Source organism: Anomaloglossus baeobatrachus, chromosome 4 (assembly GCF_048569485.1).
Source record: "Anomaloglossus baeobatrachus isolate aAnoBae1 chromosome 4, aAnoBae1.hap1, whole genome shotgun sequence".
In the NCBI taxonomy this organism is placed as follows: Eukaryota; Metazoa; Chordata; class Amphibia; order Anura; family Aromobatidae; genus Anomaloglossus; species Anomaloglossus baeobatrachus.
In genome coordinates this window covers 593,213,116-593,443,891 of record NC_134356.1, presented here as the reverse complement: position 1 = coordinate 593,443,891, position 230,776 = coordinate 593,213,116, and the positions used below count along the sequence as shown (strand labels likewise).

At 46.3% G+C, this 230,776-nt stretch overlaps 2 protein-coding genes across 6 annotated transcripts in view; both read right to left on the bottom strand.

The window, feature by feature from the left end:
- SNRNP27 (small nuclear ribonucleoprotein U4/U6.U5 subunit 27) overlaps positions 1 to 6,819 on the bottom strand; it is a 41,428-nt gene extending 34,609 nt beyond the window's left edge. Inside the window, exons 1-2 of the mRNA XM_075342906.1 lie at positions 6,663 to 6,819; positions 3,503 to 3,617 (exon numbers count right to left, since the gene is read on the bottom strand). Coding sequence (XP_075199021.1) covers positions 3,503 to 3,617; positions 6,663 to 6,702 — 155 coding nt within the window. The 5' untranslated portion in view covers positions 6,703 to 6,819. The remainder of the gene's footprint in view (positions 1 to 3,502; positions 3,618 to 6,662) is intronic.
- Positions 6,820 to 19,572: 12,753 nt separating this feature from the next.
- Positions 19,573 to 216,622, bottom strand: ADD2 (adducin 2). Of its 5 annotated transcripts, XM_075346148.1 has the most exons (16): positions 216,498 to 216,622; positions 139,724 to 139,943; positions 136,320 to 136,458; positions 129,304 to 129,455; positions 120,109 to 120,189; positions 119,681 to 119,830; positions 119,434 to 119,577; positions 119,235 to 119,333; positions 116,872 to 117,048; positions 116,342 to 116,590; positions 99,727 to 99,846; positions 76,843 to 76,932; positions 67,295 to 67,460; positions 63,045 to 63,161; positions 62,539 to 62,572; positions 28,219 to 28,306 (listed from the first exon to the last, which is right to left on the bottom strand). In XM_075346148.1, coding segments are annotated over exons 2-16 (1,902 nt in total). In that variant the 5' UTR covers positions 139,907 to 139,943; positions 216,498 to 216,622; the 3' UTR covers positions 28,219 to 28,305. The 5 variants fall into 5 exon arrangements, with proteins under 5 accessions (XP_075202258.1, XP_075202260.1, XP_075202259.1 ...); XM_075346143.1 differs by lacking the exon at positions 62,539 to 62,572 and having other exon boundaries at positions 19,573 to 28,306; XM_075346145.1 differs by lacking the exon at positions 62,539 to 62,572 and having other exon boundaries at positions 19,573 to 28,303.
- Positions 216,623 to 230,776: the final 14,154 nt, after the last annotated feature.

Below are 230,776 nucleotides of genomic sequence, written 5' to 3'. Positions count from 1 at the left end.
ACAGACCGGGCCACAAGTCTCCAGAACCGAACCCAACAGCCTCATGAATATAAGAGAATGCTTGGGTCAGGAGAGCTGCGGCTGGTCCATGCATCACAGTCCATGACACAAGAAAGCGAGAATCCAGCCTAAATCGGAGGTATTGCTCCGCCTGCAGCGTGTCTGAGCAAGTGCTGGGGAAAAAAGAAAAATAAAGAAAAAATTATAGATTTTGCATATATATATTTTTTTTTCACAGCACTTGTTCAGACACATGCTGCAGGCAGAGCAGGACCTCAGGGGGTGTGTATATATATATATTATATATATATATTATATATATATATATATATATAAATAAATTATGCGAGTGAGGACAAGCTGTGACTCCAAATATAACATTATGTATAGACTACACCCTAATAATATTGTTACAAACTGAGAGAACCAAGGGAGAGGTAGGTCATAGATCACAGAAAGACACAATAAGTCAAAAATTCCATCAACACAACTTTTTTGCAAAAATATAAACAAATGTTATTTTAAATAGAGTAGGTAGCAAAAAAGTGACAAAGTACAGTGTCAAAAATGTTTACATAGAACAAAGATCAGGCTCATAAAGGTGTCACTGATGTTAAACACATGGGTCCACCTCCCAATATGGGGAGTAATATCACAATCAGTGGAGACATGGCCTGCAATACCTCCAGTATAATTAGTGAGAAATTTGCCCCAATAGTACAGCACATAATGCATAGAGTAGTCAAAAGGCGCATAAGCTTATATCCTATCGTGCAGGGCTATGGTTAAATGTAAAATCCTCAGTAAATAAAGGAGTCAGGTCATGAAACAGAGTTTTGATTCAGGGGCAGACCGGTAAGTGTAAGCAATGTCAAGAAAAGTTTGTTAATCAGTTCCCGTCCTAACTCACCCATAATTATTTTCGTGGAACCCGAGAAAAACGTGCCCCGACGCGCACATTTCGCTGTCTTCTTCAGGGGGCCGATGGTACTGTACTTTATATGTCACTTTTTTGTTACCTACTCTATTTAATAAAACATTTGTTATATTTTTGCAAAAAAGTTGTGTTGATAGTATTTTTGACTTATCGATCCTTTATGTGACCTATGACTACCTCTCCCTTGGTTCTCTCAGTTTGTAACAATATATATATTATACACACACACACACACACACACACACGAAAAGTTTGGACACCTTCTAATCTCTAGAACAACTGTTAAGAAGAGACTTTGTGCAGCAGGCCTTCATGGTAAAATAGCTGCTAGGAAACCACTGCTAAGGACAGGCAACAAGCAGAAGAGACTTTTTTTGGGCGAAAGAAACACAAGGAATGGACATTAGACCCAGTGGAAATCTGTGCTTTGGTCTGATGAATCGAAATTTGAGATCTTTGGATCCAACCACCGCGTCTTTGTAGAAAAGGTGAACGGATGGACTCTACATGGCTGGTTCCCACCGTTAAGCATGGAGGAGGAGGAGGAGGTGTGATGGTGCTTTGCTGGTGACACTGTTGGGGATTTATTCAAAATTGAAGGCATACTGAACCAGCATGGCTACCACAGCATCTTGCAGTGGCATGCTATTCCATCCGGTTTGCGTTTAGTTGGACCATCATTTATTTTTCAACAGGACAATGACCCCAAACACACCTCCAGGCTGTGTAAGGGCTATTTGACTAAGAAGGAGAGTGATGGAGTGCTACGCCAGATCACCTGGCATCCACAGTAACCAGACCTGAACCCAATCGAGATGGTTTGGGGTGAGCTGGACTGCAGAGTGAAGGCAAAAGGGTCAACAAGTGCTAAGCATTTCTGGGAACTCCTTCAAGACTGTTGGAAAACCATTTCCAGTGACTACCTCTTGAGGCTCATCAAGAGAATGCCAAGAGTGTGCAAAGTAGTAATCAAAGCAAAAGGTGGCTACTTTGAAGAACCTAGAATATAAGACATATTTTCAGTTGTTTCCCACTTTTTTAAGTATTTCATTCCACATGTTTTGATGCCTTCAATGTGAATCTACAATTTTCAGAGTCCTGAAAATAAAGGAAACTCTTTGAATGAAAAGGTGTGTCCAAACTTTTTGTCTGTACTATATATACACACACGCACGCACTAAAACTTATATGAAAATACAAAGCTTCCAGGAAAAGCAGACTAATTTAAAGGGAACCTGTCATCAGAAATTTACCTGTAAACCTAAAAGTTTCCCCCTCTGCAGCTCCTGGGCTGCATTCTAGCAAGCTTCCTATAGTTTTTGTGGCCCCTTTTAGGCTATGTGCGCACGTTGCGTAAATTCATGCAGTTACGCTGCGCTTTGCAGCGCAGCGTAACTGCATGCGTCCTGCGTCCCCTGCATAATCTATGGAGATTGTGCAGGGGCCGTGCGCACGTGGCGTCTCAGAGCGCAGCGCTTCGGCTACTGCCGAAGCGCTGCGCAAAAAGAAGTGCCATGTCACTTCTTTCCTGCGCTTTGCCGGCAGCTCCTGCTCTGTCTATGGCAGGAGCTGCAGGCAGAGCGCATGGAATCGGCGCTCACTACGGACATTTCTGCAGCGATCTAAAGCGCACATGTGCTCTTCAGATCGCTGCAGAAATTTCTGCAGGGCTTGTACGCAACGTGCGCACATAGCCTTATACCAAAATAAATACTTTATAAACTTGTACCTTTTCGTATGCAAATTTTGAAAATTATGCATGGGGCTGCCTGATGTCCGTTGTTGTCCTCCTGCCGATTTACGCCGCCCCCGAACGCCGAATTTCAAACCTCAGGACGCCGCCCCTGGGCGCCCGTGGTCCCGCGCATGCGCTGTGCGACTGTAGCAGTGCCGTGCACTGTGTGCACGTGTGACCGCTGGTGACGCTTTGCGCAGGCACGAGGTTATGGGCGGCGCTGTGAGTGTCATCAGCAAGTGCCGCCCATAACCTTGTGACCGCACTTTCCCCTTTGCCTCCTGCGTTCCGCGCAAGCGTCTCCTCGTAACCTGTGGTGGCCTGATCCGCTCCTCCCATCTATTTCCTGCTGCAGGGCAAGATGGGAAAGGTGACGTCGGATCATTTGGCCAGCGCTTGCGCAGAACGCAGGAGGCAAAGGGGAGAGCGCGGCCACGGTATTATGGGCGGGCACTTGTGATGCATTCACAGCGCTGCCCATAATATCGTGCCTGCGACCACGTCACCAGCAGTCCTCGCGTGCACGGTACCTCGGGCGCAGTGGGCGGCGTCCTGATCTATGAAATGAAGCAATGGGAGACGGCGTAAACCAGAAGGAGGGACAGTAACGGACGCAACAGAGACCGCCCCCATGGACGATTTACAAGAATTGCAGACAAAAAGGTACAACTTTATAAAGTGTTTAATTTGGTTTAAAAGGGGGCACAAAAAGTATAGGAACATTGCTAGAATGCAGCCCAGGAGCTGCAGAGGGGGAAACTTTTAGGTTTAAAGCTCAATTTCTGATGACAGGTTCCCTTTAATTAGCCACTGAATGTGAGGTTTTGTACCTGGAGCGGCGCCTGTGTGGGGAGCGGGAGCGGCTTCTCCGCCTCTCCCGGGACCTGGAGCGCTCTCGTCTCCTCCTTTCACGTTCTCTAGAAGTGGATCTAGAACGTCTGCGTTCTTGAGAGAACAAAAACAAAAAAAAGATATATTAAATGGATTGGCATCTTACTACAATAAAAGGGCCGACATACGAGCACATTATTGGAAAGCCTGGTCACTGTAGGACAGTAGATACCACTGAACTTCTAAACTTTCAATAGGACTCTCCAGGTCACTGTGATTACGGCAATACCAAACTCACACCATTTGGGGTGGGGGGTGTGTATATTATATATATATATATATATATATATATATATATATATATATATATATATATATATATATATATATATAACAATTTGATCAAAACATGTTTGGGATGACTGCAAGGAGTGAAAAAGTCAATTTGCGGAGTTTTTGTCTTTCCCCATTTTAGCATTCACAGTATGGGATCAAGATGTTTATATTTTATAATATTTTTAGTTTTGCCAATTAAACAAGCGACAATATCAGTTTTTTTAAAATCTCTCTGTTAACATTTGAAGATTCGACGGGCGATTGACCCACAAATGTAGAGCAGCGCTGCAGAATATTTATTAAAAAAAAAAAATTTAAAAAAAGGTTAGTTAGGGATTGTGTCCCCACACAGACACTTTGCCCAACCAGCGCTGCCAGTGTCAGACTGTACTGGTAAAAAAAACGTGTTGACATTTTAGGCGGTGCGCGCACACAGCGTTTTTTTGACGCTGCGTTTTTGGCAACTAAAAAAAAAAACACATAAAAACGCACCAGCAGCAAAAACGTGGAAAAAAAAAAACCGCACCGGAATAACGCATGCGGTTTTACCGTGTTTTTGATCTCTGCGTTTTTCCAATGCATTGCATGGGGGTAAAACAAAAAAAACGCAGCGAAAAACGCACCAAAACGCGGTAAAAACGCATACGGTGCGTTTTTGCCGCGGGTGCAGTTTTAGGTGTTTTTGTGTGTTTTTAGCGGCAAAAAAAAGCAGCGTAAAAAAAAAAAACGCTCTGTGCGCACATAGCATAAGTCAAACAGACTGATTCTGGATGCAGTTCATGTCTTTTTCTTCCAAGTTTGCTATATATCCCATCACTGCAGCAGCATGTATCCCGACAGGGTCACTCCATAATCAACATGTACTATCACAATCCCTTACAAGCGATGAGCAGGGGACGTCGCTGACCAGCACGGCTACAGGCGATATTTCTGGATGGACAACGCTGGACCGGCACAGCTACAGGCAATGTTGGGGGGTAAGGCACTGACCGGCACAGCTACAGGCGATATTTCTGGATGGACAACGCTGACCGGCACAGCTACAGGCAATGTTGGGGGTAAGGCACTGACCGGCACAGCTACAGGCGATATTTCTGGATGGACAACGCTGACCGGCACAGCTACAGGCAATGTTGGGGGTAAGGCACTGACCGGCACAGCTACAGGCGATATTTCTGGATGGACAACGCTGACCGGCACGGCTACAGGCAATGTTGGGGGTAAGGCGCTGACCGGCACGGCTACAGGCAATGTTGGGGGTAAGGCGCTGACCGGCACGGCTACAGGCAAAGTTGGGGGTAAGGCGCTGACCGGCACAGCTACAGGCAATGTTGGGGGTAAGGCGCTGACCGGCACAGCTACAGGCAATGTTGGGGGTAAGGCGCTGACCGGCACAGCTACAGGCAATGTTGGGGGTAAGGCGCTGACCGGCACAGCTACAGGCAATGTTGGGGGTAAGGCGCTGACCGGCACAGCTACAGGCAATGTTGGGGGTAAGGCGCTGACCGGCACAGCTACAGGCAATGTTGGGGGTAAGGCACTGACCGGCACAGCTACAGGCGATATTTCTGGATGGACAACGCTGACCGGCACAGCTACAGGCAATGTTGGGGGTAAGGCACTGACCGGCACAGCTACAGGCGATATTTCTGGATGGACAACGCTGACCGGCACAGCTACAGGCAATGTTGGGGGTAAGGCACTGACCGGCACAGCTACAGGCGATATTTCTGGATGGACAACGCTGACCGGCACGGCTACAGGCAATGTTGGGGGTAAGGCGCTGACCGGCACGGCTACAGGCAATGTTGGGGGTAAGGCGCTGACCGGCACGGCTACAGGCAATGTTGGGGGTAAGGCGCTGACCGGCACGGCTACAGGCAATGTTGGGGGTAAGGCGCTGACCGGCACGGCTACAGGCAATGTTGGGGGTAAGGCGCTGACCGGCACGGCTACAGGCAATGTTGGAGGTAAGGCGCTGACCGGCACGGCTACAGGCAATGTTGGGGGTAAGGCGCTGACCGGCACAGCTACAGGCAATGTTGGGGGTAAGGCGCTGACCGGCACAGCTACAGGCAATGTTGGGGGTAAGGCGCTGACCGGCACAGCTACAGGCAATGTTGGGGGTAAGGCGCTGATCGGCACAGCTACAGGCAATGTTGGGGGTAAGGCGCTGACCGGCACAGCTACAGGCAATGTTGGGGGTAAGGCGCTGACCTGCACAGCTACAGGCAATGTTGGGGGTAAGGCGCTGACCGGCACAGCTACAGGCAATGTTGGAGGTAAGGCGCTGACCGGCACGGCTACAGGCAAAGTTGGGGGTAAGGCGCTGACCGGCACAGCTACAGGCAATGTTGGGGGTAAGGCGCTGACCGGCACAGCTACAGGCAATGTTGGGGGTAAGGCGCTGACCGGCACAGCTACAGGCAATGTTGGGGGTAAGGCGCTGATCGGCACAGCTACAGGCAATGTTGGGGGTAAGGCGCTGACCGGCACAGCTACAGGCAATGTTGGGGGTAAGGCGCTGACCGGCACAGCTACAGGCAATGTTGGGGGTAAGGCGCTGACCGGCACAGCTACAGGCAATGTTGGGGGTAAGGCGCTGACCGGCACAGCTACAGGCAATGTTTCCGGGTGGATGGCGCTGATCCGCACAGCCAAGGGCGATGTCTGGGGATGAAGCTGTCCGGCACGGCTACGGGCGATGTCCGGGGGTGGCTAGTTGAGTGATTTCCTTATGACCAGTAGCTGGTGATAACCACCATTAATATTACAGTCACTACCCGCCTATATGTGACACAGACATATCACCGCAGCTCTCACCTCTCCGCCGCTCCGGGGACCTGCTCCGGCTACGTCCCATCCCCGCACTACACCGGAAAATCACAGGCCGGAAACTCCCAGACGCTGCGCTCACTCATAACCGCTCCCCCAGCAACGCGTCCATAACACAAACATTCCGGCCGGGGTGAATGCGTTATGGATGGGATCCGGGAGAGGGCGCTGGCGAGACTTCACTGTGACGCAGGGAGAGTGCGCAGCCAATCACTGTGCGGGCAGGGGACAGACTACACCGGCCGGGGAGCTGCGTGCGCTGAGACGAGCGCCATCTGGCGGCTGAGAGGCAGCGCACCCGCCGTGTCCGTGCATTGTTTTGTGCCGCTGTCACGTGCGGATTTGTCGGTGGTAGAACATTTGCTGCCGATCTGCGTCTCTGTCCCGGATCCTCCTGTACATTCTGTGTGTGAACACATCTCTACCGTGTATAATCAATGTGGATTGTACAGGAGAATAGAATACTCAGCGTGGAGGAAAGTGGATTTATAAATCTGACATCCACATGGCTATAAGGAATCTGGTTTATGTAATCTGAACACGGCGCTGCAGGGGTTAACACAAAGATTTCAGCAATGTGTCTCATCAGATTGTGTACTGCTGTTTACTTGTAATGTTTGTTTTAGCTTCAGGAGGTTATCATTGTCAGAAGTGGTCAGCTAGTCCTGTACACCCTCTGCTGTGAATAGCAGTTCACTGTCTATAGACATTGCATATAGAGAGTCTGCTTGTGGGAGAGGGTAGCTGTCTCAGCTCTGCTGCATTGCTAAATCTAAAGGCTCTAATTGAGTCAGAATGGCTGCACCCAGTAATCTAAGTGACACATCGCTGGATTTAGGATCTCTGCCCCTACATCATGCTGCTCTCAGTACCTAAAACTTGCTGACAGATTCCCTTTAACCCCTTCATAACCTTGGATGTATATATACGTCCTAGGTCATGTTTCCTCGTTAACAACATAACTTTTTTTTTATTTTTCCTTCTATATAGCCATATGGAGGCTTGTTTTTTGCAGGACGAGTTGTACTTTTGAATGACCCCATTCATTCTGCCCCATATTGTACTTGAAAATGGGGAAAAAAAATCCAAGTGCAGTGAAATTGCAAAAAAAAAGTGCAAAGTAATAGAGCAGCCATTTCTGAACGCTGCGATACCAAATATGTTTATTTTCTAAAAAAAAAGTGTTATTTTCAATGGGGCATATGCGCGGAAAAATTCAAGCTCGCACACACGGGCCCGCGTTAAAGCGACAAACACGACAATTGATTACCAGTACATCCAAGGCCGTGAAGGGGTTAAAAGCGAAATGGTCCTTAAAAATATAAATTTTGTAGATTTACTTAAAATAAATTCGATTGCTGCTAAACATTTAACCTTTTTAACATCTCAACAATAAAAAAAAAAATGATGCCGATGCGGTAAATGTTATTTCTCGGCTATTTTATGGGATATGATTATTTTAAGGGCATAAAAATTCAAAGTTCCAAAATTGCAAATTTTTAGAAATATTTGGAAATTTTCAATATTTTCTTAAATAAATGCAAATCATATTGACTTATTTTTACCAGTAACATAATGTACAATGTGTCAGGAAAAAGTAATCTTAAGGCCACTTTACACGCTGCGATCTCGTTACCGATATCGCTAGCGTGCGTTCCCGCCCCCATCGTTTGTGCGTCACGGGCAAATCACTGCCCGTGGCGCACTTAATCGCTCGGACCCGTCACACTACTTACCTGCCTAGTGACGTCGCTGTGACCGGCGATCTGCCTCCTTTCTAAGGGGGCGGTCCGTTTGGCGTCACTAAGCGGCCACCCAATAGAAGCGGAGGGGCGGAGATGAGCGGGACGAACATGCCGCCCACTTCCTTCCTTCCTCATTGTGGGCGGCCGCAGGTAAGGAGATGTTTGTCGTTCCTGCGGTGTCACACGTAGCGATGTGTGCTGCCGCAGGAACGAGGAACAACATCGTACCTGCAGCAGCAACGATAATTGAGAATAGGGGGGCATGTCAACGATAAACGATTTTGCACGTTTTTGCGACGATTTTCGATCGCACCTAGATGTCACATGCAACGACATCGCTAACACGGCCGAATGTGCGTCACGAATTCCGTGACCCCAACAACATCGCTTTAGCAATGTCGCTGCGTGTAAAGCGGCCTTTAGAGTCACTGAAATATATGGAGGCACAACAGAATTATTACCACATAAAGTGACAGAGACCGAATTTGAAAAATTTGGCCTGGTCAGGAAGATGAAAATAGGCTTAGGTGTGAAGGGAAGGGGTTAATCAGTTTGATTCTTTTGTGTTTTAAAGGGAACCTGTCACCAGATTTGGTGACTATAAGCTGCGGCCACCACCACTGAGCTCTTATATACAGCATTCTAACATGCTGTATATAAGAGCCCAGGCCGCTGTGTAGAACGTAAAAATCACTTTATAATACTCACCTGAGGGGCGGTGCAGTGCAGACTGGCTGGATAGGTGTCTCCGTTCTCCGGTACAGGCGCCTCCTCTTTCGCCCATCTTTGTCCTCCTTTTTCTGAAGCCTGGGTGCATGACAGGGCAGATCAAAGTATTGTAGTGCGCCTGCGCAGGACCTCAATGCTGGCGCGTGTGCAGGACGTAGAACACATCATGCACCGCGGCTTCAGAAGATGGAGAACAAAGATGGGCAAAAGAGGAGGCGCCTGTACCGGAGAACGAGGACACCCATCCGACCAGTCTGCACTGCACCGCCCCTCAGGTGAATATTCTGAAGTGATTTTTACGGTCTACACAGCGGCCTGGGCTCTTATATACAGCATGTTAGAATGCTGTATATAGGAGCCCACTGGTGGTGGCCGCAGCTTATAGTCAACAAATCTGGTGACAGGTTCCCTTTAAAGTATCCATACGGCTTGATGCATCAAAGCTTCATGTCAGAATTCTAGTGTAAAATGAGGAAGAGACTGGAGTAGGATTTGTGGTGCACACAGGGGTGTACGCTGCTCGTCCAACACTCTTGATGACCCAAAAAAAATCAGAAATTCATTAAAAAAATAATCTTGTGTTGCCATTTTTCAAGCATGATAATATTTTTATTTTTTGTTCAATGGCGCTATGTGAGGGCTATTATATGCAGTTTTTATTTATTTTTTATTTTACGGACTTTACCAATCGGGTTACAGTAACTAATTTTATAATTTGATAGATTAACTTTTAAGGCAGCAGCACGTGTTTATTTAATTTCTATTATTTATTTTTATTTTAGTTTATATATTTTTTAAACTTTTATTGTTCTTTTTCATTTTTTTATTCCCATTTGGTAATTAGAAGTTGCAATTGTTCAATTGATGTTACTATACAGTCGTGGCCAAATAAAGTTAAAATCACTGTCTTCTATTAATGCCAGCTACAGGCTTGTCTTTACAGGATTATCATAATCAGTGGTGTACCGTCAATGGCGGCAGACCTTGGAGCCCGTGAGCCGGGTAGGCACGGTGCCAGCATCAGCACCCCATCAGCGCAGGCAGTCATTGCACTATGAGGGGTACTTTATGAAGGACTATGGGGGGAATTATACTATATGGAGTACTATAGGAGGTGCATTATATTATATGGAGGACTATGGGGGTTGAATTATTCTAAATGGAGGACTATGGGTTACCTTATACTATATGGAGGACTGTGGGGTGCATTATACTATATGGAGGACTATGGGGGTACATTATACTTTATGAAGGATTATGGGGTGCATTATACTATATGGAGGACTATGGGGGATGCATTAGACTATATGGATGACTCTGGGTTGCCTTATACTACAAGGAGGACTGTGGGGTGCATTATACTATATGAAGGACTATCTGGGTGCATTATACTATATGAAGGACCATGGAGAGTGCATTATACTATATGGAGGGCTATGTGGGGAACATTATACTATGTGGAGGACTATGGGTGGTGCACTATACTATATGGATGACTCTGGGTTGCCTTATACTATATGGAGGACTGTGGGGTGCATTATACTATACGGAGGACTATGGGATGCATTATACTATATAAATCACTCTGGTTGCGTTATACTATATGGAGGACTGTGGGGTGCATTATACTATATGAAGGACTATGGGAAGTGCATTATACTATATGGAGGGCTATGTGGGGAACATTATACTATACGGAGGGCTATGTGGGCCCATTATACTGTATGGAAGGAAATGTGGGTCCCATTTTATTATATGGAAAGCTCCACAGTAAGTATTGCAAATCATATAAATGTAGTGCAAAGTGTATAAATATGCATGGGTTATATACAGATAGAGGTCAACATATCAAGACAAGTGCCAATAATAGCCACAAGATATTGTAAGATAACACATGAGAAAGCCCATACAAAAAACACGTTGGGGTTGCTGGCACATTCCCTGGTACGTGGAATAATGGGTGAGCATTAATGCTGGTGACCTTGCAGTGTATTATTTTTTCTTATTATTTTATCTTACACTATCTTGTGGCACTTGTCTTTGATTATGATGACCTTTATCTTTACATAGCATAGCCCATGGATATTTATTTTTTCATATATATATATATATATATACAGTACAGGCCAAAAGTTTGGACACACCTTCTCATTCAAAGAGTTTTCTTTATTTTCATGACTCTAAAAATTGTAGATTCACATTGAAGACAACAAAAATATGAATGAAAACATGTGGAATTAGGTACCGGTACTTAAAAAAGTGTGAAACAACTGAAAATGTGTCTTATTTTCTAGGTTCTTCAAAGTAGCCACCTTTTGCTTTGATCACTGCTTTGCACACTCTTGGCATTCTCTTGATGAGCTTCAAGAGGTAGTCACCGGAAATGGTTTTCCAACAGTCTTGAAGGATTTCCCAGAGATGCTTGTTGGCCCTTTTGCCTTCACTCTGCGGTCCAGCTCACCCCAAACCTCGATTGGGTTCAGGTCTGGTGACTGTGGAGACCAGGTCATCTGGCGTAGCACCCCATCACTTTCTTTCTTAGTCAAATAGCCCTTACACAGCCTGGAGGTGTGTTTGGGGTCATTGTCCTGTTGAAAAATAAATGATGGTCCAACTAAACGCAAACCGGATGGAATAGCATGCCGCTGCAAGATGCTGCGGTAGCCATGCTGGTTCTGTATGCCTTCAATTTTGAATAAATCCCCAACAGTGTCACCAGCAAAGCACCCTCACACCATCACACCTCCTCCTCCATGCTTCACGGTGGGAACCAGCCATGTAGAGTCTATCCGTTCACCTTTTCTACAAAGACACGGTGGTTGGATCCAAAGATCTCAAATTTGGACTCATCAGACCAAAGCACAGATTTCCACTGGTCTAATGTCCATTCCTTGTGTTCTTTAGCCCAAACAAGTCTCTTGTGCTTGTTGCCTGTCCTTAGCAGTGGTTTCCTAGCAGCTATTTTACCATGAAGGCCTGCTGCACAAAGACTCCTCTTAATAGTTGTTCTAGAGATGAGAAGGTGTGTCCAAACTTTTGGTCTGTACTGTATATAGACTAGCTGTAGTACCCGGGTGTTGCCCGGGATAGTAACTGTCTCTCTCCCAGTCTCTGTATGTATGTCGCTGTGTGTCTGTCTCTCTGTCTGTCTCTTTCCTTGTCTGTCTGTTTCTATCTCTGTGTCTGTCTCTATGTGTGTGTCTGTCTCTCTCCCCGTCTGTCTCTTTCCCGGTCTGTCTCTTTCCAGGTCTGTATCTTTGACCGTCTATCTCTTTGCCCGTCTGTCTCTTTGCCCATCTGTCGCTTCGCTCGTCTGTCTCTTTCCAGGTCTGTCTCTTTCCACGTCTGTCTCTGTCTGTCTCTCTGTCTGTCTCTATCTCTCTGTCTCTTTCCACGTCTGTCTCTATCTCTCTGTCTCTTTCCCTGTCTGTCTCTGTCTGTCTGTCTGTCTTTTTCTGTCTCTCTTTATCCGTCTCCCCACCGACATCTTATTACCTCACACATAAGCTTCTTATACGAAGTTTATTTTGTTCCTATAGCAACCACTGACAGTTGCTATTAATAACCTGTAGCTCCCACCTCGATTCAGTTTAATGGAAGCAGGATTTTTGGAGAGTAATTGTAAAGCGCGGGGTTAAATTTTCCCGCCTAAACATCGTCTATGACGTTTCCTGAGTCACATGAAGGGTCTGTGGAAAATTTCGTGACTGTAAATGCGACGGTGCGGATTCCTTTAGCGGACATACACACACACACACACACACACACACACACACACACACACACACACATACATACATACATACACACATACACTCAGCTTTATATATTAGATTTTGCACTGTATTTACAGTGGTGTGAAAAAGTGTTTGCCCCCTTCTTGATTTCTTATTCTTTTGCATGTTTTCACACTTAAATGTTTCAGATCACCAAACAAATGTAAATATCATACAAAGATAACACACGTAAACACAAAGTGCGGTTTATAAATGAAGGTCTTAATTATTGAGGGAAAAAAAAATCCAAACCTACAGGGTCCTGTGTGAAAAATTCCTTCCTAAGATGTGATAGGGCAAACCAAGAGAGGAAATGAAAACATATGATGGAAGTTAAACAGAAGAGTAAGGCAATGGAAAGACAAAAGAACCATCAGCATTTGGACAGAGGCAACACAGGCTGTGGTCCAACAAATTGGGAAACCGACCACACACCCAAAGGTCACCGGCTTGAGCCCCGGAGCCGAGCCATGACATCATTTTGATAATAGGAATTCTTCTGTGTGGCTCGTTCCATTGAGGAGAAGCTCCGATCATGTGTGAAGTAAAGGTTCACCTGGAGGAGGAGGATGGATGGAAAAAGGACATTTTTCCTTCCTCACATAAAGTTCTATTATCCACTACGTGCTGGGATTCAGGGGATCACTACTCTTCCGCTGTCGGCTGGCGCACCTTGTTTTTAATTTTTAGCTGGTTATTAGTTGTTATGGTGTCCAGAACTCAGGAATGACCGAGGGTGGGGAGTGTAAGTCTGCTTTGTTTTGGTAGTTTGTGTTTTTTATCCTCCATGTGTGATCAGAAGCGCTCCATTTCAGCTTTTTATTTAGTGTGCTCTCTAATACTGGCCCAGTATTGTTCAGTTTATTATGCCCCTGCAGGTGAAGGATGGGAGACTGTTGCTCAGTGATATCCCTCTTGTAACCTATATATTCCTCTTACATTATCAGACTGATAACTACCTAGTCACCTGCTACTAAAAATTCTGCAGCATTTGGCGGTATTTTTGCATTATGTGATCTGTGGATGATAGTATTATCGGAGCCCTTATTTTAGAATGGTATGTCAGTCAATGGTTTTTATGGTGTGGTTTGATTGCTCTTAGCAGTGGTGAAAAATAACATTACTGCAACCTCTGCAGCTGCACAGAGGCTAGAGGTAAGGGGGACACTTCTGTCACAGCCACATTTTTGGCCTGCAAAGGGCTCATATACTGTTCTTGCATTTGGGCATCTTTTTCTGTGTCTGCTTCTGGCTTGAAGGGAATGTGTCACCAGGTTTTTGCCAGCTAATCAGAGACTAGCATAATGTAAGGGCAGAGATCCTGGTTCCAGTTATGTGTCACTTACTGGGCTGCTTAGTGTAGTTTTGATAAAATCACTGGTTAATCAGCAGCAGATTATCATTACAGGACTACTTAGTGTGCTGCAGGTAGTCCAGCATATTCATAAGCTCTGTATATCTGCTAGATCTGCAGCACAGAATACATTAATTTTATCAAAATGACAGCAAACAGCTCAGTAAGGGACACATTGCTGGAATCAGGATCTGTCTCTATATTATGATGCTCCCAAATGGGGGAGCAAAAACCTGGTGACAGATTGAAAGGAAATCTATCCCTAGGTTTTTGCCAGCTAATCTAAGGCGGGCTTTGCACACTACGACATCGCAGGTGCGATGGCGGTGGGGTCAAATCGAAAGTGACGCACATCCGGCATCGCAGTCTATGTCGTAGTGTGCAAATCCTTTTTGATACGATTAACGAGCGCAAAAGCGTCGTTATCGTATCATCGGTGTAGGGTCCGACATTTCCATAATGCCGGTGTATCGACAGGTACGATGTTGTTTCTCATTCCTGCGGCCGCACACATCGCTGTGTATGAAGCCACAGGAGCGAGGAACATCTCCTACCTGCATCCCGCCTGCAATGAGGAAGGAAGGAGGTGGGCGGGATGTTTACGTCCCGCTCATCTCCGCCCCTCCACTGCTATTGGCCGCCTGCCGTGTGACGTCGCTGTGCCGCTGCACGACCCGCCCCCTAAGGAAGGCCAGAGCGACGTCGCAGAGCAGGTAAGTGCATGTGAAGCTGCCGTAGCGATAATGTTCGCTACGCCAGCAATCACAAGATATCGCTGCTGCGACGGGGGCGGGGACTATCACGCTCAACATCGCAGCATGGGCTTGCGATGTCGCAGCGTGCAAAGTACCCCTAAAGGCTGCTTTACACCAGACAATCTATCGTGCGATAGATCGTCGGGGTCACGGTTTTTGTGACGCACATCCGGCATCGCTGGCGATGCCGGCCTGTGTGACACCTCCTAGCGACGCAGTATTGCTCACAAACCGTGAGTCGGGTACTGCTCGCTAGGTTCCATAATATCGTTTAATTTAGTTGACCATCGTTTCCGTGGTAGCACACGCCGCTCCGTGTGACACCACGGGAACGATGAGCAGCTCACCTGCCTCCCGCGGCCGCCGCCGGCTCTATGTGGAAGGAAGGAGGTGGGCGGGATGTTTACGTCCCGCTCATCTCCGCCCCTCCGCTTCTATTGGCCGGCGGCCGTGTGACGTCGCTGTGACGCCGAACGTCCCTCCCACTCCAGGAAGTGGACGTTCGCCGCCCACAGCGAGGTCGCACGAGAGGTAAGTATGTGTGATGGGGGTTACTGACTTTGTGCGACACGGGCAGCGATTTGCCCGTGACGCAAAAAGGACGGGGGCGGGTACGATCGATTGTGAAATCGCACAATCGGTCGTACCGTGTAAAGCAGCCTTAAGAGCAACACGAACGATAGCAACAATATGAATGCCTTATGTGAGCGCTGTAGAAAATAATCGTGCACTCTCTCTTTTTGCACCCCAGGAAGTAACAATGTCTCCTTTGTGCACCTTTGATGTCTGTAATAACCTGAGTACCCCTATAAAGTAACAATGTCTCTTAAGTGCCCACTTAAATTTATTATGGTTCCATTAGAGCCCCTAAAAATTAATACTTTTTGAGTGCCCCCTTAACAATAATGCGCCAAGGAGCTTAAAGACTTATACTGCACTCTAAAGCGGGTTTTACACGAGACGATAGATTGTGCGACATGTCGTCGGGGTCACGGTTTTCGTGACGCACATCCGGCATACCGCACGACGTGGTTTCATGTGACACCTCCTAGAGACGCAGTATCGCTCACAAATCGTGAGTCGTGTACTCGTCGCTAGGTTTCATATAATTGTTTAATTAAAATGGCGGCGGTTGTTAATCGTTTCCGTGGCATCACACGTTGCTCCATATGACACCACGGGAACGATGAACAGCAGCTTTACCTGCCTCCCACGGCACCCAACGGCTTAATGGAAGGAAGGAGGTGGGCGGGATGTTTACATCCCGCTCATCTCTGCCCCTCCGTTTCTATTGGCCGCCTGCCATGTGACGTCGCTGTGATGCTGAACGTCCCGCCCACTCCAGGAAGTGGATGTTCGTCGCCCACAGTGAGGCCGTCCGGAAGGTAAGTACGTGTGACGGGGGTTAAACGAGTTTGTGTGCCATGGGCAACTAATTACCCGTGATGCAAAAACGACGGGGGCGGGTACGATCGATTGTGCTATCGCACAATCTATCGTCTCGTGTAAAGCAGGCTTAAGGGTGCATGCCCACCATCAGTATTTGCAGCATTTTGGACGCAGCATGCTTCAGCTGCATCCAAAACGCTGCGGTGTACAGTACAAGCACAGTGGATGGATTTCTAGAAATCCTGTGCCCACTGTGGTTGTTTTTTCCCCAGCAAACACTGACCTGCTGTGCAGTTTCCAGGCCACAGCATGTCAATTGTTTGCTACGAATTCGCATGCATCCTCCATTGGGAGAACACAAGCGAGAGACTACAAGCACTGAACCCTTATCGTGGGTACGGGCAGCTACGGTCTTCTGTGTTCTCCTGTGGAGGAGAATCGTGGACCCGCAGGTCAGGACCCGTTGCGTCCAGGACATAGTGAGTCCTGATCGTGGGCACATACCCTTAATGCACCCAAAAAAGTAATAATTACCTTCATACACTTGCAGGCCTGCACGGAAATTCAAGAGGTACCTCCGGCCTTCCAAGACATCACTCCCCACAGGTGAAAAGTCTTTTCCACGCACAGTCAGGGTGACGGCGCAGGCAGGGTGGTGCTATCACGCTGCCTGTGTTGGGACGTTATGTCCTATGCGTGCTCCTGCAGTTCTGTAAACCTCAGACCTAAATCCACCTGTTGGCTTCAGAACACTAGAATAGGGGGAGCACAGTGTGCCACCACAGGGTTTATCTGCCCTGGTGTACTAAGCACACTGATATACTGAAAAATAGCGGTCTCTCCGGGAGGGCATCACCGTCTGATTGGGCCGAGTCAACCACCCCTCTGTCTCTCCAGTAACAACGCTATTGGATCACAGTGGACTTTTGCAATACTGTACACATATCTCTTCCCGACATAAGGCACCTTAGGTCAGAGGATGCAATAGACAATCCACACCAAGACCCCCTTTAGGGTAAGTTTACAGAAACTTACGTTTGGACAGCAAGGTCTAATGGTAGCTTGTATTAGGGCACATGAGCAATTTTTCACACAAACCTTAGGTCTTCGTGGAAAAAAATCACAACATGCGTTAGTCTGATTTAGTCAAAGCTAGAGAATGTAAGTATCCAAATAAAAAGAGGTATTCAGCTCTACAGATTAAAAACACCTTTATTCATTTATCAAATCACCATAAAATCCATGAAAGCATGGTGTATCGACACCACCAACGCGTTTCTGATGCGCAATGCGTCCTTTAGTCATGGCCAAGTGCATGTAAACAGCCGGCAGCTCATGCATCTGTGCGCGGTGTATGTCTATATCCACGGTTTTACACCACATAATTTACTGATTGATTATTTGTTATAAATCAATCTGTTATGTCACTGGAAAGGGAAGTAGTCACTGAAAAAGAAAAATCATTATCAATACAAATCAGGTCACCCTGTCCATCGGATGTATCCTGGTCTTTTTAATCAGCACGGAAAAAAACCTTTGACTGGGTATTGCAATCACAGATAATAGAAGAAGAATCCAGCAATAGAAGACCACCATTCCAGGATACAAAATAGTTTTAATAAACCATAATAAAGGTGTAGCCAAAACGCGTTGGTGTTGATTTTATCCTCATGGTGTAATTTGATACTCCTGACTACTGATGGGTGGACCTGGACTGTAAAAGTCTGGATCAGCGTAGTTTCAAAAGTATCCAGGTGCTGGACCTGGGCCCAGACTTTTCAGTGAACTCCGGATAATGATCCGGGTCCAGCAAGAAAAAATAAAGAATATAAGAATAAACTAAGCGCGTTGTCCTTACAGAATCTCCCGCGCGGCTGCACACTGCTTCCGGGGCCGCTCATTATCTCTCATCCATATGCACTGCTTTCCCCACCCACCCATGCATTCCCCACATCTCTCATTGGTAGCAGTCAGACGCGCTCCCAGCCTGTGCAACAGCATGTCTGCAACCAATCACAGAGCCGGTCTGCGGGTCTATATCGTGGTGCAAAACTAAATAAATTTAAAAAAATTGGCATAGGGTCCCCCCCTATACCCGGCACAGAGAAAGCATACGGCTATAAGCTGCAGCCCCCAGCTATGGACTTATCTTGGCTGTCTATCAAAATAAGAGGAACCGCATGCGGCTTTTTAAAATGTATTATTTAAATAATTTTAAAAACGGTGTGCGATCCCCCTCAATTATGAGCAGTGAATATGCATGATCTATAATGAGCCACCCCGGAAGTAAAATGATCAGCCCAGAAGCAGTTACAGCCGAGACGGAGACTCAGTAAGTATAGACTTATATGGGGAACGGCGTCCGGCCAGATATCCAGGATCAATTCTGGACAGGAGCAGATTGTTTTTCTTAAATCCAGTGGCGCACAATATCGCTGTTACCCATCACATGTACTTACCTTCCTAGCGACGTCGCTGTGGGCGGCAAACAACCTCTTTTTTAAGGGGGAGGTTCATGCGCCGTCACAGCGTCGTCACACAGCGGCCCGCCAATAGAAGCGGAGGGGTGGAGACCAGCCGCATAAACGACACCCCCACCTCGTTGCCAGCAGAACGCAGGTACGTTGTTGTTCGTCGTTCCCGGGTTGTCACGCGTAGCGATGTGTGCTGCCTCAGGAACGACGAACAACCTGCATCCTGAAGCAGCAACGATTTTGGAAATGAACGACGTGTCAACGATCAACGATAAGGTGAGTATTTTTGATAGTTAGCGGTCACTCGTACGTGTCACACGCAACAACGTCGCTAACGAGAACGTATGTGCGTCACGAATTCCGTGACCCCAATGACATCTCGTTAGCGATGTCATTGTGTGTAATGGGGCCTTAAGTCCCGACGATCCCGGCTATCTGCGAGTTCACCCATCAATACTCTTGACTGATTGGTTGCAACATACTTTTTTACTGCTGAAATAAATGTGAAGTTTTATTATACCTATATTCTACCATGGAATGGTCTTCTATCACTGGATTCGTCTTCTTTCTTTGATGGGTGTCCAGTGGTTCAACAGCCACTGATTAGCAAGTTATGATATACCCGATAAATAAGTGATAACACAAAATGTCGGGAATAATACTTTAAGGATAGACATTCATTTTAAAAGAATTTATAGTAAAAAACATGGCAAATATATTGATTTACAGACAGACTTGAATCATCATAATCGTCTAAATTCTGCATATTCTTTATTTCTTTCAAAATCTTTCACCCCAAAGATTTGAGAACAAAGGATCACGCTAAGCTTGTGAATTCAGTTTATTTTGCAGGTACAGCAGAAAAGAAAGGCTCCATGGATGAAGACAGCGAGAGGCCCGTGCAGTTAAAGAGAGCGGATTTACATTGTCTTTAGATATCACAATAACAAGGTTGTCATCTGTGGAGGTTTATATACATAGAGGAGCGAGACACTAAAGAACACCAATACTACGATTGTCAGACAAGTGGAAGAAAAGACACAGTAATATCCTAATCAGGCAAAGGGCAGGTGAAATTGCGTAAACTGCAAATGATTTAGCGAGTCATTCAGCATGTACCGAGCACAGAGGACGTGAGCGTTCCAGCAACTCCTATCGACTTCTATGGCAGAACCCCCACAAGACACAGTCCTACTATACAAGCTATACTGCTCTTTCCGTTCAGTAACTGGCAAAGGCTACGCCACTGCTATGGGAGGCATAAAGATCTGGCACTAATCTGCGTTTTATCCTGACTTATGGTTTCCAGGTTCTGCAGAATTGGCGAGCAGTTTCCTTTTAGATGATGGAGTATTAGTGGCAACTGAGCACCACACTTGAAGAACTGCCCCATTATGATTTTTTATATGGCACCTTCTCTGTATGCCCTTCAAATAGCCTCCATTGTACGTAGCGTAATGCTATACTCCAGGGGTCCCCAACCTGTGGCTCGGGACCCAGATGTGGCTCGTGGGCCCATGATGTGTGGCAGCGGCTGCCTACCAGCTAGTTGCATTCGCACCAGGTCTTGGAAACAGCTATGAAGAGCGGGTCTCCAGATGGTGAAATTTGTGAGTAGCCCCACACAGAAGAGCAGAACTGAATAGAGGTAGGAACCCCTAGATATTGGCATCCTGCGTCGGTGTAGTGATTTTTGTGGAAAAGCTATACTGGTAATGGGGGTCTGAGTGTCACTACTGTGAGGGGCGGTAGCTAAATGTGGCTCCCGACCCTCTCTCAGAGCTGAATATGGCTAGCGACTCTCTCAGAGCTACATGTGGCTCGCGACCCTCTCTCAGAGCTATATGTGGCTCGCGACCCTCTCTCAGACCTATATGTGGCTCGCGACCCTCTCTTAGACCTATATGTGGCTCGTGACTTTCTTTCAGAGCTGAATGTGGCTCTCGACCCTCTCTCAGAGCTGAATGTGGCTCGTGATCCTCTCTCGGAGCTGAATATGGTTCATGACCCTCTCTCACAGCTAAATTTGGCTCTCAAGGTCAGAAAGGTTGGGGACCACTGCTATACTCTAAGGGCAACCTGTCAGACAATTCATATTGCCAGGTGTATTATTCTCCATAGCCAGTGACAAGACTTGTCTGGCTCTGCCCCCGGTCAATTCTTCTCAGTGCTACTGCTGATAATTGAGTGGTCTATGACTAGAAACACACGAGATTCCGGTAAATCAGCAGCTACGACATGAAACTGTGCCGGACTAGTCTGGTCTCTGATTATAGTCCCCAGCAGGATTGTCAAAGTATATTGTCTCTGAAAGACTCGAGCAGTTCAGAGAATAATATACTCAGCTGAGATTGTGCAGCCAGGATGCGATTCATGCTGACCGTGGTTTGGGCATGTCACAATATTGCGTGTGCACCCAACCTGCATCTAACACTCAGGTCCACACGACTACATAAGCCAGGTGCACACTACGCAAAGCAGCTGCTTGGTTACATTTTAATTCCAGCCTTCTGGCTTTCTTTGCAGACCAGGACAGCTGGAGAGTTGATTGTGACCAGGTCTACTTTACAGAGGTTATCCGGCGACATAAAGAGTTTTTTGGTTGTTCTCCAAATTTGAATAAATTTAACTAATACTCCTTTATTACACAATCTCCTCAGATTTCAGACCTCTTCTTAAAGTACTAAAAACACCTCCCAGGGATTGTGATGAAGGCGGCTGCGTGTCATTATCTCCCATCTTTGACAAAGCTAAAGAATTAATTTTGTATTTGCCTATGATTAAGGAGTTCTTCTCTGAAACATGTAAGGCGCTGTAAGGCATATGGAGAGATTGTATTAGTCCACATAAAGCGGGCTTTACACGCTACAATATATCTTACGATGTGTCGGCGGGGTCACGTCGTAAGTGACGCGCATCGTAAGTTATATTGTAACGTGTGACAGCTACGTGCGATTGCAATTGAACGTTAAAACGTTCATCGCATACACGTCGTTCAATTCCTAAAAATTGAACGTGAGGTTGTTCAATGTTCCCGAGGTAGCACACATCGCACTGTGTGACACCCCGGGAACGATGAACAGATCTTACCTGCGTCCCGCGGCTCCCGCCGGCAATGCGGAAGGAAGGAGGTGGGCGGGATGTTTACATCCCGCTCATCTCCGCCCCTCCTCTTCTATTGGCCGGCTGCCGCGTTACGTCGATGTGACGCCGAACGTCCCTCCCACTCCAGGTAGTGGACGTTCGCCGCCCACATCGAGGTCATATGGAAGGGAAAGTACGTGTGACAGCAAATAATCGTTTGTGCAACACATTCAACAAATTGAACGTGCCGCACATACGATGGGGGCGGTTACGATCGCATACGATATCGTATGCTTAATCGTAACGTGTAAAGCAGGCTTTAGAAACATTTTTTACTTGGAATTAATAAATTTGAAGTTTTTTTTAAAGACATGGTGCTGGATATGTTTCCCTTCCCTCCTTTCCAATGATTGATTTTATACATACCTTTAGGCTATGTGCCCACGCTACAGGATTTGCCGCGGATTTGCCGCGGATTTTGCCGCGGATTTACCGCGGATTTGCCGAAAATCTGCAGCAGCAGCACTTCCAAGCCATTTCAATGGCATTTTGGAAATGCTGTGCCCATGCTGCGGATTTTTCCGCGGCGGATTTGCCGCGGATTTTGATCCGGAAAAATCTGCAGCATGTCAATTGTTTGGTGCAGATTTTGTGCGGATTTTTGGTTTTGAATGGGGGAAAAAAAAAAATGAAATCCGCATCAAAATCCGCGGTAAATCCGCGGCAAATCCGCGGGTGCGGATTTGCCGCGAAAGTCGCGGATTTTCAGGCAAAAAAATCCGCAGGGACATTCTAGCGTGGGCACATAGCCTTAGTATTCAGCTATGATGTATAGTTTTTGAAACACAAGCAAGTAAAGATTGTAAAATGAACAGTTTTGTTTGATTGACAGCAGCTGCTGATCAGCTAATAGCTGGGGTGGGATTGATAGTGATTCCTGACCACTGCCTGTTGTTCCTCCCGCTATCTATTATTTATGCTTATTCGATTATAGAGGTGTTTTACTAATTGTGATGGCTAAATCATGGTGACCTGTGCTGATATCATACCCATGTGACCAGAAGGGGAAGGACACAGCCAACATAGCTGATACCAAGAAGCAACATTATTTTTCTGTTGGCTGATTTAGCCACTATGATTTAGCCACAACCATTACTAAAAACACTTCTATAATAGAATTAGCATAAATAACAAACAGTGGGATAGTGGGAGGACGGACAGGCAGGGGAGTGGGAATCACTATGAATACCCACCCCATCTATTAGCTGATTAGCTGCTCGGCAGCTGCTGCCAATCAAAAAACTGTTTATTTTACAAACTTTACTTGAAAACCTATACATCCGAGCTGACAACTAAAGGTATGTTTATAATCAGCATGATAGTGAGAGTATAGCACTGGCTTTAGTTTATGTAGAAAAATCCAGGTGATTGGTGTGGTTTAATTACATCATTAAGTCTTAGATGGGAAGGAAGCGCTCTGTGTCAGAACACCAGGAGTGATGCTTTAGTGGTCACTAGGGCTTATCTTTGAAATCTGGCCAATGGTTCAGTGACTGGAGTTAAAGTTAGTCTGTCAGCAGTGTTCTAACCAAGCACAGGCGCTCGGTCCACCCTTGGTGTGGCCAAACAGTTCAGCTCACCTTCCCAGCTATTTGTTTCCAATCTATCTCTGTCCTTCTCTATCTCCTATAAAGCCAGAGCTGTCAATCAAGGAAGAGGAGACAGTTGCACTCTGAAGTGCAAAGATAAGGACCCAATAATAAGAGGTCGCTTTGGCATTGGCTGTTGGGCTCACATAAAACTGGCCATTTTTGTGGGCAAAGTATTTCTATTTTTACATGTTTTTCATATTTAGTTTCCTATATGCATGGTTTACAAATCTTAGCACTACAGTGTGCAACTGTCTCCTTTTTGTTACTATGTGTCATGCTCAGTATGCACCCGATCACATTTAGAAAGTTAGGAAGTGCCATCAGTCTTTTTCTTACACTATAGAATCAAGGAAGAGCGGGATGGAGATGGAGGCAGGGTAAGTAGACAGGAAGGTAATGCCAAGGGGGCACTTTATTACCTCTGCTTTGTCTGAAAAATCATATTGTGCTGACAGACCCCCTTTCAGGCATATTTGTATATTTTTTACAATTTTCATTTGGACAACAACCAGCAAACCCGTTAATGTTGCCGGACCAACCCTTGAAAAAAAAAAAAAAAGAATTAGAGCACCCAATAGTTTGGTCATCAATAGCTGAAAAGTGACATTTATTTTTTTTATAGCAGAGTAAATACATATATAGATTTTTTAAAAATTTCTAGCAAATGTCCTTAATTTGAAATGAGTAAAAAGCCTGTGTTTTACAAGCCACACAGTCACTTTGTCCCATGCATGTATCTGTATACATATGTGATGTAAACCTTTACTACAAAAAGAAGTGCGTGCACAACACTTTCGGTTTGGTCCCAAAAGCTACAAGTTGAAAGCTACAAAGTGTGTAAACAGAGCAGAGTAATCTGGATTATTGAGATTTCTCCTTTATTTGCACCATACTTACACCTCCTGTATCCCACGTGTTTCTACATACATGCACATACATGCATATACCTATGCAACCAGCCTCGGGTTTATTGGATTATGTAGTGTATTATTAGGTTGGATTACAATTTTTCTCAATTACTGTGATAATATGGAATCAAAGTGAAGCTGTCATTAGTAGTAGAATAAGATAGTGATAGAAGAGCCCCCGGGGGCGTGAATGGCAGTGGGAAAAAACTTGGTTTTGTCACCCCAGGCAGAAGGGCCTTTTTTACTATTTCCTTCTGCACCCAATAACCAATTCAACACCTCCCTCTTTGCTAATAATGCAGTTTTTCGCTGAAGAAGGACGTTTTGTACAGGTTTTCACTATTTAGTTTCAAAGGTGATTTAACCAATCGAGGCTGGGACCTTGCTTTTCAATAGGTCTGACTCTATGGTTTCCAGTAAATGTTCCCCTTAATAATAACCAAATCCTGCAATTAGCTGGGATCTGTGGGGAAATATGGCAGTAAGTGTTCGTATTCCCTGCAGCGCCGCTTGAGGAGGCTAGAGAATTAAACATTCCCCATGTAGATCAATGGTATAATTTCTACTATTTGTGAATGGGAAACACCAATAAAGCGATGCAAGCCTATGCCAATCTCAATATAAAAATATATGGATAAATCAGTGTATCCTAGTAAATGTCACTATACAAATCCAAAAAGGTAAGTATAACATAACAGACACAACATGACTCCTGGAAGAAGCATTTCATGTGAAACGCGCGTTGGGACCTGGCCCTCCCGTGTGGCTCTCTGGACTGGTAATTGTGTTCACATTATTGCCTTTTTTTACATTTATATTTTGCTGCTTATTTGTGAAACACTCATGTCTGTTATGTTATACTTAACTATCCTGATTTTTATGGTGATATTTACTGGGATACACTGATTTATCCATATATTTAAATAATTAAATCTATATTTATTTTTATTTATATTAGAACATTTAATATTATTTTTGTGCTGTACCAGTTGAGTTTAGCAGGTGTCCCCCTTATCTCTCCTTGCACTTGTTGTAGTTTCATGCATGGTTTTAACCTTTCAATTCATTTTTAAATAAAATATATTTTTATATTGAGATTGGCATAGGCTTGAATCCTTTTATTGGTGTTTGCTGTTCTTTTGCATGCTGCGTATGGGTTGTGATATAGGTTTTATTGTTTATGAATGGAGGCTACAATGTTTTTCCTAACCATAAAAAGAAAAGGGCTACGGACCTCTTATTGACATTTTTATGGGGTCCTTCTTCCTTATAGCAACTGTAATGCGGGCTTTACACGAGACGATATATCGTGCGATATGTCGTCGGGGTCACGGTTTTCGTGACGCACATCCGGCATAGTGCACGACGTCGTCTTGTGTGACACCTCCGATCGACGCAGTATCTCTCACAAATCGTGAGTCGTGTACTCGTCGTTAACTTTCATAATATCGTTTATTTTCATGGGTGCAGGTTGTTCATCGTTTCTGTGGCATCACACGTTGCTCCATGTAACACCATGGGAACGATGAACACAGCGTACCTGCGTCCCACTGCACCCGCCGGCTTAATGGAAGGAAGGAGGTGGGCGGGATGTTTACATCCCGCTCATCTCCGCCCCTCCACTTCTATTGGCCGGCTGCCGTGTGACGTCGCTGTGACGCCGAACGTCCCTCCCCTTTCAGGAAGTGGACGTTCGTCGCCCACAGTGAGGTCGTCCGGAAGGTAAGTCCGTGTGACGGGGGATAAATGAGTTTGTGCACCACGGGCAGCGATTTGCCCGTGACGCAAAAATGACGGGGGTGGTTACGATCGCTCGTGCTATTGCAAGATAGATCGACTCGTGTAAAGCAGGCTTTAGTTTCCAGCAAACCCAACATGTCACTTCTGGTAAGGATGTGTTCACATACAGTATGGCGGTAATATAAAGCAACACTGCCATAATATATCTTATGTCCAATATTAATATATGAGAAACATATGCTGGGATATTTTACATATAGATGAAAGTGGTGATTGTCAGGTGAAATACGCAGAACGTTCAGTTCCATGGTACATTATCCCCAGTTGTGTGCAGGCAGGTATTGGTATTGACTGGGGAGCACATTCTTGGTGGTAAAAGGAAGGTTCGTGAAGATGTCTCCTTCTGCTGAATATATGGAAAAGACCTATATATACATATATATACATACATTTTATATATATGTATAGATATATATATATATATATATATGTGTGTGTGTGTGTGCAAACGTCTCCTACTTCCTGACGTGTTAGGAAAATCTGTGGCAACTGAGAGCTCAAATATGAAAGGTGGCTCATGAAAGGTGGCACAATTGTGAGCTCTCTTATATGACCCTCTCAATAGCATTTGTTTTACTTGGATGCAAACTAGTGGTAATTGGACCAAATCCCACAAAAGCAAACAAAAAGATAAAATTCAATATTTTATAATGTTTGTACCTTGTAAAGAAGAATATCAATCAAAATCTGATCTTCTCCGTTTCACGAGAAAAATACATGCTGAAAGCCCTGACCAGAGACGTGCAAACCGGGCACCTGAACCCATCAGGGCCCAATAAGGGCTTTATCCTGTATGAGAAGTCCAGCAATTTAAGTGGTACATAGTAGATGAGGAACCACAGTTCCCTATGTTTTACATTAAAATGTAATTTACATACACTTGATTGACTGGGGAAACTCAGCTACTGCTTCGACTTCCTGCTTGGTAGGGGAGAGTGAGCTGCTTCATTCAGATCTGAACCTGGTTCATACGGTGGCTGCGGAGAGCACACACATGGATTGCTGATACATTAAAGAAAAATACCTGGGATTTATATTAGTTTTCACAAACATTAGATGAGTCTCTTGTTTATTATTTTTCAAGGGGCGTTTTTGTATTTATAACCCCTTATAGTTCCTGTATGTCTAAGTGCTATAACCAAAGTAATCTACCAACGTCACCGTAAAGATATATCATAAACAATGCATTAAATAATAGCAATAAAATGGTAACTGCTGCCCTACAGAATTCAGATAAGCATGTAGTTCTGACTCAATGACTCTTATTATTGCGCCTTTTGTCAGGACAGACCCTCGGCAGCCATGTTGTAACCTTCATCACTTTCACATGATTAAAATAAACACATTTCACTCAAATACTCCAAAAATAAACTTAGAAAAAAAACTCCACAAAACCAGTTATGTTGTCGTAGATTGAGTAAAGAAGCAGTCTAAGGTGATGACAATTATAAAAATGTTTTTTTGTTTGTTTTTGAGCTAATAGGATATTTGTCCCAAGAGTCAGTGGACATGCTGTATGGGCACAGAGTACAAATCCCCTATAAAATACATTTCAGGAATTAGCATCCACATTAAGCTCTTGAGTCCATACTTAGCAGTAGTAGATGTAGCTCCCTTCACTGTCCCAGTCTGGAAAGCAAAGGAGCCGGTATACCTTACGTGACAGAACAGTCTTATGAATCAGGAAATCAAGACTCGGCCTTCTCCTTTTCCTTCTTTTTACCTTTCTTTAGGAACGACGGGGTGCGGAACTTCTTTTTCTTTTTGGAAGGTGATTTAGTGGGGGAACCTTCTGGAGAGGCATTGGGCACTGTCTCGTTTTTCCCCTTAGGGGCGTCAGTGACTTTAGGAGGTGTCTCATCCTGAGGAGGTTGATCCTCATCTTTGCCATTTAGCACCACAGCTGGTTGGACCTTTTCTTCTGTGGCTTCAGTAGATCCAGGGACAGTTTCCTTCTTCTCTGCTTCTTTACAAAAACACAAAAGTGAATGATTACCAAGATTGATGTCAACTATTTATGGGTATTCTATTGTTAACAAGCAAAATGAGGGATCTTTAAAAAGCTACTTAACATTTAATATGGCGACTACTACAGCTTCCGCAAATGTTGCCATTTCTTCCCAGCTCTTGAATGCAAAGCCTAGCCAGTTGTACAGCAATACAACGACAGGGTATGTAGTACTAAAGAAATAGCCATGCTAGTGTCACGGTCGTCTCCCTGCTGTTCTGAGACTAGTGAGAGCCTTAGGACTGGAGTCTCCCATCTTCATCTGGACTCCTCATTTAAATGAGATTTCCTTTGCTTTGGCATCTAATTAGTTAATTTCAGGTTTTGTTGCCAGCAGCTCTGAGCAGGGCAGGTCAGCTGTAGCTGCTTTGGGTCGACACCCATTTAGGTTAAATACTGGAGCTTTGCCAGCAGACCCTGCTGCTGTTAGAATCATTTCTACTCTGGCCAGCCTGGTGGAAGGAGCTGCTGAGGTTTTCTCCTGTGCCCATCCTCCTGCTACTTTAGAGTTCATCCTCTATGGTGAAGTTTGGTGTTTTGTATCCTTCAGTTTATTCTCCCCATCTTTCTTTCCTTTACCTCCGTGTTTATTAGTTTGGTGGCAAGTCTAGTGTACTCGTTGGCCTACTCACTAGACTGGATGAGTTTTTTATGGCCAGGTGAGGGACCCAGGTGTCCTGCTCGCCGACAGGTTGAAAGAACCTGCATAGGGACGTTAGAGAGCTCAAGAGTCAGCTTGAGGTGAATGCAGGAGGTGTCCCCTCACCCCTCTCTCTAGCAGCAGGGACCTTCATAGTATTGTGACCTCGGTGTGTCCCCCTTTTTGTGGTGTTTTTTGGTAGTGCGTCAGACGCCCGTTGGTCTGATCGCGTGTCTCGCGTTATATACAGACATCTCCACCTCCGTGCGTGACAGCTAGCCAGGAGTCAGTCTGATGGCCTCCATAGATTTGTTCTGGTAAATTTTAGATGACAACTAATCTAACCAACTAATGATTGAATATTACTAGTAGCATAAAGCAGGTAAAGAGATTAGGCTCTGCTCCTACTGCTGCTGATGGTGCTCTTGTAGAATAAAGCATTCCTGTTGTTTGTGGTGAATTTTAAGAATAAGCTGTCATGCGTGAGTAAATGAGGAATAACACTACTTCTAGCCATTATATGACTTGTATCCTGCATTTTTCACCATTTTTGCCCTCTCCAGGCTCTAGCTCTAATTTTTAGATGTCTCTGATCTAGTGGGTGGAGGTTGGCTACTATGATGACTTCTGTACACGGCACACACAAACATGGGGCATTCCCGCTCCCTTGTCTCTATGTAGCACATGTACTGAGCTGTGTGGCTGTGAATTCAGAATTATATGTTCTTGAGAAAACGGGGAGTAGAAGTGGCTCATAAGTGGAAAACGAAGTGCATTACCCTAAGATATATTACAAAGATTGTTATATTCAGTGATAATTTAACAGAGTGAAACTCAATGATGTGTATTTATGGAAGACTTTAAGCTCGAATTCAATTACACTGCCCAATATATGCTAAGAATGTCCAATATGTCTGTATGGAGAATAAAGCAATTGACTCAGTTTTAATAAGCTTTCCTAGTGCTTGCAGTAAAATTACAAGAACCACAGTATGCCACAACATCTGAATATATTATAGAGTTGGCCATCGTTTCGGTCAATCCCCTGACCTTTTCCAGTGTCTGATACAAGTACTTTGGGTATTTGACTGGTATCCTAGTAGGTACTCAGTGTCTGATGCTAAAGTTAAAAAGACACCACATTGACCTTAGTCAAGTGCTGGGATTCCTATGATCTTCCTCTTCATGCCCCAGTGAAACAGCAGAATGTGATTATTCGTAAATACAGATTTGATGCACTTTCACCTTAATGTCCCTCTGAAGTCCAAGACTTAATCTGACGACAGACCAGTCACCATTTCTTATGGATTCTCCCTATGACATACTAGCACTTTTAACAACGGATGTACAATTTTTGGCTACATGACAGCTCATAGCTCCAGCTGACATCTTTCCATTTTATTCACCATGAGTGATACAACTGTCACTAGGACACCAGATCCCGTCACAGTCCAAGGAAAAGTGATTTCTTAAAAACAGTTTATTGAAGATCCATTAAAAAGACAAGGTGAATATAAAAAAACATAGTTCCAAACATTAAGCGTTTCGGACAGAGCAGTCCTTAGTCTATAGACTATGACAAAGGACTGCTCTATCCGAAACGCGTAATGTTTGGAACTATGAGTAAGGACTGCTCTGTCTGAAACGCGTAATGTTTGGAACTATGAGTAAGTACTCCTCTGTCCGAAACACGTAATGTTTGGAACTATGACTAAGGACTGCTCTATCCGAAACGCGTAATCTTTGGAACTATGAGTAAGTATTGCTCTGTCTGAAACGCATAATGTTTGGAACTATGAGTAAGTACTCCTCTGTCCAAAACACGTAATATTTGGAACTATGATTAAGGATTGCTCTATCTGAAATGCATAATGCTTGGAACTATGAGTAAGGACTGGTCTGTCCAAAATGCGTAATGTTTCAGGCAGAGCAGTCCTTAGTCACAGTTCCAAACATTACACGTTTTAGACAGAGTAGTCCTTAATCATAGTTCCAGTATAAAGAAAAGAAGAGGCACTGTGGCACTCAGCCTTTGTAAAAACTTTCTTTATTTCATCCGAACATTAAAATCAAAGGAGGGGAATGTGGGAAGCATCTGAGACTATGGTGACCGTTTCGAGCACAGCGTGCTTCGTCGGGTCCTGGCGCTTCCCGCATCCCACTCCTGTGATTTTAATGTTCGGATGAAATAAAGAAAGTTTTTACAAAGAGTTTGTGCCACAGTCTTCTTTTCTTTATGCTGAAACTATAACTAAGGACTGCTCTGTCCGAAACGCGTAAGGTTTGGAACTATGACTATGGACTGCTCTGTTGAAACGTGTAATGTTTCGAACAATGTTTTTTGTATTCATCTTGTCTTTTTAAATGGATCTTCAAGAAACATTGTTTTGAAGAAATCACTTTTCCTTGGACGTTGATGCAGGACTCTGATTTTAATTGTTCCATTGCTGTCGACACATGTGCTTGTATGCACCGGCTGAGTTGGATATTTTTCTTTCTTTTGACAGACCACGTCACAGTATATAGTATATACACACTACATCTCCCAACATGCTACAGAAAGGAGCAATGGACCAACATTCGGACTACGAGGAGCCCAGCAAAATTTTGAATGCAGCTCAGGATATTCATAGATATGAGGTAACTTACTTTTAACCCTGGAAAAGTGAAGCAAAATACATGAAAAATTGTGACTGTAAAGATTCGCTACCACTACACAAAAAATCCCACCACAGTCTCAAGCTTTATTTTCAAAGCAAGCAGCTAGACGTATACACACCATGACTCCCAGTTAATATGTTATTTCTGCTCTGGTTGTTAGTTCAAAGGGAATGCATTAGTCTTTTTGTGCCTGTGGCATTAGACATCACATCATAACAACATGCATTTTAGGAGGGTCCTGTCGGAAGAAAATGTAATGCAAATATTGTTCTTGACTTTCCAAGTGAAAAAGATTTTGAGTATAGGCAGGAGGGTGATGTGCTGTTAGAAAGGGGGTTAATATACCAAAAAAGAATTTGGGCACCATGCATTAAAAATATTTCCAATGTGGTAATTAGAGAATTGGATCTGCTTCACGAACTAAAAAGATAGACAGACATACAGATAGAGATAGATGGGGTTTTGGTTATATATATATAAATATATCAGAAAGAAAGGGGCTTGAACTCTAGTGCCACCTATTGGGGGTAGCAATCCTAAAAGTCAATATCGACCCTTTAACGAGCCTTGCCACATGACAGAGTAGCTGGTTTGGTTTCTTATCCTAATTGCAGATATGTGTTTTGTGGTGTTTCCCCTCTTCAGTGCAAAGCAGGAGAGCTGATGTGGCTGGGTGAGAGGCCTCTGATGGGAATCTAAAGCTGGGTTTACACACTGCAACATCTCAAACGACATCGCTGTAACGTCACCGGTTTTGTGACGCGATAGCGATGTTGTTTGCGATGTTGCAGTGTGTGAATCCTATCAGCGACCTGGCCCCTGCTGTGAAGTTGTAATCGTTACAAATCGTTCAGGACCATTCCTAGGTCCTTTGTTTCCCGCTGTGCAGCATGAAGTTTCAGTGTGTGAAGCCTTTTCAGCGACTTTGTTAGCAACTTCCCTTTCAAAAGGCTGCTTATCAACGTCCCCAACAACCAGCTAGGTCGCTCTGCAGGTCCGGATCGCTGTTGAGTTGTTGGCCAGGTTTGCCTGTTTGAACGCTCACCAGAGACTTAGCAGAGACTTAGGGAGGTCGCTATTGCGTCACCAAACCGGTGACGTTACAGCGATGTCCTTTGCGATGTTGCAGCGTGTAAACCCAGCTTAAGAGTCAACATCTCTCATTGTGTTAAGTGCTAAGTTGGCATAAGAAGACTTGTAGGAATGCTACTCTGCTAAATTAAATTGTGCTGATGATCTGGCCTCCTATTTTAGAGAGAAAATAGAAAATATCCGTCAGGAAATCAGCTCCCAGCCACCAAGCGTCAGGATTCCCATCCCTCCCACATCCCGTCTGACTCTCAACATTTAACCCAGTCACAGAAGAAGAAGTCTCCAGGCTTCTTTCTTCTTCTTGTGCTACCACTTGCACTACTGACCCCTTTTCCTCACACCTACTCCAGTCCCTCTCTCTCACTACTCACCTAACTAAAATCTTCAATCTCTCTCCTGGTATATTTCCCTCCACTTTCAAACACTCTATCATTACTCCATTATTAAAAACATCTTCTCTTGACCCATCCTGCACAAATAACTACAGACCAGTCTCCAATCTCCCCTTCATCTCTAAACTCTTGGAGCGCCTGGTCTATTCCCGCCTCACACGTTACCTATCTACTCACTCTCTTCTAGATCCTTTACAATCTTGCTTCTGCCCCATACATTCTACAGAATCTGCCCTTGTCATAGTGACCAATGACCTTCTGACAGCAAAACGGAATGCTGACTACTCTCTGCTTATTCTTCTTGACCTCTCTGCAGCTTTCCACACTGTTGACCACCATCTCCTACTCGCTATGCTCCCCTCAATCGGCCTGAAGGACACTGCTCTCTCCTAGTTCTTTCCTTATCTTTCTGGCCGCTCGTTCAGCGTATTATCTGCTGGCTCCACATCTTCTCCTCTCCCTCTCACTGTTGGGGTCCCTCAAGGTTCAGTCCTTGGCCCTCTTCTGTTCTCCCTCTACACTGCCCTAATTGGACAGACCATCAGCAAATTTGGCTTTCAGTACCATCGTTATACTGATAACACACAACTATACACCTCATCCCCTGACCTCACCCCCGCTGTACTACAGAACACCAGTGACTGACTGTCTGTCTGCAGTTTTGAACATCATGTCTGTTCTCTATTTGAAACCTAACTTTTCCAAAACTAAACTTTTTCTACTCCCTCCATCTACTAAGGTCTCTAAACCTGACATCTCCCTCTCCGTGTGTGGTACCACGATAACGCCTAGGCCACAGGCCCGCTGTCTGGGTGTTAAGCTTGACACCGATCTCTCCTTCACCTCCTATATAGAATCTCTTGCCTGCTTTTGTCACCTGCACCTGAAGAACATCTCTAAAATCCACCCCTTTCTTACCATGGAAACAACAAAAACTCTCACTGTGGCCCTGGTCCATTCCCGCCTTGATTACTGTAATTCTCTATTAACTGGCCTCTACCTCACTAGACTTTCCCCTCTCCAGTCCATCCTTAATGCTGCAGCCAGGGTTACCTATCTGGCTAACCATTATTCAAATACTTCCGCTCTGTGCCAGGCATTGCATTGGCTGCCCATACATTATTGGATCCAATTTAAATTGCTTGTTCTCACCCACAAAGCTCTTCACAACATGGCACCCCTTACCTCTCCCACCTCATCTCTGTCTATCACCCTATCCGTTCTCCATGCTCCGCAAACGACTTTCGACTAACATCCACACTAATCCGAACTTCCTACTCCTGGTTCCAAGACTTCTCCTGATCTGCACCAAATCTCTGGAATGCTTTAGCTTAAGAAACTAGGACGAGCCACAACTTTCACAGCTTCAGACGCTCCTTAAAAATACATTTTTTTAGGGTGGCCTATCACTCTTCCTAATATCAAAACAATAGTTCTCCCTCAAACACCACTGGACCCAAAGCATTACAAAGATTGGCTGATGGCTGGGGTTCATGCAGCCTTTTATCTATCCCCCCATTTTTTTGAGATGGGTGGACCATCATTGTAAATAAGCACTTTAATTAATGTATCTTCTATAACTGTGACTTATGTTTGTTTCCCATATGAACCTCTGAATTGTAAAGCGCTGTGGAATATGTTAGTGCAATAGAAATAAAGATTATTATTTTTATAATATGCAAATTGTCTCTTCAGTGTGTAGGAGGATTCTAGTGCCACCTATTAGAAGTAGCAATCATAAAATTCAATATCGACTCCAGTCTATATGGAGAAGGCCAAGCTGATGTAAGGAGACTTATAGGCATTGGATAGCTGAAAACTGTGGAAAAGAAGCGCACATAGGGTGTTACCCGATATAGGGTTAACGCAGGGAATGGGACAGGTACTCACCTGCTGCAGTTGTGACAGGCACAACTCCTTAAAGGCACAATATGAATAGAATGGTGGTAAGCAGCAGCCCCGATGCAAGCGGTAAATTATAAAAAATGATTTAGAAAAATCGGGTTAAATGCTGCGCTAAGAACCACAAATCCAGGACATATGATGAATTCCTTTTTCTATATTTTCATAGGTCAACGCGTTTCAAAGACATCTCCGTCTTCTTCATCAGGACAAACATAAAAGGAACGTTCCTTTTATGTTTGTCCTGATGAAGAAGACGGAGATGTCTTTGAAACGCGTTGACCTATGAAAATAAAGAAAAAGGAATTCATCATATGTCCTAGATTTGTGGTTGTTAGCGAGGCATTGGATAAGGAGAGTCATTACCTCTTATAATTTTCCAATGAATATCTACATTCGCAGACTGACAGAAGTGTTTAGGAACAATTGGATCGGTATCTCCTTTAGTATAAATGAGGAGTGAAGGGCAAGTTGGTACAGGTGGCCTGTAGAGTGTTAAGGGGGCGTTTACACGCTACGATATCGTTAATGTTTTATCGTCAGGGTCACGTTGTTAGTGACGCACATCCGGCGTCATTAACGATATCGCAGCGTGTGATACTTACCAGCGACCTTAAGAGACCTCAAAAATGGTGAAAATCGTTCACAATGGAGAGGTCGTCCCAAACTCAAAAGTCGGTAAGGGTTGTTTATCCATGTTGTTCATCGCTCATGCGGCAGCACACATCGCTATGTGTGTCACCGCAGGAGCGAAGAACGTCTCCTTACCTGCCGCCGGCCACAGTGCGGAAAGAAGGAGGTGGGCGGGATGTTACGTCCCGCTCATCCGCCCCTCCGCTTTGATTGGCCGGCCGCTTAGTGACGTCGTGGTGATGCCGAACGTCCCTCCCCCTTGAGGGAGGGATTGTTCGACAGTCACAGCGACGTCGCCGACCAGGTAAGTGCATGTGACGCTGCCGTAGTGATAATGTTCGCTGCAGCAGCGATCACACGATATAGCATGTGTGACGGGGGCGGGTACTTACACGCTCGATATCGCTAGAAATTGGTAGCAATATCATTACCGTGTAAAGCCCCCTTTAGGCCCAGTTGGCCACTTTATGAGTAATACTCAGCAAAGCATGTTATATAAGAAAATGTGAAACTTACCCATACACAACCATTCCTACAGTTATGTGCCATACTTTACAGTGATATATAATGTTCTGATACTGGTTGGCAAGGAAGGCCCCATATGCATTGCCACCCATTGTTGAATTTTGTTGTCTAGTGTGGGATTAGAATACATTTTTGGGGGTCTGCTGGTCGAATTAATTTAGTGTCATGTAATCTGGGGTCTGAGTGACTTAAGGGTGCTTTACACGCTGCGACATCGCTAGCGATCTCGTTAGCGATGTAACACGCCAGATCGCACATACGTTTTGCCGAGATCGCACATGTGACCGGCGCTTCATAAAATGACCTATGTGCGATCTCGGCAAATCTTATCTGCGATCTGGCGTGTCACATCGCTAACGAGATCGCTAGCGATGTCGCAGCGTTTAAAGCACCCTTTAGGAGTATGGTCTGAGGTCTAAGTGACGAGGTTGTCTGGCTTCAGGGTATGAAAATCTGTATAATCAGATTGTAGTTTCTCACAAAATAATCATTTTGTAAATGACAAAATCAGGATGAAAAAAGCAGTATTTCAAGAGGAAGAGAAGAGAACAGAGATTTCAGCAAAGCCAAGAGAAGGAATCTGAAAAAAAATTGGGGTGTCATAGTCAACAAGCATCAATGTCTTATTTGGTTACTTCCACTATTGTATCTCGTGAAAAAAATATCCAAAAGTATGAATATTTTGGAAGCAAAGGATGTGAAATGTGACAAAATTACCGTAGGTTACTTGAAATATCTGGAAAAATCAGGTTGTGGTAAATTTCACAATCCAAAAATGGTCAATCTGTATGGTATATAGGAAAATAAGGGGGTCATGATTTATTAAAATCAGATGTCAGATTTAGTTGAATCAATATATTGAATTTCATAATCAAGAAAGTAGCTAAGAATATACAATTTGGCAAAATCACGGCGAAAAATTGGGTAAAATTAGGGTGAGGCATCTAGCAAGTAAGAATATACTTTTTAGCAAAATCTTGGAATCATAATTAGAACTATCGGGGAATTAAATTCAGTAAAATCCGGTACTGTATCACACAAACAAAATAAACGCAAAATATGAACATTTTGGTCAAATTAGGGTGAGAAAGCTGTTAACATTGGAGGTGGGGGGTTACAGTATCTCGCAAAATAAAGGCGTTACATTTATGAAACATCCGCATGTAATTTATTGGAAAATAAGGAAGTCACATTTAGCCAAATAAGGAAATGGTGTCTGCCAAATATAAAAATGATAGAGAACAATCCAAAATTGAGCTGTTTTATTTAGTAATAACAGGGCACGAAATATATTTATATAAGGTTGTAACATTTTGCAAAAATCAATGAGTTAGACTTATTCAAAAATAAAAATTATGTTGTGGTGTCTAATAAATGAAAAAAGAAATAATTAAATATATCTGGCAAAATCATAATGTGGCATTGGGCAAAGTCGGGGTGTGATATGTAGTAAAATCATGGTGAGATATGTACTAAAATCAGGGTGTGATATGTAGTAAAATCAGGGTGTGATATGTAGTAAAATCAGGGTGAGATATGTAGTAAAATCAGGGTGTGATATGTAGTAAAATCAGGGTGAGATATGTAGTAAAATCAGGATGTGATATGTAGTAAAATCAGAGTGTGATATGTAGTAAAATCATGGTGACATATGTAGTAAAATCAGGTTGAGATATGTAGTAAAATCAGGTTGAGATATGTAGTAAAATCAGAGTGTGATATGTAGTAAAATCAGGGTGAGATATGTAGAAAAATCAGGGTGACATATGTAGTAAAATCAGGGTGTGATATGTAGTAAAATCAGGGTGTGATATGTAGAAAAATCAGGGTGTGATATGTAGTAAAATCAGGGTATGATATGTAGTAAAATCAGGGTGAGATATGCAGTAAAATCAGGGTGAGATATGCAGTAAAATCAGGGTTAGATATGTAGTAAAATCAGGGTGACATATGTAGTAAAATCAGAGTGTTATATGTAGTAAAATCAGGGTGAGATATGTAGTAAAATCAGGGTGTGATATGTAGTAAAATCAGGGTGAGATATGTAGTAAAATCAGGGTGTGATATGTAGTAAAATCAGGGTGTGATATGTAGTAAAATCAGGGTGTGATATGTAGAAAAATCAGGGTGAGATATGCAGTAAAATCAGGGTGATATATGTAGTAAAATCAGGGTGAGATATGCAGTAAAATCAGGGTGAGATATGCAGTAAAATCAGGGTGAGATATGTAGTAAAATCAGGGTGAGATATGCAGTAAAATCAGGGTGAGATATGTAGTAAAATCAGGGTGTGATATGTAGAAAAATCAGGATGTGGTATATGTAGTAAAATCAGGGTGTGATATGTAGTAAAATCAGGGTGTGATATGTAGTAAAATCAGGGTGAGATATGTAGTAAAATCAGGGTGTTATATGTAGTAAAATCAGGGTGAGATATGTAGTAAAATCAGGGTGAGATAGGTAGTAAAATCAGGGTGTGATATGTAGTAAAATCAGGGTGTGATATGTAGAAAAGTCAGGATGTGGTATATGTAGTAAAATCAGGGTGTGATATGTAGTAAAATCAGGGTGTGATATGTAGTAAAATCAGTGTGAGATATGTAGTAAAATCAGGGTGTGATATGTAGTAAAATCAGGGTGAGATATGTAGTAAAATCAGGTTGAGATATGTAGTAAAATCAGAGTGTGATATGTAGTAAAATCAGGGTGAGATATGTAGAAAAATCAGGGTGACATATGTAGTAAAATCAGGGTGTGATATGTAGTAAAATCAGGGTGTGATATGTAAAAAAATCAGGGAGTGATATGTAGTAAAATCAGGGTGAGATATGTAGAAAAATCAGGGTGACATATGTAGTAAAATCAGGGTGTGATATGTAGTAAAATCAGGGTGTGATATGTAGAAAAATCAGGGTGTGATATGTAGTAAAATCAGGGTATGATATGTAGTAAAATCAGGGTGAGATATGCAGTAAAATCAGGGTGAGATATGCAGTAAAATCAGGGTTAGATATGTAGTAAAATCAGGGTGACATATGTAGTAAAATCAGAGTGTTATATGTAGTAAAATCAGGGTGAGATATGTAGTAAAATCAGGGTGTGATATGTAGTAAAATCAGGGTGAGATATGTAGTAAAATCAGGGTGTGATATGTAGTAAAATCAGGGTGTGATATGTAGTAAAATCAGGGTGTGATATGTAGAAAAATCAGGGTGAGATATGCAGTAAAATCAGGGTGATATATGTAGTAAAATCAGGGTGAGATATGCAGTAAAATCAGGGTGAGATATGCAGTAAAATCAGGGTGAGATATGTAGTAAAATCAGGGTGAGATATGCAGTAAAATCAGGGTGAGATATGTAGTAAAATCAGGGTGTGATATGTAGAAAAATCAGGATGTGGTATATGTAGTAAAATCAGGGTGTGATATGTAGTAAAATCAGGGTGTGATATGTAGTAAAATCAGGGTGAGATATGTAGTAAAATCAGGGTGTTATATGTAGTAAAATCAGGGTGAGATATGTAGTAAAATCAGGGTGAGATAGGTAGTAAAATCAGGGTGTGATATGTAGTAAAATCAGGGTGTGATATGTAGAAAAGTCAGGATGTGGTATATGTAGTAAAATCAGGGTGTGATATGTAGTAAAATCAGGGTGTGATATGCAGTAAAATCAGGGTGAGATATGCAGTAAAATCAGGGTTAGATATGTAGTAAAATCAGGGTGACATATGTAGTAAAATCAGAGTGTTATATGTAGTAAAATCAGGGTGAGATATGTAGTAAAATCAGGGTGTGATATGTAGTAAAATCAGGGTGAGATATGTAGTAAAATCAGGGTGTGATATGTAGTAAAATCAGGGTGTGATATGTAGTAAAATCAGGGTGTGATATGTAGAAAAATCAGGGTGAGATATGCAGTAAAATCAGGGTGATATATGTAGTAAAATCAGGGTGAGATATGCAGTAAAATCAGGGTGAGATATGCAGTAAAATCAGGGTGAGATATGTAGTAAAATCAGGGTGAGATATGCAGTAAAATCAGGGTGAGATATGTAGTAAAATCAGGGTGTGATATGTAGAAAAATCAGGATGTGGTATATGTAGTAAAATCAGGGTGTGATATGTAGTAAAATCAGGGTGTGATATGTAGTAAAATCAGGGTGAGATATGTAGTAAAATCAGGGTGTTATATGTAGTAAAATCAGGGTGAGATATGTAGTAAAATCAGGGTGAGATAGGTAGTAAAATCAGGGTGTGATATGTAGTAAAATCAGGGTGTGATATGTAGAAAAGTCAGGATGTGGTATATGTAGTAAAATCAGGGTGTGATATGTAGTAAAATCAGGGTGTGATATGTAGTAAAATCAGTGTGAGATATGTAGTAAAATCAGGGTGTGATATGTAGTAAAATCAGGGTGAGATATGTAGTAAAATCAGGGTGAGATATGTAGTAAAATCAGGGTGTGATATATGCAGTAAAATGAGGGTGTGATATGTAGTAAAATGAGGGTGAGATAAGTTAGAAAAATCAGGATGTGGTATATGTAGTAAAATCAGGGTGTGATATCTAGTAAAATCAGGGTGAGATATGTAGTAAAATCAGGGTGAGATATGTAGTAAAATCAGGGTGTGATATGTAGTAAAATCAGGGTGAGATATGTAGTAAAATCAGGGTGAGATATGTAGTAAAATCAGGGTGAGATATGTAGTACAATCAGGGTGAGATATGTAGTAAAATCAGGGTGTGATATGTAATAAAATCAGGGTGTGATATGTAGTAAAATCAGGGTGAGATATGTAGTAAAATCAGGGTGAGATATGTAGTAAAATCAGGGTGAGATATGTAGTAAAATCAGGGTGAGATATGTAGTAAAATCAGGGTGTGATATGTAGTAAAATCAGGGTGAGATATGTAGTAAAATCAGGGTGAGATATGTAGAAAAATCAGGGTGAGATATGTAGCAAAATCAGGGTGAGATATGTAGTAAAATCAGGGTGTGATATGTAGTAAAATCAGGGTGAGATATGTAGTAAAATCAGGGTGAGATATGTAGTAAAATCAGGGTGAGATATGTAGTACAATCAGGGTGAGATATGTAGTAAAATCAGGGTGTGATATGTAATAAAATCAGGGTGTGATATGTAGTAAAATCAGGGTGAGATATGTAGTAAAATCAGGGTGAGATATGTAGTAAAATCAGGGTGAGATATGTAGTAAAATCAGGGTGAGATATGTAGTAAAATCAGGGTGTGATATGTAGTAAAATCAGGGTGAGATATGTAGTAAAATCAGGGTGAGATATGTAGTAAAATCAGGGTGTGATATATGCAGTAAAATGAGGGTGTGATATGTAGTAAAATGAGGGTGAGATATGTAGAAAAATCAGGATGTGGTATATGTAGTAAAATCAGGGTGTGATATGTAGTAAAATCAGGGTGTGATATGTAGTAAAATCAGAGTGAGATATGTAGTAAAATCAGGGTGAGATATGTAGTAAAATCAGGGTGTGATATGTAGTAAAATCAGGGTGAGATATGTAGCAAAATCAGGGTGAGATATGTAGTAAAATCAGGGTGTGATATGTAGTAAAATGAGGGTGAGATATGTAGTAAAATCAGGGTGAGATATGTAGTAAAATCAGGGTGAGATATGTAGTAAAATCAGGGTGTGATATGTAGTAAAATCAGGGTGAGATATGTAGTAAAATCAGGGTGAGATATGTAGTAAAATCAGGGTGAGATATGTAGTACAATCAGGGTGAGATATGTAGTAAAATCAGGGTGTGATATGTAATAAAATCAGGGTGTGATATGTAGTAAAATCAGGGTGAGATATGTAGTAAAATCAGGGTGAGATATGTAGTAAAATCAGGGTGAGATATGTAGTAAAATCAGGGTGAGATATGTAGTAAAATCAGGGTGTGATATGTAGTAAAATCAGGGTGAGATATGTAGTAAAATCAGGGTGAGATATGTAGTAAAATCAGGGTGTGATATATGCAGTAAAATGAGGGTGTGATATGTAGTAAAATGAGGGTGAGATATGTAGAAAAATCAGGATGTGGTATATGTAGTAAAATCAGGGTGTGATATGTAGTAAAATCAGGGTGTGATATGTAGTAAAATCAGAGTGAGATATGTAGTAAAATCAGGGTGAGATATGTAGTAAAATCAGGGTGTGATATATGCAGTAAAATGATGGTGTGATATGTAGTAAAATGAGGGTGAGATATGTAGAAAAATCAGGATGTGGTATATGTAGTAAAATCAGGGTGACATATGTAGTAAAATCAGGTTGAGATATGTAGTAAAATCAGGGTGAGATATGTAGTAAAATCAGGGTGTGATATATGCAGTAAAATGAGGGTGTGATATGTAGAAAAATCAGGGTGAGATATGTAGTAAAATCAGGATGTGATATGTAGTAAAATCAGGGTGACATATGTAGTAAAATCAGGTTGAGATATGTAGTAAAATCAGGGTGAGATATGTAGTAAAATCAGGGTGTGATATGTAGTAAAATCAGGGTGAGATATGTAGTAAAATCAGGGTGAGATATGTAGTAAAATCAGGGTGAGATATGTAGTAAAATCAGGGTGTGATATGTAATAAAATCAGGGTGTGATATGTAGTAAAATCAGGGTGAGATATGTAGTAAAAGAAGGGAATTTTGTTTACTTACCGTAAATTCCTTTTCTTCTAGCTCCAATTGGGAGACCCAGACAATTGGGTGTATAGCTACTGCCTCCGGAGGCCACACAAAGTACTACACTTAAAAGTGTAAGGCCCCTCCCCTTCTGGCTATACACCCCCCCGTGGGATCACGGGCTCCTCAGTTTTAGTGCAAAAGCAAGAAGGAGGAAAGCCAATAACTGTTTTAAATACAAATTCAACCCGAGAAACAACCTCGGAGAACTGAACTGTTCAACATGAACAACATGTGCACCCGAAAAAAACAAACTTCCTAAGAAAACAGGGCGGGTGCTGGGTCTCCCAATTGGAGCTAGAAGAAAAGGAATTTACGGTAAGTAAACAAAATTCCCTTCTTGTTTGTCGCTCCTAATTGGGAGACCCAGACAATTGGGACGTCCAAAAGCAGTCCCTGGGTGGGTAAAAGAATACCTCGTGATAGGGCCGTCAAACAGCCCTTTCCTACAGGTGAGCCACCGCCGCCTGAAGGACTTGTCTACCTAGGCCGGCATCCGCCGAAGTGTAGGTATGCACCTGATAATGCTTGGTAAAAGTGTGCAGACTCGACCAGGTAGCCGCCTGGCACACCTGCTGAGCCGTAGCCTGGTGCCGTAATGCCCAGGACGCACCCACGGCTCTGGTAGAATGGGCCTTCAGTCCTGATGGAATCGGAAGCCCAGCAGAACGGTAGGTGTGAAGAATTGGTTCCTTGATCCAACGCGCAAGGGTGGATTTGGAAGCTTGCGACCCTTTACGCTGACCAGCGACAAGGACAAAGAGTGCATCCGAGCGGCGCAGAGGCGCCGTGCGGGAAATGTAGATCCTGAGTGCTCTCACCAGATCCAATAAATGCAAACCTTTTTCAAATTGGTGAACTGGATGCGGACACAAAGACGGTAAAGTGATATCTTGATTGAGATGAAAGGAAGATACCACCTTGGGAAGAAATTCTGGAATTGGACGCAGAACTACCTTGTCCTGGTGAAACACCAGGAATGGAGATCTGCATGATAACGCCGCCAGCTCGGACACTCTCCGAAGAGACGTGACCGCCACTAGAAAGGCCACTTTCTGTGAAAGACGAGAAAGGGAAACCTCCTTCATAGGCTCGAAAGGCGGCTTCTGGAGAGCAATTAGAACCTTGTTCAGGTCCCAGGGCTCCAACGGCCGCTTGTAAGGGGGGACGATATGACAAACCCCTTGCAGGAACGTGCGTACCTGAGGAAGTCGCGCCAGGCGTTTCTGAAAAAATACGGATAGCGCGGAGACTTGACCCTTAAGGGAGCCAAGCGACAAACCTTTTTCCAACCCAGACTGCAGGAAGGAAAGAAAAGTAGGCAATGCAAAAGGCCAGGGAGAAACTCCCTGAGCAGAGCACCAAGATAGGAATATCCTCCACGTCCTGTGGTAGATCTTGGCGGAGGATGGCTTCCTAGCCTGTCTCATGGTGGCAACCACTTCATGAGATAAACCTGAGGCCGCTAGGATCCAGGACTCAATGGCCACACAGTCAGGTTCAGGGCCGCAGAATTCAGATGGAAAAACGGCCCTTGAGACAGCAAGTCTGGACGGTCTGGTAGTGCCCACGGATGGCCTACCGTGAGATGCCACAGATCCGGGTACCACGACCTCCTTGGCCAGTCTGGAGCGACGAGAATGGCGCGGCGGCAGTCGGACCTGATTTTGCGGAGCACTCTGGGCAACAATGCCAGAGGTGGGAACACATACGGTAGCCGGAACTGCGACCAATCTTGAACTAAGGCGTCTGCCGCCAGAGCTCGGTGATCGTGAGACCGTGCCATGAAAACCGGGACCTTGTTGTTGTGCCGTGACGCCATCAGGTTGACGTCCGGCATCCCCCAGCGGCGACAGATCTCCTGAAACACGTCCGGGTGAAGAGACCATTCCCCTGCGTCCATGCCCTGGCGACTGAGAAAGTCTGCTTCCCAGTTTTCTGCGCCTGGGATGTGAACTGCGGATATGGTGGATGCCGTGTCTTCCACCCACGTCAGAATCCGCCGGACTTCCTGGAAGGCTTGCCGACTGCGTGTTCCCCCTTGGTGGTTGATGTATGCCACCGCTGTGGAGTTGTCCGACTGAATTCGGATCTGCTTGCCTTCCAGCCACTGTTGGAAGGCTTGTAGGGCAAGATAGACTGCTCTGATCTCCAGAACATTGATCTGAAGGGTGGACTCTTTCCGAGTCCACGTACCTTGAGCCCTGTGGTGGAGAAACACTGCTCCCCACCCTGATAGACTCGCATCTGTCGTGACCACCGCCCAGGATGGGGGTAGGAACGACTTTCCTTTTGACAATGAGGTGGGAAGAAGCCACCACCGGAGAGATTCCTTGGCTGCCTGAGAGAGGGAGACCTCCCTGTCGAGGGACGTCGACTTCCCGTCCCATTGGCGGAGAATGTCCCATTGTAGTGGACGCAGATGAAACTGCGCAAAAGGAACTGCTTCCATTGCTGCTACCATCTTCCCTAGGAAGTGCGTGAGGCGCCTCAAGGGGTGCGACTGGCCCTGAAGGAGAGATTGCACCCCTATCTATAGCGAGCACTGTTTGTCCAGTGGAAGTTTCACTATCGCTGAGAGAGTATGAAACTCCATGCCAAGATATGTTAGTGATTGGGTCGGGGTTAGATTTGACTTTGAAAAGTTGATAATCCACCCGAAACTCTGGAGAGTCTTCAGTGCCACGTTCAGGCTGTGTTGGCATGCCTCTTGAGAGGGTGCCTTGATAAGTAGATCGTCCAAATACGGGATCACGGAGTGACCTTGCGAGTGCAGGACTGCTACTACTGCTGCCATGACCTTGGTGAAGACCCGAGGGGCTGTCGCCAGCCCGAAAGGTAGAGCTACGAACTGCAGGTGTTCGCTTCCTATAACGAAGCGTAGAAAACGCTGATGCTCTGGCGCAATTGGCACGTGGAGATAAGCATCCTTGATGTCTATTGATGCTGGGAAATCTCCTTGAGACATTGAGGCGATAACGGAGCGGAGAGATTCCATCCGGAACCTCCTGGTTTTTACGTGTTTGTTGAGCAGCTTTAGATCCAGGACGGGACGGAACGACCCGTCTTTCTTTGGCACCACAAACAAATTGGAGTAAAAACCGTGACCTTGTTCCTGAAGAGGAACAGAAGTCACCACTCCTTCCGCCTTTAGAGCGGACACCGCTTGTAGCAGAGCATCGGCTCGGTCGGGCGGTGGAGAAGTTCTGAAGAAGCGAGTTGGAGGACGAGAGCTGAACTCTATCCTGTACCCGTGAGACAGAATGTCTCTCACCCAAAGGTCTTTGACCTGTGACAGCAAAATGTCGCCAAAGCGGGAGAGCCTGCCACCGACCAAGGATGCGGAGAGAGGAGGCTGAGAGTCATGAGGAAGCCGTCTTGGTAACGGTTCTTCCGGCTGGCTTTTTTGGGCGTGATTGAGTCCGCCAAGAATCTGAGCCCCTCTGATCCTTTTGAGTCCTTTTGGACGAGTAGAATTGGGACCTGCCTGAGCCTCGAAAGGACCGAAAACCAGACTGTCCCCTCCTCTGTTGGGGTTTGTTTTGTCTGGGCTGAGGTAAGGATGAATCCTTACCCTTGGAGTGTTTAATGATTTCATCCAAACGCTCACCAAACAATCGGTCACGAGAAAAAGGCAAACTGGTTAAGCACTTCTTGGAAGAAGAATCTGCCTTCCATTCTCTCAACCACAGGGCTCTGCGTAAAACCACAGAGTTGGCTGACGCCACCGCCGTACGGCTCGTAGAGTCTAGGACAGCATTAATCGCGTAAGACGCGAATGCAGACATTTGAGAGGTCAAGGGTGCCACCTGCGGAGCAGATGTACGTGTGACCGTGTCGACCTGTGTAAGCCCAGCTGAAATAGCTTGGAGTGCCCATACGGCTGCGAATGCTGGCGCCAACGACGCTCCAATCGCTTCATAGATGGATTTTAACCAGAGCTCCATCTGTCTGTCAGTGGCATCTTTAAGTGCCGCCCCATCTTCCACTGCAACTAGAGATCTGGCTGCAAGCCTGGAGATTGGAGGGTCCACCTTGGGACACTGTGTCCAGCCCTTGACCACGTCAGGGGGAAAAGGATAGCGTGTATCTTTAAGCCGTTTGGAAAAACGCTTATCTGGATAAGCGTGGTGTTTCTGGATTGCGTCTCTAAAGTCAGAGTGGTCCAGAAAAGTGCTTAATTTACGCTTGGGATACCTGAAATGGAATTTCTCCTGCTGTGAAGCTGCCTCCTCCGCAGGAGGAGCTGGTGGAGAAATATCTAACATCTTATTGATGGACGCTATAAGATCAATCACTATGGCGTCACCATCCGGGGTATCTAGATTGAGAGCGGCCCCAGCATCAGACTCCTGATCAGTTACATCCGCCTCATCACACAGAGAGTCGTCCCGCTGGGACCCTGACCAGTGTGATGAAGTTGAGGGTCGCTCATAGCGAGCCCGCTTAGGTTGTCTGAGACTGTCGTCCGAGTCAGAGCCGTCACCCTGGGGTGCATGTGACACCCCCGGAGCTAGGAAGTGGTCCAGCTGAGGGGGACAAGGTGGCAATGAATCAACAGTGCCCATGGTCTGAGTTACTGGTCTAGACTGCAATGTTTCAAGAATTTTAGACATAGTCATAGACAATCTGTCAGCAAAAGCTGCAAACTCCGTCCCTGTCACCTGGACAGCATTCACAGGTGGTTCTCCCTGGGTCACCTCTAGCAGCGGCCCCGGCTGAGCAATTGCCACAGGGGCCGAGCACTGCACACAATGGGGGTCAGTGGAACCTGCCGGTAGAGTAGCCCCACATGCGGTACAAGCAGCATATAAAGTCCGTGCCTTGGCACTTTTGCTTTTTGCGGACGACATGCTGTTGTCTCCTTGAGAAATCTAAGGAGGGTATATAGCAGAAAATCACCAGCGACTGTACAGTGCAAAGTATTGCCAGCACAAAATACAAAGTACACTATGGCACAAGTGGGGGAGAGCCCTTGAGGGATGCTTACCGCCCGCTGAAAAGCGGGTGTGAGGTCGTAGAATCCCTTGTCTGAGTCTCCCCGTCTCCCCTCTGCAGCTCAGCGTGCAGGCAGGAATGGCTGCCGGCGTCCTGTGAAGAGGGGCGGACCGTGGGCGTCACAAACAAAAGTGCGGGAAACTGCGTCCCACTGTGCCTAGTGTGAGGGCTGGAGTATGTAAAACAGACTCCAGCTCTTAGCGCTGCTGGTCTGTACAGCGTCCCGCCCGCCTCCTGACTGGCAGGTCTGGGGGCGGGAACGATACGAACTAGGCCGCAAAAGCCGGGGACTGTAGTAATCTAGCGCGGCCGTCATATATGCACGGCCAGCGCGGAAGTCCCCGGCGCACCACAAATCCCAGCCGCGACGCAGTAAAAACTGACCCCCGCGGCCGGATCGGCCGATCGTACTAAGTCACCTCACTCAGCAGAGCTGTAGTGAGTAACGGCACAAGCGCAGCAGCGCTGTTTACCCCGGCGCACTAACACACCCAGCAATGCTGCAGTGTGCGTGCGATAAGCACGGGGACACGGAGTACCTTGATGGAGCAGGGTCCTGTCCCTGAGGAAACTCCGCTCCGTATCCAGCAGATCCTCCAGGGGCTGTGGATGGAGCACGGCCTCAGTGCCCGGAGACCGGTAAAGTCCCACTTCACCCAGAGCCCTAATGGGGATGGGGAAGGAATCAGCATGTGGGCTCCAGCCTCCGTACCCGCAATGGGTACCTCAACCTTAACAAACACCGCCGACAGAAAGTGGGGTGAGAAGGGAGCATGCTGGGGGCCCTCGTATGGGCCCTCTTTTCTTCCATCCGACATAGTCAGCAGCTGCTGCTGACTAAACAGTGGAGCTATGCGTGGATGTCTGGCCTCCTTCGCACAAAACATAAAACTGAGGAGCCCGTGATCCCACGGGGGGGTGTATAGCCAGAAGGGGAGGGGCCTTACACTTTTAAGTGTAGTACTTTGTGTGGCCTCCGGAGGCAGTAGCTATACACCCAATTGTCTGGGTCTCCCAATTAGGAGCGACAAAGAAATCAGAGTGTGATATGTAGTAAAATCAGGGTGAGATATGTAGAAAAATCAGGGTGACATATGTAGTAAAATCAGGGTGTGATATGTAGTAAAATCAGAGTGTGATATGTAGTAAAATCAGGGTGAGATATGTAGAAAAATCAGGGTGACATATGTAGTAAAATCAGGGTGTGATATGTAGAAAAATCAGGGTGTGATATGCAGTACAATCAGGGTGTGATATGTAGTAAAATCAGCGTGAGATATGTAGTAAAATCAGGGTATGATATGTAGTAAAATCAGGGTGAGATATGCAGTAAAATCAGGGTGTGATATGTAGTAAAATCAGGGTGAGATATGTAGTAAAATCAGGGTGAGATATGTAGTAAAATCAGGGTGTGATATGTAGTAAAATCAGGTTGAGATATGTAGTAAAATCAGGGTGAGATATGTAGTAAAATTAGGGTGAGATATGTAGTAAAATCAGGGTGAGATATGTAGTAAAATTTGGGTGAGATATGTAGTAAAATCAGGGTTAGATATGTAGTAAAATCAGGGTGTGATATGTAGTAAAATCAGGGTGTGATATGTAGTAAAATCAGGGTGAGATATGTAGTAAAATCAGGGTGACATATGTAGTAAAATCAGAGTGTTATATGTAGTAAAATCAGGGTGAGATATGTAGTAAAATCAGGGTGTGATATGTAGTAAAATCAGGGTGAGATATGTAGTAAAATCAGGGTGTGATATGTAGTAAAATCAGAATGTGATATGTAGTAAAATAAGGGTGAGATATGTAGTAAAATCAGGGTGAGATATGTAGTAAAATCAGGGTGTGATATATGCAGTAAAATCAGGATGAGATATGCAGTAAAATCAGGGTGTGATATGTAGTAAAATCAGGTTGAGATATGTAGGAAAATTAGGGTGTGATATGTAGTAAAATCAGGGTGAGATATGTAGTAAAATCAGGGTGTGATATGTAGTAAAATCAGGGTGAGATATGTAGTAAAATCAGGGTGTGATATGTAGTAAAATCAGGGTGAGATATGTAGAAAAATCAGGATGTGGTATATGTAGTAAAATCAGGGTGTGATATGTAGTAAAATCAGGGTGAGATATGTAGAAAAATCAGGATGTGGTATATGTAGTAAAATCAGGGTGTGATATGTAGTAAAATCAGGGTGAGATATGTAGTAAAATCAGGGTGAGATATGTAGAAAAATCAGGATGTGGTATATGTAGTAAAATCAGGGTGTGATATGTAGTAAAATCAGGGTGAGATATGTAGTAAAATCAGGGTGTGATATGTAGAAAAATCAGGGTGAGATATGTAGTAAAATCAGGGTGTGATATGTAGAAAAATCAGGATGTGGTATATGTAGTAAAATCAGGGTGTGATATGTAGTAAAATCAGGGTGAGATATGTAGTAAAATCAGGGTGAGATATGTAGTAAAATCAGGGTGTGATATGTAGTAAAATCAGGGTGAGATATGTAGTAAAATCAGGGTGTGATATGTAGTAAAATCAGGGTGAGATATGTAGTAAAATCAGGGTGTGATATGTAGTAAAATAAGGGTAAGATATGTAGTAAAATCAGGGTGAGATATGTAGAAAAATCAGGGTGTGATATATGCAGTAAAATGAAGGTATGATATGTAGTAAAATGAGGGTGAGATATGTAGAAAAATCAGGGTGAGATATGTAGTAAAATCAGGGTGTGATATATGCAGTAAAATGAAGGTGCGATATGTAGTAAAATGAGGGTGAGATATGTAGAAAAATCAGGGTGAGATATGTAGTAAAATCAGGGTGTGATATGTAGTAAAATCAGGGTGTGATATGTAGTAAAATCAGGGTGTGATATGTAGTAAAATCAGGGTGAGATATGTAGTAAAATCAGGGTGTGATATGTAGTAAAATCAGGGTGAGATATGTAGTAAAATCAGGGTGTGATATGTAGTAAAATTAGGGTGAGATATGTAGTAAAATCAGGGTGAGATATGTAGTAAAATCAGGGTGTGATATGTAGTAAAATCAGGGTGAGATATGTAGTAAAATCAGGGTGAGATATGTAGTAAAATCAGGGTGAGATATGTAGTAAAATCAGGGTGAGATATGTAGTAAAATCAGGGTGAGATATGTAATAAAATTAGGGTGTGATCTGTTGTAAAATCAGGGTGAGATATGTAGTAAAATCAGGGTGTGATATGTAGTAAAATCAGGGTGTGATATGTAGTAAAATCAGGGTAAGATATGTAGTAAAATCAGGGTGAGATATGTAGTAAAATCAGGGTGTGATATGTAGTAAAATCAGGGTGTGATATGTAGTACAATCAGGGTGAGATATGTAGTAAAATCAGGGTGTGATATGTAGTAAAATCAGGGTGAGATATGTAGTAAAATCAGGGTGAGATATGTAGTAAAATCAGGGTGAGATATGTAGTAAAATCAGGGTGTGATATGAAGTAAAATCAGAGTGTGATATGTAGAAAAATCAGGGTGAGATATGTAGTAAAATCAGGATGTGATATGTAGTAAAATCAGGGTGACATATGTAGTAAAATCAGGTTGAGATATGTAGTAAAATCAGGTTGAGATATGTAGTAAAATCAGGGTGTGATATGTAGAAAAATCAGGATGTGGTATATGTAGTAAAATCAGGGTGAGATATGTAATAAAATCAGGGTGTGATCTGTTGTAAAATCAGGGTGAGATATGTAGTAAAATCAGGGTGAGATATGTAGAAAAATCAGGGTGACATATGTAGTAAAATCAGGGTGTGATATGTAGTAAAATCAGGGTGTGATATGTAGTAAAATCAGAGTGTGATATGTAGTAAAATCAGGGTGAGATATGTAGAAAAATCAGGGTGACATATGTAGTAAAATCAGGGTGTGATATGTAGTAAAATCAGGGTGTGATATGTAGAAAAATCAGGGTGTGATATGCAGTACAATCAGGGTGTGATATGTAGTAAAATCAGGGTGAAATATGTAGGAAAATCAGGGTATGATATGTAGTAAAATCAGGGTGAGATATGTAGTAAAATCAGGGTGTGATATGTAGTAAAATCAGGTTGAGATATGTAGTAAAATCAGGGTGAGATATGTAGTAAAATCAGGGTGAGATATGTAGTAAAATCAGGGTGAGATATGTAGTAAAATCAGGGTGAGATATGTAGTAAAATCAGGGTGAGATATGCAGTAAAATCAGGGTGTGATATGTAGTAAAATCAGGGTGTGATATGTAGTAAAATCAGGGTGAGATATGTAGTAAAATTAGGGTGAGATATGTAGTAAAATCAGGGTGAGATATGTAGTAAAATTTGGGTGAGATATGTAGTAAAATCAGGGTTAGATATGTAGTAAAATCAGCGTGTGATATGTAGTAAAATCAGGGTGTGATATGTAGTAAAATCAGGGTGAGATATGTAGTAAAATCAGGGTGACATATGTAGTAAAATCAGAGTGTTATATGTAGTAAAATCAGGGTGAGATATGTAGTAAAATCAGGGTGTGATATGTAGTAAATCAGGGTGAGATATGTAGTAAAATCAGGGTGTGATATGTTGTAAAATCAGGGTGTGATATGTAGTAAAATCAGGGTGTGATATGTAGTAAAATCAGGGTGTAATATATGCAGTAAAATGAGGGTGTGATATGTAGTAAAATGAGGGTGAGATATGTAGTAAAATGAGGGTGAGATATGCAGTAAAATCAGGGTGAGATATGTAGTAAAATCAGGGTGTGATATGCAGAAAAATCAGGATGTGGTATATGTAGTAAAATCAGGGTGTGATATGTAGTAAAATCAGGGTGTGATATGTAGTAAAATCAGGGTGTGATATGTAGTAAAATCAGGATGTGATATGTAGTAAACTCAGGGTGAGATATGTAGTAAAATCAGGGTGAGATATGTAGTAAAATCAGGGTGACATATGTAGTAAAATCAGAGTGTTATATGTAGTAAAATCAGGGTGAGATATGTAGTAAAATCAGGGTGTTATATGTAGTAAAATCAGGGTGAGATATGTAGTAAAATCAGGGTGTGATATGTAGTAAAATCAGGGTGTGATATGTAGTAAAATCAGGGTGTGATATGTAGTAAAATCAGGGTGAGATATGTAGAAAAATCAGGGTGTGATATATGCAGTAAAATGAGGGTGTGATATGTAGTAAAATGAGGGTGTGATATGTAGTAAAATGAGGGTGAGATATGTAGTAAAATCAGGGTGAGATATGCAGTAAAATCAGGGTGAGATATGTAGTAAAATCAGGGTGAGATATGCAGTAAAATCAGGGTGAGATATGTAGTAAAATCAGGGTGTGATATGTAGAAAAATCAGGATGTGGTATATGTAGTAAAATCAGGGTGTGATATGTAGTAAAATCAGGGTGTGATATATGCAGTAAAATGAGGGTGTGATATGTAGTAAAATGAGGGTGAGATATGTAGTAAAATCAGGGTGAGATATGTAGTAAAATCAGGGTGTGATATGTAGTAAAATCAGGGTGTGATATGTAGTAAAATGAGGGTGTGATATGTAGTAACATCAGGGTGAGATATGTAGTAAAATCAGGGTGTGATATGTAGTAAAATCAGGGTGAGATATGTAGTAAAATCAGGGTGTGATATGTAATAAAATCAGGGTGAGATATGTAGTAAAATCAGGGTGTGATATGTAGTAAAATCAGGGTGAGATATGTAGTAAAATCAGGGTGTGATATGTAGTAAAATCAGGGTGTGATATGTAATAAAATCTGGGTGTGATATGTAGTAAAATCAAGGTGAGATATGTAGTAAAATCAGGGTGAGATATGTAGTAAAATCAGGGTGAGATATGTAGTAAAATCAGGGTGAGATATGTAGAAAAATCAGGGTGTGATATGTAGTAAAATCAGGGTGTGATATGTAGTAAAATCAGGGTGAGATATGTAGCAAAATCAGGGTGAGATATGTAGTAAAATCAGGGTGTGACATGTAGTAAAATCAGGGTGTGATATGTAGTAAAATCAGAGTGTGATATGTAGTAAAATCAGGGTGTGATATGTAGTAAAATCAGGGTGAGATATGTAGTAAAATCAGGGTGTGATATGTAGTAAAATCAGGGTGAGATATGTAGTAAAATCAGGGTGAGATATGTAGTAAAATCAGGGTGTGATATATGCCGTAAAATGAGGGTGTGATATGTAGTAAAATGAGGGTGAGATATGTAGTAAAATCAGGGTGAGATATGTAGTAAAATCAGGGTGTGATATGTAGTAAAATCAGGGTGTGATATGTAGTAAAATCAGGGTGTGATATGTAGTAAAATCAGGGTGAGATATGTAGTAAAATCAGGGTGAGATATGTAGTAAAATCAGGGTGTGATATGTAGTAAAATCAGGGTGAGATATGTAGTAAAATCAGGGTGAGATATGTAGTAAAATCAGGGTGTGATATGTAGTAAAATCAGGGTGTGATATGTAGTAAAATCAGGGTGTGATATGTAGTAAAATCAGGGTGAGATATGTAGTAAAATCAGGGTGAGATATGTAGTAAAATCAGGGTGAGATATGTAGTAAAATCAGGGTGTGATATGTAGTAAAATCAGGGTGTGATATGTAGTAAAATCAGGGTGTGATATGTAGTAAAATCAGGGTGTGATATGTAGTAAAATCAGGGTGTGATATGTAGTAAAATCAGGGTGAGATATGTAGTAAAATCAGGGTGAGATATGTAGTAAAATCAGGGTGTGATATGTAGTAAAATCAGGGTGTGATATGTAGTAAAATCAGGGTGTGATATGTAGTAAAATCAGGGTGTGATATGTAGTAAAATCAGGGTGAGATATGTAGTAAAATCAGGGTGAGATATGTAGTAAAATCAGGGTGTGATATGTAGTAAAATCAGGTTGAGATATGTAGTAAAATCAGGGTGAGATATGTAGTAAAATCAGGGTGTGATATGTAGTAAAATCAGGGTGAGATATGTAGTAAAGAAGGGAATTTTGTTACTTACCGTAAATTCCTTTTCTTCTAGCTCCAATTGGGAGACCCAGACGATTGGGTGTATAGCTACTGCCTCCGGAGGCCACACAAAGCATTACACTAAAAAGTGTAAGGCCCCTCCCCTTCTGGCTATACACCCCCCGTGGGATCACGGGCTGATCAGTTTTAGTGCAAAAGCAAGAAGGAGGAAAGCCAATAACTGGTTAAACAAATTCAATCCGAAGGAACATCGGAGAACTGAAACCATTCCACATGAACAACATGTGTACCCGAACAAACCAAAAATCCCGAAGGAAACAGGGGCGGGTGCTGGGTCTCCCAATTGGAGCTAGAAGAAAAGGAATTTACGGTAAGTAACAAAATTCCCTTCTTCTTCGGCGCTCCATTGGGAGACCCAGACGATTGGGACGTCCAAAAGCCGTCCCTGGGTGGGTAAATGAATACCTCAAGTTTGGACTGTAAAAACAGCCCTTCCCTACATGGAGGCAACCTCCGCCTGCAGGACTCATCTACTTAGGCTGGCATCCGCCTAAGCGTAGGCATGCACCTGAAAATGCTTGGTGAAGGTGTGCAGACTCGACCAGGTAGCCGCCTGGCACACCTGCTGAGCCGTAGCCTGGTGCCGTAATGCCCAGGACGCACCCACGGCTCTGGTAGAATGGGCCTTCAGCCCTGATGGAACCGGAAGCCCAGTAGAACGGTAGGCTTCAAGGATTGATTCCTTGATCCATCGAGCCAGGGTGGATTTTGCAGCCTGCGACCCCTTGCGCTGACCAGTGACAAGGACAAAGAGTGCATCCGAGCGGCGCAGGGGCGCCGTGCGGGAATGTAGATTCTGGGTGCTCTACACCAGATCCAACAATGCAAAGCCATTACATATCGATGAAATGGATAAAAGGAAGGTAAGGAGATATCCTGATTGTGATAAAAAGGGGATACCACCTTAGGGAGAAACTCTGGGATCGGGCGCAGCACTACCTTATCTTGGTGAACACCAGGAAGGAAGCTTTGGATGACCGCGCTGCTAGTTCGGACACTCTCCGAAGAGACGTGACCGCTACCAGAAAGGCCACTTTCTGTGAAAGTCGAGAAAGTGAAAAATCCCTCAGAGGCTCGAAGGGCGGCTCCTGGAGAGCAATTAATACCCTGTTCAGATCCCATGGGTCTAACGGCCTCTTGTACGGAGGGACAATGTGATAACCCCCCTGCAGGAACGTGCGTACCTGAGGAAGTCGTACTAGGCGCTTCTGAAAGAATACCGACAGCGCTGCGACTTGTCCTTTAAGGGAGCCGAGCGACAAACCTTTTCCCAATCCAGATGCAGGAAGGGAGGAAAAAGGAGACAATTCAAATGTCCAGGGAGACACTCCCTGAGCAGAGCACTAAGATAAGAATATCTTCCACGTCTTGTGGTAGATCTTAGCAGACGTCGGCTTCCTAGCCCGTCTCATGGTGGCAATGACGTCTTGAGATAATCCTGAAGACGCTAGGATCTCGGACTCGATGGCCACACAGTCAGGTTCAGGGCCGTAGAATTCAGTGGAAAAAACGGCCCTTGGGACAGTAAGTCTGGCCGGTCTGAGAGTGCCCACGGTTGGCCGACCGTGAGATGCCACAGATCCGGGAACCACGACCTCCTCGGCCAGTCTGGGACGACGAGGATGGCGCGGCGGCAATCGGAGCTGAGCTTGCGTAGCACTCTGGGCAACAGTGCCAGAGGTGGAAACACATAGGGTAGCTGGAACTGCGACCAATCCTGAACTAGGGCGCCTGCCGCCAGAGCTCTTTGCTCGTGAGACCGCGCCATGAAAATCGGGACCTTGTTGTTGTGCCGAGACGCCATTAGGTCGACGTCCGGTATCCCCCAGCGGCTACAGATTTCCTGACACCATTCTGGGTGCAGAGGCCATTCCCCTGCGTCCATGCCCTGGCGACTGAGGAAGTCTGCTTCCCAATTTTTTACGCCCGGGATGTGAACTGCGGATATGGTGGATGCTCTGTCTCCCACCCACATCAGAATCCGCCGGATTGCCTGGTAGGCTTGGCGATGCGTGTTCCGCCTTGGTGGGTGATGTATGCCACCGCTGTGGAATTGTCCGACTGAATTCGGATCTGTTTACCTTCCAGCCACTGCTGGAAGGCTTGCAGGGCAAGATACACTGCCCAGATTTCCAGAACATTGATCTGAAGGATGGACTCCTCTGAAGAGAGTCCTTGACCGTCTGAGAAGGGAGACGTTCCTGTCTAGGGACGTCGACTCCCCAACCCATTGGCAAAGCATGTCCCATTGAAGTGGACGCAGATGAAACTGCGCGAAAGTGACTGCCTCTGCATGAGGCGTCTTAAGGGGTGTGACTGGCCTTGAAGGAGAGACTGCACCCCCGTCTGTAGTGAACGCTGCTTGTCCAGCGGAAGCTTCACTATCGCTGAGGGAGTGTGAAACTCCATGCCCAGATATGTCAGCGATTGGGTCGGTGCCCGATTTAACCTTGAAAAGTTGATGATCCACCCGAAACTCTGGAGAGTCTCCAGCGCCACGTTCAGGCTGTGTTGGCATGCCTCTTGAGAGGGTGCCTTGACAAGTGGATCGTCCCAGTAAGGATCACAGAGTGACCCTGAGAGTGCAGGACTGCTCCCACTGCTGCCCTGAACTTGGTGAAAACCCGTAGGGCTGTCGCCAGACCGAAGGGCAGGGCTACGAACTGAAGATGCTCGTTTTCAATAACGAAACGTAGCAAACGCTGGTGCTCTGGAGCAATCGGCACGTGGAGATAAGCATCCTGATGTCTATTGATGCTAGGAAATCTCCTTGAGACATTGAGGCAATGACGGAGCGGAGGGTTACATCCGGAACCGCCTGGCCTTCACGTGCTTGGTGAGCAGTTTTAGGTCCAGAACGGAACGGAAAGAGCCACCCTTTTTTGGCACCCCAATCAGATTGGAGGAAAAAAACGTGTCTTGTTCCTGAAGAGGAACAGGGATTACCACTCCTTCTGCCTGCAGAAGAGCATCGGCTCGGTGGGGGGAGGGGAAGTTCTGAAGAATCGAGCCGGAGGACGAGAACAGAGCTCTATCCTGTACACGTGAGACACAATGTCTCTCACCCACCGGTCTGTGACCTGCGGCAGCTAAATGTCGCCAAGCGGGAGAGTCTGCCACCAACCGCGGATGCGGAGAGAGAGAGCTGAAAGTCATGAGGAGACCGCCTTGGTAGCGGTTCCTCCGGCTGCCTTCCTTGGGCGTGATTGAGCCCGGCCGGAATCTGAGCCCCTCTGAGCCTTTTGAGCCCTTTTGGACGAGGACAATTGGGACCTGCCCGAGCCTGGGAAGGCCCGAAACCTCGACTGTCCCTCTAGGACAGCATTACTAGGGTAAGTCGCAATGCAGACATTGCGAGGTTAAGGACACCACCTGCGGCACAGATGTACATGTGCTCAAGACCAGCTGCGCAAGACCAGCTGAAATAGCTTAGAGTGCCCATACGGCTGCGAATGCCGGAGCCACCGACACGCTGATAGCTTCACAGACAGATTTCAACCAGAGGTCCATCTGTCTGTCAATGGCATCTTTAAGTGAAGTCCCATCTCCACTGCAACTATGGATCTAGCCGCAAGCCTGGAGATTGGGGGATCCACCTTTGGACCCTGGGTCCAGCGCTTTACCACGTCAGGGGGAAGGGATAACGTGTATCCTTAATACGTTTGGAGAAAACGCTTATCTGGTATGCGTGGTGTTTCTGAACTGCTTCTCTGAAGTCAGCGTGGCCAGAAAAGTACTCAATATACGCATGAGATACTGAAAAGGGATTTCTCCTGCTGTGAAGCTGACTCCTCCACTGGGGGAGCTGAGGGAGAAATATCCAACATTCCATTGATGGACGCTATAAGATCATTCACTATGGCGTCACCATCCGGTGTATCCGGATTGAGAGCGGTGTCAGGACCAAAGCCCTGATCAGCTACGTCTGCCTCATCATACAGAGAGTCCTCCTGCTGGGACCCTGACCAGTGATGAAGCCGAGTGCCGCACCCAGCGAGCTAGCTTAGGCTGTCTGGGACTGTCGTCCGTGTCAGAGCCTTCACCCTGGAATGCCTGGGACCCCCCCGGAGCACTGATTATGTTCCAAATGAGGGTGGCCAGGGAGCATTAATCAAGATTGCCCATGGCCTGTCTGGACTGCAAAGTCTCTATCCCATGACAATCTATCAGCCGAAACTGCAACTCCGTCCCTGTCCCTGGACAGGGTTCACATGTGGTTCCTTTGGCCACCTCTAGTAGAGACCCCGGCTGACCAAGTGCTACAGGGGAGCATTGCACACAATGGGGGTCAGTGGAACCTGCCGGTGGAACAGTATCACATGCAGTAAAAGCAGCATAGAAAGCCTGTGTTGCTTTTTTGCTGCTGTATTCTAGCCATCTATGCAATGTATAGCATACAAGCATAAGTACAATGACCACTTCAGCACATGCAATACAAGCAGCATAGAAAGCCTGTGCCTTGGCACCCTTGCTTTTTTGTTGCTGTTGTCCAGCCATCTAGGAGAATATAGCCAAGAGTAGGGACCGTACAGTGCAATGTATAGCATACAAGCATAAGTACAAATGAACACTTCGGCACATGCAATACAAGCAGCCTATAAAGCCTGTGCCTTGGCACCCATGCTTTTTTGCTGCTGTTGTCCAGCCCTCTAGGAGAATATAGCCAAGAGTAGCGACCGTACAGTGCAATGTATAGCATACAAGCATAAGTACAAATGAACACTTCAGCACATGCAATACAAGCAGCATAGAAAACCTGTGCCTTAGCACCCTTGCTTTTTTTTTTGCTGCTGTTATCTCGCCATCTAGGAGGGCATATAGCCAAAAATAGCGACCTACAGTGCAGTGTATAGCATACAAGCATAAAATACAAATGGACACTTCGGTATTTAGTGGGGTCAGCACTTCAGGTGCTGCTTACCGCCCGCCTATAACGCGGGTGTGTGGTCGCCAGAGCCCTGTGACTGGTTGCCCAGAGCTTGTCTCCGTTCCCCAGCTCGGACTGCGTGCAGGAATGGCTGCCGGCGTCCTGTGAAGAGGGGCGGGCCGTGGGCGTGCCCCAGACAAGAGCGGGAAACTGGCGTCCCACTGTGTCCAGTGAAGGGGGCTGGAGAATGCAAAGCAGACTCCAGCCCTCGGCGCTGACTGTCTGTACAGCGTCCCGCCTCTCCCCTGACTGGCAGGGCTGGAGGCGGGAACGAAACGAAAACTAGGCCGCAAAGCCGGGGACTCGAGTAATAAGCGCGGCCGTCCATGTGCACGGCCAGCGCGGAAGTCCCCGGCGCACCACAAGTCCCAGCTGCGCCACAATGTAAAAAACACCCAGCAGCGGCCGGCGCGGCAGTTCCCAATACATAAAGTCACTCAGCAAAGCTGTAGTGAATAATAGCACGAGCGCTCCGCGCTGTTGCCCCCGGCGCACTAACACTCCCAGCAATGCTGGTGTGTGTGTGCGCGCTTGCCCGGGGACACAGAGTACCTTAATGTAGCAGGGCCTGTCCCTGACGATACTCAGCTCCATATCCAGCAGGTTCTCTGGGTCTGTGGATGGAGCCCGGTCTCAGTGCCTGGAGACCTGTAAGATCCCACTTCGCCCAGAGCCCTGAGGGGGGATGGGGAAGGAAAACAGCATGTGGGCTCCAGCCTCCGTACCCGCAATGGGTACCTCAACCTTAACAAACACCCGACAAAAGTGGGGTGAGAAGGGAGCATGCTGGGGGCCCCATATGGGCCCACTTTTCTTCCAACCGACATAGTCAGCAGCTGCTGCTGACTAAAAACAGTGGAGCTATGCGTGGATGTCTGACCTCCTTCGCACAAAGCTTGAAAACTGATCAGCCCGTGATCCCACGGGGGGTGTATAGCCAGAAGGGGAGGGGCCTTACACTTTTTAGTGTAATGCTTTGTGTGGCCTCCGGAGGCAGTAGCTATAGACCCAATCGTCTGGGTCTCCCAATGGAGCGCCGAAGAAATCAGGGTGAGATATATGCAGTAAAATCAGGGTGAGATATGTAGTAAAATCAGGGTGTGATATGTAGTAAAATCAGGGTGAGATATGTAGTAAAATCAGGGTGAGATATGTAGTAAAATCAGGGTGAGATATGTAGTAAAATCAGGGTGAGATATGTAGTAAAATCAGGGTGAGATATGTAGTAAAATCAGGGTGTGATATGTAGTAAAATCAGGGTGAGATATGTAGTAAAATCAGGGTGAGATATGTAGTAAAATCAGGGTGAGATATGTAGTAAAATCAGGGTGAGATATGTAGTAAAATCAGGGTGAGATATGTAGTAAAATCAGGGTGAGATATGTAGTAAAATCAGGGTGTGATATGTAGTAAAATCAGGATGAGATATGTAGTAAAATCAGGGTGAGATATGTAGTAAAATCAGGGTGAGATATGTAGTAAAATCAGGGTGAGATATGCAGTAAAATGAGGGTGTGATATGTAGTAAAATCAGGGTGAGATATGTAGTAAAATCAGGGTGAGATATGCAGTAAAATGAGGGTGTGATATGTAGTAAAATCAGGGTGAGATATGTAGTAAAATCAGGGTGAGATATGTAGTAAAATCAGGGTGAGATATGTAGTAAAATCAGGGTGAGATATGTAGTAAAATCAGGGTGAGATATGTAGTAAAATCAGGGTGAGATATGCAGTAAAATGAGGGTGTGATATGTAGTAAAATCAGGGTAAGATATGTAGTAAAATCAGGGTAAGATATGTAGTAAAATCAAGGAAATTATCTCACAAACAATAATACTGTAAGGGATTCTGATTTTTTTTGCAAAATAAGGTAACAAAATAATAGACTATTCATAAGGGCAAATAATCTTTCAAAACAACAATCTGGCAAAATGTGTTTATATTTCGTAAAATTAAGGTGCCATATTGAATAAAATAAGGGTCTGATGTCCCACAAACAAGAAAATGGGAGAATATAGAAATTATAGCAAAATCAGAGCAAGTAATCAGATATACTCAGGGTGTGGCACTCTGCTAAATAATTGTGCGGTATCTAACTAATAAAATAATATTTAGCTAAACATTGGTGTCGGGTAGTAAAATCGGATTCTTATAGCTACCAACTAAGGACCTGGAAAAGTACAAATATTTGTACTTTTCCACGTCCTTAATTGATTTGTCTACATCAAAGAAATCAATTTGTCATACATACATCACACATAACAGTATGGTAGACTGCAATAAATGGATTTTTGTAAAATCTGGGCATGAAATGTGGCAAATTTGGGGTATCAAAAAAAGAGAGTGTCGAAATCTTGGCAAAATATCTGTGGTATTAATACATAGATAAATGTATGGACAAAAAGATAGATAGATAGATAGATAGATAGGATAGATAGGATAGATAGGATAGATAGGATAGATAGATAAAAAATAGATCCATATATTAATTAGATCTGCAAAAAAAACCACAAAAGGAGCGCTCTCCCCTTAATTTTATTAAAGATATCGATTTTGTATAAAGCTATTTGTCTTGCATGGTGACCAAATATTCGGTTTAGAATGGGTGAACGTTAAGGAGCAGAAGCAGAAGGGGTAAATAATAACGAGCCAGGGCGTCTATACTTACTACAGAGACAGGTATTCAGAGTCTGAGGTGACTCCTGCCATGAGACAGCACATGGAAAGAGAAGGGAAACATTGTGGGGGAACACACACAAAGACACAATGACAACGTATGATCACAATGAATAAAGATAAAGCTGAGGGAGGAGGACAGGACAGGAGAGAGGTAAAGATTGATTTCTAGGGAGGGACAGTAATATTCACATTAGGCCCTGTATTCTAGTGTGAGGCCGCACACCAGTGAGTAAGAGCAGGGTGAAGCCCCACACCAGGATGAAGGAGAGGACACAGGTCATCTGGAGAACATGAGTTATTGACATCCTCATCTATTTCACCCATTTAGAGATTGATTTTCGTTAGATTTTCTAATGTTTCCATCACTTCTGATCACTAGTGCGGATACCCACAACATTGACCACATCTGCCCAGCTATGAGGTTGTACCTGTATATACACTCTACACAATCACACTGACCACGATTACTAATGCTCACTGAGCGTGAGATCGTACCTTCAGAGGACTTGGAGGGAGACACGATTAGAGGGGTCGTCTTTGTTGGACTCCTGACAGGAGACGTAGGTGGTGTCACCAGTGACGGCTGAGTGTCCTCATCCACAGCTTCTTTGTCTGTACACATAAACAGTGCTTTCATGTAATAATAGAGGTCAAACTGGAAATACTTAACAAATTACCACAGCGATTCATGCAGAAAAACAACTGGAGTGTGTGGTAATGAAACGTGAGTCAATTCTGCTACATTTTGCAATAATTTGATAGGAAAAAAATACATTATCACCCCTTTAAGCTTCCAATGTGCTGGTGCCTCCAGTCTCCATTTATTTCTGGGAAGATGTCTATGCATGTCATGGCCCATTACTGGCCTCATCGTTATCAAGCCTGAGGCCAGTGCTTAGATCGCACATGAATATAGATCACCAACCAAAACATTACGATTTTGGTCCACAAATCTTCCTTAGGCCCCTTTCGGACGTCCGTGTTTTAAGTACGTGTGACATCCGTTCTTAACACGAATGCCACACGTACCCATGTTATTCTCTGGAGTTAGTCACACGGCCATGTTTTCACATGGACCGTGTGACCGCTCATGACCCCGCACGCACACACGGAGACATGTCCATTTTTTTTCTCCGGCAGCATGGGTGTCACACGAACCACACACTGATGGGATCCGTGTGAGATCAGTGTGACACGAACCGGAGAAAAGACAGGTCTTTGAAATAATAAAAAGATTTCGAATATCTACCTGTATCCAGCGCTGCTGTGTTCGGCTCTGCAGTCTCTTGCTTCCAACCCCCGCTCATTATACTCATAGAATATCCACTGCACCTTGGGCCTGGAAGCTGGAGCATCGCCAGGGACAGCATCGCCAGGGACAGCATCGCCAGTGACAGGTGAGTATCCAGCAAACACTGTGTGTGCAGTGATGTCCAGGAGGTCATTGGAGTTCCCAATGAACTCTGATGAACCCATGAAGTCATCATCGTGACACCCGCTGTAGCGTGGGTGTCGCAGGGGTGTCATCAGGACGTTGTCCGAGTTCATTGGGAACTCTGATGACCTCCTGGACAGCACTGCACACACAGTGTTTGCTGAATACTCACCTGTCACCGGTGATGCGGTCCCCGATGCTGTCCCCGGCAATGCTCCTGCTTCCAGGTACAAGGTGCAGTGAATATTCAGTGAATATAATTAGCGGGGGTTGAAAGCAGGACACAGCAGAGCTGAAGAATGCAGCGCTGGATACAGGTGAATATAGAAAATCTTTTTACTTCAGAGACACGCGTTTTCACAGGTGCCTGTCACACTAATGTTACACTGATACATACACGTATGACCCAAGTATGACACACTCATGACCATAACGATGCGTGTGACTAATTAAACACGGACGTCTGAAAGGGGCCTTAGTATGATTCTTGGGTTAGAAATGCAACTGAAAAATTGCTCAAGTTTCATCTGGAAAACTTGGACAATTTTCATCCATATTTTCACTTGTGTGCCTGTTTTTTCCATCCATGTGACGTCCACGTGACATCTATTCTAAACTTTGACTTTGTGGCAATGAACTTACAGCAATACATCTACATCCAGAATGTACTTGATCTCATACACTTCTCTACGATAATAATAGAAATGTATTCGTAAAAATTGAATGCCACATGGCTGTTCTCTTTGGGATCTGATTGCACTTATAGACTTGAATGGGTGGGTGTCATCGGATAATCAAAACAGAATAGTCCATGCTGCCATTTTCATTGTCAGTGTCAAAAAACAGTCATCTAAAGAGCCCTAGTGACTTACTATGCATTTGTCAGTGTGGTGTCCGATTTTTTTTTTCTCAGACATCACACTTCCATATTCTATGCTGGTCTGAACAAGCGTTACAAACGCTCTCCAGCCTTAAACTACAGGTCTGCAGTCCCTCTAAGTGTCACTTATGTAACCGCAGACTTGTGAATCCTCACATCGCGCGCAAGGATTCTCTGGTGACGGCACCAGGAACGACAGGCACCAAACCGGAAGTATGTGATATTATAAATGCTGTCACATACCATCTAGACATGGGCAGTCTTGCTTAATGCAAGTGTACTGGATGAGACCGGATAAGTCTAATCGTAATGTGTCCGGAAGTATGCAAATCATATATTTGCGGTCACATTACCGTCCACTACCGACACCAGAGAATCCGAACACTGTACACAGTGAGGACTCACAAGTCTTCAGTTACATAGAGAGACACATAGAGGGACTGCAGACTTGTACCCTTAGGCGGGCTTTGCACACTGCAACATCACAGGTGAGATGTCGGTGGGGTCAAATCAAAAGTGACGCATATCCGGCGTCGCAGTCGATATCGTAGTGTGCATATCCTTTTTGATACGATTAACGAGCACAAAAGCATCGTTATCGTATCATCGGTGTAGCGTCCGACATTTCCATAATGCCAGTGCAGCAACAGGTACGATGTTGTTCCTCGTTCCTGCGGCAGCACACATCGCTGTGTATGAAGCCGCAGGAGCGAGGAACATCTACCTGCGTCCCGGCTGCAATGCGGAATGAAGGAGGTGGGCGGGATGTTTACATCCTGCTCATCTCCGCCCCTCCGCTGCTATTGGCCGCCTGCCGTGTGACGTCGCAGTGACGTCGCACGACCCCCCCCTCCCCTTAGGAAGGAGGCGGGTCGCCGGCCAGAACGACGTTACACGGCAGGTGAGTGCATGTGAAGCCGGCGTAGCGATAATGTTCGCTACGCCAGCAATCACAAGATATCGCTGCTGCGACAGGGGCGGGGACTATCGCGCTCGACATCTTAGCATCGACTTGCGATGTCGCAGCGTGCAAAGTACCCCTTAGACTGAGCAACTGCTTTAAAAGTGAAGATCCATGGGTATAAATAGATATATATATATATATATATATATATAACGCATTAAAAGTCTAAGGCTATATGCGCACACAGCATTTTTTTTACGCTTCGTGTTTGTGCGTTTTTGGCCGCAAAAAACGCACAAAAATGCAAAAAACGCACCCGCGGCAAAAACGCAGCGGTAAAAACCGCATGCGTTTTTAACGCGTTTTGGTGTGTTTTTGGCCGCGTTTTTCCAATGCATGGGTGAAAAACGCAATAAAACGCAGGATAGAATTGACATGTCCATTTTTTTTTTAGCTCAAAAACGGAGCTAAAAAAAAAAGTTGTGTGCGGACAGCAAAAATGAAAAGTCATTGACTTTGCTGGGGAAGCAAAGTCATGCAGTTTTAAGCCCAAAAATGTACCCGAAAAACACGCATAAACGTCGCGAACAACGCTCAGTGCGCACATAGCCTAATGCCTGCTTTACGCGAGATGATCTATCTTGCGATAGATCGTCGGGGTCACGGTTTTTGTGACGCACATCCGGCATCGCTTGCGACGTCGGCCTGTGTGACACCTCCTAGCGACGCAGTATCGCTCACAAATCGTGAGTCGTGTACTCGTCGCTAGGTTTCATAATATCGTTTATGAAACATGGCGCCGGTTGTTCATCGTTTCCGTAGCATCACACGTTGCTCCGTGTGACACCACGGGAACGATGAACATCGCTTACCTGCATCCCGCGGCTCCCGCCGGCAATGCGGAAGGAAGGAGGTGGGCGGGATGTTTACATCCCGCTCATCTCCGCCCCTCCGCCTCTATTGGCCGGCTGCCGTGTGACGTCGCTGTGAAGCCGAACGTCCCTCCCACTCCAGGAAATGGATGTTCGCCGCCCACAGCGACGTCGCATGGGAGGTAAGTGCGTGTGACGGGGTGTTAACGACTTTGTGCGCCACGGGCAATCAATTGCCGGTGACGCACAAACTACGGGGGCAGGTACGATCGATCGTGAAATCGCACGATCGATCGTACCGTGTAAAGCAGGCTTTACTCTACTTAAGTATTTGCCTACACAGTGTAATTACAATTTGTCTTAGCAGAATCTGAGTTGATTTCTTTCAGCTTCACAATAGATTTTGAGCGCTGTATTGTGCACACGTGTAAGGCCTCATTCACACGCCTGTTTTTCATGTACATATTCTTTGTTTTTTCACAGACAGAACATGTACTCCTTATAGTCTATGAGGTTGTTCACGTGCCTGTTTTTGATTCGTGTAACAGATCAAACCAATCAAATCAATAGGTCAGTGAACGGAATGGACAGCAGTGGAAGAATATCCCATCTGGTTACCAAAAAAACCCTCAAACTTTGCAGATGTCTACCCACCATCCGTGGCGTGCTTCTTTCTTTCCACCTCCTTCTTATACTCTTCCAGCTCCTGGTCTGTCAACTGACTAAAGGGGTTCGGTGGCTCAGGTTCGGGTGGGATCTCTTCTACCGGCTGCTCCTTCAGTTCTGCCTCTGTTTTAGATGCCAAGTTACTATCTGCAGACTTAAAATACAAATAAAAAGATTCCTCTTTTATTGCACATGACCTTAGAAATCAACTTTTAAACCCCTTCATGAACTGGTAGATTGTGAGCAGTTGTCCCTTCGGTGTTTTTCACCTGTGTTGCCTTCGCCTTTATTAAAGGGCCGCTGCATCCTTCTGGTTCATTAGTTTCTGTGACCTGGGCTGGTAAATACTGTTGCCTTTTTTTATAATTTTTTTTAATTTTTTGGTGGATTTTAATTCCTCTTTCTGTGACTTTGGTTTTAATTTTAGTAAAATTATAGGAACTTGCAAGACATTGTGGACCCTTTACGTGGATTGTGAGTTTGATGATTTTGGACAAAATTTCAACCATCATGTATTATATATATCTATATATTTTTTTTTTTTTGCATGTTATATTTATTTTTATGCATGATGCAGCCAAGCCCATCTAAGTTAGTTTACAAGGTGTCTGTCCCGGTTGGATGCACTTATAGAGTGTGGGGCAGCCTGCCTAATCTAATAGTATAGTGAATTAAAATTTCGGTCTGGTTGAGCGCTAATGAATGGGTTGCCAGCTTTGTGGATGATTTGTTTTATTATTAATAGCAATAAAAAGGATAACTCCTGTTTTATACAACGCGTTTCAGCAAAGTCTCTGTTGCTTTCCTCAGGTATCCTGATACCTGAGGAAAGCAACAGAGACTTTGCTGAAACGCGTTGTATAAAACAGGAGTTATCCTTTTTATTGCTATTAATAATAAAACAAATCATCCACAAAGCTGGCAACCCATTCATTAGCGCTCAACCAGACCGAAATTTTAATTCACTATATCCACACTCCCATTAAGGGAATTCGGCCAGAGCTGCTTTGAGGAACAGGACCTGCCAGGCAAAATTTGAACCACTCAAACCTGAAGGACGGAGGATCGCACAGAAGCTCCAGGATCTAAGGTGCCGGAGAATCCTAGGAGCCAGCAGCTATTCCTAACCCGGATCCATTCAGTGCATCAACGGCAACGCCAGCGGAGACAGCCCCCACTCCGGAGGGATTATCCATCCACCTACTACCGGGGTTGTGCGGGGGCGCACAACCTCATCAGGTGAGCAAATACAATTTTTAATAATAAATTCCAGCCCACGGGTGCTTCTCATATGCGCTACCCTTTTTCCTTTTCCAGTAATCTAATAGTATGGGCATCACTAATAGGCTGTAAGCCAGATATTGTGAACTATACGTGTGTGTGACCAGTGTCCTATACTAGCCTTATTTTTGTGTAATCTCAATACTAAGCAATTAACCCCTCCATGCATTGGTAGGTTGTGAGTGGTTGGCTCATTGGTGTTTTGCTCCGTTGTTGCCTTTGTCTTTATCAATAAGTGCAGCTGCACCCTGCTAGTGCATTAGTATCTGTGATCTGAGCAGGTAAATACTGTTGCACTTTTTTTGGCTATGTTATTGTGGCACCCCAGTGGTCATGGGAGCCACAGTGGCGTTGTTCTCCTCACTGGAGGGCAATGCTATGACTGGAAGCAGCAGGAAGACCTCTATGCCAGGTACAATCACACACACAACACTTCCTAATCCAAGCCAGAAGGGGGAGCTCAAGTCCTGTTTGGGGCGAGCTTCCCTGTGCATTGTGGGCTGCAGAGGGCTTAGAGAGGAACAGGAAGAGAAAACTCAGATCTCTAGTAGCAGTGAAAGAAAACGATCGCTGTTAGAAAGCTGTCTCAAGCTTTCCAGGACCGAGCGCTGAATCAGGCCCCCAGGGTCCTCGACTGTCGGGTACTAATGGTCCAGCAGTAAACCCAGAGGGCAGGAGGTTCCACACTGTCTGGCCCAACAGAGACTCCCAAGGCACAGTAGCATAATAGAGCCCGTGGCCGCAGAAATACCGGCGGGCCCTACATCCGGCTCGCGCTGCCCGCCACAAATGACAAGGCAAATCACACCTAGAAGGAGGGACGCTGTGCTGCTCCAGGCCATAGCGACCCCCAGTCAGAGCGCACTAAGGAAGGCCTCCAATGTACATGGCAGAGAAGGGATTCCTCACTGCTTCCCGGCTGACGGGACCACTGTAACCTGGGACTATAACAACTGGAAACTACGAGCCTGTGTCGTCCAGTTACTGTCCGCGTCCTCAGCCCGCTCCCCAGTGTACAACATCATAGACTATTCATGCGAAAAAGGAGAAAAGTTCAGGGCACTGCCCCAACACCGCCTATGACCTGGCTACACCATGCTGGCCCTACAGGTAATTTTAGATGCGGCAATTGCTCTTTTTGCCAATTTCATATAGTTGGCAGAACATTTAAAATAGGTGGCCATTCACATTATGTCAAAAGTCTGATTACCTGCAGGTCCAAAATGGTGGTGTATGTAATATTCTGCCCTTGTCAATTTTTTTATATTGGCAAAACTATTCGAAATTTGTTTATAAGATTTAGAGAGCATAGAAATTCCATCTCTAGCGGAATAGGCGCTACAAGATTAATCAATCATATAAAAGAAGTCCATAATTCTGACCCCAATGTATTGTCATTTATAGGCATTGATCTAGTTAAAACTCCAGCCAGAGGTGGGGATACGCACAAACTTCTGCTCAGAAAGGAGGCAGAATATATTATGAAGTTTAATGCTTTGGGTCCATTAGGACTAAATGATAAAAATGAGTTGAGCGTATTCTTGGGATAATTTTTCTAGATTCCAGCTATATGTAAAATTATTGTATGTCTTTATATGTTTGTACATGCTTATTTTGCACTCCATTCAGTAGTAATACTGCAGTTTGATTTTAAACTTGTTTTAATCACTGCTGACATCAACCACCTGTATTATGTGGATATAATGGATGTGATGTCAGCTCAGTTCAGACCAGCTGAAGCACCAGACAGGTGCGAAACGGCCGCCGTCGTCTTTGGACGTGTGTAGCGTCCACTCCCTCCCCTCCACTCCATGCACTTGTAACCTGCACGAATAAAACAACAAAACTTGCACAAGCAGCAACTGGTGAGTGCCTGATGTTTTTTCCTTTTTTATTGCTCTGATGTTCACATGTTTATTCACATCAATGGCACCGCAGAGCATGTGCACCTTTTTCGGCCCAGTATAGGATGTTCTGAAAGTTTTTTGGTGTTGGGGCAGTGCCCTGAACTTTTCTCCTTTTTCGCATGAATAAGTTGTGTCTCTATATTTATCAGTGAGCACGTCTCAGGAGCACCAGAATCTAGAATACTAAGAACATAAAAATCCTTTTACTGTGATGGCTGAATTAGAAATAATGGAGGTGGTCACACCGACCAGCAGTGGATGTGGAATCCTTGCGGGGAGGGAGAACGCAAGCACGTTTTTTTTGGAGTGCAATAATAAAATTGACACGGACATTTTAAGCATAAAATCTCTGGAACATAAAATATCCAATCTGGCAGAGAAGGAAATCTCTTTATTTTGGTCGGCTCAGTCACTACGTGCATACAAGGATTGTCAACGGGTGCCCAGAGGACTAAGAGTTATGAAGGCAATATCATTCTATCAGGATGATGCCGATTTCAAACAACTATGGGATAATGTTCTGGCAGAATGTTCATTTAAATTCCTAGATCTCGTATTACAGAAAAACGAGCAAGAGCATGCTAAAATAACAACTGAACTGATAAGATTAAGAAAAGAGCTAGAGATGCGTTTATCACAGGATCAGTGGAACAAATTTCTACAGAACCTAGACAAAAAATTAATACCATATCAAACAATAGTAAAAGAACGCAAAAAAGAGAAGTTTTTGAGAGACAAAGCAGACTATGATTCTGGAACTGTTTTCAGATGGAATAAAAATAATGACAGTTTCTCTACCTATAAGAAAGGAAAATCAAGGAAAAAACCTAAAACTGCATCAAATAAAAGAGCCGCATGGACAACAGATTCTGATTCCAGCGGTCAGGAGGAACCACCCCCGGGAAAAAGGAGATTAAGTGAAGATAGATCTAATATGAACTTTCCAATTAACCCTTTAGAAGGCGGACAAGGAGAGGCCGGAGGAGAAATAAATGTGCCCCTGATAGGGAAAAGGAAAGCTGTTTCCTGGAGGGACTGACAATCAGTTCGGAGCCTAATAAAAAGAAAAAAGTTTACAACCTGACTAATGAGACACTGGATGATGATATGTTGGCGGTCCTGGAAAAAGGACTAAATTTCTGCATTCCAGAACCATTTAATATGGTGGAATTTGAAGTGGACTTATACAAAGCTTGCAGAAAATTGCATTTAAAAAAACATTTTTTTAACGCAGATAATAAATCGACTCAAAAACAAGCTGATGAAAGGCAATGCAATATAGGTCCCCTTGGTTTTTCTCTGATGGGTTCAGAAATTGGGAAGGTAGCTGAGGACGCTTTGCATCTGTTGAGTATAACGGATGATAAAATTAATGTGGCAAACGTTTCAGCTATAGAGAGCAATCTAGACAATAGCACTAAATTTACTGGAGGTTTAAAATCTACTTTTATCCCACCTATATCCCCTGGTAATAGTATTGATTTATTTCAGGAAGTAGTATTGAGGGATATAAAAGCGTTAAAATACCCCAATATGAAGAATAATCTATCTAGTTCAGAAAGAGCAGCACTAGAAAAAATTAAATCCTTCAAGAATGTAACGATACGAAAAGCGGATAAAGGAGGTGCCACTGTGCTTATGACCACCGATTATTATTTAGCAGAATCAAAAAAACATCTAGATAATTGCACAGTTTATCAGAAACTAACTGGTGACCCTACAGGTAAAATTAAAGAAAAATTACGCAGTTTTTTGAATAGGCAGATAACAACTGGCCTTATAACAAAAAATAGAGCTGAAAAACTCTTTCCTGATTTCCCAACAAAACCGCACTGGTATTGGCTACCAAAGGTACACAAGTGTGAACAGAGACCACCAGGCAGACCAATAGTCTCGGGAGTGGGATCTCTCACCGAACCACTTTCAGCATATCTTGACTGGCTGTTGCATCCATTACTAAAAACAATTCCATCTTTTGTAAGGGATACAAGGGATTTGATTGAGCAGCTTGAACAATTCGAGTGGCAAGAAACATTTAATTGGGCTTCCTTAGATGTGGAAAGCCTATTCACAAGGATTCCACAGAACCTTGGAATTGACAGCATTACAGATATGTTGAGAGAGCTTGGTGAAGATGCCCATTTAATTAATTTTATTGAAGAGGCTTTGAATTTGGTCTTAAAACATAACACTTTCAAATTTGGGCACACTTGGTACCAACAAAATAGTGGAGTAGCAATGGGGACTCCGGTGGCGTGTACTTTTGCGAATTTGTTTCTGGCGCACCTTGAAGATCGTTTAATTTACAGTCCCATCAATCCATATATCAAACATATAAAAAAGTACATGCGATTTGTGGACGATGTCCTGATAATTTGGGATGGAGATAGGGAACAGTTTAATTCCTTTGTAGCGTATTTAAATTCGGAAAATAATTGCAATATGCTGTTCACACATTTTTTCGGAGATAAATGTATTGAGTTCCTTGATGTTAAATTAACAGCCCATGAAGGGTTAATTTCAAGGGAGCTCTACAGGAAACCGACTACAGTGAACACACTATTGCATTATAAAAGTGCCCATCCTGAGCATGTACTGAAATCGGTTCCTTTCAGCCAGTTTTTAAGGCTGAATAGGATCACCAATAATACAGATGCTTTGCAAGTTCAGACAAAAGATCTAAAACAACGCTTTTTGGAAAGGGGTTATCCCCTGAATTTAATTAACTCCATGCAGGCCCAAGCAGAGGAGAAAATAGAGCTTGAAAAAAGATCTCTTGTCAGGAATTGTAACAATCTCCCCCCCAAAAAACAACTAGATCGTTTTGTGTTTAATTTTAAATTCGGACCTATGGACCGAACAATAAAATCAGTGATAAACAAAAATTGGTATATAATCGAAGGGATTGATGAGCTGAGAGACATGGCCATTAACAAGCCCCTAGTGACACACAGGAGGTGCAGGAATATTGGAGATATTCTGATTAAAAAACGCTATTTACCGCCTATGACCTGGCTACACCATGCTGGCCCTACAGGTAATTTTAGATGCGGCAATTGCTCTTTTTGCCAATTTCATATAGTTGGCAGAACATTTAAAATAGGTGGCCATTCACATTATGTCAAAAGTCTGATTACCTGCAGGTCCAAAATGGTGGTGTATGTAATATTCTGCCCTTGTCAATTTTTTTATATTGGCAAAACTATTCGAAATTTGTTTATAAGATTTAGAGAGCATAGAAATTCCATCTCTAGCGGAATAGGCGCTACAAGATTAATCAATCATATAAAAGAAGTCCATAATTCTGACCCCAATGTATTGTCATTTATAGGCATTGATCTAGTTAAAACTCCAGCCAGAGGTGGGGATACGCACAAACTTCTGCTCAGAAAGGAGGCAGAATATATTATGAAGTTTAATGCTTTGGGTCCATTAGGACTAAATGATAAAAATGAGTTGAGCGTATTCTTGGGATAATTTTTCTAGATTCCAGCTATATGTAAAATTATTGTATGTCTTTATATGTTTGTACATGCTTATTTTGCACTCCATTCAGTAGTAATACTGCAGTTTGATTTTAAACTTGTTTTAATCACTGCTGACATCAACCACCTGTATTATGTGGATATAATGGATGTGATGTCAGCTCAGTTCAGACCAGCTGAAGCACCAGACAGGTGCGAAACGGCCGCCGTCGTCTTTGGACGTGTGTAGCGTCCACTCCCTCCCCTCCACTCCATGCACTTGTAACCTGCACGAATAAAACAACAAAACTTGCACAAGCAGCAACTGGTGAGTGCCTGATGTTTTTTCCTTTTTTATTGCTCTGAACATCATAGACTACCACCCTATCACCATCCCTGGGGCCCGCTCCACCTGTGGGGAGCTAAACCATTCCAGCTGCAACACCATCCACCCCAGGTGACCGCACCCACAGCAGTGGCTAATCCCTGGCCGCACCCCACAGGTGGCGTCACAAGACAAACAACCATCATCATCCTCCCTATAACTGTATGGCCACGAAGCCGGGCAGGGCCACCCGTGACATCTCCAGACCCGACATCACCGGCCCGGCAACGAGTAAAGTTAACCCCTTGCCCTGTGGGTGCATGGTTGAGTACTGTACAGACCTATTATGTGTCACAGAAATGACTATGCTTCTACAGGTGTATCCAATCCAGACAGTCCTATGTGTAGCCTGCACTGTGTCACCAGCACTAAGACATTGTAACAAACCACTAGGACAACCAAAGACAAGACACAGTATATACTGTAAAATAAAGCTGATGGTAGAAATTCTACAATTATATGCCGTTGATCATCATTTACAAATGAATGCATGTTTTACAATATATTGAAGAATTTCTATTTTTCGGTAATTAAGAAGCATGACTTCTTGACCATTTTTGCCACATATGCATTTTAATTCAGGGTAGGGAACATGGGTTGTTACCAGACTCTTTTGGCACCGTTCATCTCCAAAAATCAATAACACAAGAAATCCCCTCAGATTTATTTCTCCACTTTACCGAAAATTGGCCCACATTTTTAGATCTTCTGAAAAAATTCCCTTTTAGAAATCTGTTTTCATTTAAGGTTTGACCTAGGTGGTGACACCCCAACCAATCACTAAATAAAAAAGGAGCAGAAACCCTCAGGGAAGCATTATTCTCATTCTTCATCCAAAGACTTCCTATGGAGATCATCTGCAGGAGAGCATCTCTTGGCCAACTGCTTCTTATTCTTCGCTTTAGTGATCGGTGGACCACCACCAATCAAAACTCTGACGTGTCTCTGACATGTGTGAGGTACCAACCACCTATATTGTAAATGGCCGATATGCAACACAGTGATGAAGCTCCTCTGCAATGTAAACCTGTAATGTTTACTCTGGGACTTGTAGTTCCACAAGTCTTGTTAACACTAGAACTACTAAGGTAGTCATTTTGACTACTTCGCACTATGTATTTCTCCTCTGTGACTACGAGTCCAGTAGTTCTAGTGTTAATGTATTATGGGCCAGGTGTACGAATTGTCAGAGTGCTGGGCGGCTCTGGCTATTCACATACCTTTACCCGTGGGTGTGTCTGGTCTCATATATGAAAATTATTGTTTGGTCACATGGTCTCTCTGTGCTTGGAAGCAGTTTACTTCCTAGAGGCACTCTGCGAGGAGACCATGTGGGTTTAGTGCTGACTGCAGACTTCCCTGAAGACACACTGGCTAGAAGGCCAGGGGCATGGAGCCTGTGATCGCTTTGTGTTTAGGTGCGGGCAGCCTTCTGAGGAACTGGACTGCCAGGATACAGTGTATGGAGCAAGTCACAGATCCTGGACAGTGATTTCCTAAACGTCAGTGCTGACAGGAGTCAATGAGTGGATCCTGGCTCCAGAAAGGTAACCTCACAAAAGGGGGTTGTATACTGACCTAGGTCAGTGAGTGGACAGTGCTATGCCTCCACTGGAATACTGCTGCGCAGTTGTATCCAAAGCTGTGTGGGCGTACCCGAAGATGAAACAGACTGTGTCATATACCCTGTTTATGTTACTTTGTAGCCACAAGAAGGCGTTTGTTATGTTGCTGCAGTGCTAGTTTATGTGTATGAATAAACCAACTGGACTGTTTAAATAGAAAACTGTTCCTGTGTGCCTTAATCTAGCAGCCAAGCGAGTATCCCCCAGTACATTCCGTGAGTGCAGCCTCACATATGTCAAATGTTTTCTAAAATGTAGCTACACTTTTAAAGTTTTTTTGCCCCACTGCTTGGATCCGCTCTCTCGAAGAGAAGCTGGCAGAATGTCAAATTTCCCTAGAGCATCACCACTGGGGCAAATTAGAGACCCCTCTATAGTACCTTGAAAGTCAACAAGTGAGCTATATTTGAAAATGTGTTTTGTAAACTAGACAGTTCCTTTAAAAATATATTTATTTTATAAGCATAATGGTACTTTTAAAGAGGTAATCTACTTTCAGGAAAGTGGGCCCCAAACTTTGTAAAATACTCAGTGCTTGTGCATAGAGCTCAGTGAACATACTGCTGAACTTAGTGATTGGCTAGCGCACTGATTTGTGGTGGCCACATGACGTCACGGCTGAGGCCAAAACATGCGGACAAGAACAGCAGCGGGGAACTGGCGCTGGACTCAGGGAGGACAAATACCTGCTGAGTTTATTTTCAGTATTTTACACAGTTTGGGACCTACTTTACTGAAAGTGAACACGCTCTTTAAGTGTGGACTTCCCCAATTATTGGAATGGAATATTTGGATCTTGTGCAAAAGTCCTCGCTGTCAGTAGGAGAGTTATCATATTAAACATGACACTTCTGATTAGCTTATAGGAACATACCGGACTTCTGCTCTTATCCGTTATCACGCTGGCTAGTAACTGAGACTGAGGCCCAGCAGACTTCACATCTTGGCGATTTTGCTCTCGAATCTGTATATAAAAGTGAATTGAGTACAATGATTATTAGCAGAAAATTCTCAAATATAACAATAAGAGAGGTAAGGAAAAAAGGAGGAATGAAGGAAAAAAAACAGATAATTAAAAAGGGAAGCAAAAAATAGGAAAGGAGTGGGAAGAGGGGAATAATATAAAAATGTCAAATTGTCAAATCTGTATTAACATCTGGATCGTAGGACGAAGCCCCGTAATAATTACTGGATTTTTCCACCTGTTGGAATTCAATCCAATAAAACCATGTCTTGTAGAATCTCTCATGAGAGCCATGTAGGAAAGGTCCTCTGTGTGCATCACATCATTTATATTTGTGGCATAGACAAAGGATTATCCTTTTCAGTAACAGAGGAATTCAAGTCCTGACCGTAAGGCAAGATGGCACAGAATAGTGCGATTACTAGTAGGAAAGAAATGTTTTGTAAGTATGGAGTAAGTAAAAAATTTGATGCAAGCCCATCATCAAGTCAGTGGCTTTGCGTATCCCCTTCTTGAACATCTCTCCAAAAGGAGCCAAGTAGACTACAAGAACAGTAGGTATGAAGGAGTCTTCTTCCTGGCACCTTCAAGTTGTGGGGTTTACTTCTGTGAAAATTTTGTGTGGAACCAATAGTATTTTTACGAGGTAAGAGGTAGATCTACTGTCTCTGCTCTGTGGTCAGTGACAGACCAAGGTTGTCTTACCATTGTTCTACATACTTTAGCTGAGTGTAGGCCTTGTACTGACTGCAGGAGGGAGTTAGGGGTGCTTCACACACAGCGAGATCGCTACTGAGATCGCTGCTGAGTCACGGTTTTTGTGACCTCATTAGCGATCTCGCTGTGTGTGACACTGAGCAGCGATCTGGCCCCTGCTGTGAGATCGCTGCTCGTTACACACAGCCCTGGTTCGTTTTTTTATTGTTGCTCTCCCGCTGATAAGCACACATCGCTGTGTGTGACAGCGAGAGAGCAACAATCCTGAATGTGCAGGGAGCAGGAGCCGGCGTGTGACAGCCTGCGGTAAGCTGTAACCAAGGTAAACATCGGGTAACCTAGGTGGTTACTCGATATTTACCTTCGTTACCAGCCTCCGCAGCTCTCCCGCTGCCAGTGCCGGCTCCTGCTCCCTGCTGTCACGCTCCCCGGGTCTCCTGCCCTGCTCCCCGGCTCACCTGCCACGCTCCCCGGCTTCCCTGCTTTGCTCCCCGGCTCCTCTGTTAGGCGTCCCCCGCTCCACAGTCTCCAGCCCCCATCACCTGCGGTCCCCAGGCGGCCCGGTCCCCGCTCCCGGCGCCCGTCGGCAGCTCTGCTCCAGGCCGGCTCCCCTGCTTCCTATTCACCGCTTCCTGCCCTGGCTTCTGGCACCAGGGCCTCGCGCATGCGCATTAGGGCGCGCGCGGTCATTGACCCTCTCTTAAAGGGCCAGCGTCCACTGACAGGATATTGAACACACAGGTACAGGGTATAAAGGGGTTTAATGTCCAAGTGGGCGGGGCCTGTTCTTCGTGTTTCCTAAGCTAGGAGTCAGGTCTCCTTGTGTCTGTGATATACTCACCTATCTCTCTTCTAGAGCCGCTCCTGCCTCGCCATCTGGTCCTGCCGATTCCCGAACCCCGAACGCTGACTATCTGCCATCCCGTCAGTCCGTACCATCTCTGATCCCTGTGGTGATCCGTCCTCTCGCTCTATCGGTTCCAGACTCTGCCTGACAACATCTCGGCCTTCGAACCTGAGCTCCGTCACCCGGACTACCATCAGTGACTCCGTGATCCCAGGGACTTCTACATTCCACTCTTTTGAACGGACTGCCCTGCTACCTGTAGTGCTCCGGCTACCGGACTCCTTGCCTTCAGTAAGGTGTTCGGCCCAGTGGATCCACCTCCTGGGTCTGCCCGTCCACCTGGCCCTAACAATAAGAACAGGCCATGGATCCCGCCGAAGCACTAGCGGCCTTGCAGGAGGAACTCACACGCCAGCGTGAGACCCAGACCCGCATGCTGAACTTCATGTCTTCTGTGGACGCCCGCCTGAACACGCTACAAGCGTCGGTCACATCTTCGGCATCTCGAGCTTCCACTGTACAATCCATGGCCGCAGCTTCCGTGGCAGCCTCCTCGGATGCTTCCAGACTTCGTTTGGCCTCACCACCCCGGTACGCCGGAGATCCCAAGACCTGCAGGGGATTCATCAATCAATGCTCCCTCCATTTCAAGCAGCTGCCGCACTTGTTTGCCTCCAACCAAGCCAAGGTCGCGTTCATGATGTCCCATCTAGAGGGTGAGGCACTGGCCTGGATGAACCCCTTGTGGGAGAAGGAGGATCCGGTGACCACCAACATCCAGGAGTTCCTGCAGGCATTTCGTGGCACCTTTGACGAGCCCGGACGCGCCTCCGCGTCTGCCTCATCTCTCCTCCGGCTACGTCAGGGGACTCTGACGGTGGGCCAATATGCCATCCGTTTTCGCACCTTGGCTTCGGAACTCGGGTGGAACAATGAGGCTCTAACCGCCGCCTTCTGGGAAGGCCTCTCGGGTCGAATTAAAGATGAGCTGGCTGGTCGTGACGTGCCGTCCACCCTGGATGCCCTGATTGCCCTAGCGACTCGAGTGGATCTTTGCTTTCAGGAACGATCCAAAGAGGTGTCCCGTGAGAGACGTCCGATACGGCATTCCTCTCCTCCGCAGAAGCCCGCCGTACTTCAGTCAACGTCATCTGGTGTCTCCGTCCACGAGCCCATGCAGATCGACCGTTTGCGGCAGTCCGAACAACGCCGAGCAGAACGGCTCGCCAAGGGTCTCTGCTTCTACTGCGGAGAGGGTACACACCTTCTACGCTCCTGTCCAGAGAGGCCGGGAAACTCCAAAGCCTAGGGTTGGTAGGAGAGGCCACCCTAGGTGCTGGGACTCTCTCTGACCCGGTTACGTGGACTGTTCAAGTGACAACGGGAGAGACGCGGTTCACGGCCGAGGCGTACCTCGATTCCGGGGTAGCAGGCAATTTCATCCAGCAGGCCACGGTGGACAAGTACCAGGTGCCTGTTACTCCACTCGACAAACCCCTCGTGATTGCCTCTGTGGATGGGAGACCCCTTTCTGACACCATCTCGTGGATCACCAAGCCGGTGGAACTGCGTATCGGTGCCCTGCACACCGAGAACATCGCTCTCTATGTCCTCCCACACATGTCTCATCAGATCCTGCTGGGACTCCCCTGGTTACGGACACACGAACCGTCAGTCAGCTGGGGTACTGGTGAAATCACCCGATGGGGCTCCTCTTGCCACGAGAACTGTCTGAAGACTATACAACCCATCCGACGACCTCCGGTTCCAGAGTCCCTACCGGGACTGCCCTCGGCCTATTGGTCCTTCGCGGACGTCTTTGATAAAAAGGAGTCAGAGGTACTGCCGCCACATCGTCCTTACGATTGTGCCATTGACCTGCTCCCGGGAACTACACCACCTCGAGGACGCATATATCCGCTGTCTCCTGCCGAAACAAGGGCCATGTCTACCTACATCACAGAGAACCTGGCAAGGGGATTCATTCGGAGATCCTCCTCTCCTGCTGGAGCAGGCTTCTTCTTCGTTAAGAAGAAAGAGGGCGACCTACGCCCATGCATTGACTACCGGGGATTGAACCAAATCACCGTGAAAAATAAATACCCCCTGCTGCTCATCCCCGAATTGTTTGATCGGCTTAGAGGAGCTCGTGTGTTTACCAAGTTGGATCTTCGGGGTGCCTACAACCTGGTCCGCATCCGCTCTGGGGACGAATGGAAGACCGCGTTCAATACTCGCAATGGGCACTATGAATACTGTGTGATGCCCTTCGGCCTGTGTAACGCACCAGCAGTCTTTCAGGAATTGGTGAACGACGTGTTCCGGGACCTTCTCTACGTCTGTGTGGTGGTGTATCTTGATGACATCCTGGTCTTTTCTCCGGACCTCCAGACCCACAGAGAGAACGGGCAGCTGGTACTACAAAGACTGAGGGAGAATCGTCTGTACGCCAAGTACGAGAAGTGTGTCTTCGAGCAGTCTTCTCTTCCCTTCCTGGGTTACGTAATCTCCGATACCGGCCTGCAGATGGACCCGGAGAAGGTCTCTTCCATTCTCAACTGGCCCCCTCCTTCTGGACTGAAGGCAATCCAACGCTTTCTGGGATTCGCAAACTATTACCGTCAGTTCATCCCTCACTTTTCTGCTCTGACTGCACCTCTCTCCGCCTTGACCAAAAAGGGGGCTAATCCAAAGGACTGGTCACCTGCGGCCGACGCCGCGTTTGGCTCCCTGAAGCGGGCATTTGCTTCCTCCCCTGTGCTCCACCGTCCGGAGTTAAACCGACAGTTCACCTTGGAGGTGGATGCCTCCTCCTCGGGAGCCGGAGCAGTGCTCATGCAGAAGTCCTCCTCTGGGAAGATGGTTACTTGCGGTTTCTTTTCCAAGAGCTTCTCTGCGCCTGAACGCAACTACACCATCGGTGACCGAGAGCTATTGGCAGTCAAACTGGCTCTGGAGGAATGGCGCTACCTTCTGGAGGGAGCAGTGTACCCCGTGATCATTTACACGGACCACAAGAACCTGGAATACCTGCGGTCCGCTCAGCGACAGAACCCACGGCAAGCCAGGTGGTCCTTGTTCTTTGCCAGGTTCGATTTCCAGCTCCATTTCCGACCCGCGGACAAGAATGTATGCGCAGATGCCTTGTCCAGGTCATTCATGCCCATGGAGCAGGAGGAGGAGACATCCCAGCCCATCATCTGCCCTAGTAAAATCATTCCGGTGGCCCCTGTCACTCTGGCCCAGATACCGCCCGGGAAGACCTATGTCTCTGAGACCGACAGGCAAAAAGTGTTGCACTGGGGCCATGCCTCGAAAACAGCCGGCCATGCTGGTCAGAAGAGAACATGGAGTACAATTGTACGTCACTACTGGTGGCCATCCCTTCGCACGGACGTCGCTTCTTTTGTCTCAGCCTGCTCCTCTTGTGCCAGGAACAAGACGCCCAAGCATCTGCCATATGGCCGTCTTCTGCCTCTGCCTATACCCTCTGTTCCGTGGCAACACATTGCAATGGACTTTATTACGGACTTGCCCCTGTCCTCCGGACACACAGTCATATGGGTCGTGGTGGATCGGTTCTCCAAAATGGCTCATTTCGTCCCTATGGCTGGACTGCCCTCAGCCCAGGAACTCGCTGACGCCTACATACAGCACATCTTCCGGTTGCATGGCTTTCCATCACACATTGTGTCCGACAGAGGAACTCAGTTCACCTCCCGCTTCTGGAGGGCTCTCTGCAAACATCTGGGAGTGACTCTGGACTTTTCTTCAGCCTACCATCCTCAGTCGAATGGCCAAGTGGAACGAGTCAATCAGATCTTGACCTCCTTCTTACGTCACTACGTCAACGCCCATCACGACGACTGGTCCACGCTTCTTCCTTGGGCTGAATTCTCCCATAACCACCACGTCAGTGAGTCCTCCTCCAGCTCTCCCTTCCATGTCGTTTACGGACTTCAGCCTTCCGTCCCATTACCTGTATCCTCTTCCTCGGATGTCCCTGCTGCTGATGCTGTAGCCCGTGACTTTGCAACAATTTGGGACTCTGTCAAGACGTCCCTTGGACGTGCTTCCCTGCGGATGAAGAGACACGCAGACAAGAGGCGTCTGGATCCTCCGTGTTTCTCTCCAGGAGATCTGGTCTGGCTTGCTTCCAAGTACGTCCGATTGAAGCTACCATCATACAAGCTGGGTCCTCGCTACATCGGGCCGTATAAAGTCCTCAGCAAAATAAATGAGGTCTCCTACAAGCTGCAGCTCTTGGCCACGATGAGGATACCCAACTCCTTCCACGTCTCCCTGCTCAAGCCAGTTGTCCTTGGTCCCTTCTCCGCTGCTGCCAGTTCGGCTCCTCCTCCTATTGCTGATGATGACATCTATGCGGTAAGGGATATCGTGGCCATGAAAACCGTACGGGGCCGGCAGTTCTTCTTGGTGGACTGGGCGGGGTATGGTCCTGAGGATAGGTCCTGGGAACCCCGGGAGAATGTGGGTACTCCTCTGATACGTGCCTTCCTGTCCCGGTTGCGGGGAGGGGGGCGTGGGGGGGGGTACTGTCACGCTCCCCGGGTCTCCTGCCCTGCTCCCCGGCTCACCTGCCACGCTCCCCGGCTCCTCTGTTAGGCGTCCCCCGCTCCACAGTCTCCAGCCCCCATCACCTGCGGTCCCCAGGCGGCCCGGTCCCCGCTCCCGGTGCCCGTCGGCAGCTCTGCTCCAGGCCGGCTCCCCTGCTTCCTATTCACCGCTTCCTGCCCTGGCTTCTGGCACCCGGGCCTCGCGCATGCGCATTAGGGCGCGCGCGCGGTCATTGACCCTCTCTTAAAGGGCCAGCGTCCACTGACAGGATATTGAACACACAGGTACAGGGTATAAAGGGGTTTAATGTCCAAGTGGGCGGGGCCTGTTCTTCGTGTTTCCTAAGCTAGGAGTCAGGTCTCCTTGTGTCTGTGATATACTCACCTATCTCTCTTCTAGAGCCGCTCCTGCCTCGCCATCTGGTCCTGACGATTCCCGAACCCCGAACGCTGACTATCTGCCATCCCGTCAGTCCGTACCATCTCTGATCCCTGTGGTGATCCGTCCTCTCGCTCTATCGGTTCCAGACTCTGCCTGACAACATCTCGGCCTTCGAACCTGAGCTCCGTCACCCGGACTACCATCAGTGACTCCGTGGTCCCAGGGACTTCTACATTCCACTCTTTTGAACGGACTGCCCTGCTACCTGTAGTGCTCCGGCTACCGGACTCCTTGCCTTCAGTAAGGTGTTCGGCCCAGTGGATCCACCTCCTGGGTCTGCCCGTCCACCTGGCCCTAACACCTGCACACGCTAAGCGAAGCGGTGTGCGCTGGTAACTAAGGTAAACATCGGGTAACCATACCCGATGTTTACCTTAGTTACCAGTGTCCACAGCTTCCAGACGCCGGCTCCGTGCAAGCGCAGCGTCGCTTGCACGTCGCTGCTGGCTGGGGGCTGGTCACTGGTCGCTGGTGAGATCTGCATGTTTGACAGCTCACCAGCGACCATGTAGCGATGCAGCAGCGATCCTGACCAGGTCAGATCGCTGGTCGGATCGCTGCTGCATCGCTAAAGTGTGAAGGTACCCTAAGGTATTGACAAAGTGTGTCTTAGATGCTCTTTGCCAAGGCAAACAGCTTTGGATGAAGTATTCCCACAAACATATGTGGATCTAGATTGGAGTGAACTGAGAAAGTGTTGTGCTCTATGAATTCTGTAAGAACAGAGTATAACAAGAGAGGATATCAAATCTGATAGGAGACAACCGATTGCCCACGCCAAAATCGGTAAACATGAACTGGCAGTCTTTCACTTAGGTTTTCTAGACTAGATGGGAATTGAAGATTGCCTAAATTTGGGTACAAGAGAGATGAGGGGGGCAATATGTAATCTCACACAACTTCATAGTTACAGCAGGTAATCATGGAACCATTAAAAAAAGTGTAACTTCAGAGTGTTAAAAGAGGCAGGTTCTAGCAAGGGATGGACTGGACCGGGGGGCAGAGGGGCATGTGCCCTCTGGGCCGCTCTACCAGCATCTCTATAGGGCTGGCCTGCCACCAGCTGCGTAATGTCAGTATAACAGACTGTTATACTGTGATGCGGCCAGGCTGTCATACTAACATATTTACAGGCGCAGCGCTGACCCGGCTGCTTCACAGTACAGCAGATAAAGCTGTGAACAGTTCCCACGATCAGGATCAGTTGAGTTTTTGACATTGCAGAATTTCTGTACCAAATCTGCACCTTAATTTACTTGCGTTTTTTTTTATTGCGTTTTTTGATGCTGCATTTTTTTCTCTGTTTGGTGTGTCATCTTTAAAATAAAGAGAATTTTGTTTACTTACCGTAAATTATTTTTCTTATAGTTCCGACATGGGAGACCCAGACCATGGGTGTATAGCTAGCGACCTCCGGAGGACACACAAAGCACTACACTCAAACGTGTAGCTCCTCCCTCCGGGCTATATACACCCCCTGGATGACAATCTACCCAGTTCAGTGCAAAAGCTGAAGGAGGACATCCACCCATAAGTAGAGATAGAGTAAAACTCGGCAAAACCAGCACTCTGTCTACTAACAACAGCCGTGAAGCACACGGAACAAAAAAACTGCCAACAGGCAACAGGGAGGGAGCTGGGTCTCCCATGTCGGAACTATAAGAAAAAGAATTTACGGTAAGTAAACAAAATTCTCTTTTTCTTTATCGTTCCTCTATGGGAGACCCAGACCATGGGACGTTCCAAAGCAGTCCATGGGTGGGAAATAAACGAAACGGAGAAGTAGGCAAAACCTAACTTCACAAATGGGCGACAGCCGCCTGAAGGATGCGTCTGCCCAAGCTCGCATCTGCCGAAGCATGAGCATGCACTTGGTAGTGCTTAGAAAAAGTGTGCAGACTGGACCAAGTGGCAGCCTGACACACTTGCTGAGCCGTAGCCTGGTGCCTGAAAGCCCAGGAGGCACCGACAGCTCTGGTCGAGTGCGCCTTAATCCCCGACGGGGGAGGCACCTGAGAAGATTGGTAGGCATCGGCGATAGCCGACCTAACCCAACGAGCCAAGGTCGGTTTAGACGCCGAAAGGCCCTTGCGCTGACCCGTGGTTAGCACAAAAAGTGAGGTGCACCTTCGGCGGTGCGAGACACATAGATTCGGAGCGCCCGCACCAAATCTAAGGTGTGCAACGCCTTCTCAAAGCGATGCACAGGGGCCGGACAAAAAGAGGGCAATGAAATGTCCTGGTTAAGGTGGAAGGAAGACACCACCTTAGGGAGAAAGTCCGGAGTCGGACGAAGAACCACCTTGTCTTGGTGAAACACCAAAAGGGGGATTCCGAAGAAAGCGCAGCCAAATCAGAAACTCTCCTGAGAGAAGTTATGGCTACTAGAAAGACAACTTTCTGTGACAGTCTAGACAAAGGAACCTCCCTGAGAGGCTCAAAAGGGGGTTTCTGTAAGGCCGTGAGGACCAAATTAAGGTCCCAGGGATCCAAGGGTCGTCGGTAAGGAGGAATGATGTGAGATGCGCCCTGCATGAAGGTGCGCACCTGAGCCAGTTGGGCGATACGCCGCTGGAACAATACCGACAAAGCCGACACCTGTCCCTTAAGTGAATTGAGGGACAGACCCAACTGTAGACCCGACTGTAGAAAAGACAGGATGGTCGGCAAGGCGAACGGCCAAGGAGCATGGCCGGAAGAGCGACACCAGGACAGGAAAATTTTCCAAGTCCTGTGGTAAATCTTAGCCGAGGAAGACTTCCGAGCCTGAGTCATGGTGGAGATGACCTCAGAGGGAATGCCTGAAGCCGTCAGGATCCAGGACTCAAGAGCCACGCCGTCAATCTGAGAGCCGCAGAATTCTGGCGGAAGAACGGACCTTGAGAGAGAAGGTCTGGGCGGTCCGGAAGATGCCACGGCACCCCTACGGACAGGCGGAGCAGGTCTGGGTACCAGGCTCGCCTGGGCCAGTCCGGAGCAATGAGTATTACTCGACGGCCCTCCATTCGGATCTTGCGCAGAACCCTGGGCAATAGCGCTAGAGGGGGAAACACATAGGCCAGACTGAACTGAGACCAATCCTGAACCAGTGCGTCTGCTGCGAAGGCTTGAGGATCGTGGGAGCGAGCCACGTAAACCGGAACCTTCTTGTTGTGCCGGGAAGCCATTAGATCTACTTCCGGAGTGCCCCACTTGCGGCAAATTGACCTGAACACTGACGGATGCAGTGCCCACTCGCCGCCGTCCACGGTTTGACGGCTGAGATAATCGGCCTCCCAGTTTTCCACGCCTGGGATGTGGACTGCGGATATGGTGGACTTTGAGTCCTCCGTCCACTGGAGGATTCGTTGAACCTCCAACATCGCCAGACGGCTGTGAGTTCCGCCCTGGTGATTGATGTAGGCAACCGCTGTCGCGTTGTCCGACTGAACCCGAATGTGCTTGCCCGCCAATAGGTGGTGAAAGTCTAGGAGAGCTAGAAACACAGCTCTGATCTCCAGCACATTGATCGGGAGGGCTGATTCGGACGGAGTCCAAGTGCCCTGTGCTCGGTGATGGAGAAACACCGCTCCCCAGCCGGAGAGACTGGCATCCGTGGTGAGGATCACCCAGGACGGAGTCAGGAAGGACCGTCCCTGTGAAAGGGAGAGGGGCTGAAGCCACCACTGAAGGGAGTTCCTGGCCTGTGATGACAGAGCCACCAGCCTGTCCAAAGAAGAGATCCGCTTGTCCCAACAGCGGAGAATGTCCAGCTGCAAGGGACGCAGATGGAACTGGGCAAAGGGAACCGCTTCCATGGACGCCACCATCTGACCCAGCACCTGCATGAGGTGTCTGATGGAATGACGGCGGTGCCTCAGCAGAGAGCGCACCGCCAGACGAAGGGACTGCTGTTTGACTAAGGGCAACTTGACAAGTGCCGGCAGAGTCTCGAATTGCATCCCTAGGTACAAAAGTACCTGGGTCGGGGTCAGAGTCGACTTGGGGAGGTTGACAAGCCACCCGAATTGGACTAGAGTGGCGAGAGTGAGCGAGACACTCCGCTGACAGTCTACACTGGATGAGGCCTTGACTAGAAGGTCGTCCAGGTAAGGAATCACTGCCAACCCCTGGAGGTGCAGGACCGCAACCACTGCTGCCATGACCTTGGTGAACACTCGGGGGGCCGTGGCTAAGCCAAAGGGAAGAGCCACGAACTGGAAATGTTCCTCTCCGATCGCAAAGCGTAGCCAGCGCTGGTGTGAAACCGCAATAGGCACATGCAGATAGGCATCTCTGATGTCGATGGATGCCAGAAAATCTCCCTGGGTCATTGAGGCAATGACCGATCTTAGAGATTCCATGCGAAAGTGCCGCACCTGAACATGCTTGTTGAGAAGCTTGAGATCCAGGATGGGCCGGGAGGAACCGTCCTTTTTGGGAACTAGAAAGAGGTTTGAGTAGAAACCTCTGAACCGTTCCCGGGCGGGGACCGGAACAATTACACCGTTGGTCTGCAGGGATGCCACGGCCTGAGAGAAGGCGGCGGCTTTGGAGCAGGGGGGGGGGGTGGACAGAAAAAATCTGTTTGGCGGGCTGGAGGAAAAAGGTATCCTGTAGCCGTGGGTGATGATATCCCGCACCCACTGATCGGAGACGTGTTGCAACCACACGTCGCCAAAGTGGGAGAGCCTGCCCCCGACCAAGGACGTTGCTGGCGCGGCCAGATAGTCACGAGGAGGCTGCCTTGGTGGCAGCGGCTCCTCCGGTCTTTTGAGGACGCGGCTTTGCGCGCCAGTTGGATTTACGATCCTTGGCGGTAGTGGACGAGACTGTGGGCTTAGAGGATGACCAGTTAGAGGAACGAAAGGAACGAAACCTCGATTGGTTCCTGCCCTGGGTAGGTTTCTTGGCTTTAGCTTGTGGCAAGGAAGTACTCTTCCCGCCAGTAGCTTCCTTAATTATGTCATCCAGCTGTTCCCCAAACAGCCGTGACCCAGTAAAAGGGAGACTCGCAAGGTACTTCTTAGAGGAAGCGTCCGCTTTCCACTCTCGAAGCCACAAGATCCTGCGGATCGCGAGGGAGTTAGCGGAAGCCACTGCCGTGCGATGAGAAGCCTCCAGGACGGCAGACATGGCGTAGGATGCAAAAGCCGAAGCTCGGGAAGTTAAGGCATCCATCTCAGGAATAGAGTCCCTGGAAAAGGAATGAATCTCCGCCAGAGAGGCAGAGATAGCCTTAAGAGCCCATACCGCCGCAAAAGACGGAGAGAAGGAGGCTCCTGCCGCCTCAAATACAGACTTGGCCAGAAGGTCAACCTGGCGGTCAGTGGGATCCTTAAGAGAAGTGCCGTCGGCCACCGCAACTACTGTGCGGGCTGAGATTCTGGACACTGGAGGGTCCACCTTTGGGGACTGGGCCCAGTCCTTAACCACCTCCGGTGGAAACGGGAAACGGTCATCTGAACTACGTTTCGGAAAACGTTTGTCAGGACAGGCCCTAGGCTTGTTAACAGTGGTCTGAAAGCTGGAGTGGTTAAAAAACATACTCCTAGGTTTCTTAGGAGAGGTAAACTGGTGTACCTCTACCAGAGAGGGTTGATCCTCTGACTCCTGTGGGTTGAGGTTCAGTACGGAGTTAATGGACGCAATCAAGTCACTAACGTCCGCATCGCCGTCAGACAAGTCAATGGGATACATAGAGGTAGAGTCTGAGCCCACAGTAAGTGAATCATCCTCGCCCCGCACCTCGGCTTGTGAATCAGAGCCGTGGGACGAGGAAGGAGAAGGGTCCGTGCGTCTCCGTTTAGGGGGACGGGGTCCTAGGACATGCTCTGAGGGCTCTGCAGAGCTCGGAGCCGCAGAGACACCCTGAGAGGGAGGCTGATGCATAGACAGCAGCGTCTGGGACAGCTGCCCCATGGAATCGGCAAACGACTTGGAAAGAGCCTGTGAAAAGGATGCTACCCAAGCCGGGGGTTCAGCCACCGGGACCGAAGCAGCCTGAGGGACCCCTGAGGAGGCTCCAGGCTAAGACACAACCATATTAGCACAGTTATCACAATGTGGGTACGTGCTAGGCTCTGGCAGAATTAGCTTGCAAGCAGTGCATATAGCATACATGTTTGCAGCCTTGCTCCTAGTGACAGACATGCTGCTGTGGAGGAAGCTCTGCAGCCAAAACACACTCCAGTAGAAAGCCTGAGTGTATAAAAATCCACAACCATAGGTTGTGGCTTACCAGCCCTGCTCTCTGTGTCCTCCGGATTTCACCGCTCCCCTGTAAAGTGACAGCTTTCCAAAAAGTATGCAGCTGCAGCATCCAGCGCTTCTCAGTGATAAAAACGCTGATAAAATGGCGCTGGGAGAAGGAGGGGGGGCGTGTATAAGCCCAGGAGCGGGAAATCAGAGGCACAGAGATACAGGGGGGTAGACAGGGGAGGGGACATCTCCTTAGAGAGGAGTGCCCTCCCCTCTGCTGGCCGGGCGGTGGGCGGCGCTGTATGCAAAACATACAGAAGAAGCCAAAAACGAAACTAGGCCCAAACTGAAGCCGGGGCCTAGATTTTAAAGTGCGGCCGACGAGCAGGCACCGTCGGCGCGGTTCTCATGGGAAATTCCCAGAACCGGCCGAAATTAACAGTAACGCTAAAGCACATACTGCCCCCATAATAAAAGCACCCGGGACCCCTGAAAAAACGTCTCAATACTTAGCTTTGAGACGCAGGGCCATGTCCCTGAGTGGGGTTAACGCTCCTTCCAGCAGGGACCAGACAGGGCTGTGGATGGAGCCGGCCTCCTGCAAGCAGAGAGGACCGTGATGGCTCCCACTTCAAACAGAGCCTCGACAGAGGATGCGAAGGAGCTCGGCATGTGAAGGCTCCAGCCTTATTAAAATCAACCTTAACAGCACCCCGCAGAGTGGAGCGTGAAGGGACATGCCGGGAGTCCAGACTGGACCCGCTTTTCTTCCAAATCTTTAAAAAATTAAAATAAAATTGAAAAAATATGAGGAAATAAAAGTGTGTGTATCCTCCTGAAACACAAAGCGTTGAACTGGGTAGATTGTCATCCAGGGGGTGTATATAGCCCGGAGGGAGGAGCTACACGTTTGAGTGTAGTGCTTTGTGTGTCCTCCGGAGGTCGCTAGCTATACACCCATGGTCTGGGTCTCCCATAGAGGAACGATAAAGAAAAAGCTGTTTTGTTTTTGAAACTTCCTGGTATTGACACTATTAGGTGCAGATTAAATTAGTTTTGGGGCATTTTCGCTGCGTAAATGCACCAAAAACGCATGTGTGTGTCTTTAACCTGTGGATTTTCCGCATCTAATGCAAGTCTATGGGGGAAAATATGCACAGAGCGTTCCCACAAGAAAAATTTACATACTGCGGCTTGGAAAAACACAACGTGGGTCAGTTTACGCAGCGTAAAAATAAAGCACAGTGGACATAAAATTTCTATTAATGCCATCCACTTTGCTTGTACTGTAAAACTCAGTGTTTTGGACGTAGCAAAAATATGCTGCATCCAAAACGCGAGTTACACTGATTGTAGGAGCATACCCTTAGGCTAGGTTCACATTTCCGTTGTTTTGCATCAGTCACATGCGTTGCTTGACGCTTGTGACTGATGCGTTGTACAACGGATGACAAAGAACAGAATTCATTGTCGGACTCCGTTGTGTGCGGGGGGGGGGGCGGAGGGCGAGGTGGATGGAGCCGAGCGGGGCCATGGCGCTGAGGACGTCAGTGCCGCGGTCTGCATGGCTGGGGACAGGTGAGTGTGTGTGAGTGTGTGTGTGTACATGCAGAGTGCAGGAGGGGGCGGAGCCGAGCGGGGACGTGTCGGGCTCCCTGCACACGTAGCCAGGGTAAATATCGGGTAAGAACTAAGCAAAGCACTTTGCTTGGTTACCCGATATTTACCTTGGTTACCAGCGTACACCGCTTAGCGCTGGCTCCTTGCACACATAACCAGGGTAAATATCGGGTAACTAGGCAAAGCGCATTGCTTGGTAACCCGATGTGTATCCTGGTTACGTGTGCAGGGAGCCAGAGAGAACATGCGCAGCGAAATCCTATGGATTGCACTGCTCAATAAACGTTACAAGCGGCGTTCCTTCCGCCCCACGGTCAGTCGTTCCACGACTTATCAGTTGGGCGGAGGATGCAACGCAGCATCATCAGTCACAATCCGCCGCTCATACAAGTCTATGGGAACAACGGAATCCGCCAAATGGATTTCGTTGTTTACCAGAGCCGCGGATTGTGACTGGTACAATTTAACGGAAGTGTGAACCTAGCCTTATACTGACATCACACAGTGCACACTGCACTGGCTCCTTACTGCCAAAGACGATCTTCAATCAACTATATGGGCCAAATGGGAAACAAGAGCCAAGCCAGAAGAATGTGCGGTTTCAGATCACCATAACTGAAAACACCCAAATTATGTATGTCTGTGTGTGTGTCTGTGTATACAGTATAGGATTGTGTACATATATTTAATTATGCATGTGAATATTTATACGTTTAACTTTGTGTATATGTCTTAAAGTATGCATCTGCTTATATATGTATGTGCAAGTGCTTTTCAATAAATTAGAATATCATCAAAAAGTTAATTTATTTTAGTAATTGAATACAAAAAGGGAAACACTTATATTATATAGAGTCATTACTCACAGAGGGATCTATTTCAAGTGTTTATTTCTGGTAATGTTGATGATTATGGCTTACAGCCAATGAAAACCCAAAAGTCATGCTGATTGACAGCCGGCTGTCCCTCATTGTCCACAGAGGAGAGGAAAAGATGCCGCCGTTCTGTTGATGTCATGTCAGGGGAAGCAGCAAGAATGGTCTGTGACCGCTCTGTACCGGTGCAGAACGGCGCCCGGCACAACAGACAGGTAAGTAGCAACCATATGCCGGTTAGTGCTTAGGCACAATTTTATTTCATTTTTAACAGAGTCCCGGATATTCCTTTTAAGTTTTAAAAGCCCTTGTAAGTCACTGACAGCGGCAATTAGTGCGGTGACCAGCGCATGCACTCATCAGCACCCATACGTCCCCCATAACACAGTTGCAGATTGATGACGGCTTGCCATGTGTTCCTGCCATGTTGGTTGTCCTATGAAGCCCAGCCTAAAGGTTGCTTTACACACTGCGACATTGCTAACGATATATCGTCGGGGTCACGTCGTAAGTGACACACATCCGGCGCCGTTAGCGACATCGCAGCGTGTGACACCAATGAGCGACGATCAACGAGCACAAAAACGTGAAAAATCGTTGCTCGTTGACACGTCATTCATTTCCTTAATATCGTTGCTGCTGCAGGTACGATGTTGTTCATCGTTCCTGCGGCACCACACATCGCTATGTGTGACACCGCAGGAACGACGAACATCTCCTTACCTGCGTCCACCGGCAATGAGGAAGGAAGGAGGTGGGCGGGATATTCCGCCCTCTCATCTCCGCCCCTCCTCTGCTATTGGATGGCTGCCGTGTGACGGCGCTGTGAGGCTGCATGAACCGCCCCCCTTAGAAAGGAGGCGGATCGCTGGCAAGAGCGACGTCACAGGGAAGGTAAGTCCTTGTGACGGGTGTTAGCGACGTTGTGCGCCACGGGCAGCGATTTGCCCGTGTCGCACAACCGACGTGGGCAGGTACGCTCGCTAGCGATATCGGTTCCGATATCGCAGCGTGTAACGCACCCTTTAGGCTGGAGCACATATGAAAATGTCACAATCAAAGTGCTGGGCAGTTATTACAGCACGCTGACTGTGTAGTGACCATTGACTGGATCAGCTCCCAAACTGCTAGTATTACTGGAAGCGAGTCGCTGCAGAGAGAATAAAACTTAAAATTCTACCTGCAGCCAACATTTTTTCCAGTAAGCCGGCTAATCAGGCTATAAACGCTAATTAGCCGCAGATTGACGCAGATAAATAGCATTTCTCAAGGTGACAAGTTAACTTTACAGAGGTGTCTAGAACATTTGTAGAATTTCACTGCCTCTTAGCATTGTGTTATGTACTATTAGGATTCCTCTGTTTTTACACTCTCGGCGCTCGTCATACCACCTGCTCCATGTGCAATTTTTATAGAGACAAGCACTTGCCAAGAATCTTCTGCTTCTCTTATTGTTTCGATTGGGTTTATCAGAAGCGAAAGAGGTTGGCACGTGATTGTTGTGGAGACATGTAGGTCAGTGGGTGCTCTTGTCCGCTGGCCACACTGTGTTTAAAAAGACCGCATGGACCAGGGCTCATCCCACTGAAAGCCCGTACTTCTTCCCTGTGGGCAGAACACAACACAGGGTGAAGGTACCACACTTCGGTTAGACTTTTGGGCCACCAACAGTCAACAGCATATAGCATTTTCCCAGAAAGAACACATGATGGTACAAGTGACAGAGTCTCACCCTTCTGCTGGCCCGCCAGGGATTAGAATATTTGTGACTTCAGGGCATCTAGGGCCAACTATCCCAGTCAGCAGCACCCTGCCTTTGGTGGTAACCAAATGAAAGGAGATAGTGGCAAGCATAGGAACCTGACTAACCACAGTGAGGTCTGTAGCTAGGAGACTGGATTGTTCCATCCTGGGTGCTCCAAGTGAATTTATGGGCTCAGTGTTGGACAGTGGAGCAGTTCTGTAATCCTCCAGCTGGAACCATGGACCCTAGGCTGAAGTCCTGTAGAATGATATCGGTGACAGGAGCAAGAACCTTTTTATATGCCACAGTTACCATTTCAGGATATTGTGTCTTACAGGAATTGGGGAGGGGACAATAATTGTTGTTCCCTCATTGTTTGCTGATTCACTTAGACTGCAAAGTTGTCCTACAAATGCAGACGACACTCCACAAATTAACATACAGAAAGAGGCATCAAACAGTCTGACATGAAACAATGGCTAATGTCTCTTGATTTACTGAACAAAGGAATAGTACATCTGGCATAATTTAAGCTGGGTTCACACTAAACGACAGCGACAACGACGTCGCTGTTACGTCACCATTTTCGGTGACGTAACAGCGACCTTGTAAGTCGCTGTTATGATCGCTGCTTAGCTGTCAAACACAGCAGAAGCAGCGATCATAAGGTCGCTGTGCTACATGTTCAGAGAGCAGGGAGCCGCGCTTAGCGCTGGCTCCTTGCTCTCCTGCAGCACACATCGGGTTAATTAACCCGATGTGTGCTGCAGCTACATGTCACAGTTCAGAGAGCAGGGAGCCGCGCTTAGCGCTGGCTCCTTGCTCTCCTGCAGCACACATCGGGTTAATTAACCCGATGTGTGCTGCAGCTACATGTCACAGTTCAGAGAGCAGGGAGCCGCGCGCACTGCTTAGCGCTGGCTCCTTGCTCTCCTTGCTACAGTATACATCGGGTTAATTACCCGATGCATACTGCAGCCACATGTCACAGTGCAGGAGCCGGCACTGGCAGCAAGGGCGGCGGAGGCTGGTAACCAGCGTAAACATCGGGTAACCAGGGAAAGGTCTTCCCTTGGTTTACCGCAGCTGCCAGTGCCGGCTCCTGATCGCTTCATTTCGTCGCTCTCTCGCTGTCACACACAGCGATGTGTGTGTCACAGCGGGAGAGTGACGACCAAAAAATGAAGCTGGACATTCAGCAACGACCGGCGACCTCACAGCAGGGGCCAGGTCGTTGCTGGATGTCACACACAGCGACAGCGACGGGACGTCGCTGCAACGTCACAGAAAATGGTGACGTAGCAGCGACGTCGTTGTCGTTGTCGCTGTGTGTGACACCAGCTTAAGGCTGGTTTCACATCATTTCGCATCTTACTGGATCCTTTGTGCGCTCAATGCATTTTCAATGGACTTGTGGTAAGATGCGTTTGCATGCGGTTGTGTGCGTTACTGTCTGGATCCGGTAATTTACGGTATTTTATCTTGATACAAAAACGCAACATGTTGTTTTTTACGTATGAAGATAAAATACCGCATTTCACCGCATCCGGTACATTGCGGCGCGCTCTGCAATGCTTTTCAATGAGTGCCGAATCTGTTTTGTACCGCAAGTCACCGTATCTGATTGGCAGGATGCGGTTTTCAGTACTGAGCATGCCCGGAAAGTAGGAAAACAAAGTTATCTTGAAGTATGTATACCAAGGAACATCCACATTGTCTCAGAATTGACTGAACACCCCAGAGCTTTGACCAAATGTAAGTTTTGTCACACTGTGCTGTTATAATGGCCTGCTTTTTTTTTTTTTTTTTGTTCTAATGTACTTTCTTTATACCTTCACAGCTGCTGACCTCCCAGCCCAGGAGCCAGTAATCGCCCCAAGTTTGGCACCCCAAATCTTCAAAACAGTGAGTATATTTAAATTGTACAAATTTCTACATGCTTTAACCCCTTCAGCTCCCGGGCATTTTGCGTTTTTCCGTGTTTTTTTTCCTCTCTTTCTTCCAAGAGCCGTAACTTTTTTATTTTTCCGTCAATCGTGCCATACAAGGGCTTATTTTTTGCGGGACGAGTTGTAGTTTTAAATAAAACCATAAGTTTTACCATATGGTGTACTGGAAAATGACAAAAAAATTCCAAGTGCGGAAAAATTGCAAAAAAAGTGTGATCGTACAATAGTTTTTGGGAAATTTTATTCACCGTGCTCACTTTATGGTAAAACTGATGTGTCAGTGTGATGCCACAGGTCGGTGCGGGTTTGTAGACACCAAACATGAATAGGTTTACTTGTATCTAAGGGGTTAAAAAAAATATAAAAAGAAAGTGGTGCACATTTTGCGCCATTTTCCGAAACCCGTAGCGTTCTTATTTTTTTGGATCTATCGCTCAGTGATGGCTTATTTTTTGCGTCTCGAGCTGACGTTTTTAACTGTACCATTTTTGCGCAGATGCTACGTTTTGATTGCCTGTTATTGCATTTTGCGCAAAATTTGCAGTGACCAAAAAATGTAATTTTGGCGTTTGGAATTTTTTACTGCTACGCCATTTACCAATCAGATTAATTGATTTTATATTTTGATAGATCGGGCATTTCTGAAAGCAGCAATACCAAATATGTCTATATTTTTTAACCCTTTAATTTTCAATGGGGTGAAAGGGGGGTGATTTGAACTTTTATTTATATATTTTTTTTTTTAATTTTTTAAAACTTTTTTTTTACTTTTTTTTTATTTTACTAGTCCCCCTAGGGGGCTATAGCGATCAGCAATCTGATCGCTCTGCTATACCTCCAGATCACAGCTACAGAGCTAAGATCTGCAGATACGCTGCTTTACTTTCAATGCCGGCTGTATTCCGGCATTGAGAGGAAGTGACTCATGTTAGCTACAGACGTCATCACATGACCCTGTGCTACCATGGCAACCACCAGAAGTCACGTGATCATGTCAACAAAAGGGGTACAGAGAACAGTCAAACAATGTATATATACCTTTGTGGGGGTGTAAAAAAAAAAAACGGATCCGTCAAAATTTGGCAAAAAACAGCAGTCAAACGCATGCAACCGCAAGTCACCGGGCCGGTTTTATGCTGGATCCGGTAGATGGATCTGGTAAAATAACGGTCCGGTGGCTTGTGGTTGCATGCGGTGTACTATAAATAAAATGGATCCGGCATGCATATAGAGCAGTGGGGTGATGAGCACAGAGAGTTTGCAAACAGCCGTATTTTAACACAGAATCTGAAAATATTTTTTGAAGGTGAAAATAAAATTTTCCAAAAGGTATTTTTTCTTTCATTTTTTTAAAATGGTGTTCAAAAGGGACTCACTAGGTAACCTTTTTGTATGTAGTGAGCTGGGTTATGGTACTGTATCTATGTAGTAAGCTTGGTTTTGCTCCCTTATCTATGCAGTAAGCTCGTATTTGTTCCCATATCTACATATTAAGCTTGATTACAGTACCATATTTATGCATTAAGCTTGGTTCTGATACCATACCTATGCAGTAATCTTGTCTCTGTATCGTGCAGTGTACTGCTCTGTACTCACCAAGTGTCATAGCAACTTCTGACTCTGTTCACACTACAGAGTCTGACACGCCACCTGGTGCTTTTGATTTGCTCAGTCAGAGCTGGGCATCGACCCGTCTTGTGCTCAGTGGTGATCGGTCTAGCAGGAGTTAATTCCTGCTGGCCTGTGAATTGCTGCTAGAGTCACAGGTTATTGAAGACCTATCACATCCGCCAGACATAGCTGTTCTATATCGTCAATAGGGATTTATAGCAGAGAATGGTATTACTTTAAGGAAAGTCTTCAAAAGGTAGAGAATGCACGAGAGGTGATTCATTTTAAAAATCTCTGTCCGGCCGAACCACGTAAAGGTTCCCTGCCTACTGGAGACGTCTACTTGGATGGTTTTTAATACAGAGGGAATGTTATTTGTAATACCGTCTTAAAGAGGTTGATCCACAATCAAAGTTAATTTTAATTAATGGATCTCGGAATAATAATTTCCACAATTGGATGTGTTTACAAAAAAATGTTCCTGTGCTGAGATAATGTTATATATGTGTCCCTGCTATGTGCTGTGTAATGGCCGTGTCTGACCATACCACATCTCCTGTGCACTGGAGGAAGAAAGAGTATACAGACAAGACAGCAAGGGATCATAGCTGATTCTTTTATGTGAGGTAAAACATTTCCCTGCCTGTTTTTAAAAATATGTTTTACCTAAAGGAATTATCTACAATCCCGGGAAAGATGCAAGAGTATAAAGACATTAGATCATAGTTGATTCTTTTTTTCTTTAAGGTAAAACATTGTTTAAAAATAGGCAATGAAATGTTTTACCTCACAAAAAGAATCAGTTGTGATATCATGCTAAAGACAAACACAAAACGGTAAAGCGGAACAAGGTGAGCATCATTTGAGATGGTGATACTCCTTGAAAAGACACCATTCACCCGGACTATGGCAGAGGGACCAATGTATAGAGATACAACTTAAAATATTAGTATTCAGGCTTATTCTTGGAAGAGTCTTTTCCTTTAAGATCCAGTTTAGTCCTCCTGTGTTTTGATGAAAATGAAAACGCTTTCAGTATTGAACTTTCCCCCTCCCTCCCTCCTTTTCTCACTTTCTCTGACTGGTTCTTCTAGACACTCGCTGTAGGTGATTTTTCCATTAAATTATCACACCTTAAATATTAATCCATGCTTCACTTGGACCGCCGCATGATCCTTAAGGGTGCTTTACACGCTGCAACATCGCTACCCATATATCGTCGGGGTCACGTCGTTAGTGATGCACATCCGGCGCCAGTAGCGACATCGCAGCGTGTAACACCAAGGAGCGACGATCAACGATCGCAAAAACGTCAAAAATCGTTGATCGTTGACACGTCGCTCCTTTTCATAATATCGTTGGTGGTGCATGCCGCTGGTTGTTCGTCATTCCTGCGGCATCACACATCGCTATGTGTGACTCCGCAGGAACGAGGAACATCTCCTTACCTGCGGCCGCCGGCAATGAGGAAGGAAGGAGGTGGGTGGGATGTTACCTCCCGCTCATCTCCGCCCCTCCTCTGCTATTGGGTGGCCACTTAGTGACGCCGCTGTGACGCCGAACGAACCGCCCCCTTAGAAAGGAGGCGGCTCGCCGGTCACAGCGACGTCGCTAGGCAGGTAAGTACTTGTGACGGGTGTTAGCGATGTTGTGCGCCACGGGCAGCGATTTGCCCGTGACGCACAACTGACGGGGGCGGGTACGCTCGCTAGCGATATCGATACCGATATCGCAGCGTGTAAAGTACCCTTTCGATCGGGGTTCTGGAATTCGGAAACATGGCTATGCAGAGCTTCGTCTTTAATGCAGCGTAGGTGTGCATGCTCCGGTTCTGCTGCCTTCATTGTGTATGGGACTGCCAGGAAACGTTGAGCTCAGCTGTTTCCCGCAGTCCTATAGACAATGAATGGAGCGGAGGTTGAACATGTGCACATATAGGGATCTGTGGAGCCATGTTTGCAGATACCAGAGATCTGATCTTGGGATCAGTGGGGTGCTATTGGTCAGGTCCTGGTGATCAGTAAGGATAGGGGACAAGTTAGTATTTTGTGTAAACCCTCTAAGTGTCCATGTTGATCTATGTAATTACTGCAGAAGTGTCATGCAAAAAGCCTGGTCTGTAGAAGAAAAAGGCCAGTAACATTGTTGGAGCACATGTAGATTATGTAGTGGCCCTTTTATAAGAGCTCCACTTGAAAAAGTATTGATTGTATATAAAGAATCCCAACCCACCTTGTTCCTGGTCTCTAAAACCTCACGAGGATCAGTGAAGAGCGGCACAAACTGGTTGGGGTTCTCTATACGGATGGGCATCCCACTGCTGGGCTTTACCACTTCATCTGCTTTCAGCCACTAAAAAAAATGGATGACAGAAATATGAGACTGGTATGGCCAAATTATTAAGGATGTAGTATTAATTGGTACGACCTATATATCAGGCTTTTTATAATGTTCTTATCCTCTTAGGAGAGGAAGAGGTCAGGAACTCTGGTCAAACTAGTTCTCCTACTTTGCACTGATGAGGGGCAATTATCCTGGAACACGTATCTGCATATGACGTTTTTGGTATGGCTTCTTATCCTAAGCCACGTGGTAGAGCCCTTTAAATGGAATCTGTCACCAGATTTTTGCCATCTGAGAGCGGCATATCGTAGGGGCAGAGATCCTGATTCCAGCGGTGTGTCACATACTGGGCTGCTTACTGTATATTTGATATAATTAGTTTTATGAGCAGGAGATTATGACTAGTAAACCTGCTGCTAAGCTGTCCTCTCTATTCATGAGCACTGTATAACATCAATCCAGCAAATAAAGCAGTGATATTATCAAAATTACAGCAAGCATCTCAGTAAGTGATACATCACTGGAATCAGGGTCTCTTTTAGTACATCATGCTGCTCGCAAATGGGTTAGGAAAATCCTGGTAACAGATGAGCTAACCAGCTGGTAAAGCTTCAGCAATTAGAACAATAACCAAAGAGCCTTGTTTTGTTGCACTTTTTAACTTTTTTTCTATGCAGCCTTTGTTTTGTTTTTTTTGCTTCAGGTCATTCCATTTGGAGCAAAATTTTAAGCTGACGCGCCTCAACAATTGTCTTTTTTCACACGCATAAAAAACGTGTGTAAAAAAAAAGCATGATGTGCACTGAACGCATGATTTCTCATTGAATTGAAAAGGAAGTTTATATTCAAAATGTATTTTTATAGTTGTTTTTTGAAGAAGAATCAGTTCCAAAATCGACGTAACAAAAATTGGATGAAGGTACCTTAAGGCTGTGTGCGCACGGTGCATTTTTTTTTATGCAGATTTAGTGCAGATTTTGGCACAGATCTGCATATCTATCTTTATGCCAGCAAAGTCAATGAAAATTCTGAAGTGTTGTGCACACGATGCTTTTTTTTTTTCTTTGCAGATTTGATGCAGAAAATAATCTGCAGCATGTCAATTCTTGGTGCGTTTTTTCTAGCATTTTCTTTTAGCCCTTTTAACCATTGACTTCATTAAAGAGGTTGTTCACCCCTTTTCATTAAAGGGAACCTGTCACCACTTTTTCGGCCTATAAGCTACGACCACCACCACCGGGCTCTTATATACAACATTCTAACATGCCGTATATAAGAGCCCAGGCCGCTGTGACAACATAAAAAACACTTTACAATACTTACGTAACGGTCGCGCAGTTGGCCATATGGGCGTCTCCACTCTACGGTGTCGGCGCCGCCTCTTTCTGAAGCCTGTGTGCATCACGCGTCTACGTCATACACACTCGCCGGTCCTGCGCAGGCACTACAATACTTTGATCTGCCCTGCTAGGGCAGATCAAAGTGTGCCTGCTCAGGACCTGAATGTCGGCGAGTGTGTATGATGTAGGACGCGTCATGCACCGCGGCTAGAGAAGGAGAACAAAGATGGCCAAAAGAGGCGGCGCCGACACCAGACAACGGAGACGCCCATATGGCCAACTGCACCGACTGTTAGATGAGTATTATAAAGTGTTTTTTATGTTCTACACAGCGGCCTGGGCTCCTATATACAGCATGTTAGAATGCTGTATATAAGAGCTTACTGGTGGTGGCCTCAGCTTATAGGCCAAAAAAGTGGTGACAGGTTCCCTTTAATGGTCACATTGATATTATATTGAGAAACAAGGTTTCTCTCAAATACTTGGTGTTGCCAATAGTGCCCCTTCACATGACCTCCGGGCTCTGTGACCTTAGGGATCCGGTGATGTCATGTCAACTGAGACGATCTGCAGTCTTCCTGAGTGACTATGTTGTGGGCGGTGTTTCACCACTTGTCACAGCCCAATTTCACAGCCCAGCATCTCCCTGCTCTCTCCTTCACTGCAGAGCGCCACAAGCAGGAGCAATGCTGGGCTGTGATGAGGGGTGAAAGTCCGCCCAAAGTCAATCACACAGGAAGACTGGGGCCGGCCGCGGTGATGTCAGGTGAGCAGGAAGTTGATGTGACATCACTGGACATTCGAGGTCACAGAGCTCGGCGGTCACATGATGGGGATGAGCAGACCGCAGTAGCGCCACTCACAGGCACTATTGCTAACACAAGGTAGTTGAAAGAAACCTTGATTCTGAACATAATATCGATGTGGCCAATAATGAAAAGGGGTGAACCACCTCTTTAAGAAAAAACATGGTACAAAAACGCACGAAAAATGCATGTGTTTTTCTACCAAAAGGTGCAGAAAATTTCTGCACCAAATCTGCAACGTGCGCACATAGGCACCAAGGCTGCATGATCAGAGAACAATAGCGCTAAATGCTGAAACTGTGCAGACAGGTAAATCAGCATAGGAGCTGTAAACCCAAAAAGAAGAAGCTTTTTCATCACAATATTTCCAACATTGCTTCATTTGTTTGACATCACAACAATAAAACAAATTGGTTACAAAGATGGACACAGCCATTTAGCCGTGGTGTAAAGTCCATGGCATCTGTAGGGATCATTAGTCACAGACCGCTCAATCACACGAGAGTAAAGTTCGCCATAGATCAGGGACATGTAGGTGGGATCTGCAGACAATCCGATATGCAGGGATGACGAAAACATTAGCTTGGCTACAGCTTCCACTAAAATATGCCATATCTCAACCAAAGACGGGGTTGAGAATTACCAGATGTCTCACAGAGTCGTTTGCATTGGGCAGGGGCACATGGCAGCGATGCCCCCTGCCCCCCAGCTCTTCACATTGGCTATAAAACCATTAGCTTTAATTATTAGGGATGATCGAATATCACAAATATTCGGCAATATTCGGCTTCGCAATTATCCAACGAATAGTTCGCCGCTATGCGAATATTCGATGTGCAATCTAAAGCGGGCTTTACACGCTACGACATCGCTAATGCGGAGTCGTTGGGGTCACGGAATTCGTGACGCACATCCGGCCGCATTAGCGATGCCGTTGCGTGTGACATCGATTAGCGATTTTGCATCGTTGCAAAACAGTGAAAAATCGCTAATCGGCGACACGGGGGTCCATTCCCAATTATCGTTACTTCAGCAATAACGAGGTTGTTCCTCGTTCCTGCGGCATCACACATCGCTGCGTGTGACGCCGCAGGAGCGAGGAACGTCTCCCTACCTGCCTCCCGGCCGCTATGCGGAAGGAAGGAGGTGGGCGGGATGTTACGTCCCGCTCATCTCCGCCCCTCCGCTGCGATTGGGCGGCGGTTCAGTGACGTCGCTGTGACGCCGCACGGACCGCCCCCTTAGAAAGGAGGCGGTTCGCCGGTCACAGCGACGTCGCCGGACAGGTAAGTATGTGTGACGGCTCTGGGCGATGTTGTGCGCCACGGGCAGCGATATGCCCGTGTCGCGCAACAGATGGGGGCGGGTACGCACACTAGCGATATCGGGACCGATATCGCAGTGTGTAAAGTAGCCTTAAGTCTATGAGAAGCCCGAATAGTTGCTATTCGGCAACTATTGGGGTTTCCCATAGACTTACATTGCGCATCGAATATTCGCAAATCATCGAATAGCGGCAACTTATTCGGTGAATATGGGCGTTGCCGAATATTTGCGGTATTCGATCATCCCTAATAATTATCAGAGAACATACAGTCAGGTATCATCAAGTGGATGGGGAAAAAACAGCAGCACTTAAAGGGGTTTTCCAGCTAACAAAGTTAATTTTAAAGTTCATTTTAATTAAAAGATCTTGGAATAATTATAATTTCCACAATTGGATGTGTTTACAAAAAACGTTCCTGTGCTGAGATAATGTTATATATGTGTCCCTGCTATGTACTGTGTAATGGCCGTGTCTGATCATACAGAGACATGGACTGATCGTACCACAGATCCTGTGCAGGGGAGGACACAAAAAGAGAGTATACAGACATTATAGCACAGGATCACAGATGATTCTTTATGTGAGGTAAAACATTTCCCTGCCTGTTTTTTACCTCACAAAAAGAATCAGCTTTCATTTCATGTTGTAAAGTCTGTATAGTCTATTACATCCTCCCCAGCGGTGAGACACGGCCATTACACAGTACACAGCAGGGACACATATATAAGATTATCTCAGCACAGGAACATTTTTTGTAAACACATCCAATTGTGGAAATTAATATTATTCCAATATTTAATTATTGAAATCCACTTTGTTTATGGGACCACCCCTTTAATGCCAACGGCACGCTACTGTGTTTCAAAAATGAAATTCCTCTATCTTACCAGTGGGAATTTTCAATTGAATGATTTGGACGATACTTAGGATTGACCATGATCTGTTCTAAATCTGCACTGTGTCCTGTAGATATCAGAGGTAAAATCATGGCCTATGAGCCATGGTCTACAGGTGGTCTCAGAGTTGACGTAGAGAGGGCTCTAGATAACGGTCTCAGTCATGGATGACAAGTTACTACTAAGGTGAGACAGAAGATGGAGGTCTTGTCTAAGCTTACACTGTCGGTAGTGGGTTATCAAATCTTATCAAAATGATATAGGAACCCCAGTTGTTATATATGTTACACCTCCTCTGCTGGGGATACCATAGACATAATTTAACAAAAATAACACTATTTTTAGAGAGTGTATAAGGAATCCACTCTGCATCAATTTAGAAACACTACAGAGGCAAAAGGATGATGGCCGTCTGGTGGTGCCGAACGCCTCCTTGAATTTTCTGGTGGCAAAGCTGCAGTGTTTCTATGGCCAGTAGGACCTAGGGCTGAACATTTCTTATTACAACACCTTGGTAGATCCAGTCTCTGGAAGCCCACAAATATAAAATCATACTGTATCACACGCCACCTTCACCCTGATCCTTAAGATTTAGTGTAAGGTGAGGGAGCTGAAAGGACCCACCCTGTATACTCCCCTGGAAAACCCCATAGACCAGTGTTTCTCAACTCTAGTTCTCAAGACCCACCAACAGATCATGTTTTCAGGTTTTCCTCAATGACAGGGAATAATTCCATCACCTGTGCAACATTAAGGAAATCCTGAAAACCTGATTGAGGAAAACCTTAAAACATGATCTGTTGGTGGGTCTTGAGGACTTGAGAAACACTGCCATAGACCCTCAACCTGTTTCACTTAGAGGGCTTTGATCATAAGATGTCAAAAGGTACAGTTAGGTCCAGAAATATTTGGACAGTGACACAAGTTTTGTTATTTTAGCTGTTTACAAAAACATGTTCAGAAATACAATTATATATATAATATGGGCTGAAAGTGCACACTCCCAGCTGCAATGTGAGAGTTTTCACATCCAAATCGGAGAAAGGGTTTAGGAATCATAGCTCTGTAATGCATAGCCTCCTCTTTTTCAAGGGACCAAAAGTAATTGGACAAGGGACTCTAAGGGCTGCAATTAACTCTGAAGGCGTCTCCCTCGTTAACCTGTAATCAATGAAGTAGTTAAAAGGTCTGGGGTTGATTACAGGTGTGTGGTTTTGCATTTGGAAGCTGTTGCTGTGACCAGACAACATGCGGTCTAAGGAACTCTCAATTGAGGTGAAGCAGAACATCCTGAGGCTGAAAAAAAAGAAAAAATCCATCAGAGAGATAGCAGACATGCTTGGAGTAGCAAAATCAACAGTCGGGTACATTCTGAGAAAAAAGGAATTGACTGGTGAGCATGGGAACTCAAAAAGGCCTGGGCGTCCACGGATGACAACAGTGGTGGATGATCACCGCATACTTTCTTTGGTGAAGAAGAACCCGTTCACAACATCAACTGAAGTCCAGAACACTCTCAGTGAAGTAGGTGTATCTGTCTCTAAGTCAACAGTAAAGAGAAGACTCCATGAAAGTAAATACAAAGGGTTCACATCTAGATGCAAACCATTCATCAATTCCAAAAATAGACAGGCCAGAGTTAAATTTGCTGAAAAACACCTCATGAAGCCAGCTCAGTTCTGGAAAAGTATTCTATGGACAGATGAGACAAAGATCAACCTGTACCAGAATGATGGGAAGAAAAAAGTTTGGAGAAGAAAGGGAACGGCACATGATCCAAGGCACACCACATCCTCTGTAAAACATGGTGGAAGCAACGTGATGGCATGGGCATGCATGGTTTTCAATGGCACTGGGTCACTTGTGTTTATTGATGACATAACAGCAGATAAGAGTAGCCGGATGAATTCTGAAGTGTACCGGGATATACTTTCAGCCCAGATTCAGCCAAATGTCGCAAAGTTGATCGGACGGTGCTTCATAGTACAGATGGACAATGACCCCAAGCATACAGCCAAAGCTACCCAGGAGTTCATGAGTGCAAAAAAGTGGAACATTCTGCAATGGCCAAGTCAATCACCAGATCTTAACCCAATTGAGCATGCATTTCACTTGCTCAAATCCAGACTTAAGACGGAAAGACCCACAAACAAGCAAGACCTGAAGGCTGCGGCTGTAAAGGCCTGGCAAAGCATTAAGAAGGAGGAAACCCAGCGTTTGGTGATGTCCATGGGTTCCAGACTTAAGGCAGTGATTGCCTCCAAAGGATTCGCAACAAAATATTGAAAGTAAAAATATTTTGTTTGGGTTTGGTTTATTTGTCCAATTACTTTTGACCTCCTAAAATGTGGAGTGTTTGTAAAGAAATGTGTACAATTCCTACAATTTCTATCAGATATTTTTGTTCAAACCTTCAAATTAAACGTTACAATCTGCACTTGAATTCTGTTGTAGAGGTTTCATTTCAAATCCAATGTGGTGGCATGCAGAGCCCAACTCGCGAAAATTGTGTCACTGTCCAAATATTTCTGGACCTAACTGTACAATGAGTGCGGCGCATATTCTGACCGGTCATGTACTTATATCCTTTTCTCAGACACAAGAAGAATTTAAATTGCCTAACATGGACCTTTATAAGATCTTGAAGCCGCAAGATGGTCATAAGACGTTGGAGGACACACGTGGACGGCCACTGAATAGAATAATACACTGCATTGCCAGTTTGGGTAAATCAGCAGGAAATATTTCAATGCAGAACCAGTCACTGTTAGAATTAGTACTGCCAGTAAGGAGTAAAGAAATTTGGGAATATAGGGCCCAGAAGGGCAGTGAGGAAAATGTTAGAGAAGTTTACCCAATTTTCATTAAAGAGAACCAACCACCAAGATGTTGCTCTATGAGGTAAAGGCAGTGCCATACAGGCAGTAAGATGCTGAATCCAGGCATACATGTTGTAGAAAGATCGGATTATTGGTTGCAGAAATATCTTTAACCAAAATTGCAGAATTGCACTGTACTTTGATTGACGGGTGCAATGGGTGCAGATCTTTGTGTGTCGGGTCCTCGCTGTAAAGTCCTCCTCCAGCTTCCGCTATGATGTGCCCCCTTTTCTTTATTAGAATCTCGCGCCACGCCTCCATTGCTGGCGTTGGTGGCGTGTGCGCATTGATACAGTAATTCTGTTTTCATTAAATTGGCACCGGAGTCCACGCATGCGCAAACCACAATCTCTGATGCCATTTTATTGAAGACAATGTGGTGAAAACTGCGCATGCGCAGATGTAAAAAAAAAAAATCTGCACATGCGACGATACCTCTGATAGTCTTCACTGTAGAGTCTTCAAGGCCCGCACCCGTTGCACCTATCAATCAAAATGCAGGGTATTTCCGCAACTCTGATTAAAGATATTTTTGCCACCAAGTATCAGATCTTTCTATAGTAGATATGCCTGGATTCAGCATCTTATTGCCTGCATGGCACTGCCTTTACCTCATATTGCAAAATCCTGATGGTTGGTCCTCTTTAAGCGAGACACATACTGTAGGTTGTCCCAACTGTATCTAGTACATTGTACTTATAAAACAACTCAATTTCTTTATGATATAGAGCGAGGAACGATTCCTGTGTCCTAGATGTAATCCACAATCTGCAGACCCGCTCCACATGATGTCGGCCTTTCCGGGCCTAGAAAGGTTTTGAAAGGGAGTAACAGATATAATCAGCAATGGTTCTTCTAAAAATGCTCTACACAGCGAGGAAGTTGTTATCATAGCAATGAATAGATGAGAAGGGTCGGACGGTGCGGGAAGCTAGTGAGAAGGTAAAGTTTAGGAAAAGGAGGGTATTTGTAATTGCAAAATTTGGGAAATGGTGGGTGCTGTGAATAGATCATTTCCTGGAAACCATTCATGAACTAGGTTTCGACCGGGACTGCTGTAGCTGGTAGGCAGTGGTAAGACGTGAAATCATGAAGTATGGGGGGTTCCTGCTCATAGAGGGGAGGACGGCACAAAACGTATAAGCTCACCTATGCAGCCTACAGGATATCACTAGTACTATAGGGGGAGGAGGGGGATGGAGCAGCCTTGTGGTGGAATTATTACATATCTTCTTTGTGCTTACTAATATATGTACAGTAATTCATAGTAAATTGCACTTTATATATATATATATATATATATATATATATATACTCTCAAAAAAAATAAAGGGAACACTTAAACAAGGATTTTGTATTTTGGTGTTCATATATATATATATATCTTATTTGATGGTGCATAATAAGCCTTTTGCTACGATTGAAGGGTATTTTCTGTGTGAGGGAGGAGGTAGATGTGTTGTTGGAGTTCGTAATGTTTGTTCTTTTTTTTTTTTTTATAAAAGTGTACAATCCTTTAATAAAAAAAAAGAATGATACAAAAAATGGCTATATCTGAAGACAAGTATCTCACTTTACTGTAAGGACTACATGGGTTTCATCTGCTCTTTCTCCCTTCCTCCATGAGCGGCCCATATGTCCTGGCAGAGATAGGCTATGTACACACACAATGCATCTTTGCTAACCACTAAAGGTCCAGTCACACTAAGCAACTTACCAGCGATCCCAACAACGATAGGGATCGCTGGTAAGTTGCTAGGAGGTTGCTGGTGAGATGTCACACTGCGACGCTCCAGCGATCCCACCAGCAACCTGACCTGGCAGGGATCGCTGGAGCGTCGCTACACAAGTTGCTGGTGAGCTCACCAGCAACCAGTGACCAGCCCCCAGCGCCGCGTGGAAGATGCTGCGCTTGGTAACTAAGGTAAATATCGGGTAACCAACCCGATATTTACCTTGGTTACCAGCGCACGGAGCTACACGTGCAGAGAGCAGGGAGCAGCGCACACTGAGCGCTGGCTCCCTGCTCTCCTAGTTACAGCACACATCGGGTTAATTACCCGATGTGTGCTGCAGCTAAATGTGCACAGAGCAGGGAGCAGCGCACAATGCTTAGCGCTGGCTCCTTGCTCTCCTAGTTACAGCACACATCGGGTTAATTACCCGATGTGTGCTGCAGCTACATGTGTGCACAGAGCAGGAGCCGGCACTGACAGTGAGAGCGGCGGAGGCTGGTAACAAAGGTAAATATCGGGTAACCAAGGACAGGGCTTCTTGGTTACCCGATGTTTACCGTGGTTACCAGCCTCCGCAGAAGCCGGCTCCTGCTGCCTGCACATTTAGTTGTTGCTGTCTCGCTGTCACACACAGCGATCTGTGCTTCACAGCGGGAGAGCAACAACTAAAAAATGGCCCAGGCCATTCAGCAACAACCAACGACCTCACAGCAGGGGCCAGGTTGTTGCTGGATGTCACACACAGCAACATCGCTAGCAACATCGCTGCTACGTCACAAAAGTTGTTCGTTAGCAGCGATGTTGCTAGCGATGTTGCTTAGTGTGACGGGGCCTTAAGAAGCAGAGTTTTTGAGCCCAAAAAAATGCACGCCCGTTTTTGACGCGTTTTACTACATTTTGGCCAATGCGTTTTTAAAGTCAAATCTATTGACTCAAAAATGCTGCAAAAACGCAAAAAGAATTGACATATGTGGGACCCAGGGGGCAGGGGGTTCAGATCTGGTCTCGTACCTGTTACTTATCACCAGGCCGGTGCGGAGGTCTGGGATGTTGCGGTGGCCTGCCCGGTTTCGTGCCCCGAGGTGTCCTCAATAAAAGGGGATAGGAGGTGATGATGGGGGTTGTTGTCGTGAAGCAACCTGCGGTACACGGCCAGGGATTAGCCACCGCTGCTGTTGCTGTCCTCCAAGGCAGTTGGTAGTAGCAGCAAAGACGGTCTCACTCGCCACAGGTGGAGCGGGCCCCTGGGAGGATGATGAGGGGAGTACTACTGGGCCGTTGGCGCCGAGGTGTGGGGCACCGGCAATAACAGGCGAAGACAGTCTCTGTGGTTCCAGGTTGTTTTACTCACTGTTATGCCGCGCGCCCAGGTAGTACCAGTCACCTGCTGTGATGGGCCTCGTCGAACCCGGACCCCTTTGGAGGTCAGTCCGGTGTGGTGGTCGGTGGACCCTTACTCCTAGCGCCGTGTAAGATCGATCCCCGTGGCTTAAAGCTACTTGAGGACCCCAGTCCGTGTTGAGTGAAACCCCCGTCCCATTTGCAGGTGCCGCGATTCTGCAATGGGGCCTGACTCTGAACAAGGCCCCGGATCCTATGCACTGTGTTGGCCAGGGAAACGTGCAATCTCCCTGTCCTGGCAGATTCTGGAAAACCACCTTGAAGAATGATCTTCCCTATAGTCCTGCACCCTGTGTGGCACCGGTCCTGAGGGAGCAATGAAGCTCTCCCATAGGCGACCATATAAACTCCTGTGTTCCACCAGAGCCACCGGTGAGACCATATGCTCCTTTCCTCTCCTGCTTGACAACTCTCTAACTGTTGTGTTGCGCCTAACTCACCCTGGTGGCTGCTCCTCCCCCGAGTCCCTGTCACTAGTGGGTCGCTGCCCCCCATGTTTGGTGACTGCCTTAACACCCGATCCTAGCCCGGTCCCCAGTTGGGAGGGCAACCTGGTTGTGTGTTTGTCTTGTGTAAGTGGTGAAACCAGTATCAACCTCCTCTGGATCCGGGTTGAGCACTGCACCTTAAGTGAGGTGCAGTTGTGACGCCCTGGACTATCCAGGTCGTCCCAGGTAGTCACACACACAACATCACACCCCTTCCAGTTAGGTAACACCAGTCAAACATAGAAAACCTTATCACCACCCTCCAGGTTTGATGTCCACACCAGGGGGGGTGGAGCCAGGCGGTTGGCTCCACCCACCGAGGAGTTCACAGGCCTGGAGGCGGGAACCTAAGTAGTCAAGTTCAAGTGAGTAGAGAGAGGAGTTCTAACAGTGAAGGAGGGAGGTTGTGTCGAGAAGCAGATCTGTGCTCAGGCCTGCCACAGACTACTCCGGTGGCTGGGTTGGAGCCCAGTCACCATTGGCAAGGAGGCAGATGGTAGTGGCCGCCTGCAGGAGACCGGGAATACGACCGGTGGAACCGTAAGGGACCGGGGCAGGGTAATGGCCCGCCGGAACCGAACCGGGGAGCCAACTGGATACCGGAGCACCAGGCAGGGTACTCAGACCCCGAACTAGGCTATAAGCCACCACCATAGTCTAATCAACTGATTGCGGTCTCGACCTCAGGGGTTCATTCCCACCTAAGTCCCGATTGAAGGCAACAGCCCAACCATTCCGGATAAGTGCCACCGCCAAAGGCAAGAGATCCAAAGGGCCAGCGTCTGCGGGCAAACGGGCTCCTCCGACACCTATACGCCGGGGAGCGGGCTACCGGTGCCTAGTCACAGGAGTCAAGATTCACACACAGGTGCAGGAGAAAGGCGGACATTGCCAACCTAACTGGAAAAGCTGCAGCCGGCTGCGGGCCCCGTTCATCACTCCGTTTGGTTTACCAGCAACTCCAGTGTCTTGTGTCAGAGTACGTACACCAGTGCCATCCGGCACCGCGCCGCGCTGCACCGCAACCCTCCACCCCGCACCCCGGCCCTCACCAACCGGGCCCCGGGACCAACATCCCCTACCCACGGAGGGGTCAACACCTAGCTGCGCCACTACACCGCTCCCGGGACTCCCCGTACCTCCACCGCAGCGGTGGTGTCCACCATCACCACAACCCATGGGTGGCGTCATGAACTATCATTCCCAAACCGAACACCCGCATTCCCCGTGCGTAGCGCCAACTCCCTTGCAGAGCGACGTGACCCCCGGGTCCGTGAGAGGCTTGAGCCACCACCCGCAGTACACGAGCAGGGATCCGAGCGGTTTGGCAGCCGCAGCCGAGCCCTCGGGGCGGTACACAGTACCCTGTGGCGACTGAAGCCTCAGGGGCTCCACACATGCAGCATCTTCAAAAACTCAGCCAAGATGGAGGCAAAAAAAAGCTGCACAGTGTGGACATCAAAATAGAAATCTCATAGACTTTGCTGGGGGAAGGAAATGCATGTATTTAGGTGCTTCTTTGTAACCTCAAAACGCAGCAAAAGATGCCCTGTAAGGAAGGGGTTAAAGATAACCTGTCACCAGTTTTTTGCCCTATACGCTGCAGCCACCACCACTGGGCTCTTATATACAGCATTCTACACGCAAGGCAGGTCAAAGTGCACCTGCGCAGGACCTCAATGCCGCACGTGTGTATGACGTAGACTTGTCATGCACCGCGGCTTCAGAATAAGGAAGACCAAGATGGCCGCAAGGGGAAGCGCCGGTCCCGGAGAAAGGAGACACCCATCTGACTGTTGTGCACCGGAGCGACCCTCTAGGTGAGTATTATTATTATTATTATTATTTATTTTTATAGCGCCATTTATTCCATGGCACTTTACAGTGAAAGAGGGTATACGTACAACAATAATTAACAGTACATAACAGACTGGTATAGGAGGAGAGAGGACCCTGCCCGCGAGGGCTCACAGTCTACAGGGAATGGGTGATGGTACAATAGGTGAGGACGGAGCTGGTTGCACAGTGGTGTACTGGACTGAGGGTTATTGTAGGTTGTAGGCTTGTTGGAAGAGGTGGGTCTTAAGTTTCCTCTTGAAGCTTTCCACGGTAGGGGAGAGTCTGATGTGCTGTGGTAGAGCGTTCCAGAGTATGGGGGAGGCACGGGAGAAATCTTGTACGCGATTGTGGGAAGAGGAGATAAGAGAGGAGTAGAGAAGGAGATCTTGTGAGGATCTGAGGTTGCGTGCGGGTAGGTACCGGGAGACTAGGTCACAGATGTAAGGAGGAGACAGGTTGTGGATGGCTTTGTATGTCATGGTTAATGTTAGTATTATAAAGTGTTTTTTATGTTACACCCAGCGACCTGGGCTCTTATATACAGCATGTTAGAATGCTGTGTATAAGAGCCCAGTGGTGGTGGCCGCAGCGTATAGGGCAAAAAAATGGTGACAGGTTCCCTTTAAGGTGAATGATCTTCTAATACCAGGATATCAGTAGCCTGATAGATGCCACACCGCATGGAAGTGAAATGAAGCAGAGAAAGCAGCCATGTTACACACCAAGAACCAGAAGGTTCACGGACAGGACCGGAACTCAATGTAAACTATGTGATAGTCCCTACCCGCCAAGGGCAATATATAATACGGATCTGGCGGTCTGGCACAATGGCTGGGGTGTGACTGCTACGTCTGCATCCTGTGTCTTAAGTTTATGTCTACACATTAATAGGAAAGAACTGGATCTCTTTTAAAGGGAATCTTAGCAGAATTTCACACTATTTATATGTTCATGTAATTCTCTCTAGGGCTTGCTCACATGAGCGTATAAATCGGATGAGTCCAATCATGAAAAAAAAGGGATTGCTCTCAGACCAATGTTTTTCAATAAGGCAGTGCAGATTTGCATTATTTTTCTCATTTGAATTTGTCCTAAGAAAAAAAATTGCAGCATGCTGTACCTTGACTCCAAAATCGATAGAGTGCAAGAAAAAAATTTGGATGTAATTTTTTTTTTCCATAAGATGCAGATTTGGTGCAGAAATTTGGTGTATAAATTTCAGCATCAAATCTGAATCTCCTGGGTAAAATATGGCATGAAAACTGCATAGTGCTTTGATGCGTTTTTTGCCAGAAGATGCATTATTTGTGCGGAAATCTGGTGTATAAATTTCAGCACCAAATCTGCATCTCTTGGCAAAAAAAACCACATGGTTTTCTGCCAGGAGATGCAGGTCTGGTTGAACTCCATTCACCTCAGGTGAGGTAGCTGAGTTCAATGAGGTCACCTGAGGTCAGTTTACCTGTGGTCACAGGTGGGGTACTGTGGGAACTTCCAGCTGTGACTGCAGATAAACTGAGTGATGTCACCGCTCACAGCTGTGGCTCAGTCAGTCTCTGCTAAAGCCACAGTGTGCGGTCATGTTCTGTACCCGCACACTGTGACTTCAGTATGTAACAGAGCCAGGATCGTTCTGGGACCTCATGTGGATTACATTAGAAATGGGTGTTTGGGGTTAATAAATTGGAGAAAGAGGGTTTTTTTGTATTTTATTTCAAATGAAGGATTTTTTCGGTGTTTATTTCTTTTCCCTTACAGTATTTGTAATTGAGGGGGGTCTCATATACACCTTCCATTACTAATCTAAGGCTTAGTGTCAGCTGTGAGCTGTCATTAAGCCCTTATATTACATTGATTGCCACCGCATCAGGGCAATTGGGATGAGCCAAGTAAAGTACAGGGATTGTCGCATCAAATGGCTCTGACAATTCTGGACAGTTGCAGGCTGCTATTTTTAGATGGGGGGGCCAATAACCATTGGCCTCCCCAGTCTGACAATACCAACCCCCAGCTGTCGGTTTTCTCATGGCAAGGTATCAAAATTGGGGCAACCACACACTGTTTAAAAAAAAATTATTTAAATTATGTTAAAAAAATAGGGTCCCTCTTCTTTTCAAACACAGCCAAGATAAGCACACGGGTGGGGGCTGTACCCTGTAGCCGTATGCTTTATCTGTGCTGGATATCACAATATGGGGGGACCCTGTGCCAATTTATTTATGTTTACACTATACGCAGGTACGCAGACAGCATGTGTGATTCCAACCAATCACAGACGCTGTCACACAGGGTGTAAGCATAGTCTAACTACAATGAATCACAGATGCCGAGAATGGCGGAATAGGTGGGAGAAACAGTGAATACGTATGAGGATTAATGAGCAACCCGGAAGTAGTGCTACATCCGCGTGGGAGACTCAGTAAGTATTACGCTCCTACTCTATTCCATTTTCTTTTTCCTTTATTTATTTATTAATTTTTTTAAAATAACTGATTGGCCAAATCTGAACAGTTACATGGGATCCCATGAGAACTCCGTGTTCGGGGTCCATGCACGGACACTAGGTCATCCACTGGGTATCTGGTACAGAGCCTGAACTTTACAGTTCGGGTTTGCCCGTCACTAGTCATCAGTGAAGTAGGAAGATGCAGCCTTGGGCAAGGAATACAACTCATTTACATATCAGTTAAAACACTGATTTCTCAGTAACGCAGGAACAGACTGACAGTGTAAAACTATTGCTAGACTTGTCTTTGAAAGAGGTACATGCGCATATAAAAAGTTCTGAGAGTGAAATCCTGCAGACAGAATATCTTTAAGAAACTAGGGTAAAAACAGAAGACATCTGCAAGGAGTTTGTATGTTCTCCCTATGTTTGTGTGAGTTTCCCTCGGGGTTCTCCCGGTTCCTCACACATTTCAAGGACATACCTATAGGGAATTTAGATTGTAATCCTCATTGGGGACATGTCTGTAAAACACTGTGGAATTAATAGAGCTATATAAGTGCATAAAATAAATGAATTAATTAAGACACAGCAGTAGGTGTCAGAATGATTACTGCCACCTTGTGGTGAAATGTAGAACAGCAGCAATGTGATGCTAGTCACTACTTACGGATAGTATTGTAAGGGTAGTCAGACAAGCTAGGGTCAGGAAACCGGAGGACACGACAGGACACAGGGAGTAAACAGAAATGCAGTCAAGTCACAGGCCGAGGGTCAGAATTCCAGGAAAGTACATTGTAGATTCAGGGAGCAGACAGAGACGTGGTCAGGTAATGGTCCGAGGTCAGAAGCCAGGAGATAACAACGAGAACAGGGAGGGGGCAGAGAAGAGTCAAACAATGGTCCAGGGTCAAGAAACTTAGATCAGAACACAAGCACAAACACAAGCCAAGAGCACAACTGCAGAACCAGAATGTACGACTGGCGAGTTTCTGAGAGAGCATGCTTAGTAATGAAACAGAGTAATTACAAGGAGGATGGAACACCTGAGTAATCAGCACCTCCCAGATCCTGCATGGATTCCTGTGCTGTCAAACAACCGAAAGAAACACAGCAGAGCATCTCCAAATGCAAGATGCTCTGCACAAAGGAAACACGTCACTGCCGGCTCTGTAATTCAGGAAGGCGCAGCAGAGCATCCCCTGTGTGCAAGATGCTCTGCACAGTGGAATCGTGACAATGAAGCTTTTATAGTCGTCATATTTTCAAAAATGTTATGCTGAATAGGCTGCCATTTAGGTTTATCTACCATAAAATGTTTTTACTGATGTTAAGTTGCTTCTCACCGTGGTCTTGCTCTTCTGGCTGCTCACATTTTCTTCTGCCACATTGACCCTTAGGTAAGTGTTGGGTGTATTTAACCAGCGGGTCTTCTCCTTCTGCTGTTTTTGGGCATGTTGTCGTAGTGTTGACAGGGGGACACCTTCTTCTTCAAAGACAAATGCGGTCACTGTGGCGGGTATCTCCACGTCACTCTTGTGTCTTGTCTTCTCTTGTACAAATGGATGCCGGTAGGAATAGCCTGTGCGGTAACCCTATGGAATATACACACTATTATATATTATTATGTATGATGGATCTTAAAACCTTATCTTGTGATCGCCCAATCACAAAGCCAAATAATGGTTTCGCAAAGTGATGTCAGGAATCAGGCTGCAAAGTGCCCCAGGATCTATAAACCCAAATACTGCAAAACTGTTCGAGACAATGCCGCAACCCAATGAACACAGAGTACTAAACTAAGAGTAATAAAAAGATATATATTTGCTTGAAGGACATTTAAAGTATTGGGGTGAACGATTTTCAAGAAACTCACCAAATTGTCCATCATTCTCATTAAAGCCTCAAATTCATGTTCCCCCAATCTGCTCTTCTGCATGGGTCCAAACATGCTCCCGGCCCAGCCGACTGTGCCCACTTCATGTGGACGGTACTTTTCCCGATCTAGCAGGATGAGATTTTCTGGCCCTCCAGCACTGGGCACAGCCGAAACCTAGAACATAAGGTTTTTATATTGTCAAAGTAATGTATAGAAACTGCCATTGTGATTGATGACATGGTTAAGTACTCGTGCACATGTAAAGGCTTATTTCCATTAATTTCACACCTTTTTGGGGGCTTTAGGGCGATGCTGTCCTCTAGTGTGAGGCAGCATTGTGGATGCTATGGGGGATGTCATGCATACGCCACTAATGGCTCAGAGACCAGGAGTGCAGAGGGTAATATAAAGCTGACCGTTTTCTTAAAGGGAATCTGTCAGCAGGTTTTTTGCTATGTAATCCCAAGACATCAGGAGATAAAGGCTGATACACAGAGTTCAACGATACGAGTCTATAGACTTTGTATAAACAGAGCCTGTTGTGGGCGGAACAGCTCTCTCAGGTCCGCTACATGGCTAAATCTAAAAACTCTGATTGTGTCAGAATGGCTGCACCCAGTAATCTTAGTGATACACCGTTGGATTCAGAGTCTCTTTGCCTACATCATGCTACTCTCAGATCAGGTAGCAAAAACCTGATGACACATTCCCTTTAAATACAGGTCATTGGGACTAAAAATCACAACTGAAATTGGGTTTTCTAAAAAATTTTTTTTATTTTTTTTCAATAACCTCTGTGTTGTACTCTCTATTGCTAATCGGAGAAGGAGTCAACTGTCACTATGATGGTCTGATTGAGGGTTTGTAACTCTTTTGTCTGTCTTTTTCAAAGCTCCTCTCGCTGATTTATGGACATAGACTATATCAAAGGTATCAAAGTTGAATTTGCAGGAAAACAAAGACTGTGAAAGCCAAACTATGCAACATTTTTAATGAAGACCAATTTCAAAAATTATTTTTCACTTCCAAATACATTTGAGTAAAAAAAATGATTCCAGAGGTTGTCAATCCCATTAATAATGAGGCTTTTACCTATAATGGTAGCTCTGGCACTTGGGCCCTGGAGCCCGAGATGGTCTTAAATGTTTTTTCGCCCCATTTGAGGAGGCCAACACTATCACTTATGAAAGTCCAGGGAGCTGTATACAAACCTTTATTAGAACCCAGAAACATCCCCCTATAGGTTTTATTATTGGGGCTAACATGGAAACAGTAATCTTCTGGGAACCATTATCTATCTGATCTTTACATTAGAGGTCTATCAGACCCTCTCCAGCTGCTGCACCACTACAACTCCCAACATGGCTGTCCGCAGATCAGAGTCCATTAATACAACTTACAGCTTGGCAATGCAGCCAGCATGCTGGGACTATTAGTTCTGCATTAGGTGAAGAGCCACAGGTTGGACAGTATTGGTCACTGATCTACGGGAGAGCCACGAGTTGGACATTGATCTAGTTGGACAGCCACAGGTTGGACAGTATTGGTCACTGATCTACTGATCTCCTGACTATCCTGTTGTGAGTTGTCCTTTTACAACAGTGGCTGTGAGGGAAACCTGGGAGTTGTAGTTCTGCATTAGTTGGAGGTCCACAGGTTGGATAATATTGGTCATTGATCTACGGGAGAGCCACAGGTTGGACATTGATCTAGTTGGACAGCCACAGTTTGGACAGTATTAATCATTGATCTATGGACCCCTTGAAAATTCTGTTGGGAATGGTCCTTTTAAAAGAGTGGCTGTTAGGGCCAGCTGGTACTTGTAGTTCTGCATTAGTTAGAGAGCCGCAGGTTGGTCATTAATCTACGGGAAAGCCATAGGTTGGACATTGATCTACAGGAGAGCCACTGGATGGATGGACAGTATTGGTCATTGATCTACGGATCCCTTGACAGTCCTGCTGGGAGTTGTCCTATTACAACAGTGGCTGTCAGGGCCAGCTGGGCATTGTAGTTCTGCATTAGTTGCAGAGCCACAGCTTGGGCAATATTGGTCATTGATCTACAGGAAAGCCACAGGTTGGACACTGATCTACGGGAGAGCCATAGGTTAGATAGTATTAATCAATGATCTACAGATCCCTTGACAATCCTGTTGAGAGTTGTCCTTTTACAATAGTGGTTGTCAGGGCCAGCTGGGAGTTGTAGTTTCGTAACAGCGGGGAAGCCACTGGTTGCCGATCATTGAATAAGACTACAGAAGAAATTCACACAACAAACTAGGAAAAAACTGACTACAGCATACTGTATGTATTTTTGCCACTTTAATCTGAGATCCATTACAATAATATATACTCTACCTGGATATCACAGGCCGCCTGAAGATGGAAAATTTTATAAAAAGCTTCTTCTACCGATTCGCCCAGAGCTACAACCCCATGATTCCTCAGGACGAGCACCTAGAAGCCAAAGCACAATCATTCTCCGCAATGTCTCAGAAAAAAAGAATGTACTGAGGGAGATCCAGAAATCAGCAATGAAGAAAAGACATGGCCAAACCTTGCACGTTGGTCCCAAGCACTTCTGTAGCTCAATCCTGTCCTTTTCTTCTTCCATGTCTCCATTGAAATCATAATACACCACTTCTCCTGCCAGCAGAGCGTCATGTGAGATGGGCAGGAGGCCACATTTCATTGCTGACACCTGCGAATATCCCAAGAGTTTCCTCAGTCAGGAGACCTCTGTGACCAACAATGGTCAAAAACCCCCACCCCCCATGTATAATATTAGTGGTGGTATATCTCACCGCGGTGGTGGCCGCTGTATGGAGCTGAATGATACATCTCACATCGGGCCGCGCGGAGTAAATGGCTGAGTGCAGACTGAAGTCACTGGTGTCCACCTCAAACATGGAGCTACCGACCTCCACCATCTCCCCCAAAATATTCACTTTTACCTGTGATTGACATTGCAAGTTGGAATTGTATTAAAGGAAATGAAAGGAAGCCCCCAAACCACACACAGAGCATGCAATGTAAGAGTAATATTTCATAAAATGAGGGGGCCTAAAAATGTCCCTATAAACTGATCATAGGGTAATGACTTATTATAATAATACACTCATAAGTATTGTACAGAGAAGATGAGAGCGGGAATAAGCCCATATACTCATACAAGTGACCACTGATCAGTTATTTTATGTCTATCAGCTCCTTTAATTATTTTATTACTTACTAGGATTGATGCCGACACTTCATTACAGGCCACTCCACGCGGGCTGATTAAGAAATGATCCTGCTCTTTATTAACCCTTATCTGGAAATGAAGAAGCATAACATAACAATAAGATTACCGAAAGGAGAAAATGGGAGATACAAGAAAGGGCATCCACTAACCAGATAAGAAAAGTTACATCACTACTCTTTATATATATATATATATATATATATATATATAAACAGAATATTCAATATATACGGCAATTCATGTGAAAAGAGGAGCACGTTGCAATATGACTGGGATTATCAACTTTTACGGGTCCGAGGGCCTTTGTCAGATTGTACAAGCTACAATAACACTAAGGGCACGCTCACACGAGTGTATGACTCGGTCGAGTGCAATGTGAGAAGGAGACCAGATGGCGAAACGTGACAGCATGCTGTGATTGTCAGTGAGAGACGTGTCACTTGCACCCATACAACTATATGGGTGCAAGTAAAACATCGGACTGCACTCAGATGACATCCATGTGCAGTGCGATAATTTTATCAGCTGACAAAGGATGAGATGGAGAGATTAATGACACTCTGCACACGCTGGCAACACAGCGGGAGTCGAGGGTGATTAGCATATCACATTTGATGCACTCGCATCAGATGCCATATGATTGTTTGAATCCAGCCTCAGGCCTAAAACACACTTCCGCATAAAAAACGTACGTGTGACACGTTCCGTTTTTCGGGTCCGTGTTCCGTTTTTTATGGGCGTTTCTCCGGTACGTATGACATCCGTGTGATGGCGTATGCTAGCAGTATGTGCATGTGGAATGGCTGTGTATGTGTACGTGTAATGTCCGTGTGAAATGATCCGTGTGTGATGCTCAATGTCGTTGATACATGTCGGCTGACAGCAGACAGAGTTGCGCGATGAGAATGAACTCGGGTGAACTTCACCCAACTTCATTGTCATACCGCGGCTCTGTCTGGGTGTCGCGTACTGATTAGCGGTCACCCGTGAAGGACTCACCGGTGACCGCTAATCCCCTGAGTGACTGAAGTAAGCAGCGCGATTAGCGCTGCTGTCACTCAGGCTACCCGCGGCTAGCTGGATCCTCCACCCGTGACCGCAACTCACCTGTGACTTCATCGCTGTCAGTCGGGCGACTTGCTGTCACAGTTGGAGGATCCAGCGGTGTCCGCGAGTAACCTGAGTGACATTATCGCTACTCACCTCAGTTGCTGCGTGGAGCTGACAGGAGCAGTGGTGTTCTTCTGCAGCTCCTGTCACCTTCGTGTAGCAGAGCTGGAAGCGACGCGGGACCTCCGTGGATTACACCGGACATGGATGGGTTTTTGGGGCTTAATAAAGTGGTGAACGAGGGTATTTGTTAGTGTTTTTTATTGCAAATAAAGGATTTTTCGTTGTGTGTGTTTATTAACTTTAAATTACAGGTTAATCATTGGGGGTGTCTCATAAACTCCTGCAATGATTAATCTAGGACTTAAGCCTGCTTTACATGTTACGATTCTGCATACGATATCGTATGCGATTGTAACCGCCCCCATCGTATGTGCGTTCAATTTTGTTGAATGTGCCGCACAAACGATTAACCCCCGTGACACGTACTTACCCGTCCATACGACCTCTATGTGGGCGGCGAACGTCCACTTCCTGGAGTGGGAAGGACGTTTGGCGTCACATCGTAAACATCCCGCCCACCTCCTTCCTTCCGCATTGCTGGCCGGGAGCCGCAGGACGCAGGTAAGATCTGTTCATCGTTCCCGTGGTGTCACACACTGCGATGTGCGCTACCCCGGGTACGATGAACAACCTGACGTTCAATTCATGAGGAATGAACGACGTGCGTGCGATGAACGTTTTACCGTTCATTCGCAATCGCATGTAGCTGTTACACACTGCAATGTACCTTACGATGCCGGATGAGCATCACTTACGACGTGACCCCGCTGACACATAGTAAGATATATTGTAGTGTGTAAAGCGGGCTTTATTGGCAGCTATGGGTTGCTGCCATTAACTCCTTATTACCCCGATTGCCAACGCACCAGGGCAAATCGGGAAGAGCCGGGTAGAGTACCAGAACTATCGCATCTAATAGATGCGACAATCCTGGGCGGCTGCTGGCTGATATTTTTAGGCTGCGGGGCTGCCCATAATGTGGAGCTTTCCATCCTGAGAATACCAGCATTCAGCGGTATGGCTTTACCCTGGCTGGTATCAAAATTGGGGGGCACCGCACGCCGGTTTTTTTAAATTAATTAATTATTTATTTTACTGCACAGTATATACCCTCCCACCGGCGGCTGTGATTGGTTGCAGTGAGACAGCTGTCAATCAGCATGTGGGCGTGTCTAACTGCAACCAATCATAGGCGCCTGTGGGCGGGGGACGCACGGAATAGTAGATTGATTAATGAGAGGCCGGCTTTTTCAAATTAATTGAAGCCGCGTATCTTTGGAACAGCTGTTCTTCGCCGCGCTGATGAACGGGGATCGGTGAGTATGCGACAGGGGAGCATACAGACCGAGCGCCAAAGGCATGATGACTGAGAACAGCAGAAAAAAAGGTAAGTAGACTGACATTTAACAAAAAAAACCCAAAAACCCAACATCGTTCGTTTAAACAGACGGTACGTGCTGAACACGGACATGCTACGTGTGCCGTCCGTGCAGCCACGGACCCATTGACTTTAGCGGGTCCGTGCCTGCGTGCTGACCGCCAAAAACGGACATGTCGGCCGTGTGGGAAAACGCACACGCGTACTAATCACACGGACACACGTTCCGTGTGATTTTACTTGTGTGTGCCATCTACCATAGGGTAACATTGGTCAACGTGTCTCCGGTACGTGTAAAAACGTACCAAACACGTACTGGAGGCACAGATGTGTGTTGCAGGCCTTAAAGGGATTGTTCTCTTTCAGCAAATCCTCATACACCAGTGCAGTCTTGAATATATAAGAACGGATAAAGTGCCCTATACTTCCTGGCCCCCCAGCAAGTCTCTGCCTAAGCTCCTGGTGTCTGGCATTAGTTGCGGTGCTGAGAACTTGATGACAGCCAGTCAGTGAGCTAAGCGGCTCGGCCAGTGTAGACAAAACTTTCCTCTTAGAGATGTTGAGCTCACTGCCTGGGTGACACACCATCAGCGTCACAGCCAATGCCAGACTCTGGGAGCAGTGGCCAAGACTCAGCGCTGGACCTCGGAAGGTTGAGTATAGCACGCCTTATATTCTTATATTCTTATATTCTTATACCCAACTCAGGGGATGGAGATTTTTTTAATAGGGCAAATTTTTCAAAGTTGAATTACTATTTGCAACTTTTATCACATATTGAAATATAGGCCATGTGTATGATGAATACCGATTCCCACCTATATACAGTCAGGGCCAGAAATATTTGGACAGTGACACAAGTTTTGTTATTTTAGCTGTTTACAAAAACATGTTCAGAAATGCAATTATATATATAATATGGGCTGAAAGTGCACACTCCCAGCTGCAATATGAGAGTTTTCACATCCAAATCGGAGAAAGGGTTTAGGAATCATAGCTCTGTAATGCATAGCCTCCTCTTTTTCAAGGGACCAAAAGTAATTGGACAAGGGACTCTAAGGGCTGCAATTAACTCTGAAGGCATCTCCCTCGTTAACCTGTAATCAATGAAGTAGTTAAAAGGTCTGGGGTTGATTACAGGTGTGTGGTTTTGCATTTGGAAGCTGTTGCTGTGACCAGACAACATGCGGTCTAATGAACTCTCAATTGAGGTGAAGCAGAACATCCTGAGGCTGAAAAAAAAGAAAAAATCCATCAGAGAGATAGCAGACATGCTTGGAGTAGCAAAATCAACACTCGGGTACATTCTGAGAAAAAAGGAATTGACTGGTGAGCTTGGGAACTCAAAAAGGCCTGGGCGTCCACGGATGACAACAGTGGTGGATGATCGCCGCATACTTTCTTTGGTGAAGAAAAACCCGTTCACAACATCAACTGAAGTCCAGAACACTCTCAGTGAAGTAGGTGTATCTGTCTCTAAGTCAACAGTAAAGAGAAGACTCCATGAAAGTAAATACAAAGGGTTCACATCTAGATGCAAACCATTCATCAATTCCAAAAATAGACAGGCCAGAGTTAAATTTGCTGAAAAACACCTCATGAAGCCAGCTCAGTTCTGGAAAAGTATTCTATGGACAGATGAGACAAAGATCAACCTGAACCAGAATGATGGGAAGAAAAAAGTTTGGAGAAGAAAGGGAACGGCACATGATCCAAGGCACACCACATCCTCTGTAAAACATGGTGGAGGCAACGTGATGGCATGGGCATGCATGGCTTTCAATGGCACTGGGTCACTTGTGTTTATTGATGACATAACAGCAGACAAGAGTAGCCGGATGAATTCTGAAGTGTACCGGGATATACTTTCAGCCCAGATTCAGCCAAATGCCGCAAAGTTGATCGGACGGCGCTTCATAGTACAGATGGACAATGACCCCAAGCATACCGCCAAAGCTACCCAGGAGTTCATGAGTGCAAAAAAGTGGAACATTCTGCAATGGCCAAGTCAATCACCAGATCTTAACCCAATTGAGCATGCATTTCACTTGCTCAAATCCAGACTTAAGACGGAAAGACCCACAAACAAGCAAGACCTGAAGGCTGCGGCTGTAAAGGCCTGGCAAAGCATTAAGAAGGAGGAAACCCAGCATTTGGTGATGTCCATGGGTTCCAGACTTAAGGCAGTGATTGCCTCCAAAGGATTCGCAACAAAATATTGAAAATAAAAATATTTTGTTTGGGTTTGGTTTATTTGTCCAATTACTTTTGACCTCCTAAAATGTGGAGTGTTTGTAAAGAAATGTGTACAATTCCTACAATTTCTATCAGATATTTTTGTTCAAACATTCAAATTAAACGTTACAATCTGCACTTGAATTCTGTTGTAGAGGTTTCATTTCAAATCCAATGTGGTGGCATGCAGAGCCCAACTCGCGAAACTTGTGTCACTGTCCAAATATTTCTAGACCTAACTGTAAATAAGACGTTCCTTATTCGCTGTCACTGCAGAAAGGAAGAGACTACATGTGGATAAGACTCCACTGCAGTTTATGTGACGTGATGAAATAGGGGAGTGTTCACTGCTCCCAGAAAATTAAAATGATGAAAGCTGCACACAAGTGTGACCACCTCATGGATCACAAGACCCCAATATTGCCAATATACGGGAATCTCAGGGATGTCACCACAATGTACTATTAGTAGTTGCCAATTTCTACCTCAGAACCAATCTCATTTTCTCTGACATATAAGCCATCACCAAGTTGAGGGCCGCACAAAATGGCATCAAGGTCGCATGTGACTCCAGGGTCGTGGGTTGTGCACCCCTGCTTCATAACTTCAGCAATCACCTCAGAGTCTGACAAACTGAAAATTGAGATTTATATATATATATATATGTACCGCCCCCGTGTCAGCAGCCGGGGGTCGTGTCGCCACTCAAAACAGAAAGGGGGTATTTACAGGGGGGGGGTGGTGTGTGTAAAGTCTGTGACGCCACCCATGGTGTGTGGTAAGGTGGAGTACCACCGCTACCGCTGGGAGCACCCGGTGGCGATGGAGTGGCAGCCAGGTGTTTAACACCTCTGTAGGTAGGGAAAATGCCCCGGGGCTCGGTGATGGTAGTGATGGGATCCTGTTGGGGAGGTAAGGGGCACCACGTACTCACTCAGTCCAATAACGCTGACACCGACAACTTGTAAACCAAAGTTCTGAGCACCGCTGCAGCATGGAGGGAGTACGCTTGGGTCTCGTGCCCGTTGGTGTTGCTTGTTAATGTGACGCCCTGGACCCCAGGGGTCACAGGTAACAACACCACACACACACCCCCATCCCTGTGTGAGGACAAACCCGTCACCCGAATGGGAGACCTGATGCCTCCCTCAGGGCCAGTAGGGCACACCAGGTAGGCGGAGTCAGGCGGAAAGGCACGCCCACCGAGGAGACTACTGTCCTGAGGCAGGAAAGACAAAGGAGGGAGTTGAGGAGAGTGTTGAGTGAGGAAGGAGCAAAGCTATCAGGGACCCGGGTTGGAGCCTGGGACCCCCGAAACGTCAGGCAGGCAGACGGTGGTGGCCGCCTGCTGGAGTACCGGTATAACAACCGGCGGAACCGTAGGGACCGGGCCAGGGTTGGAGCCCGCCGGACCTGAACCGGGGAGTCAACTGTTAGCCCCGGCGGACCGACCTGCAACAGAAGCTCGTGACCACTCTGATACGCTCCCCTGGGAGAAGCCGAAGGCTGAGGCCGTCAGCAAAGATGCACCGGAGGCACGGCGGGGATGCAGCTGCCAGGAGGCAGAGCAGGCCATGTCACAGCGGGGTCCCTCGTTGCTGAAGGTGCCGGTCGTAGCCGACACGGAGGGACTCTGGCTGGGTCCGTCCCTCGCACACGCTGAACCGGAGCAAACAGAAAGTGCTCCCGGCTGGGAGCGGCGGCAACAGCAGCTGCGCAGGGAGATCGATGCCCGAGAGGGGTGTAGAGCGGATGTGCATGCCCGCATGTATATGGAAGAAGATCGCCTGCAGCGAGCTACCATTGGGGTCCAGAGCGGTGCACCATGTGAAGGTGGCACTAGAGCCCCACGAGTGAGAATGGACTGTTGAGCCGCAAAAGGCAGCGGATGCCCGCTGCCACAGTCCCCGTTGGGACCGCCAGTGTTGTTTAAAAGTTTGAAAAGGTTTACAAATGATGAAAAATGATTACCGTGTACTTCACCTGATTGTCTAACAGTGATTTGCAACCGGCCGGAGCCGGCACCGTTGTCCCCGTGGGGACCGTTTGAATGTTTTGCATGGAGAACTTTCCATGGACAAGCCCGTGAACTTGCAGGGCAACCACAAACGTTAAGTGGCTTGTAAATAAGTTGTTTGCCGTTACCGTTTTCCGCAGTGCCGCCTCCGGAGAGGCAGGTTGGAGGGAGGGCCCTCAGCGGAGCAGGCTGGGGCCCAGCCACCACAGGAACCGGTGGCTACCCTCTGGAGGGGAAGGACAGATCCCGCTCGGGTACCGTGTGCTGGACTGTGGGTCAAGGGGTGCTGCCTGGGCTTTAGGGGCAGCATCAGGGCCAGGTTACTTGGGTGGGAGAGAGCGGAAACCGTAACCGTAAACCGTTGCAACGTTTAAGTAATGTGCCTCCCGTTATGGGAAGAATTATTAAAAATGTACATATGTTACCATTTTACAATGTTATATTTTACAGAAAAATAAAACCGGTGTTGGACGGGCAGCCCGCGGACGGTCTGCATTTTGCTAAGGGGGAATGTGACGCAAGCCAGGGGTCACAGGTCATTGCACCACCACACCCTACACCCCAGTTAGGCACATCAGCTAACCCAAAAATCCTTGTTGCCTTCCTCCAGGGGCTGATGTTCACACCAGGGGGTGGGCCAGGCGGTTGGCTCCGCCCACCGAGTTCACAGCTCTGGAGGCGGGAAAACCAGGCAGTCCAGCTAGGGACGGAAAGGAGTAAACAGCTAAGAGAAGTCTAGCTCAGGGAAGAGCTTGAGTGAGGAGTGGAGTTTAGGAGGTGAAAGTGAAAGGAAGCAAAGTGAAGTGGCAAAGTAGGACAGAAAAGGTGACAGTTTGAAAAGCCTGAAGTCGGTCCGGCTGTGTGCCCGGATCGTGACAGCAAGGTCAGCAGACGACGGTGACTGTCTGGAGAGGGACTGCTCGGGAGTTCCTGGAAGGACCGCGGATGGGTGGTGACCCGGCGGTCTGGAGCAGTGGACAAAGGACAGTCAGCACCAGGTCAGGGGCCTCTCGGACCCCGGCAAGGCTAGGAGTCGCCATAAGTTGCCAAATCCGTCAGTGAAGGGGACGTAGATCCCCCAACAACCAAGTCCCGATTGAAGGCAACAGTCCAACCATTACAGTAGAAACACCGCCACCGCCAGGGCACCAGTTTCTAAGGGCCAGCGCCTGCGGGCAAAGAGTAGAGCTCCTCCGGTCCAGCTTGAAGCCGGGGAGCGGGTTACCGGTGGGGATCCATCGAAACCATCCACAACAAGAGGTGCAGGAAAAGGGACATCACCGTCACCTTCTGGGGAAAGCAAGTGCAGCCGTCCGTGGGAACCGTCTTTCCAGCCGTGTGGTTTACCGTAAAACTGTGTCAACGTCTCAGGCTGAGTGAGTACCACAGTGCCGCAAGGCACAGCGCTGCCCCTGCATCCCTGCGCCCACCAGGCCCTGCATCTCCTACCTCATCACTGGGCCCCGGGATCACCAACCCCTACCCACGGAGGGGCAACACAACAACTCACTGCTGCACACCATCATTCCCGGGATCCCCATATAGAGCAGCAGTGGTGAAATCACCACAACCGTGGGTGGCGTCACGGACAACAAACAATCCCCACACCCCAATTACCCCTTTCACTCACGGGCGAGGAGCGCCGCTCGAGAACCCCCGGGATCCGGCCCACAGCTCGAGCCACCACTGAGCAGCAGCCGCCGGACCCGAGCAGAGGGGTGAGCGCAGTGCTGACACCCTCCTCCCCGCCCGCGACAGTAGCACAGCACTAATATCTGATCACAGCCTCTTTATTGGGCTACTTAGGAGACAACATATTAACAGAGTTAGGCCACGTCTCCACGATGAGCTTTTGATGAGTTTTTGATGCAGATTTTCTGCAGCATTTCTGCCCCTATTAGTTTACTCATGTTTCTTTACATATGTATTTATTGCATTTTTAACTCTGCGGTTTTTGTCACTTTTTGCTTTGTTAGGTTCTAAATAAAGCTGTCTTGTTTTGGAAATTTTTCTATTTTTTGTATTTGGCTTTGACAAAATGTAATTGTTACAGTCAAGGGCGGACTACATGCATTCTCAGTGTGTTTCAGTAGTGCAAATGCACAAAAAACACACATACTATTTTACCTGTGGATTTTCCGCATTTACTGCCATTCTATGGGGAAAATCTGCACATAAACCTCAGCGTACCGACAAGAGTAATTGCCATGTTGCAGGTTTCAATCAAACACCGCCGGTCAGTTTAAGAATTTTAAAGAAAAGCGCAGTGGGCGTGATATTTTCCATAAATCCCATCCACTTTGCTAGAGCTGTAGAATGCCATGATTTTTTGCAGAGTCAAAAACTCACAAGAACTAAACCTGAAAGGCAGATTACTCACCGAAGCAGAAGTGCCGCTGAGCTGGCCCCAGCCATTAAGGTCTATGAGCCTGTAGATGCTGGCCAGTTTACACCTCATTAGCCTTTCACCCTTTGCCAATGGCACAGGATCATTGCAGTGAAGGTCATTGATCGGCGCCACCATGGATGAGTCTGGAAAAGGAAGGTTATGTTTTTAGAAGTTAAATCAGAAGAAGAATTAACAAAAAATCCTGACAGACAAAATCAGGAGACTAGCGGCAAAATTACATTTTGGGCTATCTGACCAGTTAGTGACTCTCGGTCTACCTCCCACCCCATCACACAATGCTGTCCACACCATACACATCGGGCACAGGCTGAATGTTACCCACTGTCCCTGCATGTATTTCCCACTTAGGATAGATCCATAATGGATCAGAATTTGGAACACAGAAATGGAAGCATGGCGAATTCTAGAGGAATCAACTAACTTAATTGTGTTAGGTGTACATATATACTGTATATATTACAAAGGCTCAGACCCGTAGGGCCTAATACATATGGCCATATTACAGCCGTGCTTCAATAAAGGTGTATGTGGCTGGAAATTTCATCCATACGCATATTGTAATTCTTTATGAATCTAACAGAAAAATATCAAGTCATGCTTCATCATACTCTGCATATATGGAGGTATTCTGAGTAGATGCATTGCTTGTAAGAGAGAATATTTCTGTATTAAAAGGGACCCAAAAATGTCTAAACTAAACTACTGTCCAGAATCCGACTACATGGGCCAGACTATTGGCCAGAATCCGACTACATGGGCCAGACTACCAATTAGAATCCGACTACATGGGCCAGACTACCGACCAGAATCCAACTACATGGGCCAGACTACCGACCAGAATCCGACTACATGGGCCAGACTACCGACCAGAATCCAACTACATGGGCCAGACTACCGGCCAGAATCCAACTACATGGACCAGACTACTGTCCAGAATCCGACTACATGGGCCAGACTACCGGCCAGAATCCAACTACATGGGCCAGACTACCAACCAGAATCCAACTACATGGACCAGACTACTGTCCAGAATCCGACTACATGGGCCAGACTACCGGCCAGAATCCAACTACATGGACCAGACTACTGTCCAGAATCCGACTACATGGGCCAGACTACCGACCAGAATCCAACTACATGGGCCAGACTACTGGCCAGAATCCAACTACATGGACCAGACTACTGTCCAGAATCCGACTACATGGGCCAGACTACCGGCCAGAATCCAACTACATGGGCCAGACTACCAACCAGAATTCAACTACATGGGCCAGACTACCGACCAGAATCCAACTACATATGGCCAGACTACCGGCCAGAATCCGACTACATGGGCCAGACTACTGGCCAGAATCCGACTACATGGGCCAGACTACTAGCCAGAATCCGACTACATGGGTCAGACTACCAGCCAGAATCTGACTACATGGGCCAGACTACCGGCCAGAATCCAACTACATATGGCCAGACTACCGGCCAGAATCCAACTACATGGGCCAGACTACCGGCCAGAATCCAACTACATATGGCCAGACTACCGGCCAGAATCCAACTACATGGGCCAGACTACCGGCCAGAATCAGACTACATGGGACAGACTACCAGCCACAATCCGACTACACGGGTCAGACTACCGGCCAGAATCCAACTACATGGGGCTTGGAGTGTGAATATTACATACTTATGGCCACGTGACCACCTTTCCTCTGACACTGGCGTGACTACATAGAGTGACTGCAGTCTGATGACTTTTGACCAGACAACCTCTGTCAACACAACTCTGTTCAAACCAAGCACAGGTGCTCGGTTCACCCTTAATGTGGTCAGGTACAGTAGTTCAGTGCACCTTCTCTCTCTGTCTCATGTTCCTTGATTGACAGCTCTGCCTTTACAGGAGCCAGAGAACATAGATAGATGGAAGACAGGTAAGTGGGAATGTGTACTAAACATTTTGTCCTAACCAAAGTTGTACTGAGCATCTGTGCTTGGTTTGAACAGTCATTGTCTTGACAGATTCACTTTAAGCACACAACAACCTTACTGTTCTGTACTAAGGAGTCAAATGGCCCTGTGAACTGCCACATACACTGAGAGCTCTCGGCTCAGTCATGTACATAACCTCACAATATGATGTAATGTGCTAAGGGGTCATGCTGACAGCCAATAATCATAGATTTTCATAGAAATCTGACTGTAATTCTATATACCTATTATTCCTATACTCAGCATTAGGTCAGGCAGTTAGCTCTGTCTACACAGCACTAAATGAGACAAACTAAAAAGTATTTTCCAGTAACAGAAATCCCTTCTATCCTTTTTGTAAGTTGGAGTATTTTTTAAGACAAACTGTGCTTTATTCACCCTGCCCAGGTCCTGCAGCTGCCCAAATAGCAGCATAAGCAGCTCACAGCCATTGAGTTCACTGATTGGCTGCAGCACACTTTACATAATCTCAGCGCTGCAAACAATATCAGATATGGGGATCAGTGGTGGAGACTGTGCTGGACCCCGGGAGCATGAGTAAAGCCATTTTTTGTTTTCAAACCGCAGAGGACAGATTCAGAAAACCCTTTTACTAAAGATATCAACTTTATAAGTAGTAACTATAATACTGATATCTTCCAGGAAACTAGATTTTGGAAAAACTAATGCTATATACATTGGCAAGCAAAAGGGTAACAATGTTAAGAAGTTTTGAATTTCAGGCTCCATATCTCACCATCCACTACAGCTTGGAGCATGAGACTACATTCATTTTATAGACAATCATCTTGGCTATCTCATACATAAATCTGACTTGCAACCATTTAGCATATGATTAGTTTTGCAGATTCTTGTCATGTCACTGCATTGTTATTACATTGCTGCTGGTGGCGGAAAAATCTTTTTCTTCTTGTATACTACAAATTAGATCCTGTTCTCACATTCACTAATAGCTCAGTGTGTTATTAGGTGGTGTGCCAAGTGAAAGCTCACTGGTTCAAATTGAGGAGCATCAATGAAGAAGATTTCCAAAGAAAAGAGGAAAAGCATCATCCAGCTCTTCAATAGCATTTGCTTGGCTAAGAAAATTGCCAAACTGCATTTGTCGCGGGCGGAGGAGGGGACGCTGCGCTCTCCCACTGCTCGGGTCCGGCCGCTGCTGCTGCGGCTGCCGCTACTGCTCGGTGGTGGCTCGAGCGGTGGGCCGGATCCCGGGGACTCGAGCACCGCTCCTCGCCCGTGAGTGAAAAGGGGCTGGGGATTGGATGGTGGGGATTTGGATATTGTCCGTGATGCCACCCACGGTTGTGGTGATATTGGTGAGACCACCGCTGCTCTGGACGGGGATCCCGGGAGCGGTGACAGGGAGCAGCTTTGTTGTTAGTTCTCCCCTCCGTGGGTAGGGGGTTGGTTGTCCCGGGGCCCGGTGATAGGGGTAGGGATGGATGGCAGGCGGGTTACAGGGCCTGTTGAGGTGCAGGGTCGCGGGGGCAGCGCTGTGCCGCACGGCACAGTGGTACTCACTCAGCCAATGATGAGGACACAGTTCTCGGTAAAACCCACGGCTGGATGGACGGGTCCCACAGACGGCTGCGATGTTATTTCTCCCGGCAGGTTGATGGTGACTGCCTTTCCCTGCACCTATGTACGGTAGATGGTTCCAATGGGTTCCCACCAGTAACCCGCTCCCCAGCTTGGATATGGGCTGGAGGAGCCCCTTTTGCCCGCAGACTCTGGCCCTGGGAAACGGTTGCCTTGGCGGTGTCTCCCCTTCTTGGTTGGACTGTTGCCTGCTGTCGGGACTTGGCTGCTGGGAAACCCAGGAGGTTCCCTTCACTAACGAATTTGGCAAATTCACGGCGATTCCTAGCCTTGCCGGGGTCCGTAAGCCCCTGCCAGATGGTGCTGGATTCTCCTTGCGTACCGGTCCAGTACCGCCGGGCCACCGCCCGTCCACGGTCCTTACGGTAGACTCCGATAGGCCTCTCCTGCAGACGGTCACCACTGTCTGCCAACCTTGCTGATCCGTCCGGGCCACACACCCGGACCAACTTCAGTCTGCTCACTTGCCACTTTCCTTCCTTCCACTTTCACTTCCCTAACTAGACTGTCTGCTTTTCCCGCCTCCAGGACTGTGAACTCCTCGGTGGGCGGGGCCAACGGCCTGGCCCACCCCCTGGTGTGGACATCAGCCCCTGGAGGAAGGCAACAAGGGTTTTGTGTCTGACTTCGGTGTGCCTGACCGGGAGTGTGGGGTGTGTAGGTGTTGTGCTCTGTGGCCCCTGGCTTGTCCAGGGTGCCACACATTATGTGAGAGCCCTGACAGCTGGAAGAATATAAAATGAAGTCCATCCATTCAAAAGCCAGGAGGAGGACGTCCAGGTAAAATATTGGAGTCAACCAGTCAGCTCATCACAAGGTCTACCAGTTCTGGTGCGAGGCAGCTTGCATGCTTTGTAACAGTGAGATCACAGACGTCCAGGCAAGCAGCGTGCGATGCATGTTACACAAGTCTACAATGGTGGCCCGAAGTAAGGTGAAGAAGCCTCGACTTCAATATCGTCATAAGAAGTGTTGACTCAAGTTTGCAAAAGGGTATGAAAACTCAACAGTAGAAGATTGGAAATGGGTGATTAGAAGCGATGAGACAAAATTCAATAGACTAGGATCTGACAAGGGCAAAAGGGTCTGAAAGAAAAAAGGGAAAAAGGGCTAATAAACCCAGAAATTAAAGGAATTATCAAGTTCGGTGGGGGAAGCCTGATGATATGGGGTTACTTCACAGCCAAAGGCGTTGGATACTTGACCAGGATTGATGGTGGTGTCCATGCTGAGCTATAGGTGAGTATCCTACAAAACAAGTTATTTTGTACACTCGAGTACTATGGGTATGAAGAGAAAGACATAGTGTTCCAGCAGAACAACGACTGGAAGCATACGTCGAGATAGGTGAAGAAATGGTTTAATGAGAGTAAATGTAAAGGTGTAAGATTGACCCCAACAGTCCCCAAACCTCAATCCAATCGAACTCTTACGACGAGAGTTAAAGAAAAAGCTGTGTAGAAGAGACCTGGGATCAGATTTTGGTGGAGATATGCTTGAATCTGATCCAGGACCAAAATGATTCAGGCGGGTGAAAGACAAAAGGTGGATTTACAAAATACTAACAAAATAATAAAAATAATATTTAGATTGTTAAGAGCAAAATTATAACAATGCAGTGACATACAAGAATCTACTTAACTAATGATATGCTAAAATAGCTGCAAGTCAAATTGATATATGAGATAGGTAAGATAATTGTGTATAAAATGAAGGTCACGCTCAAAGCTGTAGTGGATGGGGAAATATGGAGCCTGAAAGCCAAACGTTCAGAACATTGTTACCCTTTTGCTTGTCAGTGTAGTCAATTATAGTCATTGTAAAGCTGGGGCCTCCCGGGATTAGTGCGATCTCCTCGCAAGACACTCGGCTTACGCTGGCAGTACAGCAGAGCCAAGTGTCATGCAACTGTTCCTGCGACTGAGGTCTGATCATGCGAGTGGACCTCAGCTGCGGGGAGCGGGCCGGCACTCAGGAGGGGCAGGCCGGTGCTGCGGAGAGACGGGCCGGCACGGAGAAGAAGAGGGAGTGATTTATCTCCCCCTCTCCTCCGTTGCCGGCTACTGCCATTCTCGCCTTGCACTCGCGGTACACCGGTGTACTGCAAGTGCAGTGCAATTTTTCTCTCGCCCCATAGACTTGAATGGGTGCGAGAGAAAACAGGATTGCATTACAGTCGCAGCATGCTGCGATTGCTTTCTCGGTCCGATTAGGGCTGAGAAAATAATCGCTCATGGGTGCTGGCACATAGGCTAATATTGGTCCAAGTGGAATGCGATTTTTTTACCGCACTCCACTCTCACCGATTTTCATGCCGTGTGTCTTAGGCCTTAGGCGGGCTTTGCACACTCCGACATCGCAGGTGCGATGTCAGTGGGGTCAAATTGAAAGTGACGCACACCCGGCATCGCATGCGACATCGTAGTGTGTAAAGCCTAGATGATACGATTAACGAGCGCAAAATCGTCGTAATTGTATCATTGGTGCAGCGTCGGCATAATCCATAATTACGCTGAAGCGACGGTCCGATGTTGTTCCTCGCTCCTGCGGCAGCACACATCGCTGTATGTGAAGTCGCAGGAGCGAGGAACATCTCCTACCGGCGTCACCGCGGCTTCCGTAGGATATGCGGAAGGGAGAAGGTGGGCGGGATGTTTACATGCTGCTCATGTCCGCCCCTCCGCCGCTATTGGCCGCCTGCCATGTGACATCGCTATGACGCCGCACGACCCGCCCCCTTAGGAAGGAGGCGGGTCGCCGGCCAGAGCGACGGTCGCAGGGCAGGTGAGTGCATGTGAAGCTGGCGTAGCGATAATATTCGCTATGCCAGCTATCACACGATATCGCACCTGCGACGGGGGCGGGGACTATCGCGTGCGACATCGCAGCATCGGCATGCGATGTTGCAACGTGCAAAGCCGCCCTTAGGATACATGTACTGGTTAACATATAAGCACGGCCACAACTATTTGACTTAAAACCTCTGTACATGTACAAGTGCAATGTAATTTTTTCTTAAAGCTAAAATGGTGATTTCTTATTTTTCTTATGGACATGGCAAATTAATGCACATTGCTCTTTTGCATTAAACTATACACTGACACGTTATCAGCGATCAATATCACTAAGACAGGTAGAGGTTCCTGGTCCCTAATACAAATCCCGTAACCGACCCCTCGCTTATCAGGGGCCATTTATAACACTGATGTCTTATTTTGGGGCACTGGACACTCAATGTCATCCTGCAGCTCAGGAGAAAAACGCTTTTGTGGACATTTCCGAGGAAGGTTAAGTTGCACTTTCAATAATTTCCAGCTTATGTACATGATATTCCGAGAGGACGTCTCAGTTACTTCACCCTCCCTTGTCCAACTCCCTAGAGAGAAAGTGGAAGAACGTACTGACTGGACAGGTGGGGAAGACAGATGGTGCCGTGCTGGCCATGAAGTCAGCGATTTGCCTGAGAGCCCAGATATTGGAGGAGTTGTTTCCTTTCTTCATCTGCTCCTGAATTAAACTTTCCAGTTCCTCCCTAAAAGACTGAAAGTAAAAGGAATCAAAGAGAAGACAATAAATCACACAGGACATAATATAACAGTGTCACACGACTATATGCAGTAGAGAGTTTTCACACCAAATTTATTAAAAAATCCAAATACAATAGATAAAATAGGAGCCCCATAGGGGTACTTTGCATGCTGCAACATCGCTAGCCGATTGTAGCGATGCCGAGCACGATAGTCCCCGCCCCCGTCGCACATGCGATATCTTGTGATAGCTGCCGTAGCGAACATTATCGCTACGGCAGCTTCACACGCACTCACCTGCCCTGCGACGTCGCTCTGGCCGGCGACCCTACTCCTTCCTAAGGGGGCGGGTCGTGCGGCATCACAGCGACGTCACACGGCAGGCGGCCAATAGAAGCGGAGGGGCGGAGATGAGCGGGACGTAAACATCCCGCCTACCTCCTTCCTTCTGCATAGCCGGTGGAGGCAGGTAAGGAGATGTTCCTCGCTCCTGCGGCTTCACACACAGCAATGTGTGCTGCCGCAGGAACGAGGAACAACATCGTATCTTCTATTGGTGCGACATTATAAAAATGTCCGACGCTACACTGATCACCGATTTACGACACTTTTGCGATCGTTTATCGCCGCATCTAGGCTTTACACGTTGCAACGTCGTTACCGGCGCCGGATGTGCATCACTTTTGATTTGATTCCGACGATATTGCAGTAGCGATGTCGCAACGTGCAAAGTATCCCATACTGTATAACTCTAAAATCTGATAACAATGTAAAAAAGAGGTCATCTGAGTCCAAAGAAAACAATATAAACAAACAGACCTTAAAGGGAATCTGTCAGCAGGTTTTTGTCCCCCATCATGAATTTTGAGCAGTGTTTGGGACCATTGCATGATGGTATTCACAGGTGCATGGATCGGTTGATTTAAAAGGAATCTGTCACTAGGTTTTTGCTACCTAATCTGAGAGCAGCATAATGTAGGGGCAGAGATCCTGAATCCAGCAGTGTGTCACTTTACTGGGCAGCTTGGTGTAGTTTTGATAAAATCTCTGTTTAAAGAGAATCTTACACACACACACACACACACACACACACACACACACACACACACACTACAGATCGCATCCACACACTCACCACATCCAGCGATATCGCTTGCTTCTCGGCGGCGATACTGTGCAGTGCAGTGACCTTCCAGGAACTGCCGGAGGATCACATGGCCGGAAGCATGTGGTATCTCCGAATGTTGTGAGTGTGCGCGCGCGATTGAACTGGTATGTGCGATATCATGAGTGTGTGTCAGTGTATGCGATCGGATGTGTGCGTGCATGCTCTCTAATGTGTGAGTTAGTGTGTGTGTGTGTCTGTGTGTGTGAGAGAGTGTATGCGATCAGATCTGTGAGTGTCGGCAGGAGGCAGAAGTGCAGCACAGCTGCTGGGAGAGCCCACCGGAGAGCACAGGGAGGAGTGGTGATGTGAAAGCTGTGTGTGTGTGTGTGTATGCTGTCTGATGTGTGACTGTGTTCTGATGTGTGAGTGTCGGACAGACGCAGGGGAGCACAGCTGCTGGGAGATCACAGGGAGAAATGATGTGGAATGTGGTGTGTGTGTGTGAGATCTGATGTATGCGAGTGTCAGTCAGATGGAGATCACAGGGAGGAATGATGTGGAATCTGATGTGTGTGTGTCTGTATGAATATGATGAATATGAGTGTGATGTGATCTATGCAAGTGTCAGCCATACGCAGGGGAGGTGTGCAGCACACCTGCTGGGAGATCACTGGAGGATCTGGGAGCCATACAGACGCCTGGGGCTCGTATGACAATCCTGGGAAGAGGGGGGTCTGCTTTTTGTGGGGGGGTAAACTTACCACCAACCATGTCTCCTTGAGAATAAGACAACCCCTGAAAATCAGACCTAGTGCTTTTTTCAGGGCAAAAAAAAAATATAAGACAGCATCTTATTTTCGGGGAAACAGGGTATGTAGCTGCAAAAACAAAACAGCTTTATTTAAGGGATGACACACCAAACAGACAAAAAAAACCAATAAAAACGTAGCATCAAAAACGCACACAAAAATGCAATGAAAAAACCGCAAATGCTATGGTCGATATTTTATAACTTGTATTGATTATCATTTAGACAATTTATATATCTACATATCTTTGATAGTTTTGTGTTTTACATATGGGTTCAAAGTGTTATTCAGAAAAGCTGTTGCACAGCGTATTCTTATGTGTATTTGTATTGCTACATTTTATGGTGGCTTCTCAGACAATCTTAATCCTTGTACAAACCTTCTCGGCAGAGACTATGGTTCATGGACTTTTGTGGGTGTAATGAATGTGTGCCTTTTGAAGTAAAATTAGACAATGCTGATGCACTGACACTGGCTGTGTTCTTGTGTTTGTTTCCGATGCATCGCTATTATTTGGACCAACATTGGCAGATCTGGTGATCCCTTGCATCTCCCCCAAATTAGCTCTCCCAGTAAAGGGGTTTCTACTACACAAGCAAACTAAGGTGCAGAAATTCAGCAGCGTCAACAACTCAACTGTCATCTCTCTATTTTTGGAGCCTAGTGACGAATTCTGAGTTGGGATCCCTCATTTCCATCTGGGACTCTTCATTTAAACGTGGTTTCATTTCTTTCAGTACATCAGGAGTTAATGTCAGTTTTGTTTTCCAGCAGTTACTAGCTGAGTATTTTCAGCTGCAACTGCTTTGTAGCCACGCTCCTTCAGGATTAAATAGAGGTGTCTTCCCTGCATTCGTTGCTGAAGATACAAAGTCATTTGATCTCTGGCCACCATGGAGGAAAGTTCTGCTGAGGAAGTTTCCTGCTCTCAGGCTTTATCCTTTTTGTTGCTTTCCCCCCCTATTTGTCTTACCTTCCTTGCGTCTTGTTATCTCATCCGCCTCTCACTAGTCAGGGCGTCTATAGGATCTTCTCAGGGTCTCAGGGTGCTGCCCAGTGACAGTTGTGGAGGCTGTATAGGGACTGGCTAGGAGAGTAGGGACAGCTGCAGGTGCGGATAGGAGGTGTCCCACCATCCCCTCTCACCAGTTCCACGGCCCCCCGCTGTTATCGTGCCCCCTTTGTTTGTTGTGTTTTGTTGTGCATCAGACGCTTGTAGGTCTGAACGCCCCCCACCACGCTTGTCATACCGGGCAAGCATGACACATAATTAGTATACTTTCAAACTAAGCCAATATGTGCAGGCACATTTACACATCAGACATGCATTTTATCTTTCCCCATTCCTCGTCACTACTCACCGGACTCTGTAGAATCATGGTTACACGTTTCTTCTGCTCCATGACATTAAAATCCTGCCTCAGGTCAGCCGCCATGTTCCGGATTCGCAGGTATTCTGGGTCATTCTCTGTATATCGCTCAAAGTACCTTGGTCCTTCTGTTGGAGGGGAGGTCACAGCCTCAGGGGTGGTTTGGTTGCTCATCTTTGTGGCTTATCTCTGTCTCCACCATACATGGGTCCTGTGGGTTATAGAGCGGATCGGTCAGTATCTCATATCAGACGTTCCCATACCATTGTTATAAATGGCGTGTTTTAAATAGCTTTATATGAACTGTGAATATGATATCCAGCAACCAACAAACTGGATCAATATAAAACGAGGCCTGTCAAGGGGTAGAGTAGCTTAAGCAATTTATCATGTAATAGATGAAAACGAGTGTGCACTGCTTATGTCCCTTATTCCCTTCCTGTTTCATGTTTGATTGTTTAGTGTGTCAAATGACTAGATCATCAAGGGGTCCCAAAATAAAAATTGAGGGATGGCCAACAGTAATTATTAATTTAACCTATTTGCATTTGGAGGGTCACTGATCTATTACCTACAGTTCTATAACTAGAGATAGGAAGGCAGAGCCATTATAAAATGCATACAGTGATTTACTGTACTAATAGGAACATTATAAACTCTGCTGTGCACCATAATGAACACACCGGCCTCAATCTAGCTAACAAAAGATCAAATAGTTTGAAATAGCGCTCCAACGCATGATACATTGGTTAAAATGGCTTTTTCTAGTGTACTGAGTGGTGGGCCAGTCATGAGCCAGAGATGAGAGCACCCCAGCACCCACGATGTGAGTGTGCCTGCACTAGTGCTCTGTGTGCACTTTCACTGATGCTTTGTGTGTGCCTGCACTAGTGCTCTGTGTGCACCTTCACTGATGCTTTGTGTGTGCCTACATCGGTGCTTTGTGTGTGCCTGCACTGATGCTTTGTCTGTTCCTGCACCAGTGCTTTGTGTGTGCCTGCACTGATGCTTTGTCTGTGCCTGCACCGGTGCTTTGTGTGTGCCTGCACTGATGCTTTGTCTGTGCCTGCACCGGTGCTTTGTGTGTGCCTGCACTGATGCTTTGTCTGTGCCTGCACTGATGCTTTGTGTGTGCCTGCACGGATGATTTGTGTGTGCCTGCACTGGTGCTTTGTCTGTGCCTGCACCGGTGCTTTGTCTGTGCCTGCACTGATGCTTTGTGTGTGCCTGCACTGATGCTTTGTGTGTGCCTGCACTGATGCTTTGTGTGTGCCTGCACTGGTGCTTTGTGTGTGCGTGCACTGGTGCTTTGTGTGTGCCTGCACTGATGCTTTGTGTGTGCCTGCACTGATGCTTTGTGTGTGCGTGCACCGGTGCTTTGTGTGTGCCTGTGTGACGCCCTGGGCAAGCCAGGGGTCACAGGTAATGACATCACCACACCCTACACCCCGGTTAGGCACACCTAACCTAGACCAAAAATCCTTGTTGCCTTCCCCAGGGGCTGATGTCCACACCAGGGGGTGGAGCCAGGCGGTTGGTCTCCACCCACCAAAGAATTCACAGTCCTGGAGGAAGGAAAACACAGGCAGTTAGAGTTTGGAGGAGGAAGTGAGAGGAGTTCAGTTCTGAGAGTAAAAGTGGAAAGAGGGAAAGTGAGGAGTAGTGAAGTGGCAAGAGAGCAGACTGAAGTGAGTCCGGGTGTGTGCCCCGGACAGAGACAGCAAGGTTAGCAGACGGCGGTGACCGTCTGCAGGAGTGGGCTATCGGAGGTGCCGTGAGGACCGTGGACGGGTGGTGACCCGGCGGTACCGGACCGGTACACAAGGAGAAGCCAGCACCATTGGCAGGGGCCTTTCGGATCCCGGCAAGGCTAGGAGTCGCCGTAAATTTGCCAAATCCGTCAGTGAAGGGGACCTCCGGGTTTCCAAACAACTAAGTCCCGATTGAAGGCAACAGTCCAACCGTATGAGAGAAACACCGCCACCGCCAAGGCACCAGTTTCTCAGGGCCAGCGCCTGCGGGCAAAGAGGGGCTCCTCCGGCCCATATCCAAGTCGGGGAGCGGGTTACCGGTGGGAACCCATCGCTACCAACATTAGACAAGGTGCAGGGAAAGAGACAGTCACCGTTAACTACCGGGGAAAAGCAACAGCAGCCGTCCGTGGGAATCGTTTTTCCAGCCGTGTGTTTTACAGAGAACTGTGTCACCGTCTCAGGCTGAGTGAGTACCACCGTGCCGTGGGGCACAGCGCTGCCCCTGCGACCCTGCACCTCACCAGGCCCCGCACCTGGCCTGCCATCCCTCATCCTCCACCCCATCACTGGGCCCCGGGACAACCAACCCCTACCCACGGAGGGGAGAACTAACAACTCTGCTGCTCCCTGTCACCGCTCCCGGGATCCCCATACAGAGCAGCGGTGGTGTTACCAAAAATCACCACAACCGTGGGTGGCGTCACGGTCAATAAATCCCCAAAACCAAACCCCTTTTCACTCACGGGCGAGGAGCGTCGCTCGAGTCCCCGGGATCCGGCCCATCGCTCGAGCCACCGAGCAGCAGCGGACGCAGCAGCAGCGGCAGCCGAACCCGAGCAGTGGGAGAGCGCAGCGTCCCCTCCTCCGCCCGCGACAACTTGGCGTCACGAACAGGATCTTACCGCTCTGCCATTGGGTAGAGGTGCGCCTTGTTACCGCCGGAGGTGTCCGGCCAGAAAATTTCAGAAGCCGCCATCTTTGGCGCGAAAAGTTCCCGCTCGAGTGTCTCCTCGAGTAGTGGAGGCGCGAAGGCCAAAATCCCGCCCCGATAGAGGAGGAGCCGGAAAGAGGCTAAGGGGGACGGAAACAAGATGTCTGCGCCCGGCGGAGCTGCTGGAGGAGCGGCGGTCGCAGCCGCAGTGGCACCCGTGGATGGGAATGGGCCTGCCCAGGTCCCTGCTGCACTGGTGGGGGGTGCCGCGGTCCCAGCTCTCGCTCAGGTGATGCCGTTCTCCTTGCCCTATGTGCCCGGAGCTACCTGGCTGCCGCAGTACGACGGGAAGCCTGATGCGTTACAGGTCTTCCGGAAGAAGCTTAGCCCGCTCCTAGAATTGTACCCCCTGACTGATAAGCAACGTGCAGCGGTAGTGTTGGGGCAGCTAACCGGCGCGGCTGAGCAGGAGGTGGAGACCTGGGCCGAGGGGGACCGGTTCTCTGTAGCCATCATCTTCAAGAAACTACAGACTGCCTTTGAGACCCGTACCGAAGCCGAGCTAAGGATGCAGTTTTACCAATGTCGGCAACGGCCTGTGGACAGCATTCGGGACTACGCTTTACGTCTGCAAACCGCCCTCCGCACACTGAAGCGGGTGGACACCATCAATGAGGCGGACAGCAACAAAATGTTAGTAGAGAAATTTGTGCAGGGGATGAGGTCCTCCGAGGATCGCAAACAACTCCGGCTGTGGGCCCTAGAACACCCTGATGTGGACATTGCTGTGTTAAAGGAACGGGCCATTAAAGCTCTGCAACCCCCAGCTTCGGAAGTCTTGGAACCAGCCCCGTGGCCAGTTGAGATGGCCCCCGTCATGGTGGCCCCTGCCCTACCAGCCTCTCCAGTACCTACAGCTCCAAGCAGCACGATGGAGGAACTGGCTGCCCAGGTCCGCCGCATGGATGGAGATCTCTCCAAGATTCTCGCCGCACTCCAACCTCTGACCAGCTCCCAGCCTCCAGCAAAGATACAGCTCACCGACAGCCCTGAGGATGTTCCCTGGATGCAGCGGAGAAGTGCTAACAACTCGCGGAACAGACCTCCAACCTGCTACAGGTGCAGCAAGCCTGGCCATTACTTCCGACAGTGCCCGTTAAACGAGCAACCCCTGGGGCCACGGGCCAATCCTCAGGAGTAGAACATCGTGGCCCCCCAGACTGGCGGGACCGGTATATCGGGGCCCGGCCCATCATCCCCGTGGCTGTGGACGGCATACCGGTGATGGCTCTCCTGGACACTGGATGACAGGTAACCACCATACCATACACATTGTACCAACGGTATTGGGGGACAGACGAGCTGGCTCCCCCAGATACTAGTATAACACTGATTGCTGCTGATGGACTCCCACTGACCCAAGTGGGGTATAAACAAGTGGCCATGACTGTGGGGCGAGCTGAACTGCAACACCAGGGTATGATTGTGATCATGAATGAACCCAGTGATCATAACCCGAAGATAGTGCTGGGAACCAATGTGATGGAGCACTGTATGAGTGATGTGTTGGCCCTACTGCAGCAGCTGGCCGCCACGGCGGCGGGGAGCCGACAAAGAGCTGTGCAGCGTGAGATCCGAGCCTTGATGTACCGCCAGCATGTAAACTCGACGGGAGGGGAGATTGGTGGAGTGAGAGTGATGGATGTTGCCCCGTTGACTGTGCCTCCTAGGAGTGAGATGATGATTTGCTGTAGGGCAGCAGTAGGGCCTCAGGGGCGTGACTACCCTGCCATGATAGAGCCCATGCCCTCCGAGCACTGGCCCACAGTAATGGCCGCCCGAGGGGTGGTAGATGTAAAGAAGGGGAGAGTGCCCGTGAGGGTGCTGAACTGTGGAGAGGAAGAAGTCAGGCTTCCCCGATATGCCATACTTGCCAAGTTGCTCACCCTAGATCCCCACACCATCCATGAAGCAGCCCCTCCAGTTTCACTACCTACTGTCAGCACTCACCCGCCCCAAGGAGAGTTAGATGAGTGGCACCAACAGCTACACGTGGGAACTGACGATACCCCTGTACATCACAAAGAAGGGGTATACAGGGTGGTACAGGAGTACGAGCAAGTTTTTAACAAACATCCCCTAGACTTTGGGCAGATTAAAGGGGTCCAACACAATATCCCTACCGGTGAACATCCCCCTATCAAAGAGAGGTACAGGCCCATTCCCCCTGCACACTACCAGTGCGCCAAGGACATGTTGAGGAATATGAGGGAGGCAGGGGTTATCAGGGACAGCTGTAGTCCCTGGGCCGCCCCGTTGGTGCTGGTTAAGAAGAAAGACGGCACCATGCGGATGTGCGTGGATTACCGGAAGATTAACCAGATAACACATAAAGATGCCCACCCTCTGCCCCGTATCGAGGAGTCCTTGTCCGCGCTGAGAACCACAAACTACTTCTCCACCCTTGACCTCACCAGTGGGTACTGGCAGGTGGCCGTGGCGCCCGAAGACTGAGAGAAAACTGCCTTTACCACCCCTATGGGACTCTGTGAATTCAACAGTATGCCGTTCGGGCTGTGCAATGCCCCGGGTACCTTCCAACGGCTGATGGAGTGCTGCTTGGGGCACCTGAATTTTGAGACCGTCCTGTTGTACCTGGATGATGTAATTGTGTATTCACAGACATATGAAGCCCATCTGGAACACCTAGCCGAGGTGTTCGCGTCCCTTGTCAAGTACGGGATGAAGTTGAAGCCCTCCAAGTGTCATCTGCTGAAACCCAGAGTGCAGTACCTGGGGCATGTAGTGGGAGCAGAAGGTGTCGCCCCCGACCCCGAGAAGGTCACTGCCATCCAAGACTGGCCGAGGCCAACCACAGTGAGGGAAGTAAGGCAGTTTCTGGGTCTGGTAGGGTACTACCGTCGCTTCATCAAGGGATACACGAAGATGGCTGCCCCCATGCAAGACCTCCTCGTAGGACAGACCAAAGGTGGTAGACCCCTCGGAGCCCCACTGGTGTGGGAAGAGAGGCATGAGGAACCCTTCCACCAGCTGAAAGCGGCCTTGACCGGGGAGGAGATCCTAGCGTATCCTGATTACAGCCACCCGTTCATCCTCTACACCGATGCCAGCAACGTGGGCTTGGGGGCAGTCTTGTCCCAGGTTCAGGATGGGAAGGAAAAAGTGATTGCCTATGCTAGCCGAAAGCTCCGACCGACTGAAAGGAACCCTGAAAATTACAGCTCTTTCAAGCTGGAGCTCCTGGCGCTGGTGTGGGCTATCACCGAGCGGTTCCGCCATTACTTGGCCGCAGCAAAATTCACCGCTTTCACGGATAACAATCCGCTGACCCACCTGGACACGGCAAAGTTGGGTGCGTTGGAACAGCGGTGGGTGGCCAGGCTAGCCAACTACGACTTCACAATTAAATACAGGGCCAGTCGGGCCAACGTTAATGCTGATGCACTCTCTCGGATGCCCCACTTGTCAGAAGAAGGGTGCGAGGATGATGACCTCGAAGAGATCGCGTTACCTGCATTTCACCAGCCACCAACTGAGAAGGCCCATGTTCACCAACAACGGGTGAACCTGGATCCGCTACCCAGTCAGGAGTGGCAGGAAGCTCAAAACCAGGCGCCCGCTGTCCACCTGGTCAAGACCCTAGTGGAGCAAGGCGCTGCCGGAATAGACCCTGCCGCCCCAGCTGAAGCCCAACGCCTGTGGAAAGAACGGACCCGGCTGTATCTACACCAAGGGAAGTTGTACCGTGAGCTGATTAACCCAAAGACTCATGAGAAAATCCGCCAGTTGGTGATTCCCCAAGCTAATGTGCCCACCATTCTACAAGCGTACCATGATGGTGCCGGACACTTTGGATGGAAGAAATTGGAAATGCTGTTGAGGGAGCGGTTCTATTGGAGCGGGATGCGGGAGTCTGTGGAGGCCTGGTGCCGAGAGTGCGGCCCGTGCACGCTGAGAAGGAAGGACGAGGCCAGCCAGAAGGCACCCCTGCACCCGATCGTTACACATCAACCGCTGGAGCTGGTCGCCCTGGACCATGTGAAGCTCACCCTCAGCCGAAGTGGGTAAACTTACGCTCTCACCATAGTGGATCACTATTCAAGGTTCATGGTGGTTGTCCCGGTCAAAGACCTAACCGGCCATACCGCTGCTAGAACGTTCCAAGCTTACTTCTGTCGACCACATGGATACCCTGAGAAGGTGCTTACTGACCAAAACCCAGCCTTTGAAGCGGAGGTGTTCCATGAGTTCTGTCAACTGTATGGCTGCAAGAAGATCTGGACCACGCCTTACCATGCTCAAACCAATGGCATGTGTGAAAAGATGAACCATTTGGTCCTTGGCCTCCTCAAGACGTTGCCGCTAGAAGAGCGGAACCTGTGGCCGGAGAAGCTGCCTGACTTGGTCGATATGTACAACAATATCCCGTCCAGCTCAACAAAGTGCACCCCAGCATATCTGATGAGGGCTCGCCCCGGCCGACTACTGGTGGACCTGGAAATGGGATTGGAAGCCCCGGAAACACTCCCCTCGACGGCTGAATAGGACACCCGGCGGAGGGTTCAGTACCGACAGATTCAGGAATATGTGGAGAAGAACTTAAGTCGGAGTCGGGAACAACAGGAGCGGCGCTTCAACCAGAAGGCGTCTGCTGGCCCTTTCCAGCCTGGAGATGTAGTGCTGAAGCGGAAGAGGAGAACCCACAAGCTGGATGATCAATGGGAACAAACCCCATACGTCATACAGCCCACAGGATGGGAAGACGGGAAGGCTTACCAGATCAGTCGTGACCAAGGGGGCACTTTGGCCACGGTTTCCCGGGACCATCTAAAAAGGTGCCCACCAGCATTGAGGGCAACAGCTGGAGTTCCGGTTCCTCCACCAGCGGGGAAGGCAAAAGAGGTAATCCACACCGTGATGGGTGACTGCCCAGCGGACTGGCCTACACAGAACGGCGCGGTGATTCTTCCAGTGATACTATTCCCACAACCCGTGGATGAAGAAATGATGGAGGTGGTCAACCGTGAGCCAGAGCCAGTGCCAGTGCCCAGGGATGAACCTGTGCCCAGCTTCCCTATGCCTCCGCCTGCCCCACACGATAACAGGGAAGAGAGACTGATTGTTCCCTCTTCCCCGCTGCCTGTCACCACTGACACTGGACCCCGGAGGTCCACTCGCCCCAACCTAGGTAGACCCCCACTTAGGTACAGGGAAACTACTATTTAGAGGGGGGATGAACATGTGTGTTGAAAGCACTGTGTTAAAAGTTGTGCAAGTTTTGAAATGAAAATGAGTGATCAACCAAAGTTAACCTGATTATTGCTGATTTGAAACCGGTTGTTGCCGGCACCGTTGTCCCCGTGGGGACCGTCTGAAGTTGCGTAAGGGACTCCTTACGGACAAGCCCGTGAACTTGCAGGGAAACCACAAACTTGTGGGATGTAAAAAAATGTTTGTTGCAGCTTCCACCGTGCCGCCTCCGGAGAAGCAGATTGGAGGGAGGGCCCGCAGTGGAGCAGGCTGGGGCCCAGCCACCACCGGTGGCTACCCTCTGGGGGTTCCAGGGGCTCCCCATGGACGTGGATCCCCTGGAAAGGACAGATCCCGCTCGGGTAACTTGGTGCTGGACTGGGGTCAAGGGGTGCTGCCTGTTTCTTAGGGGCAGCATCAGGGCCAGGTTGCTTGGGTGGGAGAGAGCGGGAGCCGTAACCGTTTGGAACTGTTACCGTAACGTTTAAGAAAAGTGCCTCCCGTTGTGGGATGATGTTCTTCTACTTGTATTGTTTTCTTATCTTTTTCAGAAAAATAAAACCGGTGTTGGACTAGCAGCCCACGGACGGTCTGCATTTTGCTAAGGGGGAATGTGACGCCCTGGGCAAGCCAGGGGTCACAGGTAATGACATCACCACACCCTACACCCCGGTTAGGCACACCTAAGCTAGACCAGAAATCCTTGTTGCCTTCCCCAGGGGCTGATGTCCACACCAGGGGGTGGAGCCAGGCGGTTGGTCTCCACCCACCAAAGAGTTCACAGTCCTGGAGGAAGGAAAACACAGGCAGTTAGAGTTTGGAGGAGGAAGTGAGAGGAGTTCAGTTCTGAGAGTAAAAGTGGAAAGAGGGAAAGTGAGGAGTAGTGAAGTGGCAAGAGAGCAGACTGAAGTGAGTCCGGGTGTGTGCCCCGGACAGAGACAGCAAGGTTAGCAGACGGCGGTGACCGTCTGCAGGAGTGGCCTATCGGAGGTGCCGTGAGGACCGTGGACGGGTGGTGACCCGGCGGTACTGGACCGGTACACAAGGAGAAGCCAGCACCATTGGCAGGGGCCTTTCGGATCCCGGCAAGGCTAGGAGTCGCCGTAAATTTGCCAAATCCGTCAGTGAAGGGGACCTCCGGGTTTCCAAACAACTAAGTCCCGATTGAAGGCAACAGTCCAACCGTATGAGAGAAACACCGCCACCGCCAAGGCACCAGTTTCTCAGGGCCAGCGCCTGCGGGCAAAGAGGGGCTCCTCCGGCCCATATCCAAGTCGGGGAGCGGGTTACCGGTGGGAACCCATCGCTACCAACATTACACAAGGTGCAGGGAAAGAGACAGTCACCATTAACTACCAGGGAAAAGCAACAGCAGCCGTCCGTGGGAATCGTCTTTCCAGCCGTGTGTTTTACCGAGAACTGTGTCACCGTCTCAGGCTGAGTGAGTACCACCGTGCCGTGGGGCACAGCGCTGCCCCTGCGACCCTGCACCTCACCAGGCCCCGCACCTGGCCTGCCATCCCTCATCCTCCACCCCATCACTGGGCCCCGGGACAACCAACCCCTACCCACGGAGGGGAGAACTAACAACTCTGCTGCTCCCTGTCACCGCTCCCGGGATCCCCATACAGAGCAGCGGTGGTGTTACCAAAAATCACCACAACCGTGGGTGGCGTCACGGACAATAAATCCCCAAAACCAAACCCCTTTTCACTCACGGGCGAGGAGCGTCGCTCGAGTCCCCGGGATCCGGCCCATCGCTCGAGCCACCGAGCAGCAGCGGCCGCAGCAGCAGCGGCAGCCGGACCCGAGCAGTGGGAGAGCACAGCGTCCCCTCCTCCGCCCGCGACACCTGCACCGGTGCTTTGTGTGTGCCTGCACCGGTGCTTTGTGTGTGCCTGCACCGGTGCTTTGTGTGTGCCTGCACTGATGTGGTGTAAGCGCCTCTGTCTTCTCCAGTGTCAGTATGCTGCAGACTGAGTTCCGTGATCACTGTGGAAATGTGAGCACTGTAAGGAACAATACTCAGAATGCACATTGATGATTGTAACGATGCAGAGTCCTTGCACCAAAGCTACCTTTTTTCATGTGTAATAAAAGTGGTTTTCTCCGCCACTCTGCAATATAAATGTATACGGCTGGTCTGATTTTTAAAGGGGCTAAATACTCTATAATTGTTGAATTAGTTTCAAATGCAGTTTGTAGTTAACAGACTCCTTCTAAAGATATGAATATTATGGATAATGCCCTCATATATTATAAAGCCCATATAGTAGTGCTAGATAGCAGAAAGCCACAAGTGAGGTACTCCCTACTGAAAAGTACAATGTTGCTGCACCCCAAGCTCTGGGCCGTATAGTATCTGTTATGGCTATAGTTACAACTATGTTCATGTATGTGGCCAAACAATGGTCAGAGCCGGTAAGTATGACTAGCCAGGATACCAAACCTTCACAGAATATTTGAGGTTCAGCAGCTCCGCCATCCCATGTATAATGAATCATTGGACTTTCTAGGTAGTTTTTAAGCATCTTTTTCCTTTATTTAGGGGGTGTCTTAGCATCTTTCACAGGGGTGTCCAACTCCTCCGCTTCCTGCTTGTTGGGGGGACAATATGCTTCTGCTTGATTGACAGTTCAGATGAGCGGACTGCGAGGAGCACAATGGCACTGAAGCTAGCCAACTTTAGACCAGGGTTTACAACCTTCATAGAAAAGATCTTGTAAGTGCTGCATTCTTTGCCTAGGAGACCGGCCACCTCTGTTAGTCTGCAGCGGTGGCTGGAAACCTAGATGAAGAGTAGTAAACAATAAGATTTAAAATCCCTCCGTTCTTGAGAATAGAGAGGATTTTTTAAACTTTGCAGTCGTAACCATTTATGATGAGAATAACCCTTTAAGACAGAATTCACCAGTTACAATCAGACTGACTGCCACCTGTCAGCATGTGACGATGACACAGACAGTCCTACATTACATACAGCACATCAGTCAGAATATTAAATGTCGTGTAGCAAATCTCAACTAATCTCCATAACCCTTTCATGTGCAGATCCTCCTTATCTCATGTGGCAGACGAGCTCCTAAGACATCACGGCAGCGTAATGTGCTCACTATGAGCTGTATGCTAAAAGGGACTTTGTCAGCAGATTTTTATTATGTAATCTAAAGGCGGCTTTACACGCAACAATATCGCTAACGATATGTTGTCTGGGTCACAGAATTCGTGACGCACATCCGGCCTCGTTAGCGACGTCGTTGCGTGTGAAACGTACGAACGACCGCTATCAAAATTACTCACCTTATCGTTGACACGTCGTTCTAATCCCAAATATCGCTGCTGTTGCAGGACGCAGGTTGTTCGTCGTTCCTGAGGCATCACACATCGCTACGTGTGACACAGCAGGAACGACGAACAACACCGTACCTGCGTCCTCCGGCAACGAGGTGGGCGTCACTTTCTTTCAGCTGCTCTCCGCCCCTCCACTTCGATTGGACGGCTGCCGTGTGACGTTGCTGTGACGCCGCACGAACCGCCCCCTTAAAAAGGAGGTGGTTCGCCGGCCACAGCGACGATGCTAGGCAGTCCGTGTGACAGGTCCTAGCGATGTTATGTGCCACAGGCAGCGATTTGCCCGTGACGCACAACTGACGGGGGCGGGTGCTTTCACCAGCGACATCACTAGTGATGTCGCTGCGTGTAAAGCAGCCTTAAGAGCAGTATAATATAGGGGCTGAGACCATGATTCCAGCAATCTGCCACTTACTTGGCCGTGTTTTGCTGTTTAAATACAATCAGAGTTTTACGAACAGGAGATTATCATTACAGGACTAGCTGTCCCATGACTCCTAGTCCAATCACACCCTGAGCACAGATTAGCATCTTTCTGTCACTATATAATGTATGCAGATAGCTGTGGTGTGGCCGGGGTTATACACAGCTCAACAACTGAGCTCTGCTATATCTGCAGCAGAGAAAAATGTGAACCTGTCATGACGCATCTATAAGGGATAAGCAGGTTACAATGCCAAAACTCCCCCTCCCCCCGTTCCATATTTACTTAAATAAAGACGATAACCACGACTTTATTGCAGGAATGGCCACAGCTTTATTTAACCGTATATATGTATACCAAACTCGTGGCTCGACATGCCACACATTGTTAAACATAACCTTATACATATATACCCTTATAACCAAACCACCGATAGATCCGTCCGAGACGCCAACCATCATTCCTAACCCCCCGGCCGTAACCGCCAACCGGCCCAGAGGACCACCTCGGCCGTGACCAACCGGCCCAAGGTGAGGGGTAACAACGTTCCATCGTTAATTACCCCTACCCAGAACCTGCAGGACCTCCGCCCACAGGTTCCCATCCAATCCGAAGCCACTCCCCTTGAGCGACTTCTTACCAACCAACCGACTGTCGGTACTCCCAACCTCTCTGACGGACCTATCACCCCGCTGTGACAACAAACAAAATGTCAATCAAATTTTTTTTTTTTTTAAACCATCACCCTTGCCTTTATTTCTTTTCTTTTTTTTTTTATTATATAAGGGCGGGCGGGTGGGACACAAAAACCTCCAACGACAAAAGGGAGGTAACCTGGTCACAACCTCTTTTATACCTCCTACGACAACCCCCACCCCTTTCCTGCTCTCCTCCAATCCCCCCTTCAGTTCCTTTCTACTAATCCTATGACCCCATATATCACCCTGTCCTAACTAACCCACTTAACCCCTTACTACCCTGCACCCTCCCGATCGTCATGGGGCCTGTTCACCCCTATGGGGCTCACTGCCCATCTTAACTGCTGCACCCAGTAAACTAAAGTGACACATTGCTGGAATCAGGGACTCTGTGTCTACCTCATTCTGCTGTCAAATTACATAGCAAAGACCTGCTGACAGATTCCCATTACATTTTTTTGTGACAGGCACTAATCATTTCAATGTCCTATCATTTCTAACCAACAGGATCTCTTTAATTTAAGTGGACTATACACCACGATGTCACTCTAGGTACGGGGACGTACCAAGCGAACGGTGAAAGGAAAGTGAAACCTTTAAGGGGGCTTTACACGGTAGCGATATCGCTAGCAATTTGTAGAGATAGCGAGCGTGTAAGTACCCGCCCCTGTCGCGCATGCGATTGTTTGTGATCGCTGCCGTGGCGAACATTATCGTTACGCAGCGTCACACATACTTACCTGGTCGGCGGCGTCGCTGTGACTGCCGAACAATCCCTCCTTCAAGGGGGAGGGACATTCGGCATCACAGCAACGTCACTAAGCGGCCGGCCAATCAAAGCGGAGGGGCGGAGATGAGCAGGACGTAACATCCCGCCCACCTCCTTCCTTCCGCATTGTGGCCGGCGGCAGGTAAGGAGACGTTCCTCGCTCCTGCGGTGTCACACGTAGCGATGTGTGCTGCCGCAGGAGCGACGAACCACCTGGATAAACAACCCTTACCGATTTTTGAGTTTGGGACGACCTCTCCATAGTGAACGATTTTCACCATTTTTGAGGTCGCTTAAGGTCGCTGGTCAGTGTCACACGCTGCGATATCGTTAATGACGCCGGATGTGCGTCACTAACAACTTGACCCCGACGACAAAACATTAACGATATCGTAGCGTGTAAAGCCCCCTTTAGTCTTGGGAAGGGGAAGATGGTGACCCCTGACCAAACCCTACTGCTGGTCCCTGGGGTCCCTCACCACACTAGATACCTTCCGCACCTATGCGCCGAGCCAGATACTTGACCCTAGGTATCCCTAGTGCTGGACCGTAAATAGGGAACAGGTGGGATAACCTCTTCGTCAACCCCACTAAACACTATAGAAGACACAAGGAGGACACATGGGAAAAATGCATGAACTACTTATCCGCAGATGACACTGGTAAAAGTTCAGCAAAGTTTTCAGCAACGATACCATAGAGGAGTGCAAGCCACCTGCTTGCAACCAAAGCTTGAATGTACTGAAAAATATCACCAGCACCAGTCCAAGAAATTAGGGGTAGTTAAGCACCAAGAGAATGCTGATGATCAACAGCTGGGTGCAAGTGAGGTCCAAAAGGGGGAAAGATGAATCCAGCAGGAAAGCTACCTATTAAAATGAATAGTGACAGCAGGAACAAGTTAAGGAGCATTCTACGCAGCCAAATGCTGTGACCTTCTATGGCCAGAAACCACATGACTGTCACGTGTGACACACGATCCATCACTAATATGGTGGTCTTAGCATGGAGACGTCTGTGTAGTACTACAGATTTACAGAATGAATGAGTTCTATGGACTATTCATACCCCTTCGGTACAACCTAGAGATTTCTGATACTAAAACCATTTAATAATATTGCACGGCCCAATTTTCAGTTTATTATTTTTTATAAAAGTTTAAATTAAGCAATACATTTCGTTCACCTTCACAATTGTGTCCCACTTGTTGTTGATTCTTCACCATAACAGTAACATTTTTATCTTTATGTTTGAAGCCTGAAATGTGGGAAAAGGTTAGAAAATTCAAGGGGGCTGAATACTTTTGCAAGGCACTGTATCAATAAATGATATTAGAATTTTAGTGTCAGAATTTTCTGATCTGTCCCAGCGGCGCTCCATTACTCTACATAACCATGTTAACCATTGCGATGGTGTGCGATTAGACTTTACCAGTTTGATGTCACTTGTATCTATGACATCAGATCGTTTTGTCTGTACGTCCCCTTTAAGGTAACAGAAGCTGCTCAGATAAACCTAAAGCAAAGTCCAGGGCCCGGCTATTAGTCATTAAACATGAAGCTTTCCAAAGAGCCGCCATGTAACAGCATTAGTCTTTCTCGCGGTACAATATATCTCCGCACATCACTTTGGCGCTTTCGGGTCCAAGCACTTAGCACAATGATTATGATGAGCTCTGAGTCCAGCCGCCCCGCTCCATCAGAACGGTCTGCGGAGAGGATTAGAGCTGTGAGATCAGCCTGTTGTCCCAGAACTGCACATTCACAAGCGATTAAAATGCACGCCTCAGCACATCAAAATTATACCAGAAATCTGCGGCTGAGTAACTGGCACCAGGTTATGGGCTGTGCTGAATGTGCTGTCTGCAGAGTGCAGGCGTTTAACTACTCACACGCCGAAAATCAGTAACCAGCACTGAGCATTATGTAAGGGCATTCATTCCATCATCCATACCCAGAACTGGATTCATGAGATGAATGGCAACCAATGATTTGTATTAAAGGGGGCTCTACACGGAGCGACATCACTAGCGATAGCACCCGCCCCCGTCGTTTGTGCGTCACAGGCAAATCACTGCTCGTGGCGCACAATCTCGCTTGTCCGTGTCACACGTACAGCCCTCCCTACCGACGTCGCTGTGGGCGGTGAACAACCTCCCCTGAAAGGGGGAGGTTCGTTCGGCGTCACAGCAACGTCACAAAGCGGGCCGCCAATAGAAGAGGAGGGGCAAAGAGCAGCCGCATCTCCATCACTCCCACCTCGGTGCTCGTTGAGGACACAGGTAAGCTGTAGTTCGTCGTTCCCGAGGTGTCACACGTAGCGATGTGTGCTGCCACGGGAACGACGAACAACCTGCGTCCTCAACAACCAACGATTTTTTGAAAATGAACAACGTGTCAACGATGGACGATTTGATGAGTATTTTCCATCGTTAACGGCTGCTCGTTGGTGTCACACGCAACGACGTCGCTAACGATGCCGGATGTGTGTCACGGAATCTGTGACCCCGGCGATATATCGTTAGATACGTCGTTGCGTGTAACGGGGCCTTAAAGGACATAGGATATGCCACTAGTATCAGAGGGGTGGGGGTCCGACTCTGACAACCTCGCTGATCAGCTGATTGCAGGGTCACTACTTGGCTATGCCACTACTAAACGTATGGCGCTATGCCCGGTAAACAATGAGGGGGTCCTGGTGATCGCTAATCTACTACTGGTCACACATACGATAGCTGACAGCCGAGCGTTCATTTGTCAGCCATCTCTCCCGACTCCCCTATACAAATTAACGTTTCGCCAAATGTTCATGTGTTTTCAAAGGGAAGAATGAAGATAAACGCTGCCAAACTGCTCTGGCTTGTCTCCTGAATAACAAAGGGACGGGCGTTTAAATTCTTGATGCTTGATCCTTATCTCACCTAACATCATCTGTTTAGGTTAATGTGTCAGGCAATCCTTACAATCGTATGGCTTTAGTTTATTGTGTATGGGGTAATTAAAGGGGTTTTCTACCCTGTTTCCCTGAAAATAAGACAATGTCTTATATTAATTTTTGATCCCAAAGATGCGCTAGTTCTTATTTTCAGGAGATGTCCTAATTTTCCATGAAGAAGAATTGTTGAACAATAAAAAATTGAACATTTATTATATAATGTACAGTAGTGGTCATCACAAACCAGCATAAACAGACAAACTGTGAATCCTATCAAGAATTATTGTTACTGCCATTATTTCCATGTACAACATGCCCTGGTGTTCTGTTTGGTGGGTATGCTTCCAAACAAAAAGTTTGCTAGGTCTTACTTTTGGGGAGGCCTTATATTTAGCAATTCAGCAAAACCTCTACTAGGTCTTATTTTCGGGGAAACAGGGTAGTTTTTTTGTTTTTTTTAAACCCCTGTTGATCGGCAGCAGTTTGTTTTAGAAAATAAAAATGGTCCTTTACTTACCCTCCCCAGGTCCACAACTGAGTCTCAGCCAATGCTCCCGGTGTTAGTTATTCTCTGCAGCACTGACGTCACATCAATAGCGCTGCTGCCAATCAGTGGGCTCAGCAGGTTATGCCGCCAACTCGGGCAGATCCTCTGAATTCAAATCATTAGCTGCAGTGCTGTGAATGTGACGTCAGCGCTGCAGACAATAACTAACACCAGGGGCATCGGCTGAAAATCAGTCCTGGACCCCTGCAGGGAGTGTAAAGCACCATTTCTCTTTTTCTTACTTACAAACCTATACTTCTTAGAAACTGGAGCTCGTGATTGGACCTTTCTGAAACCAGAAAACCCCTGTAAGGATAAACTATCACTATGAAAATCAAACAAACCTAGCAAAAGATTGCTCAACAATGCTGATAGGAGAGGCAATGACGGACATGGGTCCCCTTAGGTGTTGCAAATAGATGTGTGCTCAGCGTGATCCTGGTGGGCTCAGGTACATAATAGTTTCCTCCAGCCCACCCTGGAACGCCCACCTTTGGACAGTTTATAGAAACCCCACACCTTCAGACACGATTGTATGGGAAGTCTGGGACAGTGGGTAATTATGGTACACCCAAACGTGTATATCTAGATTTTGCTAATATATTTTTCCTACTACTGCAAGGGCACAATGGTTCAGCCTGATGTCAGTTACTGGTTGATACAGAGCAGGTTCTTTAATTACAGGGCTATGGTGGCAAGCTCAACATTTGCCCTAGGCGGAGGACTAGCTACAGTTCTAGGTGTATAAATTGTGGCTCCAGATCCAAGACTAGAGCAGTGATAAAGTAACAAAACCAAGGTCACTGCTCTAGTCATGGATCTGGAGCCACAATTTATACACCTAGAACTGTAGCTAGTCCTCCGCCTAGGGCAAATGTTGAGCTTGCCACCATAGCCCTGTAATTAACGAATGGTAATAGAAAGGGAGGGGGGAAGGGGAAATTGGATCCAGCACCCGCAAAAATCTTGTATAAAATGAAAAATTTATTGGAGCATTAAAACCGGAGCGGAAAGCCACATGGGACACAAAAAGGGGAGGATATCAAATTACATCCTTACGCGTTTCGGACAGGGAAATAAAAACAAGTCCTTAGTCATTAGTTACCTATCACTAAGGACATGTTTCTATTTCCCTGTCCGAAACGCGTAAGGATGTAATTTGATATCCTCCCCTTTTTGTGTCCCATGCGTTTTTCCGCTCCGGTTTTAAGGTACCAATAAATTTTTCATTTTATACAAGATTTTTGTGGGTGTTGGGTCCAATTTCCCACTCCCCCCTCCCTTTCTATCACCATTCCTGTGCACCAGAGTTGGCTGACCTGGAGTTTCCGTGCACCGCTTGTTATTTCTAAGGCATCCATCTTGGTAAGCTGAAACTTTTTTTCTTGCTGTAATTAAAGAACCTGTCCTGTATCAACCAGTAACTGACATCAGGCTGCATCATTGTGTACTTGGAATAGTAGTAGGAAAAATATATTAGAAAAGTCTAAATATACACATTTGGGTGTACCATACTTAGCCACTGTCCTGGATTTCCCATAGAAACGTGTTTGAAGGTTTGGGGTTTCTATAAACTGTCCAAAGGTGGGCGTTCTTGGGTGGGCTGGAGGAAACTGTGGAAACTATTAAATACCCTGGCCAAGGTAATGTGACTTGTTGGCCCCCTCCTAGACCCAACCACCATTACCAAGAGTTCTACATTATTCCAATGGTGGTGCCCTCACCCCTAGGTTCCAGTTACTCTATTCAGAGGAAATGATGTGCAGCGATTAGAGTTGAGCGGATTGCTCATAATCCGGGTCCGGCGGATCAGTTGCGGGTTGACAAAGAATTTCGGATCCGATCCGGAATCCGGACACATATAAATCAATGGGGAGCGGAATCCGGGATGAGAGAGAGAGAGAAAAAAAAAATCCCGGATCGTGCATCCGGATTCCCGCGTCCAGGTCGGACCCGGATCGGACGCTGAAACCGCGCGGATCCGGATTTTTACAGTTCGGGTCCGCTCAACACTAGCAGCGATATGAGTTATGTCTGTGGGTGTGTAACTCTTATTGCCCTCTATGTTAACCCTTCATAGGCACTTGATCGATTTCAGTTTTAGTTGAGTAGCCAAAGGCTCTCTCCATTTTCCAAGCTCGTGTCTATCTGCACAAGCAATGGAGAGGGGGAACCTGTGACACATGGCTGCTGGAACACATGGAGACATATAGGAAATTGTCTTTAGTGTTTGTATTTGTCTGTGTTGTCCTCCTAAAATGGCACTGTGTGCAATAAATCCGATCACGGCTTGAGCTGGTAAAGACATCATCCCTTAATGGACAGACGTCAGATGACGGATCCATGAGGCGCTCAGCGCGGTAATGAATCAGTTACTGCACATAATTCCCACTCCCGTCGCCTCCTCCTTCCTTCCTAGGGATGCAGCATCTCTGGAGTTGCTAGGACACAGAGGAGGGGATGGATGCTCGCTCCCTCGCTCGCTGCATCTCTGCACACACACAACAAGTACAAGCACGGCTGCTGCCAGCCCAACACACCTATCTGTGCCAAAGCAAGGCACAGACGCCACTCCAGCTGAACCCGGCAGCTCCGCGCTAGATGCCACGGCTCCTGAGTGGCAGCCAATTAATTTCCAGAATTGTAAACACAGCCGAAAAGGAGAGGAGATGAGGAGATGCCTCACGTAGAGTCAGAAATGGGAAAAAAAGAATAAAGTACAGTAAATGTAGAATTTGATTCATGCAAACAATAAATGACGCAGATTTCAGAGGCTGGATCTTTTATAATGTAGTCTTCAGGGACAGTGTCGGGAATACAGCAATGTAGTTACCCGGTTTCGTCATGGGTGAATCCCATCCATACTAATGTATTTATAGGCAAAATGAATGTAAACCAGCGAACCCTCCCCCATGCAGCTGATGCTCAAGATAAGTCTCAAGAGGACGGCATTGTAATAAAACGGAATTTATACATTCTATATCACTCCTTGGAATCATCAACAGTATAAATCCCCTTTCATAATGGGGTTCCTTAACTTAAAGAGGTTTTCCCATAAACAAAGTTCATTTTAATCAATAGATCTTGGAATAATAATAAATTCCACAATTGGTTGTATGTAAAAAAAAATGTTCCTGTGCTGAAATAATCTTATATATGTGTCCCTGCTGTGTACTGTGTAATGGCTGTGTCTGACTGTACAGAGACATGCTCTGATCATACCACATCTCCTGGGCTGGGGAGGAAGTAATAGAGTATACAGACTTTACAGCAGGGGAACTCAGCTGATTCTTTTTGTGAGGTAAAACATTTCCCTGACTGTTTTTTAAAAAATGTTTTACCTCAAAGAAATAATTATTTGTGATTTCCTGCTGTCCCTTCTGTGAGGTAAAACATATTTTAAAATCCAGGCAGAGAAATGTTTTACCTCACAAAAAGAATCAGCTGTAATGTTTGTATACTCTTTTAGTTCCTCCCCTGATCAGAAAATATAGTATGATCAGACCATGTCCCTGTACAGTTAGACACGGCCATTACACAGTACACAGCAGGGGCACATTTGATCTCAAAACAGGAAAAAAATTTTCAATACATCCAATTGTGGAAATTATTATTCCAAGATCTATCCATTTAAAATTAACATTGTTCGTGGGGAAAAACCCTTTAACTTTGTGTGCAGAACGGTTCAATCAGAAGCTGTGGACATAAGATTTGTGCAACTTTTGCAGCTGCACAAGAGCCCGATAGGTAAGGGAGGCCAATTCTACCTCTGAAGCAGCAAGAAACGTCTGTCATAGACAACTACTGGATTGCAAAGGGTCCAATACTATACTGTTTTCTGCCTGTCTCTGCCACTAGGCTCAATAATTGCATTTGATCAGAGCTCTGTTTCCCCTAGGACTGTTTCCTCTGATTTGATGGCTAAAGTGTTTGGAAAGAGCCCTAAACTGATCCACGTTACCCTTATTCTCCCCGGACTGCATAGAAGCCACAGTGGATGCTAATATGAGACAAACAGCCGTGTGTGTATAGTTTGTATATTGGTACGCTCACACGAGCGTATGAATCGGACGAGTGCAATGAGAGGAAATCTCCCATTGCACTCGGACCAATGTTAATCAATGAGGGAGAGCAGTTGATCAGCTTTTTTCTCATTCAGATTCTGGATGATAGAAAAGTCGCAACATGCTGTGATTTGCTGCCGAAATTGTCCGAGACTCGTCGATACAATTCAATTGGTGCGAGAGAAAAACTGACGTCACACGGACCATCCTAGTGACGTCCATTTTTTTGGATACAATCCTATCATGTAGCAGATAACCCTGTAAATGACCGTAAAAATCGCTAATAGCTGGTGAGAAAAAACGGATTGCACACGGATGATAAGTGAGAAAAAAATCGTCCTACACTCCGGCATGAGAATGGGACCGTTTTTTCATACGTTCGTGTGAGTCCAGCCTACTGCAGAAACGCTGCAAAAGATGTGAATCCTTACTTATACAGTGCAGTGTATGTAACTAGAGGATGATTAGAAGCTTGGAAAATTCTGAAAAATTACGAAGCTGATAAAAAATGAAAGATTGAGAAATGAACAATTTGTGAATGGGGATTCCTAAACTTAATTGCAGTCAGTAAAATATCTGCGCAGGTCAGACACATTCTGTATCTTGCAAATAGGATCCTATTAACTATCAAAATCGGTAGAAAATCAAAGAAACCTATATTAAGCGGTGTAGATTCAGAGCACTGTAGGTTTCGCAGCATTTTCAGGGGTTCAACTGTTTGGTTTTTTTAATTTCCCAAAAACAAAATTTAAATTAAAAACCCAAAAACATAATAAAAAGCAAGAGCAGGCCTAATTCCATGCACCTAAAAGTAAAAAAAAAATCCACATTGGTGCCTGCCTGAAATATACATGTGAATACAAGTCATATTCTTCTTATTCTATAAAGCCAAAATATCAAGGGTCAATCACATGCAGCCCAATACTTCAATTACTCACTCAGGGTATAAAATAACGCACAAGGGGCCCCGTAATAGAGATCCATCTAGTGTAGACCTCCTGCCCAGGCTCAGATGTTTGTCCCACGAGGTAGAGTGATGTGTGATGTCTATGGAGCATGAATATTCACATGTGTCACACTTCTGCTGAGAATCTACTCTGTAATCTGGTGACGGAGGGAGGACAGATGGCTGTTTTCGTGAGATAAACCCATTGCCTACTCCACCCACATTTTAACACCCCCTTCCAAGGAATCTTAAAAACCCAAATCAAACATCTCAGAAGAGGTAAGCAGTGGAGATAGTGGGTGTGATAGGAGCTGGGGCTACACATCATGTCAATACATAACTCATTCTACCGGCATGGTGTAATACTTAATTTCCCCTGAGATGGCGCTGTAGGGGACAGGAATTGGATACTTGCTGCCAGGTTTTCCATGTGCTTTACAGCTGATTACTAAGGATTACACCAGAGGGACAATCTGTGATCATCATATCGTTTTCTAATCAAAATGGACAATTCTACAAGGGTTGTTTTCATAGGGCTTGACTAATCCCCGGAGGTAATTTTTAGGGGGACCTGGCTGCAAGTCCTCACTTTCTCTATATCAGCACTGCAGAAGAAGCCTTGCAAGTTGTCTATTGAAATCAGTGGGTTGTCTGTGTATTGTGCAGATGGTGATGGGACCTCTGGAGACAGCGATCCTTTATAGGCATTCTCCTCCCAAGCTACTTAAAGGGGTTGTTCACTATTGGACAAACTCTTCTTAATAGCACCAGCCTGCAGAACAAACTAAAAAAAGCATATTTACTTTCCAGGCCGGCGTGACATTGTTACCAGACTTCCCCACAATATTTTAAGGGTACGTCCACACGGTCAGGAGACACTGCATTCTAGATGTAGTGTCATTCCTCTAGTGGAGACGCTAGCGTTCTGGGCCAGAGAATGCACTGTACGTGCCCACAGTCAGGAATCCGGGCACAGCAGATTTTGGCTCTGTTCTCCCGCTGAGAATACTTGCATCTCCGCAAGCATAAATTGACATGCTGCAGCTCAGGAAGTGTCGCGGGCGGAGGGGCCGCGCTCGCTACGCTCGGGTCTGGGGCTGCTGCTGCTGCTCGGTGGCTCGAGCGGTGGGCCGGACCCGGGGACTCGAGCAGCGCTCCTCGCCCACGAGTGAAAAGGGGGTGTTTTTTTTTGGGAGATAGTTCGTGACGCCACCCACGGGTCGTGGTGATAATGGGCACCACCGCTGCTGGTGACGGGGATCCCGGGAGCGATGGCAAGGAGCAGCTAGGATGTTGGTTCCCCCTCCGTGGGTAGGGGTTGGTGATCCCGGGGCCCGGTGGCGGAACGGGGAGGCTGGATGGCTGGGTTGCAGGGGCAGCGCGGCGCGATGCCGAATGGCACTGTTGTACTCACTCGGACACAGATGCACAGAGTCTCTGGTAAACGGCCGGATGGACGAGCCCCGCAGCCGGCTGCAGTGTCTCTGCTCTCCCCGGACAGGTTGATGGTGGCTGTCTTTCCCTGTACCTGTTAGAATGTTCTGACTCCTGTGGTTACCCACCGGTAGTCCGCTCCCCGGCGTACATGTACCGAAGGAGCCCGTTTTGCCCACAGGCGCTGGCCCTTGGATCTCTAGCCTATGGCGGTGGCTGTCTATCCTCACGGTGTGGGCGGTTGCCTTCTGTCGGGTCTTGGATGTTAGGGAACCCCTGGGGTTCCGGTCACTCTCGGATTTGACCGTTGTCGGCGGCTCCTAGCCTACTCGGGGTCCGATGGCCCTGCCTTTGTGCTTAGCTTCACTCCGCTCCCCGGTTTGGTATCGGCGGGCAACCGCTCGACCCCGGCCCCACATTCCGCAGAGATCCAATAACTCCTGAAGACGGCCACCCCCGTCTGCCGACCTTGCTGTTTGTGTCTGGGCCCCTACCCAGACACCGACAGTTTTCTCCTCCTCACACTTCCACTGTCTACTCAAATCTGTCTCTTTTCCCGCCTCCAGACCTATGAACTCCTTGGTGGGTAGGGCCAACCGCCTGGCTCCGCCCCACCTGGTGTGAACATCAAGACTGAAGGGTGGCAACAAGGGTTTTGTTTGACTGGTGTTACTATCCAGGGAAGGGGTGTGTGTGGTCTTATGTCTGTGACTACCTGGCTAGTCCAGGGCGTCACAGAAGCAGCACCACATATTAGTTTCCGCTGCGTAGAAAAGAAGAAATGAGCATGGGATTTCTATAACCATCCACTGTGCTTGAACTGTACAATGCAGCATTTTGGACGCAGCGAAAACATAGAACATCCAAAACGCTGCAAACACTTATTGTGTGGACGTACCCTTACAATTCTAACAAAGAATATGCAATTTTTAGTCTATTTAAATATATTTTACTGTAGTCAAATAGTGATAATTTATCCTTAAGATATGCCATCCATGTTGGATCAGTGAAGCCCCCACTGAGAAGGTGCCTTAGGGTACCATCACACTTTAGCGACGCACCAGCGATCCCACCAGCGATCTGACCTGGTCAGGATCCCTGGTGCGTCGCTACATGGTCGCTGGTGAGCTGTCAATCAGGCAGATCTCACCAGCGACCAGCCCCCAGCCAGCAGCGACGCGTGGAAGCGATGCTGCACTTGGTAACTAAGGTAAATATCGGGTAACCAAAGGCTTGGTTACCCGATATTTACATTGGTTACCAGCGCACACCGCTTAGCGCTGGCTCCCTGCACTCCTAGCCACAGTACACATCGGGTTAATAAGCAAACATTTACTTATTTACCTGATGTGTAACTCCGGCTACGTGTGCAGGGAGCCGGCACTGACAGCGTGAGAGCGGCGGACGCTAGTAACGAAGGTAAATATCGGGTAACCAAGAAAAGGGCTTCTTGGTTACCCGATATTTACGTTGCTTACAGCTTACCGCAGGCTGCCAGACGCCGGCTCCCTGCACGTTCAGATCGTTGCTCTCTCGCTGTCACACACGCCGATGTGTGCTTCACAGCGGGAGAGCAACGTCAAAAAAATGAACCAGCACTATGTGCATCGAGCAGCGATCTCACAGCAGGGGCCAGATCGCTGCTCAGTGTCACACACAGCGAGATTGCTAATGAGGTCACTGCTGCGTCACAAAAACCGTGACTCAGCAGCAATCTCGATAGCGATCTCGCTATGTGTGAAGCACCCCTTAGACAAGGCCTCTTAATTTTGCAAATCTTATCAGTTACTGTCCTGTGATCAAACATTTATCGGTATTTAAATTCCCAAAAACCATTTGAGGCCTTTCAGTAGACAGGGACAGTGGGTGACCAGGAGAGTTCATGGGCCACCAATCCACAAACCCCGCAGGATAAACTGAATTTTGGCTATTAATTCACTTGGAAATTTAGGGTGAAATTTACCATAAAGCCTAAAAAGCAGGAATTGTAGCCTATCCAACGGCAACGAAAGAGATATTGTGCAGGAAAAGCTCAAAATGGCTTGTTCCATCTCTTACTGCTTTAATGTACTTTTATTATTAAAATGTAAAGTGGGAGATTACGTTAGTCGATTCCAAGATCAGGTAGGGGGGTCCCAAGTTGTACTTTGCTCCAGGGCCCATGAACCTTTAGCTTCTCCGGTGGACAGAGAAACATCAGCCTACATGGACATGCAGTAGCCTTCATAAGAGCAGTATAAGGCCATCTTGACCCACTTCTGCCCCTGCTCTAGGTTCTCCTCATCGCACAGCAGTAACATGCAGCAGAGGGATTATCACATCCTTGTCCCAGAGCCCAAATTTCCCAGGGATTATTTCAGATGCAGTTGTAACAGTTTAAACCCTCCTGGTTAATGCATGTAGACATTTTAATACTAACGTATTAGCAAACAAAATGCAGCTTGTCCCTGCAGGACTACAATGTGCAGTCACCGTACAAAGCTCCTACATTGCCCGAGAACGAGGACAGGATCATTATATTCCCATCCCCCTTCACTGCAGTCTCTAATTTATACTATTTGTTTTGCAAGAAAAAGGTGGAAACATAATAGGATGTCTCCTAACTGGTACAACATGTGAATCACCGGCTCGCGAAGATGATGGCTGCCATTTAGCTAATTTTCCATTATCGGCAAATGTAATGTTATAGGAGATGTCTCGGACATCGCGGCCTCGTAGTATAATAAAAATAGTGACAAGACAGAAGATATCTAGAATTTAATTTAGCAAGTGAATAGCTGGCCATGTATTACAAGTAAGAGCTTTTAGAGCTTTTAAAGGTAACTTGCCATGTTAAAAAAAAATATTGCTTGCTTTACTGGAAGAGCGTCTACAGGTAGAAAATTAACTTATATCTTCTCTGCAGCCGCTTGCTTATACTTATGCAGGGAGTAATTACACTCATTGCACATTACACAGTGAATGTGCTGCAATCACTGCCTCAGCACTGTGCACTGACTGGTGACTGTAACCGCTGCCACCACCCCTGCGATGGCTGGAAGAGACCGACTGTAGGGTGGAAATAAAGGGAACCTGTAGTGTCCCCAGTAGCCATTATGCTGTAGATATGGGGTTAATATGCATGTTAATAGTGTTCTAAAGGAGCCTGGTAGCCACATTGAAAACCAGGCTACTGGGAGAAAATTAACTTGATTCCTTGGTAGCCCTCAGCTTTCAGTCATAGAGGCCTACTGGCTCAGTTTCTTTCAGTCTTGCATGACTGCAAGCATGTCCTTGCACATTAACTGACAGCCGGCTCTGCATTGATATATTACGCTGATACTCTGCAGAGACGGCTGTCATGTCGCATTGGTAGACTTCTATGACTGAAAGCCAGAAGCTGCCAGGAGGTATAAAGTTAATTTCCTCCCAGTAGCTGTACTTTCATTGTGGCGGCCGAACAGCTTTAGAAAAAAAGATCAGATGAGAACAAATTGGAAATTGTGGAAACAAGAGAAAATTTTCATCCAGCGTATCACTCCAGGGACCGTCTTTATATTTAAAACATAGCTTTTATTTTGCAAAATTTAAAATTAGCCATCAAAGACGTATCCAACAGACAAAAAGATGCATTATTTAAGCTGAATAGTCCTCAGACAACGTGTTTCGACGTATTGAATGTCTTTATCATGGTCTAAATAAAAAGTGATCCACCACCATTTTAAAAAAGTATGGGAAGTTTTGGTGCTAAATACAAAGCACTATGTGTGGTGGAAAACTAACACAGCACATCATGCTGTGGGGATGCTTTTCTTCAGCAAGGACAGGGAATGTAGAGCTGTTGGATGGACCTAACTTCAGAGCAATTGAGGAGGAAAACCTGTTAGAGGCTGCAAAAAACTTGAAATTGGGGCATAGGTTCAGCTTCCAGGAGAATAATGAACCTACACATACTGTCAGAGCTACAATGGATGGTTTAGATCAAAGCATATTCATGTGTGTGAATGGACCAGCCACAGTCCAGACCTAAACTCCATTGAGAATCTGTGACAAACCTTGAAAATTGCTGTTCACAGACGTCTCCAATCTCACTGAGCTAGAGATATTTTGCAAGGAAGAATAAGTAAAACTTTCAGCCTCTAGATGTGCAAAACTGATAAGAGACAAAACCCAAAAGACTTGCAGCAGTAATTGCAGCGAAAGGTGATCCTACAAAGTATTGACTCAGGGGGCTGAATACAAATGCACATCACAATTTTCAGATTTTTTTAAATCTTTAGAAAACTATGCTTTGGTATATCACATAAAATCCCAATAAAATACATGTGGGTGTAACGTGAAAAAGTATTGAAAAGTTCACATGGTATGAATACTTTTTGAAAGCATTGTACACTTTCCATTGATTCCGAATAAAAGGAATCGGTCAGGATTCCTTTTTGGAATACTGAAACATACAGTATTTGGAATGCTGAAACCATTGATATGCCTGTGTAGTGCAACAATAAAAATGAGACTTTTTTTTGCAGTAATACAATGTGCTAGCACTGAGAAATCAAGCTTTAAAAGGGAACCTGTCACCAGTTTTTCCCTTATGAGTTGTGGCCACCACCAGTGAGCTCTTATATACAGCATTCTAGAATACTGTATATAAGAGCCCAGGCCGCTCTAGAGAACGTAAAAAACACCTTTATAATACTCACCTAGGGGGGGCGGTCCGGTCTGATAGATGTCACTACTCTCCAGTCCGGTGCCTCCTCTCTGCTCCAATTGCGATCCTCCTTCTTCTGACCCTCGTATAGATGACGCATCCTAAGCCATCCACACAGGCTGCCATTGAGCTCTTACAAAGAGCCCAGGCCACTATGTAGAACATACTGTAAAAAAAACACCTTTATAATACTCACCTAGGGGGGCAGTCCGGCGCCTCCTCTCTGCGGCGATCACCGTCCGGCGCCTCCTCTCTTCTGCGATTGCGGTCCTCCTTCTTCTGAGCCTTGTATGGATGACGCATCCTAAGCCATCCACACAGGCCGCCATTGAGCTCTAACAAAGAGCCCAAGCCACTCTGTAGAACATAAAAAACACCTTTATAGTACTCACCTAGGGGGGCAGTCCGGTGCCTCCTCTCTGCTGCGATCGCCGTCCTCCTTCTTCTGAGGCCTGTATGCATGACACGTCCTACGTCATCCACACAGGCTGGCATTGAGGTCCTGCGCAGGCGCACTTAGACCTGCCCAGCTGAGGGCAGATCAAAGTATTGTAGTGCGCATGCGTGGGCAGTCTTTGACCTTTTCTCCTGCCTGCGAATTACAGTAGTTTGATCTTCCCTCCGTAGAGCAGGTCAAAGTGCGACTGCGCAGGAGTGCAATGTCAGCCTGTATGGATGACGTAGGACATGTCATGCACACAGGCCTCAGAAGAAGGAGGACGGCGATCACAGCAGAGAGGAGGCACCGGACTGCCCCCCTAGGTGAGTACTATAAAGGTGTTTTTTATGTTCTACAGAGTGGCTTGGGCTCTTTGTTAGAGCTCAATGGCGGCCTGTGTGGATGGCTTAGGATGCGTCATCCATACAAGGCTCAGAAGAAGGAGGACCGCAATCGCAGAAGAGAGGAGGCGCCGGACCGGAGAGCAGCGACGCCCAACAGACCGGACCACCCCCTAGGTGAGTATTATACAGGTGTTTTTTATGTTATACAGAGTGGCCAGGGCTCTTATATACAATAGTCTGGAATGCAGTATATAAAAGCTCATTGGTGGTGGCCGTAGCTTATAGGGGCCGAATCTTTTGACAGGTTCCTTTTAAAGGGATCCTATCATTAGATTCATGCTGCCCGAACCACTTGCAGCATGAATCAGAGCCTGGCTGAGTTATCACAGCAGTGCATGTTTTACTCTGAAATGCTGCGGTGTTTCAAACAAAACTAAGTTTCGCAGGACTATAGCGAGAGTCTGGGACAAGAGGGATTGGATTAGTCTGCTGCTTTTTCCCACACGGCTTCAGTTGATTGAGAAGTCTCTTCCTATGTACATGCAGGGAAGAAACCTGTCAATCAGCTAGAGAGGATTGGGGAGAAACCAGCCAAAATGATTATATTTGTCCATATGCAAGGATTTGAGGTAGGATGTATGGACCAGTACTATCTGAAGACGTCTTATGCAGTTTACTGTTCTGAAATTACACTATTTATGTTTATTTGAAGCAATCAGACTGTACACACAATTAACATGTATAGTGTATGACCGCCAGCGATTGATGCCTTTTTGTCTGGTTGGATCATTGCTGGGTGATTCACTCACTCATCAGTAGTATCATATGTTATGTTTAAATTACTGCCCATTTGCAGAAATGCCAACTTGACATGATACTTGTACGTCTTAGGCGGGCTTTGCACGTTGTGACATCGCAAGCCGATGTTGCGATGTCGCACGCGATAGTCCCCGCCCCCGTCGCAGGTACAATATCTTGTGAAAGCTGGCGTAGCGAAAATTATCGCTACACCGGCTTCACATGCACTCACCTGCCCTGCGACCGTCGCTCTGGCCGGCGACCCGCCTCCTTATTAAGGGGGCGGGTCGTGCGGCGTCACTGCAACGTCACACGGCAGGCGGCCAATAGGAGCGGAGGGGCGGAGATGAGCAGGATGTAAACATCCCGCCCACCTCCTTCCTTCCACATAACCTACGGAAGCCGTGGTGACGCCGGTAGGAGATGTTCCTCGCTCCTGCGACTTCACACACAGCGATGTGTGCTGCCGCAGGAACGAGGAACAACATCGGACCGTCGCGTCAGCGTAATTATGGATTACGCCGACGCTGCACCGATGATACGATTACGACGCTTTTGCGCTCGTTAATCGTATCATCTAGGCTTTACACACTGCGATGTCGCAGGCGACGCCGGATGTGCGTCACTTTCCATTTGACCCCACCGACATCGCACCTGCGATGTCGCAGTGTGCAAAGCCCGCCTTAGTCTTTTGGTATTAGTTGTTGCAAGTATTTATGTGCTCTATATGAATGATGATGTCGTTATGGTAGGACATGTGCTTTCTGACTCTAGGGATTTCTAGGTCTTCTTGGGTGAGTCGACAGAGAGCGGGCACCATTTTGTGTTACATTTAAAGAGGACCAACCACCAGAATGTTCCTATATAGACTAAAGCCAGTGCTATACTGGCGCTATCATGCTGATTCTATACATACCTTTAGTTTTACATTTAAAACTTGGTTTCATTTCTTTCAGTGCCTCATGAGTTACAATCAGTTTAGTGGCCAGCAGCTTCCACATCCCTTCAGGTTTAAGTAATGGTATTTCCCAGCAATCCATGCTGAAGATGCAAACTCATTGTTCCCTGGCCGCCTTGGTGGAAGGTTCTGCTGAGGAATTGTCCTGAACTCGAGATTGATCCTTTTCTTCATTGCTGTTTCCCCACTTTGTCTTTTCTTACCGTGTGCCTTATTAGTGCAGCAGTGGGTCTAGTAAACCTCACCTGCATCTCACTAGCCAGAGCATCTACAGGGCTTCTCAGGTTCCTGCTCGGTGACAGTTGAGGAGACTGTATAGGGACTGGCTAAGAGAGTCGGATCAACTGCAGGTGAGGATAGGAGGTGTCCCATCTACCCCTCTCACTAGCTCCAGGGCCCTCCATTGTTAGTGTCCCTGGTGTCCCCTTTGTTTGTTGTGTTTTTTGCTATGCATCAGACGCCTGTAGGTCTGAATGCATGTGCCACGCTCATCACACTTTGCAAGCATGACATTTATGCTGCGGATGTGCTATGCTTCTCTATGCAAAGTGTTAAATGTGCAGCTTCCCCGCAATTGTTTCGTAATGATATCCACAGCGGCAAATATTGCTGTGGGCATCACTGCGGGATCATCTCATTCTGAGGGTCATAGTAAATATAGTCCATGGGAACATAGCCTTACAAAGTTAAAAATGGAGACCACTCGGATTGTACGTGGATAGCATCCATGTGTTGCCCGTGATTTTCTCAAACCCGTAAACTTGTATGGCTAATTTTGATCCGTGACTCGGATCAAAAACGGACATGTCTCCATCATATTTTTTTTCTAACATACTCTCTGCATAAAAACACGGACTTGTGAACAACCCCATAGACTATAAGGGGATATGTGTTTTGTCTTTAAAAAACGGAAGCCATACAACATTGCAATAAAACCATTGCTATTCTCCCACCTTATTAAGTCCATATTGGGAACTTCACATTAATACTTGTCCTTGTGTGCAAAAGGCAAAGAGCAACAATATGGGGGAGGAATCACCAGGTGAAAGCCAGTAATTAAACTGTTCAGACAAAAAGTAACGTCACAAAATGGGAACAAGGGAGACGACAAAACAGTGTTATTATGTGTAGCCTTTCAGGGTGAGTCACGATCCCACTCTTGGCTATTCATTTAGCGTGCCAGTTGGGGATTGTCTTGTGCCTAAGGGCTTGAATACATTATTTTCAGAGTGTAATTAATGGCTGTTAAAGTGACATTCTCCAACACTATAGGGTAGTGGCGGCTTCATGTTGCTTCTATGGCAGATTACAAGCTGACGAGCCCTGGCTGTTTCCAAGATGGAGAAAACTGGCTTCCAACGTTGCTAGGTAGAAGCAGCTCCCACTGGGGATGGCCGTTCTCTCAGGATATAAATCGTCCTCTGTGACTTCACCCTGTATCCTCTTTCCACGAAGACAAACTACCATTAGAGCACTTCTGTGCGGAGGACTCCAGGGTGGTAATGAGGATTGATGGAGGGCGAGAACTGTGGGGCAAAGATGGCCATTACTTACCGACTCATTTATAAAATGTATTAATCCATTTATGTTTGTCTTTCCATTTTTGTGGTTATTTCCGAGAGTAAATAAAAAAAATAAAGTGAAATTGCATAAATATAAGCATAAAAATGCTGAGAAAAATACTTTGATTATAGACAATACCCGTATCAAGAAAATTACAAAAATATACATGATATATACTTTCTGTCCCCAAGAATTACCACTCCTGGAGCACATTATTTGTTACAACTTTCCATTGTGTTGTTTCTCCTTGATAGGGATGACTATGCTCACCATGGATTACCAGCCCCTTTGTCAACAGAGTGCCCCTGCCCTATTTCTACTTGTTACGCCGGGGCCACACGGGGACTAATGCGATCCTCGCATGACACTCGGCTCACGCTGGCAGCACAGCAGGAACCGAGTGCCATGCAAGTGTCACTGCGACTGAGGTCCGATCATGCGATTGGACCTCAGCTGTGGGGGACGGGCCAGCACTGAGGAGGGGCGGGGTGGTGCTGCAGAGGGGAGGGAGGGATTTATCTCCCTCTCTCCTTCGTAGCCGGCTATTGCCATTCTCGCCCTGGACCCACGGTACACCGGTGTAATGCGAGTGCACTGCAATCTTTCTCTCGCCCCATAGACTTGAATGGGTGCGAAAGAAAGAGTCTCGCATTACAGTCGCAGCATGCTGTGATTGTTTTCTCGGACCGATTGGGGCCAAGAAAATAATCGCTCATGTGTGCTGACACATAGGCTAATATTGGTCCGAGTGGAATGCGATGTTTTATTGCATTCCACTCGGTCCGACTTTCATGCCGTGTGTCTTAGGCCTTATTGCTGTCGGTAAAAGCCACGAGAGCTGCATACCATGTACCATAAACTGTTATGGCTTTAGCAAAGACATGTAAAAGGACGTAGTTTTATACATTTCACCTGTACTTGCTATAAAACCATGACAATTAGCAATAAACCACTTGGATGAGATTCACTATGTCTAATATGAAGAGACACCCCTCATTAATGGGAGTCTCTCAGTAAGATCCCAAACTGCACACGGTATATTTGCACGCAGGTTTTTTGTTCATCTAAAATCATCAACATCTTTCTGTCTTCCTTCTGTTGCTCCATTCCCAAGAAATTAGAAGTGTCATTGAGATGTAAATGATGGATTAAGTGCTATGGGCGTGGCAGAGCACTTAAGAAGTCTTTGCCGCACCCAAGTTGTTTTCTCTCCTAGCAGTAGCCTCTTTAGCTCTACTGATACCGGTAGCTCAGTGTCTGACTTCCTTGCCTGTCACTCAGACAGTGAGCTATCAATCAAGCTATAGAGGCTGGTGCTGGTGGAGGACACAACATAAGGAGGAGGGCTTCTTATATGCTCTGTCAGGTCCAGAGCACTTACTACCTCTATTTCTAGGGAATGCGGCAACAGGTGGAAGATATAAAGGTAGTTATGGATTTACATTTCAAAAACCTGCATGTCGATATATGCAGTTTCAGGTAGTTTATATTACTGACAGTGTAATACAGGCACCAACGCCCACGCACTGTCCTGCCCCCTCCACCGGCGGGGATGCTGGTACTCTCACCTTCCCGGCCGCTCATCATTGGCTTCTCTGTCCCCGTTCATTGCTGCTGACTCCTGGGCCCTGCGCATGTCGCACAGGCCTCCTACAAGCTCTCCTAGGGTGCGCGTACACCTTTTCTTAAAGGGCTAGTACGCCATAACCCGGAAGTCCCTCTCAACCATAAGCTAGGTATTTAAGGCACCCTCCTCTTAACCCCTTTACCCCTAAGCATGGTTTTCACTTTAATGACAGGGCCATTTTTTACAATTTTGACCAGTGTCACTTTGACAGGATATAACTTTGGAATGCTTCAGCTGCTCCCTGTAATTCTGAGACAGTTTTTTTTGTGACATATTGTACTTCATGAATGTGGTACGCTTAAGACAATATTTTTTTTAACTTTATTTGTGAAAATATAAAAAAAATTGCAAAAATGTAGCAATTTTCAAACTTTGAATTTTTATGCCCATAAATCTGATTCATTTTGGAGAGGCACCACTCCTGGTAGTGACAGCCGAGCCTCAGCTACAAGATAAGCCGCAGACCTGGCGGAAATCATGGGGGTAGAGCGCCTGAACCACCGTGACTGCCAAGATGTTCTGGCAGGGCGTCACAGGGTACTGCACGCTCTTTATCTCTTAGTGCAGGACTCAACCCCCCATGATTCTGGCTTCCCAACCTATGGTACTGCCTCCATCAGCATCCAAATCCCAGCAACACCTCACACCACACCCTGTCAGACACACCAGTGGGCTGCTGAGCTGGAATAGGGCCGCCCACCTAGGGGTCAGGCAGACTGGTGGGAGGGAAGTAGATCAGTTGAGTGTTAGCCCTTGAGTAGTGAGGAGATGGTTAGTGTGTGGCTCCCTAGGAGTGAGAGGTTGGGTCGCAGACAGTGGTCTGGGACCGGAGGAGTCGGAGACCCGGTCGCAGGGTATTGAGGCTGGGTGCCTGGACCCGGTCTTGGAGGATGGGAGGCATCTGAGTCTAATAACCGGTCCAGGACCGAAAGCACGGCGGGGTACTGGACACTAGGTCGGGGTGTAGCATCAGGGAACCCGGCAATTAACCTGCGGAGGATAGTGACTTTATGGACTGTCCCCAAGAAGCTCAGAGATCAGGGGCATTAGCACAACGAGGGGGAAAGGGCTTTCCAACCCAAGCAGCCCACAGAAATCCCAAGCGTGAGCCCTTGAGAGCACAGCTCCACTACCAATAAGTAGGGAGCAGGGCCCGGACAGCTTTATGCCAATGGGCCACCAGAACACTTCAAATTTGTGCATGGAGGCAGGCTCCGGACGACCCGGCAGTACTATTGGGAACGGATACCCGGACGGGCTCCCCCAAGAGGGCAGCGGCACCCAGAGACTTGGTTTACCTTGTTGTCAGAGTCTGCATTTCATCGCCGATGTTGCCTGAGTGAGTACATGGTCCTCCCCTGCTTTCAACCAGCCCTGCGCTCCTCTGCACCAGCATTCCACCATCCAGAGTCCAGGGGCCTTCCCTACCCATGGAGGGAACGTCATCTGGCTGCCATCTTCCCCGGGTACTCCCCTTACCGCGAACCACGAGTGGCATCACGGCCTCTTATCCCCTGTAAATACCCCCTTTTACATTCGAGTGGCCACGAGCCCCCGGGTCCAGAGACCCTCGAGCCACAGCATACCCCGGATCCGAGCGGTTCAACCGCTGCAGGGGCGGCACAGGTACATTCTTGGTCGTTAAGGCCCAGACAGCCAGGTGCACCCAGTATGTCCAATGTTGGTAAGGTGTTAAAGGAAATGCCTGGGCAATGTGGTCTGTACGTTGCTAATAACTCATCTGTCTCTCAGTACCTGACGTAACCACTGCTGCAACTATCCTTACCAACTGTATCTGCTGAACCCGCTGCTGCATTCCTCCAGACAGGTTGTGCCTGCCGCATCAGCCGTTCCGACTGCATCTGCCATTACAGAGACTGTCAGTGTCCATACCACTAGTGACAGCCACCGAGATCCCCTGGGGCTGCCCTTGTCGGCTGCCTATCAGCGCTAGCCTATCTCCACCTCCTGTGGTTTAGTGAAGTCTCGGTAGCCATTCAGGTACACTCCTCCAGGTCAGAGAGCGGTGCCTTGGTCCAGTGGCTGCACTACCTGCTCGCATCCGTGGGCGTTACAGACAAATTCCCATTAACTGGTGAAATTATACCATTTAGCTGTCAAATTTATCATACAATTTACAGGAGGAATGTCAGAGGAGCCGTGCAGTGTAGACTTTGCACTTTACCGCTTATTAAAAATCGTCTCCGTACTCAAGAATGGATTTTTTTTTAATCTTATAGTGTGCAGCTTGTTACCTAGGTTACCGGACACCTTTTCGGTCCCAGCCTGGCCTAGTTACCTGTGTTCGGGCCTGCTGGGGAAGCTCTGAAGCCTGTTGGATTGCTCGATTTAACAAGCATCAGTCCCTCTGTGCTTCTCCCATGCTGCGGAGCCAAAGACAGCACAGTTCAACTCAGCAGGGTGACCATGCCACATGTCTAAACTGTCCATCTGAAGGAACGCACCGCTCCCCAGCAAAGCAGAGAGCCGGAGGCCAGGAAGCAGAATTGATTCAGAAAGTGCATCTTGAGACAATCCCTTTAAACAACCCTTGATATGCTAACTGCTGAGTAAGGCGACGTTTCCATGCATGCGGCCATCCAAATGGTTTTTCCCCCCACTAGTTTGGTACAAAAATGTCGCACGGAAACTGATGTGGTGAGATAGATTATATAGTATTCTATGGAACACTTTCCATTCATTCAGCGTGTCACTAAAGTGGGCTTTACACGTTGCGACATTGGCAACGATACATCGTCGGGGTCACGTCGTTAGTGATGCACATCCGGCGCCGGTAGCGACATCGCAATGTGTAACGCAAATGAGCGACGATCAACGAGCACAAAAATGTCAAAAATCATTGCTCGTTGTCACGTCGCTCATTTCCATAATATCGCTGCCGCGACAGGTACGATGTTGTTTGTCGTTGCTGCGGCAGCACACATCGCTGTGTGTGACACCGCAGGAGCGACAAACATCTCCTTTCCTGCCTCCACTGGAAAAGGAGGAAGGAAGGAGGTGGGCGGCATGTTCCGGTCGCTCATCTCCGCCCCTCCTTTTCCATTGGGCGGCGGTTCATTGACGCTGCTGTGACGCTGAACGAACCGCCCCCTTAGAAAGGAGGTGGATTGCCGGTCACAGCGACGTCGCAGGGCAGGTAAGTATGTGTGACGCTGCCGTTGCGATAATGTTCGCTACGGCAGCGATCAACACATATCGGCCGTACGACGGGGGCGGGTGCTATCGCGCTCGGCATCGCTATCATCGGCTAGCGCTGTCGCAGCGTGTAACACCTGCTTTATTGTCACATTGGAGTGCTTTTAAAGCAGAGAAAACATTTTCTGATGGATGTCGGACCGATACAGAGTCCACAATTTTGGCATCAATTGACTCTGGCTCAGGTTTAAAAAACTTCACCCATCCGAACATGCAATATACAGTATGCAGAAAACAAACATAACAATGCGGACACTTGAGAACTTACAACACTATACTGAGACATTGGTCACACTATTTGCATATTTTACCAACCCAATAATGTAGCACATGATAAGTCCTCTCTACTACAACATCAGACAGTAGCTCCTATGATTTAATCGATTGCGCTGGACACACTTGTCTTTTTAGATGGGGAAAGATAGGTTTTGTACTGACAATGACCTAAGAAATAATTGTAAAAAGGCCATATACACAATTTGTAGAAAGAATCCTCTATAAATCTTTAACTGAATTGCCAATGTGGTGCTTGTCAATAACATACTTCCAAACCCAAGTCAAAACCTGCTCAGAGAAACCCACAAATCCTCTCCACAGATGAGAATAAGACATAAGACCAGTTCATAAATATAGAATCTATCCAGCTTATGAAGTCAGAGAATTACTAATCATTGAATTCCCCAATTAATTAGATATGAGATACATGATATGAGATAGCAGTGGTGTGTCAAAAATCACAGCTGCCATCAAGCCCTATGTTGGTAATGGAGAGGTGTCCATGAGACTCCCTCAATACCAACCCTGTAGGTAAAAAGAAAAAAACAAAACACACAAAAATCCTTAATTTTAAATAATAATTAAAAAACACCCTCTTTCACCTATTTATTAATCCCCAAAACACCCCAGCAGGTCCGATGTAATCCACACAACATCCTATGACGATCCTGGCTCTGCTACAGCTACAGGCTATGGTGAGCAGTGACATTAGGACACATGACCACTCACTGTGGCCTCCGGGACACACAGAGCAGCGTGGGAGCTGTCATAAGTGACCTCAGGTGAACTCCGTGCCAGATGTCTGACTGCGTGTCTCAGCAGCAGTGCAATCCGACAGTCCTGCATTGAGTTCGCCAGAGGTCATTTCTGGTGGTTCTTATGGTACCCTCTGTGTGAGCAGTCAGCTCCAGCTGTGACCTCAGGTGAACTTAGTGCCGGACTGTTGGATTACGTGTTACCTTGGCTTTGCAGTATGACAGTCTGGCACTGAGTTCACCTGAGGTCACTGCTGGAGGCTCACCAGAAGTGACCTCAGGTTAACTCAGTGCTGGAAGTTTGGAAGTGGGAACATTATGGTACGGGGTTTTTTTTCAGCATACGGCACTGGCAAACTTCATGAGATTAAAGGAATGATGAATGGACAAATTTACTGGGAAATTCTTGATATAAATCTGCTGCCGTCTACCAGAATGATGAAGAGAAAATGAAGGTGGACATGCATCAGTACAATTATGCCAATCACACAGCCAAGGAAACTTGGCTTCAGTGAAAGAAAATAAACCTGCTGGAATGGCCCAGCCAATCACCTGACCTGAACCCAATAGAAAACTTATTGGCAGGAACTAACGCTCCGCATTCATAAAAGGAGTCCAGAGGGCCTGTACAATTTGAAGAGTGTTTGTGTGGAGTATGGGCCAAAATCACAACTGAGCAAAACATTAACCTAGTTCCTCCACATAGGAGGCATCGTGAAGCTGTCATCACCAACAAAGGCTTTGTTTGTTTTTGTTTTTTAACAAAGTATTAAATAGTATACTTTTTCCCTATGTCATTTCTCATTATTACATATTACTAAATGTATGGATTGGACATGTATGGTTTGATTTATTTGCCTGTATGGATTGGAGAATGGAGAGGTTGTTAACATCTGGTGAGAAATTCATGTCAATAGCACCTTCAGAAATATATTTACTTGAAAAATTGGTGACGTGTTCAATACTTGTTTCACTTGTATAAATATTTTTGATTTCGACAAGTACCTTTTTGATTGGTGGTAATTTTGGCCACTAATCATGGTGAGCAAGTTTTGGTTTTGTGCATGGCCCTACATTGCTTTTTTTAATGTTTCTAACCATTTGTGTTTGGTTTTAGTTTTCTATTGAAGCTTTAATTAAATTGTATTTTTATGAGACCTACCAGTGTACACTGCAGTTATTCGTATCACTCTTGATACATTCATACACACGCACACGAGTCTCTATATAAATATGTATGATGCCAATTAAGAACACTGGAATATATATAAATATAGGCACTCCGTTTTAGAGATCTGTGAAGCCTAGAGCGGCTGCAGAGCTCTTGAAGTATAAATAATCCTTTTATCCTCCCTGGTTCACTACCCGTCAGTGACTTTCTGAGGATGTAAAATGCATGTTGTAATAAACCAACTAATAACACAACAATGAAAGAGCAAGAACTGTATATAATCTCTTACCGCTGCAATAGAAACAATGCCCGGAAACTCAACCAAACCTGCACCCCCTCTCTTACATTACTATTTGCCAAACAGTTAAGGCCCAGTCACACACGACTTACCAGCGATCCCGAAAACGATGCGACCTGAAAGGGATCGCAGGTAAGTCGCTGGGAGGTCGCTGGTGAGATGTCACACAGTCAGACCTTACCAGCAATGCAGGAATGATACAGGTCGCAGTAGCGACCTGTATAACGATCTCAGCAGTCACTGGGACCCTGTCACACAGTGTCAAACACAGCGATGTGTCCTGCCCAGAAGGACATCGCCTTTGAAGAAAATGGCCTGGACCATTCTGCAACGACCGGCGACCTCACAGCAGGGGCCTGATCGCTGGTAAGTGTCACACATAACAAGATCGCTAACGGGATCGCTACTGCGTCACAGAAACCGTGACTCAGCTGCGATCTCGCTAGCGATCTCGTTATGTGTGACGGTACCTTAAGATAATGCCCTCCAAAAAGATAAGAGGTCATGTAATATGTCTTATGCTATATTGGTTATAGATGCAAATGTGGTCTAAGCCTTTAGTGACTAGCTCCACTTCTAAAATGTAATAAATTCACTTAGCAATTCGTTCTTATATTGAGATCTTCTTTAGTAAAGGATGGAAGACGAATAAACCTTTTATGTTTTCTAGATATGGTAGGTCTGAGGACCAGCTGCATGCCTAGGCCTCGCTGTCTATGTAGAAAATATACGGAGCAGTTGTTGCATGCTTAGCCTTCTATGCATATTTATATTTTGTGGGAGTTTGGATCTGCTGCAAGCCAAGCTTTCTTTATATATGGTTGTCTATATGGTGGATGTATCTACCTTAAGTAAGCTTAGCGTTCTAGGTTTATTGGGTGGATGTACTTTATGTACCTGCTACAAGCTCAGTGTTCTAGGTCTATTCGGTGCATGTATGTACCTGCTACAAGCTTAGTGTTCTAGGTCTATTGGGTGCATGTATGTACCTGCTACAAGCTTAGTGTTATAGGTCTATTGGGTGGATGTATGTACCTGCTACAAGCTTAGTGTTATAGGTCTATTGGGTGCATGTATGTACCTGCTACAAGCTTAGTGTTCTAGGTCTATTGGGTGCTTGTACAATATGTACCTGCAGCAAACAGCGTTCTATATGGTGCATGTACAGTATGTACCTGCTTCAAGCCTAGCATTCTAGGACTATTTGGTGCATGTATATACCTGCTGCAAGCTTAGCGTTCTAGCCATATATGGTGGATGTACCTGCAGCAAACTTAGCGTTCTTGGTCTATTGGGTGGATTTATGTACCTGCTACAAGCTTAGCATTCTATGTGTATATTGTGGATGTATGTACCTGCTGCAAGCTTAATGTTCTATGTCTATATACTGGGTGTATGTACATGCAGCAAGCTTAGTGTTCTATATCCATATAGTAGGTGTATCTACCTGCAGCAAGCTTTGTGATCTATGTCTATATGGTAGACGTATGTAGTGGGTATATCTATCTGTCGGAAGCTTAGCGATATACAGTATGTCTATATGGTGAGTGAATGTACCTGCTGCAAGCTTAGCATTTTCTATGTATATAGTGGTAGAATAAATAGTGGCATAGACAACTGCAAATTATAAAGTTAATGATATATGTACCAATACATATGTACAGTTAGGTCCAGAAATATTTGGACAGTGACACAATTTTCGCGAGTTGGGCTCTGCATGCCACCACATTGGATTTGAAATGAAACCTCTACAACAGAATTCAAGTGCAGATTGTAACGTTTAATTTGAAGGTTTGAACAAAAATATCTGATAGAAATTGTAGGAATTGTACACATTTCTTTACAAACACTCCACATTTTAGGAGGTCAAAAGTAATTGGACAAATAAACCAAACCCAAACAAAATATTTTTATTTTCAATATTTTGTTGCGAATCCTTTGGAGGCAATCACTGCCTTAAGTCTGGAACCCATGGACATCACCAAACGCTGGGTTTCCTCCTTCTTAATGCTTTGCCAGGCCTTTACAGCCGCAGCCTTCAGGTCTTGCTTGTTTGTGGGTCTTTCCGTCTTAAGTCTGGATTTGAGCAAGTGAAATGCATGCTCAATTGGGTTAAGATCTGGTGATTGACTTGGCCATTGCAGAATGTTCCACTTTTTTGCACTCATGAACTCCTGGGTAGCTTTGGCTGTATGCTTGGGGTCATTGTCCATCTGTACTATGAAGCGCCGTCCGATCAACTTTGCGGCATTTGGCTGAATCTGGGCTGAAAGTATATCCCGGTACACTTCAGAATTCATCCGGCTACTCTTGTCTGCTGTTATGTCATCAATAAACACAAGTGACCCAGTGTCATTGAAAGCCATGCATGCCCATGCCATCACGTTGCCTCCACCATGTTTTACAGAGGATGTGGTGTGCGTTGGATCATGTGCCGTTCCCTTTCTTCTCCAAACTTTTTTCTTCCCATCATTCTGGTACAGGTTGATCTTTGTCTCATCTGTCCATAGAATACTTTTCCAGAACTGAGCTGGCTTCATGAGGTGTTTTTCAGCAAATTTAACTCTGGCCTGTCTATTTTTGGAATAGATGAATGGTTTGCATCTAGATGTGAACCCTTTGTATTTACTTTCATGGAGTCTTCTCTTTACTGTTGACTTAGAGACAGATACACCTACTTCACTGAGAGTGTTCTGGACTTCAGTTGATGTTGTGAACGGGTTCTTCTTCACCAAAGAAAGTATGCGGCGATCATCCACCACTGTTGTCATCCGTGGACGCCCAGGCCTTTTTGAGTTCCCAAGCTCACCAGTCAATTCCTTTTTTCTCAGAATGTACCCGACTGTTGATTTTGCTACTCCAAGCATGTCTGCTATCTCTCTGATGGATTTTTTCTTTTTTTTTCAGCCTCAGGATGTTCTGCTTCACCTCAATTGAGAGTTCCTTAGACCGCATGTTGTCTGGTCACAGCAACAGCTTCCAAATGCAAAACCACACACCTGTAATCAACCCCAGACCTTTTATCTACTTCATTGATTACAGGTTAACGAGGGAGACGCCTTCAGAGTTAATTGCAGCCCTTAGAGTCCCTTGTCCAATTACTTTTGGTCCCTTGAAAAAGAGGAGGCTATGCATTACAGAGCTATGATTCCTAAACCCTTTCTCCGATTTGGATGTGAAAACTCTCATATTGCAGCTGGGAGTGTGCACTTTCAGCCCATATTATATATATAATTGTATTTCTGAACATGTTTTTGTAAACAGCTAAAATAACAAAACTTGTGTCACTGTCCAAATATTTCTGCCCCTGACTGTATATATACACATGTATTGGTACATATACGCCCCCTGACGAAGGTACACTCCGAAATGTGCATCGGGCGCATTCCCTCCGCAATCTCTTATCTAGGTAATGTTATGCTCGTATAATTGCCTTGTTCTAACCAGCGGTTAGTACCCTTGAATGAGTGGCCACATGCTGCTTTTTACCGCCATGCTGTAATTGAATTATGTGGATATTGTGATCTTCAGCAACTGGTTGCATTGTATGTCACTGTTGGTGCTGGTCCATACCGCTGCTGATGGATATACACATCGACCCTAATGTGAGAGTATACATATATATATTGAACTATCTTATTTACTCTCACTATAATTGTTTATTGTGGTCTTTGTGCCTTCTCGCTGCGGTGTGGTTTTCCACCACCAACATGGATACATGCTTACATGGTGTTTTTCATATGATACAATCCTTTCTACATTGAGAGGTTAAATATTGTTATCCATGGCCTCCTCTTATATATACTAGGTTCTCTAGTTTATTTTCACATTATATCTTATATTAAGAGTTGCCCTGGTGCACCATCTCTGTGAGCATGTGTTTCTGATTTGTGGGTCACTATTCCCTGGTTGGATATGACAATATACTATTTTTGTATATAACCGGTACATTGTTACCATTTTTTGTACTGTCTGCGGTGATGTATACCGTTCTTCCTTTCCCATCACCTCTCCGCATGTTCTAAATCATAATATGAATAATAATAATAAAAAAAAAGAGTTGAACCGATGATCGCCTCCCTCTTGTGTTTGTTTTTTTATGTATATAGTGGGTATATCTACCTGTCGCAAGCTTAGCGTTCTATGTCTATATGGTAGGTGTATGGACATGCTGCATGTATGGTGATCTATGTTTATATAGTGGGTGTGTAGAATTGCTACACACTTTCTCTTACATCTATTTGGTTAGTTATGTGACCAGTTGCACGCTTCATCTTCTACATCCATATACTGGTTCTATCCACCTACAGCATGCTTACACCTCAATGTCCATTTGAATGGTCCATGAATCTGAAACTTATCTCGACTTCTCTATCAGAAGATATCCCTTACTCTGATAACGGGTGGGATGAGTGAACCTAGGCTTAACCTGGAGAGGAGTAGCTAAGCGACTACCTGATCTTCACTAGAGCCACTGATTGAGAGGTTAGGCTTGAGTTGCAGGTAGTTGCCTGACACTACCCCAGGGCAGTCACGGGGCCTGCAGCAGCTAACCGGAGAGTCAGGGTGTAAGAGACATAAGGCATAGCCCAGAGACATGGACTGACTGCACGAGGACGGGGGAAACAGCACAGGTACAGGAAACAGACAAGGACTACAGAGGAGAGGTCAGGAGCAAACAAGAGGAAGCCAGGACAAAAACAAACAAGACGAAGCTGAAACAAAAATGGACTGACTAGACAGACACAGAGCCAAACTGGATGAGAAGTAATACAGAACAGGTGGACAGACAGTTTTTGTTTACTTGCAAACTAAGAAAAAAAAGTTAGTAACCAGAGTGGAGGGAGGGGCAGTCAGTCTAACATGGCACCCGCCAGCAGGGGATTGGCCAGAACTGCAGAAATCTGCTGCACACTATGATATAAATTCCAGCAGAGTCTGGCCACACCTCCCTATAGCCAGGTGGAGAGTCTCAAGACAGGAGGAACAGCATAAGACCTGCCACTAAAGGGAGCAGAGCAGGGAACGCAGTGAATATGCCGGTACTGGGAAGGCGTGCACGACACTGGCATAACAGCTAAAATTCCGTTCATGGTGTTTACAGACCAGCCATGAGAGTTCGGTTGTGCTCAGATGAGCATATTTTCTCTCAGTTTGCTGTACATAGACAAATTTAAGTCTGTGACATTTTACACTAAACTGTTTCCACACAGACACATGGTGGATTTGCAAAAAAAAAAAATGCAGCAATCACTAATCAAAACTGATCTGTGAACAAGCCTCATAATAAACTCCCTAAGTGTGAGGGAAAAAAGAAAAAATTGTGATTTAATAGAAAGAATCCTCCAGCTACATCTGTGATTCGCTTGTATGAACTAGCATTACTGTTGACTATTCGCAGAAGATGGCTCATCCGTAGTGAGCTGTCCAAAGTGCTGAACTAATGGGCATTGATGGGTATAGCAGAGGCTCTCACTACTATAACCTGCAGCATGTTGAGAGTTGTAGTTCCTCAGCATAAGGGCTCCGCCACACATCCGTGAAAACCACGTCCGTGTAAAACGGGCCGTTTTTCGGGTCCGTTTTCCGTTTTTTAGGTCCGTTTTTATGGTATGTGTGGCCTGCGTGTGTATCCCGTATGCTAGCCGTATGTGCGTGTGGAATGTCCGTGTGTGCGTGAGTGAAATAACTGACATGTGTATGTGTTGTCCGTGTGAAATGTCCACGCTACTCATCGCTACTCATCGCTACTCATCGCTACTCATCTCATTAGCTGCGTGGAGCTGACCGGAGCGGCGGTGTCTTCTGCTGCTCCTGTCAGCTCCATGCAGCAGAGCTGGACGCGACGCTGGAGGTCCGTGGATTACGCCGGACATGGAGGGTTTGTCAGGGTTAATAAATTGGTAATGAGGGAATTTGTTTGTGTTTTTTATTTCTAATAAAGGATTTTTTCAGGTGTGTGTGTGTTTTTTACTGTAACTTATAGATTAATCATGGAGGGTGTCTCATAGACGCCTGACATGATTAATCTAGGACTTATTGGCAGCTATGGGCTGCCAATAACTCCTTATTACCCCGATTTGCCAACGCACCAGGGTAAATCGGGAAGAGCCGGGTACAGCCCCAGAACTGTCGCATATAATGTATGCGGCAATTCTGGGCGGCTGCTGACTGATATTGTTAGGGTGGGGGGCCCCCCATAACGTGGAGCTCCCCATCCTGAGAATACTAGCCTTCAGCCGTATGGCTTTATCTGGCTGGCATTAAAATTGGGGGGGACCGCACGCCGTTTTATTTAATTATTTATTTATTTATTTTACTGCACAGTATAGACACGCCCACCGGCTGGTGTGATTGGGTGCAGTGTGACACCTGTCACTCAGCGTGGTGGGCGTGTCTCACTGCAACCAATCACAGCCGCCGGTGGGCGGGTAAAGCAGGGAATACGAGATTGATTAATGGGCGGCCGGCTTTTTCAAAAGAGGAAAAGCCGCCGGAGTTTTTATAACAGCCGTGCAGCGCCGCGCCGGAGATCGGGGAATGGTAAGTATGAGAGAGGGGGGAACTGACCGACAGACAGCTAGAGGGACAGACAGACATAGAGACCGACCGACGGACTGAGGGAGAGAACGAAACATAAAAAGAAAAAAGACTGACATCACATGAAAAAAGCACAAAACATACAGGGAACAAACAGAGATGCGTCCGTGTCACTCGGACGTGCGCACAGACCCATTGACTTTCATTGGGTCCGTGCTGCGTGTTGCGTGAATAAAACGGACATGCTGGCGTGAGACACGGACCAAAAAACGCATCACGGAGACGGACTCACGGACATAACCAAAAACGCAATTGTAACCGCAGAGATATAGTAACATTGGTGCACGTTTGGCCGTGTCTCCAGTATACACGGAAACGGACCAAACACGCACGTGTTTCACGGATGTGTGTTTCAAGCCTAAAGCAGTTGCTGGCTGCTGGAGTCACTGGTTGTGCAGCATTGATGCAGAGAAAGCTGCTAGTAAACCCGAATAGAGAAAATGAATTGCAAATTGTGGGATTGTAGCACGGATGGCTGAAATGTTATTTTCCATTTGACCAGGTGGTTTCACCTTCCAGGACATTCACCTATTAGCAAAAACAGAGAACAGTGAAAAAGAGCATTTCCCTCTGCAGGAGCGGCCATCCAGCCCATTCATTGCAATGGTGTATAACTCCTATAGTGCTGTGCGCTGGGAAATTAAATTACTAATTTCCCCACAAATTACAGCTTTTTATACTGTAGGTTCTAGTAGCTGGTCATTGTTTCTTATGATATACCAAAATACCCTATATCCAAAATAGATAAAACACTCACGAGGTCAACCCCTTTAAAGCACCACTCGGTTTGTTTGTTTTTTCAGGCCTGGAGTGACACTTTAAATCAAAGCTCCCTGACCCCTGTCATATACTCATCTTTCAGTGACTGAGCACAACACTACAAGGATGGGCACAATACTACAGGGCAACAGGTTGGGCACAATACTACTGGGCACAGTACTACAAGGATGGGCACAATACTACAGGGCACAAGGTTGGGCACAATACTACTGGGCACAATACTACAAGGCACAAGGATGGGCACAATACTACATGGATGGGCACAATACTACAAGGATGGGCACAATACTACTGGGCACAGTACTACAAAGATGGGCACAATACTACTGGGCACAGTACTACAAGGATGGGCACAATACTACAAGGCATAAGGTTGGGCACAATACTACTGGGCACAGTACTACAAAGATGGGCACAATACTACTGGGCACAGTACTACAAGGATGGGCACAATACTACTGGGCACAATACTACAGGGCACAAGGATGGGCACAATACTACAAGCATGGGCACAATACTACTGGGCACAATAATACAAGGATGGGCACAATACTACAGGGCACAAAGATGGGCAGATGGGCACAATACTACAAGGATGGGCACAATACTACAGGGCACAAGGTTGGGCACAATACTACTGTGCATAGTACTACAAGGATGGGCACAATACTACAGGGCACAAGGTTGGGCACAATACTACAAGGATGGGCACAATACTACAAGGATGGGCACAATACTACTGGGCACAGTAGTACAAGGATGAGCACAATACTACAGGGCACAAGGTTGGGCACAATACTACTGGGCACAGTACTACAAAGATGGGCACAATACTACTGGGTACAGTACTACAAGGATGGGCACAATACTACTGGGCACAATACTACAGGGCGCAAGGATGGGCACAATACTACAAGCATGGGCACAATACTACTGGGCACAATAGTACAAAGATGGGCACAATACTACAGGGCACAAGGTTGGGCACAATACTACTGGGCACAGTACTACAAGGATGGGCACAATACTACTGGGTACAGTACTACAAGGATGGGCACAATACTACTGGGCACAATACTACAGGGCACAAGGATGGGCACAATACTACAAGCATGGGCACAATACTACTGGGCACAATAATACAAGGATGGGCACATACTACAGGGCACAAAGATGGGCACAATACTACTTGGAACAGTACTACAAGGATGAGCACAATACTACAGGGCACAATACTACAGGGCACAAAGATGGGCACAATACTACAGGATGGGCACAATACCACAAAATAAAAGCATGAAAAAAAAATTGCCATTAAAATTGCTTTTTTTATATATAAATGTAACAAAAAAGTGTAAGTTTGTTATAATAAACAAGCAAAAAATGTTCAAAAAAAGTGATCCAAAGATGTATAGAAAAAAACATGGATTCATTAAAAATGTCACTTTGCCCTGCAAAGTATGCGGCCCCTCTCAATCTTGTCTTTCTATATGCGGCCCATACACCCAGCTGAGTTTGAGACCCCTGCAGTATACTATATGGAGGACAATGGAGGGTGCATTATTCTATATGGAGTACTATGGGAAGCGTTATACTATATGAAGGACTATGGAGGGCGCATTATACTATATGGAGGACTCTGGGATGCATTATGCTATATTGAGCACTATGGGGGTGCATAATATTACATGGAGGACTATGGGGGGTGGATAATATTACATAGAGAATTATGTGGGATCCATTATGTCACATGGAGGACTATAAGGGATGCATTATACTATATGGAAGGGAATGAGGGGCCGCATTATCCTATAAGGAAAGCTATGTCGGGGCCATTATAATATTTGGAGACCTATGTGGAGGCCATTATACTATTTGGAGGGCTATGCGGGGTCCGTTATAATATTTGCAGGGCTATGTGGGGGCCATTATACTACTTGGAGGGCTATGTGGGGGCCGTTATAATATTTGGAGGGCTATGTGGAGGCAATTATACTATTTGGAGGGCTATGTGAAGGCCATTATACACAAAAAACTGAATAAAAAAATTATCAAAAAGTCTTATAGAAAATTAAAAATGGTATCAATGAAAATGTCATTAAAGAATGGCAGAGACCTTTTGGGGCTTTACACAAAGGAGACATATGGTATCACAGCCCCATATAGCCCATGGTTTGGCCATCGCTGTGTGCTTTCCATACTAGTTTCGCTGCTACTATTCTGTTCTCTTTCCTATGGCTACTGGTCTAATATGAGATGTGTTATGTGACTTGGTTGTGCTGGGAGCTGCGCAGATTTCAGAGCCCTATCTTATTGGTGGTGCAGAGGGGTCAGCTGTGGATCAGTACGAGCAGGTTCCAATTTTAGCCCTTGGTAGCAGGGCAGATGTTTTCCATATGTTATACGATTGGGCAGTGAAGATCAGCGGGGAAGGAGTCTGAGGATAAATACCTGGTGGTGAAGGAGTTTCATGCCAGTCTGAAGAAAGAAGAGGAAGATCAGTGATCCACAATTTTATTTTTATTTTTGTTGTGATGTTTGTTGTGACGATATGTGATACCATGCAGCCTGTCCACTTAAAATGGTTTCTCTGTGCGGCCCATTGACCCGGCCCAGTTTGTGACCCCTGCAATAGATCTTCACTTTAATTATGATTTTTAACACTTCTCAGTATTTGCAGCGTAATGGAATATGTGAGCAGACGACCAGTTCTACCCACCGTCCATGTCCTACCGTGCCCCATTACACTGTACAGGATGGAGACACGTAACAGGCAGAGATCCATCATCCTGTGCAAATGTCACAGATAAAGGCCATGTGTATTGATCGGATGATACAAGGACGGTTCTCAATCATGTGCTCGTACGACAGCGGCTTCATTTTCCATATAGGTCGCAGAAAACTAATCCAATTACATTTTAATAGGACATTTAAATGTTCAATATGTTTTCCCCATTTACTAGAATCGGTTAACACTAGCACTGCTGGTATCATTTATAATGGATGATATAAAGCTCGTCCGGGTTTGTTAATATATACCAGCAGTGTTCAGGTGGCTAATGGTCTGCTATCTCATTGCTCTGTATTGTAAGGCCGCTTTCACATTGCGTTTTTACGTACGTTCACTGGTCCTGTTAGGGCATCCGTCCGAAAACCCCCCCCCCTGCAAAATGGGTTTCAGACGCATGCGTTGATGGGGCCATTGACTATAATGGAGCAGACAGAGTCAGCGCGTGCTCTATCGTGCACCATTTTCGGGCATATATGTTTTCACCACCGTTTTGGACCCCAATGAGAATGCTATAGAGATAGTAGATTAAGGGCTGCTTTGCACGTTGCGACATTGCACGTGCGATGTCGATGGGGTCAAATCGAAAGAGACGCACATCCGGCGTCGCAGTCGATATCGCAACGTGCAAATCCTTTTTGATACGATGAACGAGCGCAAAAGCGTCGTTATCGTATCATCGCTGCAGCCTCCGACATTTCCATAATGCCGGTGCAGCGACAGGTGCGATGTTGTTCCTCGCTCCTGCGGCAGCACACATCGCTGTGTGTGAAGCCGAAGGAGCGAGGAACATCACCTTACCTGTGTCCCGTCTGCAATGAGAAGGACGGAGGTGGGCGGGATGTTTACATCCTGCTCATCTCCGCCCCTCCACTTCAATTGGCCGCCTGCCGTGTGACATCGCTATGACGCCGCACGACCCGCCCCCTTAGGAAGGAGGCGGGTCGCCGGCCAGAGGGACGTCGCACGGCAGGTATGTGCGTGTGAAACTGCCGTAGCGGTAATAATCGCTACGGCAGCTTTCACTAGATATTGCACGTGCGACGGGGGCGGGACTATCGCTGCAGCATCGGTAACACATTGTTATCGATGTCGCAACGTGCAAAGCCCGCCTTATATAGACAGACAATAATTGTACGACCTCCCGACATATAAAATTGCACCCTGTGGAACTTATTAGACAGCTTTTTATGATTTAATAAATGGGGGGAAAAACCCAGAGGGGTTTTACCAGCAGAGGTAAAGCAGACAGCTGCTGGCTGATATTATAAGGCTGGGAAAGTCCATTTTTTTTTCTTTTATAAAATGGTGAACCAAAGAAAGTGTGGGAGGGTTTATTGAAATAAACTATTTTTGTGTCTGTTTTTTTTCTTTTTACCCACTGGGTTAGTAATGGGTGTGTCTGATAGACGCCTCTCCATTACTAACTCCTACGCTTGATGCCAGCTGACACTACACAGCTGACATCAACCTACAAAATCATTACCTTAATTTCCAACACACCAGGGCAATCGAGAAGAGCCGCAGTGCATTGGAAAATCACCACTTACATGCCTGGTTGTTATTAGTAAGGGTATTAATACTTATCTGAGGAATGTTCTGCTACACTAAATGCACTTAAACACACAAATCATTAAGATCTGCTCCTGACAGCTGCTTTTGCAAATGCGAACCAATCACATCTCAGATGCAGGGGCATAAATACTATTTATGCAACCTGTGCAGCCACATGGGGCCTCCAAGGGACCCACTTCCACTATCAAAGGATGTGAAATTTTGCCTTACGATGAGCTACTGGACTGCAAAGGGCCCATATAATGTACTTGCGCAGGAGCTCTCTTCTGTGTCCACTCTTGCTCAGATGTGATAAAGGGAAAAACGTCAGCGGATACTTCATATCATGGTAGAACATTTAGGCCACATGCCCGGGCCAGGGCCATGGGGTGACTCGTTACCAGGCTGCGGTTTCGGGGGGTTGGGACGGGATGTCGTGGTGGAGAGGCCCGGTTCTGTGACACCGGCGGTGTCATGAAATAAAAGTGTAGGGTATGATGTTAGGTTCGTGACTACGCCATCTTTGGTGTGCGGCCAGGTATTGGCCGCCACTGCGGAAAGTCTCTCTCTTCTGGGGCAGATGGTGACGCAGCTTGGGTGTTGCAGCTCTCCACAGGTAGAGCTAAGCCCCAGGGAAGATGTGGGGAGTGATAGTCCCCTGCTGTTATGCAACTGTGGCGCAGGAAGGATTTGACGACACAGGGGGTTGCAGTTAAAGTTCTTTACGCACTGAGTTGTCGCCACCTTTGGACCACAGGACCCCACTGTCATTGGCTCCAGCCAATCCCGAATAGTTCAGGGGTCAGAACTGGTGGGTTTCTCTGTGAGTCCTTCCTCTCTGCGCTGTGTTGTGTGAGTCCCTACAGCCTGAAGCTTCGCTGGGACCCGAGTCCTGAGAATGGTTTTGTTTCCGTCCCGTATAGCAGGCAGCGCGAGTCCATCACTGGTGCCGTCCGTTGGTTACGACTCCTGGCTCTATATGCTGCTTTGCCCTGGGCACTTTAGCTGAGCCAGGAGACTTGCAATCCCCTGTCCGGCGGATTCTGTTGGCAAGCCGTGAAGTGCCCACCAGCCTAGTGCTCCACACCCTAAGGTGTGCGCTGGTCCTGAAGGAGCTATGAGCTCTCCCCTCAGCGACCGTGTTCTCCTGCGTCTCACTTGTCTCCTGTCCCTTGCTGTTCTGAGTGTCAGTGTCTGGCGCTCCCCCTCTTCTGGTCCTGGGACAAATTCCACCAGCCGCCCATCCCCAGGACCAGTCTCCTGCAACTCTCCTTCTCCCTTCGCTCTCCTCACATTGTCACTTCCTGTGTCCTGTGAGAAACTGCTCACTGGCTGTGTGCGTGTGTCACCTTACTCCCCGTGTCCAGCCCCTCCCCGCTGGTTTCTGACTAGTTAGCAGAGGGTCCACTACATTAGTCTCTACCCCAGCCCAGTCCCGGTCAGTGGGCAACTAACTGTGTATGGTGGTGAAGTGTGGTAGTTTAACGGTGATGACCTCCTTCGTATTCGAGATGGATACTGCACCTCGGGTGAGGTGCAGTACCTTGTGGCGCCTGCAGCCACAGGGACGCCACACATGCTGCTTATAATAGCCCAAACAACATGTGGCCTGGTGGTGTAGTATTTAAAAACGGCTAATTGGAAACTTTGGAGACATGGTTGTAGCACTGGTTCCACCACCAAATCAATGTAGTAAAGATGTACTGGGAGAGAAGACTAGAGCAGATGCCTGGCTACCATAGATTTTGCCACACCACACTATAATCCAGGGAGTTAGGCTGATGTGGTGTTCCCTTATGAAAGCCTTTTCATGGTATTACCCATTAGGTCTCCAGATCAATCTCCAGCAATCACTGCATCCAAGACAAAAGTGGGACTCCTCTCCAAAGAGGATAAATCGCCATTCCAGCCTGTGATCTCTATCGGGAGACCACATGGCCATCACCATGGGAAAGCATTCATGAAGGAATGTCACATCCATTCTACTCCTGGGATTATGTTGTGAGATGGCCTATTGTATAGACCCCTCTAGTATTCATGACTTAGGAACGTCTGACTGACGGCCCTAACTTGCCGTTCTGACCCAAACCAGTTATCCACCTTTCACCACTTTTCCACTAAAATAAGACACAGACTGCGTGACATTGGATGTAAAGGCCACAGCAGCCTCGTTTATTAACACCAAAATAATCAATAACATTTTATTCATCAATATAGTAAATAACTCCATAAGCATAACCACCAGCAAAGGAGGGGGGGTAAGTGAAGAGTCCCTTTGTCCATGATTGCAACACCAGCTCCACCATGTGCCCTCAGCCGCACCACACCGACTCGAGGACACCCAGCTGAGTGTTGCTCCACCATGTGCCCTCAGCCGCACCACACCGGCTCGAGGACACCCAGCACATTAACATGCCCTGCTGTGACCCAGCACAGCAGGGTCCCACGTTAACATGTCCCGTTGTGACCGAGCACAGCAGGGACCCACCAACCATACTATTGCACACCAGGGGTAACCCGCTCCTGCACTGGGTTCCCCCCCGCTCTTTGTGCAATCCACCGACTTCAAATACCCCCCTCCTTTCCGCCGACTGCTGCGACAAGGTCGATCCTTCTCGTCTCTCCATGACGATCGCCAGGAATCCAAAATAGGGCGGGTGGGCGGGACAATTCAAGACGTCTTCCAGGTAGTAAATGACCTCCCACCTCCTAATCTAGCCCTGTATATACTCCCCTACCCTAGCAACCCCCTGACCAATTACATGGCCCCACAGCCCTATAACTCCACCTCCCACTTTTCCCGCACAAAATACCCTGCACCTTAACCCCTTGCTAACCCTCAGGCCTAGCATCCCTCCTCAGTCATGTTGCCCTCCCTTGAGCCCTTTCAGGGCAGGCGTCCGGGCTTTTCTTTCCAAGTACACAATCAGCTCAGTTTACACGGATTTAGTTGTGGAACCAGTGGTATGGCCATTTCTCCAAAAAGGTGTTCCAGGAGCCATGTTTCAACATGACACCACCAGGCTGCATGTTGCTTCTGCTACTGTGAGCAGCCTGTGTGGCCTACACATGCCACAATGGCTTGCAGCATCTCCGAATATGTCTACTGTCGAGCATTTCTCAGACGCCATTTATCGACAATTGCAGAGGAAGCTGCCAGCAGCGGATCTTGCTGATTTATTTCCCCATGTGCATTCAGTGTGACAGAACATGCCTCAGACAACCATTGACAACCACACTGATAGCAGCCAAGGCGTGCAAGTGCTGATAATTCTGCACGTGGCACTCATACTGTATACTGAATACATTGAACTGTTTTGCAAATACTGAAAAGTATTTTAATTTTGCATATCATTAACATGTTCATCCATGCTTTAATTTTCATATTTCCACGACTTTTCTGCCTTCGTAATGCAATTTTAATGTATGGTAAAATCTTATTCTTTCTTTGAGCGCAGTCACCTGAGTGACTCTCCTATATAAATACATCTCTGTACCATTCCTCTAGTCTATTCTTAGGTGGTCAATTTCCTTTGTCGCACCTATTGGGTAGAAAATGAGATTACCCCAAATGTGTGCTTGAGTTGATGAAACAAGTAGATTGTTCTTGTAAGTGTAGACATGTAATTATAGGCTTGGAACAATTTCTACATCCACACAATCAACGATTAATGAGAAATGGATGTTTTGTGATGGGACACAGTGGTAAATACAAATGAAAATTAATAATGCATTAAATCCCAGTTCCTGCCGTCTTCCTGCCAGACAGACCACGTAATGGAGCATGGTTAACCCTATCTTATTGGGTATAGACAAGTGACATTTTTAGATGGCTAGTATATTTAATCTTGGGACATGTAGCAATACCGTCTCTTCTATTAAGGGCTCAGTTCCACTGGCGCATAACTTCCGATGTGAGCGCATTAGAACCGATATGCTAATGACCTTCTGCTGCGAGCATCAGGTGAGGGTCATGCGACTGTAATGCAATCTTACAATCTGATCACAGCTGCAGAGAAGAGGGAGGGAGCACTTTTTCCCCATCTCCTCCGCAGCCTGTCTCCGTGTATATCGCACTATGGTCGGATGACATGCGAGTGCAGTGCAATGTTTGACACACGCATATAGACTTGTATGAGGGTGTGAAAGCAGAGACTTGCTGCCAAACGTAGCATGGTGTGATTCATTTCTCATGCCAATATGGCATCAGAAATCAATCGCAGATGGTCACTGCCCCATAGTTTTGCACTGGTGCGAGTGCAGTCCGATGTTTTTATCGGATTGCACTCGTCCGTGCAAAACACAAGTGGAACCGAGGCCTAACTGTGACAAAATTTCATGACCTGCAGGACTTTTCCCGCCACACAGTCACACAAGTCGCCAAAGATCGCAGTATGCCGCTGCTGCATAATGTAGATGAATGGAATGTATTGCGACCTACAAGAGATCATGACAAGCAAGTATCCAAAAGTTGGAGCCAGTTGTATTTTTTGGGAATTGCTTAGTCACTACGCGACCACATTTCACCTGCATAATGCAGAGATGTTTATTGGGGTGTTTTTCTTGTTTATACGCTGACTGGTTTGGAAACAAAACCACATACAGTCCTCACCTATTGTACCATCACCCATTCCCTGTACACTGTGAGCCCTCACGGACAGCGTCCTCTCTCCTCCTATACCAGTCTGTTTTGTACTGTTAATGATTGTTCCACATATACCCTCTTTCTCTTGTTAAGCGCCATGGAATAAATGGCGCTATAATAATAAATAATAATAATAATAATAATAATAATAATAATAATAATAATACAGACCCCTGCAAATTATGGGAGCTATCAGTTAAACAGCGTGCCGGATCTGAAAAAACAATCCCTGTATGCTATCCACGTGATATACATTGCTCACAAACTGTTGATTTTTGTAGATGCACAACCAAGCGCGGTTGTGTGGATATAGTTTTAAGGAAATGTATACAGCTCTGGCAAAAATTAAGAGACCACTACAAAATTGTCGTTTTTTCTCTTTATAGGCATTTTTTTTGAGTAAAAAATGTAAATTTTTCTTTTATTCTATAAACTACTGACAACGTCTCCGAATTTCCAAGCAATACATTTTGTATTTATTTTCTGAAAATGAGACAATGCATTGCTTTCAGATCTCAAATAATGCAAAGAAAACAAGTTCATAATCATTTTAGAAACAACAATAGTAATAATGCTTTAACTCAGGAAGAGATCAGAAATCAATATATTGTGAAATAACCATGATTTTTAATTACAGCTTTCATGCATCTTGGCATGTTTTGCACCAGTCTTTCATACTGCTTTTGGGTGACTTTATGCCACTCCTGGTGCAAAAAGCTGAGTATTTTTTTTCTTTTTTTAATGGCTTGTGACTATCCATTTTCTTCTTGATTACATTCCAGAGGTTTTCAATGAGGTTCAGGTCTGGAGATTGGGCTGGCCATGACAGGGTTTTGATATGGTGATCCTTCATCCACACATTGATTGACCTAGCTGTGTGGCATGGCGCATTGTCCTGCTGGAAAACCCAGTCCTCATAGTTAAGGGAACATTGCCTGAGCAGAAGGAAGCAACTGTTTTTCCAGCATAACCTTGTATGCGGCTTGATTCATACATCCTTCGCAAAGTTTAATCTGCCCAATTTCTAGAGTAAGGTAATCTGCTCTCGTGAGTCTAATTTTCAGGTTTGCCCAACACCTGGTCGTATAATGGTTAGACGGAGACCTGGAGAGGCCTACAAGGTGGATCAGTGATGACCTGGGGATGCTTCAGCAAGGCTGGAATTGGGCAGATTAAACTTTGCAAAAGACGTATGAATCAAGCCGCATACAAGGTTATCCTGGTAAAACAATTGCTTCAGGGAATGTTGCCTAACTCTGACGACTAGTTTTTCCCAGCAGGACAATGCACCATGCCACACAGCTAGGTCATTCAATGTGTGGATGAAGGACCACCACATCAAAACCCAGTCATGGCCAGCCCAATCTCCAGACCTGAACCAGATTGAAAACCTCTGGAATGTAATCAAGACCAAGATGAATAGTCACAAGCTATCAAACAAAGAAGAACTGCTTACATTTTTTCACCAGGAGTGGCATAAGGTCATCCAAAAGCAGTGTGAAAGACTGGTTGAAAGCATGCCAAGACGCATGAAAGGGGTGAATACAAATCATGGTTATTCCACAAAATATTGATTTCTGAACTCTTCCTAAGTTAAAACATTAGTATTATTGTTTCTAAATGATTATGAACTTGTTTTCTATACACTATTTGAGATCTGAAAGCAATGCATTGTTTTGTAATACTATATGTTATAATATAAAATAGCGCAGAACTTATAAAAATAAAATTAAAAATAAACATTCAGCAAAAAAAAAAAAAAAAAAAAGGCAGAAACAACTTTATACACAAGCATATTCATGCAAGAAAGAACAAGCTCAGAATTAGATATTTAAGGTCGACAGTAATTTAATGAGTCTACAAAATTCCCACTAGGGTCATTAATTTGTGCAGATGGAGGAGGATACAGAGTATTCATTAAGCGGGATGTGTCTGGTGTTTTGTGATTTTTAAATTGTTACTTTAAACTTTTAGCCTTGTGCACTTTTCTAAATAGAGATGCAAAAACAAAAAGGAGAATGGAGTTACAGGTTTGTGAAAGTAATGGTCATGAAAGTCATCTGTTTAGGAGACAAATGCCCTCGATCCGTTGAGCCTTCAAATATCTGTTATCATGGGAAAATCTTTTTGGATTTCTAGATCAAAGGACGACAGACAACCCAGTTCAAAATGGCTGTGTCCGGCTTGGGTGGATTTCGACCTCTGAAGGGCTTGGAGAATCAAATTCAAAGGCACCACAGGTATCAATGAAACAGTTGATTACCTACTTAAAAGGAAATAGTTAACAATTTAGGTGGCTTTACACGCTACGAGATCACTAAAGCGATCTTGTTGGGGGTCACGGAATTTGTGACGCACATCCGGCCGCTTTAGCGATGTCGTTGCGTGTGACACCTATTAGCGATTTTGAATCGTTGCAAAAACGTTCAAAATCGCTAAATCGGTGACATGCCCCCCTCTTCCCAAATATCGTTGCTGCTGTAGTAACGATGTTGTTCCTCGTTGCTGCGGCAGCACACATCGCTACGTGTGACACTGCAGGAAGGAGGAACAACCTCCCTACCTGCGTCCCACCAGCAATGAGGAAGGAAGGAGGTGGGCAGGATGTTTGTCCTGCTCATCTCCGCCCCTCCGCTTTGATTGGGCGGCCACTTAGTGACGTCGCTGTGACGCTGAACGAACCGCCCTCTTAGAAAGGAGGCGGTTCGGCAGTCACAGCGACGTCGCAGAGCAGGTATGTGTGTGTGACGCTGCCATAGCGATAATGTTCGCTACGGCAGTGATCACCACATGTCGGCCGTACGATGGGGGCGAGTGCTATCACGCTCGACATCGCTAGCATCGGCTAGCGATGTCGCAGCGTGTAAAGCGGCCTTTAGAGTTGAGCGAGTATCTAACTTTTCTCATAACGAATACTGTCTACTACTCGCGTATTCATTCTGAATAGCGTGTGCAATGCAAGTCAATGGGAAAAACTCACAATGTAACGAGTAACCCGAATGCCGCACTATTCGTGAAAGTAGCAAATAACGAGTAACCCAAATGCCGTACTATTTGCTACTTTCATGAATAGTGCGGCATTCGGATTACTCGTTACATTGTGAGCTTTTTTCCATTGACGTGCATTGCCCACGCTATTTGGAATGAATACGCGAGTATTAGACAGTACTCGTTATGAATATAGTGAGTACAAAAAATTAGGTACTCGTTCAACTCTAATCACTATGTTTAGATTGAGAAATTATGAATTAGATTTATTTTTAAAACAAAATAAAAAAAGTTTACTTTAACATTTTTATTTGCAGCACGACACTTAAAAACACTGCAACTACGACTGCCCCAGGTCAAAGGAGACTGCGCTCGGTGTTCTGAGGATAGGTGGTAACTTGATTAAATTGGACAACTCTTTAAACAAATTCACTATCAGGGGCTGCACAACCATTTATCTCTTTAGTATAAGGGAAGGTAGAACACGAGGCTTTTATTCCAGGGTCTGCATAGCTACTAGGGCGCAGTAAATTTCTATAGAGGGGACAGGGGGCATGAAAAACAGAACCCCCCCATATCCTTTGTGTGGTGTGTACAGGATAATGAGTCTCCGGCCTCATTCTTCAGAACTGTCTTTGGGTGTGTGGCCACAATCAGGACTGGTATGTACACACGATCAGGACCTGCTGTGTCCTGGATGCGGCAGGTCCTGATCTGCGGGGCCGCAAGTCTACTCCGTAGTAGAACGCAGGAGACCGCAGCTGCATGTGCCCACGATCCGGGCTCGGGCAGTTGCGGTCTCTTGCTTGTGTTCTCACTACAGAGGACGCCTGCGACTCCGCGTCAAAGGATTGACATGCTTGCAGTCTGGAAAGCTGCACCGCAGGTCAGTTTTTGCTGCGAGCTGTACATGCACAGTGGGCATGAGATTTTTATAAATCCCATCCACTATGCTTATTTGTACAATGCAGAGTTTTGGATGCAGCAGAAGCGTGCTGCATCCAAGCCACTGCAAACACTGATCGTTTGCACGTTCCCTCAGTGTTTTGGACGCAGTGTGTTTTCGCTGCGTCCAAAGCTCTGCGTTGCACAGTGGATGGGATTTATAGAAATCCTATGCCCACTGTGCTTCTTTTCTCTGCAGCGTAAACGGACTTGCAACATGGCTTTCAGAGAGGCAGTATGTCAATTTATGCTTGAAGATGCGAGTATTCTCCGCAGAGAGAACAGAGCGAAAGTCAGGAAACGAAAGTCAGCAGCTGCCCGAACCCGGATCATGGGCATGGGCAGCTGCGGTCTCTTGCGAAAAACACTCGTGGCCCCACAGGAAAAAGACACGCTGTGTCCAGAACGCAGTGTGTCTAGATTGGGTGCACCCACCATTTTAGTAACACTACTGCCCTGGTACCAATCAGAGCTCAGCTTTTAGTTTACCAGAGCAGATTGAGAAATGGTATTCTTCCCTGCCAGTTGGTTGGTACTCTTAGGGGTACTTTGCACGCTGCGACATCGCAAGCCGATGCTGCGATGTCGAGCGCGATCGTCCCCGCCCCCGTCGCAGCAGCGATACCTTCTGATAGCTGCCGTAGCGAACATTATCGCTATGTCAGCTTCACATGCACTCACCTGTCCTGCGACGTCGCTCTGGCCGGTGATCGGCCTCCTTCCTAACGGGGCGAGTCATGCGGCGTCACACGGCAGGCGGCCAATAGCAGCGGAGGGGCGGAGATGAGCGGGATGTAAACATCCCGCCCACCTCCTTCCTTCTCAAAGCAGCCGGGACGCAGGTAAGGTGATGTTCCTCGCTCCTGCGGCTTTACACACAGTGATGTGTGCTGCCACAGGAACGAGGGCCAACATCGTAACTGTCGCTGCACCGGCATTATGGAAATGTCGGAGACTACACCGATGATACGATAATGACGCTTTTGCGCTCGTTCATCGAATCAAAAAGGTTTTACACACTACGACATCACAAGTGACGCCGGATGTGCGTCACTTTCGATTTGACCCGACATCGCACCTGTGATGTCGTAGTGTGCAAAGCCCGCCTTAGGGCTCATCCACACATCTGTGCTAAATCAGTGAAGCGCGGATTAGTCGCAGCTCTCCCGATCCTTTCATATGTTTCAATGAGGTGTCACGCTCTGGTAGGGAGACCGACGCCCAGTCCTTGCACTGCGGTCTGAGATCAGATCAAACTCCATGGATGTTTGAATGACCCCTTAGTGAAGGCAGTAGTGCTCTGACTGCGAGTGTCCAACCCACAATATTGTGATGTTGGAGGCCATTGTACACACAGCCTTGTTCACAAAAATACAAGACACCTTTACTGCTAAATTTCTGGACCCTTCCCCCAATCATAGCAAAAATTACATTAAATATTAACACAGAAACAAGTGCAAGGACATGTGAGTAATAAATCAAATGGTAATACGTATTCATAAAATGTCATCTTTTCATATCACCCCCATGTCCCCACATTTGTTTCTCAGTTTTTATATTTCTTTTGCTTTTGGGACAACACTACTTTAATTGTAGTGTGCATTAATCAGAGTATAGAAAAAAAATATATACATGGCTTGGTGCAGAAGTAGCATAAGGCTAAGACCCCACTTTGCTTTTTTGCTGCTTTTTCAACTGCAGCGTTTAATGCCAAAAATTGATGTGTTCTGCTTTTCAAGCAAAGTCTATGGGAATTTGGGTTTCTAGACCGCACTATGCAGTTCAAACTGCAGCCTTTTTGTGGCAGAAATTTGGGCAAAAAAAAATCAACTTACAGTGCAAAACCCAAATGGCAAAAATAATTGAAAAGGCTGCAGTTTGAACTGCATAGTGGGGTCTAGAAACCCAAATTCCCATAGACTTTGCTTGAAAAGCAGAACACATCCATTTTGGCATTAAACGCTGCAGTTGAAAAAGCAGGTAAGGCTATGTGTCCACGTTGCTTTTCCCTACTTGCAGTTCTAAATGCACGTTTTGTCCTTAATTGAATTAGCCAAAGTTGCCTTTTGCAGAACTTTAGCGCTGAAAACGCATGCATATTTGATGCGTTTTTAGCGCTTTTTAGATGCTTTTTCAAATGCACTTTGACACATGCGTTTTGAACATCAAGACAATGATAAATAAAGTTACAACAGTCAAACAAAATGAAAAAAAGAGAAAAAAAAGGGACACAAATATTTGTATGAAAAAAAATAAAATAGCAAGATTTAATAGAATTATAGCGGTTATTTAATAAAAAACGGAAATATAGCAATAAAATGATAATTTTCTTTACATAAATTGTTGGATTATGTGTGTGTAAAGGGACATATGAAATCATTATTTTGATGTGCAAAAAGCATGCGTTTTAGTAGTCCAAAACGCATGTTTTCTGCACCTAAAAAGCAGGTAAAACGCTGGAATTTTGATGTTTCTTGGTTACTCCCTGCTTCTCATTGACTTCTATGTTATCTAAACGCACCTCAAATGGCAAAAACAATTGACATGCTGCTTTTTAAAACGCATGGTTTTTGCCACAAAATATGCAAATTAAACGCAGCATTTTGAACTGCATGGTGGGCACAGGAAAACCCTATTTTCCATAGACTTTGCTGGGAAATCAAAACGCAGCCATTTGGGCACTAAAAAGGTGCAGTTGAAAACGCTGCAGAAAAGCATGAAAAAAACGCACCGTGGACACAGGGCCTAAAAAGCAAAGTGCGGTCGCACCCTAACTCCAGATCCGTGGCCAATACTGTGGCTCATTTAGGCTATGTTCGCACGTTGCGTTTTTTTCCGCGTTTCTGCAGCGTTTTCAGCAGCAGCGTTTTTGCGCAAAAACGCATGCGTTTTTGATTGCCAGCAAAGTCTATGGGAAAAGCAGAAATCCTGTCTGCACTTTGCTTCTTTTTCTGCAGCGTTTAATTTGCATATTTGTGGTCAAAAACCATGCTGAAAAAGAAGCAGCATGTCAGTTGTTTTTGCCATTTCTGCAGCATTTCCTTAACATTGGAGTCAATGAGAAATGGCAAAACGCAACCAAAATCACAATTCCTGCGTTTTTCATGCTTTTACCTGCTTTTCCACTTCGTTTTTGGCTCCAAAAACGCATGCTTTTCTGGACAAAATTTAATGGGTTCTAATGTTCCTTTACACACACACAATAACCGAAAATTTAAATGTTAAAAAATTAGAAACTTCACCTATTTTTCTGATAAAATGTGCATAACCACTATTTTCTCATTAAAAATGATAATTTCCCATATAGTTTTATTAAAAGTTAATTTTATACTTTTTTTTCTCTTTTTTCATTCTTTTTGACTAATTCAACTTTATTTCTCAGTGTCTTGATCTCAAAAACGCATCTGCAGAAACGCAGGTGAAAACGCAGGTAAAAAGCGCTAAAAACGCACTAAAAACGCGGTGAAAACGCATGCGTTTTTAGCGCTAAAAAATGGTCAAAAGCCATTTGGTCAAAAACCAAGGGAAGGAAAACGTGCAGAATAAACTGCAGGTACTCCGACGCAACGTGCGAACATAGCCTAACTCCAGATCCGTGGCCAATACTGTGGCTCATTTAGAGTTTTCAGTCTTTGCAATGGATTGCACACACAGATAAATAATAGCCAATGAGCTAGTGCACATGCACAATTTTCGACATAAGCCAATGGTCCACATAGAAAAAGAAATTGCAGAAAGGGCTGTTTCGGCTTGTTCCACACAATATTGCCCACCATAGAAAGCAGCTCCTGCACTTGTTTGCAATGTGATACGGTCATGGAGTCAATCATGTCTGCAATTTGCGGAGGTACCTGGCCCGATTTTTCATACAACTGTCTGAATCTTACAGATTTACAAACATTCATAGAGTATTATGAGAAGTCCAATGGTATACGGATGTAACGATCTAGCTTTTGTAAAAGAGGCTCGTCAGCCCCCTTATAGGCTACGGCCACATTGATCTCTTTGAACAGTTAAAGAAAAACTGCTTCTTGATGCTCTCCTGGCTTTTTTTTTTTGGTGAAGTTTTTCTCTTCCTAAAGAGATTTTTGGAGCAGTTTTTAAGAGGTTTTTATTTCCTGAAGCATGCTCTGCAGATTTTTGATTGGATAGGGCTTTGTTTGGAGAGGTTCATCAAGAGACAAAACCCCCCCCAAAAATAAAAATTTTCCTCATATGAACAGCAAAGTGAATTTTTAATAGAAATTAACTGGATAAAAAAAAATCATACCAAGAAGAATTATTTGAAAGCATTTTCCACCTTTAATGTCATTATCTGTACAAATCCTGAGAAACAAAAGGGGAAAATAGAAATAGGAAAAACTAAAACAATGTGGTTGCATAATTGTGAACACTTTCTTATAATTGCGGATGCGGATGGCTTTAAAATTAGTCAATCATTAAAATAGTAGTCAGTACATAATCAGAATCATTGTAAATTATGTCAGCTAACGCCATAAAAACTTTAACTGTTCTAGGAGGATTTTCTTAGTTGCATTTTACAGGAAAATCAAAGGTCTGTAAACAGCTTACAACACAGCAAAGGGATCAATCAGGAGAAGGGTACAAATTTCTTCCAAGGCATTAGATATACCATCTAACACTATGAATACAGTCATCAAGAAGTGGCTTAAATTTGGCACAACAGTAGCATTACCTAGAAGTGGAAGACACTCAAAAATTGATAAAAAGACAAGAATTTGTCTGGGAAGCTGGCAAGAGGCTTCCAGAGACATTAAAGACGCTGTAGGAATTTCTGGAAAGTCCTGCATAAAATAACAATCTTCCACATTCTAAAAATGTCTGGACTGTGGGGTAGAGTGGCAGGATGAAAGCCTTTTATTGCAAATAAAAACATCCAAGCCCGGTTATGTTTAGACAAAACCTACATCAAGTCTGCCAAAAGCAGTCTGATCTGAACAATATTGAACTTTTTAGCTATAATTTCCAAAGTTATGTTTGGTGCAAAGCCAACATTGCACAACACCAAAAGAGTACCATACCCATAGTGAAGCATAGTGGAGGCAGCATTATGCTTCAAGGCTGGGTTTCGGCGGCTGGGACTTTGGCTTTAGTCAAGGTAGAGGGAATTATGAACAGTTTCAATTTTCAATCAAATTTGCAGCACAAAACTTCAGGCCTCTGCTAAAAAGCTGAAGAGGAATTTCACTTTTCAGAACAACAATAACCCTAAGCATACCTCCAAATCATCAAAAGAATGGCTTTGTCAGAAGAAGATCAAAGTTTTGGAATGGCACAGCCGGGGTTCATATCAGGATAGAATCGGAAATCTGTGTGTTGACCTGAAGAAGGCGCTATACACAGGAGAAACCCACACAATCTGACAGATTTGGGGTTCTGCTGGAAGAAAAAGTGGGCAATGGTGGCCAATTGTAGATGTACCATGCAGACAGACTTCTACCCAAAAAAAGACTGAATGCTGTCATAAATTCCAAGAGTACTTCAACAAAAGTAGTAGTTTTAGGGTGTGCATATTTATGTAACAAAAGTATTTTAGTTCTTTAATTTTCTTTATTCCCCACCTGAAAAAATGTAACTTTCCTTTTTTATTATAAATTGTACAGATTGGTGAAACTGAAGGTGGAAAACCTTCTGAAATAGTCTTTGCAAGACAAAAATCTGTTATTTTAATAGAGGCGTGTAGTCTTTTTATAGCCAATGTACCCTTAGGACCTAGGTGTAACTACTATCTCCAGATACCCTATAACTACACCAAAAAAAAAATTAAAAAATCATCCAGCTCTCCCAATCTTGAAGGAGGCCAACTAGACCAGATGCATGGACATATTGGGGATAGCAGACACTCACATGGGCAGGGAAGACAATATCCAGCAAACACATCCCGATCGTAATAAATCCAAAAATGTTTTTATTTACTTCATGTTAAAAAATCCATCCGTATAAACTGTCCATGATAAAATCCAATGCAATAGATATGACAAGGACACGTTTCGGACACTAGGTCCTCATTCAATCTCTCTTTTTGGTTTTATTTACAGACTGTAGTTAAACCAAAAGTCCTGGAGTACCGCTGCCGCTCAGGTGGGGAGCCCATCCAGGTGACCGTTCCCAATGATATTGCTTGCTGTGTTCCAGTCTAGTCCAACCTTCCGGGAGCTTCTACCCTTCAGCCCCTCACACCATGAGGGCTGCTGCTTCGCTGTCCTGGGAGCTCCAACTCCCCAGCTTCCTCTCCCCCTGAGAGCTACTATTCTCCTCGCTCCCCTGTCGATGACTGCCCAGTCACCTCCCACCAATCTGCCTGACTCTTAGGTGGGCGGCCCTTTCTCTACCCGATCTACCCACTGGTGTGTGTGTGACTGGGATTTGCATGCTGGTATTAGCAATATCATTAGGTGGCACCTAAAACCAAAGAGGAGATGGATACTGCACGGAAGGGCAGATTGTGCAATACCTTGTGACGACCTGATAGTTCAGGGGCGTCACATTACGATTGGGACTTGTTTGCTGCATATCCTCTTCCCTGCCTATAACTACACCAGTATCTCCTTAATATAGTGGGAAACCATATGCCCGCATTCGGAGTGACACAATTTGCTTCTATTATTAGAAACAATTTCTAGACTTGTGAATGGAAATGTTTTTTTTTAAATCAAACCAAAAATCACAAATTGTACAAAACTTCAATATAAAGCACGTAAATACTTGTATGTTATTGCTGCAGTTGTTTGCGGTGCCATAGAGCTCCTGATTCCAACATAACGTCTATGTGTCTACGGAAAGAAATTCTATACTAAAGCCATCAGAAATGTGGTCTCTTGATTGTTCCACGATTCTGTGGCACCAGCATCATTTAAGGACTGAAGAATGTCCTTGTTTAGACAAAGAACCAGCTCCATTTTCCTTTTCAAGTGTTAATTTTTGTATTAAAAATCAATATGATCGTTCCCCACAGCAGAGACTTTCAGATTGTCGTGAGGAGCCAGCAGATTGGTATATTCACACAGCTGCGTGGGAAGTTCACACAGGCGTTAATCGAAAATAACTCCAGTGAGTCAGACTGGAAGGTGATTTATATGGAACCCACTCCTATAGGAGAGTGACACACATGGGGCCCTTGGCAATCAGCAGGAGAGAATGGCAAGCGAGGAGGATAATGGATAGCAAAATAACTGCCTAAAATGGGATGAGATCACAGTTGCCACCAGCAAAAAAAAAAACAAAAAAAACCCAAGAGCATTGTAGGACGGAATTTTAATGACTAATCGCCTGCTCGCCCACCTTAGAAGAAATTTTCACATTTTTAGCCTCAAATTAGTTTTGCCCAGGAGGTCTGTGCCGCCCCCGCGACAGCCGACGGGCTGCTCGGATCCGGATCCGCAGTGGCTCGAGGGGTGTCTGGACCCAAGGCGCGGCCGCTCGAAATGAAAAAGGGGAAAGATATTTACAAAAGGGGGGTGAAAGGATTGGATAGTTTTCGTGACGCCACCCACGGGTCGTTGTAAACCGGGATACCACCGCTGCTGTGTTGGTGAGGGAGAACCCGGGAGCGATGGGACGGCAGCTCGGGCTGTTAACCCCTCCGTGGGCAGGGGGATGGTGTCCCGGGGCTCGGTGATGATTGGCTGGAGACCCGTCGGGAGTAGAGGGACACAACGTACTCACACAGTCCAGAGTGTTCCTCAGGATTTGTGTATACCTGTTCTTAGCAACACCAAATGGACAGGACCCGTAACCAAGAAGGAGCGGGTACCATGGAGAAGGGCAGATTGCACGGCCCCGTTGTGACGACATGATAGGCCAGGGCATCACAGGTCCCATATGACTAATATTGCCTCTGTGGCTCCATGACTAAGGTTAATATATACAACAACCACTACTACACATATTGCATTGGATCAATATATTTGTATGTCGTGTGTAGTGAAACGGCTGGCCTGGCGAGTACTGTAACATACCACTGATTATATTAACCTTGCTCGTCCTCCAGATCAGACGTGATCTTTCTACCAAGACAGTCCATCCATCCTGTATGGGTGTGGACCGTCCTGCAGATACAAGATTCCTGGCTAACAAAGCTTGAATGCAAAAATTAATGAGGCATCATTTAAGCCAAATTCCCGCATCCATAAAACATAGACCAAACTCGGATCACAACATGTAACCTGTCCGTTGGGGTCACCTGATTGAAGCCGTCTGCCCCATAGGTAAATACAGTGCCTTGCGAAAGTATTCACCCCCTTGGCTTTTTACCTATCTTCTTACATTGCAACCAGTGTTTAAATATTTTTGTAATATGCTATATGTGTGTGATGCATCAGCACTAGTGATGAGCGGACTTGCAGAGAACCGGGACCAGCGAATCCCAGTGATCTGGTTTTGGGCCAGATTCCGGTCCCTATATAAGTCTATGGGGACCAGAGTCTGAAAATTAAAAATATTGGTAGAACGGATAGGGGACTAGGAGCAAGTGCGCTATACTTATCAAGGCACTTACAAAACGCCGTACAGTTCTAGAAGTGTCCACGGGATCCAGGGTTGTTTGGCGTATCTGTCAGATTTAGAGTTCCCTCCCTGAGTCAGTTACAATGAGAATTCCTGGAGGCAGACATTACAATCGAAGAAGTAACAACAGCCATCTCAGATATGGCCATGGGGAAGTCTCCTGGCCCAGACGGCTTTCCTATAGAGTTATACAGCAAATACTGTGAAGCCTTGGCCCCCATTCTTTTGGAGGTCTTCTCACACTTTTGAATAGGTGGTTCCCTACCAGTTTGTCTATATGAGGCGCATATTATTGTGCTACGGAAGGAGGGAAAGGACCCACTAGACTGTGGCTCATACCGCCCTATACGATTGGTTAATGTTGATTATAAGATTTTTACCAAGATACTGGCGTCCCAGCTTAACTCTGTTATATTAGATATAGTACACCTGGACCAAACCGGATTGATGCCTGGGAAAAACACTTCTATAAATATTAGACGGGTCCAATCCATAGTGCAGTACAGTATGCTGATGCCGGACAACAAATGGGCCTTGGCCTCGCTGGACACGGCCAAGGCATTTGACTCAGTAGAGTGGCCATTCCTGTCTGCCTGCCTCCAGAGATTCGCTTTTGGCCCTAAGTTTAGCAACTGGATCCACATGCTGTTAAGAAACCACAGTAGCCAGGATAATAGTCAACAATGTCTTATCAGCACCTTTCTCTCTGGGGTGGGGCACGCGGCAAGGATGCCCTTTGTCGCCGGCAGTGTTTGCACTTGTTATTGAGGCCCTGGCAATGAGAGTCCGATCAAACCCATCTATTATTGGAATTACTGTAGCTGATCGCACAGATAAAAATAGGATTATATGCGGACGATATGGTTGTCTTTATGGATAAAGTGCGGGAAACCCTACCGACGGTTATAGACACTATAGATAAATTTGGGGAGTTTTCAGGTCTAGGCATTATGGCCTTAATGCCATTGATGCACAGTTCGGGGGCCCCGCTGGTTGGTCTGTCATCCCTGCCGGTTGTGTCCGGCTTCAAGTACCTAGGTATACACATACAGAAAGATCACACACTAGACCTCCAAATGAGTATAATACCACATTTGGAATATGCTAAACTTAAATATATCTTATGGGCTTAACTACCACTCTCAGTAGTTGGCAGAATAAACCTAATTAAAATGATACTGCTCCCCAAGTTACACTCTACAGCACAGTGCAGTCCCGGTTCCCAAGTCCTTTTTCTCATCGCTTAATTCGCTTACCTCTTCCTTTATATAAGGAAAATCCAGGCCCAAACTCCGGCTGTCTACTCTACAGAGATCCAAGGAATTAGGGGGGGGATGACCCTACCAGAGTTTTTTGTGTTTGTTTTATTATCTGGCAAGACAGCTTAGAGCATTGATCCCCTGGATGCTGCACTGTCAGTTACCTAACTCGGAGGATCATCTAGTGCTTGCAGTCAGGACCGAATGTTTGTTGGGCTTCCTGGAATTGGGTAGGCCGGGTGTGCCCAGGCTATTACCTATTCTTAAGTTGGCGCAATTGGTGTGGCGGCATGCTAAGAAGCTAGTGGGCTTTGAGGTGGTAGAGCTCCCGTTGTGGAAAAATAGATATTTCCCTACTCTAATTGATCATCCTTCGGCGCGGTTCTGGGCCACTCGTTCTTGCAGTAGGAGATCTCTTTACTCTGGGAACTAAGACTTAAGTCCTTTGTGCAAGTTCAGGCTGAATACGACGTCCCAAGATCCCATTTTGTTAGACACCTTCAGGTTTGCATGGCAGTCCAATCTCATATGCAGAGAGGTGGGGTGGGGGAGTCGATATCCTCATCCTCCAATGATAGGTATTCTGAAATCACAGGGACCTTGGGGCCTGATATCTGCTATATATACTTACCTGTTATCGGTGGGGGTGGAGTCGGCATCCCTGCCAGGTCAGGATAGAGAGGCATCTGATGCCTTTTCTAAAGGGGGAGGAGATATTGGAATCGCCAACTACAGCGTCCCCATCCACCAATAACAGGCTAATGAAATGTTACATTGTTCATCAGGTATATCTCACAACCACTCGTCTGTTCAATATTAGCCGCTCACGCATGTCAGAGTGCCCACGATGTCATCTTTCAGGGGCCAATTTTACACACGATATGGAGCTGACCTATTATATCGGCGTTTTGGCAGGAGGTGACTTCCCTAATATCATCTGTCGTGTCGATTCATGTTCCGTGCGAGCCTTTATTGTGTTTGTTTGGGGTAGTGGAGCAGGAGTCATGGGGCCATTACATAAAAATATTTCTTAGAGAAACCTTGTTCATGGCTAGAAAGTTGATAGACCTAAGGTGGATGGGTGATTCAGACCCGATGAGGCAGTCCTGGCTCTGCTACATCTCAAGCTCACAGGGAGTGCCATAGAACATTACTGCCCGCTGTGAGTTTCAGGCAGGGACTGAGTGAGTTGTGTGATCAGCGGTGACATCACTCAGGCTTTTGCGGTCACAGGTGGAGGATAATATCCAGCTGTGACCACATATCACCTGAGTGATGTCACCGCTAACCGCGACTCATTCTCTGCCTGTAGTTACGTGCTGACATGTTCCATGATCGCACTGTAATTTCAGATGTAGCAGAGCTGAATTGTCGTGGGACCACGTGTGGAGTACGTCAGACCTCCAGTGATGTATTGAGAATAATAAAGTGGTGAAAGAGGGGTTTTTTTGGATTTTATTTAAAATAAAGGATTTTTTCAGTATTTGTGTTTATTTCTTTTCACTCACAGATTAGTAATGGTGGGCTTCTCATAGATGCCTCCCATTACTAATCTAGGGCTTAGTGGCAGCTGTGAGCTGACATTAACCCCTTATATTACCCCGAATGCCACCGCACTAGGGCAATCAGGAAGAGCCGGGTAAAGCGCCGCATTTAATGGGCGGCTGCAGGCTGCTATTTTTAGGTTGGGGGGCACCCAATAAACATGAGTCTTCCCAGCCTGAGAATACCAGAGCCCCCAGCTGTCAGTCTTTATCTTGGCTGGGTATCAAAATTGGTGGTGGACTGGACAGCATGCTGTTTTTTTAAATTATTTATTTAAAATGATAAAAAAAAACCCAGCATGGGTTCCCTTGAAACACAGCCAAAATAAGCACACTGCTGGGGGGCTGCAGCCTGTAGCTGTATGCTTTATCTGTGCTGAGTATCATAATATGGGGGGACCCTACACCAATTTATTTTATTTTTACTGTACAATAGACCCGCAGACAACGCCTGAGAGTGGAAGCGTCAGAAAGGCTGTCACACAGGCTGGAGGCGCTGTCTGACTGCAACCAATTGCAGATGCGGTGGGCGGGAAAAGCAGTGACTATGCAATGAAGGTAATGAGTGGCCTGGGAATTGAAGGAGCGGCCGCAGAAGCGAACAGCCGCGCTGGTGATTCGGTATGTAAAGCATGCCTGCTCCAATCCCCCTATCCTATCCACCAAGTTAAGTTCCGGATAATGGTACCCATAGACTCATATGGGGACCGGCGGCTGGCCAGATACCCTGGATCAATTTCAGGCTGGAACTGGGGTTTTATTTATTAACCCGGTTAGACCTGCAGATCCAGGGTATCTGCGAGTGCACCCAGAAAAACCAAGACAAAACCGCTGAAAAGAATGGACATGTTCATTCTTTTACTAATGCAGCAAAACCCAAGGTGGTTCAAAAAACGTCCCTGAGCTTCTGTGAGACGGTTTCTGACAGTTTGTGTAGAAATTTTTTGGTTATGCACAGATTGTTGCAGCAGCTGCCCGGGTGGCCGATCTCAGACTATCTTGGAGGTGAAGATTCTGAATCTTGAGGTCCTGGGCTGGTGTGGTTACATGTGGTCTGCGGTTATGAGGCTGGCTGGATGTACTGCCAAATTCTCAGAATAGCCTTTGGAGGCGGCTTATAGTAGAGAAATGAACATTCAATTCATGGGCAGCAGCTCTGGTGGACCAATTGGAAGAAACAGCTAAGGTGATAACTTCTACTTCAGTGAAAGTCCGACTGCTAGGACCTGTACCGGTCACCAGAACAGGACACTTTTATACCCCTTAGAATGGAACTGCAGTGTGCATGCTCGACCACAGCTCCATTCATACCCTATGGCAGAGGTCCCCAACCTTTCTGACTCAACAGCCACCCTCTTCGCAGTGGTGACACTCAAAGCCCCCATTATCGGTATGACAGCCAAAGCTTTCCCACAGAAATCACACCGAGGCCGAATACAAAGATACAGAGGTTCCCACATTACTCCCATTCAGATCTGGTCTTCATAGTTTATTCTTAAACCTGGTGTAGAGAGCCACAAGCTACACATCATGGGTGTGCAGGTCACATGTGGCTCCCGAGCCACAGGTGGGGGACTTGTCATCTATGGGACTACTGAAGCACTGTAACTTGTTTTCTCTTTGCAATCCCATAGAGAAATAATGCAGCAGCATTCAACCATGCAGACTGACCCTCCATTCCAATGGGAATAAAAGTGCTCTGTTCTGACAATCACTGCAGGTTCTATCAGTCAGATCTCCACCAATCTAGACGTTATCAACCCCTACTGTTGTACTGTTGGCAGGTAATAGGTATTCTTATTGAAAAAAGTTCTGGGGTTGCCTAAGGCTTTTTTTTTTAATATGTGACTGAAAACTAACAGGCAAGTAGTTGCTAATAGAGGCAACTACCTACCTGTTATACCAGGCACAGAGGTCATTGACTGCCCCTGCCAACAATTCAGTTGTTCCACGTCAACAGAGCAGCTCTTTCGCGGGGACTGCTATGTCGACAGGACATCACCTTTGGCATCATGACTATTGACAACTAGCTTCCCGCAGTTAGGCAGTGGGAGCTGGCTGACAACCAGCATGATGTTGGCAGTCACACCCTGTCAACAGAGCAAAGAGGAAAAGAAGCTGGGTATCACCTTAGAGACCTGCCAGATGTTTAAACAACCTTTTTAGGAGATTGGGAAATCAGTTGCATGCTCCATTATTATGTAGACAACTAGAAATCCTAAACAGCCAATGGCAAGGCATTGGTATCACCTCTCCGGTATCACCAGTAAGTCTTTCCTAAAGCACTTAATGAGTTAAAAGAGAGAGTGCTTTGAAATCCATTACTGTGCTGCAACAGATGACCTCATGCAATACTGCAGACGAGCAACTCATAACGTCCAGAAATATGACCCATGCAGTGGAAAAACGCACATGCTAATGGTCAATGCATCAAATGAAACCGGAGATGAACAGCCATAAACCAAAAGGAGCTTCTGTACCGGCAAAGTTCTGAGTTCTCAGCAGTAAAATAACAATTTACATAGTGCTTAAAGGGAACCTGTCAGCAGGTTTTTCCTTTATGAGAGCGGTCACCACCAGTGAGCTCTTATATACAGTCTTCTGGAATACTGTATATAAGTGCCTAGGCCGCTGTTTAACTTAAAAAACACCTTTATAAAACTTATCTTTGGGGTGGTCCGGTCCAATGGGTGTCGCTGCTCTTGGTCCGGCACCACCTCCATCTTATGCGATTGCCGTCCTCCTGCCCAGCCCCGTGTGCAAGACGTGTCTGTGTCATTCACAAAGAGGCCTCCATTGCGCTCCTGCGCATGTGCACTTTGATCTGCCCGACTGAGAACAGATAAAAGTACTGTAGTGTGTGCGGACTTTGACCTTTTCTCACGCCTGCGCATTATAGTATCAAATTGTGCATCCGCAGGAGCGCAATGGGGGCCTCTCTGTGAATGACGCAGGAAGTGTCATGCACATGGTGCTGAGCAAGACGATGACGGTCCTAAAAGATGGAGGAGACACTGGACTGAAAGCAGCAACACTCATCGGACCAGACCGCCCCCTAGGTATTATAAAAGGGTTTTTTTACGTTATACAGAGCGGCCTGGGCTCTTATATAGCATTCCAGAATACTATATAAAGGGCTCACTGATTGTGGCCGCAGCTTATAAGGGAAAAACTTGGTGACAGGTTCCCTTTAAAGAAGTGGTAATTATTACTGGCCACAACGATATGTTGAGAAACAAGGTTTCTCTCAAATACCTTATGTTGCCAACAGTGCCTGTGAGGCGCTACTGCAGTCCGCTCTTCCCCATCTCCAGACCCCCAGGCTCCGTGACCTCAAGGATCCGGTGATTTCACGTCAACTTCCTGCTCACCTAATATCACTGCGGCCGGCCCCGGTCTCCGTGAGTCATTGGGCTGTTGGCAGAGTTTCACCTCTTGTCACAGCCCAGGGTGACTCCTGCTTGCGTGCCCTACAGTGAAGGAGGAGAGAGCAGGGAGGTGCTGTGCTGAGCGGTGAAACTCCGCCCACACTCAGAGACTGTGGCCGGCAGTGGTGATGTGAGGTGAGCAGGAAGTTGATGTGACATCACCGGATCCTCGAGGTCATGGAGCCCGGGGGTCAGGCGATGGAGAAGGGCGGACTGCAATAACGCCGGTCACAGGCACTATTGCCAACACAAGGTATTTGAGAGAAACCTTCTTTCTCAATATAATATCGATCTAGACAATAAAAAATATGGGTGAACCACCCCTTTAAGTATATTTTACTTAAGTAAAGCAGGTCAAAAATAAATAAATTTTAGAGGTTCAACTACAAGAAACCCAATTGGCTCTTACTTCCATACAATTGTGTACGATGGCAGAAAACATTGTTAACCCCTTACAACTCGACCATGGTCATGTGGTCAGGGACAAAACCAGGATTAACCACCATAAATGTATCGCCTTTTCTAGTTTAATGGCTGGCATACATGTTTATAGCTAAATAGAAGTTTTTGAAGCCTGTCTTATTTCTGCTGGATCTGACATTAGGCGAGAGGAGATGCTTGTGCATGCCACGGCGCAGCATCTTTAACTAGGAGACCAAGTCTATTCTTCAAGTTATAGGTATTCTGGGAAAGGTAGGTCATAGAAACATTCAGGGTGTGCAGTCTGGTCCTCTGTAGAGGCCGGTGTCCCCCGCTGTGCTCGGCCTCCTGAGAGCCTCGGTTATAATGGGTGCAGAAGTGAAGACCGTCTGTCCGGTTTGGACGCCAGTTCAGGGCCTCGCGAATCATGTTGCTCAGCTCTACTGAGTAATACTCACTTTGAGTTATTACAGCCCCATATGGAGCCTTTCCCAGACACGGAGATATCCCTATTATGACATTTACCAACCAGCTGTCTGGTAAACTGGAATGTGTAGGAACTAAGGCCATGTGCCCACGGGAAAAAATACCTGCAGAATTTTCTGCAGGTATTTCTGCAGGGTCACGCCACAGCTCCCCGAAATCCGCAGCTATCCATTGCTGCGGATTTCATGCAGAATTGTTGTGGAAATCCTGTGGAAAACCTGCGGAATTTGAGTGCGATTCCTGTGGATTTCCCCCCCCTGTATCTCCATAGTAGAAAGGCAGGAAATCCGCAGGACAATCTGCAGGAATAATTGACATGTAGTTCTTTGCGGCTGCAGGAAATCCGCAGCATTTTCCGCAGGTGGAAAATCCGCAGCAATGAAAACAGCACTCCCCAAATCCCATAGGATAACATGGGAAGTGTCTGTACTTGTGCAAACCTGCGAATTTACCTGGAAAATCTAGAAAATCCGCAGGTTTTCCGCAGCAAAATCCGCAGGTATTTTCTCCTGTGGGCACAGGGTCTAATGGTGGCTAAACTGGTTTTCGCCCAACTTTCCCTAAAAGGAATATTCAACCACTTGTAATTAGGAAATGACTCAAGGACCTGTAACATCCAGAAGCCTCGGCTGCCACCTTATTGCCATGCCCCAGTCCCTACCAGTATAATCGCACATCCACCATTCTGAACATCGGTGCAGGCACAGCCCAATACCGTCACACCCTTCCATGCAAAAAATTCAGGACCACTGCATTTAATTTACTTGAGAATATGATCACACACTGTGAGACTGATCTAAAATGCATCCTCCCATTCCTAAGCGCAGCAGCAGGTCTTTCCACCTCTCCCGTCCTCCCACACTATGGATGCAGTCATGACAGCTTCTGCATTGCAACAAATGGGGCACGCCGGACAGCTCAGAAATAAAGCAGATGGGTATGTCGTCCCATCATCTGTGTTGTCCTTATTTATGCGAATATGAAATACATCATTTTATTACGGTCAGTGAGCCCCTCTGCAGCCTGCGTCCTCCTGGTGGCTGCTGCCAGTACTGCAGCCATGTACAGGCTCTCAGCAGGGGGCTTCATTGCACAGCTCCGTTACATCCATTATTTGTATACCGAGATGCACAGAATAAAAAATGTAGATATAGCACCTGCAGTCCAATGGCGAGAAAACGCTTCATGACTATTCAGAGACAGAATGGCCATAAGGATGAATGCCATGGATTCATTTATTCTACATGTAAGAGAATTACCTACCTTCCCCTGAAATTGGCCCTACATAGTATATGAGTGCTTAAGGTGGAAATGAGATTGTGAGCCCCACTGAATACAGAGACTGACGTGCAGAATGGCAATCTTTGTACAACGCTGCAGAATATGTTGTCGCTATATAAACAGGTAATTAATAGAGAAGTGATGCATGCAGTGGGTTAAAAGAAGAGCACAGATCTGGTACTGCACCTTTGCAGCATGCCGCCTGCATCAGACAGAGATTTTCCATTATAGCCTTGTATTAAATAAGGAAAGGAATGGAGACATACCTCTAATCTCTGCAATGGGAATGTTATCTCCTGCAGGTTGGGAAGCCCATGTTATCTCCTCCTGGTTTCTGGCTATGGAGCAGAAGCCCTGCCCCTCTCCCTGTACAGCTGGCAAACAAAAGGCAGTGACAGTGATCTGTGTGTGCCCTCCCTCCACCACACCCACCCACCCAGCAGCATCCCCACCACAATAGACCAGGGAATAGCCCCAGCTGCACTGCACAAATGGACCACGGATGCTGTTTCCAGTTGCCAGGGTTCGCCTTGTCAGTCACCTTCACCCTGGCAGTGAGTGGGTTAAATGCATAGTATGAAAACAAATTATTTCCTATTTGAATAAAAGGAAAACAGTGAAAATAAACGCTGATACAGGGCTACAGAATAGAATGGGATTGTAGAATATGTGCAACCGGCAATTAAAGGATCCTGATCAAGTTTACTACATGCTGGAGATCGAACATGCTGGAAATATGTATCAGGCTATAAAGAAGAAGAACGATTCAGTAACAAGATCCCATGTAGAGCTGTAAATGAAGGATTCCACAATTCCCCATCTGTTGCAGAATGGCCTCATATACTGTATAGGAAAGGAGTGCTCTAGACTTGTGCAGAAGCGTCATCACTCAGATGTAAGGAATAGACTTTCCACTGCAATATTTTGTGAAGAGCCGAAAAAGTCATATACAGTGGTGTTCATAAGTCCTGCATAGGCATAAAGAAAACTATATATTTCATACTTCTGCATCTCTACAGTGAAACTGGTGGAACATATATGTTTTTGTAATCCCTCATTGTATGCCATACTCATTTTTGAATGTCCCAAGTGTATAAATTGTTATGGTATGTGTATATTTGATATTTTTTTTTACAGCATAACCATACCTACACCAGTACAGTGTGTAGAATGGGGAACAGGTTTCTAAGTTCATTAACTTCCAATGCAAGTTCACACAGACTTAAATTTTACTTTTTAAGATTATTTTTTATTTAATTCAGAGTCCTGAAAAGGGCCTTTTGAGGTCATCTTCACGAGTGATGATGTGGTTCCAGGCCTGTATCGGAGCCTCAATCAACTCTCTCTTGGTCCTTGGCTGTTTTTTTAGATATCTCTATTGATACCTTGTGCCACAAATTTTCAATTGGATTGAGGTCTGGGGACTGGGCTGGCTGGTCAATAGTAGCCACCTTGTTCTTTTTTTTCCCATTCCGTTACTGTCTTAGCTCTGTGACAAGGAGCATTATCATCCTGGAAGATATAATTCCCTGAAAACAGGTGTTGAGCAGAAGGCAGCATTTTCTTACTAAGGATGTGTATGTATTTTTTTGCATTAAGCATACCCTCCACAATATGAAGCCTTCCAACACCATTGGCTGCCATACAGCCCCAGACCGTTACTTTCATCGGATGTTTCACAGAGAAGCTCAAACACTCTGGCTTGTACTCTTCATGTGGAAACCTCACATAAGACTTGCCATCATTTCCTAAAATGCAAAAAGTGCTTTCATCACTAAATAGCACTTTTTCCCACTCCTCCTTCCTCCATTTTGAATATTTCAATGCCCACAGTTTTCGCCTTTGTCTCGCTGTCATCAATGGCTTCTTTCAGGCCTTGCACCCTCTCAATCCTGCTTCCAAACATCTCTTCCTAACAGTTGATGTTGCTACCTCAATATTGCACTTTTCTTGCCATTCTCGCAGAAGCTGAAAAGAGGTGAGCTTTCCATTGGCAAGGGATGTTCTTATCAGTACTTTATCCTCCCTTTTAGTTGACTTTCTGGGCCGACCAGATCTGGGCCTGTCCTGGGTAATTCCAAGCTGCTTCTGCAAAATTCTTACAACTATCCTCTGATTACAGCCGACCTTCCTTGCGATCTGGGGGCCAGTATAACCCTCTTCATGTAGCACCACAACTCGCACACGATCCTCCGCTGACAAAAATCTGAAGGCTCCCATCATAAAGCGCTACAGTATGATTCACTAGATAGACCTACAGATAAAACAAACAAACTAAGCAGCAGATGTGATGCAATGTTATTGGCTGCCATATCCAGGTTATGATTGGTCACAAGAACCTCATCTGTGATTGGCTAATTTTGGATATGAAGCTGTACAATATTTAGTTGTGCTTTCAATTCCCATATTGTTGCAATAATTTCAGGCAAAACTGATTCAAAAGCTAAAAATATTACAGAGCGAGAATGCAAAATTGTTTTCTGAACAAAACCATATATAATATGTGATTAGCATCGAAGATATTCGACAGAAAACGTTTAAAACTTGAAAAATCAATTTATCCTATGCAGGACTTATGAACACCACTGTATAGTTCATAGGTATGTGGTTTGGATAAGGAATGGTGAAGGACTATTTGGTTTACTTTATAAGCAAAGATTAGCAGACAGCTTGGTGGCCAACTATGGTTCTGTTATGTAATGAGAACCGGTCACGTCCCCAAATGCCTACGCATCATTGCACCTCTGAAGCGGGCGCTGATGGACCTCCTCCACCCCCGGGCCTGGTTGCAACCTCTGCGACCCGATCGTGACGCCCCTGGCTGTGTGCCTCTGAGGCTGGCTGATATTGGGTAATAAAAGTCAAGTGAATGCGTGAGATTTGCAGAGAGCTGGCGATGACGCCGACCTTTGCTTCCAGGCTTCAGAAGTGCAATATGCGTGTCCAAAAACAAATACGATTTGTTCAAATCCCACCAAGGTGTATGTATGTTCTCCCTGTGTTTGCCTGGGTTTCCTCTGGGTACCCTAGTTTCTTCCCATTCTCCAAAGACATGCTGATAGGGATTTTATAATGTGAGCCCCAATGGGGACAGTGATGATCACATCTGTAAAGCACGGTGAAATTAATGGCTCTATATCAGTGAGTAACAAAAAAAAAAAAAACCAAAAAAAGCATACAGAGCAGTAAGGACCGGGACAACAGATGATGCTGGATTTCAGACAAGTAAGAAGAAGCAACACAGCTGGAGAATGACAATAACCGCACATGCAAAAATTACACTTTTAAATAATACCACAATACCTGAACATTAGGTTCTTGGTATAACATTCTGATCAGACTGTATGAAGCCACTGCCACGTCACAGCGAACCTCTGAGTGGGTCCGTAACTTATTTGAAGCATTAAAATGTGCAGCGCCGTGTGCCAATAACCTCCTCAGCGACAGTGCACCAGTGGGCAGGCGTCCTGGTGCCTCACTGCGCCCATGCTGCAAGGCTGTGCCCCCATGACTCCAGGCTATGCCGCCCCACAGACACAAAACTACTGCAACAATGACCGCCACACAGCACAAGCAAACTGTGAAAGGAGCTGGACACCTCAGCTTCCACTAGCTCGGTGTGTGTGTGTTGCCCAGGGCTATGGGGTACTCAGTCCTGGGCCGTAGATGCTGTGTCACGGGTGAATGCTGGCCGTTGCCCGGTTCCGTGACCCTGGGGACACTTTTTAGTGGGGAGTATTTACAGGGGAGATTAAAGTCATTGGTGTGACGCCATCTGCGGGTTGCAGTTAAGATAGTGGAACCGCCGCTGCTGAGTTGGTTATCCCTAGGGCTGGTGGTAATGGCAGCTGTGGTGGTAGGCCCTCCACAGGTAGAGCTGAGCCCTGGGGGATGTATGGTGGAGACTTTCGCCAAAGGAGGGAGGCCACATCGTGGGTTGTAAGTTAACAGTCTTTACTCATAGTTGGGCCCTTGGACGGCTGGTTCAGGTCCCTGTATTTCCAGTGCCAGTTTGATGACTTGGTTGCTCTATCCCCGGCACCCTCAGTGTGGTTGGATCCCCGTAGCTTGGAGCTGGTTTGGGGCCCGATTGTCTTTCGGCAGACTGCTCGTCCGTACGGCGGGCAGTGTGAACCCTGTAGGACCGGTCCCTGGTCCCGAACCCGGATCAGCTGCTGCCCCTGGATCTGTGGGTCAGTGAGGTTCGCTCACTGTGGAAGTATTTTCCAGGCCACGTGAAGCTGACGCCTGACCTAGGGCCCTGTGCGCTGTCGGTGCTCTGGTGGTCCCAGTGGTACTCAGTTGTACCTACCCTGGCGACCACTCTCCTGTGCCCCCGGGTCACTGTTACACGACCCAGCTTTAGGCACGTCTCTCTACACTTCCACTCTCTTCACTTCCCTCTGCTCGACTGACTGTCCCCTCCCACAAGGTTGTCTAGTCCCCTGGACTGGTTCTGCCCTCTAGGTGGCCATCCCTTTGGTGTCTGACTAGCCAATTATCCTTGGTGTGGAGTGGAAACTGGGATTTTGGTGTGTGCAGATGTCACTGGCACTGGTGTTCCAGGTCCCTGGGGGTAGGCCCTGAATCCTGGTGAGGCTGCAGTACCTAGTAGTGCCCTGAGTGGTTCCGGGGCACTACATGTGAACTGAGAGCAAAAAGGTAGAACCCCACTTGCAGTCTCCTGCTAATTCAAAACGCCTGTGCCAAATGGGAAGAGTGCAGGTACAAGTAAAAAACCCCAGAGGGGGACAAGATCATGCAATCAAACATAGCTGGAGAAAAAGACATGAACTGCACATCCAAAAATCACACTTTGATCTTATGCCGCTAGGCAACAATTTATATACCTGCCCATGAGATTCTTGGTTAAACATTCTGATCAGACTGAATGAAGCCACAGCCACGTCATGGTGAACCTCTGAGTGAGTCCCTAACTTATTTAAAGCGTTAAAAAGGTGCGGCGCTGCGTGCCAACCCCCGCAATAGCGACAATGGGGACAGTGATGATCATATCTGTAAAGCGCTGTGAAATAGTGTTATATACGCGTAAAAAAACAAAACAAAAAAAAAAAAACAAACAACAAACATGCAGAGCAGTAAGGATCGGGACAACAGGCGGTAAGGAAAAAAAAAAAAACCAGTACACCCCAGAAGCATACAGATGAAAGTAGCAAAATAAACAGGAGGCTATAGCTCAATGCGAATAGTCCCTAATAATAGCTTTTCATGCTTACAGCAAACAATGGGTTTGTGATGCCCTGGCCTATCAGATCGTCACAAGACATTGTGCAATCTGCCCTTCTGCATGGTGCCCATTTCCTCCTTGGTTACAGGTCCCTGGCCTTTGGTGTTGCTAAGAACAAGCTAATCAAAATCCTAAGAACACTCTGCACCAGACACACCAATGGGTAGCCTGAAGAGAATAGGGCTGCCCACTTGGGGGGTTGGTTAGGGAGGGTCAGGAGTGTCAGTTGAGTGGTGACTCGAGAGAGAGGTCACTAGTCCGTTGGAGGAGGTTAGGACCTGGGCTCCTCAGTCACCTAGTTGGTCTGGGCCTGGTAGGAGCTGGAACCCCGGTCCCAGGGGATCGTGTCAAGGGGCACGGAACTGCTGAGCAGGGCAGCCGGCAGCCTTTAGCAGTCTCCGGGCAAGGGCAAGGGCACGGCGGGGTACGTGGACCCGAGGCCGGGAAGTAGCTTCAAGCATCCTGGTAACTTTACCCGACGAGGGCGAATACTTCATGATTTGTCCTCCACCCGCTCCAAAAATCGGGGCACTAGTGCAACGAGGGGGATAGGACTTTCCCAATACACAGTCCAGCAAATCCCAAGCGTGAACCCTGAGAGCAAGCTCACTCCGTTAGCCATACGGGTGAGTGGGACACGACTAGTTCTATACTACAGGGGCCAACCAGTGAAGAGAGTGCCAACGAAAAGGTCTCAGGCTAATAAGCAACACCATCGGGCACGGGATCCCAGCGTACTCCATCCCTGCTACAGCGGTGCTAAGAATTCCGGTTTACAAGTTGTCGGTGTCAGCATTATTGGACTGAGTGAGTACGCAGTGACCCTTTCCTCCCCAACAGTGCTCCCCTCTCACCATCACCAAGCCCTGGGGCATTTCTCCCCCCTACCCACCCCCCAGGGTTAAACACCTGGCATACCCCCCCAGGGTTAAACACCTGGCTGCCATACCATTGCCACCGGGTGCTCCCAACAACAGCAGTCATATTCCACCTTACCACACACCGTGGGTGGCGTCACGAACTCTAACCACAAAATCCCCTGTAAATACCCCCCCCTTTTAGTTCGAGTCTGCGCGAGACCCCTCTCAAGTCCGGAGACCCCCCTCGATCCACCGCAGATCCGGATCAGAGCAGCAGCCTGGCTGCTGGGGCGGTACAGGTTAACCAACAGGTCTGAAAAAAATAATAATAATATCACAGGAGCTTGCAAAGATGAAAGCAGTATAGTGAATAATAATATTATTATTATTTAAATATCAGCACATAATTCTTAATACAGACAACGTGTTAACGAACAGGTCTAAAGCGGGCTTTACACGCTACGAGATCGCTACAGCGATCTCGTTGGGGGTCACGGATTTTGTGACGCACATCCGGCCGCTGTAGCGATGCCGTTGCGTGTGACACCTATGAGCGATTTTGCATCGTCGCAAAAACGTGCAAAATCGCTCATCGGCGACATGGGGGTCCATTCTCAAATATCGTTACTGCAGCAGTAACGAAGTTGTTCCTCGTTCCTGCGGCAGCACACATCGCTCCGTGTGACACCGCAGGAACGAGGAACCTCTCCTTACCTGCCTCCCAGCCACAATGCGGAAGGAAGGAGGTGGGCGGGATGTTCGTCCCGCTCATCTCCGCCCCTCCACTTCTATTGGGCGGCGGTTCAGTGACGCTGCTGTGACGCTGAACAAACTGCCCCCTTAGAAAGGAGGCGGTTCGCTGTTCACAGCCACGTCGCAGGGAAGGTAAGTAGTGTAACGAGTCCGGGCGATGTTGTGCGAGACGGGAAGAGATTTGCCCGTGTCGCACAACCGATGGGGGCAGGTACGCACGCTGGCGATATCGGTACCGATATCGCAGTGTGTAAAGCAGCCTTTAGGCTACATGTGCACGCTGCATCTTTTTGTGTTCACAAACTGCAGCCAAAACTGCACCTTGTCAGAGAGCCTGGAAATGTCGCAAAAAATGCTTGTAATTGTAGGTGCGTTTTTGCTGCGTTTTTGGTGCGTCTTTCACAACATGCGTTTTTGCTGCGTTTTTGTGACAAATGTTGACAAAAACGCAGGAAGAATGAACATGCTGCATTTTTTTTGTCACAAACTTTTGACAAATAAAACGCTGACAAATAAACTGCAACGTGCGCATAGAAAATCTGACTTCTCATAGACTTTGCTGGGAAGTCAAATGTCAGGAAGTTCTGACAACAAAACTGCAGCCAAAAACGCAGCGTGCGCATGTAGGCTGAAGCAAGCAGTAGGTGCTAATCGTAGAAATCACAGGAGTCTGATTACATAATAACAGAAGACACTGGATGTTAGGGCTTTTGCGCAAGTGTGTGTACTGTATGCATTTACGCTGCATATTGCACTGCAGCGTAAATGCATGCGTCCTGCGTCCCCTGCACAATCTGTGCGCACGATGCTTTTTTTGAACGCAGCGATTTGGATGCTAAAATGTTGATCCAAATGCGTGCGTTCAAAAATGCAGCATGTCACTTATTTCGTGTGCTTTGGATGCTGCTCACTCGGTGTCTATGGGAGAGGCATCAAGAGCGCTTGAAATCGGCATCTATTCTGCAGAAACACTGCATCCATTATGCAGTGTTTCTTCTGCAGCGAATTGAAATCGCACATGCACTGCCAAATCACTGCAGAAATTTCTGCAGTGACATGACGCAACGTGCGCACAAGCCCTTAGAAAACTCCAAACAAACTGCAACCGAACACATTTCAGTCTTAATACTCAGACCTTAAAAGTCCTTGGAAGAATAGATCACTGAGGAGCACTATTGTGCTTCACGTCATGTCTTACAAGTGGCTCAAAGGGCAGCGGTCATAAGGGAAGGGAGTAGAGTTTGCCCTGAAGGGGAGACAGGTAAACAACACCTGGGGTCCTGAACAGGAGGCTTCTCCTCTATGACATTCATTTGCCTTAAAAGAGCATAAAGAGAGCGGTTATCGTCATAAAATGTCTGTAAGGATAGTTTTTGATTCTTATTTTGTTTATTAATCTAAAGTCAAAACCAGGAATTGGATTATACAGAAAATATATGTAAGGAAAAGACTGATGGGCAGAATCATGATTGCTTTTGGGTCCAGTTTTGCAATAAAAAAAATGGTTCTAATAGTGATTTTTTCAAATTTGAGATTATTTAAATTTGCGTTCTGTTAAAGGGGCTGTCCTGTGAAAACTATTTTTACCTATCCACCTGCAGGATAGGTGACAACGTATTGATTGGTGGGGGTCTGACCATTGGACTTACACCAACTGGCAGAATGGGGCACGCCTGTTGGTATGTAGTAGCAGTGTGCATGCTCAACCGCTCCATTCATAAACTAGAGGCCTGCGAGTGCTGCGCTCATTTTTCTTCCAGAAGCCCCATAGAGAATGAATGGATCTTGTATGTAACCTGTTGCTGCGGGGCTCTCATAAACTGGCCACTTTAAGCGCTAAGGATCTACATTTTTCTATTGTCAGTATCCATAACGCAAAACCAGAGTTCCATTATTTAATGTTGTCGCAGTCCCCTGAAGAAGTCCACAAATCGCGTTGGGGTGCGGTGGCTGTTGGTCTGTCTTGGATCACTATGGGTAAGCAGGAATACGTGGTTTTATGTTGACATGTGTAGATTCTCACTATAATGCAACTCACACATGTCCATCTAACTCTGCTTCACTTCCTATGGTGACCCACCAGACCGAATGCGCTTTGCTCTGGATCTTTTAGCTATCACCTGTATGTGACTTGCTTTGGTAACTTTCTGATCACTATGTGTAACTTATGATAATTAGGTCTTTTTGTATTGAATAAAGATATGCAAATTCTTTCATAAGAGATGATCTTGTTTGAAAATCATTCTTCATACACACTATTCTGGTTGCTACCCCCCCCCCTTTTTCTCTCAGTTTTCTATTTTTCTATTTTCAGTATCCATAACACAAGTCCAGAGTTCCATTATTTAATGTTTGCGTACTTTAGTGCTACAGAGTGTAGCTGCCCATTTTTTAGTTTATTGTAATTACGGCTTGCACCTGTACACATCTATCTGTTAGGATGTGCGGGTCAGTTTTTTATTTCACAATGGACAGATAGTGACACTGCTTTTACCAGGTCTAATTTGTTTAGGGACCGCCCAAAAGGATGAGACGGAAAATGGGCAAGAAGAAACCGCCTTAGGAAGGAAAGAATGAACTGGATGCAAAACCACCTAATCCTGGTGAGGGACAAGGAAGGGGGAATGACAGAGCTGAAAGCTTGTCTAAGGGCCCGCTCACACGAGCATTGAAATCGGACGAGTGCAATGCGAGAAAATCTGGCCTTGCACTCAGACATATGTCAGTCAATGAGGGACAGCAGTTGGTCATCTTTTCTCGTATACAGATTGTGGATGCGAGAAAAGCGGCAACATGCTGCAATTTTCTGCTAGAGCCGTATCACTCATACCCATTCAAGTGAATGGGTGCGAGAGAAACATTGGACTGCACTCTGATGTTATCCCAGTGCAGTGCAATATACGCACAGGCTGACAATGGAGGAGATGGGGGGGGGATTAACCCCTCCCTCTCCTCCGCAGCGCCCATCCTCAGCTACACAGCTGTGACCTGATAGCAGGATCGGGTCACAGTCGCATGACACTCGGCTCAGGCTCGCAGCAGAGCCTGATCGGGGGGGGGGGGGGTCAGTAGCATATCGTATCCAATGCTCTCGCATCGGATGCCATACGCTCGTGTGAGTCCAGCCTAATGGAGGTAATGGGCAAAAGAAAAGCAACCTTCCATGAGAGCAAAGGCAATCCAATATGCCGAATGGGTTCAAAAGGAGAGTCCTGATGTCATGAGGTGACTGTTAGGATAGCGGGGAAAAGGGCCTGTCCCTCACACTAGAAAACCCTAGACAGTCCTTAACCTCAGGGTTACTCCTGATGGTGGAGATGCCAGACTGCCATTACTGGCTATGCTACTGACCAATACTACTCTGATACTCCCCTCTCACCAGAGAGGGATGGGGAAGAAGTGTGATGGAAAACAGATGAAGTGAAACAAGGGTAAACCAAAAAACTTTGACATACTGCCCACAACAAAAATGCAACAAGGGTTAACTCCACAACTGCACTCAGCAACAAGTATAACAACCACCTGATAGTCTGGATCAAAACACCTCACCAGACCACCTAAGAAAAACTATAGCTGGCATAGGTGGAAGGATTTAGCCAACATATATAGGAGGGGTGCATATGTGATTGGTTTCCCCACAATATGTGATCAAAAGGAGATTAACAAACAGATTAGCAGAGATTTAACTCTTGCTAATCTGCCAATGAATCCCCACTGTAGGTCAATGCTTGAGTCTCTGTCTGCTTTGATCATGGACACCTGAGAAGTTATCAGGCAGACTGTCAGAATCTTTAATGCAATAATCAATAGATCCCTTGATATTGGACGAGCGTCCCATTACCGCCAGATTGTGTGTTACACAGGCGGCCATTGACTGTAGGTGCTGCAGTTTGCTGTGTTTCTATGTCAGAATCTTTAAAACTGATAAAAAAAAAAATGGGAAAATTAAAAAAAAAAAAAAAAAAAAGAAGAAGTATATATATATATATATATATATATATATATATATATATATATCGCATATGAACTCCGCAGAGCTGCATGTAGTGCCTTCACTTGCTGACCCACAAGGCATATACACAAAAAAAAAAATGCAAAGTGCAATGAACAAAATAAGGGTGCTTCCCTATACTAAATTGTTAGGTCTATTCATGGTAACTTGTATAATTGATCTTTGATTTTGTGCTAATTGAAATTCAAATTTTTTTCACCCAGCACAAAAAAAAAAAAAAAATATAAAAAAAAAAAAAAAGGAGAGGGCCAGGGCAAGAATATGACATACTGTAAAAACAAAAGACAGTGCACATGAGCAATTCCCATATGGAAAAATAAAAGTGTGGCACTCAATAATGTATAGTATTACATGTCAGCCTAGAGCGTGCAGCAGCTCCTGCACTATGCACATGGGGTGTTACATCAACTATCCACGAGACTTGCATGATTTTTAACATTGCTGATCTGAATCTGGCCTAATATAGGGAGCTTCAGAACCTAAAGAACTTCCATGGGATTTCTCTGAACAATAATTATTTGCAGTATTGGGCCGAGGACTGATTAGTAACATACAGCAGTCATTTTAAGAATAAACATTTTGCTTGCCCTCTCCACGATGGCAAACCATTGTATGCTTCAAGGTTTCCAATTTGTGAGAAAGCGTGGGCGAGCTGCTAACAACTGTTGATTATTATGCCATTGTAATTCTGTCTTGGAAGAGCAGGCTTTATAAGAGAACAGCGACAATATGCTCCTCTGTGACCAATAGCTGTGGTCTACCAAAGAGACCAGGACTCCTTCACACCACAGAGCAGCATATCTGGAGGCTGAATAGGGGCAGTGTATATACAGTGTTGTGGGGCTCGGTGCATACTCTAAATATGGAGCATTTTCTGTTATTCACCAATGAGCTTCTTTAAAAAAAAAAAAACACACCATAAGAAAAAGAAAAACGACATGAGTCAGCCTGCTTCATCATGTATTAGAAATTTACTCATATGAGGAAACAAAGCACAAGCCAACACCACCGTCATGTGATCAGTCATCCTCAGCTAACATTTACTTTGACAAAAGATACGCAGAAGCGGTTTTGCAACAACGATTGGACCCGTTGAAGCACAAGGATGTGCGAAACGGGCGTCGTCCACTGGGCACCCGGCTTTCCCCCCCCCGCTATTTTTACCTGCACCGAATGAAGTTAATAAAGCATTTTGGAATATTGGCTGGATTGTGCTGTGGCTTTCTCTCTTGCTGGATAACATTTACTTTGAGCTTAGACAGTATATGCCATTTCTACGATTTGCCTCAGCTTGTGGCACTAACCCAAGTTATTTTTACCTAACCACACTCCACGCCCAGGCTCCTGTCCACAGGCTCCACCTCACTCTGCACTCCTATACACATCAGATTACCACGGTATCCCGGCATGCACATAACAGGCCTTATAGGGCAACTCAAGCTTCGGCACCGCCTGAGTATTCAGGTAGTTAGCCTATATGGACCACTTTCCTACTCCAGCTGTGCACTGGCCAAAGATACCCAGCTCTGCTATGTCACTGGGCTCTGCTACCTCACTATTGAGTCTGCTGACATACACGTCTGCTATGCAGTTGGGATAGAGTCTGTGCTGCAATCCAAGGCTCTTCGAGGATATATTTCACCAGGTGAAATAACAGTTCTGAAGCTATTATGGGTCTCCAATTCTTGACAGGTTTCTTGTGTAGTTGAACAGTACAACATTGAGGAAAAGAATACATAGCCTTCAAAAAAAATGGAGAGTAGGGAGAAGGAAACAGTCTCATCCAAACTTACTCCCCTGTGCCCTGCACTCAGCGGTGTGACGGTGAGCAGCTCCCGTACAATAACCTGCGCACTTGGCTCAGCAGCTCCTCCTAGGTCACCCACCTTGTGCCAGCTGCATATACCACCCAAAGTGCTATCCAGGGATGCACAGAATCATGTGAGGGGGGAGGAAAAGGAAGTGGCGGTGACCACTGGCTTCTCTGCCCAGCAGTTTCTGCTGCATTCGGTTCATACTTTGAAGCGCTGGAAAGGGTGGAGAAGACGACTGTGTCCCCCAGTCACACTGCACTGAACCCTGCACTCAGCTAATGGTCCAGCACCTAAAATGTCCTTTTGAAAACAGCCACTTTTTTAATTTATGTTATTTAAACACAATTCCCTACACTTCTCCCCATCTAGCTAATCCCTAAAAGTTACTTTTTACTGCACTTCCTGTGACATTTAATTTGAGAGGCGACTCTAATATGACATTTAAAGTAGGCTGGGGCTGCACTCACTTCCCTTGCAGCATCTATCTCTTCTCCAGGAACAGGACGTTGTGAGAAAATGCAATTCGTTTTGTTCTTCTATAAACCATCTTGTCTTATAACTGAATATCACAGGGTTCAGCTAACACTGATGAGCGGGGACGTTTCACATTTCTACACACCCCTGCAATTCTTATTGGTGCAGCATTCTCAGTTATTTCTTTGTTCAGGATACTATATAAACTGGTCACATGATGTAATAAAGCAGAAACTTTCAGTACACCACAAGGCATGTGTGCTTCAATGATTTTCCAAGCACTTGTAAAACAAGTGTTATTAATTTGGCAGTCCCATGGCATAGGAGTGCATTTTGCTCACAACGTCATCAAGTGGTAGCGGTGTAGTTACTTACCAGAGATTCTTGCCGCTCTCTGAAAACATCCTACATCCATGGTGATAGCTATGGGTATATGTGAGTGCAGCGCCCACACACTGCTTCTACCACCACCAAGTCTTTTGTGAAAAAGACTTAGGCGGGCTTTGCACGTTGAGACATCGCAAGCCGATGCTGCGATGTCGCACGCGATAGTTCCCGCCCCCATCGCACGTACGATATCGCGTGATAGCTGGTGTAGCGAAAATTATCGCTACGCCAGCTTCACATGCACTCACCTGCCCTGCGACCGTCGCTCTGGCCGGCGACCCGCCTCCTTCCTAAGGGGGCGGGTCGTGCGGCGTCATAGCGACGTCACACGGCAGGCGGCCAATAGCGGCGGAGGTGAGCAGGATATAAACATCCCGCCCACCTCCGTCCTTCCGCATAGCCGCCGGCGGCAGGTAAGGAGATGTTCCTCGCTCCTGCGGCTTCATACACGGCGCAGGAACGAGGAACAACATCGTACCTGTCGCGGCACCGGCATTATGGTAATGTCGGTGAATGCAACGATGATACGATAACGACGTTTTTGCGCTCCTTCATCGTATCATCTAGCATTTACACAGTACGATGTCGAAAGTGACGCCGGATGTGCGTCACTTTCGATTTGACCCCACCGACATCGCACGTGCGATGTCGCAACGTGCAAAGCCGCCCATAGTCATGCACCGAAGATAAAGCAGTGAGTGATATCAGCACTGCCCCACAGCATCTAGCATTGCTCTCAAATGTATCATCATCAGGGGGCAGGGATAGATCAGACAGTGAGCCCTGATGATTATTACATTTGAGGGCAGTGCTAGAAGTTTTCATTCATTGCTTTTATTTTTGCCTCCTGATGATATCTTTCACAGTTAAAAAGGTGCGGAGTTGGAGGTAGAAGCAGAGTGCTGGTGCTGCACTCACATCTCCCACAACTTCTATCACCATGGATTCCTGACGTCTTCAGGAGGAGTGACTATGCAAGAAACTGTAGTAAGTGTAG

Coding starts and splice junctions, on each gene's coding strand:
- ADD2 (XM_075346143.1), bottom strand. CDS start 139,906: ATGAGCAACCAAACCACCCCTGAGGCTGTGACCTCCCCTCCAACAGAA. Junction 99,847..116,341: donor GCCAGAAGAGCAAGACCACG/GTGAGAAGCAAC, acceptor CATTTTTTTTAG/TGGCTGAAAGCAGATGAAGT. Junction 63,162..67,294: donor AAAGAAGCACGCCACGGATG/GTGGGTAGACAT, acceptor TTATGTGTACAG/ACAAAGAAGCTGTGGATGAG.